This window comes from Hirundo rustica, chromosome 3 (genome assembly GCF_015227805.2).
Source record: "Hirundo rustica isolate bHirRus1 chromosome 3, bHirRus1.pri.v3, whole genome shotgun sequence".
Classification (NCBI taxonomy): domain Eukaryota; kingdom Metazoa; phylum Chordata; class Aves; order Passeriformes; family Hirundinidae; genus Hirundo; species Hirundo rustica.
The window spans coordinates 5,717,873-5,996,213 of record NC_053452.1 but is presented as its reverse complement, the minus strand read 5'-3'; the positions used below and the strand labels follow the sequence as shown (position 1 = coordinate 5,996,213).

Sequence of the window (278,341 nt, the reverse complement as noted above, 5' to 3'; positions counted from 1 at the left end):
GCGCTACAACGAGCACAAGGAAGCTCCAAAGCCTTAACCAGAGGCCATGAAATTTTGTGTTATGTCTATTATTTTTTCAATTACTGCATAGAGAGAAATGCATTAAAACTCTGAGAAACGGTGACAGGATGATCCTGGGTCAACAGGCTGAATCAATAGGTAAGCAGTTCCTTTAAGATTAAAAAAGGTGTTGGGATAGTCAAGCTTTATGCTTTGAAGCTCACAGGCATGACATTTTTCGTGGTTTTATTACATTTTTTTTGGTGTGTGTTTGAGTCAAGTAGATAGTGTCAAATTCTGGTAAAACAAATTCCAACATCCTAAAGTCAAATTGTGATATAATGCAACATGTACAAATTGTGAGCTGGGTTTTGGGGTTTTTTTCATTCACTCAGAGTATTTTAATACAGCTGAGAATTTAACTATGTGTGTCACTGCAATTTAGAAACAAGCTGATGGAGGTCGGTATTAACTCAAAATTATTGGAAAAGATGAACACCGCTTGTAATTTCCAAAGATCTGGAATATGCCAGACAGCCTATATCTCCATCTGAAGGCATTTTGCTGTAGTGTTCTTCATCTTTTCTGCACTTAGATGAAAAAAAAAATCAAATTATTTTGATACTGTGTTTCAGGTGAGGAATTGCCTTTTCAGATAGCGCGGTTTCAGCGTAACCGCAACGCGTAATGCTCTATCATTGTCTTGCTTAGGGAAATCTATTCTTGCCTAAATTAGTTCTGTGACACATCATCTGGAAGTATTTCAAAACAAAAAAAAAAAGAAGCTCATCTTGAAGTGTTTGGCTTCTGCACTCCCATTTTCTGAGCTCTCACCACAACAGGATCTGAACCCCTTCCAGCAGCACATTAAACACGGTGACAAACATCTGCCATGTTCTGTTTGCTTTTGCATCCTCCCCTCTGGGGAAAAAGGCAAGAGCAGTGGCATGGCAAATTTTGGCCAGGTTTCTCTGTATGAGGTTGGCATGAGTTTTTTAAGCAAGATGCTTTCCTCTGAATTCCAGAGAGAAAAGGCAAGGTGGGAGAAGCTCGCGGAGCTCTTGGAGCGACAGGCAGAAACATTTGCGAAGTGTGGGTGGGTAGTGCTCACCTTCCTCAGACTGAGCTGGGGGGATTGCTGATCACACTGGGATTGTTTGGCGAGGGAGAGAAGTGGGGCTGGGCTTTCCTGAGAGCAGAGGGCGGGTGTGCTCATTGTTGGATCACAGGAAGTGGAGTGGCAGCTGGCTGGATTCCAGCCTCGAGTCTGGGACTGTCCCTTGGAACACAGGAGCACCCCTGGCCACAGCGGGGGATGAGCAGAAGAGTCACCTTGGAAGCTGTGGTTCAGAGCTTTGGGCTTGGATTCACACTTATTCACAGCCCGTCCATAGTGAGATTTTCCTAGCTGAGAGGTGGCAAACACGACGCTATTCTGGGACTGCTGTTCCTTGTGTGAGAAGGAACTCAGCCTTGAGGGGGCCTGGAAATCCAACTCTGATGTGCAGCCCTTCTGCTGGTTCAGGAGCTGGACTTCATCTGCATTGCTAACTGTGGTGATCTCATTACAGGATCTGTGTATCTGTTACCAGTGCTGCTGTTCCAAAACAGACTCATTGTGAGCTGGAATTTAACAGCATCAAACAGACCAGATGGAGGCACAAAATAGTTAAATTGTCCTGAAAATTGACTCGATTTGCCAGAGGACAGAGGAGTGTTGATAATTGATATTAAAACACTGTTGGGTTTTTGGTTTTGGGTTTTTTTTTTTTGCTCTCCATGAGAGGTGGCCAGGCCTCCACTGACTGGCAATGGGAAGCCCTGGAAGTCTGAGTTTCCTCACCTCCACCAGCATCACTGCTCTCTGGCACAGGAGTCAGTGCTCCGGCCCCCAGAGGTGTCAGTCAGCCACTGGCTTTGCTGTCCTGTAAAATGGCATAGTGCACAAACTTATCTGGACTCATTCCTCAACCCGAAGCTGCTTTACGAAATAAACTGGACAGAAATTACAAACGTCCTTTGTCTTTTTCAAAACCTCATGCGCAGCTGCCGGTAATCACTAGTCCTGGAATAAATACGGCAGACTTCAGACCAGCATTTTCTGATCAGTTCTACAAAAAAGGCAGTGTACTGTGAAAAACAGCTCTTTAGTCCCTGAATCTGGGAGATCCCAGCTTCTTAAATTCTCTGTACAATATCCAAAGCAAATATTGTCTCTGGATCATAAGTTTTATTAACATTTTGAATTCGTTTATTTTCATTTCTCAAAAAGCGTGCAGTGACTGGGAAGCTGGGGATGATGGGATAGGAGGCCGTATCAGCAACATTTTGAGGAAGAATGCAAATGTTTTGGATAGAGAAAGGAGGAAGAGACTCCCAAGGATGGGCAACCTTCAAAGACAGGGAGGGGGAGAGGAGTGTATAAAAGGCTATGCAGGCAAAAGCAAAATTTGAAATCAAACTTAGCATAAGATTAGCAAAAATGCCTGCATTTCCATCGCCTGGAATGAGCAGGTCGTGGTTTGGCAGCCCTCTCCATGGGGAGCAGGAAAGGTGCCCTCTTGTTTTCTGTCTTTCAGCTCAGGGCTCAGCTACTTGTTTCCAGGGATGCTTTATGATTTCCAGCTGAAGGGCACATGCTGAGCTTTAACTTACTCCCGTAGAGTGACTCCTGCTGCTTCCCCTAAAGGCTTTAGTGTCTATTGCAGAGCTTCCCAGGCTGTGCCATAAACAATAAATGGTTAAAAGCCAGCGAGGAAGGAAATGGCTGGTTAACCAATCCCAGTGAAAACTGGCCCCTGATGAAGTGCAGACTCTGAACTGCCTGTGATGAGCACCAAGTTTTCTTTCAAACCACATGCTTTTTTATTTCTGCTGGTGCTGGCTACTGCAGAGTCTGATTCTGCAGGTCAGGGGCTGTTTGTCACCAGCTGCTGCATGGACAGACTCAGCCTTCAAAAGGTGCTGGTTTATGTTGTTTCTTTCTTGCCTATTTTTAATCCTTACTTGTGGGAAAAAGAGGCTAAACTTGCAAAATGAAAACAGTGAGAGGAGAATGACATGTCTGTTGAGCTTGATTATGCTACGAGAAGCACACTGGCATAATGAAGGGAGAATTGCTAACTATGCTGTGGTCTGTTTTCACATGTTTATGACAATTAGGTATGGGAGTGGGCAGATTGTGGCTGATTTTAGGCAAAGCCCCTGAGCAGGCACGAAGGAGCTGAAATGCTGACAGGAAACAGTTCATCCTTTGCAGCCCACCTCTGCATTTCCAGCAGGATTAAATTCACCCGTCAGAAGCAAATGCACAGTGTGGAGCTGCATGAGCAGTGCCCAGTCACTGTAATTTTTCATGGAAGTGAAGGAGGGAAGGGCACCAAACTCCCAAGAGCCTCAAACTCAGTAGGTACGGTATCAGAAAGCTGTTGTATCAGCTTAGCAGCCCTTCTGCATGTGCACAGAGTGTGAAATTGTTCACCCAAATTTAGCTTGTCTTTGCTTTGGTTCAGTGGTCCCAGGCAGATCTGTAGTTCTTCATCACAAAACCTCCAATCCGTGGTCTGTTGGCTGGATAACTTTGAGGAACAGCACTGGGCAGCCACTCTTCCATGGGATAAGAGTTCCAGCTCTTTGTTGTGATGCTGAAAGGCAGATCCTTGTGTTGCTACTGAACCAGTTCAGAGGCTGGACAGCTCGAGCCTGCAGCTCCCTGCACAAGCAGAGCCTGATTTCTCACACGTGTCAGTCCTGGACAGCCAAACTGCACTCAACTTGAAATGCATGTTTTCTCCCTGAAAAAAACAGCAAGGCTCCCTGTTTCCAGTGATTCAAGCATGTGAAAGCCATGATCAGTGTTACAGATTTGCTCCAGGTTTTGTTGTGCTAATTGCCATCCCAGGTGGCCAGGAGTTAATTAGTAAGCTGCATGTTTCAGGGTGCACCACAGCCACATGTAAACAAATAATTACGGAATAAAGAATGCACAGATAGGATGAATCTGATGATGTGGCAAAAATACTTTGGTTTGACCAGGACAACTGAAATCCAAGTATTACTAGTGACTGTATGCAGTTCTTTACATTAATTGCCTTCATCTGGATGTGGGTTTTGGAGATTTGGGAATAAGGAGTTATCTAAGGATTTGATATTAGGAAAAAATTCAGTGAGGGTGGTGAGGCACTGAAACAGGTTGCCCAGAGAAGTTGTGAATGCCCCATCTGTGGAAGTGTTCAAAGCCAGGTTGGATGGAGCTCTGAGCAACCTGGTTTAGTGGAAGGTGTCCTTGTCCATAGCAGAGGGCTGGAATGAGATAATCTTTAGGATCCCTTCTAACCCAGGCCGTTCTATGATTCCATGACTTTAATTTCCTTTGTTTTCAGACCAGGCTGTGCTTTGTGAGTTTTGATGGTCTTCCCTCAGATGCTCAAAGGAAACCTGCTTGTATTTGGACATCTGGGGAAGGTGATACAAAGATCTCCTGTTGGTAAGGCGCCACTGATGCCTCCTTGTCTTGAGCAGCAGTCCAGTGTCTCAAGTGTTTTCTCCCTATGTGTCACCCTCAAAGTTTGCCTTAGCACACGGGTGGCCCCAGCACAACCAAGGATGGAGGAAGGCAGCCAGAGCTCGGGTGGCAGCCAGCCCTGGTGGTGGTGGGGGACAGATTGAGGGGTCTGTGTCACCGCTAAGCTGGAAGCCAAGCATGTGCTCTTCTCTCCCACCACCTAACCTCCAAGTCCCTTCACTTCTGGGGTGCCTGTCCCCTACGTGGCTATGTCCAGCCCTGAATCTATTGGTTTTCCATTCCTCTGCTCTTTCCCCAGCAAGTCACTTTGAAGGTTTGCATCCTTCCCTCGCAGGGCAGTGCTGGTACCAGGGAAAAAAGAGTGGGATGGGGGAGGCAGAGAGGATCAGCAGGATGTGGCTCCTAGAGACAGTTTGGGATCTCACCATCCGCGGACCCCCACCTCAGTGGGGTCAGGAGATTCCTGTGTGTGGGGAGGTGCATTGCACAGCAACTGCATCCATCCCATCCCTGCAGCCCAGGTCCCTGTGAGCATAACCTCACCTTTCATTTCCAAAGAACTACAGAGGATTTTCTGGTGTTAAATTCTGTCTTGCTGACGTGTTTTTTGAGTCAGTGTCCCACTCGGCATCAACCTGAAACGCAGCTTGGGACTATTAGCACCGTTCCTAATTTCAGCTGTGCTTATGAGCCTTCAGCTTGAATTTGTTCTCTCACTGGAGTCATCATTTACTTTATGATAGTTTTTTTTTTTTTAAATTCATACCCCTCCTCTCAGCACACGCAGGCCTCACAGAGATTTTCATGCATTTAAATGAAAAAGTCAAACAGTTCCCTTTCCTCATTCACATTATGCAGCATTGCCCTTCCCTGTACTTCGTCCTATTTCAGAGCTGTCATGCAAATAAACCCAACTTTAAAAAAAAAAAAGTCATCAAAAAGCATGCATCCCATCAGCCTTTTTTCTCCTTCTCATGCTGTATCTGCAGGAAGAAATCCCTTTTCCTTCTTGCCTTCCTATTTCAGGTGTTTCCTCTTCTTTCCTAACTGTGATCCAGTATCTTTATGGCTCCCCAGTTGCCCAGGAAACAAATCCTGACTCCCTTTTCCCCAGCGAGTCGTATTCACTATTCCATGAAACTACTTTTTCCTGAGGTGTTCTGTTTTGGGTTTTTTCCCCTAAACTACGCCAGAGGGGGGAATTTTCCTTCTCTGTCGCTGCAGTGGGGCACCCCCTTTCCTTTACCCACCCAAGTGTATCTGGATGAAGCAGTCACTGCATTTTCTACCTCCACCACTGCAGCACCTGACTGAATGTGGCATTATTTCTTTTGATCATGTGAGTGCACTGAACAGTCATCCTTCTGCAAGGCATTCAGCATGGATTCCCACGGGATTGCCGTGCTGGCCACAGAACAGAGATCCTCTGGCAGGCCCTAGAGATGGAGAAGGCAGATCCAGCTCCGTGGTTCTCAGTGGGCAGTGGCTGGAGGCAGGGGGTGTCAGCAGGAAGGATCATTTATCCTTGGCACAAGTGCATGGCACTTGTTATTGCCTCTCCTGGGCAACAACCCAACTCAGACCCTCTCCCAGAAGGAGAAAACCGCCAGAAAATGAAAAAATCCCAGAACAACCAGCCCTAAAAATTACGCCAGGATATACGATGGGGTAGGGATTTAAAGAGGAGGGTGCAGGATGTTCCTGTGGAATGAGGATCTTGTTCTTGCTGCAGATGGAGCTCTTTGTGAGGGAATGTGGACGTTGGTGTGGCTGTGGTGGGGAGCTGGCACAAATCACAGGTGGAGCGAGTGAGAGACACTGGAGCAGGTGTGGAAGAACAACTCAAGGGTTTGCCTGTAATCCTCTCATCTCTGGTATTCCCTACAGAGACCCCTGATGGCCAGGACACTGCCTTTTCCAAAATGGAACATGCCCTGGAGTAAGATCTCCAGTTTGTGTGAAAATAGCTATGACTAACTTCAGAGACCCATGGAAAAGCACCTGCCTGGGCAGCAGGAGAGCAGCGAATCACAGATACAAAAGTGGTTGTGCCAACCTCTGTGCAGGGCATCCACCCGTGAAGCTAAGCTGCCCCATCTTCTCTTTTCCCTTGTAAAACTTTGTATTATCTTGATTTTTAGTGACTTGTGGAAGGTGAAGTGGTCTAAATCTTAATGATTCCTGGGATGGGGACTGTTTGTCAGCCTCAATAAATCCGTTAGCCTCTTTGTCAGTGAGCAGGGAAGAGCTGTTTTGAATTCATGGTGTGTTTTTAAAGTTTCTTTCAAAGAGTGCTTTTTTTTTTTTCTTTTTTCTCCTCTCTTCTCATGTTTCTCAGAAGAAACCAGCCTGCCAAACTGCTCCAGGAAGCTCTTCTGAGATAGAGACATCCATCTCTGCGTACGGTCTGTACTTGTGAAGCAGAGCACAAAGCCCTTTTTCCATTTAATCCATATTAATTATCTCTATGCAGCTCCTCTCTAGTTTCCACTCATCCCAGGGACCAAAAACTTGTGTGGCTGCATCTTGAACAAACCAGAGCCTTTCACTCTGCACCTGGTAAGTCAACACACCAAAAATAGAAATAAATAGAAAGGTTTGCTGCCGAAGGATTGAAGCTTTCCACGCTTGAAAACTGAATGCCGTGGGACTGTGGACTGAGGCAGATATTTTTAGTGCCATCAATATCTCCTGGAGTTGATATCTCCCAAGACAGATGGTTGTTTCCCACAGAACGTTATCAAATGTTTGCTCAGCCAAGATCAATTTTGTTCCAAGTCCTTTCCCACCTTCTGGTGAAATATATTTCACTTGCCAGACAAAAAAATTAAAGAAACAGCATGAAACCTTGCCACCGTAGAGGGTCCTCATTCCCGTGGCTCTCCTGCGGCCTTTAGCCCGCGTGACTGACATCTCTCTCGGTGCTGAGGAAGGATAAAAGATGCACTCGTGGTGTGAGCACGCCAGGGCTCAGGTCTCGTGCCAGAGGCTGATTTCCTGTGACACCTGCACGTCACTCCTCGGCCTGTCAAAGGGTCTCGCTGCCACGCTTCGCTCCCAGACCTCCGAAATCCTGAGCTCTTAACCCGCGCGCCCCAAAGTGACCTTGTAAGCGCAAGGGGGACGAAGGAGGAGCAGAAGTGGCGCTGAGGAGGGGGGCACAGAGAGGCTGGGTTGTGTCCTAGCCCGGAGACCGCAGCGTTTCTTTTAATCACAAGCCCAAGTGAGCCTGGAGACGCGGAGGCACTTTGTGGTGTCTGTCCCAAAGGCTCTTTGGGCATTTTCAGCTGAAATTAGTGGGGAGCAAAGGGCTCTGCAAAGGGTGGCGTGGGATGCGTTTGCTTTGCTTTCCTTGCCGGTTGCTATTTTTAGCTGAGCCTGACTTGTCGCAGTGTAAGAGACAGAGCTGGTTCTTTCCCAAGTACGAGTTCCCTCATAATGCCTGATTGTTAGGAGTGAGAAATTACAGGAGCCAGTGCCAGCGGCAGTCGCTGAAATGTTATGATGATTCCTTCCTGCTACACTTATCTCGTTGTGGCTCCACATTTGAAAATTGTTAATACGTGGTGGTTTTCCAGCGAGGACTTTGGCTATCCAGGCTTAGTGGGGTATCTCTCATTTTTATCGCTTCGTACACAGAAATAATTCTCATTTAGTTTTGTAATTCCGAATCCTTTTGGAAATGCTACAAAATCAAATTCATTCTTCTGCACGCTGAAAGCTACTTTGGATCATCCAGAAAATTCCTTCCATGCCTATCCATAATCTTTGCTATTAGAGACTCAGAGGCAGGTGAGGCTCTCATTGGAAGGGAAATCAATGCTATGATGCCCAAAAATATTTTTCATCCTTAATTTAGTTGTCAGAGCGATCTATTCACACCCCCCTGACATCTTAAACAGCCCCTCTATCCTCAGTCTGCTTTTGCAGAACAGGATTATGGTTGAAAGAAATGTGCTTGCCTTGGTATTGTGCTGCTTGCTTGGGATTTTCCTGGAGTTTATTAGATTTCGCTCCTGCATTTTCCTTAGGGTTACGGATTGTTGATCCTTAACTCATGTGAGAGGCTTTTTCAACCTCCTCCTGCCAAATGAGTGTCTTCACCATTACCAAAATAGTATGGATGCACAGCTGTGTATTACATATACACGTGCCCAACTTATCACTGAATTTTCAACCTGCAGAAATCACTTTCTGTCACCTGGCAAAGTCAGGTGGAAGCCTTGGTATATGGCCTTTTTTTATACGGACTCCAATTGCCTATATGGAATTCTTTTTATGGCAACCTGTGGATGGAAGCAAGGTTTGCAGTGTCATGGAAGCTCCTGGCAGAGAGTAAATGTGAGGGTAATTGATGATTTGGCCTGCAAGTGGGTTTGGGATGACACAATCCTTACCCTCTTGTACAAAGCCTTCTTGTGCAAAGAGAAACAGGGGGAATGCAACAATTCCATATATAAAAATATGAGAAAGGAAAACCCAAAACATACAAAAACTCTGTGTGTGTGTGTGCATAAGATGGTGATTTTTATCAAGTCTGATCTTATCTATGTCAGAGAATCATAGAACGGTTTGGTTTGGAATGGACCTTAAGGACCATCCAGTTCCAATCCCCCTGCCCTAAGCAGAAACAACTTTCACTATCCAAGATTGCTCCAAGCCCCATCCACCCTGGCCATGAACACTTCCAGGGATGGGGCAGCCACAGCTTTTCTGGGCAACCTGTGCTGGGGCCTCACCACCCTCACAGGGAAGAATTCCCTCCTAATATTTCATCTGACCCTGCCCTCTGACAGTCGAAGCCATTCCCCCTTGTCCTGTCACTACATGCCCTACCTAGCAGCTGGCTTCCCTCCTGCTCTTTTGGGGAGCTTTTTGATCTACTTTAAGCTGTAAGGAGGAAAAAAACCCTTCCTTTCTCCTTAAGAATATTCATGTGCAAAGGCCGTGCTCCTGCTCTCACACCTTCGCTCTGGAGTTCATCTCCCAGACCCATTAACTCGTGGAACGTTGTCATTGTTAAGATCCAAATTAAGCTGCCTGTCCTGTAAAGGATCCCCCCTGCGTGAAGCAAAATGGAACAGTTAATGCATTTTTTTACAAACAATGCCATTAAGGATGCATGAAAGGCATGTTGTAAATATTAAAGCAGGACTATCACTTTTTTTTTTTCCTTACTCTGTTAAACATAAGAGAAAAATCTACAGGTCTAATTCCTTCTGATTGAAATTAAGCCAAATTCTTTGATTTCTCGTGTTTTGCCCCTTTCTTTTACTGTGGTATTACAATTTCTGCCTGAGCTCTGAAACAGCCCTGCTAGGGTGTTTGGAAACGTGGCAAGCTCATTTATGGAACTGTGCAATAGTACAGCTATGAAAACACTTGAACGTGAACAGAGCGATTACAGAGGACACGTATGAATATTTCAAGACGTGTTGTCTTGAATTTTTGGGGGCGTTTTTTTGTTTTATTTTTATTTTTTGTTTGTTTTGTTTTGTTGTTGTTACTGTTTTGTTGTTTTGTTTCTTTTGTTTTTTGTTTAATCATGCTAACTCCATACCAAGGTACACCAGAATTATCAGATCAACTCTAACAGGATCATTTGTTGTAGTCTGAGATCACAATTCCCAGGCTAAACTGAAAGCATTACCTTAAACCTGCAGCAAAGAGCAGCTTCCTGCTTGTTGCACTTGATGCTCCCTCCCTGTGTAACAGCATTTTTAACCCTGTATTTTGAAACGTGTGAGCTTTTAAATGTAGCTGAAATGCAAAGAGAAAGACCTAAGGAGGAAAATGAGCTTTGCACTGGGTCATTCTGCTGCACGTCTTAAATATTTCCATGGAATTTGGATTGTAAATAAGGCAAAGGGTTGGGAAACAGCTGTGTGTCTCCAGCTCCTGCAGAACCCAGAACCAAGTCCGAGCTCTCAGCAGTTGGTGAGCTGAGCACTGCTAAATTGAGCAAACCTCTTTGTCAAATGGGCTGATCAGAGCAGAGGGAATTAGGAGCTTAAAAAATAAAATCCCCTTTGGTCCAGTTCCTCTGGATCTGGCGGCTGTCCCTTGGATCCCCCTGTGCCTGTGAGCAGTGGGAATGGCATCAGTGTGAAGTGAGTGGTCTCCTAAACCTGCTCCCTGGCCAAGGCGGGTCTGACACAGAGCACAGGGCTCCATTTGTGGGACCCCTGCGAGCGATGCTGGCCCAGGGCTGGGCGCAGGCATCTCCCAGGCACGCTGCCTGCTAGGCTGTTATCCCACCTAGTGGCTGCTCTCCCATGCCACAAGGCGATTTTTTTCTTGGTGAAGCGAGCCAAGGCTTGCAGTCTTACTTCAGCTGGCAGTGAATGTGCTTCCACATTGCTTAGTCAGGTGGTCAAACGTGTGCCCTCGCCGTAACCACGTTACACCAGGGACAGGTTTCACCTTCACACCATCTGAATTTATGCATCAAATATAGATGCCTGTCTAGTACAGCCAGCTTTCCAGTGTGAGTGCTCTGCATCACTCTTCTTACTTCCACAGTCACCGAATGGTTTGGGTTGGGAACCTGAGATCGTGGGGTCCAACCACTGCCCAGCACTGCCAGGCTCACCACTAACTCATGTCCTCAGGTGGCTTTTAAATACCTCCAGGGCTGGTGACTCCACCCCTTCTCTGGGCATCCTCTTCCAATGCTTAACAACCGTTTCAGCAAAGAAATTTTTCCTAGCATCCGATCTAAAGATCCCCTGGTGCAACTTGGAGCCATTTCCTCTTGTCCTGTTACTTGGGAGAGGACACCAACAACCGCTCTGTGACTGCCTCTTAATTTGGGCACATGAGATAATGTGAAGAAGGCCCTCCCTGTCCCTGCTTGTGGGACCATCTCAGGTTCCCCACAGTCCCTGATGGCAGTCACAGGAGTGACTTTTATCTTCTCTGCTGTCGATGCACAGGTGTGCACAATACCCCTACTCACCGTCCATCTACTTCCCTGTCAGGCCTGACTGAAGGCAAAGAAAAAAAAAAATTAAAAAAAATAAAGCCTTTGAAACATATTTTGATGACAATAATAAAAATAGATGATTTGCCAAAGCACTGAAAGAAAATTCCCCCAACTGAATAGGGGTAATATTTACAGTGAGACTTTGAGAAGGAGTCCACTGTGAAATCCTCTGCTTCCTTCCAACCCTGCTCTTTGCCCCTCCATTTCTATGCCACATTTTGCTCTAACTTTCCAAATGTTGCTTTATTGTGAAAATAAGATGGATCTGTCCCCACGCAATTCTTTGAGTCGCTGCAGTTGTTAAATGCGTGCCTCACACTGGCTGAAGGGTCCAGCTTTTCAAGTTGTCTTCTGTACCCAGAAGAACCTCTTCATTCCTTTCATGATCTTTTTTCCCTGGTTTTGATGTCAGTCTTGCTTTGTGGGACTGAAGCACTCAAGAATAAAGGCAGCTGAAGTTGCCAGCTTTGGTGCCTTAAGAGTGTCTGCTGCTCTCTGCAGAGCAGAGATTTAATAATGAAGGTCACCTCAGAAATTTTATGGTTAATCTGTATCCTTTTCTACAGAATAAACAACTCTTTCTCAGAATGTAGAACTGCAAGAATTTTTTTTTTCACGTGTATTGAAAAAAAAACTGCATTGTTACAAAACAAAACTATTGTCCTGGCCATCATTTTTACTAAATATGTCTCAGTATTTTGATTTATGATTTATTTTTTATTGGAAAAAAAGAGAAAATTAATTACTTCAGCCTACTGGCAATTATTTAGGTGAAAGCATTCCTGCCTGTGCTGTATCTGCCAATGTACTGCAAGAAAAATTTCCCTAGAAAAGTGAAAAAAGGCCCAGAAAGCTTGACACGTACTTTCTTTTTCTCTTTCTCTGTTGTACTTTTTGATTGATATATAATTTGGTGATGAAATGCATTTACCATCAGTGCTCTACTCAATTTAACAGTCAGCTTTTTCTTGCAGAAAACCTGTCGCTCCGCTCTCCCTGAGCCGCTTTGCTGCCTGCAGCTGGGAAAGCTTTTCCCATGGCTCCCAATTAGCTGCCTACCCAAGCTGTCTTTTCCAACCGGATTAGATATCCGAGGTTCCCTTCCTATGTCTCCCTGCTGCACTTCCATTTGCATTTCCAGCCATATCCTTCACAAGCGCTCCGCCACGGGAAGGTCTGCGGGATGGGCGATCCTGGCGCAGGGTGCAGGGGAGGGTTGGTTTTGCACAGCCTGGTTGTTGGCAGCTGAGGGACTGCAGAGGTGGCTCCTCCTGTGAGGAGCTGCTGGAAGCTTCCACCGCGTCCAGCAGAGCCAGTCCCTGGTGGCTCTGAAGATGGACAGGCTGCTGGCCAAAACTGGGCCGGTGAGAGAGGCTGGCAACGCTTCTGTTAGGACATATTGAAGGAGAAAATCAAAACAGAGGGCACACAAAGCTTTTCTTCTAGCTGGAGAAGAGGAGGAGGTGAGAACATGTGAGGGAAACGGCATGGAGACACCAAGGTCAGTGCAGAGGGAGGGGCAGGAGGTGCTCCTGGTACCAGGACCAAGATTCCTCTGCAGGCTGTGGTGAGACCATGATGAAGCAGCTGTGCCCCTGCAGCCCCTGCGGATCCATGGGGATGCAGAGATCTACCCACAGCCCTTGGGGATCCATGGGGATGCAGAAATCTACCCACAGCCCTTGGGGATCCATGGGGATGCAGATATCTACCCACAGCCTGTGGGGATGCAGAGATCCATGCACAGCCCGTAGGGAATGTGCCCATGCTGGAGCAGGTGGATGCCTGGAGGAGGCTGTGATCCAATGGGAGACCTGGTAGAGAGAGGGTCCCTGCTTCCAGGCTGGAGCAGCCTGTCCTTGGAGGGCTGCACCCCGTGGGAAGAGAGCCACGTCACAGCAGTTTTGGGAGGGCTGTGTGCCCGTGGGAGGGGCTCACGAGGCAGCAGGTGCGGTTTGGCTGCTGCCTGTGAGATTCGAATCACACTGGAGAAGTTCCCAGAGAACGGTGTCCCATGGGATGGGCCCCCACGGTGTAGCAGGGGAAGGACTCCTCTCCTGGAGCAGTGGAAGAAAATCTCAGTGATGAACTGACCAAAACCCCCATGCCCTATCTGCACTGTCGGTAGGAAGGAGAGAAGGGCTGAGAGGAAAAAGGTGTTTTAAGGCTGTATTTTACTTCTCATTATCCTCCCCTGACTCTGTTAGTAATAAATCCACTTTGCAACTTAGGTTGGGCCTGTTTTGCCCTTGAAGTGTTTTCTCCTAGTCCTTATCTCAACTCGTGAACCCTTCTTTAATGGTTTTTTTCCTCTCCACCGTGAGCAGCTTTTGTGGGTTCTTGGCATTGGGCCAGCGTCAAACCATGACAAAGGGCCAAAGCTCCTGCAACCTCTGACGGCTCCTGCTTCTTGTCTCCAATTTTCCCAGGGCAGAGGGATGCTGGTGCACTCTGGATTTCCCGTGGCACACTGGTACCTGGTTGCAGTGCTCAGGGCAGAGCTGAGAGTGATGTTGTCTTCCCCACTGGGCTGCAGGTCAGTGTCAGGGCGCACTGGGAAAAAAAAAAATTAAAGGAAAAAAGTTCTCAAATTTCAACCACCGTGTTTCTTAGTGTTTTATTTAAGTCTTGTGGGCAGGCACTCACTATCGAAAACTTATTTCGATAATCTGGTAATGAGCTCCCACTTAGCTGACGATCAGTTTCTAAAAATAATTGCTCTGAAATTAATGATGCAGAGTGGGGTTTTTTTGTTTGGTTGGTTCTTTTGGGTTTTTTTTTTTGTGTGTGTGTGTTTGTTTGGTTTCTGGGTTTTTTTCCCATTTCTTTTGTTGTTGTTTAATCATGCTAACTTCATACTTGTAAAGTACACCAGAATTATCAGATCAACTCTAACAGGATCATTTGCTGTAGTCTGAGATCACAATTCCCAGGCTAAAGTGAAAGCATTACCTTAAACCTGCAGCAAAGAGCAGCTTCCTGCTTGTTGCACTTGATGCTCCCTCCCTGTGTAACAGCATTTTTAACCCTGTATTTTGAAACCTGTGAGCTTTTAAATGTAGCTGAAATGCAAAGAGAAAGACCTAAGGAGGAAAATGAGCTTTGCACTGGGTCATTCTGCTGCACGTCTTAAATATTTCCATGGAATTTGGATTGTAAATAAGGCAAAGGGTTGGGAAATGTAATAAATACACCAAATTCGATAAATCAAAATTTTGGAATTTTATTGAGAGACAAAATGACAGTCTCTGACAGCCACAATTAAAAGGACAGCATCGAGCCCGGGATCGGTGCTGGGTGAACACAGTAACACACTTAGCTAGTATGTTACCCCCCAAGTTCACATTTCTGGCTTGGAGCAGTCTCTTTTTATACACTGGATCGCTGAGAGAAACTCGGGACTTCGAGGTTCCTCCTTCTGAGGCAGCCTCATTAGACATTCTTGTTCCAGTTCTGGGATTCTGAATAGAGTTGCTCGAGAAGACAATGCCTTTAATCGTTGTGTCCAGGTGTGGTGTGGAGATGTTAATTTCAGGAGGAGACGGATGAGATATCGATCTGATGTAATCATCTGGTTCTCCGGGCTTCCATCTCCTTTTTCCATTGTCTTTGTTCTCCCTTTAACGATTCCTGGCAGAGTTATCCCCGTGTCCCTTTTTTGGGCAATTCCAATCATAGTTTTCTCGTGTCCCTCCTGTGTCTTTTCTGGCAAAAGAAATTCCTGCACCCTTCTCTGTGCAGCTTTCGGCTGAGTTAACTCTTGGTATACTGGATTAGAAACAAAACTTATATTTGTAGGGGTTGAATTACATCTTACATCATTTAACATGAATTAACTTTAGGACATATATCACAGGAAACAGCTGTGTGTCTCCAGCTCCTGCAGAACCCAGAACCAAGTCCGAGCTCTCAGCAGTTGGTGAGCTGAGCACCGCTAAATTGAGCAAACCTCTTTGTCAAATGGGCTGATCAGAACAGAGAGAATTAGGAGCTTAAAAAAATAAAATCCCCTTTGGTCCAGTTCCTCTGGATCTGGTGGCTGTCCCTTGGATCCCTCTGTGCCTGTGAGCAGTGGGAGTGGCATCAGTGTGAAGTGAGTGCCTGCTCTGGAAGGCAGAGGGGGATTTGTCTTTGCTCTCAGGAGTGTCCCATGCTGTAAAGACTTCATTGGTCTAGTTTCTGTTTCATGTGACTGGTGTATAAAAAGTTTTTTTGGTGCTTTTAATGTCTTTTCTTAAGGAAAAGGAACTTTCAGGCTCATCCACTTTCAAAGTTCAGGCCACTGCAGCCTGGTCCAGGTTATCAGCCTATCAGTGATCATTAACAGCCAAGGAAAACCACTAGGTTCTGAAGCACTCTGTTTTTGTCTTTTGCAGACATCACTTAGCTGCAGATTACTGGAGAGATGCATGAGAAAAGGAGCAATTACGGGTAATCAATAATCCTCAACTGGCAGCAATTAAAATTCTGAAAAAATATTAAAAAGAAAGCGGGCAAGGTAATAGCAAATCATCCATCAGCCATTCAGAGAGGTTTTGCAGATCTCGACTTGAAGAAAGGAGGAGTTTTTAATTAAATCATCATCTGGGAACGCCATTGATCCTTCATGTGCGACAATTGTGCGACAATTTAGAGTGCAAGAAACAGCTTTGAATGGCCATAATCGTAAAAGATGTGTTTGTTTTCCCCAAAAATGAGCCCCTTGCCTGGCTATGCAAAAGAGATGAGTCTGCTGAAACAATATGGGAGAGCTCTCTGCTTTTAAATGATCTAATTTCCATCTCCTTTAGCTGAGACAATTTAGCTCAGTAACATATGCATTTGTTTCCAAATAGAGATGTCTGTAGACAACGTTTTCTGTATAACTTTGTCTCCTGCCCCAAGAAGATAAAAGCAGTGGATGATTCAGCAGGGTTTGTGTTTTCATGATATGATGAACTCGAGCAGCTTGGCTTGGGAATTGATTTTCCTCAGCTCTAACAAGGGCACAAATTCCATTTTTAGTGATTTTTTTGGAAGCTCAGCCCTGGAGACCCCTCTGTGTCTTGAAGGGGCAGCACAGGTGGGTGTCCTTAAAGAGGTCACCTGCTGCTTTCAGACGCAAGGGCTGGTTTGGGGCACTGCTTCTCAAGGCTGCACAGGTGTTGCTCCCACTCACTGATGAGGAGGAGGATGAGGAGGAGGAAGAAAAGGAGGCGTTCCTAAATCACTCAGTAGCTGGCCCGGGCTGGGAGGAACTGGAGGTGAGGATGGACTTAAGACTGCCCAATCTGAAGTAGCCTCAGGTGGGGGAAACTGTGATTTTTTTTTTTTTGTCTGGGTGGGAGATGTGGCATCTCTGCAGAGCCTGGAAACTCACCCATGTTGCAAGGAGCAAGCCAGTAGGGGTTTTTTGGGGGATTTTTTTATTTTTTCTTTATATTGAGTGAGGTTGTTTTGAGTTTTGTTTTGGTTTTTTAAGCATTTTTTTTCCCTTTGTGGCGGTAGAATTGATGCTTTATTGAACTGGAGAACATTAAGTGCTGTGTCCGGGGGCTTGGGAGAATAGGAGTGGTTTGCCAGGAAACGTGACTGCAACCTTCTGTGTGTGAAAAGCAGAAAGACTCGGCTCTGCCGGGGCTTTGTGTAGCTAAAAACACTGATGTGGTGATGTTCAGGTTGGTGCTGGAGTTGTGCTGTGGATGGTTCAGGGGTAGGACTGTGCTCTCTGCCTCCCGCCCCCGAGTCCCCCTGGAGGCAGGCAGCGGGTTAAAAGATCTTTTCTCTCCTTGATTAAATATCTACAGCTGTATTGAAGCTGGTGAGACTGCTCACAGGAGAGAGATTAAGTATTCATGCAAGCATTTGCAAGGTGAGCCGTTCGACCTTGCTGTGCCTGATTTCCCTGCCCGGCTGTACAGCGGAGCGCTGAACACGACCCACCCGTGTCAGAAAGGAAGGATATTTGCAGTGTCCGTCTCTAGCCAGCTCAGGGTATCAAATATGGGTGCTTTTTGGGACACAGAGGCTTCTTTTTCTTGTAACCTGCACCTGAATTAGGTGCCTGGGGCAGCCTGAAGGAGACATTCCGAATTGCCATGCCCGGTCCCTTTCCGCTGACCTAAACTCACAGCTCCCGAGCTTTGCCCAGAGAGCAGATCCTGCTGTCAAGGGGCAGGCAGGGGTTACAAACCAAGGACCTGCTATTCCTCTCCTTGTCCACCTGCTAAATAACTCCAGAAGCCTTCCCTGCAGTCCCTTTTGAGCTGTGGGGCTGCCTCAAGGTACAGCAAAATCAGCACACCTGAAACACTCGTTTGAACATCCCAAAAGCTTTACATCCAATATATGCACTGGGTTGGATCCGAGCAGTGCCTTGCTCTTCATTCTCTGCTCCTTTAAACAGAAACCTGTGGAAGGTTTTTCGAAAAAAGTCAGATTTGTTAGTTATCACCTGGGACAGGCAAGACAGCTCCTTAAGAGTAAGGTTTTTTTCTAAAAAAACCCAGGTTTTTTGTAACAATAGGGCTACAAATGAAATCTCGCGGCTATTTAATAAGAGTTGATAAGCAGGCATCATCGTGCCTCAGAATGCTTGCCCTGTAATGGATAACACATCTGGGCCAGTGCTTGGTCCCCGGCAAGACACTTGGGCTGCGGAAAGCTCTGCAACGAGGCCAGTCTGGCTGCTGCCCGGGAGATGTGGGAGAGGAGCATTCTCAAAGTACAGATCATTCACTTAGAAGAAAATCACCCTCATCTTCTCCCCAAGTACCCAGCACTGCTCAGATACAAATCGCAAAACATTGGTGCTCCTCTGCTTCCTGCTTTGTCACAGCGCACAGCTCTTGCCTCTATACAAACTCTAAATTTTAATTCGATGGGTTTTTCACTCCTTTGATTTGCACCTGCCTGAAGTACCATCAAATTTTGCTCTTGACTGCCTTGGGGCTTTTCCAAGGCTGATGAGGGGTGAAGAGCAGGATCAGGCTGATGTTGGGTCCCATATAATGCTTGAAGGCAAGAAAATGTCTTTTCTGCAGGCCATGACCTGCACCTGTACTTAGAGAAAAAACAGAAGGAAAACAGAAGATTTTTTTTTTTCTAAATTTTTCTTTTCTATAAGGTTTCCATCAGAGCCTCTGCAGTTGCCACCCACTGAACATTCCCGTGTGCTCTCTAATTTCTGTGATCCCTGTATGTTTGTGAGGAGGAAAAACTGAGCCACTCACAAACTGATGAACAGAGGGGCCTCTCTGTACAGCTGATGCCCTCATTTTCTAGGTCAGACTAGCATTTAGGGAACAACTGTCTGTGTCCTTCCTTTGACAAAAAAAGGGGATGCCAAAGTCTATGTCCTAAAGTAGCAAGAGCAGCCAGTCCTGGTTGGCTCTGAGATTTCAAAACATGTAAATACATGTTTAGCCTTAAAGAAACACAATAAAATCCCTGAGATTTGGGTGTTTGAATAAGTTACTTGTGTGGTTATGAGTCACTGACAACAGTGAAACAGGAAGGATTTGTAAGGCCTGGCTGTATCTCCTCCATGGAACTGGCCTTGTTGGAGAAGCCAAGTTTGAACTAGAAACTTGGAGGCAGTGGTTGTATGCAAGGATGGATCCCAAAGTGAGGTAAACAAAGCTAAGGAAGCTCTGCTGTGTGAGTCTGATAAGGAGATCTCTGGTTCTAATTCTTTTTCAAGTCTTTTAAATGCCAATCCCTTGAGCCCTGCAGAGCATCTCCCAACTCCTTCCCTTGCAGCAGGATGAAGAGCTGCTGCTTCAATTGGTCCTTCCCTCCCTTGGGGGGAAAAAAGAGGATAATTGGCTTCATGGTCATCCAGGGGCTGTAACTTGAATCTCCTGCAGCAGAAGAGCATCTCTGGGTGTATATAAATGCCTCCCCACTTGCCCATATCGGCATTTGCTGCTCCAACGTGCTGGCCCAGGTGTCTTTTGGTTTCTCCAGAGAAGCTCAGAAAGACCCAAAAAGTATCAAAAGGATGATGATGCTTTCCAGTATGTGGGGTTTCTCTTTTTATCATCTCTGGATGAAGCCCAGGATACATTCCCAAATACACCGTCAGCAATACTCTTGGGCTTCTCCTCTTCCTTTCTGCTTTGGTGCAGAGGTTAAAGCAAAGGCCAGTTTTGCTTACAACAAGTTTAAAAGGGAGTAGAACTCAGAGGAAGCCTCAGCAGCACGCCTTGCTTTCCCACCCAGCAGGTATGAGCCGTGTGGCAAATTGTTTGTTAAATTAAATCTCGCGTTCTGTGCTCCAGCAGGAGCAAAACAAGGGGTGCCACAATTACAGCTTCATTCCCTGATTACCTGCCTCAGCATGGCAGCAATGAGCATTCACAATTTGTCGCTGCATGGCCAATTCATCTTCAAACTGAAGAGGCATCTTAATTGTATCCACTAATAGTCAGCTTCAATCAAAAATCACTGAGAGTCACTCCAGCTAGACTGGCTGGGGCTCCCAGCTCCTGCTTTATTTTTTTGCTGGTTAAGGGACTCAAATGAGATCATTGTGGTTTTATTTATGTATACAATCAACAAAGGGGGGAGGAAGGGGAGCAGTAGCAGCCACATAAACTCTGGGGCATCTTTATCACTTGGCATTAAGCTGGGGAGACAGGACAGCTGGGATTTATGGGTTGGTGCATGTGGCTCCTTTTTATGGCTTTTGCATGATTTAGGCAGAGCTGGGCTCGTGGACGGAAAAACTGATGTGAGGGAGGGTCTTGGGTTTTAATTTTGCAGTTCCTGTTGATGACAATAGTCATAAATTTCAAGGTGTTTTGCGGTGAGGCTGCAGCTTTCAATTATTGGTGCAGAGATGCAAATGTCAGCAAGCAGAGCAAGGGCAAATCCTTTTCCAAAGCAAATGTTTTGCTGTGAGAGTCTGCAAAAACTGCTTGATAAATTCTTCCCATTTTGTGGCAGACCGAGATTAAACCTTCAGGCTCTTGGGTTCAGCAGCTGAGCACAGAACTGAACAGTCTCCCCTTCTCACAAGTCCTGAGGGCTTTCCTCTCTCATGAGTAGTTCTGGCTCTCGCGGTACAGCCACCCTCTCAGGGCACCTGGAGGTGAAATGCATGTGCAGGGCTTGAGCTGGGGATGCACAAGGGTGGCAGGGAAGCAGGGTAGGGCTGGCAGAACCTGGAAGGATGAGGTGAGATTTCTCTAACCTAGAGGGGGACCTGTGCCTGCTTTTCCACCCCATTAAATCACACCGTGGATCGATAGCAGACAAATGATTCTGGTTGCCAGTGGCTAGTTCGTGAGATTTTCCTTCATTACTGCTTCAGCTGAAGTGCTGCTGTGGAGGGAGAAGGATGCAGCTAATTTAATTTCTCTCCTGGATGATATTTACTCAGATATGTAAACCCTGCTTACCAGGGTTTTTTGGTTAAGCTCCTCCTATCAGACGACTTCAGCTCCCCTTGCAAACTCCCAAGTGCAGCTCAAAGGCTTCAGAATTACTGTGGCAGTGAAGGGCTTTATGCCGTACCTTGAAGGGATGGGTCAGTGAGTTAGAACTGCTGTGAGGCACAGGAGGAAATGGCAGGTGCTGGGGGACAGAGGAAGCCTCAGATGGAGGTGGACAAATCTCAGCCCCTAAGTCACAGGTCACTCCTTTCATGTCACAAATAAGGCTTGACCACAGATCTCTGGAACCCTCTCCCTTGCTGCTCCGTTGACCTCCAGGATCAGGAAAGGAAAATGTTTCTGTAGCACCCTGAAGGCTCAGGAGGAGCTGCTTCACCCTGCTGTGGGTGTGCAAGCACTGATGTGCACTGCCCATCCTCTCCCCAGCTGGGGGTTCCAGCTGGTGCTCCTGCACGTTTGGGAAATCAAAAGCACTTCCACCAAATAAACAGATCTGCTCTGAGATTTCCTCCTTCCTCTCCCTGCCAGCATCTCTGAGGACAGGTGATGTTTAATAGCTCTGTTCTCTGCTGTTAACTTCACTGCTTCTTTTATGTGGTTGGGGTTTTTTTTGTTTTGTTTTGTTTGTGAATTCCATTTTCACTGTAACAAACTCCCTTCCTTGCTCCTTGTTGCCCCTTCCATCTCTGCTTCCTTAGAACTGAGCGCACGTGTCCTCCCTCCCTCCTTTTTCTTCTCTTCCCTGTACTTCTGGCTTACGTGACACAGCTCCCAGCTCCCTGCCCGGTGTGACCTGTCCTGGCCATAGACCTGTTCTCTGTTGGATGTCCCATCCCTGGAAACACTCAAGGCCAGGCTGCACAGGGCTCTGTCCAGCCTGATCTGGTGGGAGGTGTCCCTGCTTATTGGAAGGGGGTGGGACTGGAGGGCCTTTAGAAATCCCTTCCAATCCAAACCATTCCATGACTCCATGGCTGCTGGACCCCGTACACTCGGCCCAGGGGGTTTTACTTGCAATATCCACAGGTTTTCAGACTTGGGGCTAAGGTTCAACTGCTGGTGCTTTTTCAAAGCCGACTAGATGAAGGCGTGATGCTACGCAAAAGGCAAAAGAATTCCATCGCCTTATTCGCGTGTTTCTGATGCCAGACACACCAATAAACAGAAGAAATGCTGGATAAGGACCAGAGGAGTTTGCAATTAACACATTAAACAGATCTACTGACTGCAGGATCAAAAGCAGAGTAGGAAGCGAAAAACCCCGTGCAATGTGACCGTGGCTTTGTGTCGGTGATTTGATTAATGCCAATGGTAAAGGCCCATGGGAAGCTGATGCTGCCTTGTAAACTCCTTTTCCTTTCATGTAAACTACTTCCCACAGTCTGGCACCAAACAGATAATTTCCCTCTCCTTTTTGTCTCTTTATAACAACATAATCTTCATGATCTGATTCCTGCCTTTATTGTGTACTTGCTCAATGCTAAACAAACTTCTGTACGTGTGCCAGGCAGTATTCTGTTGGCAAAAAAATCACTTTGTCACTAGAATTATGTGTATGAGCCTGACAAAATGCCTTCGACTGACAGAATCCTTTTAGTCACATAAATTTACTCAACTAAATGACATTAGAAGGATTAAACCAAGAATCTCATCAAACTCCTTCCTCTAAGGAAAGAATTCCATTGATCCTCGGTGAAGCTGGAGAGACCTGTGCAGCCAAATGTGTTTATTTGATGAACAAGTCTGCCATGGCCTTAGAATTGCTGCAGCAGAACACCGAGATGCAGGGATGTATTAGATGGGCAAACTGATGCAGTGGGATCAGGACTGAAGTTTCTCTGTGAAACGTAGCACTATGGGGAACTTGGTTTTCAGATGTCAGGTCTCTGTGGTCATCACCACGAGAAGTGAGGTTTTGGTTCTCATATGACTCTCATAATAGAAAACCCGAGATTGGAAGAAATTTATTTTTTCAGCTGTGGGAAGGAGAGTGCCAACATGCAAAAACCAGAATAAGCAAATGCTGCAAATGTATTGATGTTTCCACCTTTTTTTTTTTTGAGATTTCCTGCTTCATGATCAGCTCTCCTGAATGTTTTCCTAGGGCAGGCTTGGCTGCTGATCTGTGAATAGTAATGCTAAAGCAGGGAAATGCTCTCCTCGTCTCTTCTGCACACCTTTGACTTGGTGTGCTCAGTGGTGGAAGGAATTGGGTACGTAGGAAGGAAGGAAAATCCCTGTCATTCGTTGTACCCACAGAGGTCACAGAGACTGAAAACGCTGCTTGCTTTCCTGTGTGGTGATGCCTAATGATATGCTGTCATCTCTTCTGCCATAGGAAGCCTTGATTTCCATCTTGGGTCCTTCTACAGCTGGATGCTGGGTGAAAAGGGATCTCCAGGGGTTCATCTCTGCTTGGAGCCTGCATACAGCTATAATAATTAATAATAATGACCCAAATTATTATTCCTGGCCATGTTCCGATGAGGCTGTAAAAGATTTTTGCACAGTGGGATAAGAACTGATCAGCCTGTTTCATTCCAGTGTAAGGCAGTTTGTTTGGAGCATTACTTTGATTTTTATTTTTTTTTCCTTTCTTTTTTTTTTTCTTCCCGGAGTGCTGGGTTTGGAGAACTCAAGCCATGAGGGTTATTTATATCTTTTACTCCTTGTGTGGATGCAGAGCTGGGGTAAAGCCACCTGCCAATTCATCTGGGCATTTAAACCCCTTGTGGAAATTTCTGGCTTGTGAATCGTTGCTGTTACCTCTAACGAAGTGTTCTTTTTGTAACTGTTCTCATTTGGGAGTGGGATTCCACACAGATTCTCAGCGTGGCTCTTCCCAGGGGCTCTGCTTCCATGTGTGTGTTCCTTCCATGTCCTTCTGTCTGGGAAATGTGCGGGGACTTTGCTCCACCTCTATTCTCCATGGTGACTGGGCAGGGGAAGCACTTCCATGGCCAAGGGCTGGCAAGAAATTAACACTGAGTTAGTTATCTGCTCCTTCTCTGACCTGCAAGTCAGTATTTTTATACTCAAACCTTAAAAATGCCACAAGGTTTGTCTGTGAAGACAAAACCCCACTGATTTTAAGTCTGCTGTTGAAGTGTGTATATGGTGTTGGAGCTGGTGCCGCTTTCTGTTCAGGCAGGGTTTCTTCGCTTTGCCAACTGATTCATCTCTAAAATAAACAACCAGTGTTGAAATTAAGGCACATTAATATAGCTGATTTGTAAATAAAAAGGAGAGTTAGCCAGACAGAGCAGAAACATAAATAGAGACCAAATGTTATAATATAATGAGAGACGATGCTCCTGTTTAGAAAAGCACTTTCCTTCCCCTGCATGCTCATGGTAACGGAGCAGGAGGCACATGGGCTGCTGGTATTCCAGAAATGCCATTGCCTGGTGCTGCAAACGTGGAGATAAATCTGTTATTTGAATGTTCATCAATTATAAAAAGCATTTTGAAGGTCCACAGCAATTATCCACTCGAGGGGTTTTTCCTGGAAACTCTTCTCGGAGAAGTTTATTTTGGTGAATTGCACTGCAAATATCCTGTCAAGCCTGGGGGAAGAGAGGGAGGAAGAAACCCAAACCTCCACTGCTTCCCCTGCGAATCACCCGAGTGTGCGGAGGCGGTTTGGGGGTTTAATAGCTTGCAGTAAAGAAACGAGAGATGTTATGGCCGCAGCCACGTAATTTGGGGGATGCGGCTGAGCGCCGCTGCTCGCGGGTGAGGACAGCTCGTGGATGGATATTAAGACGGAGATTATTCCGTGCGACGCGCTCGAGCCGCGCGGGGAAGAATTAATTGACACCTAGATGTGTTGGGGGTAGGGCCGGTGACAACATATGATAAATGAAGCACGCAGCAGCGAGAGCAGATGTATGCTGGAAGGACAGCATGATAAATGTGCGTCTTGGTGCTTCCAGCGCCCGGGAAAACGCTGCCGATCCGATAGCGCTTCAGTAGCTGCAGTCGTGTTTGCGTACGGCGGGGACTTGATTGATTTAATTAGCTCTCATTAATGGCATCGAAGATAGTTCAACAACAAGCAACGGAGAGTTGTGCTGAAGTGTTGCATGTTAATTGCTCGATGATTTGTGTTATGGGACGGCTCTTTTGCGTAAGTACAAATTAGACGGTGAGTTGTTTGGAAACACTGATGCCTGTCTTTGCCGGGAGCAGGGTCTGTGCTGCTTCGAGCGCCTTCCCCATCCCAGCATGGGCTCTCTGCGTCCCAAGAAAGGTTTAAAGCCTCCAACAAGGCTCTGACCACAGCCTGCAGGGCTCCTTCCCCGCTCACCTACCTCCCTGCTCACAAGGACAGAATGAACCTTTAAAATCAATATTCTCATTAAAGCTTATAAATTATTCTTTTGATCTGCATTGACTCTGAGGAGTGAGCAAGCTGGCCCAGAGAAAATTAAAATAGCCCCTAAGGCTATATCTACTCAAATTTATTTGTTTTTTTAACCATTCTCATAATAGCATTTTCAAATTCAATTTGGTGCTCTTAAATCAACTGCAAAATGACAGCATTCAGCCAAACAAGCACGCTTCCTTCCAATATTTACTATTTCATGTAAGAAGTAGCTAAGCTTGATACTTCTTGACTTGCATGGGAGTTATCTGTCTCTGCCCTGGACTTCACAGCTCTTTGTAGCTCTCCATGTCTGACCTGGCACTTTCAATACCCAAAATCCACATGGAGCTGAGCTCTTTGGAGATGACTTTGCTTTTTGGAAAGCTCTTTGGAGATGGCAGACAGATGCATCTCCAAAGAGCAAGACGAGGAGAAGAGAGTACCCTCTGTCTTTGTAGTAAGCTGTTTGTAAGAGTTACTTACTTTACTCCTGCGGGGGTGAGGAAAGGAAGCAGGCTGAGGGTGAACACAGGAGATGAAAACATGGAATGGCCCGGTGCCAGAGTGGCTGGAGACATGGAGAGCAGGAGCTGTGTGGCATTTCCCAATCCTGCTGCACCTGGGGAGGTGAGGGGGGAAAGCTGGGGCAGAGGACGGAGGTGGTGGCATTGTCCTTACTGGGGTGTGATTACTGAGGAGTGATGAAATTACAGACAATTTGAGTCTTTTGAGTAGGTTTCCCTCTCCACATCTCCCATCTGGGCCAGCCACAATTCCAGTGTTGCATCTGTTTTGTAGACTTTGTTTTGGTAACCTTAGGGCTGTTTAAAGGGCTGTTGTTTGTGGGTGGTGTTATTTGCTGATAAAAGAAACCACAACAGGACATCCACCCTGGCAGGACAATTCCCAAGCAAGGGGTAATCACAAGAGGGCTGCACCTTGGAGCAAGAAATCATGGAGGTGGTGTGTTTGTCCTTTAAAAGAGGAGTAGAGCTTCATTCTGGTCTTCAGAATGGTTTAAAAGAATGGGAATTAAGAAATCTGTCTTGCCATTTCTATGTGAAAACCAACATAACATGTCTGCGCATGTCACTACACCTCCATTCTTTCTTCAGCAGCCATAATGCTTGATAGCATCACAGGGAGATCTAATTTGACAAGTGAAAGCTTTGCCTTTGACTCCAGTTCTGGCAGGCACAGACTGCAGAGGTACTTTGAGATGGTCTTTTCTCAAAGGCCAGAGAGGAAACAAAAACGCTTTCCCTGGATAAGGATTCAATCCCAGCTATGAGCGCACAGGCAGAAATACATATCCTGGCTGGACTCCCATGGATGAAGCCCAGAGATGTTGTATGCTGGATTTCAGCACTGAGAGGGGACATTCCTTTTGGAAGCAGTTAAAGATATCCTCCTCCACAACTGTGGTTTCAAGCAGTCCAGCCTTGGGGTGTTTGGGAACAGTTTGCAGGCTGAGTTCAGTGTTCCTTGCCCACACTGGATGTGCTGGGTGCTCTCTTTGCCTGCACTGGGTCTGCCCTCTGAGGGACAGTAATAAATCCCAGGCATCTTCTCACCTCCAACCACAGGGCACCATCATGTGCGTGGACGTGGGAATGGTTTATGTGGAAGAATTAACTGTACAGCTGTCCTGCCTCATGAGGGCCACTTTAGAAATTAAAGGCAGCGTTTAGTGGCTGGCTCAGCTGTCTCCTGGCAAAGCTGTTCCCAGTGAACAGTGTGTGCTGCTGGATGACCGTAGGCAAAATGCAAGCTGTGCTTCCCAAAATAACTGCTTTTCCCCACCTTTGTTCTTTTTTTCCACCTTTCTTCCACACCTGATGCAGCGCCCAGAAGCAGTGGGAGAAGCAAGGCACGTGTACTGATGTGTGCTCTCCATGGTCTGGGCCAGCCAGGGCTTTCTGGACCGGAGGCTGCATCGTGTCCAAGTCTCACTTGCTTTGTGTTTTCACTTCCTGCATTTATCACAGGAAGCCTTTGTTACACTGCGAGAAAGTGGCTTCTGTGGTCACCTTGAACAAGTTATGGGGGCTAAGCCAGGAATTTTGGGCCACAGCGACAGAGCTGATGCAGGCTGGCGAGGGGCATTTGGGGTTCTACCTCTGCAGACCCAAAGGGACGGTGCCTCCACCTTTGCACAGGGTTTGGGAGGACCCAAAGGCCAGCTGCTTGCCCTGGCTGCTGTCCCCATGGGGCTCAGAGAACGTAGCAGCTTCCTGGGCAAGAAGAGACACAGAACAGCGTTTGTCTTGGCGGCAGAGAGGAATCTGGTCCTGCGTTTATGGATGCAGCGTGGAGCAGAATCATCTGTAAGTTATACCTTGTGATTAGACAGGTCACGGAACTCATTTAACCTGTAGCTTTGGCAATGTGATTGCATGAAGGGAGGGCTGAGGAAAGGGTTTCTCTCCTTGAAGAAATTCATAGATGCTGACCTTCTCTTTCGCCCCGGAGGAAGGCAAAGAAAGATGAAGAGGTTTTGCAAAGGCAAAACTCACAGTGTTTTCAATTTATTGTAGCTCTTTTACTCCATCAGGTTGTTTTGATGTTAAGATTAAAATGACTCCGATAAAATACATTCCACAATTATTTCCCAGAGGTAATTTCTGTCGAGTGCGGCTTTCCAGAGGGGAAGCCCATGTGACTGAGTGGGAAAGTTCCCAGTAGATCCAGAGACCAGCAGGTTGTCTGTGCTGGGAAGGAGAGTGAATCCCCAGCGCTGTCCTGCAGTTTGTCAATAGCTGTGGCTGCCATTACAGCCGTGCTCAGCAGCATTCCAACGCAGCCACGAGCTGGGATCAGCTGAGTTTTGGGACAGGAAAGAGAGACAGCTCATCAGCAGGAACAAGAAATCTCTCCCCTTTGAAATAGTAAAACACTAAATGCTTGGTATTATTAGGAGATTTTTGTATGTTTTTCCTAAAGTGACCTTTTTTGTGCAAAACAGCAGGACTCCTGCACAAAATCCACACTGAAACTGACACGGAACTTTCTGAGTAACACAGCTGAATTTCCTGAGGTGTAACCCTTTCTCAAACAATTATTTTCCAAAGTGCAGTCCCTTGGTTTATAGATTTGATGAGCAGATAACATAGTGCAGGAGGCAGCTTTATAGCCTGTGCCCTTTCTATGAACGCTGTGCTTTTCCTGAAATTGTCTCCAGCCCGGTAAAAATTCTATGGAGAACTTGTTTTACTAATAACTAGTCTAAAGAAACAAATTTCATTATCTAAGAACAAAAGGGACCCTGGTTTTTAAAATATACAACCTGCCCATGTGACACACAGACCCTCTTTGAGCAGGAAGGGTACAAATCCTGTACCTTTGGACTTGAAGGTGTGTGAGAAAGGCCTTGGCCTTTAATCCTGTTCAAACACTTGTATTAAAAGCCTGCCCTTGAAGTTCCCAACTCGGCAAAATTCTTTGTTGCTGTTGCGGAGGGAAGCGTTGCTCATCACTTTGTCAGCTGTATCTTGGGAGTTGCTGGCAGTTTTCATTAAACTAGGATTTAGAATAAGCAACTTGCAGTGGTCCAACCATAAATATCAAATAGAGGTTGCTTGAGAACTGACATCACATTTTTGGGAGGGATAGCTGAAATAAATTTATTTCTGAAAGGAGTATTTGTAATTTGATAGAAACTCAGTTTACAGTCTAGCCTGGGTGAATGGTGTTTTTTGACTGAATAAGTAAAATCCTTTGGCTGTCTACTGACAAAACCTTAAACAAATCCTGTTTGAGTAAAAATCTTTGGTTTCCATTATTATGCAGGAAAACCTCAGGGGATCAAGGATGTGTATATCTGTCTTGGCCTGCTTTCTACTGTGAATAGGAAGGTTGTATCTGCAGCATGATCTGTTCTCCAAAAGATGTCAAACCTTCCCCTCCCCTTGGAGAAAGAAGGTAACTGGCCTTGTGAGTGAACCGACTTCTCCCTGGCTGTGTCACTCAGTGCTGAGGTTCCACAGTCTGGTTTTCTCCTCTTCTTTTATGGGATGATGAAAATACAAAATCTAAACTTTCAGTAAAATCGCTCCTAATTTGGTATGTGTGGATCTGGCTACAGTGAGAACTTTGCCCTGTAGGTTTGGCTGGATATTTCTTTTTTCCCCTAACATTCTTATTTGGACTTGTGTATTTGGTCTTGGGCCTACCTCAGGTTTCTAAATTTAGGTGAGAATGATGATGTGCTTTTACCATTTCCCATGTGAATGGGTTCCTAACAGCTCTGCAGGGTTAATAATAGCCAAGCATGGAAGCACGTGCTCAGAGCAGCACAGGAGGAGGCCAATTGAAGCAGGAAGAAAGGCTAAGACCTGCAATTCTACAAAATAGGTTCTCCCTTTACATTGGACACACTCTTCTTCTTCAGGCAAAGCTTTTCACTCGCTACAGACACAAATCCCAGCTCGTTCTTACTGCTGCGCTCCCAATTTTACTGCCGTGGTAGCACCGATGGAATTGCTCAGCAAATAGGGCATGTGGCTTCCCGCCAGTCTCTCTGCCCCAGCCATCAAATATACTTTTCCCTTCCTCCTGCTGAGCCTTGAGCCACTTTCAAAGGGTCTAAAAGGAGTTCGTGTGGTGCTGAGCTTTAGCAGCACCGGGGCTGCTGTGTTCACCCGGTCTTTCCCTCGAGCAAGTGAGAGCTGTTCACGATTGTGGAGCAAGGGCAACTAATTTTCATCAGTCGTTCCTAGTTTTAGCCTTTGCCTCAGATTTTAGGAACAACCACAGCTTCCCAGCAAGTCTGCTGCCTGTAGCGCAGTGTGTGACGCCCTCGTGCCCACACAGCTTCAAGCAGCTGAACCTGCCTTGGTTCATCAGTTCTGCCCCAGAAAATGTCTCAGGCTTTTAACTGTGGCTCATTAATAGGTTCAGGGCATAAAATACTGCATCGAATTTACTTAACATCTCCTGCTTTTTACTAAGCCTTATTGCAGTGCCCACTGCCACACAGATCAGAGCTGCTTGCCCCGGTTCAGTCCTGCCAGAGAAGTGCTCCATCAGTGAGAAAAGTGGGATGTGGACACCTAAAGGCATCACACTGTCATCAGATTTTTGACTAAGGAAAGACTATTGCTAGGAGAGCTCTCTGAGAGCACTTAGGCTCTCATTGCCCACTGTCAAGAAGCCAGGTTCTGGGTTAAAGAGGTGACAAGAAGCTGACTGAAAATCAGCCCAGCACTGGGCTGTGGTGAAGGTGTTGGTAGGCATTTTCTCCTTTTCTCTTTCTCATGCAGAGCTGTTTCAGCAGGTGGAAAGAGAGAGATGGTGCCTGCTCTTGCCATCTCAGTGTCCTGGTTTGGGACAAATTTGGGAGAAAACCCCTGTATAGGATTCTTCTAAGGAAGCAAACCCAAGTAGCTCCTCCTTCCAGCCGGTCCGGTAAAAAAACTTCTTTGGAGAAAAGTGGAAAAAACTATTTTACTAAACAAATGAAGTGCATACAAGTATAAAGAATGAATAATATGGAACAATAAAACCTCTCCTTCTGGAGTGAGATGGCAAATTGAGAAAGTCCTTGCCGTGGCTGTAGCTCGGCTCTCTCTCAGTGCCTCTCCTCAGTCCCAGTCCCTCCAGTGCTGCTGGAAAATGCCGAGGTCCAGGCCCCGGTGGGCCGCAGGTGCAGCCCCCAGTGCTCCCCTGGGTTTTCAGTCCAGAGCAGGTTTAAACAGTTCCAAGAAAAAGGGAAAAAAAAAAAAAAAAAAAAAAGCTAGTCCAGGGAACTTCTCTGCCCTAGCTAGCTGAAACTAACTAAAAGCAAAAAAATCTCTGTCCTGCAGTCTCTCCAAGCCTCTGCTGAACACACTGTCTGGAGCAGAAGAATGTGTAGGAGTCAGGCAGTTTTCTCAAAACAAACTCCACGCTTCTCCTTGCTCTTAGAACTAGTCTTAAAGGCACAGGACTCAATATACAGCACAAACAGAACAGACAATTGGGGATACAAGCATCATAAAGTTACCCTAGGACACTCAGTGACCTCTTTCCAAGCATGGCCAAGCTCAGAGATTGTTGCAATTAATGTATTGTTAGCTTGTTATTGCTCTGGTTATGTAAATGTCGGTGCTTCTACCCGCTCTGGTCTTTTCAATTTAGAGAAGAGATGACTTTCAGTAAAAAAACCTCACTGGGGAGGAAGTATTTTATTTGGGTATTTGCATGTAAAGGAGGGTTGGGTTCTCTCCCTCAGCAAATGTGTGCTTAGGTCTGTTTCAAAATGGGCAAATGGGAGTGTTTCACTTTGGTCAGCACTGGGAGGAACGTCTGGCCTTTCTAAAGGTGACATGGCTTTGTACAGCAGGTCACAGGTTCATGTTCACAGGTCACATGGCAAAATGAGTGGTGGAAAGGAGAGGATTCCATCCACTCTGGCAGAGAAGGCAGAGTAACTCACTGCCAGGGCATGCAGAGGGAACCCCTGTATTTTTCACCCCCACAAAAGCTTGTTTTTTGGGATCATGGGAACACACAGCTTTGGCTCTGCCCATTTGTAGAGGCAGCAGCAAGAAGCATGTGAACCCTGCATGCTTCAGTGGCCAACATCACTGAAATCTCTGATAAAATGTAAATTTACGGGGGCTCCTTCCCGTGCCATCGTGAGGAAGCTGTTTCCATTTTATTCAAGTTGACTGTGAAGAGTGGACCTGTCACAAGTTCAGGGTGAGACCCCTGTATCCTATAAATTGTAACCTCTGATATTATGAGGCCAGAAAATGGTTTCTGAAAATGGAAGGAGATTTTAATAATTTATGTATGTATATATGTGTGTGTGTGCAAATTTTCAAGAAAATGTTGATAACTGTTGTCACAGAACGTACAAAAATCTCTCCAGCAAATGGCATAAAATATCTGCCTGGGTTTGCTTGTAATTAAGGAGCCCAATGCTGTTAATTGGACAGATAAGTGGTAGGCCCTGATTCAGCAGTGCACTGCTAAATCCCAATGTGTGAGACGTTCCCAGGAAGCCACTAAGATGTTCCCTTGGCTACAGAAGGATATACAGAAATGTTTTTCTGGAGAGAGGCTATCAGGAGTCAGGCGTAGGGACTGGCAGAAACAAAGCTCTAATAGAGTAGTAAAGTTGCCTCGGGTAATGTTCTTTGAAAGATATTCTAATTTCATGAATAACAGTAAGAATGGGGAACAGGATGCTAGCAGCTGAAGGAAAGGGGCTCTGCATGTTTCTTATGCAGAGACCCTGGCCAGAGTGAGGGTGTGGATTTTCTGTAATTTTTTTTTTTTTTTTTAACTTGCTAAATATCTTAATGTTGTAGGATAAAACTGTCTTGCTTAGCCAATCGCCGGTGGGTTCTGTGAGAAAGGTAAGAATTAAGTTAGTTTCAGGTTATTTACTTGAACAACAGAAATTTGTATTCTCTTATTTGATCAGCTGTTGTCTTGTTATGAGGCTGGGAGAGGCTGCAAGCAGTGTTCAAGAAACAGGCTCTGAGGGGAGACGTCTCAGTTTATTGGTCCCATTTGAAAAATTACATCCCTTCCTCTCATCCAAAAAAGAGCTGTGATCTCCTCCTCCCACTCATCACTTGCAATACAGCAGCTTTGTGCAGCTTGTAATCCCAGTGGCAGAGCAATAATGCTTCTTCCAGACCTGCAAGGGAACTGCAGCTCCCCAGAAACACAAGGGAACTGCAGGCAGCATTTTTCCATCTTCTCACCGACATGCAAAGGTACGGCTCTCTGGGGCACAAGGGATCTCAGCCCATCCGTGGAAATGAAGGGACTTGTGAGAGTATTTTTTTCTAACCCTGCAGGCTGGAAGGAATGGCATCCACAGCTAGTTACCCCGTGGGAGCCGTGGAGAAAGCCGAGGAACGGAGACGGGAGGATGTGTCACTAAATTAATGTACCTGCTCTGCTGTGGGACAGCCACATCAGCATCACTGCTGTCACCTGGCACCACCACGGGCACTGAGCGAGAATGAGTCTGTCACACTTCATTCACCAGGCTTTGATGATGGATTTGGTGAAACCCTTGTCTGGGATGATGGGCTTTTCTCCTGTGGAAATGTCACAGGAGCGCTTGATGGGTCTGATGGCCTCAGCGTGGTGGTGCAAAAGCAGCTATAATGTATGGGGGGAGGCAGAGCTGAGCAGGAATCCCAGCTGTGGAAAGGGAAGGCTGCTGCAGCAGCTTGGCCCAGTGGACGGGTGTTCCCTGTGGGAATGAACTCCAATTACCAAAGGTCTGGTTCAATAGCAGGGCACCTTGTGGGGGCTTCCCATTAATATCCTAACTCAGGGATCGAATCTCTCTGCTTCCAGGAAGGAAGCACAGGCTTTAAAATAGATATCCAGAGGAGATGTAAATAATGTGAGCTGTTAGTGTTCAGGAGAGAACCTGACAGACAGGTCCTGCAAAATCACAAGGTGTGTAAAGAGGGATGGAGAAGTTGTAGGCCATCCTTTTTTATTCTTTCTGTGGAGATTTTCCATGGGTGGATTGCTGTGAGAAGTCCCATGCTTTCTATAACAACAGGGCTTCCTAATCTGAAGTCAAAATTGAGCTAGTCTGCAGCCCTTGGAAACAGAGAGTGATTCACTGGGGCTGGGCTGAATGACTGGATTTTGATGCATTTGGATTCCTGGCTTCCCTGGAAATCGATGTCAAATGCACCCTTTGGCATCTGAAACGCTTTTAAAATCTGGTCCTAAATGTGTTTATGCTGCAGGAAGTGTCAGAGTTGCAATCAAAATGTGGAATTTATGATAAAATCTGACCTGTGGCAAAGCCTTGACGCTGCTCACCCAGAAATTAACAGTGGATGCAACGCTGGTTATACTGCAGAGAGAACTGGGAAAATAAAAAACACATATTAAAAGAATTTCTTTTTTCTCCCTGAATTAATTAGCAAAATATCCCCATCTCCGTATAAAGTCTTTCTGGACCTTGTTGCCAGTAGAATTACATGGGCTCAAATAATCAGTGATCTCTGTTGGAAGCAGCAGCATTTGGTTGGTGTCCCCTCATGGCAGGGCACGGTTACGCTTGTCCTTGCCCTCGTCTCCCTGGTTTCTCACCATCTGACCACCACCCACGAGACCCAAGGCAAGCTTTGAGTCATGGCCCGTGCTGGCACAGGCAGAGAGGGGCTGGCTTAGCAATGCCCTGGGTGTTGTGCTCTTCAACCTTCCAGCAGCTCCCTGCTTTGGGTGTCCCTCCTCACCCTTCCTGCCCTCCCCCTGGAGCCGTGCTGGCCTCTGGAGGAGCCCCCTGCGAGAACTGTCCGTGTCTCCAGCCTCTCTCTCTCTCTCTCTCTCTCCAGCGAGAAGCAGGATGTGATTTTTCACCTGATTTTTGGAGCAGAGCCAGCTAAAGCAGGGCTATTAAAACTAATTAGATAAATATATATGTATTTCGTAATCAGGCGGTTAATTATGGCTTAGGGAGCAGATGGCAGTCCCTGGCACTTACTCATCTCTTCATAGCTGGCTTAAAGTGAAGTGTATATATATTGCAGCTAATTATGACTCGATATAAAATATGTAAGTAGTTGTGAACTTAGCCCTTGTCTCACTGCATGTTGTTTGTCTGAAGAGCTCGTGTTGTTTCAGGGAGCCTTTAGGAAGGGCCCCTTCTAAAGGGCCAATTCTCTCCTCCCCTCTCCATGGTTTGGACAACTGTGCCTCTGACTTGTTACTACAGCTCCTTCATAGGGGAGCTCAGGCTCTCTTTTAATTTTCAGCTCCATCCTTTTTTTTTTTTTTTTTTTTTTTTTTTTTTTTTTTTTTTTTTTTTTTTTTTTTTTTTCTTTGAAAGGTTATAAAATGTTTAACTCTGTCTTTTTAAAATCCAGATGGGTCATACTCAAATAATGAGGGTCCTACCTCTGCTGGAGATAGGGACTCATCAAAACATCAAGGAAACATTTGGTTTCTTACCAGTGTCATCTGTAGAATTATTTTGCTAACACCTGTGAAACGTTATATCATCTTTTCACGCACACCCCCAAGCTGGAGTTTCTGTTGGGAAAGAATATATATATATTTGCAGAAATATGGATTAGGAAAAGCTTTGAAACAAATATGGAAAATGAGGAGGCTGAGTTTTGGCTTCCAATGAGAGTGCACCCTCCATATGCTTCTTTGGGTCTTTTCCTCAGCAGGAGAGGGACATCCTGAGCCTGGAGCATTTGTGCTCTCTTCACTTACCAGACTAGGACACTTTCAGGTCTAACTTAATTTGAGAGTGTGCTGATTTCACAAAGGGAGGACAGGAATTAAATGTCAGAGGAGTATCAGCCTATGTGCCTGATGAGCTATCAGTGTTTTCTTTTTTTCTTAGCATTTCGTTTCTGCATAATTACACTTTCAGAAGGGCAGAAGGAAACCCAGCATTGCATACTGCGGAATATTGTGGCTTCTAACCTAGGCCAGAAAACTTGAAAAGAATAAATCCATAGGTGCTTACCAGACCAAAACTTTGTCCACAGCATTAAGCTGCTTTTAAAGGAAGAGTCAGAATCAGCTGGGTTGTCAGAGACCTTGGAGATCATCAGAGTCCAACCTAAGAAGCTAAATAGGAGGCCAGTGTTGTCTTCAGCTGGTGTGATACGATCTAAAATGAAGTGAGATAATTTTTTTTGGTGTGTTTTTCTAACTGAGTTCAAGGTATATGAGACTAAGTCCACCTATAAATGTTGCAGGTTAAATCCCTTAAGCCTTGCAGACCTTGGAACTGAAGGGCTAAGAGGATCTATCAGAGAAGTGGTCCAAGAAGCCCATACTGTTGTTCCACTGAAATTGTTGGATCTGTATATTCCCAGGTCAATGTATTTGTCTCCTGTTGTTCACTGTAGTTATGAAATCCTTTATCTGAAAAACATCAGAAACTTTATGACAGCTTACATAAAACTCTGTGAAAGGCAGGCAATGGCTCTTTCTTTTCTATTTTTATATTGTGACTGAATAAGCAGAATTTTTGGGAACACGTAGTCCTTGTACATACAGTCGATGAGGTCCATGTGGATGTATTCATGTTCTGATGACAGCCTGTCATGTAGATCAGAATAAAAATGGTGTTCTGTCCCATATGTGGTAAATGCTGAAATCTAAAGCGAAACGTGATTTAGAACAGAAAGTTTTGTGTTTGGTTTGGGGCTTTATCCCCCAGAGAGCAGTGCTCTTACATTTTAAATAAAGAACAAAGCAAAGCATTTTCAAATCCAGGCTTTGAAATTAAGCATTTCATTTGGGCGCTCTTGATAGGAAAATAAAAATAATTTTTAAAAAAATAATAATCATGGTGTTTTCCCCATAGCTTGATATTTTCTGGTGATCTCATTAGATCTGATGACAAAATTCTGTTCTAGAAAATGTTTGTTGTTTCCAGTAAGATGGTAAAAATAGGAGGATGCTGGGGTCTTGCTCTGAAGAGCTCCTTGTACCTTTAGGAGCATCTTATGCTGAGCAAAATAAAGAAAGTGACTCCTGAAGAAGTCCACTATGGATTGTGGACCCATCGAGTTACAAACTATCAAATTATAAAATCACAGAAGTAAAGGAAGTCAGCATTGTCATAACTGGGCAAAGGCTACAAAACTAAAGGCATGTTCCTTTGGCATTGCACCTGCCAGAATTTTAGGAAGAGAGATCTTTACAGCCCCCATGCTCCAGAGACCCTGTGTGTGAGCACCCTCTGTTAACTCAAGCTGCTCCCCAGTCCTGCTGCTTTTGGAGCTCTGCCAGGAGGGTGCTGCTCTCTTTCATTTTGCACAGCTGTGCTGGCTTGAAGGCAAAACCAGCGAGAGACTCCAAGTCAGAAAAAACAATTTAATAGGAGAGGAAAAAAAAGTAAAATAAAATAAAACACATGCAATGGTACAAAAGATCACTGACAGAGTCAGAATACAACCTGAAACCGTGGTGGTGGCAGTCCAGATGAAGTGGTCTTGTTGAAGCAGTGTTCTTGCAGAAAGGTCTGGTAGCTCTTGTCCTCTGGGAGTCCAGTGGGTAAGGCTGCCTGTGCTGTCCCAAGGCCCCGATTATATCCAGGTGGGAATGCTTGGCTCCTCCCCCTGGGCGGAGCATCTCACAATGGACTGATATCATTTTATCAGTTTTGCAATGGGTCCTTGATTGCCTATTAAACAGAGATAGCTCCTGGGGAGAGTTATCTATGAGTCATGCAGGACGGTATTGATGGGCCATTAACAGAAGATAGTCTGGAGGGAGGGGGCACGGGAAACAGTGGTGCACAACAACATTTCATGTAGATGGTGATAGAATACATACTTTGGGCACATTTTACATTGTAACCTAGGACATAATCCACCCCTTATTCTATGACCATCTACATTATACCTAAATTAATACATTCTTACAGCTAGATAGATAAATATACACATATACAGAATGAAACCCTACACTCAGTTCTCACTTAAAATTAGGTCTCCCTGTGGTACACAACGGGTTTCCCCATCTTTCTGCATTACCCACCAAGTGGAACCAGGTCCTTGAGCAAAAACAATCCCACGGATGGGTCTGCCTTTGCTTGATGTGGGATTAATCCAAACAGTTTTTCCTAAGATGCCTTTCATGTGTACCACAGGGACTTTATCTCCATCCACTGTGTGCAAGGGTTCAGACTGGGCAGGACTAGCTCGATTGATTGACCCTCGAGTGTTGACCATCCAGGTGGCCTTTGCTAAGTTCAGTTCCCAATTTTTGAAAGTCCCCCCACCGAGCGCCTTCAGGGTAGTCTTAAGTAACCCATTGCACCGTTCAACTTTCCCGGCAGCTGGTGCATGATAAGGGATGTGATATATCCATTCAATGCCATGTTCTCTAGCCCAGGTGTTTATAAGGCCGTTCTTGAAATGGGTCCCATTGTCTGACTCGATTCTCTCAGGAGTGCCATGTCTCCACAAGACCTGCTTTTCAAGGCCTAAGATAGTATTCCGAGCAGTAGCATGAGGTACAGGGTAGGTCTCTAACCATCCAGTGGTGGCTTCCACCATAGTTAGCACATAGCGCTTGCCTTGGCGGGTTTGGGGAAGGGTGATGTAGTCAATCTGCCAGGCCTCCCCATACCTGTACTTCAACCATCGTCCACCGTACCACAGAGGCTTTACCCGCTTGGCCTGTTTGATTGCAGCGCAGGTCTCACAGTTGTGGATGACCTGTGAGATGTTGTCCATAGTAAGGTCCACCCCTCGGTCACGGGCCCATCGGTATGTTGCATCTCTCCCCTGATGACCAGACGCATCATGGGCCCAACGGGCTAAGAATACTTCTCCCTTGTGTTGCCAGTCTAGATCCACCTGTGATACTTTCACCTTGGCGGCTTTGTCCACCTGCTCGTTGTTGTGATGCTCTTCATTAGCCTGACTCTTGGACACATGTGCGTCCACGTGTCGAACCTTAACGGTCAGCTTCTCTACTCGGGCGGCGATGTCTTGCCAAATCTCAGCAGCCCAGATGGGTTTCTCTCTGCGCTGCCAATTGGCCTTTTTCCAGCGGTTCAGCCATCCCCACAGAGCATTAGCTACCATCCACGAGTCGGTGTAGAGATAGAGTCTTGGCCACTTCTCTCGTTCGGCAATATCTAAAGCTAGCTGGATGGCTTTAAGTTCTGCAATTTGACTTGATCCACTTTGTCCTTCAGTAGCTTGTGCAACTCGTCGTGTGGGGCTCCATACTGCAGCCTTCCATTTCCGGTTAGCGCCTACAATTCGACAGGAACCGTCAGTGAAAAGGGCATATTGTCTTTCAGTCTCCGGTAGCTCGTTATACGGTGGGGCTTCCTCGGCACGTGTCACTTGTTCTTCCTCTTCTTCAAAAGATAGTCCAAAAGTCTCACCTTCAGGCCAGTTAGTTATAATTTCTAGAATCCTAGGGCGATTCGGGTTTCCAATACGGGCGCGCTGTGTGATGAGGGCAATCCATTTGCTCCATGTGGTGTCAGTGGCATGATGCGTGGAAGGAACCTTTCCCTTGAACATCCATCCCAGCACTGGTAGTCGAGGTGCCAAAAGCAGCTGCGTTTCAGTGCCAATTACTTCTGAGGCAGCTTGAAGTCCTTCATAGGCGGCTAAGATTTCCTTCTCTGTGGGAGTGTAGTTGGCTTCAGATCCTCTGTAGCTTCGGCTCCAGAATCCCAGTGGTCGGCCCCGAGTCTCCCCAGGCACCTTCTGCCAAAGACTCCAAGACAGGCCATTGTTCCCGGCTGCTGAGTAGAGCACGTTCTTCACCTCTGGTCCCGTCCTCACTGGGCCAAGGGCTACCGCATGAGCGATCTCCTGCTTGATCTGGGCAAAGGCTTGCTGCTGTTCAGGGCCCCAGTGGAAATCGTTCTTCTTGCGGGTGACCAGGTAGAGAGGGCTCACAATCTGGCTGTACTCAGGAATGTGCATCCTCCAGAAACCTATGGCGCCTAGGAAAGCTTGTGTCTCCTTCTTGCTGGTCGGTGGGGACATGGCGATGATCTTATTGATGACCTCAGTGGGAATCTGCCGCCGTCCATCTTGCCACTTTACTCCCAGGAACTGGATTTCTTGGGCCGGTCCCTTCACTTTACTTCGCTTAATGGCAAAACCAGCTTTCAGCAGAATCTGGATGATCTTTTCTCCTTTCTCAAAGACTTCCCCTGCTGTGTTCCCCCATACAATGATGTCATCAATGTACTGTAAATGTTCAGGAGCTTCACCTTTTTCCAGTGCAGTCTGGATCAGTCCATGGCAGATGGTGGGGCTGTGTTTCCACCCCTGGGGCAGTCGGTTCCAGGTGTACTGTATGCCCTTCCAGGTGAAGGCAAACTGGGCCCTGCACTCTGCTGCCAAAGGAATGGAGAAGAAGGCATTGGCAATATCAATGGTCGCATACCACTTTGCTGCCTTGGACTCTAGCTCGTACTGAAGCTCCAACATGTCTGGCACAGCAGCACTTAGTGGTGGGGTGACTTCATTCAGAGCACGGTAATCTACAGTCAGTCTCCATTCTCCACTGGACTTACGCACTGGCCATATAGGGCTGTTGAAAGGTGAACGAGCCTTGCTGACCACCCCTTGGCTCTCCAGTTTCCGAATCATCTCATGGATAGGAGTCACAGAGTCTCTGTCGGTGCGGTATTGCCGTCGGTGTACTGTTGTTGTGGCGATTGGTACCTGTTGTTCTTCAACTCTTAGTAGTCCCACAGCACAGGAGTCATCTGAGAGACCAGGCAAGGTACTCAGTTGTCTGATGTCTTCTGTCTCTACAGCAGCTATCTCAAAAGCCCAGCGATATCCTTTTGGATCTTTGAAGTATCCATTTCTGAGGTAGTCTATGCCAAGGATGCATGGGGCCTCTGGGCTAGTCACGATGGGGTGTTTTTGCCATCCATTCCCGGTTAAACTCACTTCGGCCTCCAATACAGTCAGCTGCTGGGACCCTCCTGTCACTCCAGAAATAGAAATGGATTCTGTTCCTACATACCTTGATGGCATCAGGGTACATTGGGCACCAGTGTCAACCAAAGCCGTATATTTTTGTGGGTCAGATGTGCCAGGCCATCGGATCCACACAGTCCAATAGATCCGATTGTCCCTTTCCTCTACCTGGCTAGAGGCAGGGCCCCCCTATTCCTGGTCATGGTACACGTTGCTTTCTTCCTGTAAATATGTTCCTGAGGTCCCTTCAAGTGGATCAGTCATATCATTCTTCTTATACTGTCTGGGGGTCTGTGCCTTTGAGACTGGAGCAATGTTGGCTCTAGATGAGCTCTTCGTGGTAGGTGTCTCTCTCTTCAGTTCACGTACCCGGGCTGCTAAGGAGGAGGTGGGTTTTCCATCCCAATTCCTCATGTCTTCTCCATGTTCCCGAAGAAAAGACCAGAGGTTACCCCGTGGAGTGTATGCTCTCTCCCTGGCTGGTGGGTACCTGCTCCTAATGGCAGAGACTCTTGTTGGTTCTGGCGAGATGTGGTAAATTTCTTCCTTAAGTTCCTTTTTTAGTTTCTGATGGCCCTCTTCAATCAAGCTCCGGACTTGCTCAGCCAGCCTTGTTTCCACGGATGAGACATGGGTACGAAATGGGGCGGTGACAGTATCCTCGTAAATTCTTAGTTTATTGACCAAGACGCCCACCTTGTCCTCACCTTCCCTCCATTGCAGCGTTGCCAGGTAACGGGAGTACATCTCTGGTCCAAGCCGTGCAAATCTCAACCACATCTGCGATGTGCACTGGACATCATCTGGGCTTTTAGGAAATCTCTCGTCTTCTGAGAAAATGATCTCCAGCACAGCCAATTCCCTCAGGCATCGGGTACCTTGTTCCATTGTGCTCCATTTTCCTTGGTGCACCTGGAGGTCTTCTTTACAAAGGTATCTGTCCCTCACACTTGTTAGCAGTCGCCGCCAGAGGCTGAGAGTTTGTTGGGTTCTCCCGATCCCCTGGTCAATGACCACATCCCGAGACAGCGATCCCAGTTGCCTGGCCTCACTTCCATCCAGAATGGTGTCATTGGCTGCAGCGTCCCAGATGCGGAGCAGCCAGGTTAGGATGGACTCGTTTGTCTGGCGGGTGAATTCCCTCCGCAGGTCACGCAGTTCACCCAGGGATAGAGAGCGGGTGATGATCTCTGGCTCTGTCTCTTCTGCTGGGTGCGAAGGTCCTGCCACATCCTCATCAGTCATTATGCGGACTGATTTGCTCTTTGATTTCTTCTTCTGAACAGGGGCAACTGCCACTGGTTTAGCTTGTTCTGCTTCGGTGACAGTTTGTGTGGAGATGCTGATGGCACTTTTGGTTTCTTTCTCCTCTGTGACAGCTTGTGTAGACACTGACACTGTTGCTTTGTTTTTGGTTCCTTTCTCCTCTGTGATGGTCTGAGTAGATGCAGAAACTGTTGCTTTGTTTTTGGTTCCTTTCTCTTCTGTGATGGTCTGAGTAGATGCAGAAACTGTTGCCTTGTTTTTGGTTCTTTTCTCTTCTGTGACAGTCTGCATAGATGCGGTTCCTGTTTCCTCTACGACAGTTTGTGTAGACACAGATGCCGTTGTTTTGCATTTGTTTCTTTTTCCCTCCTCCTCAAGGAGACGCTGCACCACCCCATGTAGTGTTTGATTTCTAAACATGGTGCAGGCCGTGCAGAGAAGGCAAATCAGAACTAACAACAATATTATGCTGTCCTTGGCACTTAGAGAGAACTCAATACTTTTGAAAACTGCTGTGCCATACCTAAAAGACTGGAAAAAATCATTCTTTACCCCTCCCCACAGGGGCTGGGTGCGATTATTGAGAGCCCAGATGTAGCATTCTGGACCAGGACAAGAACACAAAATAGAGTATATATTCCGAATGATGCTCATTGCCTCAGAGGTTATCATACAATAAACATAATAGACCAATACAGCAATTCTGGTACCATACCCTGGTCTACACATGAGCATTAAGACCGGCAAATACTGCCCCATGTGTGGGAAAATGTAGAGAGCTAGGTATAAGATATATGAAAGCATGTTGAGCATCATAGCGGAGAGCTGTTTCTTTTTTCCTCACTACAAAATTGTAATTCTGACTTTTCTCAGTACCTCCTGCCCCACGTTGGGCGCCAAAATATATGTGCTGGCTTGAAGGCAAAACCAGCGAGAGACTCCAAGTCAGAAAAAACAATTTAATAGGAGAGGAAAAAAAAGTAAAATAAAATAAAACACATGCAATGGTACAAAAGATCACTGACAGAGTCAGAATACAACCTGAAACCGTGGTGGTGGCAGTCCAGATGAAGTGGTCTTGTTGAAGCAGTGTTCTTGCAGAAAGGTCTGGTAGCTCTTGTCCTCTGGGAGTCCAGTGGGTAAGGCTGCCTGTGCTGTCCCAAGGCCCCGATTATATCCAGGTGGGAATGCTTGGCTCCTCCCCCTGGGCGGAGCATCTCACAATGGACTGATATCATTTTATCAGTTTTGCAATGGGTCCTTGATTGCCTATTAAACAGAGATAGCTCCTGGGGAGAGTTATCTATGAGTCATGCAGGACGGTATTGATGGGCCATTAACAGAAGATAGTCTGGAGGGAAGGGGCACGGGAAACAGTGGTGCACAACAACATTTCATGTAGATGGTGATAGAATACATACTTTGGGCACATTTTACATTGTAACCTAGGACAACAGCTTTGTCCTTTGTAACCTTCTCGGAAGCGTAGGGAAAATCAATTGAATTATACTTGTTTTGGGGGGATTGGAGAATAATGGAAGCGGCTCTTATGGATGTGGCGCGCAGGCTGCATCCATTCATCCCCGAGGCACGATGAATGGAGGTGAGAATTGATTTTGACTGCGCTAACTCCAGAGCCAGGACTTCAGCAGGAACCTTACAAAATAAGACAAATGGCGTTCTGCTTTGTATAGAATGATATCCTTTGTTCTCTAAACAGCGCTTATGCTGAACAGCACCCAGGCAAGTTACATGATTAGAGAACTCCTTGGGAATCATGCTAGTTTCTGATGCTCCAGGAGGGCTTCGGGGAAACGGTAGTCTGATGCACACAGTTAAATTTGCCTGCTGGGGAGTTTTAGCAATGATTCCAACAAGGTCAGCCTTCTTAATTTGTTAACTGTGTTGCATAATGTTCCTGCCTTTGTGAGTTACCTTTGTTTCTAATTGGTTTTCTTCTTATTAAGTCATAATTTAATTTTCATTTGACTGTACCAGAACACTTTTGCCATCACATAAGCATCACTGTGTAACCACACAGTTGTGCTGAGGGCTAGGAGGCAATTCATCTGTACAATGATGCTCTGAATTCTCCTGCAATGTTCAGTTCCTTCCTAACTTTCTGATTGACTGTTGTGTGTATATTGTAAATATTAGGCTAATCTGGCTGAAGTTTTTGGCTGCTTTCCATCAATCATTTTATGATCTATAACCTTTCTCCTTTTTCTCTGAGTTTTTTAAACAACACATGGGAACATAAATATATATTGGATTGACTTTTATATTGAATGCACATCCCATTTACAAGCATTCATTGTTCTCATTTTATTGAAGAGATTAAAAAATGTCTGGGTTAAAATACCCAGGATTCTTAAACTATATCATACCAGAAAGTGGGGAGAAAACCCAATGCAGAAAAATAATAATGACTCCTAGCGTAGCACAGGGCTTATTGGGAAGTACATGGCATATTCTATTAAATTGTTTCATGGAAGAATGACAAACAAAAACTTATTTTAAAAGTAAAGATTTATGCCTCCATCTATTTATTTATCCACAAATTGTCGAAGTTCAACTTTCAGGTCCTTGAAATCACACTTAGAGAGTACCAGTAAGTGCTGAAGTCTTTTATAACCACAGATGATCAGAGATAAGTGAAAGAGTTCACCCACAATGTGTGAATTCTTTATATATTAAAAAATTATTTTGAGGCAATGGAAAGAAAGTGGAGCTAAGGCCCCAAAGTCCTGTGAGCACTTCCAGCTCCTAGAAACACATGCACATCTTAGGAAAACACAGACTTTCCCCCCTCCAGCTAAAACTTAATCCTGCTGATCTAGCACTGGACTTCATCATTTGTTCATTCAGAACTGGAAGTTAATTGCTATCACAGAACAAATACTAATAAAATTATTCTACTGTAATAATCATGTTATGAACTCCAGGAGAAGGAAGCACTTGGGAAGGAAGAGCGGGGGATGACCTCACACTAATCAAAATTGCAGTTGAATTTGGTGCTTCTGGGGCGCTGTTAATAATAAATGCAAGCGATGGATCCTGCTCTGGCAGGTAATTACACTTGACCACACTGAATTGATTTGCTTTGTGTTCACTTGAGCTGAACAGACATACAAGTAAGTTTATGGCACCTGTCACTCATCCTTGAATAAATGACCTTTTCAGAGATACAGAATTAATTTTCTGAAATGCTTCTGATATGGAAGGAAACTAGCCTTATTCACATTATCTTAGGAAATGCAGGATTTCTTCCCTCGATTGGAAGGCTCAAGGAATGCATAAATAATATTTAATATATACTATATACTGAATCTTTGAAAATTTAAATGAATCTTGGAGAAAGCCTGTCCTCATAATTGTGATTTGTGAGATACTTTTATTTGTTCTTATCTTTGATATTGAATTGCTGAGTACTTGAATGCTTCCCTCAAGGCTCCTTGATTTGTATCAACTCACAAAAATTTAAAAATGCAGACTTGTCGCTATGATGTGTCTAAACATCCCTTTTATCACCCTCAGCCTCTGGCTGGGAAGGCAATGCTCCCTTGAGTGGCAATCCGCTGCGTTCATTTTCCGCCCAAGCGCAGGCAGAGTTTGCTCTTGGTTTAAAGATGGCCCTTGCCAGAGTCGATCATTTGCCAGTCATTTCTGGTAGCTTAAATGTATTCACTCAGATGTTTTCTATGCTCCTTGTTTAGTGAATGCTTGTAAAAGTTATCCTGTAGGCTTCCAGGGCGTTAGCTGCTCTAGAGGATGTCTGTCTATCCTCGCTCTGCACACTAGGTAGATGCTTTGTGCCGTAACATTCCAATAATAACAAAATCAATATTAAAAGTGCCATCCTGTTATGGTCTTCAAATTCACTCTGCTTAGATCTAAATTTTTCAATCTTCTCTGGAGCTAAGAGCAAAGGAAGGAACCTTAGCAATTCTGTAAATGGATTTATATCTTGAGGGATGTGACATACAGGACAACGTATCTTGCTCCTTAGGTTGAACACTGAAGAAATGTATACACAGCCCTTGAGACCAAAGAGACAAAGGCAGCAAGGACAGACTGTCACGAAGCTTGGTCCCATCTTCTCAGTGTGTAAGCAGAAGGGAAGGAGAAAATCCCTTTGGAATCTCTGTAACAGTAGGAGAAGGGAATACAGGTGGCCTGGCCCCTGCCCAGTAACAGCTGTGTTAATTACCCAATACAGCCCCAACCCTGGAGTCACAGCTGTAGCCAACAGAGATGAGTGTGATAAAAGGGAGTGGGTCAGCTTGTAAGGGGGAATCATGAAAGGAGGAGAAGCCTTGAGGAAGAGGGAAGGAGAGGAGCATGAAGAAGGATCCTGAGGAGAGAGAATCCCTGCTCTGAGGTCAGTCTGGGTGTGCAGTCAGAGCCTGTTGTTGGAACCTGCAGCTGCAGTCAGAGTCTGCAAACTGATCCCTGTGGTCAGAGTTCAGCAGGAAATAACCAGCAGTCAGAGGCTGCAAGGGAAACCTCCAGCAGGAGCTTGCTGCAGCCAGGGTCAGTGAACGGTTGGGGTCAGGATGGCTGAGCTGTAAAGAGGAACAAACCAGGATCCTTTTCATGCTGTGATGAACAAGAAATCTTTATCTGGGTTCATTTCTGCCCTCTAACAAGGGGGCTGCTGCAGCATGTAACAATGCAGCTTTCTGTGCAGAAGCAATCAATAGATAGTGAGAGAGTGGAAAATATTTGGGTACCTTTGGTAGGCAACAATTCATTCAGCTTGTTTCCTCGTGGGCAGCTAAATAAAAGTTGTAAGCGTTTCTAACTCTTTGTTTTTGGTGCCAGAGCTCTCTGGATAAGGGTTTGTAGTGCCATTGCATGGAGTGTAGCATTGATTTATTGCCTTCCTGTTTTCTTTCTTCCTTCTCCTCACACCATTGTTACGGTCCATGTGGAGTGAGGAAACTCTGTGGGCTGATGGAGTAATACTTTGGCACAGCAAGGACTTTAATGATTTTTCCTCTATTACAAAAAAATAATTGAGGAAAAAAAATAGTGACACTGGAATGCATTATGTTTCTCTGGGGAAAGGTGTACCAGGATGTGGGAACAAAGCTTGGAAAACTGTGAGCAATAGGCACATCTTCTGCTTTGCAACAAAGCTGTTTTAGGAGATTGTCACTATTCTGCCAAAATCAGTCCTGTCCTGACCTGGCTGTGTGAATTGAGCTATGTGGTAAAGCTCCCCTCTCCTCTCTGACTCCAGAGGTGTTAAAATCTTCGCTAGCAAAGGGCAGCGCTGCCAGGTGCCCATCCATCACTTGCTTGTTCCTGTTCCCCAGCCAGAACAAGTTTTTTTCCAGACACTGGCAGAAGTGTCAGTAATTTAAGTAGCTTTTGCTGGTGAACCGTGCTCCTGTCAAAGCCTTGCTGCTCAGATCCTCTCCCTTAGCCCACGGTGTGTCCCTTGGAGGTTACTGTGGTCTATCTCTCCTGACATGGAGTGGGCAGAGGGATGTGACCCTGCCCTGAACGTGGTTTGCATTATGAGTTGGTTTCCTCCTCTGCCACTGTTTGCTTGCAATGGGGAGATGACGATTTCTCCTTCCCCTTTCTTCAAATGCTTTTGGAATTTTTGAGCATGGTTTTGAAAATCCTGATGGCGCAGTTAAACCATGAAAACATATCTTGTGTCTGTAATTGCAAACACAATGCATTATTAAGAACAACGTTTATTATTGATTATTCCCTATGTCTGCAAGTTTATGTCATTCTCCAGTTAGTTCTTGATGCTCTAAGCTATGTAATAAATAACCTATTTTCTTATATTGCAGCAGCAATCTATTTTAAGGTTATCTGAAATTTTCTCAGGGAAGCAATTCAAATAATGCTGCAAAGAAATCACCCCTCACCCTCAAAACATTTTAAATTTATGTTCCAAAATAACCTTGGTTATGTGATTCAACCCTTCTGTGGTGGGAGGCCTGAAAAGTGTTTTAGACAAAAACCTGAGTGAGGCCTGGATTACCCCAAAGTGATGCTGTAGCTGTTCACCCTCACAACCCAAACAGTGGTGAAAAGATAAGGCCCTGGGACAACTGTTTTTATCAGCATTAAGCTTCCAAATTGTGTGAACTAGATAATATTTGGGAGCAAAGTAATTTAGTAGCAATTTCTAGGAAGCCGGTAGTCCCTGCCTCAATGCCCATTTAACTTAGCACACTAGGGAGCCTGAAAATATAGACAGTAAAATTTTCCTTTCATAATGGATGAATTAATCTAGCCAGCCTAGTTAATTCAAATGCAAATTATGTGTTGAAAGTGTCCATTATTTATTGCTTCATCTAAGACTGTTTCTCTCTTTAGTTTCTGAAGTGCAGCAGAGAAGCGCTGAGCCACTAAACGCTCTCTCAGACACCAGCCAATTTTAGTACGCTTTCAAATGACGTTTGATTTTTATTCCCTGGTTTAAACCTAATTTTGGGATTGTTTATTTGCTTTGAGGCGTCCATGTTTTCCAGCTGCGGCGCATTTCTACTGCCAACCGTTTCATTTTCAAGCAAGCGGTTGGATACCAGCAGGAGAAATGCTTCATCCCAGCTGGAGGACCACTGCCAATTGCATCCTCTGTTATCCTTCAGGTTATGTTGGAAAATAATGTGTGGTCCTGTTCTGAGTATTCCCACATAGGTCCATGTCCACACGTGTACTGGTAAATGCAGGAGTCCTCCTGGATATTTTCCTCTGGAGACCAATATTTGGTGTTTCTCCCCCCACGAGAAACTTTTGTGGCTGTGTTTTGAGGAAGGACAACCATCACTTGAGATTTCTTAGCTTTATAGACGGATGATATCCTTCCCTGGGGGTCCAGCAGCTCATCAGAGGTCCTGCAGTGCCCGTGCCACAGTGACCTCAGGCACTGTCCATCCCAGACCATCCAGGGCAATAAACATCTTCTATGAGAAAAACGTAAGGAAATGAAGGGAGGGACAGAACAAAAGGAGATAATGGGATATCTGGATGTTGTCTTATTGTGGTGCTTCTAGGACTTTGTTTATCAGCATTCAGTAGCTCTCTTTGAGAATATTACACCTTGATTACAAATTCATTTAGGTTGGAAAATATCTCTGAGGGCGTTATGTCCAACCATAAACCCAGCACTGCCAAACTTGCCAAACTTACCACAAAACCAGCGTGTCAGCACCACATCTCTTAAATACCTCCAAGGTGGTGATAGCCTCTTCCCTGGGCAGCTTGTTCCAGTACTTGACAATCCTTTCAATGAAGAAATATTTCCTAAAAGCCAATCTAAACATCTTTTGGAACAACCTGAGGCCATTTCTTATTATTATTTGGCAGAAAATAATAACTGAGTGGAAGGCAGCTCTTTTTTCACCAGTGTCCTGCCAGAGTAGAGGTTCCCATTTTTGATGTAGGTAGGTGACATTGTTGGAACCATCAGTCAGTGGCTCAGGGGGAATCTATTGCAGACATCGAACAAAAAATGTCAAAATTGGTGGAGAGGACTTCCACCAAATATAGATGGCAACAAATAGAAAATTGACTAAGATCTGGTAGAGAGTAGATGCTGATTAAAGAGTTTTGTATTTAACAGCAAGGAGAGTCCCTTTCCCTGCCACATAGAAGAGAGAAAATTGTTATTTTCTCCTGGTCAAGCAGGTGAAGCTGAAGGGCCAGACACCCTTACAAGGACTACCAAATTGTTTCTTTTCATATTACAAACATATTTTGCTAGGCATTGCTCTCCCTCTACCATTTTCCTTCAACATTCTCCAAAATATCTGCTTGAAATAGATGAGGGAGGCACTGTGATTGTTTTCTTCACAAAGGTGATGAATGGGTCTTCATTTAAGATCCTGAATAAAACTCCCAATTTGACATGTTTTCCTGTCTGGATTTGCTAGATGCCTAAAGACCAGCCTGGAGCTGTGTTAGGCTGAGATCTGAAAAGGAGCACCTGAAACAGCATTTATTTTCCCCCACTTATGTTCCTCTGAGTGGGGACAGCCTCTCCTTCCAAACAGCATCTTTCTACCCTCTGTACATCATCCAGATTAGATGATGAGGTCAAGCTGTGGATGCTGTGTTGCTCTATGTCCTCTCTACTCCTTGTCCTGGATCTACTTTCAGTCTTGAACATGTATCTGAAACAGTAGGACTTGAAATGAAGGAGGACTAAGAGCTTTGCTCTGTGCTCTTCAGGTATTCTGAGATTTCCAAATGTCTTGGATGTTTTAAGCCCTTGGAATTTAATTGGAAAAACACCCTTGGTGGTAACAGAATTCTTTTTTTGTTACCTAGTGTTCATTTTTTTAATAATTTCTTAAATTGGTTGATGATTGTATTCATACAATGCACATAAAGAAAAATTATCCCCAATGTTCATAGTGTTTCTTCTCTATTCCAAACTTTCTTGTTTATAGGAATACAAGAGAAAATATTTTTGGTTTTTTTAGAAAGGTTTTAGTCCTGGTTTAAGTTCTCTTATTTAGGCTTTGTGCTGTAATAGCAGCCTTGCATAAGCACTACAGGTCTATACAAATTTGATAGCTATATCAATTTAGCAGACTGTTTGCAGCCATGCATCATCTGTTGCATCAGCCTTGCCTCAGCTGATGGGGCACAAGGTAAGGAGAAGCATTCAGAAGGAAAAGTGCTGTGGATCAGCTATCCTAAGTCTGTGCACAGGGATACTTAGCAAGAGGTATCCCTGAATCCTTCCTTAGACACAGATCTCTTGGTTCTGGGTAAGGCAAGGAAGCAAATGCTCAGTTTCAATTTAAGCCAAGTTCAGAGGAACACTGCCTACAAAGCAGATATCCTAATTTAGGTAATATAGCTGCTGCAAATTAAATATATACGCTACCACAAACTGAATTAATTTTCAAGTGTAGACAAGCTTTAAACACTTGTAGGCTGACTTTTAATTAGTGAAGCTCTGACAGCACCACCACAGAGCTGGTTTATCTTAATGACAGAAGATAAACTTCATTAGGTTTTCCAGGCAACATAAGAAAATGCAAATAAGGCAGAACCCCTTAAAGGGCTTGTGACTCCTTCTGTCGTTTTTATTACTGTTGTGATTTTTCAGTCATAATCCCATCAGCTTCCTCTCGTTATTGTCTGTGTCAGCTGTGTTCCCAGCTTGGCACTGGACCCAGCTATTTGGAGTGGCAGTGCCTCTGCTTTGGGGAATGATGTACAGCCACGGTCCCGAGCAGCCCTGAATGGCTTTGCTCCATGTCCATGTGAGTCTGCCTTTCCTGCTTTCCAAGACACAGACCCCGCTGTGCAACCCAAAGAAGCAGAGTAGCTGCAGCTGGCGTGGCCCCATCCTTCAGGAAACCTGTATTTCCCAAAAATATGTGCTACCTTGGAGGATTTGTGTTACATTAACATAGCATTCTCCCTCTTGTAGGAATAGCAGCAAAATTAGGGTGTTGTTTTGTTTTTTTTTCTTGGAAATGGCAATGTGCTCTCAGAGGCCTCTGCTTTTCATGTTTATCAGCAAGCAGGGGTTGGTTTATTCCACAGCCCAAAAACTGGAGTAGCTGCAGTGACCCAGTGAAGGATGAGGTTGCAAAGCACTCGCAGCTGCAGCAAAAGCAGGGCATCACCCCAGCCTGGAGATTAAATGCTGCAGGCAACTTTCTGCAGCTCAGAGACAGCTTTTCTTTTCAATTCCGTATCTGGATCTGGATGTGACTTAATTCTCTTCTGCTTACAGAAAGCAGGGTTTGGGTAAAAAAAGAAAAAAAAGCCCCATCAAGAAATACAGTGGCAAAAATATTTTGATTTAGTGGGAAGCAGCAGATCCTTACTGACATTTCCCTACCTTCCCTGTACTCTCAGGACTGCTGTAAAAGCTGACATCAAACTCCTGGACTTGGCCCAGGTCCAAGCAAAACTGGAGCCAAAAGAAAAATCTATTTTGGGGAGTGAGAAGGAAAGAGATGGAGAGAAAATCAAGTCAGTTTGTTATTAGAAAAAGAAAAGGGGGAGGAGAGTAGAAGGGGATAATGTGTTTATTTAACAATGATTTTATTACAAATGCGATGTACAGCGACAGTATGTTAAATTTCCTAGTCAACAGGGATCTATACAAAACAATTTGTGGCAAAAGGAAACAGATGCAGTTCTGTCTGCAGCTTCACACATCTGCTCTGCAAGCCACTGCTCTGCCCATAATTCTCTAGGAGGGATGCAATAAAAACGATATAAAATTTTATTGCGTTAGTGGCTCTAGTTATTACAGCGAGGAGCCAGAAAACTTACCCGGGGCTGAGCTTTTCCCATCTTTCAGTGCAGGGTAAATGATGAGGCTGTTGCTGGTACCAGCAATATTAGTGTGAGACAGGTGGAAATCCTTCTGGAGCATTGATCGTGCTGGGCGGATGGGTGGACAAATTAGAAGAATAATAAGGAAAGGTGCACTGGGAAGCATGGAAATGAAATGTTGAACAGGTGTTTAAAATAAAATTTTACAAGGCAAAAAAAAAAAAATAAACCCCCCAAAATTTATAGAAGAAATCTGTGGAATGTATCTGCCCCTGTTCTATTGTTAGATGCTCTCAGTTATAATTTGCCAGGTTTTTATTCTGCATTTCAATGGCTATAGCTTGGGAAATGAATCAGAATGGAATGGCATAAAATAAATAATGGTAGCTTTCATTCTGGATCAGAACATATAGAAAAGAATTGAAATGAAACCCAGCTGACCTCCCTTAAAATGAAAACTTTGTCTCTTTTGGATTAAATCCCAGAGATTTCCCTTTGTGGGCAGGCCCAGCACTGTATTCTGTGGTATTCTTGGACTGGATAAGACACCCATGGAAGGACACGTTTCCTAGGATGCTGAGCCTCAGCACCTGTTTCTATTCCAATTTTTCCTTGTGACTGCCTAAATTTCCAAGGCCCTGATGTGAGAGGGTGTTTATGGAGCCATTTCTTCAGGGCATGGCTGCACCGCGCTTTCAGGGTGCCCCATGTGAGACAACTCGATCTCCCCCCCCTCTTTTGCAGCCATGGAATTCCCACCTCATCCTGAGGTGATGGCAGCCCCCAAGGCCACCTCTCCTCAGCATGGCTGCCCTGGTCCCAGCCTGGGAGGAGGGTTTTGCCACTTGTCTGAGGTGTTCTTCCTCCTGGCATTGCCCCTGGAGCTATGGGAGCTGGCAGGGGGAATGAAGCAGGGACAGCAGAGGGAGGGATGAGGGATCCACCACGCCCTGCAAGGCCTCCAGAAAATGGTCCCCACTTCCCTTCACGGTGCCTTGCCCTCTCCAGAGCCTTCACCACCCATCTGGGTCGTGTCATCAGCAGGTTTTTCGATTTTTGTGTGCTGTGGCTTTCTCTGGAGTTCAGTAACTGAGGATCCCAGGTGGGTGATGGCACCAGCTTTACCGAGGTGTTTGGTGTGTTATTCCCTCTCCCTGCTTTCCCTGGGCGTCCGTAGCGCTGAGGTGCTCAATAAAAACTTCTCACACAGCCTAAGCACGGGCCTCTACCGTGCCTTTGAACGTGTTATTTTTATTAGCAGGGTCTGTTCTCTGCCGAAAATGAAGTTCAAAGCACTGAGGGAACAGCCCCTCTCACCTCAGTGGGGGCACAGCGGGGAGGGCAACACGTTCATCTTTCTGGTCACGTATCTCTCTTGAAATGGAAATAAATACTAGGCTATGAAGCTTTTGCAGAATACAATGTTATTTAGAAACTGGGAGACCCTTGCCAGGTAAAACAATAGGCAGACTTTTTTTTTTTTTTTTTTTTTTCTCCTCTAACAACAAAACATTGTCCTTCATCCCTTAAGTCTTGTTAAAGCTGTGTGAATATGTATTTGGGAGAGACAAATTAGCTTACTCTATGTTTAAAGCAGTTTAGTTTATTGGATTATGACAAACATATTCAGATACTAGAAATCCTATGAAATTAGAATTTATTTTACTGTGGAAGGTTATAAAATCTTGACAATATATAATATTGACAATAAATTCACATAGAACAGAAGTTAAATCCAGAACCAAAGTTCAAAGAAGCTCATCAAATGGGAGTGTCCAAATACAACGTTTCAGGACTTTAAGCTGAAATGACTTAAACTTTTTCATATATAATAAATAAAAATTAACTTCTGCTTGCAGAGCCAGCTGAAACACTTTATCCTGGCTTATGTTACTGAATCCTTGCAGTGACCTGTGGGGAATTCCTCTGCAGGCTGAGGGGTTTTGTCAGAGAGTTGCATGTTGTCACTATAACGATGCTAATATTTTGACTCTGTCTCACAAACCAAATATTGCAATACCAGTTTACTTATCCTGAGGCAAAATATTTTGATCTCCCTTCCTAAATGAAATACAAACACTTTTGAAAGAGCAGAGCTTTTCATTCCAAGAATTTATTTTCCAGCATTAGTGTATTTCAGTGGAACGATCCCGAACCATTACAGCTACAATTTCAAAAAGCACAATCTCAGAATATCTCTTGCTAGGCACAGCCATACTTTTCTGTGTGTTTTTTTCTAAATAAACAAACCATAATTTAGAGCTGTTGTAATGAAAAAAAACCCAAACTTCTCAACATTGGTCTTACACTCACTGGTTAGAAAATATTTAAGGAAATGTTTTGCCAGGTAAATACATTATTGATTATTTTAGAATAAAATTAACCGAGGCAAATAAAATGGGTCAATATTTAAGAACAGTTTTATGAGTTCTACACTGTTCCATAGGAGACCAATGGCAATAAGATTGTGGTGCTTAAACAATTGTGGTGTTTCTGATGATGTTCATGACCCATTCCCTTATCTTCTTGATGTACTGAACAATTAAAGTAAGACAAACTGCGGGCACAGCCCCTGGAAAGAAGCTGTCTTGACCTGAAGAAACTTAGGACTTACCTGAGAATGACAGAGTAAGTGGCCAAATTCCTTACTGCTTAAGATTTTGAAACATAAACAAAAAAAGGGCTGTTGGAATCTTAAATCTGTAAATTTTGCACTTCAACTCAACATTTCGGATGTCTTGTGTGTCAGAAACACGGTGACCTGAAACAGGGACTTGGCCTGTGCTGACAAAGGATCTATTTGCTAATTGCTGAGGATGATCCAACTGGAGCATTTGGATGCCCTCAGCACACCAGGGTGCACAGTCTATTCAGAAACCTGGACCAGGCTTCTGGAAGGCTACAGATTCAGAGAAATGCAACAGGCATAAATTTCTGGGAGCATAAACTTCTGCAACCCTACCTAAGTGCAGAGTAACTGAGTCCACAGATTATTATGAGGTGATGATTGTATGATTTTACTTTGTGCTAAAAATTAGGCTGGGAAATCGGGTTAATAATTCTGAATGGGTTTTTTCCCCCCCTTCAATTCCCTTTCATTCATTCCCGGCTGTGCAAATCTTTTCCTTGAGTAAAGGACTGCAGACAGCATCAGAACAAAATGCACTTTTTGCATATTTGCTTTATCTATGATGTTTAAATCACTCTCATGTCAGTTTTCTAGTATTTTTCATGGTTCAAAGACCTCCCCAGGAATACTAGCAAGGGGCATCTTGCAGAAATGCAGTTAGCAGGAAGCAATGTAATGAACAAGCTTGTTTTGGGAACCGTGAAGTGCTATCATCCGTAAGAATAATCCTGAATAAACTGTCTGATAGCCTCGAGCCCAGTCTGTTCTTTGTGGACTTGTGGGTAATTGCCACGGTGAAGAACATACATATATTAAATTACAGGTATGATTTTTTTTTTTTTTTAACTTAGCTAAATGTACTAAATGCCATGCTTGCTTCACTTAATGTCAGCATAAGGCTCCAGGCATCTTTGTAATGTAATAACCCATGGAGTCATACACGCAGCCACTGTTCTGTGGCAGGTGACAGCCCAGCTTTGCATTAATGCAAGGCTATTATTAATAACACTAATGTATTCACTTGTAGAGATAGTGCATATTACAAAAAGATCATTATTTCTGAATTGTTTAGTCTGGCTGCTTCCTGTACTTCACTGAATAATGCCACACTTGGAAACAGCCAGCCATGGGTGTGTCACCTGTAAAAACAAACACCTTGCATGACTGTGTTAAGTTCAAACCTTGTTCTTCTCTGCTGGGGTTCTGAGCCGTGGCTGCTACCACAAGACAGATTAATAACCATAGGATTAGCAGAAAATACATCGTGTGTGTGTGCTGCAGAGGATATGGCTGATCTTTAGGAGATGACAAAATAAACTCATTTATGCCTCAAGAGAAGCAGAACGGCCTCACAGACCAGCGAAAGTTTCCATCCTATTTCACAGAACCATTCTGCAATCAGCATCTTAAATTGTACTATCTGTAACATAAGGTCACAGTGCGGGAGGCTGGTGGCTGATGTGAACTGCAAATCGCTGCCCTGGTAAGGGAGCTTTGCAAAGGGACACCGTAAAAGTCACCCAAACTGGGACAGGCAAGGGAGAAGGCTATGCTTTTAAATACAGAGCAGCTCATGTCACAAGCCAGCTGGCTGAGAATAAACAGCTTACAATTGTAAATCAGTGGTAATTTCTAGGTGCTATTTCTCTTGGTATTTTGCAGTCACCATGAGTCAGAAAGCATTAATTCTCAGAATATTTATACATTCGTATTTTACACAAAATACACTACAGACGAGAGGAGGAAGAGTCTTCAAAAGGAGCAGACTGACCTGAGCTACCTCCCAATCACAAGCCTCCTCAGGAACTTTTGAAAAACTCACCCAAAGGGCTTGGTTTTGCTTTGCTCCAAGTGCAGGCAGGAGCCAGGGAGCTGCTGGGGTGTGCAGAAGGTGTCTGCTGGAGAAGTTATTGGAGTGAATCTCAGAGGTGGCCACGGTGGCTGCCTGGTTTTGGAAACAGGGTGTCCTGCTCTGCCAAGGGCTGCAGTTTCTGCTCACCTCGTGTGACCTGGAGGCAGCCCCAGGCCTTCCCTCCCTGTGGCCGACCCATCTGTCTCTGGAATTGGCTCCCAGTCAGTGCAGTCACGCAGCTCTGTGGTTGTTAGTGCCCACCAGGATGGGCATGTAGGAGAACAGAGAGCCTGGGGGGCATGGTGTGTAGCACCTGGAGAAGGAGACACAAGCAGCTGGTGCCTCTGGGGGAGTATGGTTTAGGGACAGGACATTTTGATCCTCCAAATGATTTGCCAAATATTTCTTCTAAATCCACCATCTAAAATAGTAAGATCTATCCAAGTTCCCTGGGATTTGTAACAGCCTAATAACCATAATAAATGACTGTATTAGCATGGGGTGATCGATCAATAGATTTTTCTTGAAGTCGTAGATTAAAGTGAACAGCAGAGGAAAGGAAACCCTTCATATTAACACTGTGGGAGTTCCTGTATTAATTGGCACATAATCAGGTACAGCTGCTAATAATCAGGCAGCTCTTCAAACTGACACACAGAGTACTGCCAGTGCAGCCTGAAGAGCTAGCAAACACATAGATATTCCCTGAAATTCAGGTTGCTGCATGAAAGTCATGTTTTCTTCTAAGCTTACAGATTGCTGGTCCTGGGCTCTGCTTATGTGAAGATGAGACATAAACCAATTCTTCTCCTACTTGCAGGTCGCTGAAAGGTATCTCTCAAAATATACTTGTTTTCCCTGTGTCCTGTATCTTGATAACACCAGTCTTCAGAGCACTCAGTTTTCTTGATGAGACATTCTGCAGGTTCTTTGTGGGATCTTCTTTTATTTCTTTTATTGTTTCCTCTAAAGAAATTATGCCCCTCATCTTGCCAGAGCTACCCCAGGGTCACAAAACAGTGGGCAAGTTCAAACAAGAATGTAAATGCCAGAGACCAAATTGATTGTGTAGCAACAAAGGACTGAGCTGTTGATTACAACCTTGGAAGCACTCACAGGCACAGCAAAAAAATCCCCAAACATTTAGGAAACCTACAGTGACTCCAACAACAACCTCTCGTTCTAGCTGTCACTTAGGGTTTTTCCTCTCAGCTGTCAAAGTGAAGGGGCCAATTCAGCCAAATTCCCCCTCCATGGGGCTGGATCATCCTGGTGTTTCATTATCTTTAATACACAAGGGCTTTCTCTTCGCTGTTGAACGCAAACAAAACTTGAAGGATCTCTGTTTCTGTGCTCACTTAGGGTCTCCTGCTCCCCTGCAGCCTTGGCGTGGGTGTTGCACGTTCACACGAGCTAAAGGGATATCTTTAACATGAAGCATGACAGCTCTGCTTTGTGAAGAAGGTTGCTGAAGGGCTGAGCTTTTCCTGTGCTCTTTAGAAGGGGAGCTGAACTGCATTTAGCAGCCCTTTTGTGATGTTTTATTAATCCCGTGAGTCTCCCTGCACAGCATGTATGTCCTTTGGATTCACGACGCTTTTACAGTGACCACGCCAGTGACCATGGTGCTAGGCACTAGTCCTTTCAGGGTTTGTTCTGCCAAACAGAGATATCCCAAAGTTTGTATTACATTGCTTTAAGAATGGCTTTTGGGACACATGAAACACCTTTTCTTGCAATCAGTCACAGCTGTGACAGCTTTAGTGTGTGCCTTTACAAAGCTAATCAGCAGCTGCATTTGTTTCTTCTCTCCGAAACACCCTTCTCTATCTTGGCCTAGGTGTTCCTTGAATGAATATTCATAAATTTGATTTTAATTAAGTGTGAGAGATGTGCTCTCTTCTATTTTCTGAGGTTCTTCCTTCTCTTCATGTCTGCAGCACGCTGGCTTTATGATCTTCCCCCCAAAGAAGTGAAAGGATAAATGAGTAAATTCCCACGTTTGTGCAAAAGCTGGTGCCACATGTTGCCTGGCGACTAATAGCTGTCAGAGCTCAATTAGCCAACCTGCTCTGGAGACAGGTGATTAACAAGCAGGGACCTCAGGAACAGGAAAAAGCACAAAGGGGAGGAGATTACCTGAGTTCACACGAGGGAGCATGGGTTAAGCTTTTAGAGAGGTGCAGGCTGATGTCCCTGCAGTAATTATTGTTTTTACTTATTGCTGCCTCTTTTTGCTATTTATTGCTATGCTGATGAAAGAATTTAATTTTTTGTTTTGTTTTGTTTTGTTAATGTCCTTGTTTTCTTCTTGCCATGACCCTGTGGTTTGCTTTTTCTGAAGTGTTTGAATGGGGGTTTTGTAATTTTGTTCCAAATGTGTTGTTTTCTTGAGTAGACCTTGCGCTGTTTGGTGCGCTTGAAAGGCACGAGCACGATAAAGTGGATGCAGAGTGAAATCAAAAGTGGTGCAAAGAAAGTCTTGCAGAACATCATGCTGATGCTACTTAGCAGTTATGGTGGTTGTTATTTTGTGGTTTGGTTTTTAGTTTGTTTTTGTTTAGTTTTGTTTGTTTGTTTGTTTTTTGGTTTTGTTTTTTGGTGGGTTTTTTTGTTTGTTTGTTTGTTGGGGTTTTTTTTGTTTTTGTGTGGGTTTTTTTGTTTTTGTTTGTTTGTTTGTTTGGGTTTGTGGTTTGTTTTTTTTTTTTTACAAGCTCATCAGAACAAATAGGTACTGGACAAATCCCTACAGCTGGAAAAATTTGCCTGGGAGCCTCTTCTGCTTTTTCCAGTTTCAAGTGGTGTGTACATTCGATTCTATTTTTAATATACTGAGTGTGAAACTTTCTCTTTGAAATATGTAGTAGTTTCTTATCTGTCTATACAGTGATTCTACAGAATTTATTTCTTTTTTCAGTTTTCAAATAAGAAAACAGGAAAGAGGCTTTTGATTGGAAGGGAAAATAAATATGAGGAAAATAATAGAAAGCTGAAGAAAATGGGAATAGAGTGCAAGAGATTTATTGAAAACTTTGTAGAGAGGAGCATGTGTGGGAAGCTGTCCTAAATTTGTGATTACATTTTAAATTCTGCCTCAACAGTTCCTTGTATTTTGTGAATTGGTTTTGCCTAGATTGTATTTTAAGCTTGTAGATTTTATGTTTATTTATTGATTTTTTGAGGACTGCTGTGCTAACTAAAGAAATATAAAGTACCAAAAACAGGGCACAAATCCACTCTGGGGTACTGCTGGTGATCTCATTTACAGGAAAGCCCCACACTGGGTAATTCTGGATATATCCTGTGTGTATCTCTCTCTTTATTTAGTGTGTCGTCAGCATTAAAAATAACATTTCACCATATGTGAAGAACAAGAAGTGATCAATACAAAGTCAGGCTACCTGCCAAAGAGGGCTTTTTTTTTTTAATTTGTTTTTGTTTATTCGTGTTTTTTTCCCCCAAATATTAAAAACATTAAAACGTGAAAGAATAATACTTTTAAGTACTTTATTCTGTGTTTTTGGGCAAAAAAAATTAATCTTTAAATATTAATTTTGTGTTGTTCTGTAATTCACAAGGGTGTAAATCCTGACGGCTTTGGAGGCTTTGGATACTTCTGAAGATGTACATCAAGAGCTGTCATGCCTTTTCTGAAGGTAAAAATAGTTACCATGCTTTCTTTTGGGGCAGAGGGAGAACCAGCGAGCTTTAGTTTCCTTAAATCCATGTTTTGTGTGTATCCAAGTCTTCCTATATGAAAAAGTGCTGTAATCAATCAAAATATTAGATTTGATGTCTCCTTGAAGCAAATAGGCTCTTTTACCTCCTTGAACTGCAAGAGCTGTTTTGGAATTATCTTAATATTGTTATGATGAAATATACTACAATTGAAGTAGAACCATTTGGGCAAAGAATGAAAGGGGTTTTTTTTCCATTAACTTAATATATTTTTACTTGCTAAAAGTTAGTGCTGTGGCTAAGATATAGACAATGCTTTGAGGGGATGAGGAGCCTGGTGCATTTAAGATCTTCATGATTCATCTCTCTCAGGAGAGTGCTCAGAAATAGAAAGCTTCCTGAAGACAATTAATTCCAGTCCTGCCAGAGGATCTTGGGACAGCAATGTGGAATATTAAAGCAGCAGATATGAAATAAACCCAAAACTTCATAGGGAACCACTGGAATGGATGGGTTTGCTCGTTGTGTTTGTCCTATCAGATATTAGAACGAGGCCCCTGTTGGAACGTGGCTGTCTGTTGGTCATCCCCCATATTCCCTGGTATTTCTGGTGTCCTCAGTCTCGGGAAGTTCAGTAAGTTGTGCTATTTTTTTCCAGTAGAAAACTGTGTAAATTATAATAATTTGCATAAATTGTACACAACACTTCACTCTAGCTCTTTTGCAAATGTAAAAGCAAAGCTATTGTGTCTATTCACGGACAGCTTGGCTGTTTCCTCTTATGCCTGAAAGGGAAAATTTGAATTATAACACCAGAGATGTTCTCTGGTTGATACTGTGGGACAGTTACATTTTTCCTTTAATTTTGAGCCTCCTTGTCCTATTCTTGATAATGGCCTTCCATGCAAAAGGAGTCTTGAAACATACTTTTCTGTAAATCTTTCCATTTGCTCTGTCCTCAACTTGCTACTCACAAATTGTGTTTCTGGTCAAGTTTTGACTCATCATAAGAGAGGGATATAAGTGGAACGTTTCTTATGCCTGTCCATGAAAACCTCAGTATAAATCCACGTGGGAGGCAAGGGGCAGGGGAGAAGAAAGCTGAGTCTCCGTTGCTGCAAGTTCTGGCTGTGACAGCGAGCAGACAAGGTTAGTTGTTGCTTACCATCCTAGAGCTGGTCCTTGCACATGTCCTTCTCCTAAGTGGAGCAGAGGCATGTGAGTGCATGAAGAGCTTGGGGAGGGCCTCAGGTGTCCCAGGGAAACCTGAAGCTGGACCCTGGGCTCACCTCAGGTGAGAAGCAGAATGAAATGTCGAGCGCTGGGTGACCTCATTCCAGGAATGTGAGGAATAAGAGATGAAGTGAGAAGAATGATGCATGTCACATACTGAGGGGAAAACCCTTTGCATCTGCAGCTTCAGGCTGGGAATGGTGGAATGATGGTGATAAGGGTGCAGTTTGTGGGGAGGACCAAATATGAAGCCAGCTGAAATTGGACCTGCTGCTCAGCTACCTCTGCCAGGTGAAATAAGTATCTATGGCTTTATAAGAGCTTCTGAAAGATGTGCTGAACAAGGAGACGTTCTTGGTGGCATGAAAATGGCAATGCAATTTCCTTCCCTTTGCTTCTGCCTTCTTCTTCTTCTTCTTGTCTCAGTTCCACCTTACTGAACCCTTCACTTTTGTTGATCACGTGGAAAGCACCATTTTCCCCGCACCTACCAGCACATAAGCCTCTCTCGCTTTCCACCTGCTTCCTCAAAGATTAGTTTCGTGTTATGATCCACCAAAGTAGCCCACCTAACACCTCGCTGCAGAGATTGCAGGAGCGGTTTCGCATAGCCGACAAAATCCCATCAAAGCCGGAAATTGTTTTCTTTATGTGAGTGGCAAGGCAATTACTGAGCTGAGTGACATGAGTGGAGGAGTGCATTTACACCAGAAGCTATTGCTACAGCAGGAACTACTGGCAGGAAAGCAGTGACTGACATCCCTTGGCTTATTATTATGGGCCCTGTATAAATGGAGTAGAAGCAGTGACTGCTACTGCATTTCTAATCAACAAAGTGTTGTGCCGGTAATTAAGTTTCAGCAGACTCGCGTCTCCTTTCTAGGCATTAATTGGAGGAATATATGCAGATTGCTGGTTAATAATAGAACATTTATAGTTCTATAATAATTTTCTTCATGTTTATCCATTTGTTTGATTGCTTGTGTGGCAAATATTTGATCCTGTATGTGTCTATTTCGCCATCGGGCTGTTTGTAAACGTCATGGTTTATTGTGTTAGTGACATCTTAAAGCTCTGCAACTCGCAGAGCCTAATAGCAGCAAGCGTAGAACTTTATTTTGCAAAACAGAGTGAGGCCTTTCAAAGAAAACTCCAGATTGTCCAAACCTCATACGGATGTCAGAGATGGGAACAGTGTGAGCTGCATGCAGAACCTATTTTAAACTCCCACTCACGATTTCCAAATGCAGTACTCTGTCAGAGAGCAGGCATAGAGAATTTTGGGTGCTACAGCACTCGTGTAAATAAAGGCTCCAGAAATCTGTTGCGTCAGAAGTGTTAATTATGTTACAGTTTGTGGTGGTGCAACTAAAACTGGAACCTAACGTATAGGTGCAATTAGATTGTGACTAATTGTAGAACGTATTTATGATGTTTACTGCCCAAAGAAGCCTAAAAATTGGCAAAAGCATTTTCATTGTTTTGGAAGGGGTGACAGAGGGCTCTGTGATGACAGAAAATACCCGTGTATCACATCGTGGCAGATGCATGCTTTATCCATTGACCCAAAAGCCAAATCCAAAAGCATGTTCCCATAGCTTTCAGCAGGTGGTGTGTCCACGAGAGCAGCTCTGCACCAGCCCAGGTTTCAATTTGTTCTGCACACACTCATTTGTCTGGAATCTGCCACTGCTGCATGTGAACAAATTAACAGCATTACTGAATGGGGAACCAAAGATCCATTCCCTCTGCCTGGGCTTTGCCAGCATATCAATAACTCTGTCCTCAAGAGTTCTCTAAAGTGTGCCCTATTCCTTCTTTCCTAGTAGACCAAAGATAAAGTATTTGGCCAGAGAGACTGCCAGCCAGTCTCCTTATACGACAAACAGCGTTGTTTGGCTTGGCTAAGCTGCTTTCTTGCACCTCCCGGGGAAAGAGAAAACGGCTCGGGAACAATCATAACATAGGAGTGTGAACAAAGAATTCAAAATCCAGATGTAGGTTTTATTTATACTGAAGGGAAATACTGTTTCTTGTAACAGCAGAGCTCAGGTTTATGCGTGAAGCCTCTAGACAGTTCTTAATTCACGAGGCGACCATCACACACAGGAGTTAGCTGCTTTGAAGTTTTGTGCCTTTGGGATTGCACAGGATGGCTGAGTGCAGCCCTCCAGCCTCTTTCTCCAGCAGGAAAATAATGAACTTGCTTAATTCTGATTTTCCCCTTGTTGCATCTTTATACAAATGACTCTCCATAAACTTGCAGCTTGTTTTTAATCAGTTTCTGGAAATACTGCTTTGAAAAAAAGCATCAAGGAGCTCCTGAGATCGAGTAAAAAGCCTTATAGGTGTCTGCTTTTTCTCACTCCTTTGACATTTTAGCAAACAGATTAATTTTATATTTGAATGGCCGCTGGAATTTGCAGCATTGGGCAAAGTCTGAGTGCACCACATTAAGCAATGGCTTGGGGCTGGTGTCAGAGAAGAGCCTCTTCTTTGGAGACCAGCTGCTTGCCAGTAGTTCACAGCTGAATTTACGACCAATGTAAGTGTTTGTGATGCCCCTTCTTCCTTTTGGAGGTACTCGGTGTGGATGGGATGGAAAAGTCTCAGGCAGCTGCTTCTGCACTCAGGTGCAACTTTCAGTCCAGGACTGAAGGGGATCACACAGACACGTGTGTTTTGTGCATATGTTGCTCCAGGAAAGCACTTGACGGGCGTGGTAAAAGAAAGCAGATGTATGGGGAAAAATCTGAACCACAAACAGTGGCTTGGGCTCCCACAGAGAAATGTCCAGGCAGGAAACACTGTCAGTATCCTTCAAATACTTGAAAAAGGCTTCAGAGATCATTTTACTTTTTCAGTCTTTTTAAATCTTTTCTTGAATTAAGAAAAATGATGAGAACCTCAAAACTACCTTTTGTAAAAGTCTCCCATTATAGCTCACTCCTCTAAATTTGGTTTGAAACTGCTTCTTGCTCTCCAGGAAAATTTGATTTCTCAGTATTACTGGACACAAAGGTTTGAGTTTGTAACTATCTCTCTGAAATCACATCCATGCCACAATCAAAATAGTTTCAGTAAAATACAAAAGCTAAAATAATAAAGGATCTATGTACTTTTATGGTTGAATAGTGGAAGAATTAGGGAGAAGAGGAATGTGTTTCTGATTGAATGGATAGGAGGAATGTGCTCTTGGACTTTGGACAGGAATCTTCTCTGCTACAATTCAAATCTCTTCTTTCTGTGATCTGCCAGTCTAGACTCCTGTCCTGTGAATGTCTTGGAAGTACTACCTTTTTTTAATTATTATTTTTCTTGAGAGTCACCAAGTCCAGTTCTTTAGCTTGTGTTTTTAGGCCTCTGCTTGTTTTCCTGACTCTCCTCTGCACTCTGTCCAGCTGAGATAGAGACATCTACCCATAAACAAACCCACAACTGGGATATCTGAAGCTGAAGCTGCTAAGACTCCTGAAGAGACTGGCTGCAAAAAAATCTTTAAATGAGAATTCTATCTCTGCAGAGGTTTAAATCACTGCAGGGGTAAAGCTGATGCATTTGTCTAACAGCTTTCAGTCAGAGGGAACTTTGTTTTTCCAGGGTGGTCCTACTCAAAAAGATTTCCAAACTAGCATACCTGCAATTAAGCACAGACTTTCATGTAGGTCTTAATGAAACTGAATGGTCTTTATAGGGCTTGTTTAAAAAAATATCAACATTCCTGTAAGACCATGTGGTCTGGATGTGTTTTGATCTCTGAAGTAGTATTCTCGAGGGTAGCAAGGTAGTGTTATACCCTGGGAGCTGAAGCGTCAGCTGCTCATTTAACTGTAAAGATTCCAGGCAGTTTCCAGAATTGTCAGGGAAGGGGACCACTACCTTAAGGCAGTTTAGCCTGTTCTCTGTTGCATGTAAGGAGCCTTGAAGAATTACAGGCCTAGCTGAGGTATGCCTGTTGTTACCATAAAGAAAAAATCAAGGAAAATGAGGGCCTCAGACTCTAATTGCCTCAATCACACAGAAAATCTCTAGCCCGAGTCACCGGACTTTGTCTCTTCCACTTAATCAAAGACAATTTTGCTATAAGCACCACTACATGGTGGTGCTGCATTAAAAAAAAAACACCAACAACAAAAAACCTGTGGAAAACGAAAGGAGCATCTACTGCTGAAAGAAAATGAGTGGTTGTTCTGCTGGGTATTGTGAAGCCTGTTAACCTCAGTGGAGACCAGTGTTTTAGGGGAGAAGAAACTGTTAACTGCTCTCTGGATAGAACCGGGAATTTTCTTCATCGTGAAAGCTGCTGTACTGAAAGCACTGGGCATTTAAGGCTTTTATTCACTGGACACAGAATGGCGTGACATTTAATGTCAAATAAATAACAAACTTTGACTGGTAACAGCTGGCCGTAACTTTTTGAGCCAGGAGACCTGAGCATCTTCTCTGTTTCTTCTTCATCCTTGCTGTTAGCAGATAACATATAATTTATTTGTCATGGAGCCAGCCCAGCTTACCATATGCTTTAAGAAGTAATTTTCCCCACTCATCTCCCTGGTGCAAGCACAAGCTGCTTGCGCCATGCTCTGGTAGAGGTAGGAAACACCCTCAGGAAATGTATGTGCAAAGACAGAACAGACTGTTGATCAAAATGCCTGTGTTGACTTCAAAATGTTGGCCTGGATATTTCCAGTATCTCCAGAACATGCCAAAACACCTGCACGTCCCTCCAGATGCAACGTGCTCTGTAAATATTAACTGTCTGATTTCTTTAAAAATAACTAAAAAGACTTATCCTTCCCTTTCTTACATCTTCAAGCTTTCTACTCTCTTCCTGTTTATCTGGACTGCTTTCTTCTGTGCCCTGCCACCGTTGTTTGGTATCATGTAACTTCCTTGCAGTTCAGAAGGAAAAAAAAAAAAAAAATGGATAATTCAAATGTTAACACTTCTGCTGAGACCAGATAATATTTTAGCTGAAACAGCAGCGTGAAAACAGCTATCTTTATGGTGCAAATCTATTTTAATACTAGTTCTTAAAGAAAATGAAAGCTTACTTTTTCTACTCTGAGGAAGACCTCAGAACCAGGGGAGGAAAAAAAAACCCACCCAGACCTTTGCCCTACTTTGCCTTTTGGTGTGCCAAGCTGCAAACACAAATAGATATATGAATATGTACCAGTCATTCCTTTTCCAAAAGAATATCTTGTTTCAGCAGATAATTGTGGTCTTCTGTTGTGTATCATTAGGCATGTTGCATATTTTCCTGTCACACTCCCTAGGTATCCCAGGTATGGTTTTGATGGATGATGTGTTTTGGTCTAGACTTCTCCTTTGATTGCAATTGTAACTTTGATTTATACCAGGTGCTAAGCATCACTGAAGTAAAATTTTCTGACTTTGGGTCATCCAAGTAATTCGGAGGGTTTAGTGGTTTATAAGATTAATGCAGGGTCTCTGCACAGGCATGAATAGATTTGCAGGAAGTGATTTTGTAGACAAGAGTGCATTAAAAAGGTACCACTCATAGACTGGGTATAAGGGTTTCTTACTCTTTGCTGTATCTGAATGCCTCGTATGTATTTGATGTTTCATCTCTTCAGATCTCCAGACAAAAAGCTGAAATCTTTTGCCATTTCCCTGGAGAGTAACTTGTTTTTCATTTACACCAAGGAGTTTCCTTAGGCTGTGGTTCGGCAGAAATCTGCTTTTCAACTTCAAGGCAGCTATAAATGCCAGGGACTGGGGAGAAGCAAAATATTTCTGAAAAGCAAAGGAGAAAATTTGATTTACCCATTACACTTCTGTCCTCTGGTCATTGCCTGCATCTCTCTGGAAACCACAAAACTGAGTCATTTTCCTGATACAAAGGGAAAATGCAGCATCAAAGAGCATTATTTTGTGTTTTGCTATTGTTACTTTAGTATAAATATACAGATTGGGATGGAAGGTGCTCAGAAGACTCCCCGCCCATAGCTGAGGGCAAAGAGTCTCAGTTATTGACAGACTGCATTTTGTTGATTCGGAGCAGATACATTTCTGTTGTCTCAAACAAGTTTAATCCCTTCTGCAAAGGCTCTTCCCCAGCCTACTCAGTGTCTTCAAACGTCCTCTCTCTAAAGATGAGGCATCCTTCTTTTTTAGGTCCCATAACTTAATCAAGGAAAATTGCTCTAACAACTTGTTTTTGTAAAGGTTTTCATTCCTGTTGTTGCAAAATGTACTGCAGCAGCTTCTCTTTTAGTCTGTTTTTCCCTTACATCCCTAAATAACTCTATCATTCACACTGGAGTTTTGCAGACTCGGTAACTGTTAGGGTAATGACTGTTCTGCCTTGAGAGAGGACACAGATTTCACCCAGCAGAAGTTTAGTGACACCACCACAAAATGACATATCAACTTCTAGCCGGCAACTAGTCTCCTTTATAATACACGTTTCTTTTCTCTTTATATAAAGATATGTAAATGCTGACATAACCTTCAGGTTTTGGATAATTTGAGGGTGGGTGCCGGTGGGGATGTGAGGGAGTAAAGTCATAGGGAGTGGTTTCCATTGATGTCAGAAGGAATTGCTTTCAGTGGGAGCTTTTTTCCCCGAGGGGTGCTTGACCTTCCGTGTGCTGTTAAACAGCTGCATTGCAGTGCTGGGTGCCAGGTCTGCCTCCCTTGGGATGGACTGGTTGTGCCCTCAGTTTCAGTGGAGTGACTTGTCTCCCTTTCCTGGGTGTTCCACATCATTGTAACATGAAAACGCCCTCAAGGCATCCTAAACTTTGTCAACACTAAGAGAAAAGAGGAAGGAGAAATTTGGCTCCTCTAAATAGAACTAAACAGTAAGAGATGTAGATGCCTTCAGTGTTTCTGTGTTACTGTTGTCATTCTCTGTCTAAAGTACCTTCCTGGACTTTAAAGAATAGCAGAGCCCGGAATATTTTTTCCAGGCAAGAGACTTGTAAATCTCTTTATAATTACTTCACCGTCTTTTCTCTCCTGTTTGATTTACCCATGACTTCCTGACAATATTTTTAGCTTGTTCTCAAGCTCACGTTTACGTCTCTCTGTGAATTAACTGATTAAAGTCTGTCATTCAGAATAAATATTTGGTTTAGGCTTACCTTTCCCCATCCTGCCAGTTTTTACAAACAAACGCAGCTTGTGTTTTGTCAGCTACAGAACATAACCCCGGGGGGGAAGAAAAAAAAAAAAAAAAAAAAGTAATTTTCTAAAGTTCTGGTTATACTTCTGTGTGCCTATTTGGAGTGTGTTTGAGCAGTAGGATGTGGGTGGACAGAGGCAGTGCTGAAGGCACTCTTGCCCCTGATGCATCGCAGGTGTGTTAATTACCAAAGAGTGGGAACAGCCCTGCCCTCACAGCTGTGGGTGATGAAGAGTGATTAGCTGGGAGAGGGGCAGTTGGAGTCTGCTGGTCGTGATGTGAGGAGGAAGGGACAGAAAGGGCAAGATGTCACATGAGGGACAGACAGGGTTTGGTGGCCGTGCTGGGGACAGGAAGGAGGGAGCTGGAAATGCAGAAGGAAGAGAGAAATAGCTGGAGCTGCCCACGGGAGGCTACACAGAAGAGATATGAGAGACTTTTAGATAACGAGGTGCTGGAAGCTTTCTTTGGTGTGAGCTGAACCTCCTCCATCAGTAGGAAAACCCGGGATCTACAGATTAGCCAGCAACCACTGCTTACACCAGCAAGGCTGGTTTGTGGTAAGTGTGCTTGTCCTTGGCTGAGAGATGGATCACCATAGGATGGTTTGGGTTGGAAGGGACCTTAAAGACCCTCTAATTCCAACCCCTCTGGCTTGGGCAGTGATACCTTCCATTAGACCAGGTTGCTCAGTGCTCCATGCAGCCTGGCCTTGAACGCTTCCAGAGATGGGGCAGCCACATCTCTGGGCTCCCAGTGCCTCATCAGCCTCATAGGGAAGAATTTTTTTCCTAATGTCCTACCTGAACCTCTCCTCTGCCAGTTTATAATCATCACCCCTTGCCCTGCCACAGCTGGGTCACCCCTACACCTTCTCTTCTCCAGGCTGAACAACCCCAGTAGCAGAGGTGCTCCATCCCTCTGATTAACTTGGTGGCCTCCTTTGGACTCACTAAAGCAGATCCTCATTCTTTTCATGCTGGAGCTTGCTGACAAGCCGACTCTTTTCCCTCTGGAGTGAAGCCCATGCTGCTCACTACTCCTAACTCCTCCTCATCCCCATTATCCTTAGCGGTGTCCCCATGTTCAAGGAGGGATTCAGCTGGCTTCGTGGGGCGCACATCAGCTCTAAATCTAATGCATTAAAATACCTTCTGCAGCATGAGACATAAAGGACAGATTTTGCCCTCTAGATATAATTTATAAACCGGCTTTTTCTGTGGTGTGAACTCTAAGTTACCAAAAAAAAAACCCACAAAAAACCACCCACCACTGAATGGAGCTGAAACACATGAAAGACCTTATCTTATCACATTAAGTAAATGGTAGTGAAGTGCAAAAACGTTATGTAGCACCGTGCTTGTCACTAAAGGATATCCGAAGGACAAGCAACGGCTCTCCTTTGTTTTTCATTCCTTCTCTGATCCCTCATTCCCACTAGGAGTTGAAGAGTCTGAATTAACTCTTTGTAAACCTGTTTCTTTGCCTGGATAAAAGAAAGTGGCTAGGCAGTCAGCAGTCAGGTGGGGAAGGAATGACCTCTGTTCTCCTTTGGAACAGAGATCCTTGATGATGTACCATCAACTTCCAAGTCTCTTTTGGGTGTGGGGTTTTTTTCCCTGCAGGGCTTAAAACATTTTCATGTTGGTGGCAATTTTTTTTCCTCTCAAGTCCTTGAGTTTGTAACTCACCTATCTGAGCAATCTCACCTTTCCCTACAGTTTTACTTTTCTTGCCTTGGACAGGTCTACTCGATTTGTTTTTCACAGCCCATTCTCACAATTTAGCAATTTTCTCAGGAGCTGGAGCCAAGGTTACACAGCTGTGCTGTATCATCTGGCCTTCGACTACGCATAGCAGAACCCTTGAGATTACTGCTAGCAAAATGAAGACAAGTAGTTAAGTCAGCTTACTTCTAGTAAAAACCCCAGTTTGGGATGAAGAATCAGAGTGATAGTTTCTTTCCTAATCATGTAGCATCAAAATTCTAGTCTGAGTAAGTCTAGGTAATTTGAAGAAGCATCTTTTAATGAATTAGTCCTGAAAAGCAAAAATAGGTTTGAGGTAATTGCTGTCTGATCCTTGATCTAGTGCCTGTTGGTGTTGCTTGAAAAGAATTCTCACCTTGCTCAGAGCTGAGGGGGGTGGTGCACAGAGAGGGACACAGAAGTGATGATCAGAGAGCCATGAAGATCCCAGTGTCCTGGTTGTTTTCTCTAGGAACAGTATCTCTTGAGAGAACTGAAATGGGAGATGCTATTCTTTTTAACTCTCGAGCTGTTTGTAAGTCGGGGCTAAGATACAGAGGGACCCGCAGCGATGTTTAAGCACAGACACATCTCAGATTAATTTACAGAATGTAGCTAATTACAGTGACAGCTTTCTTGCTTGCTTTTTTCCTGTAGCTTCTGTTTGCAGTAGTCTGTGGCTAATAAAACTGTCAATTTTCTTTTACTTCAATAAAAGGTCACCCCCTGACAACAGCCCTGTGCCTCCTAACAGCTACTGCCTTTATTAATATTTAAAACGTACACAGTGATATTTCCAAAAGGTCAGACTTTTAAAAGACATAAAATGTCATCCCTAATTCTTCTCCCTCCCAGCCTATTCCTCTGCCTCCCCTTCCCCATCCACCATTTATATGTTCCATTTTAGGTACAGTACTTAGCATGGCTTGTGTTAAATCACATAAACATCAAGCGTTTCCCTCTTGCAGTACCACAGAGAGGCAAAGGATAAATTTGTTACTGATTCACAGTCCAACAACTTGTGTACGTGGATTCCAATTCTGGCTGTAGCACAGACTCCCTTGAGTTAAATGAGTCATTTGTTCTGTCAGATTCCTGATTTAAGAATGCATTTAAGCCAGTTCCTACCTTCAGGCAGGTAGGGTCAAGAGGGTATCAAGGCTTCAGCTGTGAATAAGAGCTTAAACTTTTTCCTCCCTGAGGCTTCTCTTCTTCCTGTCTAACAGGCAGTCTAGAAAATGGAGAAAGCAAAACTTCCCAACCTCAGCTCTCTCTAGATGGCAATCCCTCGATCCAGTTTTTCCAAGTGTATTTATCTAAACAGCAGCCCGCTCTGCCTGAAAGAGAATTGAGAAGGAAAAGCATGAACTTTGTCTACTGGCCAGGTCAGAAAATGCTCCATTTTTCCATTAGAAATATGATTATTAGGGCCTCAGAAGGTCATTTGTTGTATCCTCTGCCCAGAGACAGGATTTAAAAAGTCTCTCGTTCCCGGCAGAAGCTTGATCATGCCGTTACTTTTTAAATTTCTCCAAGGGCAAAGATTGCCTGTTTCGTGGTAATCATGGATTCTTCACTCGTATTGCCTGACAGACAAGCAGTACCCAGGCACACAGGAGTCCTGGTGAATGAGTCACCAGATTCCTCCTGAAATCCTTTCCCAGAAGTCTGATCTGCAGCTGGATGATCATAGATAGTGATCCCTGGTGTTTTTGTGAAGGTTCTGCTGATGCAATCTTTCATCTTCTAGACTGTGACTGGTCGTAGCATCCACCTGAAAGCACCCAACAAAATTCATCTTCAGAAGGAGATGAAACATTGAGGAGGAAGCTCTTGTTTGGTGTTGAGTTAGTTCCTCAGCTCTTTTCCATGTTATGGTTGCATATGAAGATGCTTCAAGAGCTGATCCCTGACCAGTTACACCACATTTATCTCACTTGTCCCCCGTTCCATCACATCCACTTTTTTTGTGATGATGTTTTCTTGTATAGCTGATTATTTTGCCATAATTAACGGTGTCCTGGGTCACGCAATCCAAAAATAGAAGTGAAGGGGCTGCTAATACAGTCATCAGTGTCTGATAATAAATTATCCAGTGAAGATCTGTCAGTGCAGGTACTGGGGGAGAATGTCCAATGAACAGAGTTCAAGCACAAGGAGTAGCTGCTGCTGTTTGCACACGATTGATTGATGGCAGATTGTTATTCAAGTCCTTCTTTCTTTCAAAGAACATGGTTAATTTTTCACGACAGTATCTGAAAAGTACTTTCTGTGCTAAAAAGGACCAATGGCTGGTATCCATCAGCCTAATTTTCTATAAGATAATTTTAAGTCCAGCTGAGAGTCAGAAATAAGCTTCTGTAGGACCAATGGCTGGTATCCATCAGCCTAATTTTCTATAAGATAATTTTAAGTCCAGCTGAGAGTCAGAAATAAGCTTCTGTAGGCCTGCAATTTGGTTTTGGTCCGTTTGCTTGTTTTAAAGGATTAAGGTGATAAAAAAATAAGTGCATTGGTTATCATAGTGTATGCTAGGTAAAAATATTATTTCCTGCTGTGGTTTGTACCTAGCTTTGAAGCCTGCAAAAAATGCATGGGCTGGGTTAAACATATTGCATTCTACCTAGTTTGATAGCCTCGAAGTCAGTTGCCCTGAATGGTGGAATACTGATTTCCACAAGGAGGGGAAAGGCTGTTGTGGTAAAGGACAGGCCACCCACTCTGTGTGTAATGCCAGATCAGTGGGCTTGGTGACCATGAATCGAGAGTCCTGCATCAATAACCCCTTCAGGTGAAGGAGATTCAGTCTTACATTTCTTAGTTCCCAAGAGTACATTTCTTAGTTCCCACTTCAGGTCATAACCAGGTGGCCAGAGACAGATGTGGAGATGACAGGGCTAGGAATAAACACAGCATTGCTCTCCCAAAATCCCAGCGCAGTGCAGTAAATGCTGCTTGAAAGAGAGGAAGAGCTGGCAGGAACCATGAAGCACAAAGAGGATCTGTGGGCCCTTGTCCAACGCATGTCTTCTTCAAGCAACATCTAAGTATAGCAGGCTTGGCGTGTAGGGAGAAAAATGTCACGGAGTTGTAAACACTCACTTCTTTTTCAGTTTATTAGATGGCTTAGGCAGCTACCAGCAAGCCCTTCCTCCTCCACTGTGCTGACTTATTAATCCATTTCTAGGTGTTAAAGTCTTACTGTGCTTTTTACAAGGGTTATTAGACACCTGGCTTGAATTGTGAGTGTTCCTGGGCGTCCGTCACGAGCCCGAGCCAAAGAACTTAGCAGTAGTTCTGGCAGTGTGGGTGTGGTGCAGGTTTACTTTGGAAGCAGTACAGAAAATTACTGATCATGATCAAGGGTGTTAGGAAGTGATGCTTAGCGATTGGAAGCTCTGGAGCTTTGAAAATTATTTCATGTTATCTTCAGTAATGGATTGTCATCATAATGTGTGAGAAGAAATGCTTTGTCCATGTGGGTTTTGGCCTAACAGTACTTGGGACCAAGCGTTAGGGAACTGTTCTTCATATTCCTTAGGGATGTTATAAATACCAGTGTGGGAATTTCAGGCCCTAAAATCTTCAAAAAAAGGAAGTGATGAATAGTGAGTAATGAGCACAGCTGGAACAGGACTGTTTGAAATCAGGAGCACAGTGATGTTTGATTGTGATTTTGGGGAATGTAATCTACTATTTGTGAGCTTAGCAATTTTAGCTCCCTTGGGTTTTATAGCTCTACTGATTTATCTTTAACTACTTTGCTGGTAGTGCGGTTGAAAATATATCTGTAGTGATACGTTCCTAATGAAAGCATAAATAGCTGGGTGAGTGAGGCTGGCATGTTCCAGGCAGCAGGAGTTTCTGAGCCCCACGAAAGGTGGCAGTGACTAGAACAAAGCAAATTAATGATTAGGGATCTTTTTGATCAGAACTTCTTGAAGGGCTTAATCTGGCGACAGCAGTGCTTTTGGCAAATGTCATTGTTATTGAGCTGGCTTCTGTTTTAGGGAAGAAAACAAGTAAAGAAGAGTACATAAAGTCTGAATAGCCTGTGCTTTATTTTTTGTTTTCAAAATAATGCTTGAGTTTATTCTAGCTGAAAACTAGAGTTTTCAAAGGTTTTCTTTAACAAAGGAGATTAGAATTGTAATGAAGTCCTCCATTTAGATCTAATATTTATTTAAATCGAATTTTGCAAATTTTACTTTTGCTTATCACTGGAGCAGATTTTGCTTTGTGTTGGGTAAATCGGATTTCCTCTGTCCTTCTGCGCTCAGTAAGCTGAAGTGTTTTTTGACAAATCAATTAATTCCTCATTACAAAACTCTACCCACCTGCTCATCAAAGCCCAGACGCAGTCAGGTAGGCTTATTGATCAGTACTGCAAAACTGTTCAGGATTAACAATTAACCGTGATTAATTCTGTAATCACTGCACCACGGAGGTGATTCGTATTCATGACACTTCCAGTTACAACTGATCCAGTTACAACTCAGCTTTCCTCTGTCCCAGCTTAATACCTTTTATACTTGTGTAGAAAGCCTTTGAGTTTAGCCTAATTGTCTTTCTATTTACAGCATCGACTGTACCAAAGGCTCGCCAAGCCTCAGTCAGTGACAGCTGCAGTGAAAGTTATCTCTGAGCACATGCACAGACTCCATCTTCTGTCTCCCTTCTTAATCTTCAGGGGGGCTTTAATTCATAATGTATGGGACAGTAGACTGATGAACGCTATCAGAGAAACAGGCAACTGCTTCCTTTTCAGTTTCTGGAAGAGTAATATCTGTGTAGGTATCATTTTCCTGCTTGGGTTCTTTCCCCTCCCATGCTGCTGCTTCTAAAAGAACATGCAGCTCTCACCAGAAATGCACCATCTTTAAATTAAATCCACCGAGTAATGACCCACCTCAGGCGATGTGGCTTTTATTTGCAGAAGTGAAGTGAAAGCTGAGGCCACCTGTCTGAATAGAATACCTGAGCCCATTTTAGCTGTGGGCAGATTTGGTCCTGCCTTTACTATAGACCTCAATGCTGTATTTACTAGTTTGCCTGCAAAGCGAATTTATCTTGCAGCTACACTCATTGCTATGTAATCAAAATTAATGAAAGCAAATACAATTACCACAGGGCTCCAACAAAGGAAGGGCATGCTCTTCGCCCTTTTCCACTTTTTAACTTTGCACTTACTAATATTTATTAAAGATAAACAGAACTCCTGTCAGCAGAAGCGGTTTTCTTATGTGATTAGGAAAAAAGAGGGATCCAAGATAAGCAAACCTGAATCAATAGAACTGAAAGGTTACTGAAAGCATACGTGCTCCTGGTTTTGAAAGCTAAGTCAAAATTTATTTTAGCCAGTCCATCTCACTCGGTGTCTCCTTTCTTTGGAGATTATTACTAAAAGGAGGCACTTCACTGTCCTATCTTATTTTATTCTCAACCATGTTCCCTATAGGAAACTGTGAACAGCTGAGGGCAGGATGGAGGAGAATGATCAAACTGTGGTGTGGTGATCAAGGGCTGAGGAAAAAGTACTTTGGCAAGGAAAGAAGCAAAGCCAGACAATGCTTTTGCAGGGCTCATCCCCCTCCTGTTACACAGAACTGGAACTCCAAAAGTGTCTAGTACCATTGCTAAGTTGTAATAACCTGACTGAAGCCAATTTGAAGATTTCTCTGGAGGAAAATTCCCTCCCTGCTCTAGTGAAACCTTCTGTGCTGTAAAGGCTCTCAGAGGAAGGAGCTTGCCCCTGTTGGATAAGCGATGTATCACAAACTCCAGTAATACAGAAAAGTTTACAAAGGGAAAAGCGGAGTGAGAGGACTTTGAAGACTGCTCGTCTAAACTGAAAATACTTGTGGCTTTGATTCCCTTTGCACTGCTTGCCTGAAAACCTGTCTAACTGAAAAATATCTAAAATAATGATCAGGTGTAGAAGGTTTTGTGGTTTTGGGGTTAGTTTTTTGTTTTGGTGGGTTTTTTGGATTTTTTTTTGTTTGATTTGGTTTTGTTTGTGTGGGGTTTTTTGGGGTTTTTTTGGTCTTGTTTTGTTGGCTTGTTTTTGTTGTTGTTGTTTTTTTCTTTTTCCTCTATTTCCAGATATTCAGGGTGCTGCAAACTTGTGGATGTTGATGAATTGTGGTTTTATTTATGCAGCTAAACTAGTAACTCTCTAAGACTAATTCTCTTACTCTGAAATTGAGAACTTGAGCTGGGTAGAGCTGCAGTGTGATCCTACGGAGCTCTTTGACTAAAGATATTTGACCAAATTTATGAGATATTACTGCAGCATTTCCCCCATTTATAGTACTTTTATTTGGTTGTTAACTAATGTCTCATTTTCAGTGATTCAATATAAATTTTATTGGCAAGAATTACAATGCAGATTGGGAAGCACTTCACAGTAAAGGTAATTACATTATTACAGAATAGTTCTGGCTCTCTTATGTATTTTGCATTTCTTAGTACAGGTATATTTTGACTCCTATCAGCATCTTCTATTTTATTGCTGTTCTGCCTTGCATTTTTTTATTTCATGTGTTTTTAATGCTCAACAATTCGGTTGTGTGTCTGTGGTGTTGCCAGTGGTTTCCAGATTTACTTTTCTATCCCTTGATATATCAGTATGCTTACTTTTCTGGAAGGATTTCAGCTTCACTCCTTAGTATATCATGGAAAATCACTGTGAAAGAATGACATTTTAGTGAAACTTATCCAGTCTATCCATACTAAGTAGAACAACAAGAATTCACCAGCTACTCTGCTCCCTTTAGCTTCAAAGTTCACTTTGTTTTTCTTATGATCAGCTTGCACACAGTCTCATTGTTGAACAATGGAATCCAGAGCACGGATCCGTCTCCCACTGTCATTGATCACAGATTCCTGTTTCAGGTCGTTTAAAAATTTCTTCTAATCGCCACTAGATGAACACAGGGCTAGAAAGAGGGCCATAAATGGGATCCCTAATTGCATCTGACGCTGGTCATTGCAGACCAGAGTCCATAGAAGGGGGTTCTTGAACAATTCTCTCTCCAGAGGTTGAGCTGCTCTCAGCCTGTCCACTGATCCCTTGCTGATCTCTGTCGTATTCCAGCAGCTCACTTAGTGCTTCAGCAGTTGTGAAAGGAACAGCCAGTGTTGGTTCCATAAACAATCCAAACCAAGGAAGAAGCACAGAACCAAATGTATCCTTGGAAAGAGATATAAATAATGAACAACTGCGTTATGGGTAAACAAGAATGGATCTTTTTCCTTTTTAGGTTTGTGTTAAAACTCTATAATGGCAGCAGAGCCCACATGAATAGATTATAAACTCCAGATGAAATATAATTACTTGACATTAAGAATTAATTTTTCTTCCTGAAAAGATAGCAAGCTTCAAGATGTTTAATGGAATTCAGATAATATAAGTTTGAGTTCTGTCGCAGCGTTAAAATGTTGCTACGTCTATTCACATTCTTCTTCTCCTGCATTGCCCGCCTGACTTTCCTCAAAAAAAAAAAAAAACACCACACTTTTTGCAGAAATACCTGTAGGTTTTAATTTAGAGAGCTGAAAGCTGGAAGAGAAAAAATTATTCTGTCTCAAAATTCACAGTGCTTTGTATTTTTAAGAGAACTAGAAGTTTAACAGGAGAATTTCTATCTCTTTGAGGGTGACTAAACCAATTTATCTAAAAAAACAGCCACTGAAATTTTAAATTACAAGCATCTAAGTTATATATTTCAAAACAGTACAAGTCATAATACTGAAAAAAGGTTTTTTTATTACTTTTTTTACTTTCCTACTCATGTGAAGTAGAAATAGCAAGGTGCTTTAGACTCCTCAAAACTTTCTCCCCCCCATTATCCATTATTCCTGTTAAAAAAAGAAAATCACTTTTTTTTTTTTTTTGTCTTCTGTTATCTGTTAATTCTTACTGTTATCCAGTACCACAACCCACCTTGCATGGTTCACTGTGTACTGGTGTACTCAGTACAAGTAACTGAGTTTTGTGTGGCTGGGAACTTTAGCAGGTGAGATTGAGCTTGTTGGGTGTTCTTTCTCCTTTTCTTTGCTTCCGGCTAAGCATTTTTAATCATTTATCCAAATGTAGTGCTCAGAAAAGTAATGGATCATCAGTTTATGCTGGAAAATTGAAATGAGTTGTTTCAGTATCTGTGTGTACCTGTGGTAGGGGACTCACAGGACTGACCTATGAAAACTTTTTCTTCTGCCTTGACCTTTCCCAAACAGATGATGTTGGCACACATAAATAGCAAACTGTGCAGATGGGCTCAGTTTTTCTCAAATAGACTGAGAGCAACAAGTTTAGTGAGAGGTATCTTGAATTTTGATTTGAAACTGAATCCCCAGGAGCAGGAAGGTTATTTGACTGCTTCAAACCCACTGAAATGCCAGCTTCCTCGAGAAGACTAATTTGATGGAGGGAAAAAAAAAAAAAAATCAAGAATCTGCTATTATAGCTTGAAGATTGAACTGAGACAGGCCTTTTCATCTGTAGCTGGCTAGGTTTCTTTCACGTTTGAATTTCACTGCTTGAAAATGCTGAATTAGCCCATCTGTTCACATTTAATTTTCCCTTTCTGCTGGGAGTTGTGTTGGTCTTCTTGTGTGTCACTCAGGCACGTTTCCAAAGTGCCTCCATGTAAAGTGTTCATTGCTTTCTCCTGAAACAGTAGAAATGGTGCCTGCTCCCCTCAGCTAACAACAGCCTCCTCGGATGCTCTGTAGAACAGGGAACATCTGTCCCTGGAACCTGTGCACACTTCATCTCTGCAATGCCTTTAGTGGTGTTAAATGATTCTTTTTTCTTTCCCAAAGAATTTACTGTAAACTCTTTGCTGGGCAGTGTTGTTACCCCACATTTTTTTAGTTAGACCAAAAATATTCTCACTTTGCATAATATTTCCTTTAGATGAAGAGCAATAAGGATAATCAACTGGAGCTTGTGCTCACCTTAAATTAGAAGAAATTTTAAGCAGCTTCCAGAGGATTGGATGAACCATAAGAATCCCCCAACCAACCAACAACAAAAAACCCAAACCAATCAAAAACCCCCAACAATTTTACAAAGATGATTTACATTATTTTAAATTTATACCTACAAGAATCAATATCTCACTGAGTGTTTATTTGAAATTCTCTTAACCTATTCACCCATAAGAAATTTCCCTTAACGTGTGTATTCCAGGATATTTAGCAGCCATGACCAATGATCTGAGGTTGTCTCACCACATCATGTGTTTGTAGCTGTTAATTTTCCAGCAAAGTATGGTCTATATGGACATGAAAACACAGTGTGAGAGTCATTTCACTTCATTTTTGCAGCCCCCGAGTCAGGAGCTAGTTTAAACTGATTTACACAGAGAGGTAAACACTCCTAGAGAGTGATGTCCTCCACCCTTCTGGAAGTGCTCACCTCTGTAAATGTAGGAAAAAGAGTCCTTAGAGAAGATCAGGTTGTGCTGGACCATGAGCATAATCAAATACAATAAAGATGAATCCTTTTCTCCCCTGACACTCATAATAATAATAATAAGCTTTCAAGTCAAGGGTTAAAACTGAGTTTCTTCATCTAGCTGCTGTTGCAGTCATTACTGGAAACAGAGGTTTTGGCCAAGATTTTTTTTGTTGCAAGTTAAATACACACTGCATAGCAATTAGAGCAGCCAGCTAGAGGTTGGTTCAGACCCTTTCTCAAGTTAAAGTCAAGTTTTCCCTTCTTGCCAAGAAAAAAGTCAAGAGCTTGACATGCATGTAAACACAAAAGCGAGTGTTTGAAATACCTGGAGTCTAAAAATCTTGCTTATATAGCACTACTTGTTCTAACAATGAATAGTTCAATGCTTTGCAAAACAATACAAAAAACCAATAGAAATGCAGGAAAATATTTCTCCAAAAGGGGCTCTGTGAGCTTCAGCTACATGAGTAGTAACAGAGTTTAAAATCACCATGTAAGAACTAGCTCTCTTCATGGAAGCTGTTTCAAACTGTGGGTTAAGAAGTCACTGCTGCTGGGACATAACACTGTCAGGCATTGAACTTTTCCAGCTGCCACTTCAAAGTTTCTCCTGTGAGCATGATACCCTCCATGGTGATGGCCAAGAAATTTCAGCAACAACCTGTTTTGCGGTACTTGGAAAGGTCATAGATTTGGTGGCAGAAAGACACAGCACAGACAGGTTCTTTAAAGCATAGGCTAACGCTTTATAGCATTAAAAAACAGAAATCAAATTACCTGAATAGCTCAATTACCCATGAAATTGCTGCTGACTAAATGTTGCTCTCTGCTGTTTTGATGTTTCTGCTTTGCAAGAGCAGCAAGTCCCCAAAGCCACGTGTTGTAAAACAGGTGTCATGCAACAGATGCCACATACTCTGTATATCTTTGTGGTCTGAAAGAGGTATGAGAGCACTCAGGAAGACCTGAGTGTTAAAATGTTATAGGTGTACAGATAGGATGATGAATCCCTTAGCTCATTGCTTCCAGGAGAGAGCAATCAGAATTTGTGCGCTTGTAGATCCTGAAAACCAACAGGTAAGTACATAATTTTTTTAGCCTCATATGCTGGTAACTCCTAAATTCCTTTATATTTTATATTCCATCTTCTCTGTGTTCTGCCTGTTCACAAAATTCACCCTCGTGCTTCTTCTAGCCAGAAAATGAGTATTTGGCAGAGATTGCAGAAAAGCAGTCTGGCAATTGCATAATTATTTAAATTATCAAATAGCTCCAATTCCTGTCATTACTATGGGCTCTTTCTTTCAATGGGTGGGAACGTGAACCTAGCCCTTCCTTGCAAGCTCTGCCTCTCCTCGAGAGTAGCATTTATTCTACAAAGCTTATGTTTGCCTGCACAGCACAGTGGAAATTCACATAACTAGAAATATGTTACCCTTTCCACTACCTGCCTCTCTGTGCTGGTTAACCATGGTGCTGCTGGTTTCATGGAAGTGGAATTTAATGCCTGCGAAGGCTGTTGTTGTGTAAGGTGCAACAACAGATCCCCAGGTCCGGTTCCTTTTCCCCAGCTAACTGCTGGGTGACCTGGGCTGCTTCTTAGGGTCACACAGCTCTTGTGGCACCAGCAGCTGTCTGGGCTGCTTCTTAGGGTCACACAGCTCTTGTGGCACCAGCAGCTGTCTGGGCTGCTTTTCCTCAAAGCTGCTTCTGGCTGTGCTCTGGTGCTGGTAAAACCCCTAAGCCATTCAGAGCCTCAGCTGAGTTCTCAGGCCCTAACTTGGCTTCAAGGGATGCCCCAGTTGTGGAATAAACAACTCCTCCTTCCCCTGTATTTGCAGCCCTTGGGTTCCTCTCCTTCAGCAGGGTGTGCTTCTGGTCCCTCCACCGGCTGCAGTGTGTATCCAGCACAGCCTACGTGCAAGCAAGGGCTCCTAACAGTTGTGGCTGGGAATCCTACCCCACTGCTGTCTGCCTTGCTGGATTGACTCAGTGTCTTGTGTGGCAGCTGCTGAACTGCTTTGCATCATCACCGGGTATAGGGAGAGAGGGAAAAACAGTGTCCATTGCCTTGGGAAGGGAGCTGTGAGCAGCAGCACCTAAGCTCAGCAGCAGCAGGGAGCTAGGAGAAGGGAGGGGGCAGGAATGGGAACCTCAGGCTTAAGATAAGATGTCTCCACTTGCAAATGACACTGCTGAGGTGTCTAGGCCAAGTTTTGTCACAGTCACTGCCTTGTCCTTCCTCGGCTGCTTCCAGCCTGCTTTCAGAACTCGGTTTGACCCCATCCCTTTGGTCTCAGAGGATTTAGCCATATGCTCCTCTAGGGGTCTATAGGTTCCCTGTGGATAACTCTGTGCCCTCTGTCACCCCTGTGCCTTATATCCCATCTCCCCAGGGGCAAGTAGACAGCTTCAGAAGCCAGAACTGACACACATTTGACCAGAAGTTCTTCCACGCTTCGGGATAAGGGTGGATGGAGAACTGTGTGTATGTATGCTCTGGCACAGAGATTTTTCTGCCATCACATGTGCTTCCACACCAGTGTGACAAGGCATGAATGTTGTTCACTAGATTAACAAAATAAGCCTGGGTACTCTGTTCTTAAATACTGTACTTAAATACCTGTACCTGTAACTGATCCATGAAAATTTTCACCAGCACATATCTTACTGCAGCCTGGATATCAAGATAACACCAGTTCCTGTGGCTGGGAATTATCTACCTCTACGCTACTTTGTTCCTGGTAATTAGAATGACCCCTTGTCAGAGCAAATGCTCTTTTTCTGCTGTTTTTTCCCTGTGCTCAGGCAGATCCTGGGAGCCTGGGGGCTGTCATCCAGGTTTCCAGAGCTGTGCTGTCAGGAGGATCTGTGGTGTGCAGCCTCCTGTACAGCCTGACTGCATCCTGGCACTGAACCAAGACCTTCCAGAACTGACAGCCGTAGTAGAAGATGATGTATTATACCTACTAATTTCTGGATTACTGCACAGCACTTCACCTATTTAAATTCTTCTATGGGATTGGGGACTGCTGTGGATTTCAAACAGCTGTTCCCAACCATTGACACTCTCAGAAGATAATAAAGCTAGCTGCAAATCGACCGTTGAATAGCAGGAGGGAAAAAAAATAAATAGAAAATCAGCTGTCACTGTTGCACAGAAGGAAGCCCAGAATCCTCTTCCTTTAGTGTGAAGTAACAGAAGTTTGGTTTCCTCCCTCTTTCTAGTGAGTTTGAATTTCTAAACTTCTCATGGGAGTCATAAATTGTAAATTGAATTTGAACTTTTTAACTCCAGCTCTCCAAAGTATGTGAAGCAGAGAAGAAATCTTTAGGCATAGACAATTTCTCTTTCCTGGCACAAAGCGCTATTGAATAAGTTACGAATAGGAAGTAGAAAAAATTTGCTTTTAAAACCAGACAAGTATTTACTATCTGGGCTTTAGCTGCATATTGCTTCCCAATTCCATTGCCACGGACAAAAGGGGTCATTAGGTTTCTTTCTGCATTTTTTTCATCCTTCTCCTGGGAAATTTTTAATTTCTCATTCTGCCTTTTTACTCTTTTTACTTACATGACACTAAACAGAGATGTTTGTGCCTTTTCTTCTCTTTTTAGCACTGAGGAGAGATGGGGTTTGTGTACCTTTTTATATATTTTGAATAGGCCCTATCCTGCTCATATAAATTGCAAAACTGTTTTGTTGTAGCTTCTGACAACCTCATTAGTTTGTTACCAGAGGCAATTCATTACAAACCTCACAAGGAAAAGAGCCCAAATATCCCTGTGTTGGTGCACCACTGAGAGCCAAAGTAAATGGGAAGAAACTAATCTCCTTGGGGTTTGGTTGGGTTGGGTTTTTTGGTTTTGTTTGTTTGTTTGGTTGGTTTTTTGTTTTTGTTTTGTTTTGTTTATTTTGTTTGGGGGGGTTGTGGCTAGTTTTTTGGCGTTGGGGGGTGGTTTTTGTGGTTTTGTTTTGTTTTTGGTTTTTTTGTTGTTGTTTGTTTGGGGGTTTTTTGTTTGTTTGGGTTTTTTAAGGAATTAATGAGATTTTGCAAAAGGTTATATAAGAGTTTGAAGAGCATATGCGTCTTCTGTTCATCCTAGTTCTGTACGTTCATTTTAGCTGAATCAATGCATCCAGTCCTTGAAGACTGCAGGGTCTTGTGGCCCGTGAGAACAGTATTTCACTACACATGCAAGTTTTCTTTGTGAATTCTTTCTGTGACGAGAAAAAAAATGAAGCAAAGGCCTGAGCTATGTCTTTTAGCAGTGCTGCTGTTTTAAAAGCCAGTTCTTGTGGAGAAGCCTTGTTGGTAGGATGAATGGGAGTTTAGAAAAACAAGCATGTGCTAATCTAACAGGAGCGTGAGGTGGAAAACTGCCTATTTCTACAAGAAATTGTAAGCAAAACATCGAGTTAGGATTTACTAGGCTCTTTGATGAGGGATAAAGTCCTTGCTGCTGCGGTAACGTGTTTGCATCCCGGTTCGTGGTCTGACACATTTTCTGACAATCTAGCCTAATGCTTGCAGTACGTTTGCAGGGCCATGAGGGAGAAGGTTACAAAAGCAAATTTTATCCTTCTAAAGGTTACGTGCCCAAGGCAGTCTCTCCATCACTGCAAAAAGATGCTCCAAATTGCCTCAGTGAGGTTCTGTACAGAATAATGCAGGACAAGCATCTCCTTCCCTCTCCTCTCTCTCCCTTCTACCTGTTCTGGGACAACAGATGAAGCTTAAAGAGATGAACCTTCTTAGTCTAAAACAAAGCATGACAAACAGTTCCCAGAACATTAAAGTGACAGAATTTGGGGCAAAACAAAACAAAACAAAAAACAAAACAAAACAAAAAAACCACACAACAGAAACCCCATGAAATCTTCATAAATAATCATGAAAAAGTGAACCGATAAGAAAGGCTTCATGCTTGTGACTCTGAAGGCTGCCTTCAGTCCTAATGGGAAAGATAATTTGCAGAAGCTAATTTTCTGGGTCTATTTCCCAAAAATACCCATAAGAGCACCGACTCATTTTGCTGGGGATCTGTCAAACCACAGAGTGGAGTGAAATCATTACTTTATTTCATGTAGGCCATCAAATAGTTTTCTCCACATTAATTCTCAGCCACCAGTGACGCTGGTTACATCTGAATCACTGACCTGGAAAAGCTCTGAAAGTTGCTGCCAATTCCCCAGAGCCATCCAGATTCCCAGTGAGAGACAATCGTATGGGGGACCAATTAAAATAGCATCTGTGAATTAAATAAATCTATAAAAAGCATCTATTTTTCTCTGCAATGCACATGGAAATTAGCAGAGTATTTTTAAATAAATGCCTGATGAACAAATAAGCCTCACTGGGGAGGAGGGGAGTAGATAAATTTCCTCCTGTATAAGCTTGGAATAATGAAAGAGTAAGTGATTAATTGTTGATGGTTCTGCTTGGTATAATTTGAGGTTTTTGTGGTTAAGATTAATTTCAACTTTTTTACATAGTAAAAAAATTAAAGATCAAAATTATCTGAATGTCTGAAGAACTAAACTGACTTTTAAAAATATCCCTGTTAAATACTTTTGGTATAATTTTTGCATTTTCCACTTCAGTCTGGAGAATCCAAATTCTGTATCTTCTGAGGAACAAAAATTCCAATTTCCCCACACAGCAGTAGAGATCTTGTCATTACTTCCAGTTAAAAGAATGATGAATGATGTCATTACTGTTTGATAGTAGTTTAGGATGGATTAACCTGCAGTACTAAATCAAAATTGTGCAGGTGCCTTCGGATATATAGATTATTTCTTTCTTTCTTTTTTTGTGGTGATGCCTGTTGATTGCTCCATAGACTATGAGAACTTTCCTATTTTTCATCTCGACTCATAAATCCATGGGTTTGATAATTTAGCATAACTTTACTGCTGCTATATTTTATCATCAATAGCCTTGGGTTTTACAGATTTGATCAACAGTTATCCAGAGGTAGGTTTTAAGTAGTTTCTGCCCAAAATTGACTGGCACAGGAAAAGAGGGAGCTTTGACAGGGAAACCAAGCCTGTTTGTACTCCAATTTGTTCTCAAACTAAGCATTTCCAACTATTTGCTTTTACAAAATTAAGTTTTTCCATTCCACTTTACATCTTGTAACTCATATCAGCAGTAACACAGGAGCAACAAATGCTCAGTATATCAAGGAATAAGCTTTGAGAGTTCTGATGCAGAACTGCAGGCATGGAAATGGACAGTTTCTAGTGATTAGCAAGGCAGTTGGTGAACACAGGTGTTTTTGAAGCTCCTGCCTCTCTGCAAGTTGTCTTGCAACAGGCATTTGCCAATAAATCCATTTTGATGGTGATCCTCATGACCTCTAATTTTTTTTTTTCCCTGCTCTCTTGCCACTTGCCAAAGATGCTTGGCCACTGCTTGCCAAGAGAGAACGACGCCCTGCAATATGGTCATGTGTGCTATTCACCTAGAGCTAAGGCCCAGGCAGGTCTGGAGCAGATTGTCCTGCTGCTTTTGGGGACCTCCAGAGCCTGCAGCTTTTCTAGAAGTTTGTCAGTGAACAGATTTGCCACCCACAAAAGTACAGGCTGCTCCATGCGCGTCAGGTTACCTAATGTCAGATTTTTTGCTAGACAAGATGAAGGATAAATGAATAGTTTTACCCTGAAAACAGCTTTGCAAATGTAGGGAACGCTATTTTTAAAACAACATACATGTTTGTTCAGTGTTAGATTGCAGCTGCTCTAGACATTATTGTGCTTTAAGATAATAAGCAGATAATTGCTCTCTACAAACTTGGAAAGTTCCAAGATAAGGCACAGGCAACCTGACCATTTTCAAGCTAATAGTTAATTAACTCTTCTTCCCTTTATTAGATACTTGGAGGTTCTTGGAGTATTGTTCACCAGAAAATATCATTCAATCTTATAGCTAAGTACTGTACTTAGACCATCATGTGGCCATTTAATCTGCTAATGCTTATCCTTTCGGCAAAACGTAACTTTATCTCTGTTCTTTGCTGTCGCGTCCCCATCTCTTTGCTTCCATCAGGCTCTTTATGGCACTCTCTAACAAGTTCTTAACTTTAGCAGACACTGGATCTTTTTCATGCATCAGGGCCCAAAAACTTGGCACCTGTTTAGGTACTGAGCTGCACTCTTGGAAAGCTTTGCTCGCGTGGAGCACACTGAGCTGCTTACAGCCTGGCACTGCCGTGGGGCTCTCCAAAGGTGCGTGCTGCACTCCAGAGGTTGGCACTGTAGACTGGGAGCTGCTGTGTTACTCTCTCGTGGACCTGCATGTGCAGACTTGTCACTTTCTCTGTGACAAACTGGATCTCTCTCATTCCATCTACCTTGGATGGAATTATCCATGAAAGGCACAAAAATTTTCTGCTTTTCTGGCAAAAGATTACGGTACTCCTGGTGCAGTTGGTGTTAAGCATAGAAGCAAAATTTGCTTACTTGCCTTAAATCCCTACAAACCTGTGTCTACAGTGAGTTCTAGATCAGGCTATGTGTTGCTGTCCTTGTGCATTTGTTCATAGAGAATACTAGTATCAGCTTCTTGGTTATTCTTATTTTTTGTTTTCGCAAGCTGCAGAGAACTGGAAATGTTCAGTGCTTGCTACCAAACAGTAACGTGCTTTACCAGTCCCTGTTTGAACAGATTGTGTCTCTGGAGTTTATTGGCTTTTTGCAGACGTATTCTCAATCCTTTCCAGGTCTTCTTAGCTCCCATTTGAGAAAGAGGGAAAAAAAAGAAATGCATTTTGATTACAGCTATTGATCTTATACTTTAATCTTTGCTGCTCAGATACAGATATGCCTTGCATACACCTTGACAGACACTGAAGATTTATGGAGCTTGAAGGAATTGACCCTAAATTCAAGCTCTTGGTATTTTTTTTTTTTCCCTCCACATTTAGGGTTTATTTTATTATTCAATGGATGGACTAAAACTAGCTCACTCAAACTAGTTCTTAAGAGCACATGTACAGAAATAGACCTATCATCCTATTTACTTGGGTTGAAATCATAATAACATTAATACTTCGTGAGCAAAAACATATTCTGTGCATAGGTGATGTGTTAGTGCTCTGAATGAAAGATTTTTGGGGTTTTTTTGTCCCAAGCCTCAGAGCAAATTAAAGCTTGTCCATGCTGACTGCTTTTGACTGATAGGAAGCTTATGATCTGTGACGCCACCCCTCCAATAAAAGTATATTTTTACAGTATTGCTGAAGGAGTTTTTCCTAAAGGGTTATGTATTCTGCAGGGATTCACAACTTATCCTGCACTATTGCTTCATCATCTGCTTCTGCAGAGGGAAGGAGAAAACACCGTGTTTTGTGGAGAGCAGTGAGCAAGCTATGGGTGGCCAGGAAGAGGGGAAATTTCCTGAATGGAAGCTTTCGTGAACAGTATTCCTCTCATCTATCCTTCACGAATTCATCAACCTTCATTCCTTCTGTCAGTGGACCTGCTTCTGTCCTCAGGGATCTGTTTGTCTGGTTCTGACTCTTGGCAATAGGTGTGGTGAGCCCGTGCCACAACTGGCCACAGAGAGCAGTGGGTTTCTGACTGAAATACTCTTTTGGCTGCTTCTTCATGATTGCTTGGATTTAGACGAAGCAGTCTTAAAGAACACCTGATCCCAACTGCTCCAAATCTTGACACACACTTGAATATTTCTTAGGGGCATCTGAAGGTTCCCATATTAAATGGAAGTTGTCACGCATGCTCATACCTGTATAGCAACATTGGAAATGTTCCTTGTTTTCCTGCGCCAACATGGCCCTGCAACAGCTTTTGGATGACGTGAATGAGGTGTGGATGGCAAGAGTAAGATAAACCCATGATAGCAACCAGTATTATTTGTAGCTCACCCAGGTTAAGGTTAACTCTGGCCCCTCCATCCATTCTGTAAGGCTGTAATTATGTTGCTCATGCTTTTGCACTAGATCAGTCTGGAGTGCTGTTCGTTTTACCCTGACTACAGCGCTGTACAGATTTCATCTCTAAAAACCCCACTGAAAATCCTATATTCTGGAAAGGAAGGGAACAATCTGAACTAACCCCAGCCAGCAAAAAATGCAAAACAGCATTTTTTGAGTTTTGAGTGGAGACTACAGCTAATAAGTCTTTGCTGTTCCAGGCATCTGACCAGCATTTCCAAAGTTTGCATTCCTAATCTTTGGATCTCAATCTGCAATCACCTTGGATGTGGATTTGGAGTAGACACTGTTTTAAGCAAAACTCACTGTAGGTGACTTGCTGGGCTGGAGCTCTGCTGCTTTCCCTAACAGTCAGCACTGAAGGCAGCACCAGTTATTGTCTGATAGACAGTATAATGCACTTAGGTATTGATTTCCATAAGGCAGGAAGGATCCGACTTTCGTTTTGAGGAGTGCACAGACTCACAGAAATTCAGTGCCAAACAGAAGCCTGACTAAGCACAAAATGTGGCTTGGTCCCTTACTTCAAGGGACTGTTCTGGGGTGGTTTCATGGCAGTTATTATTTATCAGCGTGTTGATCAGAATTAGACATCTTATACTGGAGCCACTTTTTTGTGAAACCGTCAGCAAGATTTCGACACACTTCTTGATTTCTTTCTGTATTCAGACCATAAAATTTTCCTCTAGAAGGACTGCTGCATGGACCAGAACCCTCAGATGCACGTTGTGGAGTTTTAGTAAGTCTTTATGCTAGTAGTTCTCTCAGGTGGTGGCCATCCTATGTAGGAGAAAATCAAGGGTGCTCCTGCTAGGAATGAGAACTGTGCCTTTGAGAAGGGGAAGGACACTCCCTGGTGTAGAGGTTCCCAAAGAGGCATGAGAACTTCTGCCCTGTGGTGGCACAGCAGGGTTCAGGATTACTCCAATTCCCATTCAACTGATGAGAAATGCATGAACACAGGTACTCGTGCTGGTACTGTTAAAAAGGTGATTTTCCCAAACCGGCGTTAGCATTCCAACACAACTCTCCTTGTGTTTGCTGTTTATTAGCTTTATCTGCTCTTGCTTGAATAGTTCTCTTGGATATGCATTCACTCTTTTACAGCTTTTTATGGGGCAGTGACATCATTACAGAATGTTTTGCATGTTTTAGGATTTTAAATAAATGGGACTGGTATGAATGAACTTTTCAGTTTAGCAGAAGACATCTTAGTGTGGATTTTCAGTTTTCATTAGCTGATCCAGCAAGGGAGCTTGTTTCCATGTCACCTGTGTTGGACACTGCAGCCCAGACATAGTTGGAAAAGTCCTTTTTATGTAGAGAATTAGTTAAGATGCGCATGTGTTTTTATGCAACCACGGGGCTTGATTAATCAATTTCAATACTATCTGCCATCTCTCATTCCAGAAATGAATTTCACAATATCAGCTAAAAGATCCCAAAATAACAGAAGAAATGCTGGAAAACAGAGATAAGGAGAATCTTTCACTCACAAAACTTGTGCTGTGTCAAGTGGACCATTGTGAGAAATGTGTGTGCCAATTAAGAACTGGTAGAATGTTATACTGCCCAAAGAAAAATGTTTTTAATTAGCATTATTCTGCAGTATTTTTTGAAAAGGGCATATTTGAATATTCCAAAAGATCCATGCAGTTAAGTGCCTAGAGCCCTGACATGTTTAGAACTGATACTATACTCACATACTATTTAATCTCTTTCATTTCAAGTTGTCATTGAGGCATGTCATGCTTGTAAAGCCAGCAAAGTACATATCTGCTGTGGCCTGTGGGGTGCAGAGAGAAAATGTATACATTTCATACAAGTATGTATATATCTATGCATTTTTATGTATCTGTATATGTGTGTGCCTATAGAGAGATAAATAAATGTTTCATATATATATGTATATATATTTTATATCATATTATTATATGGAAGAAATACATAAAATATTTAGCGGGAACAATAGGATGCTGACAGCCACCCTCACAGAATAAAAGGTATTACTATTGTTTGCCAGAGGTTGGGGTTACAACAGTGGGTGCAGATATCTTAGTAGGACTTGGAAAATTCCAGATTTAAGGCTATTGTTCCTGTCTAAATTGTTGGAAGATATAGGTTAGTATGCTAATTACATTTTTGTCTTTGTCATTCTTTAATAGTTTGGAAAATTCAAATCAGTGATCTCTTTTCTCGATTTTTCAGCATCTGGGTTTTTTTAATTAAATCCCTGCATGATTTATAGCTCATTCCTCATCAGCTTGTCCTCCAAACTGTTGTCAAAACCATTTAATTCGTTGTTCTGTCTAAATAACTAAAAGGGAAGGCAGAAAGGCATAAAGCTTTCTTAATGTTGTTTGATATGAACAGATTTTAAAACAAAACAATGCTACCAAATCTACAAACACGGGCGGTACTGTCTCTTTGCTTCCGATGGCTCGACATCTCAAACCCCGTGGTTATTCTTCTAAGCATGTAGGCTTAATTTCCTTGTAGACTGTTACCATATAGGCCTAATTTCCTTGTGCAACCCGAAACATTAACCTAAAAAATATTGAAATACTTCTTGCAAGATCATGGTTGAGTGTTCATGTTGGCCAGCAGAAACCCCAAACCAGAAAGCCCATTCTGGTTCGTTCCATTTCTTTTTCTCCAAACCTTTGTGACAGGTAGCAAAGGTATCTTTTCCTGGACACAGCAGAGGTAGATGTCCGTGCTCCAAAATCACAAAAGTTTTTGTAATAAAAGTGTGCAACTAGCTAGAGTTGAATATACAGAGAAATGTCTTGCTTTCAAACACAAAGGCATTTCGTCTCTTTGCCTCTTTTAATAGAAAGGCTGTGTCTCGGCAAGATAATTTTTGTGTTTGTTTGTTTAGCCTTCTGCCTGTTGCCAGGGATTTTTTTTCAATACCCATTATGTTTGTGTTCAGATTGTATAATATTTCTTTTTACATTAGGCTGTTCAATTATGGCAGGCACACAACAGCAGTACAGGAAAACAATAAAGAGATTTTTACAATGTGGATAAAATAGATGAAAAGAAATACTGTTTTTTTTTCTTTTTAGAAGCCTTTTATTAAGCCAGAAGTTTCCTCCAGGGGACAGACAAAAGAGATCCTCACCATCTATTGCAATGTGTAGTAGCTGGTTTGGTTCATCTTTCATTTTGAACTGGCTGTGGATACAAATTGAAACCTTTCCAAACAGCCTGGAATCTTTCAAGCCTCCCAAGACCTGAGCGTCCATCTGCAGCTAATTTTGCAGATGATTCATCTCTTGTCTTCAAAGATGACATGGGTGCAAATTATAATCGCACTAAACCATCTCAAACTTTTGAGATGTTCAGCTGAATACAAAATATGCATCTGTTTTCTTTACAACAGAAGGAACCAAAACTTTAACACTTAATCCCCTGAGCTCTTAGAATGCTGGTGCTCTGTAGTTGTGAAAAACAGCCCAGTCATTTCTGTGCTTTTCCATGACTCTTGGTGTCCATACTGAGTGCCAACTTCATCGCAATCACAAATTGTCCAAGGGTAGAGCATTTGAATTGCATGTTATAATGCAAAAAGAGCATTTCAACAGATGCCCAAATTACAGCCAGAACTTCATCACAGCCTGGCTGAATAGTACTGAGCCTACTCTGTGTGCTAGATGGTAAATCTTCGTCTCACATTGGGGAACAGCTGGATGTTCCACTGGACCCAGAGAAAGTTCCTTTCCTATGAGGAGGAAAAAAGGTGTTTGCAGCTTGGTCTGCAGCACTCTGCCTTTCCTAACCCTGCCTTTCTACCACCTTTCCGGTTTCCTCCTTGGTATTTAGTGTACCTGCTGCCCCTGCCTCACCTGTGCTCTCAGACATTGGCTAGGCAGAAATATCAGAACTGTGCTTATTCAGTTTTAATGCCAACTTTAGGGTCTGTGTCTTCACTTTTAAGCAGGGTGACTCTCCGCTGATTTACTTCACTGTTCAGACCTTTCAAAATGTTATTTTGGTTTCCACCTTTACTTGTGTCACCTTCCTGTGTCAACACTCTTACATACCACAGAAGGTCGGAGCTCTTACCTCCTCCTTTCATTGTCACTTCTTGCAGGTGCTTTTCTCTGCTTTGGAGCTGCTCTTCCCCACAAGCTCTGTGCCCTCCTCAAAGGGGAGTCATGGACTGGGCTCACATGAGTCACCACCCCAACCTTCACCAGGACACGGGCTGGTGCATCTGACATCTCCCTCTCATTCTGGAGAAGAGCAGCTGATGGTAGGTCACTTTTCATACGGTTCTTAGAGTGTTTGCTTTCTGTTGCAGGGTAGCTTTGACTCTTTTTGTTAGCTTTGAGGAGCAGAGGTTTTCAGCTTCTTCGTGATCCTATGTCATCTTAATCTTACACACTGTTCTTTTTCAAAAATGCTGCGGATTCCTTCTCTGTCCTAAATGTCCCTTCTGTTTTAGGCAGTCCTGTCTAAGCCACAGTAGATATTATCTGCTTCCTAGATGTTTGCTTTTGTGTTCTATGTACTAAACTCACAATAAGCAGTGAGGGATCCAAGCTGAGCTGGGATGTGCAGTGTGAAACAGCTGGTGCTGAGGTTGCTCTCTCTCAAAGGATGCGTTGCCCTGAAGTTGAGTATTGGTTTTTCTGCTGGTAGCACGTCTCTGAACTGTCCACTGCTGTTACCTGGAGTGTATTGGACCTTTTCTCAGGCATCATCTTCCAGTCCAGTACATGCAATTCGTGCACTTTGAGAAAATCCTCTGTTGGGGGGGTGAATTAAAACATGTAAGGACCATTGGGAGATTAGTTTCAAAACAGTACCCAGATCCCAACTGACAGATTTAGAGGACTGATTCAGAAATCCCCGGAAATGAAGGTGCAGTCTGGCATGTATCTTTTGAAAGCCCACAGAAATAAGAAAGTACATATCTGCTCTGTTAATTCCTGGCCTCTGATGACCCACAGGGTGGGACGGTCTGGTCTGTGCAGGATACTTGGCCCTTTTAAATAAGACAGTCTCTTTCTGCCCCAAGGCTAGGAAGTATGTGGATTTCTAGGTTGTTGGAGTGGTTTTTGTTTTGTTGGGTTTTTTTTTTTTTCCCCTTCCTTCTGAGCTTTTCAGCTGCTGAAGATTTCCTTCACTTCAGTGCTGCAGACAGGAAGATCCCCTTTAGGGGGTCATCGGAGAGTTTCTGGTCCCATTAATCAGGCACAGGGGCTCCGTACCAAACTGCCCTGATGATTTTGTTACCATACCAATAGCAAGATCTCGGGCCATTTACGCAGTCAGGTTGTCGCTTGTTCGTGTTTCAGCTGTTGAACTCTTACCTCCCATCTCGAGTCCACCATTTTTACACCAGGTTGTTCATTCACAGTAAATCATCAGAAAGTGGTTGGGACAAAACAGATCTGCATGGAAGCTACAGGGTCTGGGTTTGAAATTAACCCTTTCTGTACCAAAACTGGCATACTGATAATACCTCAGCTTTAGCACCTTAATGTCAGCTTCAAACGATCCAAAGATCTTTGACTTTCAGTTGTATTTGTGTGTACTTTTTTTTTGTATATGCAGAAATATATGTGCTTTATACCTTATGCATAAGTTAGAGTGTGGAAAAACGATTGTTTCTTTTTTGAAAGTATCGTACTGGAAGTATAGAAATATACTGATTTCACATATCTTTGTAGTTCTTTATAAAGATTACAGCCAGAAAGCACTAGCATGTAACAGCAAAATCAGAATGCAGAACAGAAGCATTTTGTATTAACTTGTAGATTAAATTGGTCGCATAGCAAATGTATTGCTGAGCTCTACATCTATTTGTGTTTCTGCAGTACAATATAAGTTCTTAATTCACTCTGCCTCTGAGGAATGCCTCATTCTACAGGAAAAATGGAGCACAGACAGGCTAGTTAGTCTTGAACCTGCTGCTGAGATTATTGACTTAAGGGAGAAGACAAAGGAAAGGAGAGGGATCAAGGTGCTTTGGAAAGGAACAGAAAGGAGAGATAGAAAGGGGGCAAAAGTTACTGGTCTACTGCAGTTTGTCCTGTATTCTCAGTTACCTCAATTGCTACAGGTCTTGCTGCTAGGAGGGCTCTGTTCTGAGTGCAGCTGGGTGTGCAAGGGTGTCTCAAGGCCAGCAAGTGGAGTTGGAACACAGAACAGGGGCTCATGTGCCTGCAATGCCAGCAAAAGGATCCAGGGTGTGTGCACGACTGCTAGTGAGTGTAAAACTGGATTGCCAGCGAGCTGTATAAGAAGCCTGTGAGCTGGGTATCAGGGCAGCTGAGTCTGGGTCAGATACCAGTGAGACCAGGGAGTCTGCAAGTTGGTTCTGGTAGGGTCCCAGAAGCCCACGACTAGGGAAACCATGAGATCCATAAGCTGGGAATGGGGGTCAGCTTAGTGGGATCTGTTTGCATGTGAGTGTCTCTTTGTGAAGCAAACAGAGGTGAAAGGATCCAGGATAAGATACTGGATAGGCTGAGTGCCTGAGGCTGGTCACTGGAGGGATATCTAATGTGTATGGAAGGACATTTGTGAGCCAGCAGCTGCAGTGGGGCTGCTGGTCCTGAGATGGAGAGAGCAAGGACTGAGGGCAAGCTGGTGGATAGACTGAGGCCATTTGCTTAGTGTGTAGATACATGTGTTAATGTGTGTGTGTTTTCCATCAACAGATTTTTATCCTGTTCAGCCGGAGAGGAAAACAAGTGGAAGATGTGGCTGTTTGTGTGAGTGCTTGGTGTTTCTGTCTGCAGTGAGCTGTATAGCTGGCCATGTGTCTACACACCTATTGGTCATATATATATATATATATATGTGTGTGTGTGTGTGTGTGTGTGTGTGTGTGTGTGTGTTTTATGGGCACCCATTAGGCATAGACACCTATTGGTTTTATATATATATATATATATATATATATATATATATATATAAAAATATATGTGTTTTAAGGGCTCCCATTAGGGATAGGCACTCAGCCTCACTACTCATGGAATCTGGAAACATGGAACAGCCTTGCCTCTATCTGGCTGCTGCATTTGACACCTCCTAACATGTTTGTCACAAACTCTCTGAATGCTAAAAAGCAATAAGGTATTCAATATATATGTTTCTATTGTGACTGCTGAGAAATAACAGTAGGTATCCGCAAATAAAAAAAAAAAAAAAAAAAAAAAAAAAAAAAAAAAAAAAAAAAAAAAAATTGCATAAATTGCTTCAGACCTCCTGCAGCAATAATCTGTTTGGTGATCACTGAAAGGCTAAGCCAGAGAATAATATTCTGTTTTGTACAGACAAGAACAGACTGGATTTGTGTGTGTGTGTGTGTGTGTGTGTCATAACATCCATTCTGTAACAGGCTGGAAAAATCTGCTGGGGAAAAAAAAAAAAAAATCTGACGAGGAAGAAAAGTTAGTTGGCTGAAAAAAATGTTACCGACCAAACACACGCTCCATTTCGAAGCAAGTTCTTGTGCAGATGATATACTGCCCTCAATTGGTACACTTAACTTCTGCTGACAGGAGTCCTGCTGCAGCCTGCTTACAAAACATAGCGACAGAAGGCTCAGAACAGTCTTCCGTGTTAACCCCAGTGAGTACGTGATGAAACCCCACCAAATCAGCATGATGTCATTTGTTCTGCATTCCCTATTCCTTTGTACCTTGGTTCACACAGAGCTTATTTGAGGGAAGCGCTTCCAAATCTCTTACAAAAATCTAGACAGCAGCTCTTGAAATATGGCTGTGAAAGTACTTCACAGGGCTCCGTTCCACTCGCTGGCTTTGTTTGTGATCTTGTTGCTTGGTTCCCCTTTTGAATAAAAAGAAAAAATAATAATGTTTCCAAACCACCCCCCAAAAATACAACATTGCTGTCAGAAAATAAGCACCTCACAGAGCTCACTTCAGGACTCATTACCTTGACATCTTCTGGACAAGCAGCTGAAACCTATGAGATGAACTGCTGTTTACGCCAGATCTGAAGCTCCTCCTCCCTGCTGTCAGTCTGATCAAGCATAAGTAATGCTGTATCATGTGTCTTCTTGCAGGGGGTGAGGGGTCAGTAAATTGGCTCTTCTTGCACTGGAATACATTTGGTTATGATCTGTTTCGAGACTTACTCATTTTTGGGAACGGGCCATGAGTAGTTGTAGGTTAGGCAATAATTTTCTGACAGACTGGCTGTCAGAATAATCCATAATTATGTTTTTCTTGGCCTGACTCTGGTGTCTCAGCAGCTACTGTCAAGACCAGCCTTAGGTAGACAAATCAATGCTGTTGTGCCATTGAAACCATTTCAAGTCACACCACTATTACACCCAGAGCCTCCAAATGATGATACTGACTGTCAGCAGGGAGGGTGGCTGAGGAGGCAATTTGCATTTCAGAGCTTTTGGTTGGTGCTTTTCAGGAGAGTCCATTCATTCCTGTACAGACCCAGGCTCTTCTAAATTCTAAATTCAGTATGTTCACATCGAAATGTTCATTTAGGAACATTTCAATGGTCAGATAACAGCAGCTGGGTTTCTATTCCATGTTTCAAGTGTGTTCTCTCATTTGACATTTCTCATAAAAAAATATTTTCACTCATTCAAATCAAATCTGGAACTAAAGGCAGTCCCCACCTGTCACAAACTCAAATCCCACCGTAACCTCCTTACTCCCAGTGTCTCAGAATGAGAAAAGCTACTCTATGGATACAGCAGACCATTACTCCAGATATCCCAATCATTCCCAAAATGAGACCTAATGGCAGATGAACCCAAGAGCTCTTCATGTTGGAAACTAATTGATTGCCTGCAATCATGCAAGAAAGGGGGTTTCAGTGGGAAGAGATCATGATTTAGTTTTATTTGGAACAACTGAAATTCCAAAGGGGCAAGGAGAACTGCAGTTCCCCTGGCCCATCAGCCTTGGAGGGAGATAACAAGGTCCCCTCTTGGTAACTTCTTTAATGCATAAAGCAAGATGTACAACAATGGAGAAAACAACTTTGAATTACTGCCTTAAGAAAGCCAGATTATGCATCCCCATTACACTCCTATGATAATTTTACATAGTATGAAGTTATATCACTACTGTGTTTTCTTCTCTTACTGAGAAAACACCGATGTTGCGATCAGCCTGTGGTGGTTGGTTCACTGTGGAAAACTGATTCTTAACATTTGAGCAAATTGTTGTAAGAGAAGTTTACACCTTTTTACTTTTTTCTTTCTCTTGGCTAGATATTAGCCTTTTAGGTAAAATCTTGTTCTGTTCTGAGGACAGCAATCAGTAATGATGTATAAGCTGTGTGTGCACCTAATCTTTCCATTTGGCAGCACAGGTCTGCTGTCTTTTATTTTCTCGTCTGCTTTTTCTTAGAAATGTCTCTTTTTCTCATCTAAATCCAGTCTGGAGCTATTATATGATAGACAGATTACAGTGTTTGTGGGCTCCCGTTCTGAACCAAGCTACAAATGAAAAATAGATCTTGCCTGATCTCGAGATTTGGTGGAAATATAACTATTTCCAACTGTCTTAAGCCACAACTTTTTCTTATTTTAAATGTCTTCTCTGTCCAGTTTATACTTTCCCACACTATTTGTCTCAAAAATACAAGGAAGAAAGTGACAGTCACCATGAAATTTGTATGGCATTCAGGTGGGCTGGTGCAGCTACCCTCACTGCAGGGCTGTGAATGAGAACTCCCAGCTGGACCCCTCAGCAATTCACTGCTCTGTGCCCTTATCGTGTTACATTCACAAATCTCAAGCTGGACCTTGCAGTTTTCATTCTCTTCTGTTGTCCAGAAGCGCATGTTGTTTTTATTTTTGCAGTAGTAGTATTGAATAATGCGCAGCAAGGATTAGAGCTGTGTTGCTTGACACAGCACACGGGGACAATGTCTGCCCCCGAAACCCAACAGTCCAGGGTAATGAACAGCATATACCAAAAAAGAAAAGTAGTCGATGTGAATGAAAAATTATCTGTGTCTCTTTATTCATTATCACAGTAGAAATCAAAGGCCAATGTTTTACCTTTTCACGTGCCTTCTACTGATCTTTGTCATCCACCAAGAGTGGCAGAATTCAGGTTTTGGAACCCAGAAGCTCTTGGTTAACAGTGTGACACTTACCCAAGACTGGCTGTAAGGTGACCAGATCAGTCTTGGCAGCCCTTGGATGCAGCTCAGCCCCCCAGGACTTGCCATGGGGAAACCTGCTGCCCACATCTCCCATTCCTTGGCCGGGCTGGAACTGCATCAGATGCAGAAATCACCACAATTAATGAAGCAGGCAGCAATCAAGACCCGCACTAAAGTTGCTTTGTGCCGTGTCAGCATTAACCAGTATTTAAACCTGGTATCTGTGGGTAGACGTCTGTAAGTGTCTGAGAAGACTACTGTTAAGAGGAATTAATTATAAATATTATTCTTCTCAAATTGAAGAAAATGGACATATCTAGCAAGTACTAGATTTAAGTAATAGCTGGTCTAATAGGACAGTTTCATCACAACACAAGTACCGTGAGTACAGCCAAGAAAAGCAGGGAAACATGCGAGCTGGGAGAAGTGCTGAGTTCCTCATTCCCAGCGTGGGCCCTACAAAAAGGCATCAGAGGATGTTCATGGTCAGTGCAGGAAATTTTGCCCAGATATCACATGAGATCCAACTGCATTGTGTCAAAGAATATTTGCCTTGCTTGAGGCGTCCCTTCAGACTGTGGTTTATTATTACTGCAACATCTGCAGGTCTGGCTGTGCTGGGAACTGTAGTAATAAGGGTGGTGGCTCTCACCCTTCTAATCTGCTCTCAGAGACAATATAGAACACACAGCCAGGAAAAACAAAAGCCTGGGGTTGAGGTGGGATGAAGAAGTAAAAAATAGGTGTTTGACTATGTACTTGGCAGTTTATTTGCTAAGCTTTATTAGTTTTAATACACATCAACATATAGGTAGTATCTTGAAGGCATAGGAAAAAAAGGAAATTCACTGCTCTATCTCTGAATTTCTGGTAATGTTTCAGAACTGTAAGGATTTTGTAGTGATTGATCAATATTCCCTGAATTTTTCCACCTGTGCTGTCTCTGATAGGCATTTGCTGAATGATTTTTATGATGACGCTTGTATAATTCAGCTCAGCCATATTTTGAGGCTGCTGTTAATCTGATCGGGGGGGGGGGGGGGGAAGGCAGTATTGCTGACTTCTAAAATTAATTTAAAGCTTCCTGAATGTCCGGATCACAAATGTTCCATATCTAATTATCCAATGCTCTCTTTCAGTGTGTCATTGTATTACTTTTTTTTTCCCCCTCTTTTTAATAGTATGGAAATGTAAAATAACTTGACCTTGGATAGATACCTTGTGGGGATTCCTTTAATATATGCAGCGAATTAGATGAATGCCCAGTGATAGATGAAAGAATTTCAGCTCTTCTAGTTCATATCAGAGCTTTGCACTCTAGAAGCAGCAAAGTTTAAGTTTTTGGTGCTCCTTCATTGCATTTTTATTAATTTGTAATATGTCCAATGAAGAAGTGATCTCTCTCACTTCTGCTGATTAAAAAGTTCTGTTAGGGACATAGATGATAAATAGATATGATATGAAATGAACTGAGTAATAAATCAGAGATGCAGACATAATGTAATAAACCCACCTTTTCTTCAGCATCAGCCTCTATTTTTCTAATGTGTAGGCACCCATTGTCAGCTTAATTACTGTAAGGTAAGATCAACCTTAATGAATCAAAGCAGAGTAAGCCTGTCTTTGTAACAGGTGATTTTGGAACAGAAGGGGAATGGATGCATCTACAGTTAACAGAACACACAGAAATTCAGCTGTAAGAACACAAGAAGACAGACTGATAAACTGAGTCAGAGGAACCAAGTGTGTGTAGTTGGGGTTAATGCTTCATTGGCACAAAGAGGAGTAACTTGCTGTCTTCATCTCAGAAATAAACATCATTTTGTTGGCTGCCAGATGCACCAGGCAGAAAGCTGATTGAATGACTGGTGTGCTAGGGAAGAAGAGGAGAGGGATCCACCCTAAGATTTCATAAAAATGGGCAAATGTCGAGCTTATTTGCCAATTTTTTGAGTTGTCTAATTCCTCTGTAAAATAACACTAAAATCATAAGCCAAGCCCAGCCACCATGTTAATCAGTTCAAGTAGCCAAGCAGTATCAGGGAGTTGGAAGGAATCCAAAGCTGGCCTTTAAAGAGCTCAGGTTTTGTTTGAAGTGTGGTGTTTGGGGTATGGTTTTGTCTTTCATGGATTCAGACTGTATTGATCCAGGCTCTGTTTCCTGTGAGAGAGCACTTTTAGGATGTCATTAATTAAGCTACAAGATGAGCTCCCTTCCTCCCTATGCAGGCATATTGACTGCTGCTTTGACTTTTGTGAGATCCATTGGGATCTGAGATCTTGCACCCTGTGCATTTGAAGCTCCTGCTCATTCCCACAAGAATTCTCCACGTGAGAAGAAGCAGGATCCACAAACTATGGCAAGCTTTGAAAGAGAAGGGCAGTGCTGACAGCACCTTCCTCCAAAAGCCAAAGGAAGTCCTTTACCTGCTTGATTTGAGAGCCTGGGCAAGGGAAAAGCAAATTCCGCAAAGGGCCCCAGCACTGACTCTGCTCACACCTCGTTTGCTCCCGTGTGCGGCCCCATCTGGAACATCAGGAAGGACTGGCAATGTCATCTTTGCGTCCCTCCCTCACCCAAGTGTAGTGTGCTATATAAAGACTTTGGAAATGACATTCCACTCCTAGAAACACATCAGTTTAAAATCCAGGGCTGGTGGGAAAGGTCTAGTTTTCTCTTTTTCACAGGGTGTATATGTATATTTGGGGGAAAGGGGTAAGGAGGAGAGGTGAGTAAATTTAGACCTGAATTTGGTGGAGATTTTTGGGTTGCATGTTGGCGGTGCAGCCCTCATTTACTCTCACCACAAATCTGGCTGATCCTCTTTTCCTCAGAGTGGAGCTTGATTTATTTTATTTATTATTTTTTCACACAGCTTTAGTGCAGTGTTTTTGTGGCAATTATGCAAATTATACGTCACACCACCAGATATTTTCCGCATCATTTGATTTGACCTTTAAAACTAATAAGAGAATTATCATTTTTATGGATAATTTGTGTTTCGTGGGACGAGACAGCGGGACAGGGGCTGATGGGAAGAGCATCAGAACGGAGGAGTCATGTTTCAGGATAGTACTGGAGGGCCATAAGTAGGTATCCAGGATACAACTGTGGCTGCTGTGCGCTCCTGAAGAGTAGATTAGAAGATATATGGTGGAATAAACTTGCCAGAGGGGAATTTTCTTCTCACTAACCTTCAGTGAGCTCTGGGCTAGCTGTTGTTCTTTTGGCTCATAATAGTTTCTAATACATGCAGTGATGTCTTTTATAATCCACATATGGATGTGAATGTGTATTTCAGGTAATGTAATACAGATTATTATTCTTTCCATACAAATGTTGATAGGCTATATCTCGTGATACACATGCATGTCTAATCCCACTTAATCACAGCAAACCTCTTGCTATATTTTCCTTAGTTAATCAATTCTGCTGGTTAAGCATACACTGTACAATTTTTAAGTTATTTTTGACACTGCCATAGTCAACTTTTCTATGCATTCACCTGCTAAACTACTTTGAAAGGCAAAATGCTAAAAGCAAACAGAATTACCTATATATTATCTTCCTCAAGATGTACAGAACAAGAGTGATTGCTAATAAGTTCATTAACAGCACTGTAATACTCTTCTTTCAGCCTCCTTCTCTCTCAGAAAGACCTCTGGAAAGTTCAAAGTGTCAAGACAATCGTTGCAGAACTGTGATAAGACATGATGTTTCAAGCAGTGAAGAATTCCATACTTCTGGCTAAACGCCTTGTTAATCCAACGTGTCAGGTAAGATTTTCTGTGAGTTTAGGACGATGCCTGGCAGGAGCGTAGGATCTTCTGTGTGGGCTGTGGTTTGGGGAGAGCGAGGCTGAGTGTTCTTCTGTCAGAAAATTATTATTTCATATGCACTCAGCTGTAATGAGAAGTACCTGTATAGAAAGCTCTAGGATGTGACGGGAGAGCTCCCAAATGGAATAATGTTCACCAGTATTTTGACCACACTTACCGCTTCCCAGCTCCCCTCGTGCCTAGCTTTTGTGTGATATTTTCCTCCTCTTATTATTGGATTAGTCATCAACCATTTTGTTGCATTTTGTTCCCTTTTTGCTCTTTCCTCGTTCTTCAGTTTCTCTCCAGACTCCTTTCTAACAGATGTTTGCTTGTACCGCCACATTTCGGGTGGGTGGTTCTGTGTCCCACCACAGCAGAGCCATGTGGAACTTTGAGTACTTCAACATGAGGTTCTGCTCTAAGCTTATCACGAAATCAGTGAAAACCAACCTTGCAGAGTTAGTGTCAGATCAGAAATCAAACTAAAGTAAAAGATCACAGGGCGTTTTTGGCATAACCTGATTAATCTTGCAGTTACATAAGACCTGTGAGTATCCTGTAAATATTCTTCTCACCTTGAAAAGAAGATTGCACCTGTTCCTCCTCATCTTGCAATGCGTTTGGTTCTTTTCCCACCACCTGCTTCTTTCCTCATCTGAGCATGCTTTTTCCTTTTCCTTGACACAGCATATCTTCAGGCTTTTCTTCACATAAGAAATGTAACAAAAAATATGAAAACCATCTGACTTGAACATGGAGGTACCCGAAAACTTTGTGCCAAGTTCTAGTTTTTTCAAGACAAATTACAAAAATGCTAAAATCTTGGTAACTATAGCAGCACAAACACCACCACTACAATATGCCGCAACAGATTGTTCATATGTCACTATTTTTCTAAAGTTCCTTGGCAAATGTTTCCATCAGTAAACAAGTCAAGTGAAAGAATTGTGAAATGGCCAGCAAAACCCCTCACATCTTCTCAAGGTAGTGCAATCAAATTCTGCTACTTAGCACTATTATTCTGTTCCTCAGCCCCTCTTCTTTCACCTATGCTGACAGACTACAGTTGTTTTTGTTTCTGCCTTCCCAATGAGGCTTTTGCCAGTCATGCCACCATTCTCTTTATACAGCCAGTTTCTCAAGGTAATGTCATGCTTAAATGTTGGGCCACATTCTCACCTGGGGAGAAAACATACACAGATCCATTAACTTTGTCAGAAAATGACAAATTACATGAGCTGCTGAGCTGGCGCTGCATGTTGTATGCAGCATGGCAAGCATCAATGGAACTGAAAAAAACATTAATAGTGCCAGTTCACTAACACTTAGAATGATGATTCATGTTTTTTCTATTATCTATTTTTCTTTGCTGTTTAATGTGCCGGTATCATCAGAATTTATTGTTCAATGAAGCGCCTGGGGAATAGGCCAGTTTATGCTGCGTCTTAATGACGGGCAAATGCTAAAGGTTTGGGAGTTCTTACTTGATTATTACTGGAATAATCTCTTGAAGCTGAAAAACGTGTATTTCTAGCATTCTAGTACATATGACATCTGTAAAGCTGGGATTGCAATATTGGTGTGTTGATGGAAAAAGTAATCTGATTTACCAACAGTTGAAAATGTCCTCCTGGGTTAGAAATGGAGGGGGTTTTGCCTGACTTTCACAGCTACCTGTAATTTGAATGTTCCTTAAAGTTATATAAAATTACACTAGATTGCATGGTAATATTTGTCTCTTCATGTATTGAAATAACCTGGAAAACTCAGATTGACTGAAACCAGTAGAAGCTTTGTCATGAGCTTTGAAAAGAATGAATTTAACTTCCACCTCTTAATGGTTTCACTTAGCACATGAAATGATGTTCTGCCTGGGCTTTGACTTTGGCACTGGATGGAGTTCCAAGTGGCAGGGATGGGTAAAAAAATAGAAATATTTCATCAAACACCCAATCTGATTTTAAAAACCTCAGAGACAGTTGCCTAAATGTATCTTTCACTAATGATAGGAAAAGGAGATATAATTGGCCAGACATGTAAAATGCATCAATACCACGTATCTTTAATAATAGATTTTTTTTTTATATATGAGAATTATGGAGGTCATAAGAAAGAAAGGAAGCAGGATATTTTTTTTTTTTTTTTTTTTTTTTTTTTTTTTTTTTTTTTCCCCCCTGGGCATTCGAGAAAATGAGAAAAGTCCAATATACTTGGCTATGTTTAATCCAAATTTATAAGCAAGATTTAGGACAGGGACTGGGGCACATCAGCCCTTGCTCCCTCTTTATGGCCTCCTCAGCCCTGAGCTCTCCTCCCATGCACCTTCTTGGCCTGGGGCAGTGAGTTCCTGTGGAGCTGATTGCCAGCTGAGAAAGGCTTTGGGATTTTTGGGAGCCTTGCATCCCTTTCCCTCCCCGTACCAAGGTGGGAATGATTTACTGTTCCAGTGCTCAGGAGCTCTTGTGGATAAAGTGCAGAGTGAAAGAAATGGGCAGTGCTGGTGAGGAACAGATCTTCTTGTAAAGCCCAGCTTTAGTTTGGCAAGGGCCTGGGGAACTGGGCATCCTCACAGGCCATGATGTACATCGAGTTGTGTGCTAAAATAAAATGTATTTTCTTTCCCTTCTCTCAAAGAAATGTTCTTTACTCCAGAGCTCACTTCAGCTCGGTCCCCTGGATTAAAGAATGAGGGGGCTTGAGGGGCTTCTCTTGTTCCCCCTTGGCTGACCACAGTGTTTTATCACAGCAGGAGCATGAGCAAAAGAAATCATTCCCTCCAAGTCCTCCGATCCATTTTTAGCACATTCTACACATTCATCACTTGCTTTTATGCCCCCCATCCTTGACTTAGCAAGCACGATGGGCTGCACAGCCAGGACTTTTTATCAGAGCTTTGGGAAAGCTGCATCCCTACATCACCTTCCATGTTTATTTCTGCCAGTGCCCTCTGGCAGTGCTCCTTGCTCTCCAGGCAGCATCTCCAAAGCTCTGCTAGCTGAGCTCAACTGGGGGTTGTTCACTGCTCTCCTCACCTGAGACTCCTGCCCTCACTGCCCTGAGTTAATTGGGACAACACCAGCAGCAGGGCTTCATTCCTAACTTTTTCTCAAGGAGCTTGCACAACTCAGACATCATTCACCTAATGGAACAGTGTCCAACAGCCTGGTTTGCCCTCTTGCCAGCATTTATTCCTCTGCATCAAAGCAGTGAGTTCCCAACAGCCTTAGAATGGCAAGAGTACAATCCCAACCCATGTTGTGACCTTGCTGCTAATTTATTCTCATCAGCCAACAGGTGCCTCATGCAGAGTTCAAACCAATAAATTCTGAAAGACAAAACCAACAACCTTACAGTGAAACGTTGTCAGGGACAGCTTCTAATCCTCTCTGTTTTTATAGCAGTGAAAAAATGGGAGAAGGGAAAAAGAACAGAAAATAGGGAGGGACATGAGACCAAGAAGAAAATCCCGGAAGAGTTAGTGCCCCAGAGAGCTTCATAATGATTAACAACTCTTTCTTCCAATGGTAAGTGATTCCTTCTCAGTCCTGAATGGCAATAGAACCATACCTTCATCAAAATTACTTTGAATAGCTTCGTTAATGACACACAGCCTTGGTTTGTCCCTGCCTCAGTGTCTGATCCTATTTTCATAGCTGCTATATGTGTGTTTGGCTTTGTCCTCCTCATTTCTACCATGCATTCATACATATAGGGTCATCTTCTTTTGTTCTTGGATGTTCAACAACTCGAGAAGATGGTAGCAAGGAAAGGGGTAAAAAGGGAGAAGGATAAGATGGTTTCTTTTCAGTTCAAGCTAGGAAAACAATGGAAAGGAAAGGGTGTTATATCATCTGTAGAAAGCAGCCTGGTCCATCCAATTCCAGCTGCAGAGAATATTTAGAAAGCACAGGCCCTAAATGTGATTTATTGAAGTACAGAACTGCCTTCGTTGCACAGACTAGAGGCATTTTCCCCTAAAACAGCTGATTTACAGAAGCAGCTCCCTTAAGAACAGCTGCACAGAGTATTCCTGTCAAGCCTCTCCCTTGTATAAATATTGTTTAATTAATAGATGCCTTCATCAAATACAAGAAAAAATTAAGCACTAATGCTCACCAGAGACCCTGCTATTAGAGTGCTTATTTTAGATATCATTTCATTTGCAGATGTCATTAATTGATTTTTAATAGAGTTTGGAGTCCATGAAAGTCTATAGAACTGCTATATGAATATCTTTATGAAAGTTCTGCTCTTGTACAAAGTTTGGAAAAAAGATTGGCAGAGGAAAAAGGGAAGAATAAATCCAGGAATAAATGAGGCTGTTTTGCTAGCTGCTAGAATTTCTTCTCAATGACCTTGGCTGTGGCCACTAAGGGGACCCTAAGGTTAGAGGTGTGCAGAAAGGATCCCAAATTGCAGGGTCTGCAGGAGAACCATTGCAACAGGGAAATGAGAGAGTTTGTGGAAGATAGAGAACATAATGCAAAGCAACAAAGCTGAGGAGGGAACAAGAAAAACAATCAAAGCAGCAGATACAGGAGAAACTGGAGACAGAGCAGTTCTGTTACCCAGTACAATGTGTTTATTTGCTAGTAAAACATAGGTGTTGTATTTAAACATTTATATAACTGTTAGTCCTAGGAGAAATATATGAATATGTCATAAGGTGAATTTACCTAAACATGTTTTTCTAGAAATATGATTAAACTTTATAATTAAAAAAGAAAGGGGGAACTGTGGGAAGACGGACAGAGGTAGTGCTAAAGGTAATCTTGCCTCCCATCCATTGCAGCTGTGTTAATTATCACAGAGTGGGAACAGCCTTCCCCTCCCAGCTCTGGGTGTGAGAAAAGAGTGAATTAGCTGGCAGAGGAGTCACTTGGAGTCTGCTGGCTGTGCTGTGAAGAGGAAGGGACAGGAGGTCGTGCAAGGGACAGAAAGGGTGAGAATGCCGTCCGAGGAACAGACAGGGTTAGGTGGCTGTGCCAGGGACAGGAAGGAGCAAACTGGAAATGCAGAAGGAAGGGAGGAGAAGGAGAGAAAGAACCAGAGCTGTGTGGAGCGAATCAGGGGACTGCAGCATAGACAAGGTATGAAAGACTTTTAGATAACATGGGACTGAAACTTGGAGCCCTCTGGAGTTTTTAAAGGAGCACTCTTGAGTGCTGTGGCCGTCTCTCAATGGCAGCACACCAGCTTTCCCCTCCCTCTTCCTCCAGGCTCTGTTCTCTGCACAGTGCATCTGTGTTTAAATTCACTGGAGCACTGCAGGCTGAGAGAGTGATTCATCTGCACCTCTGCCACAGGAGAGAAGTGAACAGTCCAGCTGAGGGACTGCAAGCAAAACCAGCATCAGCACTGCGAGTCATCTGTTGTGTTTGGCAGAGCAGCAGGTGTGTCACCCAGGAGCAGGCTGCCCTTGAGGTATCTCCTGTTGCAGGGAGTGGCACTGGTGTTGCTGTGCAGTGCATGAACCTTTGGTCAGCTTGCAGGAAGCACAGGATTGACTGGTCAGACGTTTGTACTGGGGAGAGGAGGATGAGCCATGTCCTGTCTGGAACGAAGGAAACATCACAGCCACAGCAGAGAGCAGAGAGACCAGAGCTGGTGCCTGGGGAGCCACAGCAGCCTGGTCAAAGTTCTCTGCTGTCGCAGCTCAGCTGCTTCTGCTCCACAGGTGTTTGAACTGGGGCTGTCTGTGCCCATGGACAGGCTGAGGTGACTCCCAGAGTAAAGTGTCCAGCAGCTGCCCTGTTCCCAGGAGCTCAAACAAGCAAGCCTTTGCTTGCTGTCAATCTCAGCTGGTGCACACGGGGTTCAGGGCACAGCAGAGCACTTCATTGCTATGGACAGGCTGAGAAAGTTGTGTGGAGACCTCAGAGCAGCCTTTGGGTGTCTGAAGGGGATCTGCAGAGAAGCCAGAGAGGGACTGCACAGGATACTGTAGCCATGGCACAAGGAGAAATGGGTTCAGACTGAAAGGGAAGGTAGAGGTTAGCTATGCAGGAGAAATTCTTTACTATAATGTAAGGGGTTTGAGACACTGCAACAGTTTTCCAGGCTCCAAGGCTGGGCTGGATGGAGCTCTGAGCCAGCTGGTCTGGTGGGAAGTGTCCCTGCTCAGGGCAAGGGGTTGGAACCAGATGACCTTTAAGGTCCCTTTCAACCTCAACCCTTCTATGATTCTGTGTTTTTACAAATGTGGTGTTCAGTGTCATAAGAGATGGAGATAAATCCTCTTTACCCCTTTTAGACTGAGACAAGAAGTTAAGGAAGAGGAAATTTCTTTGCCCTGGTTTTGGTCTGACAGCTCTGATACAGAGGGTTGGCATCCCTTTGGGGCTCTTTTCACTCACACAGCAACTCAAAGAAAGAGCCTGGGAGATGAATCCAGAGCATCTTTGTCCTAATTCTTTGTTGTTTTATTCCATACCAATGGTATTTCCTAAAGGGCAGTGCCCAATGTCTGCTCAGCTCTGCTCCAGGGCAGTCAAAACGTACTTTATCACTGACTTTAGAACAAGCAGAGCACACAGTCAACTCTAACAAGACAAGAAGCTGCTGATTTTATATTGATTGAGTGAATCATCTTCTCCAGCAGCGCGTCTCAGTTTCTAGCTGCGGGTATCTCTGGATTTAATTTTAATCAGATCCCTTCTAAAGGGATTAAAGAGTGCTGGTTGTGGTGGGGACCACGGAGCTTCCTGTTTCTTCTGGAAACATGTTTGCTTTGCTTCTGTGGGGATATTTTCGGGTCTTGTCCCTCTTAGGCTGAAGATGCACCCGCACCTGTTAGACTGAAGTGTTTTTCCTTGTCAGTTTGCTGTCTCAGTCAGGAAACTGAGAATGTTCATTCATAAACTTTTCCAGTAACTGGCTGGATGGAGACAGCTATTCAGAATTATTTTAAAGACATGCTATTAATATGCACATTCTATTAAAAGAAGACAAATATCAATGGGAAGCAAGAATGAAACTAGGATTATTGTCTCCAACTCAAGATAATACATGTCTTTCTGACATGTGTGGGATTTTTTTTCCCCCTCCATACATTTTTATCAGTATCATCTCCTGAATTATGACTTGCTTAAAAAAGGATTTGTGTTTTATGAGGTTAAGATAACTGGATGTAGATCTGTGTGATCTTCCTGCATCTCTAAATTACCTCTTTCCTATGGCAGCTGTTATGATCTCTGTCACAGAGCCCCTCTGCTGCACAATTCCTGTAAAGATCTAATAAGTCTTCATCCATGTAGCTATTGCTGAAGACCTACTGGATTGTGGGCACCATAACAATCTTCCAAGGCCATTTTTTATCTAGGAGCGAGATTCCTGTGGTTTGCCAGGTAATCTCAAATAGCCAAGCATCATAAGTTCATGGAGAGAAAAATCTATTCATACCAATCCAATCTCATCAACACTCCTAAAATGAGCATAGGGATAAGTGTGCAGGCATGAAGTCAAAGCACAGTTGCCCCTTTTGTGTCTTTGAAGTCAGCTCCAGTGATGTTGGGATGTCCATGCAGCCAAATCATGATGAGGAGGTCAAGGAATGCAGTCTGTGCATCCCCTACATCAGAAACTGGGAAGAATTTCCTTATAGGAAAGCTTACTCATGAGCAGGGCTGTGAGTGACTGCAGGAACTCAGGACTTGTGGGTGTGAGGGGCACTGTCTGAAAGACTCTGCCACAGGATGAGATGTTCAGCCCATATCCAGAAATGCAGTGCTGGTCTGCTCACTTGCAGGCCAGCAGGTCTCACTAGCTTCAACTCAGAAACATAAAAGTTGCAATCTTTTGTAGCAGTAGGGAATTTGGTAAAAGGGATGGAGACCCCAGGGAAGAATCTCAAATCGTAGTTCGAGTGACATGAAAGCAAGCTGGAGTAACAAAAAAAGGGTTGACAGCTCCATTATGGAAGCTTTAGCTGTGAATATGAAATGCAGCCTGCTTAGCAGAAGATGTGGATAACGTCCATCAAGGCTGGAATGAAAAGGCACCAATATTGATGGTCTTGGGAATATTCCACAGTGCCCTTTGCAATGCACCTACAGGGAAGACTTGCACGATGTTACTCTTCTCTACTGCTGATGCCACAAGTTATTTTTGGCTGCTGAGGATTTTTTAGAAGTTTCATCTAGATGCCCAGGTAACCTTGGAGTGTGTTAAGGAGGTTGTTGTTCCTGTGTGGGTGATAACTCAGCTTCTGAGGAGACACTGTCAGTCTGTCTGTCAGCCACACCCAGAGATGGGTGTCCGTGGAGAAGTTGTGCAGCTTCAGCAGAACCCAGCGATCTGGACAATTCCCAGCATCCTGGCTGTGGAAAACTCTTCTGTTTAAATAAATAACACCCAGGAGAAAGAGCACGTTGGGTGCAAGATAATCTCTCTGCTGTGTGCGGGATAATGAGACCGTGGACTTTAAGGGGTGCTGAGAGTCTGAAAAGAACTTGGTTCTGGGCAGAGATGGTGTTGGTGTTTGCTTGGTGAGTCCCCACTGTGCAAACCATAAAATTTGCCTCAGGCTGTGAGCTGTGTCCAGTGCTAGGCCAGGAACAATTTACCTGTGGCTGTTCACCTCACAGATACACTGTCCTTTAATACATTCTGCTGTCTTCTAATGGGGGCTACATATTTTTCCAGAAAAAAAAACCCTGGTCCTTGTTTTCCTTTTAATGCTACACAAAAGTACTTGCCCTTTGATTACTGCAGATTACAAACCTGCTGTGCAGCAGGTGCTTTCAGGAAATACACCACAGTCCAGACAAGACTGTGTTCATTTGCAGAGGAAATGTCAGCCTTATTCCCCCTCCTGTGTCCCAGTGTTGTTGTTGTGGGTCAGGTGTTGAAGTGTCAGGGTGGATGGAACCAAAAAGACCCCGCTGTAATCATTGTCACATCCCTGCTGTTCTGCCTGTTTTTCTTCACCAGCATGTGAATGTGCTCATCATCATCATCCTCACAGTCCTTGGCAGCTTTGGGAGCTTGGACTCTGCTGAGACCCCACACAAAGGCATTCTACAAAACCATCCTCTGTCTCTTCTTCTGATTCTGAACTCATGCTCCTCTTTGACCTCTCCCATGTCAAAAAAGAACCCTTCCCAAGGCACAGGGAAAAGGCAAGATGGGGATTTGATACTATGAGAGCTCTCCCCAGAGTCAGTAAGATTTAGGTTTGTAGATTTTTTTTTTTTTTTTTCCTGTTAAGACAGGAAATAAACCTTTGGCTTAACCATCTTTGTTCTCTTTCCTCTGGAAGCCCGGTTTTGTAAGGCTGGCAGCTGCATACTGAGAAATGGCGTGTTGAGGGGAGTAAGGAACAGCAGGAAATGGATTTGATCAGATTAACTTTTCCTTTCTCTTTTGACATTAGCTGTGGTGTTTTGCCAAGCCTATTTGTTTAGAATGATTACCTGGGCAACTTTGAGCTGTAAATTCCTTTCAACACCTGTTTAGAGGAGTTAATAATTAAGTTGTTTTGTTAGTTGTATGACGGCATTTCTGTTCTCTTAATGGCTGAGCCATAAACGTTTTTATCAGGATCCTGGATTTTATCCTGCAATAGTAAATTGGAAACTATTTTTTCTATACAGATTGGGAATTTATTTCTGAAAATGGTGTTTTATTGTAAATCTTTAAGTCCATTATAGACCATAAGCGTTCAAAGATATTCTCGATGTATTACTGAACAACTTCATTTTCCTCTGTTCCTGAACTGATCAGGTTTTCTATCAATGTGTCAATTGCTAAAAAATTCTATTTTTTTCCGCTTAAGGCAAAAAGTAATTGTTACAAAGGCTTTTTATGATTCCCCTGCTACTTGTTCTTTACTAATCTGGTAGTATTTTCTGTCATTTGATTTGTCTGCTTACTCAAGTCTTCTGTTTCTACACTATGATTTGATAATTTAGTCTTAAAAAGAGAAAATCGCCAAAAAATCTAACCCATAATGACTGGCAATATTCCTTTTCAACATGAATAATTGCTCACTGACTATTTGCGATGTATTTTGGATTCATAAACATCTTCAGGGCAAAAGAATATTTGTCACGCAGATATGCATATGCAGTTGTTAATAATCAGCCGCAAATAAAGCTGAAAGAGCTGACAGTGCTTATGACAAAGTTATTCCCTGTTTTCTGTGATATTCAGCCAAGCCTGCCCAGGCTTTATGAATAACTGCTGACTCAGAGATTCTGGAGGCCAGGCAGAACTGCTGGGTCACTTTTCTGATTTTCTGGGTGGCATCGATCAGGTGTTCTTCCCTAGTTGTGCTGGGTGATCATTACATCCGTGCGCATTTATTGGTTTAATTCTGCTGAATATAGACAGGCTGGAAAGGTTTAAATGAAATTTAGAAAAATGATCAGGCATAATAAGAACGAAGGAATGTTTGCACAGCAGCCACATATTTTGAGCAGTGCAGCACTCCAGTCACAGTTAAAATTTTCATAAGCGTACGAGGTAGGACGGTTTAGAGCCTTTCTGATTCCTTCTTTTTGCACAACCCTGTCGAATCCTGAGGGGCAGTAGATCCCAGGGAGCAGTGACAGCTGTTCCTCTGCGGCCGATGCGGCTGTTAATGGAAAGAAATGCAAGACAGCCATCTGTTGGCTGCTGCAGAAACCTCTTTGGGCTGCCAGTGCCAGGGCAGGCTGCCGGCAGCCCCGGCGGGAAGGAGCACAGCGCTCGCTGCGAGGGCAGACGGTGCTTGTGCACAATTCCAGGTCAGGCCCAGCACCGGCCCCACGGGGAGGGAAACGCGTGCCTGTGCAAATGGGCCCTGGCAGCGCCGCAGACAGCCGGGACACGGGCCATCAGCACCTCCCTGCCGGCACACGGCGTTTGTGCGTCTTTCCCCGGGCTCTGGCGGCCTCCCACTGGAGGCAGGCCTTTGCTGTTCTTGGCATACCTTCTGCTGTGAAAACCGACAATGGTCCTGCTTATGCCTCACAGCAAGTACGGCAGTTCCTACAGTCATGGGGTGTGTCACATAACTTTGGCATCCCTCATTCTCCGACGGGACAGGCGATTGTAGAACGCAATCAGGGTACACTCAAGCGTGTTCTTCAGAAGCAGAAACGGGGAATGCAGGGTGAAACCCCAAACAGTCGGTTGGCAAAGGCTTTGTACACCAGCAATCACCTTACGGTGCCGCAGAACTCAAATAATCCTGTCATTTTGAACCATCATCTCTCGTTGCAGGCTTTGGATGGTGAGCAACAGCCTCGAGCGAAGGTACGGGTCCAAAATTTAGTCACCAAGCAATGGGAAGGACCCTATGACCTAATCGCTATGGGGCGAGGGTATGCGTGTGTGTCCACGGACACTGGGACATGCTGGCTACCTTCAAAGTGTGTCCGTCCTGACCTGCGACCACAGAGGCAGAATTCAGCTGACAAGCAGGCAAGGTGGAAGCCGTGATCAACTTGAAAGCCACCAAGTGGATGAATCCTCGAGTGATCACTCTGATGATTCCTCCACAGACAGTGATTGACCTTGTATCTATTCCCTTTGTAAATTTGTTCATTTTTCTTTTTCTGTTTTTTTCTTTTTTTAAAGTTAAAAGGGTGAGATGTTACCCTGGTTTTTCTGAGTTTCTTTACTAGCCTTTTGATTTTCATCTGTGCTGCAGGGCCGTGCAGCCAGGTGCTGTCAGAGGTGATGGGCTGGGCCCTGCTGCGCTGCCCGGGACAGAAAGGCACAGCTGAGCTCTCCGTGTGTGCCAGGCCTGGCCGCGGCCCTGCGCCGTGGGACGCCTTCAGGGCTGCGCTGCAAGGAGCAGGCAAGGGAGGATGAGCGATTATCTTTAGATGCTGCGGCTTAGGGTCAAGTTTGGATTAGGTGTCCTGGATCTTTATGTTTTGGAGGCTAGTGGCTTTTATTTTTTTTTATGTAGCTGGCAGCTTTAGGCTTGGCTCTGATACCCACGACCCATGGCTGCTGTAACATCTTCTATACAATAAACAGCACTTTGAAAAGTCGCCTGTTGTCCAAACATCCTTGCATATTCCAAATATTCCTCACATCCCACCTGTTAATAGAGTGTTCTTACCTTAGCACAAGGTCCCTGAAAGGATGGAAGAAAAAGGTTTTACGGGTTCAGGGGCGATGCCTGACAGATTGTGTGCTGGATTTGAGAAGCTGGCCTTTCTGCTGGGCAAGGTTCTACCCTTGCTTCATCAGCAAGTTGTGACCAAAAAAAGGTCTAGACTGCTTCTGATTTTGTTATATTTAACATGAATTTCATGACTTTGCCTCCATTTTAATCTGTCAACTCTGGATTTTTCCCTCTAACTTAAATGACCTGCTTTGGAAATTGCTGACTGCAGCTCTCGGTGGGTATTCATTTCCAGCAGCTTCTCAAGAAGGACCCACCCTTAATGCCAGAGGAAGGTACAACTTTTATCCTGCATAAATAACTTCCTCCTCAGAGCACTCTGGAGTGGGATGGGGAGCTGATATCTTGGTTTGTGTTGATGGCAAGGGAAAGGTAAGACAGCTTGGATAGACATGGTGATGGGGGCTTCGTGTTTACTGAAAGCTACAGAAAAAACTCCTGGAAGTTTTGGAACAAAACCAAAGCAATTCCTTTAATAGAATGGAATGGTTTCTTAGGAGTTCTGAGTATGTCTGATTCTGTCAATAACCTTCTCCAGGCTTTGCCTTTGACCCCAAAACCAAGGTGAGAAGAAGGTTTTACCTTTGTTGCCCAAGACAGATGAGCTTGTCACAGCAAGCTAACAAGTGTGGATTGTGTCCCTGCAAATACAGAAGGGGAAGGTGACACTGGAGGTGCTTGCCTCTGGCTAGGTATGTGAGGCCAGTGCTGTATTCCTGTGCAGGCACAGCCTTTCTGCTCCCCTTACAATAAATTAAAGTCACTACTAGTCGCTGGGGCTGAAGCAGCTTTAATTTTTTTCTCTGTCTTCCTTTCTTTTACCTCAGGGTGAGGAATACACCTTTGTTTTCCTGTGGTAAAGCATAGTGAGAGCAAGACACTTCAGTTGATAAGATCAGTACTGTGCATCTGCCTAAAGCTGACAAATCTCACAGTGAAACTGAACTGTTCTGACACTGATGCTTGTTTGGGTTTTTTTGCTTTGTATTCAAAAAAAGAAAGAAACAAAAGTCCAACAAGTTTGTGTGTGCTAATGACCCCAGCTAAACACAGCATCCTGAGCAATGAATGCATTGTTTCAGCTGCAGAATTCCTAATTGATGCTGGCATGGAGGTCCCAATGCTGAGAGTAGAATTTCTGCCTTGGAAGTAATCAATCTCCTCCCGTGGACAAGCAGTGTTCCTTCATTTCCTGCTTGTTACTCACTTGCATATTTCCATGTACTTCACTCCTCTGCTGTTCATTCTGCTGTTTTCCTTTCTAGATGGACCTGCTCAGATTTAGTCACTTTTCAAGGGCTTGTCCAGCTGTGAGCTTCCTGTTTCGCTGTCCCCTGCCCTCCTCTGAAGCAGATGGCATTAACTGAGCACCAGCATTTGGTACCTCTGCACAATTTATCCTTCCACCGCAGAGTGGCAGCCTGAGATTTGCTGCTTTCCTGCACTTAAATAGACAAACTCCAAATCCCATGATTCTTATTGAATTGTGCTTCCTATTGAATTTCTCTTCTCTGAATTTACAGGTGAGGATTTAACCCTATTCCTGAGCCACTCACCCTCTTCATTTCACTGTACAAAGGAAAAAAAAAAAAAAAAATCTGTAAATGGAGTGGCACAGAAATCCTCCGAGTTTGCCTCAGGGACAAACAGAAAGGAAAAATCTTGTCAGAATGAAGTTGGCTTCTTCCTTGCCCCCTACCAAATTTGGTGGATCAGGTGGTTCCATTCCAATAATCACAAGGTAGATTTTACCATGCTGACAGTGATTTAAGTACAAGTGCTTCTCCTCACCTAGCAGCCCTGGCAGTGCATCTTCTCTAGTGTATTGTGAACTCAGCAGCCATGGAAATTGTGACAGCAATTTTTTTTGTGCTCATATGTTTTTGTTTCCTGCATTATGAAATCACATAGAAAGAAGAAATAAGGTGGACAGTTGTTTTAAGGAATCATTCTTGTGAATTTTCGGAACAGCTGAGATGGAAAAAAACCCGACTTCCCACTGAAAATACCTTCTTTTTTTTTTTTTTTTTTTTTTGCAACCACTTGTTAATACATATTCACCATGCCTCCAAAAGAGAATGGTGATGCAGAGGAAAAAAAAAAAAAAATCCCAGTACTCCCTTATAAACCATTTTGTTTCCACCTCAAAAAGGCTTCCTTCTTGTCAGGTCAGCATTACTTTAATTAGAGCACTGGAGCTCTGATGATTGCAGGACTGTGTTTCATACACATTCTCAGCCATTGGAGGTCAGTACAGTTTCATTCATATGAGCAGCTTTAGAGCCCTTTATTCCTCCAGTTTTGCATAGCAGGTTTTTGCTGATCATGAAAATGACCCTTCACTTCTCTAACATCTCACTAGGTAGGAAAGTTCTTGGGAACAGTGAGAAGCTAATGAACACAAAATCTATGCTTAGGCAAATGTCTTGGCTCCATGCAGTGTCCAGGAAAAGCACCACTTAATGATTTTTCTGGGTTTGGATGTCTAACTCAGCAGCTGACAAAGGACTGGAACGGGTGGAAGAGCTACCCCCAGTGCTCTTCCAGGTTTTGGTTAATTCTTGTGCCTCACTGAGCTCTGACATTAATCCTGCTGGTTATGAAGCTTAAGGTGCTCCCAGGACAGCTACAGCAAGGAGCCTACACCTTGCACTGAATTATTTCAGTGTCTCATTGGAGTCCAGTATTAATGGATCACAGTGAAATACACTTTGAAAAGAATATCTAAATAGTCTTCAGCTAAAGAACATAAAAGTTTGAAGGCCACATTCGGTAGATTTATAAGTGATTTTAAAATATATTTATATTAAAAAAAAAAAAAAAAGCCCATGCTATGAACCGCTAAAAATTGAAAAGCACTGAGATAAAAAAAGATTCAGGAAGTTCTGAATTTATTTTCCCAAACTACTGCTTATTTCTGTACCCTTCTCCATCTGTTTCAGTGAAAAAATTTCCCTAAAGGAACATGAATAAATTTTATTTGGCTGTAGGAGTGTAGAGTGAAAGTAAGCCGTGAATTTGGTGGTTTAAGTCCCTGATGCAGAAAGGGGTTGAGAATCTGTTATGAATCTGGCAGAGAATGAATTTGAACTTCTGTCTCTCACTATGAAAATGATCTATCAGTTATGGGATCTTTGCTCTCTAGAGACAAATTGAAAAGTTAAAAAAGAAAAAAAAGAGGAAACTAGTATGGGTTTAAGTGTTTAGGAAAAACTTGGTAAGCAATTTTGGGCTTTACCCAAAAGAAATATTGAAACATAGGAAAAATTTATGAAATATGATTATTCATTCCCTGGGCAGCAGAAATAATAATGTGAATTGCTTCTTATCTGTAACTAAGGTCTGAAATTAAAATTCAAGTGTAGAAGGTCAGTTGAAATTTAAAAATGCAGTTTATTAATTTGGTTTTATTGGAGCTCTGAGACTGTCTCAGAGGATAACAAAAATTACAAAATGCTGCACAGCCAGAACTACCACAGCTTCAGGTTCAACATGGGTCTCACTGTATTGGTTGTTTATTTTGAAGCCTAGTTCCCACAGCTGTTTATCATCTCAGGTTTCATTTAGATACCATGATTTTGTCCTCGTGCCTGTAGAGGACCATATGAAAGTAGAAAAAGCACTGAACTGAAGTGCTCCTCTACTGTCATTTTAAAAGAAACGAAACAAAAAAAATCTGATCTCACAAAGTCTCACTGCTGCAGGAGCTGAATCCACAGGAAAAAAATCCTGTTAGACTATTGATAAAATTCTGCCAGTGGGAATGCTGAATATGAGGAGAGAATTTTCTCCCAGTATCTAGCTGAAATGTGAGTCCAGTAAATACATGTTAGGAGAACCTGCTTTGAACTGACTAGAAAGCCTTCACAGCCCTGATGAATTATTTCAGACATCCCAGTATCTAATAAAACACAGATTAAACATTATAATTTATGCTGTGAGGTCTGAAGAGAGGCTTAACAGGGCAGTGTCCTGACTTTAGTTGCCACATCAGCTACTGTTAATCCTAAACGCTTTGCTTTTTACCGGTGTTCACTCAGTAATAATTACCTGTCTCATACCTTTAGGAGATTGCAAAATAACTTGTATTTTCCTGATGATGATGGTGAGCAACAGAGGTACCACATGAGGTCTTAGGAAGGCCATGACAACCCTGGAAAGAAAACTCCTTTGAATCCAAACTATAACCATGTTTAATAATTATGATCTGAGGAATGTTATGAAAAGGGTCAGGAATTTTGGCGTATTTTATAAACGACTATTTTCAGCCGTAAGTTTACATTGTGAACAGCTGTACCGATTTGATTAGAAGTGTCAGAAGTATGTATGGAACTGTAGGAAGGCAGGGATGTCTGCAGGAAAAGCTTTGGTGTTCTGGGAGTGACTAGTTTGTTAAAAAGACTTAGGTTAAAGGTGTTCTGTTATCAGAAGGTCATGATAGTGAGCAGTGGTTTCAGTTCTTGTGAAGTCCACTGACAGTTCTTATTATGCCTATTTGGGAAGGAGCAAATGTGTGGATGACTTTCTTGCTGTACTATAGTAAATTAAATCTGGGATTTATCTTTAATTACTTCCTGAAGTTAATTAAAGTATTTCCCTAAGCCTCATGTGAAAGGTGGGTTTGGGCTGAGACTCCTTGTGCTTGGTGTCAGGGTTGATAGCTAAGTTTCTTATCAAGTTCAGTAAAAGAGTGAATTAAATAGTAAGAATATAACAAATATAAACTAGGCCTAGGTAGACCCAGGTTTAAACCCTAATCTGGGCAGAGTGCCTGAAGTCAGCAAAGCCCTGTTAGAGGCACATGTGTCTTCTTAAGGAGAAAGCCATGACTCATTGCAAGAGTGATAACAGGATTTTTTAGCTTCCTCTCTAGATTTTGTTTTTATATAGAAACTGATGATTGTGTGTGTGTTTGTTCCTTTGTCTTAAACATCCGAATCTGGTCCTGGCTAATTCTGAACATGTTGCAAAGGTGTGACGTGCTCCACTGTTGAGCAATTCTAGTTACATCAGAGAATTTTCCTGAGGGATCCCTTAGTCAAACTCAGATCACTAACAGAGCACCAGGCTTTGGTCTAGGAGAGTGCTGCACTGTCTGAGCGAAACTGTACTAATCTTGGAATTTAATTATTCTGATCTTGAATCTAATGATTGACGGTGTCTGCTGGCCTCAGAAATGCAGTGATAAAGATGTAATCGGCACAGTGTTTTAAAAGGCTAAAAACAGTCTCATAATTCTGAAATTCCTCCCTGACAAGGAGTAGCACAGCCTGTACATGTGTATTGATGTCAGTTGGCTCCCAGGGATGTAGAAACTGATCTCCATGAACAAGAGCTTATGCCAGATCTGTTCCACCGCTGCCTCATACCTCAGACAGAAGAGAGCAGTCAAAGGGCCGTGGCTCAGCTGTCTGCATTATCAGGACCAGAAATCTTAGGGGCTAAACTGGCTCCTTGGACTGGCAAATGTTGCAGGGAACCAGCTCAGGCAGTGGAAACCCTAGCAGAGCCTTTACTGCTGAGTATTTAGTTCTCGCCTATCTCAGCCATGACTCATGGGTCACCTCTGTTCCATTTTTAGCAGATAAGAAGAAGAGAAGGAAACCTCATGCAAAGAAACTGTAATGATGCAGTAACTCTATGACATCAGCTGCTGTTTGCCAGCATAGTGCACAGCAGGTGAGGAGAGGATCTGCTCCAGGCTGTTTCGCAAATCTGCTAGCAGCAGCTGGAGCTGCAGCACATGCGCTGCTCTCAGGGCAAGTTGTAGCTGATCTCTTGATGGCTTGGGATCCTTGCAGCACTGAAAAGGCAGCACAGGACCTCTGTCCTGTGGAGAACAGGTTACTTTGAAATCCCCTGCAAGCAGCAGGCTGGTGCATGGAGCTGCAATAGTTGCCTCCCCAGCTGAGGGCTGAAGGGCTGGACACTAGAATGACACCTGTCTAAAAGTACTCTAAGGCCCAGCTTGCCCAGCTGTTCCCCACTGATATTAAACATGCTTTGTTTGAGTAGGGATTTGTTTCAGGAGAGAACTCTAGAGGCTGGAAAATAGTAGCATTTGATTCCAATTCTTTACTGAGGTCTGACAAGCTTACCATGCATAATATTAGAGATTACATGGAATATAAAAACAAAAAAATATCACAGGAAAGCAACTTTAGTTTTCTGTTATCTTGGCAGGAGAGTTAAAAGACTCCAATCCTCTAAACTTGAGGGGGTTTAATGAAAATCTGTTGTGACTGAAACTGTGTTGAATAGGACCTGCTGCTCTGAGAAACCTTCAATTGATTTTATTTTCTGGTATATGTACCTGCTTTGGACTGAACTCTTGGAGTTGTATCTCCTGAAACATGGCAGTGTTTCTGGAATACTAGACTATGTTCCTAAAGCTTCTGTAACAAATGCAGGGTGTTTCAGACTTCTGCACTGAACCTTTAATACAAGTAACTTCAAGTAAGGAAAAACATTTTATCCTGTTGTCAAAATGAAAAATATAAGTCTTAAACCAGCTTCAAAAACCACCTGTCTCAGAACTCATGGATTTAAAAACCCCTCGAGATCATTTTGTAAAGTTGCCCTACCTGTATTTGGCTGCAATTTCCAGACTGAATTTCTCAATTCTCATTCCCCCTTTCAGTCTCCCATCTGACACTCGGTGCCTCTTCAGAGCTGCATTGACTTCAGTGTGGCATGAAATCGAGAAAGGGCTGAAGTTCAGTCTGCTGGAAACAGAATTGCAACCATTTGTGCCAAGCCACGGTGAGAGCAACACTCTCAATAATCAAAAGAAATTCTCCACAAATGAAAATAGAAAAAAATTGATCTGACAAAGCTTTTGAAAGTTTGAATGTTTACAGTTCAGAAGGTAAAGCTGAACAATATTTTGGTTCCTTCCATCTGTTTGACAGTGTAGGGTAAAAATAACTAATGGCAACCATAGTAAACTATCATGAGGCAACTGAATGAAAAATATTAAGTTTTTATAAGGCAACACAGCTACCACCTCTTTACCATAACTTGCAAACGCAGGTTTTGGAGTTTTGTTTGGGATTTTTCTCTCTCAACATGTACTTCCCTAAGAGATAGGATGAACAAAACTGAAATGGTGAATAACAAAACTGAAATGGTGAACGACACAACTGTAGGCAGTGATAAGACGAAATAAGTCTCCAGAGGTCCACGTATGAGGTCACATTTAACACAAAAATCTAATTCTGTGGCACGTCTTGAAATGATTTGTTTGCTGACAATGGGGAAGGCAAATAATCTACTGTATCGTGTCACTAAATTTAGTAATGCTAATAAAAAGGTTTTGAAGCATAACTACTACTTGAATGAGTAGGGCTATTGACCTCACTGGGTCTAATTCAATGAAGTGCTTCATTGAATGAGTAAGAATTGCAAAACAGAGCCACTTGTTAGATGAAAAAATGGGGTATTTTGCAATGCTACTATTTTTTCTTTCCCAACTGAGTAGCATTACAAGTTCTCATCTGGGCCTGCATAAATCCCATGCTTCTGGGAGCACTGAAAAATTACAATACAAGAACAATAAGCAATAATTTTTAACGTTTGTATGAAGTCACTTCATAATTTCCCATTCAGAGACTGACATTTACATCATCCTTAAACACAGGTTAAAGCTATGTCTGTTTTGTTCCGTTTTATTAGTAATAATAATAATAATAATGAGATTTGGCTACCTGGTTAAGTATCAGTTGTCTTAATGTTCCAGATGTTTGTAGTGGAGAATGACTTGTCCAAATCGACGTGGTGATGACACAGGGGAGGAACAGATGGCACAGAGCTGCCCCTGCCCCACTCATCATGTCCAGTGGAAACAAGGGCAATACCACACTGGTGCTCAGCAAACCAATCAGCCTGACTGGCAGAGGTCTTGGAAAAGTGGGAAACTGAAATCTGCCTTGCACGGCTCTGGAGGTTACACGGCGATGGATCACATCGCTGCTGAAAGCGGTCAGTAATGTCCCAGGAAAGAGATTTTGCCTCTACCTAGTCCTTGTAAAGTGTTTTATTTTAGCCTTTGGCTCAGCTGAGTAGTTCTGTTGGCATCACTGGGTCTAGCTACCTCAGGTTTTTTTATTTTATTTAAAGAGCAAGAGTTGCAGATTCAACTTTATGAGAAATTTCCAGGTAAGAGTGTAGTAATGGCACGAGCCTTGGAATAGCAAGAAGATAGAGTGGAAGGCACACTGGGCTCTCTTGTGCTTGCTGCTGGATTTTTGCAGCAGTCTCTTAGTTGCTGTATCATTATTCTTTTTGTCTTGGTGTGATTTTTTTGAATTAATATTATGACAATTTAGGCAGATTTTTTTATTTTTGTATCAGAAGGACAGAACTGTATCAGTTGTGCAATTTATGAAGCCTTAATCCTTGCAAGGAGAAAGGTTGCAGGTGCTACAAGTGTCTCCAGGTTAGGTACAGATTCCTAACTGGATTTGTGTATGATCTATCTATCAGATATTTGTGTCAGACAGAAAACCCCAGCAACATCCTGATGCTCTGAGTACTCAAAGCTTATTGAAATCCAGATGCAGTCAGAAAACTGGTTCTGGTAATATTGCCTAAGAAACCAGGCTGACAGCATCTTTAAATGCTCAAGGCTTTCAAGCATTGTCTTGTCATCTCACTGTGCCCCGCGAACAACAAGGAGGTGTCGAGAGGCAGCTGTGCCAGCCCCAGGGCTCTGCAGAGGCTGTGTGGACCTGCCAGACACCGAGGAGCCCTGCCTGTTGTACCATGCCCTGCCCTGTTGCAACACTGGTTGCATGCATCCACCTGTGCCATGGTTCTGAGTTGCTCTAGATTATTCCCCGATCAATATCAAACCATTCTGTGTGTCCTTCAAGTTGTGCAAGGGAAGCTGAGGGGATCTTTCAGTATTGGTGTGCAGTTTTATTTCCAGATGCAGCAGCATATCCCTACTCAGTCCCACCTATGTGTTGCTGGGTAGGGTGAAAAGAAGCAAACGCAGATATGCTGTTCTTGCATGTAAGGATTTGGAAAATTCAGCCTACAGCTGGTGCTGGTAAAATGTGGATGACTCAAAAGACACCCTGGGAGTGACTGACCAGCTGATGGCTGGTACTTGCTCTTGCTTTGTTGTTATGGTGTCTCCCTATCTCTTCATGAAGTCATCTACATCTCCAAGGCAGGAATTGCCTCCAACATCCACGTGTCCACATACATCAGATATAAATATTGGTCATCAGAGGTGCCCAGAATTTATGAGTTGGATTTCTGTTGTAAGGGAAATGATTGTGAGAAAAAAAAAGGTGTTTTGAGTGTGTACTCCATTACCGGCATGCTCTGCTGTCAATTTAAACACTATTAGAATCTTGGATTTTAGCAGAGGAATAGGCTTGGGTTCCCAGTTTTTTCAGCTCTTGTTTGACATTGGTGTTTGTCCACTCAAAACAAGCATAAAGCTACCTGGTGTCTTTGTTTAGACCCTTATTGTTTCATGCAGTACGTAGATGCAAATCTGTCATGAACTGAAATTATCAAGGACTCGCAATTAGATTGCAAGACCATTTCACAACTCTGCTGTAAGTAACTGTACTCTGGGATGAGCAGGAATCCTACGAAATCCTCCTGGCTTATGCCATGACAGTTTTCTGGGATGTGCTCTCATGCTTTCTTGCAACATTTATTATTATTATTATTATTATTATTATTATTATTATTATTATTATTATTATTATTATTATTATTATTATTGGTAGGTAATCCAGTACTGCTATTATAAATGGGGACACTGTGGATCCAGTATTGTTGCTCTAAGTGGGGACATTGGGAGCACTACAATGACACTACGTGTCTGACTGGGCCAAAAGGCTAATGGGAGGTTAGAGTGTTTTGTCCCCATTTCTTGAGTGCATCAGCAGAGTTCAGCCTTTTAAACTGTCCTATGTAACAATGGAATTTTTTCCAGAAAATCATTGTCTTCAATGGGAGACTACTTAGACAGAGCCCTACCCTTCTCTCTGCTCTGTTGTTAAGCCTTGGCTAATTAACTCCATATATTTTACTTCCCTTATGCACCGTACTCCTCAGCAATTTGACTCAGAGCATTTAAAAAGGACTTAAACACTTTTATCCTGATTTTGATGTTGGCAAAAATCCAGTGGCGTTAACAGGATGATGACAAAGCAAGGAATAAAACCTAGAACCTGGCGATTCATAACCTAGAACATGGAGATTCATTGGCGGTTTTTCTACAGATTTATAGTAATTGTAGTCATGTCTTGCAAACTTTACTAATGTTTTTGTAGAACATGGTGTGTGATCTGCTGGTAATCTTAGAAATTCACCATCTTCATGCCAAAGTATGAAGAGTGACCCATACCCAAGCCACCAAAGAGAAGCGCACACACAATCTTAGTAGGATTGGTGTCCCCCTGCAGTTAAATACATGCAGTTCTTGTACAGTCAGCACAGCAAATGTTTTCCTCCCACTTCCCAGAATGATAAAAACAGGGTATTGCTAGTGGTGGCTTTGGTGTTGCAAAGCAGACAATTACTGAGTCCTTCCTTCAGTGTCCAGGCAGCACAGATCCTCATAACTTTGAGTAATAGATTTAGGTGCAGGTAATAGGTAATATGATTGATATATATATAGAAGCCTGAGTAATAGATGAGATGGCTTTGAGTGAGACAGAGTTCTGAAGGGCACAATTATTCTTGGGGTTTTTTCCTGGTTTGATTTGGTTTTTTTGTTGTTGTTGTTGGGGTTTTTTTGGGGGGAGGGGTGGGTTGCTTGTTTGTTTGTTTAGGTTTTGGGGGGGCTTCTTGAGGTGTTGTTGTTGTTGGGGTTTTTTGGGTTTTGGTTTTTGGGGGGGGGGTTTTAATGCAGGAAAAATACCACATTCTGTTTACAGATATTTTTTGTGTATCTGGCTAGACTCATCCCTTCTATAAATCTTGCTCTGAACAGGGTCAGGGCAGGAATTTTAATCAGCTTCTAGTGGTATTTGTTTTGTGAGCACTGGCTTTTAGGTCATGGTTAACAGATACCTGAATGGGCAGCCCTTCTCTGAGTTCTTTTTTTTTTAATTGCTCATTTAAACTCATATTTAAATGTGGTATTTTTTAAAAGTTGTATTTGCTTGTGATCTTAAGTATTATAGACGTTGAAAATTAAAATTACCATAATGTATTTAATTTGCTATTTTATTCATGCAAGGACACCGGTGTTTTGTGGGTCTTGAAACAGGTAACAAGTAGAGACCTAGAGCCTGGAACTAACAACAGAATTTGAATTATCTGAACTGTTGTCTCTACTGGAGATTCCACTTCCCTCGTGAACTTAGTTGGGGGAGGGGAAGACACAAATGATATGTTAATTTTATTGCTTTGTGCCCTGAAAGGTGCCGAGCCTGTTGGGAAGAGCACCTGGCAGAGTGCTAGCTGGGACACGGGAAGCTGCTCAGGGGAACAGCTCTACTCTGCTAAGTGTCCCTGTCTTTATCACAGGAGGGGGAAGATGATCAGGAACTGAGGCAGCAGATGGCACGTTTTACAGGTGTTTGGTTTGCTGTGATAATCAAGGACACAATTCCCAAAGGAAGAAAGCTCCTTGATGAGAGGGGGGTGCCAGGTGTGGAGAGAACACCTCGCATTACCTTGTTCCATTTATCATCAGCCCACAGGGGCTGGGTGTGCAGGGGATAATATCAACCATTCTTCCTGAAGGCTTATCTTCATCTCAATCTCCTTTTTTCCTTTGCAAATATGAACTCTTAGCCACTTGAGACCAACAATTTATTTTGCCACTATAATTGACATTATTATATTCACAGTTCATTTGTCATTGAGCTATATTTACAGGTGTCTTAATGAAACCTAAACAAGACTGATTCATGCAGAAATGAGGTATTCTTGCCTAGGACAAGCACAAAAAAAAAAAAAAAAACAACCCTTAAACAATCTGATTTCTGATGGTGAATCTTGTGAAACTGTAAAGCAAAACATTTTGGTGTTTTACTGTTTCTGTGCCATTTTAGTCAGTTAAGGGGTTATTTTCTTTACCCAAAATACTACGATCTTATTAATTTAGGTTTAGATCACTCTTAGGCAGGACCCAAAAGTTTTCTGCTACACTGAGGATATCTCACTTTGCAAATTACTTCAAAGAAGAAAATACATTTTAGCAATTTAATATGTGTCTAAGATAAGTTCTCAAAACACAGTGTGTCCCCCTGTGTATTTTCACAGTGGTTTATTTACCATTTCACCTCCTGCATTCCACATACTCAAGTTCCAGGCTGCTCTTTCTGTATATAACTTACATTTCATTGCCAGGATGGCATAGCAATTTTTTTTTCTAATTAAAGAACTTCAAGTATTTTTATTCTCCCAGCCTTTCATCCTAACTGTTTTTCAAAACTGATATTATAATACAGCTTTCCTTTAATCTGTCTCCACACCAATTGTAATTATTTTTGGGAGGAAAGGATTCTATTAATGCTACCAGAGATGCTTCTACTTTTACTTTTTGTCATTAAAATCTGAAGCACGAGAATTTGATTCAGCAAAGACCATACATGGATTTTCACAATTAAAATACTTTTTTTCTTAAAAGAAAGGATATATGTTAACTGTCCTTTGTAGTTTCACATGTGCTTAAAATCCGGCTTGTTTTAAAACTAAATTAATCAGCTTTATAAAACTCCATTTCTCATTCATTGTAAAAAATGGCATTTATCCTACTACCGGCCAGACCGAGTTTAAAGGGACAGTGCACTCTAGTGAATATTTGTGCACACGCTTGTAGGATATAGCTAACTCTAGATAATTTTTCATTTTATTAAATACTAAAATGCTTTCCATTTCTTTGCCAGTATAACACTGTGTCTGTCATGCTACTCATATAAGAAGAGATTAAAAGAAATTTTTAAAGGTGTTTCTGCTTTACCCAGGGCAATACTACTTGTTTTCAGCTGATACACTCCTAACAAGATGAACCGTGCAACTTTGCAGATTACTCTGTTAAAATTTACAGAACATTTGGGCAGTTTATACGGGGTGACGTCACTCTGCATTGAGCGTAATTTGGATAAAAGAAGCAAGGTTTCTCCCTGGGAGGTATTTAAGAGGTAATATATCTTTAAGTGTCTCCGCCTCTGAATCCACCCACTTCTTGATAGCTGCAGCAGTCTTGTTGACTCACAGGAGCCGTGTTCATGCAAGGGCCAGCAATGAGCAGTGTTTTCCAGAGATTTTAAGAGCACACCTCCTGCGATGTGTTTCTCATTCTAGCTTGCTGGGGCTGAAGCTGTATGAAAGAAAGTTTTACGTTTTGAAGATATTGCAAAAGATAGTTCCTCCTCTCATCCTGGAAAATCCTGACAGACCAGTTGGATACCTTTCAGGCCTTAACCAAGAACTTTATCTTCTCATCCCACTGTCTTTGTTACAGTAGAAAGACCTGAGACACCCTTAAGAACTGAGAATCTGACTAATTTAAACAGATGGCTAATCCCAGTGCTGTGTGCAATGGACATCTACATCATCACCACCATCATCAGAAACAGAATAACCTCTTAAAAAGTGGAATATCTAAGAAAAATGGAATCACTAAAGGAATGAAGGTAAGGTTTAATTGTTTACCCTAATTGCCTCAATACTGAAAACAAATAGGTAGTTGCAACATTACTTATTAAGCTGTTTTTATGGTCGTCTTAGTGTCCATTGAACAGCTTGTATGGATTAGGCTTGTGTGTTAAATTTTGTAATCTTGGGACCTAGCGCTGCTTTTGTCTCTCCTAAACTGCAGAGAGAGTTGGGAATGCTCATGCAAATGCTGTTGATCCCATGGACTGACTTAGCCTCTAGTTCATATCAAACACAACAAACACATGTAGTAACTTCCTTCTAAAGCTTAACTGGTGGCGGAGTTGACTTTGCAATGTATTGATGTTTTGTCAGCTTCAAGCGTGTCTGGAGTGATTTTTAAAGTGTGATTTGATGCTGTACAAGTATAACAACAAAAATAACGTAGGCAGGGAAAGCTGTCTTTTCTTGATGTTTGCATTTCTGCAGGGTTGGTTTAGCTGATCTCCGCTCTTTACTGATGCCTGCTCTCCAGCCTTGTACTGCTTAAAATCCAAGTCAGTTTTCTTTCTGTTTTCTCAGGCTGTTCTCTCTGAAGCAGCACTTTTCACACACGCGAATACTTTGTAGAACTGTTGGCACGTAGCATCCTGAAGAACGGATGACAAATCTAAAAGTATGCTTTTATAAAAAGCCCAGATCTTAAAGGCAGTCTCTCCGTGATACCTGTTCTGACTGGGAGCTTACTGTCTGCCTTGCAATGTGCCCATTCTGGATCTTGATGTGATCATTAGGAGAAAGTCTTGTAGTGGCTCTGAGGAAGGCTGGCTTTACAGCACGGTGTGGTGGTGGCAGGGGGGATGGAGAAGGTTGCTTGTGGAGCCTGTGCGCTCACCTGCCCGTCCCTGTTGGAAGCTGCCGACCAGGACTGTGGTGAGGGCTCCGGTGTTTTACAAATAAACTGCTATCTTTCATCTTTCTCCAAATGGGGCGCTCACACACCTCAGCACTCTAATGAGGGCACGCCCAGTGCCATGCTTAATGGTTGTCTGGCTTCAGGAGTCTCCCGTGGTATGAGTGTTTCCCAATCACTGGCTTGTATTGGATGAGGAAAGCAAAAAATCTTGTGCAATGATTGAAAAAGGCCTTTCTTGGATTCATTTCCAGAAACCTAATTCTGTATCCTCTTGTATATCTCATACACCTCCTCGTCATTTTGTACATTAGCTGTTTGCCACAATGCTGTCCTAAACCTTTGCTCTCCACTTGTGACAGGTTTCAGGGACTACGCTTTGCCATTCAGTTACTGCTAGACTGCTGGAAATGAGTGGCTTTTAAATCCCTGGAGGGCATTAATTAGGATTTCCTCCTTAATATAAAAAGAGAAATAAAGTAAACAGCTGGAGAAGTAATAAATAATGTTACTGAGGATGAGCAATAAATAAATAAATAAATATTGGCCTGAAAGGGGTGGCAAAGAAATGAAGGAAATACTAGTGGACGCACCTTGAAGTCTTACAAGCACCACATGGCTGGAGGAGAAGGTGTTTTACCCTGCTGTGTGTGACACCTGACAGTAGCACTGAGCCACTTGCAAATACCGTCCATGGCTGAGGGAAGTGGTGAGCAAGGGAAGACTTAGAAAGTTCAGGAGGCTTATCAAAGGCAGATTTGGTAAGTCTGGGTCGAGCACTGTGCTCCGAATTACATACCATTTCCCCTTTCTTCCTGCTCCAAACACAGATTGGGAAAGAAGGAAACAATAACAGGCGAGAGTCCTGAATGAACCAGGAATCTCATTCCTGGTAGGAATCTCCCCATTCCTGTCTGGTCTGTTTCCCCGCCCCAGCTGCCTCACCCTGTTCAGTGCTTATGCTTGATGCTATTTTACAGGAACAGATACTGTGCCTTCCTCCCTGCGCTGTTTACGAGCCTCACTGCTGGAGCTGTGCGGCTCCACACAGTGCTCCCTGAGGTGTGCTCCCCACTTCCCAGGCTGGGATCTGAGAAGCAGGGAGGGAGTATGGCAGCTTGGTGCACAAGGAAGCCTCTACAAGGCTTCCAGGTTTCTCTTAATCCTGGTCGTTCTTCCTCTTTTGCTCTTTAGCCGCTTGCCCCTATTTCCCCTAACACTCTGACACGCACATTTACGTACTTTACTGCCCATGCAGTAAATTAATTGGCCATTAAACACCTCCTGTAGCAGAAATACAATGCTGGTATATTCAGGGGATGTGACTGGTGATGCTGGTTCTGGACTTGTGATTAGTTCCAAAACTTCTGGGCTTAGTTACAGCTGTGCTGCTTTGCAAGGAGGGGAGGAGGGAGAGATGCTGTGGCTTGAGAGAGGCAACTAGGGCAGAGACTGCAGTGAGAGAATGGCACAGTGAAGGCTTCTAAGCCTATAGCAATAGTTTTGCACAATTGACTGACTGGAACATCAGGCTTTGCAGAAATCAGCTCTATAAACCCTTTTTTTTACCAAGGGAGCCCCCAGGAAGCACTGGCTTCAGGAAATGATGGCTTTGGAAACATTGCTTTTGTAAACACTTGCTCAAGAACAATGTGTTTTGCATCTTAATAATGTAAGAACATTTTGTGTGTCTGTGCGTGCTTGACAGAAATAGAGAAGCAATTCTGATACCACAAAACCCCCTGGGTTTCTAAAGGAAAGGATTTTGTTTAATGGGTTGGGAGAGGTAATTAGGGATGATCAAATGTGGGGGAGCGAGGAGGCTCCCTTTGCTTCTAGCAATCTGTGGCATACCAAGGACAGAAAGGAGGTAGCTTAGTGATAAAGAAGCAGTGAAGCGTCCTACCAGAAGAGAAGTTGTTGATTTAGGGGAAGTGCTAGAGTGCTTCGGGGTGGGACTGCTTGTTCTGGTAGCTTCTGTGATTATTTTAAGTCTGATTCACTCAATTCTAGCTGATAGCACAGATGTACTAATGGACATCAGGCCTAACATGTCCCCCACAGCCATGCTGCATCCTGGTATGCCTTGGAAGTTGGGCCACAGTAAGACCTAAACTTCAGGAGGTGGGTGGTGGACTGTGTTTCCCACTTTGTCAGTGCTTTTAACAGAGGCAGATCTTCTTCCAGAATCCATAGTCTGGACTTGGCTTAACCCAAAGCAGCTAACCTGTTTGTTTATGTAACTGTATTGGCCAGGAGAAGGTATTTTCCTAGTGATGGTTTCTTTGTTGTTATATTGCTGTTGATTGGATATCAATAATAGGGGACGCTGGATTTTTAAAGCCAATCATGTTTGTCTAGTGGGAAGCATTTTTCCCCATAAAGCACATTCAGCAATTCCATTTCTTTGATAGATTATTTCCTTGGATGCCTTAGCCTCCAAGACATTATAAAGCTATTTGCAAACTCATTATTTTTATGTTCTGCACTGATAATGGCAGGGCTTGGGGGAAACGTGTAGTGAACAAGACTGCAGGCTTTTCCAGGGATTTCAAGCTCCTGTGTGAAATCAAAAAAGAGCCTAGCATGAGATCCAACCCAGTAACATGTGCCCCACTTACCTGATGGCTCAAAAATGTGATAGTCTCCAACATTGGGGGGCTCTAATATTCAGAAGCTCTTGGTGTTTAACCTCTGTCCTGTGACATCTGAAGCTCCTCCTAGCTGCTCAACTTAGCTATTGAGTTCAATGTTCCAGCATCCAGTCTCAGTCCCTTCCATGCTCTTGGCTTAGTAGTTGTTTTGGGTTTTTTTTCCTCTTTTCTGGTCTACAATGTCATTTATTGCCTGATGAGGATCTTAAGGAAAAGATAGATTGTTTAGAAAGAGAGTCGTGAAAGGAATATGCCATGCGACTCATGGCAGTAGCTTTCTTGTATGTTGTAAAGGCCTCCTGTAATTTCTTTGCTCTCTCTTCACTAATACAGGCAGCACTTCAAGTGTTTTTTGCAAACCTGGTGTCAGTGGGGCATTTTAGATGCGTACTCAATACAAATGTTAAAGGGTCTGGTAAGAAGAAAAAAAATAAATAAACTAATTCCCGCAGTCAGAGTCAAGCAATAAAGGTTGTTATTAATAAGGGAAGAGCAAGGAGAGGGGCTTAAGGCCTTTCCAGCTGTTTGCAGAATTAGTTGTGCAGCCATAATAATCTACCAGGATAATAGGGTTTTCTGAAATATCTTCATATTTTGATACTGGTTTGGGTAAAAACAAATTGAAAGGGAACTTCATTGAGTCCAGCCTGTTTCACTTGCAGCAGCTCAGGATTTTGGATGTTTTCCATGTGTTCACGGAAAGTGCAATTGCAACTTGCCCTCTGGATTTCATAGCTGTAGTGACAGCAGGAAAAAAATTGAGATTTGGTTTTCAGTCAACTTCTCTAGCAATTAGTGTACCTGTTGCTTCAGCTGCACCACAGATACAACATCTTCATCCTCAGCTCCTGCCTTCTTTCCTCCTTGGTTTCAAGCCTGAGAAATGTGTTGCTTTTCACCTGGCCTCTCAGGTAATAATCACAGGTCTCGGCTCCACGCCCTTGTTTCTGTCATCTGCCCTGCTATGTGATGAGCTCAATGCATTGGAAGCAGGAAACACTGAGGACATCTTTCTGCAGCCAAGGTGTCACCACTGTGTGGGCACATGTAACAGTCTCTGTCTCCTGTAGCAATGCTTTGAGCGCGTGGCCTGAGACTTCACATGCAAGGCTGAGATTTTTCACATAGCTCAGTATGTAAGGTTGGTCTGAAGTCATTACCCTCTTAACTCCTGGAAATCTCTAAATTCAGGTAATTAAATTTTGGAAGGTAAAGCCCTGACAGAAATAGCAAATAGTAATTTACTTTGGCTTGAAAGATTCAGTATGTCAGGTCTTTAAGGTCAGCCTCCTCTTAGCACAGTAACAACTCATCCTTCTACTCATGAAAGCAAGTAGATGTATTGGGAGACTGGCTTAGCTACACACACACACGACCCATCGCTGAGCTGAGTGCAAAAATAAGTAGTATACAAGAGATAGAAACAGGAATGGCCTTTGAAGGAGGAATTTTGAAACATCCTGGTGGCATTAGGAAAGCCAGAAATCTCCAGGAGTCGGCATTTGCAAGAAACGTCAAGGGGAGCAAGAACAGCTTTTACTACTACATTAGTAGTAGATGAATAAACAAGGAAAACATGTCCCATCAACAAATGAGGTGGGTGACTTAGTGACCACAGATGCAGGTAGGATGTACTGTGTGCTTTCTTTGCTTCACTTTTCACCATCAGAGGCATCCAAGCCTCTGTGTTGTCAAACTGCCAGCAGTGAAAGAAGGTTGAGTCATGGATCTCTTGAGAAATGGCAACCCATACAAGGGCATGGGATCAGGAGGGAAGCACTCACGTGTGGTAGGTGATATCACAGTGATACTGGAAGTTCACAGGTGTCAGAGATCCCTGGTAACTTTAGACAAATGTCCCACCTGTCTTCAAAAGGCAGATCATTTCTAGCAGAGGTTGCTTCTGGGAGCATAGAGAGGAAGGTGGTTTGGAGCAGCAAGCATAGATGTACCAGAGATAAATAATGTTTGACTGACTGTCTTCTGTGCTGAAGGGGCTTGATTTGTGCATGAGAGGTAAGTGATGGATGTCACCTACTTTGACATTGGCAACACCACCCTCATGTGGGGACGTTACGGTCTCGATGGGCAGACTACGACATGGGTAATAATAACTGGCCGGATCACCAGGCTCAAAGGGTGGTGGTTAATGGTTCACACCTTGCCTGCAGGCTGGAGGGGTTTCACGTGTGTGGAGGGGGAGAGGGAATCAAGATATGGGTAAGAGCAGCAGGACATATGGAGCCTATCAGGGCTCAGCTGGGCAAAACCCTGAGCGTCCTGCTGGGAATTTGGTGTCAACCTGCCTTTAAACATGAAGATGAAACAGAGACCATCCACTCAAAGTGAGTCTGTGACTTTTCAGTGTGAGGAGGCAGCATTTCTGTGGTGAGTCAGCAGTGGTGATCCAAAAATGGATGGAATCGATGCAGAACCTCAGTTGGGTTTCTGTGAATATTTGTCTGGCAAGCAGCTTATTCGTGCTCAATAGAGGTAATTAGTAATAGAAAGCCATGACGTGGCTAGTGGCATTGCCTGCCTATTTACATCCCTTCAGCATGAGAATTAATTACCTTTGCAAGCTTTAAGTGGCGGTCTGGCTTTCAGAAACGAGAAAGGTGAAATGCATCTTCTCCCTGCGATGTCAGCGAGGGATGTGGCTGGATGTGTTCCATTGCAAAAGCAAGTTCATGAATAGTAATGAGCAGAATGATAAGATAATGGCTCCTTAGGGCCTGTTTGGGTCTCTGTGAGCTGGCATATGCAGGACGCAGGGATGACCACAGAACACTGAATGAAATGAAAAGAGTACATTTATTTCCATCACCATGTCAAACTAGGGATCCCCAAAGCAGCACCTGAGCAGAGCCACGTGAGCAGGGACACCAGAGAACTCAGTTCTTGCTTGGTCCTTGCTAGAGGATCTCTGAACCTGCTGTTTCCACCTGTATTTCAGGGGCTGTCACAGGTGTAGATTCCATGCTTGAGATTCCTTCCCTGCTTCGATCTTTCCCCACAGCAGCGAAGGAATCTCAAGCATGTTCAGTTGAGTACCTTTTTATCTGTCTAAGGCCTGTGTTATTGAAACACAGACATTGAGCTTACCCATCACACAAAGCTAAGCAACAGTTGGTATATGTGTTTTTCTACACCTCAGCTGCAGATCACTTCAGCACGTTTATAATCCTCCTCAACGATCTTCTGTTATGTTCCCACAGTTTCTATAAAATCTGACTTTTCGCCAGAAAAATGTTTAGCATCGTGCTGCCTCTCTCACAGCTTGCTCTTTGCATGTGTGCAGTGGTGTTTCAAATCCTGGTTTATAGGGTACAAGACAACCATAAAGTTCCTATTTCATCATGATATGCAGGTCTGTTTCTTCTGCCAATAGACAAATGAACTCTCTCATGGATTTTTGGTTTTTTACTTTCTCGTTAAAGAAAAGTGACTTTTGTTGTTGCTAGGACTGTGGCATTAACCAGCAAGGCAGGAAATTAAATTTCCCTACAATGACCAGTGGCTCAGCCAGAGAATTCCTGCCATTCCTGGCAGCTAATTTTTCCACAGAAAATACTTCGAGAAAGCAATCCAGCCAGGAATTTTGTGAGGCTATTGTCTGAGAGAGTTGACATTATGGGATGGATATGGAATTGGGATGGAAAACGCCGCTTAAGGAGGAGAGCAGGCAGCAGGACCAGCAGTGCTTTATGCCAGACTGAAGAGGAGCTGGTGTTCTGCACTTCAAGATACATGAATTCAGACACTTGACCAGAACGTTCTGTGAGATACCTTTAGTATAAAACTGTGAGCTGAAGAGGTGAGTTTCCAGGGTAGATGCCATCTGTGTACACCCATGTCTTCAGAACAAAGTAACATTCAACCTGTTTTGGCCAGGTGTCTTTCTCCCACCTGAAGTATTTTGAATTTCTAGAACATCACAGCAGTGCTTTATCTGTTCTACTAATCATCTCAAAGGTTTTTTGGAAGTCATTCAGCTCTATCCTTGCCTTCATTCATTTGATCAAGCACAGGCATGTGCTCTGTCATTTCCCTCATCTTCTAAAAAATTTGGTCTCCTCCATCAGCCTCCCGAGACATGAGGATTTATTCGCCTAAAGAAGAAATATGAAAAGACAAATTTCAGATGCAGGGTTGAGACTTGTAGCCATTTCAGCTGACATAATGCTGCACTCTGCTTCCTCCAGGAATAATTTCCATTTGAGTTTCTGCTTCTCTGTCGCTGCTGCTGATTCATACAGCCTGAAGACCTGCCATGCATCTCTCCCTGTGACTCACATGTAGCTATCTGAGACTTCAGCCTGGCTGATCTCACAGTCCAAAGCTGTCAGCCTACACCTGGAATCGCAGCAGCTAGTTTGTTCTTGAGCTTCTCGAGGTTGTTCTGCAGGAGAATGCCTCAATCTAGCTTGGAATTTCCATTTCCTGCCCATTCCATGTGCTTCCACAAAACTTTGTCTTCTGAAAGGAACATTTCTTCCCCTGTCGTCACCAAGTTGCACTTCCTGCAGGTAAAGGTAAGCTGCAGTCAGGTTCTTGTGCACACTGTGGTGAGGGAGATCTGTAAGTATCAGCCACACTGCTGCCTGGAGAGGACAGGACATAGGTGTTTCCACCCAGTCCTAGCAGCCACGTGTCAGGGACTGTAGTGATTTACACAAAACCTTGGAGGTCAGGAAATACAACCTGAGGAATAAATGTAAGACCACCTATGGCTGTCATGTTGTACCTCATTGTCAGCCGTTCCCTGTAAGAATGCCAGCCCCGTGATCCCATTGAATGTGTTTCCTGCTGACCAACCTCAAAACTTCAGGTGCCACACTGGTCCCAACACCCAACTACAAAACAAAGTGAACAAGATTTTTTGAAGGGATTTCATGGTCTGAGAAAACATTTGAAAAATCATGTTTTCTCTGCTTTTTTGAGATCATATTCCTGCAAGTTTCTGAGTTTGAGCTTTTGAACTTCCAACAATCTCTTGACATCCGTCATGCTCGGAGGGAATGTTTGACTTCGTCTCTGGTACAAAATGTATGTCTGCAAGTCTCTTGTAGCTGTCTCTTTTTTATAAAAGGGTCTTTATAAATTGCTCCCCTGTGCAATATTTCCTTGCATCATTGTTTATTTAACAGCTTGTTTATTTGCATGCGTGGGTGGTAAAACTGTCTGGGAGGTTCTAGCAGATAAAAGGGTGCGTTAATCTTTAAGGGGGAAATCTTCTCGGCTTTTGATTGTTGCATTTTGATCAGAAACAAAATATAACTCTGTTCAAACTGTTTTGATGCAATCTCCACCCCTTTTCCTCTGTTCTAATCACAATCACCTTCCCCTGCGGGCCTTATCCTTGGTTTCTTTCCACTTGCTTTAGGTTACAAAAAAAACTCGTGGGGAAAATAAGCCTTTAAGAATTGGATTGGTGCATCTGTGGGTAAATAAGTAGTGAGGGGTGTTACAATGCAGGTTCTCATTTCTCCCTGTGTACAGCCCAGTTTTATCCCAAATAAGAAATTTATCAAATGATCTGGGAAGAAGCCCATGTGGGCAAAACCAATCTATTGCTACTCTTTGGCTCTCAATACGTATCTAAGTGTCTTTTCCGGTTGAACTCAGAACCTTTGCTTTCAAATCTATTTCTTGCCCATAACCAAGCAGGAAGTAGAGATTCCAAACCAAAAACGTGTGTGTGCCAAAATCTACAACTTCTAAAGAAAAAAAGTTAGTATTTTTGGTTTTCATTCTGAGGTAAGTATGCTGTTGATATGTGCCAAGTCTAATAGCTTTTTCTTAAAATCTGTTTTCAAGGTTTAGAAAACGTATCAGTTCCATAATTTGTCTCTATTTTCAGATGTGTATTAATGGAACTGATATGTTGACGTGCATAGTGGGAAAAGTTGAATATGCTATGAGCACCAGCAAGTTAGCAGAATAATTATGAGGTTGTGTCCTGACAGAGGAGACTTGAGCTTGGGAATGGAGGAGCAGCTTTAATAAAATCTGGTTTCACCTTGGGTTGAACCTTTTGTCCAAGAAGAGGTGTAATTTATTACCTCCCTGAAGAGGAATTAATTGACCTCCTTGCATCTCTTACTCACCAGTGAAAGGTAAAGAAATAAAATTGTGCGCACAATGGCTGCCTTGAGCCAGACATTCAGGGTCAAGAAGGGCTTGAGGGAGGCTGTTTTTTGTCCACGTGTCTATTGTAAGGATGGGGAGCTGAGCAGACCCTTGCTCTTCCAGCAGAGGATTTGTTGTTACAGCAGCAGTTTTCAGCGTAAAGTAATGTCTTCAAGATCATTCCACCTCCCTGAGTGTACAATGTCTTCCAAGGCACACAAGGTCACCAGTCCCTTTCCAACAAGCTGTTCTCTGCATTTCATTAGCCTCCTGCCTTTTACTAAATTTCTGTTGAGTTGAGAGAAATCTCTGCCTTTTACTGTCTTCCTCTGCAAGTGCAGCCCTGTCATCACCTCTTTGGTTTGGTAAAGAAACGCAGGGTTTTGCACCAGAGGTATATCTCTGGAGGTTATGCAAGAACGAAAGTCAACAGACACTCTACTAGCGATAAACAAGACAGCATTACCAAGCATGACACATCAAAAATGGAGCTCTTTTAGCTTCCATCTCATCTTCCATTCCATCCAACCCAAAGGATCCATTCATTTACACTTTTAAAAATCTTGTACCAACTTCCTTCTGCTTCCAGCACAGCATAATTAAAATCAAGCAAGTCAGAAGGTAAAAATCAGCTTTACCTATCAATAGGTAGAAATCATTTTAAAATTTGCAGAGATAAGGTAACACTATCAGGTTTTTATATCTGTGATTCAGTATAACCAAAGACCTTTAGAATTCTTGCATGTGGGCTGAGAGTCACGTGGGTTTATTTAAGTAAATTGAAGCATGATTTCAATCTGGGTTTGTTTTTTTGTTGTTGTTTTTGTTTGTTTGTTTGTTTGTTTGTTTTTTATCATTATCAGAGACTTGGGCTTTTTTGACCGTTTCAGTGTGTATCTGCTGCGAAACAGTGTTGTAAGCTTGGGGTTTCGTTGTAAAGATATTTACATCTACAGGAAAAAAAATTTCAATCAGTGGCAAGTTATGCAGATTCTTAAAACCTCGGGTGGGCATATTTGGTTTTATTCCCCACTGAACACTTTATAGATGTCCCAAATGTATGTGATTGGGGGAGAGGAGTGTTGTATGAGAGGGGGAAACCTCACCTGCATAGTTTGAGTTCTCAGCATAGTAGCGTTATAAAATCTTGGCTGATTTCCTAAATAAACAAAACTTATTTTAGTGATGCTATCTGTCTGTCAGCTTAACAGCTTGTGAACTCATGTGCCATTTTTGTATCATCCACTCTTTGCTTTAAGTAGGCTTTTGGACAGAGTAGAAAGGCCTGGCTCCTTCCCTGCTGAAATAATAGAAGCTGCAGTGTGAACTCATTCCTGGGCAGTCTGCAGCAGGAAGGAGATTTGACCTATGTTCCAAATAAGAAAGAACCTTCTGACGGAGTGTTCCTTTATTTTACATGAAAGCCAACATGAGACACACATTAAAAAACCCTCAGAATTTATTATTCCCAGAGCTCATACTGCTCTATTTGCTTCTGCTCCAGCTCATTTCTGCATACTGTTGCATTTCTCTGGAATTGGTTTAGTCCATAAACTTTCTGAGATAAAGACATTTTATTTTGTTCTCTACCTGTAAATACTTGGTACACATGGAATCAGTGTCTGTTAAGGGTACCTTTATTCACAGGGGTTTTTATCCAAGTCTGCCACTTCTTCAAATATCAGTGATTTGTCATCAGTATTGTGTAAAGCAGTTGCCCTGTCTTATGTTCTAGCTGATGCTACTAAGTCAGAATGAGATGTGTTTTGGTGTAATTTCTCATGGGCCATTCCTATTCTACCAGTCTATCTACAGATGAAACTTGAGTTCATGTTAAACCTTACTGGTTTTCCATAATTCACTCCTAACCCACTCAGGCCTCAGTTCTTCATCTTTAGAGCAGTCTGATCCAAAGGGAAGCAGTTCCAAACTCATCACTGTGGTCTGGCTGGTGTTCCTCCTGCTCACAAGGGCCCTGTGGTTTCAGTTCACCTCCTGTTGATCAATCCTATCTCACCTGCTCAGCGACAGCGTTCTCGTTGGAGCTGTATTTCAGGACATCAGCTTAGAGAGAGAAATGCAAACATCTCACTCTCTGACAGGTAATTTGTGTGAGTTTGGGCTGGAGGTTGATGGACAGGCATTTTAGAGGGCTTTGAGTACTTCTGCCTTGAAATTAACATGAACATGATGAGAAAAAATTATTTTTCAAGGCTACACACAATTGCTTGCATAGTGTGGAAAGCCTTTAAACAGCTGTTAACCAGATATCCAAGAAGGACTGTGTCTTTAAAATATAGCCTAAAAAGACTGACAGGGGGGTTGAGGTTTCTTTAGTTTTCTTTTTTATTGAGTGTTTTTTTTTCTGGAGAAGCTCATCAAAACATCTCTGCACTCTGACACTTCTCAATAAGTAACCACCGTGGTTGACTGACAGTAATTTGTTTGCAGACTCCACCGTTTGCTGCTTATTCCTATATTTCTTTTTATACAGCCCTGTACATCTTCCTGGTTTGTGGCTCCATTTCGAGCCTACATTTAATCACTACGGCACGGTGTGTGGCATTCTTGGCTGTGCTACATCCCCACTTAGATGCGTGGCCAAAAAAAAAAAAAAAAATTCCACAGGATTCATGCAGGGTTTGCAATGCAATATTTCAGCAGAGATGGGCATTGATCATTTGTAATTAATTATGTTTGCCAACTGCACCTTCTTGGAATAGGAAACGGCTTTATCTATGAGATTGCAGTGATAAAAAGATTTACCAAGTCTGATGATAAATCTTCTGACACAATTTGTTGAAACTTGTGGTAGAGGCAAAGGAACCAGTGTTACTTTCTGTGCTATTGGACAGGGGAATATTTTCCTTAACTTGAAGCAGATGCTGGAGTCATGTTTCTTTATTAGCCTCATTTAGCCACGATTAAAACAAGCTGACACACCTGTGCTTTATCTATTTGCATTTTCTGACAGATCGTTGCAAAACTGAATAGGAGTTTGTGATTTTGGAGGGTTTTTTCAGTCCACATTGTTCAACGTGTAAGGTTTAGCAGGGCTCATAAACAGCAGTGTTTGAACAGTTGAGTAGGGAAGGGCATTAGCAGTGCATTGAAACGCTCTGAGTTTTGAAAAGACAATTCAATTTGGTGGGGGAGATGGGAGGAATAAAAGGATGCATACACATGCAAGGCTTTGAAAGGGAAGGATGTCTCAAAAGCTGCCGGAAATAGGTCTTTATGTATGGATACTGGTCACTTTTGCATTAGGAAAATTAATTCTCAAGCTACCTGATATCTAATTTACCTAATACTGGTTAGTTGCGAATTAAGGCTGATCGTTCAGCTGGATACAAAGCTGCTTATGTCATAAGCAAACAAACCATCCACAAACACTTTGGTTTGGGTCCAGCTTTCACACCCGAGAAAGACATCCCTGGGAAAATGAGAACTCGCGATTGTTCGGGTGTCAATATTTGCGATGTCTGCAGCGCTTCGGAGTCACTCAGGTGCCGATATCGGGGACGAGCGATCACGGGTGAACTGCCCTAAACTCCTCCTCGCTTTCACGCCCGGCTCAGCGCAGCCCGCGCTGGGGAAGGCACAAAGAGCCCGAGCGACGGCGGGGCCGGGCTGGAAATGGAAACGACAGATAAGGCAGTGGATGGACCGGAGAGTCCGGTCGTCCCCAGCTGCTGTCAGCAGCGCGGGGCAGGGCTGCAGGGAGGTGGAGCTGCCCCGGGGAGCGGAATGCGCTCTGGGAACTGGGTCAGGCCGTGCCGGCTGCGCGCCCGGGGCCGGCGTAGCCGCGGGCGGCGAGGGGAGAGCCGAGAGCAGGTGAAAAGGTGGATGGGGTTGGCAGTGATCTCAGCCAGGATGACGGCGAGGGGAAGATGGAGACCTGTCAGCGGTTGCAGTCTTGAAGGGAGCCTGCTTGCTTGCGTGCTTATTTTTTTATTTACTTACTTTTTTATTTACTTACTTACTTACTTACTTATTTCCCATAAGTAGCAAAGAAGTAAGACCGGAAAGTGTGCAGCTGCAGAATCTCAGAAGGTTTCAGAGCTAGCATGCGTACCGACCAGCGTGTAGCACTCAGAAATTAAACACTCAGAAATTAAACACTTCAGCGTTGACCGGACGTTTAGTTAAAGCAGAAGCAGCAGTGGCTGCTCTCCAGCTCTGTTCTATACTCCCCTTAGGAAAATTCTAGCACAAGCTCTTTTGTGACTGCTTGCAATAGTTTTTCTTCGGTTTGTCTGAGTCTGTGAGAGTGCTTTAGTCCATTTTGTCATACGTTCTTCAAAGTTGTGTTTAACCCTTTGAAAACTTCCTTGCTGGCTCCAAAATTGTAGTGTTTCTGGGGAAATGCGGTGTCCTCTGTATCTCGTAAGGTACCAAAAGCAGATTTGCGGGCTGTGTGGGTCTGAGATGGATCTTAGGAAATGAGGATAGAATTGTAGGGGTTTGCCAGACTTCCACATTATTCTACTGAGATTTGTAACACAAGAAAAAGTTAATAGCTCTTAAGTCCGCTACAAAGGGACATATATGGAATTTCAAAATAATTCCACTCGGCTTTGCAAACGACGTGGTCAGATTTTTGGAATGGCTCCCATTGAAAATAAAAATATTTCAAAATTCTGTGGTCTGTGATCTTTTCTCCTGACGGTGCAGGAATGCCTGTGTCAAATATTTTCCATTCCTGGCAGGGATTTATTCCCCCAGCGGTTATGTTCTGTTTTAATGTAAATAATCTATATGGTGTGATGCACCTTACTGAAGATACTTTAAAGATTTTACATTCCATTCCAGGTCTATGAGATAATCTGAGCCTCAAGCATAATTATCTTTCTTTCCTTTATCTTCCTGTATATCTTCACTGCACTGTCTGTTGCATTTTCAGTTCCCTTGGTGTAGGAGCCAACCTTACTGCTTGGCTGATAGAATCCCAGTTTGGATACTCCTCCATTGGTCAGGGTTTTTAAAATGAAATTCTGATGTGTTTTGTTCATTAACAAATAACAGAGGATACTGGATTTTTACCCCATGCTTTGGCTTACAGTGATTCTGTGAGAATAAAGCAGAAATGCATTGGTCAAGGCAGACCTTTAAGTAAACTGCTCGTACAGAATCTATATTTTAGAATATTTTATATGAAGTGAAATCATCTCTCTGCATGCTCTTCTCTGGCTCTTCCAAATTTAACAGGACTTTTTGCAGGTACCTTTCAGGGTGTCTTAGGGAAGCTGTTGCCTTTCGCTGGACATTTCTGTATCATTTTCACACAACAGCTCTGATGGACGTGGCTGTACTGAGCACTGGGCGTAGGCTGAACTGCCTTCATCCAAGAGGGGAAACCTTTCATTCCCTTCTCTCTTGACTTACAGCTGAAGCTCTTCAGTGATTAGGCTCTGGAAGTGCTTTTCTGGAAGCAAGATTTGTCATTTTTCAAAGCGTCTCTCGGGCCTTGTGCTGGTGCCCACAGCTGTGCTTCCCGAGCACCGAGTCGTGCTTTCTTGGAGCTCACAGTGGGATGAAATCCTTTCCTGCATTCCCCACTGGGAGACCCTGGATTTGCCTCGTCAGTCCCTGCTGGGGGGGGGGCAGCTCTACCTGAGCTTTGTTCAAAGCCTCCCACTGTCTTCCTCCTAAGCAGAATGCAGTCAAAAAAATTATGGCATAGAAAGTGTAAATAGTTTTTTATTTCCTGTCTTCCAGCAGCTTTAAGAAATTAGCTTTGATCCATGAAAATAAAGAAAAAAGAGGGGTGGAAAAAGAGACAGCAATACTATCTAGTATGAATTTGGTCCTCAGAGGGGGTATTTTTGAATTATGATGGTTGATCTGCATGTCCTGCTTGCCATTCTTGATTTTGTACCAACTGTTTTGTTTTTTGGATTTTTTACACTGGCTGATGTTATTCCATTAGTCTATAAGGGAGCTGTCAGGATGGGCACATAACATTTCTTAATTATGATTAATTTAATACTGAGTATGAGGGGAGTGCTGAGCTTTCCCTGTGGATTGGGAAAGAGCATAAAATCAGGAGTGATCAGAGAATACTAATATTGTTTCAGAATTCACTGTCTGAAATCTCTAAATGCTTGTCTACAGGAGTGTCTCCTTGGACAGATTTTGCTAGGAGTTTCTGTTGTGGGACCTGAGGTGGTTTGTTGGGCTTTTTCCCCCCTTTTGTAGCTGAACTTTATTCATTCCTTATTAACTGATTTCTACCATGGAACACACTACTGGAATCATTTTGCATATGTGGACATTTTTCACAAGTAAATTACATTTTTCTTTGCTTCCTCTGTAGGCTGTAAGCATGTAGTTCATCCTCTCAGAGGAGTCACTGGACAAGCTAAACTTGTCAGAACAAATTTGAGACCTCTCTCCACTGCAGTTGAGAGAGAAAACTCTGGGACCTTTTGTCATTGCTCTTTATTTGCCTCCTTGCAGAAATACATTTGTAGCAGTCATTATAGAGCAGTCACTGTATCTTCTCGTATAGGAGAGGTGAAACCTGAGGTCTTCTGAAAAAGGTTTCTTTTTCTTCTGTGTGAGGTTTTGCTGTTAATTGCTTATTATGCGTGAGTTTAATCAGCAAATTCTTTCTTTCAGAGGTAGGAGACTACTTTGCTAGTATTTTAAAATCTTTACATTTTAATGGGCTTTAAAACAGTGTTCCTTTTACGTGAGCCTTCCTCTTGTTTTGTGTTGACAAGAAAGATTGGTGTCTAGGCATCTTCTGTTGCTCTTGAAACATATCAGGTAGCTCAGGAGAGTGTGTTCTTGATCAGAGCTTCTGGATCCTTCTAGATGACCCTGCCAGTCTTTGCTTTGCCAACTGTTGTTGCTCTGTCTCTGTACTTCCCAAATTTAGGAGCACACACACAGATGTGTGCACTCAAAGTGTTATCCTAAGGAAAAGTCATTAAACATTAAAAGAAATATTATCATATATTTCAGAGGATTGATCTACTAGAATGGGGATAAGATGTTATTGAGGTAAAGATAAAAGGGGGGGGTTGTTTGCCCACAAAAGAGGGGAAAAACATCTATGGGGACGTTTTATTACACAGATTTGTGAAGTGTGCTGAACAGATTTAAGTTCCCCAAACATCAACAGTAGCCTAGAGCCAGAGTAATACTAATTTTATTTTAATTTTAAGCAGAAAGTCTGTATACCTATTTTCTTCTTCCAGCATCTGTGATTCAGAGTTTCTTTCTGTCTGCTTACATTTCACCCTGTGAAAATATGTACCAGCTGTTTTCTCAGTCATTTCTGTTCCACATTTCATGTCATAGTGAGCTTTATGAACGTCAGGTAAGTAGGAAAATAGGACACGAGACTTAAAAGTATTTTAAGATGTTTTGTAGTCCATCTCTGCAAATCAGTTTTATCCAGGGCTGGTTTTCTGCTGGAATATCTTGAAGGATGTTCTGGGGCCTCTTAGCTCATAAGATGCCACTGTGTTTTGGGGTTTTTGTTAAGACTGACAGCACTGCTTTCTGCTGTCTTCTGCTAGAAAACATTAGCTTTGGCTTTACGTAAAATGTCCCTACCAGAGGTTTATGTCCATCTTAAACCCCTCTATTGCTCTAGATTCACATTTAATTGATTTTATCAGTACAAAGTTCTTTCTAATGTCTGATGTGGCTCACTTTGGCTGTAATTTAAGCATATTGATTCTTAACAGAGCACAGATAGTTGTCATTCTTTTGCAGTTATCTTTTACATGTTTGCAGACTCGTGAGCTGCCAGTCATTAAGATTTTCTCTTCTCTTCTCATCAAACTAGACAATTCAAATTTGTTTATTCCTTCCTCCTAACTTACTTGACCAGACTTTTATGCTTCATTTCTCAATTCTCTCCATTTGGTTCATCCGTTCTTTCTCAAAAAGCAGTGTCTGAAGCTGGATGGACACTTCAGCTGAGACCTGCATTAGTACTGCTTAGAAGCTCTAGAATGGTCTGTCCTTTTGCCCTTAACATGAGTTTCTTAAGAGAGGGCTGTTTTTTTTCTACCTCCTTTTACTTTTAATTTAATATTGTTTCCTATAGCAATACCTGCTACTTCTGGGTACAGCCATGATCTCCTGGAATCTGTGATTCTGCTGTCCCATTTCCTGCTTTTCCCAAGTCCCCTAATTTCTATCATTTTATGATCAGTATAAATGAAAACTTTGAGTTAGTACTCCTTAATGTCCCTTGAAATTACTTCCAAAGTGCAGAAATGTTTTGAGTATTGTCTTCCAATTTGCCCCATGGCAATATGGGAAGAAATAATAATGGAGGTAAGGGAAAGACTTGTGAAATGCCTGTAAGCATTTTTTCCCACAAGCAGTGATTTCACCTTGTTACATATCCAGCATCTTCCACCACCCTGGAGCATCCCAGCTTGTCTGCCGCATCCTTTCTTTCCAGAGGGGCAAGAGGCAGAGTGTATGTGCTGAACCTTGTTCAGACCTAAACCGGTGCTGGTTCGTGGGTTATTACAATTGTGCTTGTGTAATTCACTCTGAGAATGGCTAAACAGCCAAAGTATTGCTGTCTGTCCTTCAGTTCAGGGATTTGGATCCCTTTGTGACCTGTCAAGGTCACATTTTCCTGAAGTTTTTTGAAGAGTTGATATCATGAAGGCCTCATCAGATTTGATTGAAATTGCTCTGTGAGCTCAAAGGCTTTAGCAGACAGGTACTTGCTGACAGAGGGGTAACATGAGGGAGTAGGCCATTGCTTTATTAAAAAAAAAAAATTAGCATTGTTCAAATGCAAAAGCTAATTTAACTCGTTTTTTGCTATGCATTTGAAAATGCATAGCATTTCCTTTGCTGAAATAACAACACACTTCAGTCTCTCCTTTACCTCAGTATTCTTGCACCTGGTTTTTGTCTCTTGAATTTCTCATGTGCTTCTTTTTCTTAACCCCTTGTCTTTTCAGCCAGGAACCACAGGCTCTGGTTGTTTACCTCTAGGCAGACATTGATCCATGGTGAAAATCAGTACCTGGTGGGGTGAAGACTTCCCTTTTTGTCTGTATCTAGACTGCTGTAAAATCTGAGGAAAGCATTTATTTAAGGGTGGTTCTGCAAACCTGGATAGTTACAGAAGGTTCAGATGAGAGAAAGCCATCAGTTACCATATAAGCTGTCAACTTATAAAGAGCATTTCAATATATAATGCACTTTAAAAGAAGAGCATTGATTTATTTCTACATTTTTTATTGATCTTTAAGCAGTTGAAATAAAATGAAATTTTTTTGATCTCTGAATTAGTCAATGTAATAATAATTAATATCATAACAATTAAAGAGCCATTAAGAAGTCATACAGGCCAAGATCATCTTTTCCAGTAGTATAAGGCAGAAATTGAAATTGGTGGGAAGAGGAGAGAGCCTCTTGCAGAACTGTTGTACCTGGAGGGATCCAGTTGTAAGTTTCTCGTAGGTGTGGGCATTACTTTACCATAACAGATGGAAACTGCCTTTTCCTGATAGTTTTCAAATGAAAAAATAGCTAGGGCAGGATGTTACTGGATTTTTAGGTGAAAAAGAGAAAAGTAATTGGTTGTCACTGGTTAAACTATGTAGCTTTTCTGCATTAGGGCGTGAGCTGGGTTACTCTAGACTGGGGTTCTCTGAGGACACTGATGATAGGTGGGTGGGCAGCCCTCAACATGTTGTTAAATTAAATGGTGCAGTGATTTGATGTGCCAGTTGTGATGCTGGCTTTGGTGTAGGACAACTGACTTTAATTAACCGCGGTCACTGCTACCAAGCTGTCTAACGATTGGCTAAATGAGTTTTTTGTCTTCTCACTTAAAACATCTTCTGTTGCCTTTGAAGGTGTCAAGCTGTTAGTTTTCTTGATGTGTTCAAAGGATGGGTATTGTCTTCACCTTCCTCGAAATCTTGTGCCCTACAAACTATATCCTGTGCCTGAATGGAATTTATTCTGATGCCTTTTCACCCTAGGGCTCTCTTTTGATGCTGAATTCCTATCCTAACTCAAAGGTGGTCCTTGTCTAGGTCATCTTCCTACTGTGTTTTTAATTCCCCTATCTGTCAAGCTAGCAGAACAATTTTGATTGCCCCTTTCTCAGCTGTTCATGAGAAATTCTGTTTTTCCCACTGGGGTTTTTTTTGTTGTTGTTATGGAATTTCTTATCTCTCCTCTCTATCTGTGGCATGTCAAGATATTTGTATTTAAATATCATTTTAAAGTAGTTAATTGCCTTGGAGGAGGTAGCATAAATCCAGCTAAAATGATTGCATTAACAAAATTGGCAATGACCTTCTCTTTCATCACGTTTTTGAAATACGATAAGTTACTCCTTGCAATCATAGGAATGTCTTGGAAGATACACAGTTTCAGCTTAACTTGTGCATTACTCTCAGAATCAGTAAAATAACGTGCAAATTATCCTAATGATATGCAGCTTCCTGGTGGGAAGTGTGAATACATAGAGGACAACCTCCTTTAATAAGGGATGTATCCTGACTTCCAGAAGTCTTTATCCAAACTGGTGCTGTAATCTTAGGCATGAAGAATGGCCTGAGACTGCTTCTGAATGTTTGACACCTTAAGGTTTAAGCTTGCAATGTCTTTGGCATGATCCAGCATCCATGGCCACGTCCATTTTGACAGAGTGTGTTTCTCATTATGAAACTCCTTATTAAATCTGTCCAAAATCCTGGCCCTGTTTGAAGCTGTTCTGCGGTATAATGGGGAAAGGTCTGGCATCCAGTGAGGATTCATTATGTTAGTGCAGAAGATGAAGCATTTTCTTGACAAGGGAATTTTACATGAAGAGGAATCTGATAGCTAATTAAAACATTTTCTGGTGCAAAGTCACTGTGTAGGAAATATGTAGGAGTTGGTGGATTGCATCATGTGGATATTAACTCAGAATCCACACTGGGCAAAATCACTAGCAATCTAGTTAGCACGTCTTGAGAATCTTTACACTGTTACAGTCTTGATCCCAATAAACAGCTTCATATCAAAAATGTGTGTGATATCCATGGGATTAATTTCTAAGTGCTCGATCACTTCTGGAAGTAGCTTCCCACATAAGCAGATCATTACCAGCGATGTGCAGAAACTGGCAGCCTTTGAAGTGATATCACTTCATCATCGTCTTATTTGTTTGTTTATTTTTTAAGCCAAAGCCATAGGATTTGGATGAGCAGGAGATATTCTGATATGGCCAAGCTGTGTGAATACTGTAACTTACCCTGAGCTTTGGAAATCGTGGCAAACCCTTGCTGCAACTTGGCACCACAGGCTGTGTGGGGATTGCTGTAACCCAGGTGTTTCATCCACTTCTCTCCGATCCCACATGACTGATTTTCTGCTCTGTAATTGCTGTGAGGTTAGGAAATGCCTTTTAGTGTAAGTATCTCTCTGGGTAGTGAGCTTCATTGTTTTGTCTCTAATAGTTTGAAATTATTAAGCTCCATCTTTGCCCTCGTGCCTTCCTATTTATGTTGAGCCACTTTGAAGTTTATGGGAGTAGTAGTAGAATAACAGCTGTATGAGACAGTCGTGCTACTCTTTCTTTCTAGTGTTTCTTACTATGGCTTGAAATGTACAAACTAAAAGCCATTGGGAGAAGAGTTTACTATGGAAATTTTTTTTATCCCCCATGTACTCTTTGATGTAAGTGCCTTGGTTATTTGGTATTGGGTAGTAGCTGTTATGGTTTACATTGCAATTTATGAACCTTGACATTCAGAGTAGTGTTTTCTACGATTTTTCTCCCCTCCATCAGATTGCATTTTCATGGTTTGCTCCTGGGTTTTGTCCTGACTTTGTGTGCATTAGTCTAAGCTTTTGTGCTGTAAAGAGTTGCATGTGGCTTTTCTTTGGTCAAACACCGTGGTGTGACCATTCTGCATCGTGCAGTTCTAGCTGCTGGACTGAATTCATGCAAGACGAAAACACGTGCTGATGTTTTCTGGAGGTTTTGCAAAAATTGCACACAGTAGGCAGTTTCTTAATAGTTGAAATTAAACACTCATTGATGCCGGAGTGCATGTTGCTTGTAGTGTGTGCAAGGCTAGAATTTCTGATGTATCAGTTAAGACACTAAATTAATGACCTTAATAAAAACTTACAAAACTAAGATAAAATGTGTACTTTCTGAGTTCATATTTCTTTTTGTGTGGAACCCTTGCCACTGTTGAATGTTCTTCCTGAATGTTATTTATGGGTAAGTCTTCTATATCCTCCCAATATTGCAATCAAAAATACCATTTTAGCATCAGAGTAAAGTGTTAGTCTGAAAATTATACAGTGTGGGTATTGTTTTCCTCGTTACATAACAGCATTTCACAGTATATTTCTAACGTGTTTGTCATTCACATCTGTATTTTCATAGTATTAATGTCATAGTCGGCATTGCAGGACTTGTTTGATGCTGAAAGACTGAAAGAATTGCTTCAAGATGAATCTGTTGGAGTTTAACTTGTGTTCAACTGAAAAGGTTATGCAAGCCTGGAAGGTGAAGATCCTGTCTCCATCCCTTTGTGGTGTTTGCCTGTAGTGTGCTTGCCTTGAAGAGAGGCTGCAAGTTTTTAGTCAGCAATTAGATGACAGTTCATTAACAAATGAAAAGTCGTTTCCTGGTGCTTGTGAAAAGTGTGGTGAAGACCCAACCTTCAAACAAACCTCAGGCAGCATTGAATACTGTTTACAAGGAGTGAACTTTATTTAGAGTTTCTGAATTGTTAAATCCTAAATCTCTGCAAGTTCAAGAGTACATGGTTTCCTAAGTTATTTTAAGAGTGTCCTATTTTTCTAAACCTTCTGGACTGTCTTGGAGATTTTACTCTTAGTCCTTACTGATTGTATTACTACCAGGTGTATATTTTTTCTTGAAACTTTGGTAGAAATCAATAATCAGTCTGAACAAGGATTCTGCTGGCACACTAATAAGAACCAAAGCCTTTTTGGCTTGGTTGCCACTTGCAGCTTGTGTTATAGCGACTTTCTTGTGGCTTTGTCACATTGCAAGAGGCAGTGACCCTCATTTTAGCACCTTCTTGACTTATAAGTTTCACAGCTATTTTTATTTTAAGTCTTGTCTTTGTCACAGTGACCTATGAATTCGCCATGTAGCCATTTTGGGCTTATGGTTTAGAAACTTGAGCCTGTAAGATCTGAAATGTGTTGTTACAGAAAATAAATCACTCATTTAAAGTGAAGGATATCATTGCCAGTAAGTGGGCAGATGTATGAAGTAATAATCTAAATTTGTGTCAATAGTACATTTATTCCAGGGGACTTCTGCTTTCATTATTTTAATTTCCTTTTTTTTTTTCCTCCTGGAAACCGCATACAATTACCTGGATTCCTCCAGTGTCTGATGGGTTCCTAAGTGATTTTGGGAAAGCGTAGTAATTGTGGCAATAGCCTGGTGGGTTTTTACAGAACCTGACAGTTTTATTCTTTGGGACCCAGCCCTCTGGTGACCATGATCTATAGGAGACAGAATTGCACACCAGACCCTTCATGTGACTATCCAGTGGCAAGTGCTGAGTGAGATTCAGCTGGACCATACCCTTCCCTTGGCTGAAATGGAATCCTGTAGTGCCCCATCTTCAGCTTCTGCTCCACAAGATTACAGGCTTCTGTAGATCCTGTCACTCATTTATGTCACTATTTATATGGATATTTATATTCTTCCCCATGTGGCTGTCTCACACATCCTAGGACATCTAAAATCATCTACATTTAGGCCCCCATACCAGATGCTTTTCAAATGCTGGGGATCAAACCTCTATTTAGAACCAAACTGTCTGCAAACAATCAGGTGTTGCATTAGCAATTATGTCTGTTCTCCCATCAGTTTTTTTTGCTGTAGGAGCATACTGTCGTAATTTGCTTAAGGTTTCACTGTCATCTTGTAGGTCTGTCAGATATTGAGCAAACGTGGCTGTCACTTGGTTCACAGTTTTCAACATCTCTCTCTTCATATACATATCTGTATGGGAAATATTGTGGAGATCAGTCAGCTTGCATTGTTTTTTAATAGGTTGTATACGACAACTTGATAAAATCTGATCCAGAAACATACGTAAAGTTTCATCCACCTCTGGATCAGATTTTATTCCTGGCAGGGAACTTATATTTAAAGATAAAGACTTTATTGTTCTCCCAGTAGTTTTACTTCAAGGATAGACCTTGCACCAAGGATAGTCTGCACCTACTGCTGCCGTATTGGAAGTGGCCATAATATCAGGAGAATTTTTAATTAGAGCTTGTTGTCTCTGTAGAACAGACTTGCATGAAAACATGGGTTCTTGGGGCTCAGTTTCCTTGATACAGCTCCACTCACCCAGCATATGTGGTCACCTCCTTGCTAGGGAGTTACTCAGGGCCAGCACACAGCTTTGGTACTGTGCCACTCTGTGCTGTTCAATTCTTCACTGCCCCCTCGATGCAGTTCTGGCTCATGGAACTTAGCACAATTCCAAGGGCTCCAGGACCTAAATGCAATGAAAAATTATCTCCTAATTTTAATGATGCTGTGAAAAAAGATTTAAGTATTATTCATGCTATCGCATAGCTATCTTTTTTTTTTTTTTCTTTGCTAATGCAAATATATTTTTTAACTATTGCTTGTAGAGGTGTTGCCAGAAGTGTGTTTAATAGACTTCAAGATGAGTTTACATTATTAGTAGAGCAAGCTATTTCAGTTAAAATTTTGTGTCCCTTATATTCAGTATTTTATACTGATGCCCATTCTAATAGCACTCTGAGATTTGTTGGCAGAGATTTTCTCCATTTAAAAAACCGAAGGCATTTTGGAAGGGGCTCTTCATTAGGGGAGAGAGTTTTGAAATACTACAGTTAGTTACAGAAAATGGGAATCTAAGAGGTATTGAATCTAAGAGATGTTGTACTTCAAGCTGACTTTGCTTCATTGCCATCACTCCCGTTGACTTCCTTGGCATCAAAATCTTGCTGCAAGGAATTCTCTTGCTGCAGTATCTTGCTGGAAACCAGATAAGCAGAAGGTCAGCACACAAAAGTTGCGTATCCTGATTGTGCTTTTGGTTTCCAAGAAGTTGATGAAATCTTAGACTTGTAAAGCTCCTTGGTAAAACATCCATTCTCTTTGAATTTCACCTGTAGCCTTTCTGTATTGCATGTTTATGTTGCACCAGCCCTGCATTTGTGCCTGGAAGGTAAACTTATTGCATGGCAGGCCACTGAGAAACTATTTTGATTTGGGATTCCAGCAGAATTTTTAAAACAAGCCAGTAAATTGTGGATTAACATATCACAAGGGTTATTTACTCAAGATTTTTAAAGGAAGCCAAAGATAAAGTTGCTGAGTAACTCTGGGCAGCTGCTTATCTTGCCCTTTTAGAAATTAGGGGTTATGAATAAACAATCTTTTGAAAAGATAACGAGGGAAATGCGGGGAATGGAGTCCCCTAGGGATCACTCTTTGAACATGTGCTCTCAGGTTTTCATCAGTGCTGTGGAAATAGGGGTGAGGAGAAATAGGTGACAATATGCGTTGACAATACAGAATTCTTCAGGTTGCTGAAAAATAAGGTCTGAACAAGAAACACTAGAGAAGTTTCCTGCTGGTAGTGTGTATAATGTTGACAAAAGATCAGGAAAAAAAATGCAAGTTGCTAAATAAAAACCAAATAATTAATTGGAAGGAAAAATGGTCCCAAGAATGCACAAACAGCAGTGTGCTCTAAAGTCGTCATTTTTGCAACTGAGGAAGGATATATGTAATCATAAGAGGTGAAACTGTGAACCGTGGCAAGAAGGCAAATAGAATGTTAACAGTCTTTCAAAAGCAACAGCAAAGACAACAAGGCGTCATTTGCAGATGTATAAATCCCTACTGTGCCCTCCAGAGGGGTATGCAGTTTTAATTCACATCCTCTGCATCTCAAAAAGGTTTTACTGATTTTTGCAGAGTGAAGAGAAAGTTGAGCATGAAAATATAGAATTTTTTAATTTATCTTTTGGGGTTTAAATCCATGTAAGGACAAGGAGACTGGACTAGAATTATATAGATTAAGATTCCTCTAGGTTGGAAAGAGACAAATAGAGAGGCAGAATTTATTTAAGTACAGGAAATTATGAGTTGCATAACTGGCTGAGTAGGAAAGCACAGCAGACAAGAACAGTCCAAGTAAACTGTCATGACACTGTCAGGTAATTTCATTATAAAAAAGGAAACGCATTTTTACAGATGAAATGAATTATCAAAAGTCACAATTTATTTCCCCAACATTTTTAGATTCGAAAATGATGAACACCCTCATAGTTATCCTGCGATGACTGTTAAAGGTGATAAGACAGCCTTAGAGTCATAAAATCTCAAAGCCACCAGTTGCTAAAGTTGGCAGAATATATATATACTTTTAGAGTCTTTGCCAAAGCAATTGCTACAGCTGAAAGGATGGAGTAGAAAATGTACTGTCTAGTACAGGTTTTATTACAGGTAACAAGACACAATTCAGCAGAGCACCTGCTGTGTAATGGTGTAACTAATGATCTCTGAGTCGTTTCAGGCATTTGTAGGAAATCTGCTGGCTTTGATTTCAGCTCCCTTCACTGTATAGCTGCTGTTCTGAATGCACAGTCTCCAAATCCAGCTCCTTCTTCTGAGATAAAACTTTATGATAACATAGAAAAAGTCAACAGTAATGTAGTGCAAAATGACAGGCATTGCTTCACTGACCAATTCAGTCAATTTAGACTGGCTGAAATTGAACATCCTCATGTTATTCAGTCAGCCATTCATATACCCCAGGTTTGGATCAGAAATGCTGCACAAAAACATCCCTGCGAAGACGCTCCCACTCTCCAGAAGCAGCAAATCCACTTGTTTTGATTATTCTTTCTTGAGGCTCTCTCTTTACTTTTTTGTGGGACTCTAGGGATTGATTAAATGCTCACAGTTTTCCTCACTTTATTTTTTAGACAAGGTGTCACTGTGTTTTTTGAATTTGCTCTCCCAGCCTTGTACCAACTTCTGGAAGACTCTTGGGTCTTGTCCTTCATAGCCTGGAGAATGTGGGTCCCATCTGGCTCCACGTTCTTCATACTTCTCTGCCATCTGTGCTCGTTCCTCCCAGCTGTTTGTATTAAGGACAGTGACAGTGGTTACCTGGTTAAATACATACTGACCGCATCAAACGACACCTGCTGAAATGAGGGTTCCACAACAGCAGAGATTTATTGTGGAAGAAGGATGTCACAGTGCAGAAGTCTGACAGGAGCTTTCCTGTTCTTTCACCAATAACGTTTACAGCAATAAAGTTTCTTAATAAAATCAATGAACAGAAACATCACACCTCTCTCCTCTGGGCTCAGGTGCATTATCACATCATCACAGCTTGATGCCAGTTGATTCAAGAGCATGAAGCTAAATGCCGCTTGAATTTCCATAGATGACCTTAAATATGCTTTTAGCCCATGGCAAATGTAAGGTAATGGGACTGAGCTTAATCCTTTCTAAAATATTTGCTTTATCTCATCACTGCATGCACACAGCTGTTGTGACTCATGAAATTTTACTTGACCATGTATTTAACTCATCCTCATAAAATGTCTTTCATGGTAAATAGGTTGCCCTAAAAAAGCAATTAGCTCGAGGTACGAGTGCATGTGTAGCATTTCTTCAAAGGTGTCCCCTCACATGGTGAGAGCCAGCCCTGCATTCCTTCTCCTTTGCAGGGCAGTTATTTCCAAAGTCTAAATGTGTTTCTCTTCAGCCCAACCAGCATTTTCTTTTTTTGGGTTTCCTTAACAGCCTTTCTATTTCCTCTTGTGCCCAACAAGACTTTGCCTTTTTTTATTATTATTATTTTTTTTTATTTTTTAAATTTCTTTTCCTCCCAAAAAACTATTGGGGAATCCAGGATTGGACCAGCAAGTTACAACAGAAATCTAAATCCTTTGAGGACAAAGACATTTTAATGCAATATGAAGATCAATAACACTCTGTTCTTACAAGTATAGTGAATTGGCAATTGTTCTTAATGTGACTGTTCTATTTCAGCTTGCTACATTACATAACTAGGTTATCTGCGTTTTTAGTTCATCCTTCCCACAGGCAGAAATGTATTAATGGTATTTCTTCATACGCTGGCAGCTTTGCTTTGTAACATGTCAAAATACGTGTCTCGGCTATTTGTTTGGTTTTGGTTTTCTTTAACAGGGCGCTATTTTTTTTTCTGGATTGCGGTTTGTTAATTTTGAATTAGCAGGTTGGCTGTTACTAGACAGTAACTGTAAAGGCCATCATGTTTTGCAGAAATGAGGGAGTTACCACTCTTCCAAAGAATAATCTGATGAGCCTATTGAATATGGCAACTGGAAAAACTTTGCCTCTTTAATTTGAAAATGGAAATCTTAGTTTATTTTAATGACAAAACATTTTGTCCACGCATTGTTGTAAATTTCCAGAATTTGCTCGCAATGGGATCACTAATTCCAGCAAGCAAGGCTGTCTCTGTGTGTTCTTCCTTTTTCTTTCTTGACTTTTGCTCTTCTCGGTTTTGTCTTTAAGTACCCTTACAATTAGGGGAGATGTCACTGAAACTAGGATTAAAAGCATTTGTGAAACCAGAACAGAAATAGACGGCAGGGATCGTAACTGTTTTGGATGCTTCCTCAGGCCTGCAGAACATCGCAGTAAAGGTGCCCTGTTTTAGGCAGGATTTGTTTTATATAGGTTAGTTGCTGCAATGGGTTACACAAGACTTCCAGAAGCAGTCAGGCACAGTGTAGGTAAGCTTTTAATGCTGCCCTTCCCTTTTTATAGCTCTGTCTTGCGAGACAGAGTATTGTGGTTTCCATTTAATCACCTTTGAAATAATTGTCCAATTGCACAATAAAACATTGCCAATCTTTCATAAGTTTCACATGTTTCAAAATAGAGAAGGGAGTGGTGTTGAAGACATCTGCATCTGGGGACATAAGAGGAGAGGAAATGGAAGATACTTGTAGTGGTCAGTAGGAGCTGCAGTGTTAAAGGCCCTCTTCTTCAGCTGATACATTGGGGTCTAAATGTCCTAATTAGAGAAAAAGATTTTCCCGAAACTCAAAGGGCCTAGGCTTTGATGAGATTACGTGTATTAATCACAAGTTTCTGTTCTGGTTTTTTTTTTTCAGAAGAATGGAGTGTCAAATGGAACTCTCTACAAAAAAACATTTATTGAGCACTTTGAACAGGCACCAATGTATGTCGCAGTTTTTACTTTCGTGGGGTTTGCAGTGGGAACAATATTTGGCTACCTGCGAGATTTTATGAGAGCCTGGGGACTAGAAAAACGTAACATTGCTGCGGAGAGAGAACAACAAAAAGTATGTATGAAAAAGCCATTATGTATCCACAGCTGAGTTTTCCCCTGCTTGTGAGTGATTTACAGCAACTTGTGGAAGTAACAAGGCAGACAACTTTCCTTTTACAGAAAGTTGCACGGGGGTGAGAGGAGTGACACACCCTGCAGTGGAGTTGCATGCACGTGTATGATTATGTACCTGCATTTATGTAAAAGCATCATATTTTACCCAGGGACGTGTTGATCTCGTTCTAAGAGTGCTGTAATACTCTCAGCAAAACAGAATCTCAGTATATTAGGTCAATCCACAGGGAAAAAAAAAAAGAAAAAAATCATAAATGCCTTATTGTTAAATATATCGTATTTCCAAATCTCTTCAACCCCACTTTTCCTTTGTTCTATCTGCCTGTCTTATGCTGTCTTTCACAGCAAGGCAGTTCTCGTTTTGTTATAATTGAATTCTTGTAACTCTCAAATTTTTTTCACCCCAGATAGTTCCTAGTGAAACTTGCACTACAGCAAGTTCAACTGCTTTCCAACTTTGTTTAGAATTTTTGGTTGCTCCTCCTTCTCTGTGCAGTCTGAGTCATCATTTATGGTAACACCTGGCATAATGAAGGAAAAACGTGAACAGTGCAAATAAAATTCCTGAAATTGTTTCCTGTTTTAGATTTTCAAAGATGCATGCATAACTTAATGAATATTACTTTAAGTTCACTTCATGATTCGGCCATTTGTTGATTCCAGTTGTGCCTGTTAAATTTTTTTGTCCTTCACTATGGATTATGTGTTTATTTAATTCTCCCACATATGTTAACTGCATGCCGCATTATTTTATCAGTTTATTGTATGCAGTGCCCAACATGGACATATTGCTGTTTCATATAAAACTTTGTTTAAATTTAATTTCCATATAAAATCCACAGATAAACATTAATTCTCAACCAAAATAATTGTTTTAACTGGATGTTTGCATCTCCATGTTAGGCCAGTAATGCCCAAATCACATATATTGGACTGGCTTTTATGTAATGTATCCAGCATTTCATGAAATGTAGTGAGTAGTTTATCCTCCTTTTTATGCAGTCTGCTCCGCACATGGAAGAATGCTCAGTTTGAAGCAACTGATTTCTTCAAGTGAAAGAATCTTGATTTTTTATTTTTTTTTTTCCATTTCCAACTTTCAGGATATATAGAGTGAGTTAGACTAACTTGTTGACCATTAAAAACAAACAAACAAACAAGCAACAACAACAACAAAAAACCTTCAACAACAACAACACACCTGACCAACCGAAAAAACCCCCAATCTTAAAACAGAAAAAGACAAAATATTCTACCCTCTCAGAAATACAATGTTGTGTTTTAAAAGAATTATAGTAAGAGATTTGCTGTTTGGAGTTGTAAGTGACATAGGAACATGTGGCTGCTATGGCTCTCTGTTTACTGATGAATCAGTTTTCCCTTGTTAATAGGAATGACTTGGGTGCAGAAGCAGGTATTTTCCTAGCAACATAACCCTGTGCATGTTTCCAAACCAGGATTTTGTGCCACTTTATCAAGATTTTGAGAACTTTTACACCAGAAACCTCTATTTGAGGATACGGGATAACTGGAATCGTCCAATTTGCAGTGTCCCTGGGCCACAGTTTGACCTCATGGAGCGCGTGACGGATGATTACAACTGGACATTTAGGTGAGTCATCTTACACTCTGCTGCTCTCAGCTTCGTGAGCATAGTCCTGACACCTCTGCAAAGCACAGAAAGTTGTGTCGAGATCCTTGTCTAATATCCATCAGCGTGTTTCTTTTTGCAATCAGTGCCATGCTGACAATCAGACCCTTTTCTTGTGCGTATTTGTTGGGAAATGCGGTATAGATTTCCAACTCGATTGCAAATGGGTTTGGCTGTGTCAGCACAAGACTGCTCACACACCATTTATAACAACAGACCTTGACTCGAATATTACAACAAAATTCGTTTTATCCCTTGGTTAGGTTTTAAATCATAATTTCTTGCATTGCATGAACGTGGCTTCTTGCCTTTGTAGTGAGTCTTTGGCAGTGGGTTTTAAGCAGATTACAGGTTGAAGGTTTTGGTGTATTGCAGCTGAATTACGCACCTATGGCAATTCACAGCATAGGTAATGTGTAGGTTGGCTATATTTTAGCTTATTGAGAATGCATCATAGTGTTTCCCATATTTTCATCAAGTTTTAAGTTCTGTGTATCTCAACTGCTTCCATTAAGTCATTAGAGCACCGATGACTTAATGGAAGCAGTTGACAATTTGTTTGAAAATTACTATCTGTATGTTGTTCCTTAAATAAAGTCGTAGGTCTGTTAGTTTATTTAAATCCATGAAAGCAGCCATTCACCCCATACTAGTATATTGCCATCTACAGAGTGGCTTCTAGAAAGCACTCTGACCATGAAGCAGTACTTAGTTAGGAAAAGAGAAGGGGCTAGAAAAACTTCTGGGCTGTTAGAGTATGAGGATTGTAAATTCCCAAGTAGGATTTTGGCACTGGAACAAAAATTTGGTGGGAAAATTTCGGGCTTTTTTTTCTTTTCATTTGGGATTAGAGGGAAAATTGCACTGCTGTTCAAAATTTGCTTTAATTATAGGTTTACAGGAAGGACTATCAAGAATGTAATCAATATGGGTTCTTATAACTACCTCGGCTTTGCAGAAACAGATGTTAATGCCTTGAAAACTGTGACCATAGAGTTAGAAAAATATGGGACAGGAGTCTGCAGTACCAGGCAAGAAATGGGTGAGTAAACAGCGAGATGGCCACCAAAGGTTCTGTAACTATACTCTTTTGCTCACAGATACCTTGAAAGAATTGGATACTTAGAGAATGTTAAAAACATCAGCAATTACTTGTTTCACAATTGCAAGGAACGCTGTGTTTTATTTGTTCTCACATGAGGGTTTTTTGTCAAGAGGAAAACTGAGTTTTGGAAAAGCAAAACCAAATGTGTCCTATACTGGCCTGGAGTTTTTGATGATAGAAGTAACAGGCTTATTTTTAAAGAGAATTTAAAACACGTTAAGATTTCAACGATTGTTCTGGGGCAAATTCAACTGCATCACAGATTTATATCAGTTACCGCACACAAAGGTTTCAGATTAGTAAAAGGATCATTTACATAATGTTTTTAATCCTGTGTTCTAAGAATGTATTGGAATGTGTTATGAGGTACTACTGGCACAAAACAGAAATTTCTAGTTTGCCTTTAGCAAATGAATTCAGGAAGGCTCCATCTGACATTTTTTGTTTATGTGTCCTTTATGATTTGTCTGCTTTGTTAGTTTGTAGGCTGCATGCAGTGTTACCTTCAACTTTCTGTTTTTACACAAAGCTTTGTATTCCTTGTGGTACAATCCTCTTATATTTCAGAAAAAAAAGCAAAAAAAACCCAGTTTCAAGCCATAGAAATATAAGAGGAGGTTTCTCTTCAGGCTTTATCTTTCTTGGGAGATAAAAAGGCAGACTTCATTTCTTCTGATCCAGCAATCTAAGAAAATTACATTTTTTATCTTCAATGTAAACTCTGTTTTTCCATAAATCATACTGAAAAAATACTGTATTTAATTTAGTTTTTTTATTTGAAGTCTCCGTTTCAGATGTAAAAAGTAATGCAAACCTTGTCTCCTGCTTCTTATCTTGTCATTGTGGTTTGACTTGCCAATAATAATTATGTCAGTGGCACCACTCATAGAGGGTTTACAGATTGACCCTACTTTCCTTTTGAAGATGACCCATCTGGTGACTGCAATATATTATTTAACCTAAATTGCATGCTTGAAAGTGGTCACCAGTGCTAGTCCTTTAATGTATTGAGGGAAGCTTTCTCTCTTTCTGCCAGATTCTATTTTGTCTAAGAATGTTTCAAGTTGTTTTCATGACATCCAAGATTATGGCTGGTGTTCCTTATTCTGTAGCTTTTGCTGATTTTCTTTTAATGGAAGATTTATCTAAAAAAAAACCAACTTACTAAAAGATTGATTCTGTGTTCAAACATTAAAAATCTTACTAGGTAGCTGCATCTAGTCTATTTGAGAGGTGATGGGTAGAGATTTCTAGGATTTTCTCTTCATCTGAACTCCTGTGCTGTACTCAAAGTTGTCTTGACTGACTGAGCAAGGTTTTAGGTCATTCTAATTGCCTTCACAACAAACAGTCCCCTGAACTGCACCGAGACTATTCACAATGCAAGAATGAGCTACAGATAAACATCCTAAAAGCCTTGTGAGGTGGATTTTGGAAGTGGATTTTGGAGAGCGGCTCGGACATCGAGCTATTAAGAAAGGAAAGCAGGGTGTTGAGGCCCGACTTAGCTGGTGCAAATGATCAGTCACAGCAATTAATCCTGGGCAGGGAACAGAGGGCCTGTGTTTGTGTGCTCCATGGAGAGAGGTGGCTCTGCAGGGCAGGGCTGGGCAGTGTCTCCTTCCTTGGTGATGGCTCTTTGGAGCCCATCTGTCACCAAGATCTCTATGAACAATTTAAGGAAAACATCCCCTCTTCCCTTGTTCCTTTGTGTTCTTGTGCTCCGTTCTCATCACAGTCGAGCAGAAAAATTCTGAGTTAAATGAATCAAAGAGAGAGACAGGGAAGGGTCTGAATGAAACAACTTTTTTAATTATCACTTCTCATCTTCATCTTAGATAAAAAGAACGGGATGAGTTTGTTTCTGGGCAGATCACATTTCAGAACTTATCTTGTTATTGTGTGTGGAGTTGAAGTGCTTTGAAGTAAAGGTGAAGTGAGCTGTAAATTCCCTGTAGGGTTCTAGTCCAAGAGAGCACTTGAACATATTTATATTTTCAAGCTAATTGACTTTGAAAGTACTGCTGCGTTTGAGTGCATTTAAGTGTCTGGCATGTTCGAGTTTTACCAAGATCTCTCTTTAAGCAGTGGTAACTCTCTTTTTGAGAAGGATCATTCCACTTTCAGAGGATTTCAGAGAGAGGGGGTAAAACAAAGAAGACACAAGTAAAAGTAATGTGAGTGATGATTGAAAGAATGCAGGATGCTAAAACTGTCCTTGATGGTCTTCTGCCTACAATCCTCCTCTTAAAACTCTGGAGGCTGTGGAGAAGGTAGACAATGCTGTCATTTCAAAATGCTGGTGCAGGTAGTTTCCTCTTAGGACAGGGTTAAAACTGATGAAAATAGCAGTTGACCTTCCTAGACTTATCCCCCATTAAAAAATTTAAGGCTTTTCACTCCATTTTTAATTCTGTGCTCTTTTTAATTTTAATAATAATAAATTACTTTCTTACTACAATGGTGTCATTTAAGACACATTTCTGAGGGTTTTGTGGGCTTTCAGTATGAAATAAAAATATTTTCCTTTTAAAAGACCAAGCTAGCTATTACCTCTTAGGAACAAGATCTTGAAGTTCTAAGTGGTACATCCATGGAAGAATTATCTTGTTGTTCCACGATCAGAAAGCAAATCAAGCACTAGAAATTATTAGAAAGTACACAGAAAGCCGACCATAGAACCTCAGTATGCTGCTGCATAGAACTGCTGTTTGTTGTTGCCTTGTGCACTCTGTGCGGGTCTGATCAGAAATGTTTAGCAAATCTGGAAAGTGTAAGAGAAGGGCCACAGGGATCATCAAAGGCCTCAGACAGCTTCTGGGTGAAGAACTACTGAGCTTGCTGTCTTCAGCTGTCGCAAATGCCTGTCATCTATCTCAAAAAGGAGCCTGGGATGAGAAATTATAGAAATTGTCAACATAATGTGTGATGTGGAAGAATGGTCAGGGTTCACTGCCCATTGCCTTTCCCACTACCAGATGTACAGGGCAATGAATGAAGCTGGTAGAAGGTTTTCATCAAAATGCTGGCGGCTGCCAGGCCTGAGGAGCTCATTGCTGCAGGTTCCAGAACTTCCCACTCACTTCCTTGTGTTCTAAGGAGCGTGTGTGCAGAGGAGAGCTCACTGATAGTTACTAGAAATACCCAAACTGTTCCTGATTCAGGGTGTCCTCATTAGCTCTGGGAGATGCCAAGAGAGGATACAGAGAGATCTGCACCTACCATATCTGACAAAATTGGCCATGGGAGTTATTTAAATTAAAATAGCTTTTGTCAGCAGCAGTCTCTCCTGTAGGTGCAGGAAAAGGTAATTTTCTCTTTATTTCTTTGCATTGCTCATTATAAGTCAAGAAACCAACTGGGACATAAAAAGAAGTAGGAAGTTTTGGGTTTTAGGAAGAAATCTTCAGTCTGAGAAAATGTTGAAGGATTTAAGTAGCCATCCAGTACCTCGAGGTGGCTACAAGACAGTTTGAGAGGGATTTTTCACGAGGGCGTGGAATGACAGGATAAGAGGGATAAGAGGGATAAGAGGGAGTGGCTTCTACCTGACAGAGGGCAGGGTCAGAATAAGTATCAGGGAGAAATTCTTCCCTGTGAGTGTGGTAAGGCACTGAAACAGGTTGTCCAGAGAAGCAGTGGATGCCCATTACTAGAAGTGCTCAAGGACAGGCTGGGTGGGGCTTGGAGCAACTTGATCCAGTGAAAGGCATCCATGTCCATCCCTGTCCAAGATGGGGGCATTGGAATGAGGTGACCTTTAAGGTTCCTTCCAGCACAAACTATTCTGTGATTCATTCTACTATTCCATGAGTAGCTGGACACCAGCTGTTCAGCTAACTGGAGTGTCGGGAATGTTAGGGCATTCCATGTAAACTGCCCCCCAAAAATATCTCTTCTGTTCTATGCATTTTATTTTTTTTTTCTCTCAAAAATGTTTTTTTTTTAGCTTAATAAAACTACCTGCAACTAGGAACCTAAATGAAATATGAAATAGCAAGTGTTCCCTCCAAATAAAGAAAAACATGAAAGAATGACAGCTTGAAGTCCCTCTTCCCATGTAAATCAATGTATTTTAATGGCTGGAGTGGGAGTTGGCTACTGTTAAGGGTAAATTCCAAAGCCTTTTGTCTGAGCCCATCCTGTTGTTCAGTATCCATAGTCAGCCTTTTCCAAGCAATGTGACTGAGAATTATTGAGGAATGTGCAGATTATTTTCCTGCTTGCTGCCCGCAGATGATAACCAAAGCAAAGTTACACATTTTTTCAAGATAAGGCAGATTATCGTGCTCTGAGAGCTCCTAGGGCCAGGCTGGTGACAGGACTGTCACAGGGACAGCCAATGCTCTGTTTATCTAACCCACCAGTATCCCTCACGGAGATGACATGCGTGAGTAACCGGAGCAAACGTGTCATTAGTGCTGGTTAAGCAGCCGGGCAGGATTCCTACCTTTTGAAATCCTCCTCCTGTGATTATGCCTTGGACCAAAAGACAAGATGGAGCCTGCACAGAACACTTGCAAGGTGATTCACTCTGGAGGGCATGCTAGGAGATTACCCTTTAACACCTAACTTGCACTCTGTTTCAGGGCTTTTTCTTGGTTTGAGGATTTTTCTTTTTTTTTTTTTTTTTTACGCCTGATTGTGATCTCATTTCTTAAAAGCAGATCTGAAAATCTGTGACAACATTTAATATACAAAAGCAGCTCAAGCCCATTCACCTCCTTCCACTGGGTTTTAAAGCCTAATGTGAATTTCTAGCAGCATTTCAAGAAGATAAAAATAGGTATTTGGCCATTCTTTCTTTTATACTACTACAAAACTTTAATTAGGGCCAGGGCTCATTTTAAACATAATACTGTACAAACATGAATAAACGCTTCGTTTTTCAGTTTGGAGAAAGAGATAAAGAAATGAATTTCTCATAAGTTTACAGTTTCCAAGTGGGATCTTAATAAGACATAAAGACACAAAAATGAGAATTGCATGTATAGATATGTGTGTGTATACATATATTTCATAATCTTACTGATTTTCTGATAGGGTATGGTATAAATTAGGAAACAGTTCCTGCAAAGAATTCTCTTTTGCCATGTCCGCTAACATCCTTTTCCTTTTTGTGCCTACCCTCTCATAAATAACTAATCCAGCTTAGGATCAATTTATAATGATTGGGTCAGGTTAGTTCCTTGTATTTCACCATTGCTGAAGTATGCTTTGCAATGCCAGATTAATAGTCTGGATAGTCCACCTTCCAGCAGGTGGAATTGAAGGCATCTGCAGGAATTAAGGGTTGTCTGACTTGTTTAATACCTAAAATATCTCTGATACATGATGTTATCTGCATGCAGGTATTTGGATACTTGAGATGCTGCCATACAGGCTTTGACATGAAGAGCCTGAATTTAAACTGGAAATTTTAACCTTGTATTTTTCTAAAGGCAAAATCAAAGTAAACAGAACCAGAAGATCTAAATCCAGCTGGAAGTTTTGTTAAAATGACTCTACATTTTTCCTGATAATCACTAAATTACACAGGCACATTATTAGATCTGTGACACCCGTGGCATCTTTGTGGTGTGAAAGCCCTCTCAGTTGGTAGCAATGTTGAGAAAACTTGAGCATTTCCTTTCTGTCGAGTGATTCATCAAAACCCCCTTATTTTGGGACTCTTTTCTGCACACACAGTGTTAAATGAGGCAACTGCGTAACGTTACTGTGTGCTTCTCTCCCTCTCTCTCCAACGTGTCTCATTCTACGAGTTGGGGCTTTCCTCTGCTAGTGGCTCTGTGGAACAGTGATACCATCTCCATCATCTGGTAACACAGTGTAAAGAAAAAATATAGTTTCCACAGCTTCTGTTTCTTCATCTTGCTATTAATAGCTCATCCAATCTTGCTTTCGTGAAAGTGCGTTTATCTTTCAATAATACAGATTTTTTTTTTTTTTCACCTCTGACAAGCATCTTTCCAGAGTGAGTTTGTGACCTTAAGTTTCAAGTGTGACAAGGAAGTTCAGGTGTTTTGTTCTGCTCCCCACCCTCCCGGGGATGCTACTGACAAACCCTCATTTTCATAGCGTGATGGTTCTCCGTCACCTTGGTGAGTCACGTCGGGGTGCATAGAGTTCCCAGCTGTTCTCTTTTCTTTCAAGGGCTTGTCGCTTGTACCAGTTTACTCTTCCAGCTTTTGTTTAACTTGAGGCAAGCAGTTATTTCCCTGTCTTCTTTGGCTCTTGGAATTCCAAACGAAAAATACTATGACAGGGTACTGTCGCCAGTGTTGGCTGTTCAACCAGTCTGTGTCATTAGTGGATAAGAACCTGAAAGACTATGTTGGGCAGACTAACCAGTGGCATAAACCACCTTATCCAAGCTGAAAATGTGGAACTGAATGATGACTCTATGGATCATGGGAAATCCATTTTTCCAGCTTTATCTGTCTAGTAGTCTGGCAGTGACCTTCAGCCCAAGAGCCTGGGTGAGTCTATGAAAAAGCCTGTCAAAGCACAGTGTACCTCATGTTCCCTGTCACCAGAGTGCAGTGGCAAGTCAATGGGGGGAACTGGGTCATCAGATTTTGAAAAGGCAGGGATTTGCTTTGAGAAGTGTGGGAACCTGTGGAGGTGGTTCCCATTGTGAAAGTCCACTTTTGATATGATCTTTGATCTTAATACCTATATAGTCTTGGATCACAGTGACTCCTGCTCTATTGTGTTACATACGGATGTTCAGCAGGGAAGAATAAGGATTTCAAAAGGATTTAATTTTATCTCTTAAAGATGCAGGTACCTTTCTTTTCTTTTTTTTTTTCTCCTTAAATCAGTGGTGATTTGGTGTACATTGTTTAGTTGTATCCTCATTTGTTGGGTGAAGCCAAGCTGTAGTCAGTCAGTGGGGAAATTCTAATGTCTGTTTATAGGGCAAGTGTAGAAAGTATCTGTGTATACAGTCTATTAAAAAGATATATCTAGTATATCACTTTTCATTCATCAGATCATGATACTGGTCTTGAATCTAGCACAATGCAAAACATTTTAAGGGCCAGGATGACCTCACTTGACAGCTCTAAGGTTTTATTTAATGAAGAGCTGTGTAATTATTGCCTTTGTTATGTTGCTTGAGATGCTGAGATGTTTCAGCTTGTGCCAATTCCTTTGGAACAAATTTGCGTCTGTCTGGTAGTGCTGCTTATGCTTGTCGTGGTGGTGGTGGCTGTGACCAGCTGGGAATGCTAGTGGAAAGCTTCATCCCATGTCTGACCCCTTGTTTCTTCCAGTGGAGAGAGGTGATAGAGTTGATATCTCCTGATATGATTAAATAATTGCATAATTATATGCTCTTTCAACTCTGTTCAGTGTATACAGCTGTCATGAGCCTCCCACTGGCAGTACTGGCATGTGTTGTATTGCTTCTGCAACACCTCACCTGTCATCAGCAGTATTGCCACAATAATTAACATGATTCAAAACCAGGGCTCATTTTGCAAATCCTTGTCATTCAGGATTTTGTTCTGCTAACCAATTTCAGTTTGTATTCCAGGATCTGTAGGCAGCGGTGATGTACAATATCATCTGCATTCGCACTTAGGATTAGTAAATAATAAGTAGGAATCAGTCACTTTCAGAATGAGTCATTCTTCACCGTGACAAAATCAATAAAAATAGGTGCAAAATGTGCTGTTCCTTTGTGGATCATCTAATAGGAGCTTTAACAGAACAGTCTGTATTGAGTCAGGCTTTTCCTGTTTGTAAAAACAGAAAACATGTGATGCAACCCCAAAATGCAATTTAACTCCACCCCAGTAGTGTCAGACTTACCCCTGGAAGAGTCAGGGACAGTTGTGTCATGCCTTAAAATGCCTTCCTTGCAAAGTACATGCTGCTTGTGTTCTCATGCTTTCACAGACCTAATTTCAAGCTGTGACCATAGTGTGCTTGGCTTTGAGCTTCCATTTCAGACTTCATCTTCTTTTTGTGTGCTGATAGCCCTCGAGTGACAAAATAACATCTGCAGGGCGCACTAAGGCAGCTGATCCTGCTGGAACTCTTAGCTGTCCGTGAGTGCTGTAACCAGGTTGAAGACTAGCTGGGCTCAATTTGCAAAAAATATAGAACTAACCACAGAAAATACATGCTGAGTCCTGCTGGGCTTGCACCTTAAGACAGATTCTCACCCGCATTCCCAGTGAGCAGCTCAGCTCTGAAACACTGTTTTGTGTTTCATGGAACCTGGGTGCTAAACAGTGACGTGTGTGCAGAGCCAGCTCACACCCTCGTGTGTCTTGGGATGTACAAATGAAAAAAAAAAAAAGCAGCCATCCTCAAAGAGCTTCACACAGAGTCAGCTCGCACATAGTGGAGTTTCTGCAGAGCCACATTTTCTGTGTCACATTTACCTAATTCTCGGAGCACAGAGATGACCCAGCTCCAGGTACATGCAGTGTGATACACGGAGTGCAGAGACATTCTTGAAGCTCTGCTGGAATAGGCTCAAGTCTAACACAATACAGGAAAGCTCTGGCAAAAGCTCAGCAATACTGCTGTTCTTTATTGTCCATGCAATCCAGGTTTTTCAAGAAGCCACATGGTCCTTGCTCCTTATTTCCCTGACAGTTGGAGGGTTACCTGCCTGCATGATAGATATTTGTCACATTCTATTTCCAAATGGATGTCATTCTTACTTTACGTATTTAATGACAAAAAATAATGAAAACGCTACTTCACTGTAACCAGCTGACTTACTGCTGTTGCTGAAACTGTTCTCCTGCCATTTATATTTGATTTTTTTTAATGAGCTCTGCTCCATGATGAAGGTAAGATCATCTTCCTGACTCATCATCCTTGTTGAGACATTCTAGCCAAGCTTCTGCGTTCCTCCCTTCATCTGCCCTTTGTCTATCACAGTGAACACAGCTTTCTTGTTCCATCCATTGTAATTCACTTTATATTATTGTGCCATCAGCTTGTGCAGTGCAAGTGAGGCAACATATCCACTTGCCTAATTTTTTTCTCCTGTTCTCTGATTACAGCCTTATTCATAGGGGGAATGCTCTGTCAGAATCCACAGGCCACTCTCTTTTCTTCCCCACAGATCATCCTGTAAGAGTTCCTTCTGCCTTGGTCCCTGCAATGCACAGCCAGGCAACCAAAGACTAGAGAGCTGGCAAGTTGAGATGATTCCTTACTGTTCAAAGCTATCTGTTACCTCAGTCTCTTAACACCACTCTTTTGCTTGTTTGCCTTTTGTATTTTGTCATCCTCCTCTGTGAGATGGGCAGGAAGGATGCTGCTCTTGTCGGATAGTTGGAGCACCTTACGTGTTTGGAGACTTCAGGCACTAATATTGATAATTAGCATGCAATAAAAAACGGTCTCTAGTGTTGCATTATCATTTATGTTTGCTGTTGAGAGGAAAGAAAGAGCAGAGTTATCATCGGTTATGGGGGGTGGAATAGCTTTTACTTTCCAAAGCAGAAAAATGTGGAGAATGCTTTTGTTTGTCTTATCCATATAAAATCCTAATTGAGAATTTTGTACATGTATATAGGCAGGCATTAAAAAAAATGAAAAATTTTGTTGTCACCCGTTTTTATTTTCACATCTGGAGAGCACTCAAGAACGCCTAAAATGTTTGTCCCACATTTCCTGCAAAAAGGAGGGGGTTTTGTCCTCATTTCAGGGAGAGAAAAGGACAAAAAATTAGTCTTCAGAGTAAACTATGTCAAAAGTTGTTGTGGGAGAAGGGAGCTTTGCTGCCCTAACAGCCGCAGTATTTGTTAGCATTAATCACAGCTGGTTGCACCTCTTGCATTAGCCCACATGCACAGGATACAAATGGAAAACCCTCCTTAGAACTTCCTGTCACACAGCTTAACGACACGCTTCTGGCCTGTTCTTTTGTATGTTTTGTGTCATAATAACTTTCACGGTTTAATCAGATTTAATATTCCCTGTGCTTATTTTCGCAGGCACCCTAGACAAACACGTAGAACTAGAGAAACTTGTGGCCACGTTCCTTGGTGTGGAAGATGCGATGGTGTTTGGCATGGGCTTTGCAACTAACTCGATGAACATTCCAGCCCTTGTTGGAAAGGTGAGCACTTCCTTCAGGAGCATGCAGGACACTCTTTTATTGATTGTTTTAATGTTTTAACTGCTGTTGCGGTATTCTGGGCTTTCAGTGAGTGGAAGGGCTTGATCGAGGAGCAAAGCTTGGTATCAGGAATGCGTGAGTCATGAGGCTGATGACCTTGTGAGTTTGAATATGCTCCTTTTTCATCTGAGTGTTGCTATCACACATCGCTAACATCTGCTTAAGGATCAGTGGAACAGCTCTTTAGCTCCTCTTCATGAGGTTGCTTCTCCCTAAAAAGTAACCAAATGTCCAGGTGTTGTGGGATAAAGTATTTAGGCTACTTGCTGAGATTTCTCCCTGTGATGAGAGAGGATGATTAGCATAGGTTTTACAACACTTTGAGAAAAGAAAAAGCACAGTGCTTAGCATGAACAGAGCTCCAGCCAGCCCTGTGAAGAAAGCTGGCAGCAAATGCAAGTCTAAAACGGTGACCATGCTACAGAAGTTGGTGCTGAAGGAACCTCATCTCCAGAGCTGGGATATTTAGATATAAGTGGCAGAAATAAAGATATTACTGTACATATTTTTAATATTTATGTGGGTTTTTTTTGAAAATTTGGTATATATGTTATTATCCAGTATTATTATATATTATATATATTACAAATATTATTCAACTACCCTATGTTTGAGAGATTTACTCCTATGTTACCCTCTATAATTAAGCCTAGCAGCTACATCTTCTTTTCAAGCTGCATCTACACTTACTGTTAGTTCTGCAAACTAGTCTCTAGGGAGATTGCATGGGTATCTCTCAATCTAGGCCTGATCTATGATTCCAGAATAAGTTTTTAGTTAATTATGTGTTGCCCTTTGGGCAATTAAACACAGCAAAGCATGTTTAATAGAAAGCAGAGCTGCACAAGGATTCAAGCTTGAATTTCAGCTGTGAGTCCTGCCCCTTGTTAAAATAATAGATAAATTTACTTCTCCCACATTTCTATTTTCTAAAAACAAAATGAGTTTTCAACTGAGTTAATTAATAAAAAGTATACTGCAGATAACTCTATATGCATTTACCAGAGAAAGACTCTGGTTCCTGAACTTCGCTCACATCTCGATGGAGCTGGGACTTAGAAGGCATCAGTCCCTCCTGATCTCATTTCTGCAGCCTGGAGTGCTGAGGTCAGTCCAGCCTCAGCATTACTCCTCCTGTCACTACTGTCATACAGCCTTTATATGTGGGGACGTAGCTGCATTTTCCTTGTGACTCAAAATGGGCTGTGAACAGGTGATAGAGGAAGCAACATCACCTGATTTTACTACGAAGCAGTCAGTCTTTAGTAGGGTTATTTGCTGCTTTCCAGTTACAGGAAGTATTGGAGCCCCATGCACCACCTGGCAATGCCTGAGAATCTGATCCCACTGTTTCAGCCTGCCCGTGCAGTGCACGACGGCACCTCCAGGAAAAGTGGCAGAAAAATTCATTTCATGTTTAATCCTTACAGCTTAATTGGTGCGATGCTCTGTCCTAGGCACGTGTGTATGCTGGCACACACACGAGTCAGCAGCCTCCCAACTCCTGCAGATGCTCACTGTGCTCCTTCTCCACAGGGCTGCCTCATTTTAAGCGATGAATTGAACCACACTTCTCTCGTTCTCGGTGCGAGGCTTTCAGGTGCCACTATTAGAATCTTCAAGCATAATAGTGAGTATTGAAGTTGGAAACATTTAGAGACAGAGTTATTCACACCTCAAAGGCAAGAATGATTTCTTTCAAGGCTTACTTTGCTGTCAGTTCCCAGATGATACGTTTGTCCGGGCAGGATGATCAACTGTTTAATATCATGAGTGGTTTCTGATGGAAAAATTTAATAGTGGAATACTATAATTGCTCTTGTCTCTTTTTGACTTGCTGAATGACTCTGTGCTGCCACAAAAGTTTTATTGTTATTGTCAGTGTAGCCTAAGCAGTAGAAACACACTTACAACAACATGCCTTTGTTTCCAGCAGGTTCAGTGAAACCGAAATTATCTTAACATATGGCATTCCTTTGAAGCGGTTACTCTGAATTCCCAGGGATCTAATAGCAAAGATAGAGATGGTTATATCAACAGCATCATCCCAAATGTTCCTTGAAATGGAATTTTAGTGTAGAAATCACACATTAACTTTGCAATTGTACAGTTATCTTCTAAAATGCTTGAGCTCTTTAGCTTTTATTTAGTTAATGCTGCTGTGGTTACTGTCAGAGATATTGGGACTGCCTTTGATGACAAGAGTTTATTCTTTTCCCCTATACCCCATTGCAATTCCCTTTTCCATCCTCACTGCTGCCACGAGGCAGTGATTGCAAGGAAGGTTTAGAGGCTAGTGAAGTGGTAAGAAATCAGAAGAGTGGTCTGATTACCTCTCTTAATGGCTAATACAATCGCTTCTCTTTATTAAATGTTGTGTTCAGCCCCAAGGGGAGCAAAAATGAATTATGCATATGCTGTAAAAGGCCTAGGGATGAGTTGGAATGAAAAGCACACTATAGTTGTAATATAAGATGTTGTTATAATTAATATCAATTCATAATTTTGGGCCAGAAGCAATTTCTGAAGATTGTTCAAGGATTAAAGACCATCTGAACACACATATTTTTGCAGAATTAATTATCCGTAGATTAACCTGTAGCAAACCCCAACTTGGTCCACTTCCACAAATCTGGATATGCTCAGCATGGTTGCCACGCTAGTCTTTTCTCAACTTTTCCTTGGTTGTTCAATGCCTTATCCCGTTCAATCAGGTTATGTCACGTCTTGCAGGTTGACCTCTTACTACCCAAATCCAGACGTTCTCAGCCTCTTCACCCACTTGTGCTGCGTGCAGTCCAGCTGGCTTGTGCCACTTCCCACATCATTTCAGAAAATATTCCAGTCTGAGGAGTGTATTACTCCCAGCTCTGAAGATATGACCTGGAGCTGTCATGCTCACTTTACGGAATTCAGTCTCTTAACCATCTCTCAATATCTCGTTCCGCTCCCCAGAACCTGATACCTAACCAGCTTCTGTTGCACTGACAGCAAATTAAAGTTGGTGCTCTCCTGAATAATGGGCGAACAAAAAAATAATAGTGATCTACCCAAGCAGTGCTAATCTAGCACTGGAAAATGCAGACACTTCCTTTGAGGATCTTGGCAAACCTCAGTGGAAGCCCATCCAACTTGTTTTGGAGAAACTCGTTAGTTTCTAGATTAGAGATCTTATTTGTCAAAGACAGTCTTGTATGCCATTGCTGAAACATCACCTTAACTTATTTCCAGAAAGAAACTGTGGAAACTTCTGCAAATACTGTTTGGAATTGAGTGACAACTTTCGTTGTCACAGTTTTGTAGTCTTGAGCCTGAGCTGCATTTAGGGAGCACTTCATGTGAAGAAGCTTCACGTGCTCATGCTTTCTTTCAGCCCACACTGAGTCTCTCTGCTCATTAGTTCTGTGGTTAGAAAGTTGTGTCTTTTGATATTTCCTTAATCGTACCCATGAGTTACACATCACTAGCAACTAAAATAGCACGTGCAGAGATGTGTGTATGTGCCTTTTGCTTTGGGGGGAAATAGGATGTGTTTTGGGGGAGATAACAGTGGAAAGCATAACCCAGCAGGACTGCCTCTGTAGTCCTTTCACCCAAAATGGGGCAGACAGCCTTGTGCCCTCTGAGTCTGTCAGGGAGTAGTGTAACACAAGTCAGTACAGCAAAAAAAAAAAAATTAAGGACCAAAACTCAATTAATTAAGTAACCAAAAATTCCGGCTTAGGAGGGTTCTTTCCAGTTAGACAGATGTTTATTTTGTTAAACAAGACAAAGTCTGTGTTGCTTATGCTGCCAGATTCGTTCTTGCTAATGTGTGGGTATGTGACATAGACAGGCATGCCCAAATTGTCAGAGTGTGCTCGTGCTGTCATTGTCATGCTTAGGAATCGGGGAATGGAGCTGTGCTTCGTGTCACTGCTTGGTGTGAATGCAAAGTTCCTTGTGCATGAACAGAAAACTTTGTGCTTTAAGTTACTGCTTTAAGATCTTTAATAAGCATTGATTTCGCCATCAACAAGTGCATAAATTACTCTCCTCTTTCCTTTCCCTGCTCTGTTATGGAACAAGTCCTTGTCAAAAGAAAAAATGATACAAAACTGCTCTATGATAAAAATATTTCACAGAGAAGAGAGTAAAATCTACCATTTTAAACTTGCTATGAAGTACCTTCTTCTTTCAAAGGCTGTACTGTAGCTAATTCTGTACAACTCTTACTTTATTTCAAAGCGTGAGATCTGTAATAGAGGATTGGTCTGTCATCTTTCAAAAGTAAATAATTATTATTTTATTATTAATAGAGAATTATTTTATTTGTAAGACAAGAAAGAATCTCTAGGTATTACCTTATTTATGTATAATGTAGTTCTTACTCTTACAAAAGTTAATGAAGTTCTATTTCAATAAGCGGGTAGCTCTCTTAGACATTACACTTTCCATAAAAAAATCTGAATAGTTTTTCTAGAATAGATAAAATCCTTAGACCTCTGTGCTTTCCCTAGGTGAAATAAAAGGCATACAGATGTCTTTCCTTTTTGACAAAAACATCACGTGGGTGTATGAGAAGGTTTTCAAGCCTTAAAGTAAATAATAGAACGAAAAGGTGCTGTGGACCTGTAAGTTTGCTTTTATTTGGACATAGGAATGTGCCCTGCATCCTGCCTGCCAGTGGACAATCCCTTTCTTGTAAACAGGCAGGAATTTACAGGCCTGGGTTGAGAGAAATGCACAGGCACACACACCTAGACATCATCTGTGTGAGAGAAATGTAAGAGAATATTCCATCTTTACCCAATAACTAAAAACTATTGGAGAGAGCCTTCCCTTCCTCTGGGCTCTCATTAGCACTGTGTCTAGTCTTCACCCTGCCGAGGGCATAGCAGGATTGGCACGTGGGGTTTGGCCTTTAGGGGAGTTTGTCTGTGTCAGGCATTTGTGGGGTTTAGTGGGCACAAGCAGCAAAGTTCAGCTCCCTGGAGCCCCTGCTCTGAATCGCAGGTTGGGGGGATTTTAATTTTTTTTTTTTTTTTTCAATTTTATTTTAGTGTCTAAGCAGTCTTAAATATATGCAGTAGTGTTTTAGTGGACTAAAATGATTCTGACCTGCCCATAAAGTACCTGCCTTTTGTCTCCCCTGCTGTGGTGTGTACACCACTTAGGTTACCATTTCCCAGGCAGTGATTTGTTTGGGAAGATAGGAAAGAGCTGCATTGCTGCACTGGAATTGCTGCAGCCAGTGTGCAGTGGGAGAAGGTGGGAGGGTGAAACATCTCCCCACCACTGGGGCAGCAGTGGCCTGGTCTTGGTTATGTTTTTTGCCAGAAGGTGTTTGATGTTACCCTCACCAGCCTTGGGCTCCAGGGAGTCTCTCCCACATTCCCCAGATAACAGGCTTGGGGGTCCTTCAGCTAAATGGAGGCTAAAATCTGATGTTTTCACTTCCTGGTTCAGGGAGAGATTATTGACTTATCACCTGTAGGGGTTTGGCTCTTTTTTTTTTTTTTTTTTTTTTTTTTTTCCCTAGGACAATCTTTTAAGAACACCGCACATTTAAAAACCCCTTTTCAGGACCTCTGACCTTTTTTCTGGTTAAGTATTAGCCAAAATCCTTGACCCTCCCAATAAAACATGAAAAGCAAAATCAAATATTTAACCATTAATCAGCCTGTGATTTTATCAAGGGGTTTCTCTCACAGCACCCTTTCCTCACATCTTTTATAAGGGGTCTTTTACTGGTATCAGGTGTTCCTTCAGCGAGCAGATGAGGGTGTTATGGAATAATTACATCCAAGTGAGTTCTGTTCTTAGCAGCCTGTAAAAGAGGGCATCATACAAGGCCTAGGATTTGTTTATTCTTTCTAATTCTACTACATTTTTTTCCATGTAGCATCAAGCAACTCAATTGCAGTCCCATTTTCAGGTTTAGATTTGCAATTGCATGAACAGTCTGTGGGAATGTTGTGACAAGGTACAGAACTCAGGCCATGGGGGAAAATATATTTCCAGTTCTCTTCATTGCAAGGGCATTTCACTGGGTATGAACAAATGATCCTGTAAGGAGGGCAGGAAATTGCAAAGTATAACCAAGCACATAGGTTAGGTGAAAATCCAGCCTGTAATCTGGTGCTTGAAATCCACATCTGTAATGGGAATCAGGGCAATACATTCCCAGCTCCTCCTCATGCACCTTTTCAATGGTGTGAAAGTAGGAAGGGATTTTTTACTTTATCACAGATCAAGTGGTTGATGACAAGTGCGTGATGCAAGTGTGAGCTGTCCAGGTTTCCATACAAAATACAGTTCCCAGCTTGGACAACAATTGTGAATTTATGTTAATCCAGCTCCGGCATTTCTCAGTCTACCCTGTCAAATTACTGCTGTGGAGTTCAGATACAAGTGCCATGAGGACACCTTAAAGAGAATGCACAGCTACCTGGAGGAGTTGTAGTGAACACTGGAGGAACTTCTAGATGGCAGAACGCCTTCACCTTTCAGTGCAAATATATTCTCTAGCTTAAAAGAAGGAAAGAAAAGGGAAAAAAAAAAAAAAAAAGAGAGAGAAAAGCAGAAAAATAAGTGCAACGAATTAAGCAAGCAAATAAAATAGGGGGGAAATGAAAGAGATAAATAAACAGGTGAAAATTAGAAAGAGATCTCTTTGCTTGCAAACCCCAAAGAGTTTGTGGTGGTTTAGTACAGGATGGTTCCTTCATTTTTAATTTTTTTTTCCAAGCGTGTAGGTACCCTTGAATTTCAGAAGGGAGGGCGGTGTTGCAGCTATTCCAGAGCAGCATGAAAAGCACGTTACCCACTAAGGTTTTGTGCTCCTTGAAGTCTCTGGCCACGTATCAGAGACAAGATCATTGCCCAGATAGGTGGACTGCAGCCTAATCCAGTTGGGCGTGTAATTCCCCGTGACACACGCAGACGCCGCCAGGGCAAGGAGACTGGTCTGTCCTGCTCCCTGCACGCTGTGTCTGCCCTCTCTGCCTTGAGAAAGCCACATCCTGCTTCCCAAGTGTGGACAGGGAGCTTTCTTGAGCCAGTGCCCTCTACTTTCAGAGAGACTGGAGTTTATGGAGGGGCAGGGAGGGGAGTCTCAGCCTGTCACCGTGGCTGCAGCGATCACCGCTCCCGCGTTCCGAACAAAGATACTCGTGTGGAGCCACAGGGTCTGTGCCAGCTTGCATGAGAGTGCAAGAGGGGAGAACCTGAAAATCAGAGTTACGAGCGTGCAGCAGAAGGAAGAACGTGACAAGAGTAGTAGCAGCCTGTTTATTTTAATTAAACAGCATTCAGCTGACACACGGGAGGTTTCCAGCCCACGCAGAGGAATGGTGATGACATCCCCAGCATTACAGTGTAAGGATGAGGGGTGGAGACGCCGTGTCTGTGCTCCCTCCAGGAGCCTGCTGTCCCACCTGCACTGCAGGCAGCATGACACGCTGCCTGCCCAGGCCCAGACTCGCTCCAGCCCACTGGCAGTTTGTGTTCTTGCTGTTACTCTTGAAGTAGCTGTGAGAGATCCCAAACAAGGATTATGCAAGTCCACCAACCCCCTGACAGATCCACTGTCCCCTCTTAGGAAACTTTATCCTCCATATCTGGGCAATAAGGAGAAGGTGGAAAGGGAAAACATGGATAGATTTGGGTGTGCTTTGATTAACCAAGTCAAATTCTTACCCCAACCCCCTGGGCTGGTGTGCGGTTGTTGGCCATTGCCGCTGAAAACCCTGGGCTGGTTGGTGATGGTCAAACAAGGAAGGACTGTTATTTTCTCTATAACTGGTTCTTCAAGATGGACTCGTGCAGCTCATCATCTTAATGTCCTAATGTCTCTCAATATAACTATTTTTAATGGGTAAATGATTTGATATCTGAAAGTCACCTGGGGTTGCACTGTTGTTTTTCCTGCTGTTCAGTATATCCCACTTTCTGAAAAGCTTAAACACAAGCACATGGAGCACTTTGTTTTCACCTTGAAGGACAGAAGCAGCCTTTTGTGGGAAATACTAAAGGTTACAGATTTTTCCTTTCAGCCTATTTCCCCTTTCCAAATGAGGCAGAGAGTTAATAGGTCAGTAAAATTCATTTGCACCTGAACAAATTGTGTGTTGACTATTACAGGCTTCAGAAAAGGTTACACATAGATGTTTTTTTTAGAATGAGACATCAAAAAGAAAGTGAGATAGCCTCGATCCTGCAAACAGACATGTTCTTAGCCTGTACTCCAGCAGGACTATATTATGTGTAAAGAGGAGGAAAAATAAATGGGAGACTCATCCCGTGGAGAGGTTCTCCCCAGTCAGTGGTCCACAGCAGTTTGGACAGAGGAACCTATTCACAGCCATGTATTTTTTAAAACAGAATTATATACATTTCATTTAATCTTCTCTTTCCTTTTTTTTTTTTTTTTCTTTTGATGTGAATGTGCTAAAACAACTGAATCTTCAAGCCATGCTTCTAACTCAGAGGCAGAATGACTTTTCTGAAGTCAAGAGCCAACCTGGACTGACACATAGAACACTGAATTGAAAAACCCTGTGTGATTCAGAAGAGGGTTTCCAAGGTCCCAAAAGGATTTAGATGACAGTGACATCAGTAGAGACTAATTTGGTGGAGAAAAGGGGGTGTCCAGATTTTACTGTGAGCTCTCTGTCATCCTGAGGGAGCCCTTTAAGAGGAGTTTTAAGTATTCCCTACTCAAAACAAAAGAGAACGTGAGCAGCTGCGAATGCTCAGCTTGGTTATAACTTTCCCGTATAAAGCACCAAAGAACTTTTATTTCCTTGATTGCCATCTAGTGGAAAGCGTGCTGTCTGCATCGCATCATTCCTGGCAGCATTTCCATCTCGGAGCTCCCTGAGCTGTGCAGGCCACTGCACCACTGAAACAAGGGGCAACTGGTATTGTCCGTGCCTGTTTTGTGCTTTGTGGAGTTGTAGAGTGCAGCAGGGACTTGTTAGGTCAGGGACAGAGTGGCAGGGTCTTTGCTGACACCTTTACTGTCACTGAGAAACACAAAGAAATCACACGCAGACAAGAGATTTCTGCAGAGGTTCTTCTGATCCAGCTTCCAGCTGAAAGGGCGGAGAGAAGAGACCCCTTTGTTTATTCTTTTACTTTTATACATTTGTGGGTCTAGCAGAAGATTGGCTTTTTGGGGTTTCCACCCCTCAGCCTCAGTGGCCAGACGAATTGTCAGTTACAATTGTTTTCAGGTTAGAAATATGCAAACAAAGGACAGAGAATGAAAAACAAAGGATTTGTTCATATTACTTCTGTGGGAAAGGTAGAAAAACTACTCTAATATTTTACAGTAACTAAAAGATTTGACTCCATTTATGAAAATCAAAAAGCTAATAAAGAAACTCAGAAAAACCAGGGTAACACTTTACCTTCCACCAGCATCGCTGAATGTTGCTAGGAAAAGGTGAGGCATCAGGATGTTCCTGGAAGGGTTCAGGTCATAGCCTGGCCACCTCTCAGGGCACGGGTTACTCACAATGGGCAATTAATATGCAAATGGCCCCATTCCCCTCAGGCAGAAACCAAACTATGGGTCAATTTATTAATATTTCTAAGATGCATTTTTTTTTCCCGCTCGGGACAATTCATTTTACACATTTCACTTTGTGCTGTTGTAGAAGTTTGTATCAACTGTGTTAAGATGTGTTGCTGAAGCAAATAGGTTTGTATTGTGAAAAAATGCCATTGATTTTCTCAGCCCACAGTTTGAGCTGATCTGTAATGTTTCTTGGGTATTATGAGACTCTGTAGGATGTTCTTGGAAAACATTTTGAAATGCCAGTCTGGATTCCTGAAAAGTACCAGAATAATTCATTTTGAAGAGTGTCTATTCATTGGAGACTCCAGAATGCTGGTATATTGAGAGTCACATTTGGCCTGACCCTGATTTCTGTGGTATTTTTTCTTGCTTCTTCCATCTTTTTCAAAATTTCCTTCAAGAATTTTTTTAGGTGACCCACACTCAGCCTTTAAGCAGCTAAGGATCATAATCTTGTTCCAACCCTCCTTATATTGATGTCCCACCAGTGCCAAGCATTTAGGCACCAAAATAGTGTATTAGCTTATCTTTAGGACTTTTTTTTTTTTTTTTTTTTTAATGTTGTCTTTTTCTGCATAGGAAAAATAGCGCCCAAGAGAAAATTGAAAGCTCTTGAGAAAAATTTTTGTTAATGTTTTTCCTTCCTCCTTTTTCTTATTTTTAAATAAAGATATGCAGAGCCTCGAGAAGTTGCTGAGAGATGCAATAATATATGGACAGCCTCGCACCCACAGAGCATGGAGAAAAATTATCATCCTCGTGGAGGGCATTTACAGGTTTGTGTTGTAGAAAGATGAGTATTCTATCATATATGAGGGCAGAATGATGAATTGAGTGGGGCAAACTCTGACTCTAGGTATCTGAGGGAAATCTTAATGAGAGTAGAAGTTCCAATAGCATTCTGTGATCTCATAAATAGGTTGGTTTCCATTATGACAGCCTGAACCCTGTATTCTGGAGCTCCAGTTAGATGCTGTACATTGTTCTGAACGTTGACTTTTAGCAAATCATAGTTGAGTGGGAGATGTACTGAGAGCAGGACAGGACCAGTAGCCCTAGTCCCTAGAGGAATTCAGATGAGAGCAGTGCCTTTGAGAATCCATCTCATAATAGCAGCATCACTAATACAACATAATTATAGAGCATCTCAGCCAGATAGCTACGGTTCACTCGTGTGGTGCAGCTTGCCCCCAGCCAGGAAGGCAAACAATCACTGGAGCAGCAAAGCAGGGCCACCAGCCGTGCTCACCATCCTGGGCTTCATCCTGGCAACTGCTCCAGTCTGGAGAAGGTCATTGGGAAGGCAGCCAGGGAGCTCATGGAAGGGGAGTTGGAGAAGGGAAGGGCAAGAAAGGCTGAAGAGTCAGGGGTTTGGACAGTAAGAGGATTTGCAGGGATCTAGGCAAGGCTGCTGTGGTGGTAACAGGAAATGGGGGAGCAGGACAAGGGCGGTTTGGGGAGTAGCAACACCTGCCCCAGAGAGAAGGAAATCAGAACCACTCATTCACAGGACATGACAGGGTTTATAATACTGGCATTAGAACTTTATATGTAGGGATTGTATCATGTGTTGCTGAAATACAGCCAGTCTGGATGGGCAGTCTCTTATGCCATTTTACTGCAAAATGCTGGCACAGCTTAGCCAATTAGCTTTTTTTTGGGGAGGGGAAGAAATCTTTTATGATCTCGTGTCATCACAACTTCATAGTTGCCAGTGCTTTCTTTTTGCCTAACGTTTTCCATCTGCAAAGGGACCAAATCGGTCCTTATCTAAACACCTGTCACTCAGAGGTGAAACAGGTCGGCAGCAGATCAGCTGATCCAAAGCAGGCTGTACGTGTCCTTTCAACCAGAATAAACAGAGCAAAACTACAAATAAACATCGCTTGGCACTACTAAAAGAGAGCTCGGATTTAAGGACTTTGATCATGCAGAATTTAAGTGGACCACCAACATTTTACTGACAAGTGTTCCCATTGGTCACATGGCTGGCAGAAAAGGTTCCAGCTGCTGAGCTTTGTTCACTTTTAAATCCTTAACCCTGAATATTGACCACTAGGGAACAAGAAGGTAGACTGGTAACACAGAGGCATGGATCAGTCCAAGCAGTGGGACAAACCCACTGACAGCTTTTTAACTATACTAACTTATATTTCCAGATTTATGTTTGGTGTAGAGTTTTCTTTTCCTGTAGTTTTGCAGTTCATTCTCAAATGAGATTTAATTTTCCAAAGTTCAAAGAGCCTTCTTTTGGAATACAAAATAAAAGCATGCTAAACCTCAGAGTACCTACTAAAAGGAACCATAAAGTTCCTTCAGCTCCATAAAGGCTAAATAATGTTAAGACCACTCATGCCCTGAGTGTCTATGCTTCTGAAAGGCATAAAGTAAAAGAAAAACGGAGCTCAGCTCTCTAACAGTCTCCTGTTGGAAGCTATCCCTAGCAGTAGCTAGGTTGGTTGGTTAGCTAGTTGTTTTCACAGTCTAAGCGGATCAGAGACTGTAGAGCGTGGTTTGGTTGTAAAGCAGTTCCGCTGTGACTCGAGGGCGAATGCCACCGCGGGCCACCGCGCCGTGTCCCTGCCACCACTGCCAGCCCGGGACACGCGCAGCCAGGCGGGTACTGCCAGGAACAGGCTCACAGCCTGGGCAGCTGAGCCAGCTGGTAGCTAAGAACATTTCATATGCAAAAAAAAAAAAAAAAACCAAAACTAAAAGCTGGAGAAGGACGGAGTAGAACTACTCTTACTCTTTTCGTGTGTATGTTCTTTCCTTCCTTGGACCAGGGTTTTTGAAAGACTAAAATTTTCCAGCCCCATATTGGCTAACGATAGTTTTCTTGAAGGTTTGCCAAATGCCAAATTAACATTCATCGAGAGGGTTTAAGAGGAGTTAGAGTGTAGTTAATGTATTCTTCTTACAATAGTTAATACCATTTTTTATTTTTTTTCCTTAAGTTATGCTTCAGGGACAGCAAATATAGAATTTAAATAACTTGGTCAGAGCCATTCTCCAAGTCATAATATCTTGATTTGCAAGTTTGGCTTGGCAAATTTTTACAGAAATGCTTTTTCCAGAGATATAAAAGAAAACACTGAGCTTTCCTTCTTTAAAAAAATATTGTTATATGGGACACCATAGTCTTAGTATGGTGAAGTTTATGGTATGGAAAGAAATTTGCCTTCTGTTTCCATTAGGAGTATCTTAAAGTGTTTACACTGTGCATAAGCCTAGACTTGGCAGCTGGCAAAATTTGAAAAGGGTCATTGTTAGCCAACAAGAGCATTTCTGGAAATCAGACTTGTGTTTGAAACCATAAACCACAGATTTTGCTTGGTTACAACTGAAGGCAGAATTGGCCCCTCGACTTGGGAAGCACTCAAGCTACATGTCAAATAAATAGCATTAAGTATATGTTTGTTTGCTTTTTAATGTCTCTATTATCTTCAAAAGAAAAAAAAAAAGTCATCAAAAGTAAATGTAACTCCTAGTGAAAGCCGGTTCTTAACTTGGACCAGCCTAGGAGCAAATGTATTCCATTTGTGTTCCAAACTGAGGGAGACCATCTAGCCATCAATCTTGACTCCAAAAAGCATGAACAAGTTTTGGCAGTGACCAGGGCACAAGTTAAACGGACTTGCTAAATCATATTTTTATTATTTGAACTCCAGCTAATGTTTTCCTTGGCTTCTACCATTTCCAGTTTAGGATTAATCAGTTACTGTGTTCTTACATGGTTTGTGGTGGGCTTCTGCTCTCTTCCATGCATATTTACTTAGGAGTGAGATAGGCCAAGGCCTAGGGCAGAAGTTATGGGGCACCAGAAATTGATCAAAACAGATTGGTTTTCATTTGTTTTTTTCCTTACTTTTAATTTAATTTGGGTATTTTCCCTTCCAGCTAAGAAAATAGCTCTGATCAGTTAGATGTTGTCCAATGCCTTTTCATGTGCATTAGGAGTTCCTTGGGATTCAATGCCAATAGTGTAGGAAATATAGCAGGGTTATTTTTTATTTCCTGGGATTAAGTGACTGGACTTCCAGAAAGGAGTGAGGTAACATTTAATGTCTTTGGCCAAGGAACAGCATTAAAGGTTAATATTTCTATCATTTTAGTGTTGAAATGGAGCTGTAGATGAGGGCAGAGTTAAAAGATTTCCTTGAAATTATTGCTCTAAACTATAAAACAGAGATTATTGTATGAATGTACAAGGTTTATGTAAGAAAACAGTACCTAAAGTAACTGTTAAAGTGGAATGTATGTGTCTTGTCAGTAGCAGGCCAGGAAAGGAGGGATTTTTCCCAATTACAAACTAGCCTGAAAGGGGAACAGATAAACTCTTCAAATGTTGAAAAGATAGTGGTACTCTAGGGGATGTTTAGAGTTAAGGTAGATAAGAGGTGGAATATTTGGAAATTAGTCTTCCTGAGAGAAAAATTAAAAAGGAAACTGGTACCATAGTAGAGTGTAGAAACCTCATTTCCCAAGAAGTTTCAAGATAAACTGGGCAAAAAAACCACATCAGTGTCAAGGGCAAGCCTGTGTTCCAAGTGAAGTGACCATCACAGGTGCACACCTCCCATCTCTCAAAGCACCTGGGTCCACAATTCATCAGCTGCATCAGGAAGAACATCAGTGGTTTCACCCATCAAACTTGATTGAATCACGTTTAAAACTGCAGTATTCTAAAAATTCAGGATTATCTCCTCACATCTGGAGGTACGTCCAAGCTGAGTGCGTACTAACCCAAGTTTTTGTGCCTGTCCACCACACAAGAGAGATGAGGATCAGCTGCATTCCGGAACCTTTCCATCCCTGCCACCAAGTTGGGAATTGGTGCTACAAGACAGGATGTCATACTATGTGATGAGAACACCTGGCCTGGGCAAAGCCAGCTTTAGCTCATCTGCATCTGGGTTTGTTTTTTTTTTTTTTAAATGCCCTGTGTGCTTGAGCAGATCTGGAAGCAGTCAATGCATTTCTACACAATGCTAAGTGGCCCAGTCAAAATGAGACAGAACCTGTACAGTTCACTTCTGGCTCTTTGGTTTAAGCCCACTTGACATCAATATCAACATTTACTGAAGCATTCAGTAGACTTTCAAATTGGAATACCCAAGGGGTTAAGTGAAGTGAGCTTTATCTTGAAGCAGTTCCAGACAGAGTGGTGTGCAAATCACTAATCATTTCCCAGCATCAAAAGAGAGACCAAGACCAGATCAAGCAGCGAAAGAGTTCTCATCTCTGCCATCAGGAAGGCTGAGACCTGTTGGAATGGCAGCACAGAACATGTTCAGAACTCCAGCAGCACTTTATGTGTTCCATGGATGCTTCAAGGCCACATTAGGAACTCTGTCAACTATTGAATTTATGTCAGCCAGCACCTTTCAAGAGCAGTAGGTCAAAACTGAAACTGAATGCTAGTGCCTTGTTTTGCTAAGCAGCTTAGAGTTCCGAGAGAAATCTCCTACTCATATGAGAAAGAAAAGTTTTCATTCAGTCTTCTAAAGGGTTAAATCTTGCATCAGCCACGTACCAGCTCCATGTATTCTGGGATTCAGCACAACTTTCCTTCCATTACACAAATACACAGCATTTTTAATTTACCATTTTTTTACTCTTTTTGAAGTTAAGTGCTGTCTCTCCTGCCTGAATCTCCACGAGCCACTAAGCCTAACGATGACCCTGTAAATGTGGAAAAACCATTGTTGTCCTTCTCTGCCTGGCTGGTGTGCCCAAGCATTGCTGGAAGGTGGAGGGTGGGATTGCAGTTTGCAGAGGTGCTCCTCGGCTCAGACACAGCTGAAAGCTGCCAGGCCCAGCACGTCCAAGCACACCCAGGGGCTCAGTGTCATTTTTGCTGACTAATGCTTTGACTCTGGGCTGTGTGAGGGCTGTGGGCTCTGCCCTTGTATTCACTAGGAAAATAGCTGTGGTGGTTCAAGTTGCTTCTCCCCTAGCTGCTAAGTGCCATTTGGGAAAAGTGAGAAAGCCCAGTCCCCAGGGCAGTACAAGCCCACCCTTCTTTGCTGCAAGAGATCTTGGTGCCAACACACAGTCCCACAGCTGCCTCTTTTATGGCTGGGCAAGACAGAAGGACAAGATTTGCCAGCAGTCACCAACAGCCCAAAATATGCCTCCAGGCACACATAGCCAGGCTCTCTGAACCTCCCAGTGTGAACAGCACAGGCAACCCTTGTCCGTGGCTACTCCCCCATGCTGTTACACTAATGGAGACTCGCCTTTGGGCAGGTCCCCTTCAAAACTGGAGACCGATTTCCAGTCTTACTCAGGAGACCAAAGGATGAAGAAGGACTAAAATTGTCAGAAATTTCCCAAGTGCTAAAAGCACATCGTGCTCCTTTTGTGATGCCAAACTTCCAGCTGCACAGTACAAGTAAAGTGGCAACAAAGCAGCCTGTGAAGGCCATTGGTCCAGTATCCAAAACTTCCAAGATGCTATTGACTGCATTTCTCTTTTGAACTTGCTAATTGGGACCAAAGTCTGTGTTTCTGGTTTTCTGAAACTCATTGCATTTGCAAGTGGATACACCTTAGCTGTGGACCTTGGCCACAGAGCCCCGGTTCTCCTGGCACATGGCACACTGACTTTGTGTTTGATAGCAAGTTTTTAGCTTTTAAAGACCTGCTTACTAGAGCTAGTGGAAGAGAACATGATTAACTCATTGTGAAATGAATACTGAGTGCATCTGAGCATATCCAAGCATAGCTGTAAGTCACCCCACAAAGGTTTTCAAGACACAGGTCTTCACAGCAATATTCTGCATGCTTCATTTTTATGGGATCAGAGAGCATTTTTATTTATCTCCCTGCGCTTTCGTTTTACTGGACACCTCCTTCGTGCCTTCTCATTTACTGACATGACTGCCAGCAGTGCAGAAGATTTATCATCTCTTCTCATTTCTATAAACCTCAGTACACCATTAATCACAGAATCATGGGATGGTTTGGATTGGAAGAGACCTGAAAGCTCATCTTGTTCCAACCCCCTCCCCTGCTGTGGACAGGGACATCTTCCACTAAACCAGATTTAGTGCACCTGATTCAGAGTACCATCCAACCTGGCTTAGAACATTGCCAGGTATGGGGCATCCACAGCTTCTCTGAGCAACCCGTGCCAGTTCCAAATATTTCGTTTTTCTGCATGGCTGTAAGAAAGTTAAAAGAAAAGGAATGGAAACTTTTTTTTTTTTCCTTTTGATTACTAGGTAGCAGGCTACATTTCCTAAAAAGTACATATCGAAGCAAAAATTGGCAAGACTGGATTTCAGCTGCCTGTTTTAATCCCCGATTCTGTGAAGGCTGGGAATGCTTAGAGTTTATGGCACCAGCTGTGGGTTTCACATGGCCCATCTCCAGTGTATGTTGGACCCAGCTCCTCTGCACCAGATGAATTTGCTCTAGAGCTGTTATGCCCAAATATTGCCACAGTAGCTGACGATGGAGTAAGCAAGGACCAGACTGAATTACAGAAGTTCTTTATAATATTAGTTTTGTAGAGTTGAACTGTAATGTGCTGCTTAGGGTATGTATCTCCGCCTTGCTTTACACCTTTCCTTTTCTCCTCTGACATGTTGACAATTTACAAACATTCAAAGGCTTTTGGACCGGTTTTGAATGTTTGAATTCTAAAACTGTCTAACTGTTTTGTGCTCACCTGCAAGTGGGAACGGGTTGCGAGTTTTCTTTGGCTTGGAGGTAAAAATTGAGATTCCAGAAGAACTTTGGTGGAATAAGGCAATTAATGACTGTATTTTCTGCCAGTGTGGGAAGGGGTGCAGGGTTTGTTATTCACCCCTGATTCTCTCCATGTGCAGCATGGAAGGGTCCATCGTGCGCCTGCCAGAGATAGTCTCCTTGAAGAACAAATACAAAGCCTACCTCTACTTGGACGAAGCTCACAGCATTGGAGCAGTGGGAGCAACGGGCCGAGGAGTTGTGGAATACTTCGGAATGAGTCCCGACGACGTCGACGTGTTAATGGGAACGTTCACAAAGAGCTTTGGCGCAGCTGGAGGATACATAGCTGGCAAAAAGGTAAAAGGAAATCATAAACAATTTTGCATCGAGGGTGTGGGGACTGCTTTTGTATGGTGTATGATACATTTCAGTATCTTTTTGAGCAGACTGCTTAACATCAGCACTGTTCTAAAGTTAGCATCATTTTTTGCCTGGATCCCAAATGCACATCAAACAGTCAGACTTTCTTATTTTTGTCTCATGTTCATATTATGTAATTTGCTTGAGTTGGGTTATTCTGTGCCACCCTGATGATTGCTGTTTGTCTTGGAAATGTTTGGACATGTTGTGGTTGGCTAATATACTTCCCTACATTAATTTGCATGCGGATTGCTCATTACTTTGTTTCACATTTGTAAACAGTGTGTGGAGCAATATTGAGAGATTAAAACCACAGTTTCATCCACTGATAATAAAATTCCTAGAGTTGTGGATTGACATAGTTGCATTTTTTAGGAGAATGGAGAAAGAGGTTACTGGGGTCCTTTTGCAATAGTAAATTCTGTGTCCTCAGTTGCTCCGTGTACATTAACAAAACAATCTCTTGCTAACAACAGATGTCAACAAAAAGTAGAGCTGAGCTTGCTTTAACTGGGGGTGTAGAAGAGAAAGCATAATCAGCACCATTGTGAAATGTCATTGGTTTTGTTGCTTGACAGAGAGATCAAATGATTGCTGATTATTTTCTCTTTTCATACCCAGCTGAATGTACTTTTTAAGCAGTCTGCTGAATGAGTGGGAAGCCTGTTTAGACAGCCCATATGGTTGTTGTCAGGATAACATTAAAAAAGGCTGCCCTACAGTAGAATAAAAGGGCTATAAGAAAGTATAAACTGTGTATTTCTTACTGTCTTTTTTGAGTTTGCCCTGGAGATCTTAAAACCAAGTGTCATATCAAGAAACAATTTTCTTTGTTTCCTTGGCTTCCGGAATTTGTGTCTGTACATTTATTTCTTACCAGAGACAATGTGGGTAATGTAGCTAGAAAGTATAGAAAGATTAGACCTGTGAAAATAGTCCCATGTAATTCCTTGGAAGCTTTTTTAAGTGAAAACAGGTCACTCTTTTCATGCCTGTGTATATCACTAAGCTTAGCCTCAGGCTTCTCAGCCTTGGAAGGCTGCTCGCCCATTCACCCACTTACGTTCCTTTCTGCAGCCAAAAACTCACAGTGGCGCTGTTTATTCTGCATCAGCTGGAGCCCAGAAGCCTTCTTAGCTTTTGACCAAACCCTCAGGAGTACAATTGCAAAATGGCCATGCACAGCCTGTGTAAGGCTAGGTAAATCTTTATCCTCAGCACTGCAGATACTGCATAGACTCATACAGTGTTTTCGTAGTGATTTGTGTTACTCTCACTGGATTGTTTTTTGCTGATGGTATTTTTCCATCAAAGTCAATTTTTCAGCCTTCTCACTAACGTGCACTCAACTTTTAGTGTCGTAACTGTTACTCTGACATTTTGCACTAGGAGATTAACGTTGTTATAACAATGATGATCTTAGTAAGGTTTGAATTTCTACTGCATGCCTGGATTCAGGAAGAGTTACTGGTGTTTTAGACATGCCTACAGTATATCAATGTTTTTCCTAAGAGGGCGGATTGTGTTCTTAGTTACTGTGTTCCTAGGAAATGTTAAAAGCAATTATACCAACTCTGACATGACTGTCCCTGCCACACTGCTTGAAAGTTTTGATTGAAAATTTATGTGTTTATTAATAAAACAAAGATCCCAGTAAGGTTGCTTTTCCTGGGCTAGGTCATGTGGCAGAGGACCTTTACTGATGTCATATAGCCTTTGTTTCATTACCAGAGGAGAACTCAGCAGCATTATAAGTGCAGCTGTTCATTGGTCTTGAAATTATTTTGGCTCCTTTATAATAAGTCTTAGCACAGAAGTAAACATTATTCTGTTCCAGACTTTTGTTCCAGCTGTAATTGCCCAACTTATATGGATATGGTAAAGCTTTTGCACCTGCCTGATGTTTCTTCAGGCCATGTATTAACAGTGGAGGCCAAGAATGCAATCCAGTAGCTGGTGAAACCCCCTCTTCCTTTTTCACCTTCCCACTGCTGCAGTAGTTAAGGGGGGGATATGTTGTTTGGCCAGCTCAAAGCTCATTCATGCTTTGTTTTGCTTGTGTAAGGGCCTTGTGGACTTTTTACGAACTCATTCTCACAGTGCTGTGTACGCCACGTCTATGTGTCCCCCCGTAGCAGAGCAAATCATCAGGGCAATGAAATGTCTCATGGGACTGGACGGGACAACACAAGGTAAGCCAGCCTTCCTCCCTCCCTCCCTCCCTCTGTTCCTTATTCCAGCTGCTACCAGAGCATCTGTCTGGGTACATGAACAAGCAGAATGTCATCCAGCAGCAAAGAAGTCATTGCAATGACAGTGCAAATGAAATCCTTCATATTGTAAAATTAATACCCAAATCCTTGTAAGGATAACCAAATACTTCTAAGTGCTGTTGACCCTGGGGCTTTTTTCCATGCTCACCCACATGCAGCAGGGGTGGAAAGATTTTGGGGTTCTGCCTGTATAGGCGTCAGCCCATCCTGATTTGCAGAAATAAATAGAAATACATGGATTTTCCTTGGAGCGTATTGTCTGGCTTTGTAGTAGAGTTCATAAGGACATGCCTTCATTAGTGGGCTAGGCACTGTCAGTTTAGCTTCTTTGTGAGTGTGAACCTTCAAAATAGCAAGAACTCGAGCATGGTGCAGCATTTCAGAACAGGTATTGTATGTTAAATAACAGTATGAAAAAAATATTATAATAATTCCTGCCTCACTCAGGCATCATTTATGGCGTCCTGAGCCCAGTTTTGTACTACATTTTGTCCCAAAATAATTGACTGCTTGGTGTACTTATGAAAAATTAGGTGTATTTCTATTCATCTCTTGAAGTTGCAGATGTAGCTACTGTCCAGTCCTCTGCGTGATGTTTTATCCTCTGTGTAATACGGTTTTCTATACAACAAGCAACAAAAGAACTGTGACACACCTATCTGTTACTGTTTCAAAGCAATGCTGATATGTGTTTGGTGCTCTAGGACTTTAATCCCAGTATGGAGAAAAAGTGATTGAATTTGTGTAGGTTTTTTTCAGGAATGCCTGAGAGTCATGATATTCTCTAACGTGCAGCTGAAGATATAGATTCTGCTCGGAATTGCAATTTCTTTTATACTGTTCCAGCAGCGCTATTTTCTCTTACTTTGTCTGAGACAAACAGAATTGATTCTGTTTTAGTCCTCCCTGATGGATATGAGTGGGACAAGGTGGGAGTGGAAGAGATAAAGGGTGGATGAGAGCAGGTAAGATATTGCTCTGCACTATTCTGTTGCAGTGCCCTAGAGGACTGTTGCAAACCATGGTAGATAAAAGGCTATTAAGGCATTCATCGCAGCGCTTCGATGAGGCCAGAATTTACAGACCCAGAGCGCAGAAGGAGGGATAGATAATCCAGTCCCAGTGCCAAATTCTGCTGAGTGCTGGGACAAAAAGGCAGCACAACTCTGGTGCAGACGGTGAGGAAGCGATGCTTTTGTCGTTTTGGCGGGGAAGCCGGAGCATAAAAACTGCTTCCAACTTGAAATGTGGAAGGTCCCGGTTGCACCTGCTGATGCCTACGTACGTTGGGTGTAAGAGACCATCCCTGGCATCCTTCTGGTGCCCCGGGGCCGGGCGCTGCTCCTGCCCTGGCGCTTGCCGTGAGAGGGCGGTCTGACACTGAGCCTGCCCGCGGCTCGCTGGCTCGGGCGCTCGCAGATGCCGCGCGTAAAACACGAAACACGCAGAGCGCTTCCAGGCCTGCAAAGCCTGTTAAAAATGCTCTTCAGCTAGCGTGATTCTGCGTGCGGTTCAGATGCAGGATAGGAGGAGAACTGGGTTCAAGATGGAGTCTTTTAAGATGTGCGTGTCTGTCTTAGGGCTAAGAGTTTGAGGAATTTTCAGCAAGCAGGGTTGTTTAATGACACAGTGTTTGGATTTCTGCACAGAATAAGAGTTCATTAAGTCTTCTGCAAATCAGTTATGAAATAAATTAGCGCTCCGTCAGTTTTTTAAAAGTTGTCTTGCAATATGAAATGCAAATGAGTAGAAAAACAAATGAATAAATCATATATCACAACTTAGACCATTGCACAAAGGCTAGCAAGCTGGCTGTGATGTGTAAAAATGTTTCTTGTCCTTCTGAGCCAGACTCATTATTTTAGTCTTTTGGGTTTTCTTTCATGTGGGCCTCCCTTCATTAGGCTGTCTTGTGGACTACAAAAAAACCCCACAACCCAAAACACAGGAAAAAAATGCTATGCTGGACCACACTACAATGTGTTGCTTTGGCATCAGAGAGAGGAAGGTGGTGGCTTAGAAAGGAGCAAGGAACAGAAAGGAGAAAGCACTGTCTCTCCTTAGATATTTTTGATTCCAAGGACAGTGACCTTGGCAGAGCTGTTAGGTCCACTGTCACAGAAGGTGGAGAGTCCTGTGCGCAAATCATTCTTGTGAGAGCGTGAACTGTGGAGCAGAGAAGTTTCAAGTAAACCGAAGTTGCTGCAGGGTAGTATCGACCATGTGTTCTCTGGAGGCCCCTCAGATCCATAGGAGTTTGTTTTGCAATTAATTTCAAGTGGCATTCTCTTCCCACTGGATGATTTGGGGAATCCTTTATAAGGAGGTGTCCACCAATGGCTTGTGCTCCAGAGGTCATGTCTCTGGGAGAGTCAGCCTTGCAAAAAATCACTGGGGGTGTTTTAGGCAATAATGAAATGTGAGTTTGCTAGAAGGTTCCGTGTGAATTGGAGGGTGCTTGTTGGAAACAGGATGAAATAAGGGGACAACAAATGTGTTAACCCAGCATGTCCTTACGTCTGAACTTCGTGAATCCTTGGCAGATTAACAGAATAAGAGAAGAAAGACTGATTTGGTCATTTAAGTTGCTGCTCAGAAAAATCCATATTTTTTTAATCTTCTTTCTTTTCCTAGGTATAAGACTATTACAGTCCCTCGAATTTCTGGCTAGTTATTCTCCACTAATTTGTTAAGCAGCTGATTTAGAAAAGACTAGCACAGGTGCAATTATATAGTAGGTGATGCCAGAGCCCGGAAGTGTAGATACTGCTTGTGCATCCTGATGTGTATCCAATCGATTGATCTCCCATATTTTCCCTTATTTTCAATTAGTAAGAATGTGGTTGTTTGGAAAAGGAATCAGGATATGCATTTCCCAGACAGGATCAGTATAGGGGATGCATGGCTGCAGGCTATGAACAGATGTTTATGGGCCCAGGGGGTACTGCTTCATCACGAGGAAGGAACAGGTTAGCACCTTCAGAGTAATTCTGTGAAACCTAAACTGTTCAGCTGGAAATTACCCACACCCGGTGTCTGTTCCCCGCTGAAGATCGTAAACATGTGGGTATGCCCCACATCAATATTTGTGATAGTTGTGAGACATTAATGTCACGATAATGTGACTGGGAGGACACTGCAGAGCTCACAGCCAGCTATTACAACTTCGTTTATTTTGCCACGTGTTCTGTGGTGACTCGAGAAAATGAAGGGCAAGAAATGCTAAATTAGGAGAAGATGGTAGCTCCCTCAAAACTGATATACAGCATTGCTCCTGTCCAGGATAGAGGAACAGGTTGAGGTCATTATTACCGGTATTTCTTGAGCAACTGATATCCAAAGAATCAGAAACTGACTACAAAAGATGCAACTGCAAAATCAGATTTTTAGTGGAGTAAAATTCCTGTTTTTCTCAGTGCCACATCTTACAGAACTCTGAAAATCAATGCCTTGTAGAAAAAAAAAAAAAAAAAAAAGTTTGTTCTTAGTACCATAACATCATAGATACTTTCATAGTTCCTATAATAGAGTTGTTCAAAAGTGTATGAACTTCTGGCAGCTGTAGTTCCTCTAGTAATGCCATAAGGCTGCAAGTTCCACAGTTCAGCTCATGTAGTCTATTAAGAAAAAAATATATATATCCCTCTTATGCCTTTGTGGCCTTTTCATCTCAAATGTGTCTCTGCTCATTTATTAGGAAATAACAGGAAGCAGAAGTTCCCATGGCATTTACTCTTTACAATCATAATATAGATATTCTTTATGTGTTTTCCTCGTGGCTTTCTCATTGCACCACTGGAGATACCTCAGGAAACTCAGCAGCTGCCTTAGTGGTTTTATCCCATGATGAGACTGGAGTTGAGTCAGGGTGTGTGGACCCCGCACAAATTTGCGAATACACTTACTTGCATGCAACACAGCCCCTCCAGCTGTGACCTCAGACCTTTTCTTCCTCCCCCCTTTCTGCATGAGGATACCAAAAGCATATTTTTACACTTAAATATGATAGGTATAAAATAGAACCACTAGGCAGACAGGGTTAAGACTGCTGGGAAGTCCAAAGCAATTTTTTTGATGACTAATAATAGATTATACTGGTGTAAAAAGCAAATTGCAGCATTTGTAAAGGAAACATTTTTTTCTGTTTAATGCATGGCAAACAATAATTCGCCAACAGCACTGGGCATTTTTCATGTTTTTATAGGATGCTGAAACATTTAAAAGCTTGTCCTCTGGAATCTACTAGTAAAAGATACTTTGTTAAAAGATAATTCCTGAAGTCGTTTAGATTAAGTGTTTCTTTAAAATGTTCATTTACTTGCCATTTGTGCTGATTGGTTTATCTTTTTACGACTACTAGTTTTCATTTGTGTTTTTAGCGAACTCTTGAGTTTTTGCATTTGAGCTCACTGAGACTGTGAGAAATGGCAGAATGCTGCTTCCTATTTTAGTTTGGCATTAAAGACATTGTTTTTAAAAGGTTCCTTTTTAAGATATTTCCATCGGCCTCAGATTTTTTTGTATGACTGGAGGATCAGCTCCTTAAAATCAGTTCCTGTCATTTTCCTTTGCTATCTGTACTCAACAGTCTTTTGAAAACATTGGTTTTGCTTTGTCAGGATCCTCTGTAGATTCAGAACCTTAGTTCCACATCACCATGACCTGACATAAACCAACGCTGGTGCAAGGAAATGCAGTCTTGTCCTCAGTTTCCCCTCCGCCTTTCTTGTGCCCCTTCTCCCTGTGTGAATGTTCGTGCAGCCCTGCAATGAACTGAACCAGAGCACTGATGGAGCCGAAAAATAACCAGCCCTCCCACAAATGGTTAGCCTACACCCAAACTGCCTCCCAGAGCCAATCTGCCATATGGCTCCATGAGCCCCAGTGTCAGGACTCAAGCAGCTGGAGCCAAGAGGAACAATCCGTTTTGCAGCAAAATAAATCTGTGCCGGACCTGGCTGATCGTGAAACTATCACTGCAAGCTTTAAATCTGCAAGTGGCGTAGTGATGGACTCCTTGGACCTGCTCAAAACAGCTTGCAGAATCATGCCAAAGCCTGTCTTTTTCAAAATCTCATTTTGCTGCTTCATTCTGAGGGGATTGCTTCTCTTTGGTCCTTAGCAAGCAGAATGCTTCAACCCTGGCTCAATTTTAAGTTAATATTCCCAGTAAGTATGTGGTTACATTTCAAGCCCTTAAGCACATTTATTCCCTGCTTGCACAGCACTGGCTCCACGACTGGGGCTCCCAGTCACGGCAACAGCGAAGACATTAGCGATGATAATATGCTGCCACAACTATTATTTGTCTAAGCTGAACATCACAGATGTTCTCCCAGCAGTGGATGATGAAACAGAGCTAAATTCTGACATCTTTGCTCAAAATGAGTGAGACGTGCTGTTCTAGTGGAGACACCTGCCGTGTGATCCACCTGCCGCAGGACATCAAATGCATCCTTGGAGGCTCAGCTGATCTGAACTGGCAGGGGCTTTGCACTGACAGTGTTTGCAAGATCTCTGGGGATTAATCACATCCTACCTCATTTGCAGTCACTAATTTTCATATTCAAAGTTAAACCGGTGCTGTGGTCCTCTAGCAGGCCCTGCCCGTGGATAGATGTTCCCTGTATCCCGACATAAGCATCAGCTGCAGGCAGAGGAGGGATATCAGACTTGGCTGTGACCTGTCGCCTGTCCCCCAGCGGTGAAACGCTTTCCCCAGGGACAGCAGCAGGCAGCTCCATGACACAGTCCCCTTTGCAGGGTGTTTTTCCTGCCAGAAGGGAGCGAGGATTCTGCTGCAGATGCTGCTGGCGCTGCGGTGCCCGAGGAATGCAGCGCGGTTCTCAGCCCGCTGAGCACAAAGCAGGAGAGTGCCGCGTTCAGAACCCTGGCACCTCGGGAGCGCTTGATGGGATGCAGATGGAGTGCCTTGTGCACTGGCTGGTTTCCAGGACCTGTGCTGGGAGGGAATCGGGCTCAGCCGAGGCTGCCTGCTCTGTCACTGCATTGTGTGTCTGAATAGAGATAAGGTGCTGGGTGGGCACATCTGGCTCACTCAAGAAACAAAGTCAAAATGAACAAATCTTTACGGTTTTTCTCCTTTCTGCTTCAGCTGAAATTGCCATTTTTCTTCCCTTAATCTTCTCTGAAAAGTATTTTGCAGCAGTTCACAGTTAGAAGAAGTCCTTAAGGGATTGTTTAGCAGCTGAATTAAGTTGAAATTACTAGATTTCTAGTTAGCATTAAATTGTAGAAGTAAATGTCTTCACTTCTCCCCAGTTCATAGCAAAGTTATTTTTTATGAAGATTGTTTTATCTGAGAACATATTTCCTTTAGGCACTCTGGTTTTATGGCGTTCTATTTGTGATTTAATGCCCATGGAGGTACATGTGTGCTACTCTTATAATGGAACCAGAGGAAAAAAAATGTAAATCTGTCCATCTGCAATAGTTTAGTGGGAAAGAGCTATTGTTTTCCAGGTTCTTTTCAGCCTATGGAAGATTGTTTTTTCCTATCTCGTTGTTAGTAGAGGAAGGCTCCATCCAAGGAACGTTGACACTGGTATCTAAAAGCTCAATTGCATAACTAATTATCTAGAAAGACCCTGTGAAACAGCAGCTGGAGAAGATTAAAGCAGGTGGATTTGTGTCTTGAAGAGTCTACCGCGTGCCAAAAACCAGGATGGTGTGGGATAACCTTTCCTGGCATGGGTTCAGGAAAAATAAGTCTCCTTCACCTCCTCCACCTGAGACCTTGATATGAAAGGCTGCAGGTTGCTTGTTCTTCTTTTCAATAGACTGAGTCACGACTTCCAAGGGCAGGAGCCTACAGCAGGAGTTCAAAGGTGGAATGTTTGTGCAGGAATTGAACGCAGGCGGCTTCTCTGCTTATGAGCATTTTGTGGGAGGCGAAAGCAGACATCCCTGGGAGGGGAAAACAAGGTTTTGTTTTAGAGAGCTGATAGTTTTATTGCCTCTTTTGCTGCCAGGATGAGGTCGTCAGCTCACAAACAGCAAAGTTCTATTGAAGTGCACAGGGCTGTGCCAGGTAAAGCCAGCCTAAGATCAGGCCCTCGGACATGTAGTCAGGATGCCTTCCTGATGTCAGGTGCCTTGAAAGTGTGTGACAAAGCCTCTGCCAAGTCTGTCTGTTACTCTAAGTGGCTCTCTTAAAAAGCTTGTTGCTTCAAAGAAATTATGAGCAGGCTACTGCATTTTATTATTTTTCTCTCTCTCTTGCCTTCTTTTTGTATTTTTCTTTCAACTAAACCATATTAATTTTGAGCTATAAAGCTTTCTAAAAGCCTGAATAAATTAATGGGCTAGAGCCAGCAGTATGCAATGGTGCATGTCACATAAAAATATAACCAGCGTTTTTCCCAGAATTGCCAACACCTTAGAACTTTGCAGTAAACCAAACATTTTTGAAGTGTGCAACCAAATGAAAACGCTAAATTTGCCAGCAGAAGGTAGATTGCTGACGCAGTAAATCTACCTTTCTTGCACCATCCAGGCAATTTTTTTTTTTTTTTTTTTTTTTTTTTTTTTTTTTTTTTTTTTTTTTAGAAAAATCCCCATAAACCAGCTGTGTGTGTTCCTAGCAGCATGAAGATAACTTGTGAAACTTGGGAATTGTTTATTGTTCACTTTTCTGTCTTTCTTTCCCTTCTTAATTCAGTGAATAAGAAGATATAGAGCACTTAATAAAGTTGTTCTCGGCCTTAGCTGAATACTCTGGAGCATTAATGTGCTTAGTTTTAAATAGAGGAGGGTTGGTTTTTCCCTGTCCAGGCTGTTTTTTTCCAAACATATGCTGTGTTGTGGTTCACATATTTCATGGAGTATAAGTCTCTGGATATGCTGCATGCTGTGCCATAAGCTCTTTGCATAGACTGTAAATCCTCAAGGATTTTGCAAAGTAAGAGTTTTGTAACACATATATTTATTCTCTAGGGACCTGATCCTCTAATTAGTCCCATACAGGTAAATTCTTACACTTACATAGATGCAGCCATATTGTTTTAGCTCAACGGTCTGCTCAGCAGACTTTCACTCAATAAATATTAAAGGATGCAAGATCCCAGCCTCAGGAATCAAAGAAAATGCTTTCTATATGTGGTGGTTTTAGTTAAACATCCCACAGTGAATTTGGACTAGGACCTGATTCTAAACTGAATTCATCACCCTTAATCTGCAGTGTGATGGGGAAAATCAGGCCAATGAGACAAAAATAAACATTTTGCTCAGATCTGCCTCCTTATCTGACGTTGGAAGGTCCCATGAAAGAATGGGAAAGAGTGTTGAAATACAGCTACAAATTTTAATGGTTTTATTACTCTTCTTGGGACAGCATATAAGAAGTCTGAGTATATGATGTGTGTCTGTGGTCTTTGACCACAAAACCTAACATGAGAAAGGAAAGTGTTGACATTTGGTAAAGAAGTAGGTTCCTCCCAGCCACCCACCCACAAATACAGCGTGTGTAGCAATCGTCTCCTAATGTGCTTCTCTTCCCTCCAGATATATGTGAGTGCTCTGATCTTTTATTGGGCTCTTCAGTGCATCCCAGCAAATGGAATTAGTATTCTGGGACGTCGCTAAAACATTCAAGTGGCTCTTTTGCATCAGCACTGGCTGGCTTGAAATGAGCTCCGTAGGGAGTCTTGAAAGGGGGGATCTCGCGTCACAAAGTGGTTGAAGATGTAGAATCAGGAAAGGAAGAGGTGTATGACTTTGGGGGGGGGGTTGCCTGAACCTCCTCTTCCAGCTCCAAATCTTCCTCAGCTGGAGTCTAAATTTCCAGCACCAAAAATAAGTAGAGACAGAACTGTTCAGCTCCGGGCCCTGCGCATATGGTTTGATAAATAGTGAACAGCACAGCCTGGAATCCTGCGTGGCTCGCACTGCGTTTCCAGCTCTGTGGTAAACACATGAATAGAAAGGAGAAGGCAGCAAGTCTTAAACTGCACTCGCCAAGAACATCTGCATTTATGAAGAACTTTCCCTAATTGAAAATCTAGTAGTTTCAAATGCTTCCCAACTGAGAGTTTGGAAACTAGCTCAGGGGCGGCTGAGATAGCAAGAAACAGCAGTGGCTTTGAGCCCCCTGTTCAGGTTACTCCCCCACCCTCCTCCTCCTAACTGGACATTGAGGAGGTGCTAATAACATCTTTACAATTTCTAACAAGGGAAAACGTCTCTCTTTAGAGTTCAGCCACTTTATTCTGTAGTTCTCTGACTCCCTGTCCTTACCATCATCTCCCCTTCCCTCCTCCTCCTCCTTCTCCTCCTCCTCCTCAATACTTCCTCCTGTTTCTTTGAGATCTACTACACAAAAAATATTTTTGGAAATACCACAGACTATTGTTTTTATTAGTGACTGGAAAGCTTTGTAGTAGGATGCTTTTGTGTTTCATTTGTTTTCCTTGCTCTGGCACAGCTGTTTCTGCTTTAGCAGCATTAGAGAGATGGTTAAACTATTTGTGGCCTTTTCTAACCCAGCAGATCTCTTCCACCGAGTGCTTTAAACTGAATGACTGAGACTGTAAGTAACAGGTTGTTTGAGTGGGCAGTTTTGTGCATAAAGTTACAAATGCACTGTTTTTTATGAGATCTTTTAATTTGTTCAAGCAAAACACCGATCACTGTGAAGCAAGTCCCAGTTCCCCTATAAATTTCCCAGCCAGAACACTGACAGAACCTTGACTCAGGACAACACAGAACAAATGAAGTAGTAGATCTTGTTCAAACCTACACATGTTCAGAAATATTAATGGAAAAGAGGTTCATGTAGGTGTGGTGATCCCCACTTCAGCCAAGAGGGAAAAGGAAGAAAAGCCAGAGCAGATGGTGGGGGCAGAATGTGGTCTGAGAACAAATCTGCCAAAGGTGGCATGTAGCTGCTACAAATGCCTTACTGGCCACCGTGGTTACACAGAGCAAGATGGGGAATTAGGAAACGGACACCCAGTCAGGGAATGGTGACAGCAGAAAGCGGTAAATGAAGAATGGAGCGAAGGAAATGTAAAGTGAAATGAAAATGTAAATGGAGAGTGAGAACAGAACACATCTGTGCAAAGGCAAAGGGAAAAGCAAAGGGAAAAGAGGAAATGAGTTGCACTGGAGGTTTCAGTGTTCATGTCTGGTGACATAATGTGAGATTGAAAGTATGGGCTGATGAACAGCAGGAAAATGAAAGTTAAGAGTGTAACTGTGTCCTGCTAAATCCTGTGTCTTACCACATATTCTCATCACCTCTGCTGGGCAGACACAAGCGATTAGGATGCGAGACTCGATCTGCTTAACAGTGGCTTGGCAGTTTTGTTTCTGGTGAGGTCAGGCACGTGACAGACCTGGCTGGATTTGGCCGTGTCAGCTTGGGCTGGCACTGGGCAGGCGTGTGGCTATGGAGGAGGTGGCACCATCCCTGTCAGCACCTCACAGCAGTGGAAAAGCAGCCCATAGATCAGCTCACTGATTAGATATAAAGCAGGTGGAGTGGTGAAAGGATGTATTTTATCTCCTCCTACAGTAACATAGAGTGTGTTTCTTGCCTCTTTATGCAATGGGTTGGGAAGCGATTGCAGTTGTCAGAAACCACCTCCTTTGTGGCACTGCAAGAGAAATGGCTGAAATGTCTTTTAAAGCACATTTATTCTCTGGTTTTTTGTCTTTTTCCTGCATTAAAAATCACTGTTTTCAACTCTCCTGTCAGTTGTGCTGTGGACCCATGACTAAATGAGGCCAGGGACAATGCAGAGATAAAAGTCAGTTATGCTGAGAAGAAGCATACTCGATTTACATGTCCTGCCTGCACTATTTCTCTGTAGGTGTTTTATTTAGCACAACAAAGTCCAGGGAATTGTCCACATGTTTGTCCTCAGACGGGGACTGCTTCTGCCCATGGCAAGGCACCTCACAAGTACAGGAGTATCAGCCGTCCATCCTACAATGCCATAAAAATCAGTGCAGTTGCATTTAGCTCATTCCATGTTTTTCCTCTCAATCAAATAGCAACATCTACATTTCAGCCAAACTGTTACCCCCCCCAGCCCTGATTCTTGCCTATTTCTAGACTCCAGTGGTGGGTCTTTGCACTGACTGTTCTCCTGACTGGCTCGTTTCAGGGCTCCAAAGAGTGCGTCAGCTGGAGAAAAACACAAGGTACTTCAGACGAAAACTGCACGAAATGGGCTTCATCATTTATGGCAATGATGATTCTCCTGTTGTTCCCTTGCTCCTTTATATGCCTGGTAAGATAGGGTAAGTACTGAAAAAAAAACCTGCTGCCAAAGCAAGCACTATTCAAGTTCGTGGGTTATTTGGTACACGCTGCAGAAGATGATGTTCTCTGTGGTAGGTGCTTCTCAGGAGAAACACACACTGTTACTTGAATTCATCATTTAGTTCTGTTTTCTTTTAAATCTGCCCCTAGGATTAATTTGGAGTTGTTCCAGATGTCAGAATTGTAAAATTTTTCTCTTTACCTTTTTTAACATGGTCTGGGGTAATACTTTTGATAGCATTTTGAATATGAACATTTAGGTTTTGAATTTGTAATCATTCAAGGAGACACATTGCCATGAAAGGAGACACATCTAAACCATATGAACTGGATTTTTTTTCCCCATCTGATCTTTGAATGGTCTTTGCCTGTTTTACCATTCAGTTCCTCTCAAGCAGCACTTGTGCACTGACTTGGAAGCAGAGACCAGGAGTCAGTAGTGGCATAATGTAAGCGTTGAGCAGTAGGGAATATTTGCAGGTAGCTTAGGGTGGCCGTGGGCTCTAGGTCTCGTACATGCCACATGAGTCTTCCTAACTGGCAGAGCAATTGTGAGAGCAAATAAACCATCAGACAGGTTGGTTTATTCTTACTGATGTTCAGGAACCAAGCATTCATACCTTCCACGAGCCCAACCTCTTCCATCCTTAGGGACTCTGAATGCCCACGTGGTTTGATTTGTATTCAGAGGCTTTCATTGACATAAATGAATCTTGTCTACCCTGCAGAACCCTCTCTGCCGTCAAATTTCTGGTATTTGACACCCACTTGGCTTCATGAGCCGCTAAGCAGCAAAGAATCTCAGTCCTGCTTTTATCAGGACTCAGTTCTGGCTTTTAGGGAAATCAGTGGGAATATTCAATCAATTGAAAACAGGATTTTACCTATTGTTGCATTATATGTGAATGTTTTCTGTCTGTGCTCAGTTTATTGGGGATAACGTGTTTCTGCTTTTTCTCCTTCTACTTTTTCTCTCCTTAGGGCTTTTGCAAGACGCATGTTAGAAAAAAATATCGGGGTGGTCGTGGTTGGGTTTCCAGCTACTCCTATCACAGAATCCAGGGCTCGGTTTTGTGTGTCAGCCGCACATACACGGGAGATGTTAGACACGGTAAGCGCAGCAGATGTCCTGCCCAAATTAACTTCAGGTGCAAAGGAGGCCGGGAGAAGCTGTGCCTCTCTTGCTTTGGATCTCAATAACTCATTTTTACGTTTGTTTTTCTGGCCTTGTCACTTGAGCTTTAAAGGCGTTTGAGCCTTATACATTTTATTTTCTAAAATAAATTATGGGACTTTTAACTTCTTGTGTTCTTCTGTTTCTGATAGTGACCAAATCTGTCATCACTAATAAAAACCTACATGAAGAGCACAGCAAGACAAAAGTTAAATGCTATGTCAAAACTATCAGAGTAGGAAACCTGAAACTATATGGAAATAACTGAAAATCAAGTTTTCCATACCCATATTTCTATTCCATTTCCCATGTGTTTCTTGAATTGCAGGAGTATATGGGACAGCCTTGGGGGTACAGGTGGAAATTGCAAACAGTATTTGGAACTGTTTGAATCTAATCAAGTTTAATTGGTGCTGTCTGGCCAGTCTCAGTTCTGTATCTTTCTCTGATATCAGAAATACCATTAAGAGTATTTTGAGATTTCCATCATAAGCCTCCGTTCCAAACTGAAATGTGTTTAAAATAAACTCTTTGAAAAATTTCCATTTCCTTTTTTTGCCGAAGGTGTTTTTGGCCTGGCTTGAGATACGTTCTTTCATTCTCAGAATAAGCCAACTTTGAGGCATGAAACAAAGAGGCTTAACAATAAATTTCAGGCTTCGCTTTTCCTCTCTTTGCATGAGTGCTGATGGTCAAGACAAAAAAATCCTTGAACATGGAAAAGCATTTGAGTTAAATATGCCACCGGTTCATGCAAACAAGCACTTGGGCCTGCAGAGAGCTCCTTGACTCTCTTTGGCATCCTGAGATGTACATGGATGTAGAGGCTGGAGCCCTGCCCTGCTGACCAGCTGCCCATACCAGTGTAGATAGCTTTAAAACAACATGCAAAACCTGCCTTGCACGTGTGCAGAGTGAAATTCCTGCTGCTTTTGAAGGTGCAGTAGTTATTAACAAGGTTCAATACCATAAAGGCTGTATTTCGTAGAACAGAGCATAGCCACGTTCTTGTGTTGGTCCTTACCAGCTTTCGCTGTTTGACTGTGAGGATTTTGGCTGATGTAACTGGTAACAGGCAACGAAGTTGATCCGGAGATTCATCTCTTGAGGTTGCTGCTTTGGTTTTCTTCCTTTTCCCCCTGCCCCCAAATGTTAAGCCCAGCTCATTTTTGGGCCGTCCCTGTGCATTCACTCCCTGCTACCTGCACCTTGCTGCTTCCAGGGAAGGTCTGGCGCTCCCCAGTCATCCCTGAACGGGCTGTGCTTTTGCCACAGCGCTCGTGGCACTCCTACAGGATGGGGGAATGGAAGTGCCCTGAGTTTAATTACTTGCAGGAAGAAAGCTTTTAGGACAAAACACTTTGTGACTGTGCCTAAACCCAGGGTGACAACAGGTAACAAGCACAATGAAAATGTTTCTCTTTGGCAAAATTTGTGTTGTACCTCAGCCTGGAACTAAAGAGGAAAGATCCATGAAAGGGCTAGCTCCCAAGAATAACTTCCTTAATGACCTGGAAGCTATCTTTCTGCATAAACTATTACTAAATTACTTCTTTTTGTTCTAAATTACTTCTTTTTGTTCATGAGCTGGTTTTAGTGGCTTTACAGAAATAGGCTCAAAATCAAAATTGCTGTTTCCTTCTTTCATGCCAAAAAGTTGGCTGCTCTTGAATGGGGGTCAGAAACACTGAGCTGCTTCCCTATGGTACAGAGTTCCTTGGCTACTTTTTGACTCCACTGAGAGCTGGGGAAACAGCTCAGCAAAGTGCATTACAGTACTAATGAACAAAAATTATTTGTCCCTGTGATATACAATTAATTGCATTCACTAAAAATATCTTAAACTCTGTTCAGACTATTTATGCTGACTCTGCTCAGCACTGTGAGCTGAGTACTACCTAAGAAAATGCATTGGCAGCTCCAGTCTTTGGGAACTATGGAGGAATACTGAAATATAGCCTCACACGTTTCTTTTGCATGAGCAAAGATAGCTTTTCACCTTGGTTGTTGCCTCTCTGTGCTTTTGTAAAAAGTAATTTTTTTTTCATCCGTGCTCAATTAATGTACTTAGTAATAAACCATAACCTACTAAAGGAGTAAATTCCTTTCCCATAGATGCTGTTGTACATCTACAACTGCACTGATGTTCACTGTTGTAGAACTAATCCAAAATTTTCCCATTTGTCCTTTAATTGATTTTTTAATATAATCTCTTTTGTTCTGCAGTGAAGTAGAAGTTACTATAACGTCATTTCTTTTCCAACAGAATTGACAAAGTATCATGGTCTTACAGGTTTTGAATGCTCTGGATGAACTGGGTGATTTTCTACATCTGAAATATTCCCGGTATTCCAAGTCATCTCATCCTGAACTGTATGAAGAATCTAGGCTTGAACTTGAAGATTAAGTTTTCCACCCATGAAGAGAACATTATGATGCTATGAAAGGGCGGAAAACCTGAAAACTAAACAATACAAATGCATTTCTTCCCTTCTAAGGACAATTTTTATTTCTCAGTTAATTGAAAGGAGGGGAAGCTCGGGTGTTGCATCGTGTTGTATCAAATTTCTGTATTCAAGAGACTGAAATGTTGATACAGATTTGCCTCCCCAGGAGATCTGTCCTTCTTAAGGTATTTTTGATGCAGAGCGAATGCATCCATTGATCCAGTTGCTTACGTACAGCTTTTGATATGGCCCTTTTTTATGAAGAGGCTTCAGATAGTCTTAATTGTGACTGAAATAATAAAGTTTAAAGGGTTAATAGATTCCAGTGTAATATAGCTGAGCTTCATCAGTGAGACTGACTCTGATCTGTTAAAGAGCATAAATCGAGACACCGGTGTGGACTGCTACAAAGGAATGAGCAGAAAGTGACCTCTTTAACTAAGTTGCACTATCATGCATTTCTCCAAGGACAGAAAGTGTTAGAAAAAGGCTAGTGCTGAGAACAAGAAAGGTAGCCCGATGAGATCGTGTGTTTCTGACAGCAGGTTACGGGAAAGGGAAAATTCCTCCTCTCCACAGACCTTTTCTAGGTCACCTGAAGGCACTCGAAGCTTTGGATTGTACAAAAATTTGGGCTTAGACATAAACAGAAATGCTTTTCTGCCGGCTCATTTGACCCACAACCTCTCACATCTTATCACTATCTTAAGTTCTTCAGCAGGCTTGCTCCCTTTTTGTGGAGCAGTAGTAAATAATTTTAATAAACATTTAACTTTCCCGTAAAAACCTTGATCAAAACAGTCAGATACTTGCAGTTCACAAACTGCAGATGACATTTATGGGCCCGTTCCTAAGTTTCTTGAACTACTTACGGGGCCTCATAAATTCACTAACAAGGACATAATGCTGGAGCTGCTAGTTATGCAGAATGTGAAGTTCAAGGTACCATAAGCAGTTCTGCCACCTGTTAAATAGAAAATGCCACCATTTTTGTACATGCTACAGTCATCCATGAAATAACATTTCTTGAAATATTTTTGTCTGTTTTATGCATGTCAGGTGTTGTTCTGTCCAGGGGATTTCTTTGAGTTGTTTGTTGTTCAAATAATTATTGTATCTCCTGAAGAGGAAGATGCCCCTGTCCCCTTGTTCACTGCCCGAGAGACAAATGCTCAAAGCCACCTGAAGGAATTGTTCCAGCCAGCGGTTTCCCTGCAATGCCAGCAGCCACAAGCATCAGGGTTGTGTGGGCTGAGTTGCTGGAAGGAGATTGGAGCTTTTTTTCCTTTCCTCCCCCCCCCTCCCCCAGTGTTGAAAAGCAGTTCTGCAGCTTTAAGAATGAACTCCAAACAATTCCACGCTATCAAATGTCATTGTAAACACATCAGAGGAGAGATGTTTAGCTTTCTGTTGCACAGATGTACCACACTTTCATGTTCTCTTGAAAGCTGTGGTGTAAACTTAACCCACAGCTGCAATATTAGATTTAAGAACAGAACAATTAAATTGCGGAGTACCAATTACACTATATTACTCCCTGCTTGTTAAAGCAGCTTTCAGGATATAACAAGGCTGACTGATTATGAGGGCCCATTTTTTGTTGGATTTTTGTTGTTGTTGTTGTCGTCGTGCAAGTTAATAAAAATCCAGTGGTGCTATAACTTTAAGAATTGATTACAACACATTCTGTAATATCAAATGTCTGCTTTAGGAAATGTTTATCAAGGGCTGGGGGAGGACTAAGTGGTGTGTCATGTGGTTCCTCACTGTGGTAGCTGGACATGAAAAGCACTGCAGAGGTTCAGGGGAGCTGTGTTTGTGGATAAGAGCAAACTCACTGTATAAATATTTAAATCCTCGAGCGCAGGATGAGGAGAAATTAGGAAACATGAACTTCATCTTGGAGTGACCTGGCAGTTTGTGGTGCACAGCTTTGTTACATGCAGGGTGAGTGCACTTATACAGTGAAAGGAGATGGGTTGAGAAATTTCTGCAACCTGTTCCTTGAGGAAAAGTACTGGATTTGATGTATTGCTTTTTGATCTCTATTGCTGAACATCTGCGGCCAGATCCTCAGTTGACTTCTGACCTTCCATCTTGGGGTATACAGCCATAGTTTATATTTCAGCAAACATTATTACACGTGCTGTTGCAGGCAACACGCTATTTCTCTCAAAGAGAGGCCTGAGATTGATTAAACTACAGAGTGATCGCTTTCTGTACCCCAATAGGGGAATGTTTTCAGTCTAAAGCTGAATTCTTCCTGCCCTCAGAACATTACTCTCACTCATATTAAGGAGACAGGACAGCTATTTTTTAGAGACTGTCAGTTGATTTATTATGTGCTCTCTTCTGATTTCTTCCATCCCTTACACACTAGAGAAAGTACAGACTGACTACCCCTGGGCTTGGGGAACAGTTAGGGAAAAGTCTCTGCTCCACTTGTGCAATAATAAAACTCCCAGGAACTTCAGTCTTTTAGATTTTCCCTGTGAGGTTTATAGTCTGGCACTTGCTTTTCTAACAGTGTGTTTTCTAACAGAGTTTTGCCTGGTTTGCTTCAATTTTAATAGATTTAGAGTTGATAAGCATTTGAAGATTCTATTTTAGCTCGTGTCTGAAAAAATCTGACAGAGTACCCATTAGGGAATTTGCACCTCTAGCACAGGATCACGTATTTCCTAGAATGTGCTGCCTCTTCAGGTACGCATGTTCTTGGAAAACGTGGAAGGTATTGAAGAGCTGCTTTAGAAGGTATATTGAAGAGCTGCCTTCCATAAATTTAAAAAATGCTCAAGTTGTCATATTTCAATCCAGTGGAAACGTAAGTAAAACTACTAACTTTTTGTGGGCAAGCTGCATCCTGTTATCTTACGTAAAATTTTGAGTGACCTCTATGATGTGGGAAAACTTTAGAGTTTCTGTTTGACAGAGAAACTAAATTGTTTGTCCTTTCCTGCACCTTTATCCATCCTCATCTTTTAGAAAGTCTTTTCTCCTGAGCTTACCAAACTTGTCAAGGTGGTTCCCCGCTCCAGTTCTGTCTTTTTCTGTTGTTCTCTCTCTTCTGCTGTTTTCTGTTGGGGAAAAGCACACAGGCAGCTGCAGTGGACCTGAGTGCAACAGTTGGGTTTCTGGGCATTGCCTCACTGCCTGCTTTTCCTGGTATTCTCATCAGCTCTTGCAGACTTCAATCTTTCCTTTTCAAGTAAAACGTTTTCTGCGGATGGTGCTAAATTTCTGTGGTGATCCGAATCTCAACTGCCCAAGCTGTTGAAGCAAGAATGGGCTTGTTCTGTCATTTATGCAAGTGTAGAACAGGTCAAGTCTTGCTTTGAAGTCAATACAGTTGGTTTAGAACTAGTACAATTTTGAGAAGAGCCTGTCAATAGCCTGCATTTGTTTCAGAAGGGTTTGAACACTGGTGTCTCTGGACTGCTCCACAGCTGCTGCTCTTCACAGGGGACCAAGAGATGGAGTGGATCTATTTAAGGTAGGATTTCAGCTGGGTTTTCTTTTCTTTGTTTTCCTTTTCCAAAATGTGTTTGGTTGAAGATGTGCTGCATATTTCCCTGTCCTGCTGAGGCAGGGAATAAAGTAGTGATGTAAGAAAAGCAGTCTGTACTAAAGGTGTTTATGTACTTTCTAGCCTGCTTCGAAATCCAACAGAGATTCTCTAATACATGATCTGCTTTTTATTTGTGCATGAAGTTTAATTGTTCTTCAATTTAAAACACAGATCAGGACCAAATTTTAAAGAAACCACACCACCAGCTGAGAAATGGCAGATGTCATGCCATTATTGGCAGCTGAACATTCGAGCCTCCAGATGCCTTCACAAACAGCACCTAGGTGTTTCCCTCATTTACTCACCAGGGTGAGTAAATTACTTACCCTCATCCAGGGTGGTTTGTGCTCCCTCCAGATCAGTCACACCGTAATGAGAACTCACGTTATCCCTTTGGGAGGCAGAGCTTAAGGCTTGTCAAGATGGTCCCAAAACTGCCATCCACCTGACCACACGAAATAATAAATAGTTCAGCACCATCGGGACAGGGATCTGAGTCAGGCTGGATGCTCAGCACTTACGGAGGAGGGGAGTGTGTTTCCACATATGTAGCATGTCACTGACAAGTGGCATAAGGAAGCAAAGATTAATCCATTTATATCACGTGCTAAGCCAATGAAAAGCGTAAGTGTAGTGGCACAGGATCTGGAGAGATGTGGTGGACCTGGAGATTTGGACTAGATCCAGCTGTGTACAGAGACCTTTTGTGCAAGCATTACAGGAGCTGTTAAATCCTTTTAACCACATAGGTGGAATAGTGGAAAACATGCTCTCTAGTATCCAAGTAGTGACTTTGAAGGAGGCAAACAGAGACATCCCACCAACTGCGTTGCTCCAGTTTGTTTATGAAGAGAAGGAAGGGTAGATAAGTTGCCACAGCAAGTGACCCTGGTACTTTATGCACAGAACGTTTTCAGAGAGTCACTTCTGCCAGATGCTGAGCTAAGGCCCCAAACTGTTAATTGTTATCAATATACCCAAATTCCACAGCTTGTGCTGCGGGGCTGGCCAGGGTTGCTTGAGCCACCAGCTGTAGCAAGCTGTGCCGATGCTGGAAATTACTCGGGGATTGTTTTAGTGACAAGAGTGCGCAGAGTCACTGATGGTTGGGATGTCCTTATTGGGCATCACTGCTGGGAATGCCTGTGCTGCTCTGCCAGGCATACCTGATGTGGCTCCAGGAGAGGCTTGACAGTCTGTCCTCATCTTTGCAGATGCGGGACTTGGGCAGTAGGTCCCTCCAGCAGATGAGCTCCTTTCTGGCAATTCAGCACACCCAGAAGATTTAGCCAGGAAAGCTGGACTCCATAGGAAGTCTAGAGGATCAGTTGTCATAACCAAGTACTTGTAGTAACAGAGAACTGCTGATGTGTGTGATGGAGCGATGGTGCTTTGCTATTGTTTCCATTGAAATAGTCCCAAGGAATTTGCAATGGACATGAGCTGACTCTGCTATCCTGTGGGTGGACCAGAGTATTTGTATCTTCCAGTTCCTGCAGCGCAGAACTGATCTCTCATGCCATGACGTGCCATCAGGTTTGTTGCCCTGATCTTTGGCATCTGTCTCACCAGTTCAGAGCGCAGCGAGGAGGGACCCGCTGAGCCTGTGGGTTTCCAGCGTGACCCCACATGGTCCGTGACACAGCAGTGAGTGAGTGTTCCTTGGCACAGGCTGGCTTTGGTGTGCCCGGATAGCTTCGTCTGAAGTGGGTTCCTTGTCCGTTCACCTCTCAAGCAGCTGTTCTGGAATGCACGGAAGTGATGAAATCAGTGGGGGCATTTCAAAAGCCCGGCTTCTCCCGAGCGTTTCCTGGAGCCTGCTCTGACACAAGGATTGTGTCCTCCTGTGTCCTGCTCTCCCCTTGTTGTTACCACACAAACCTCGTGATGTCTTGGCTCCCTGCTCTCTGCAGAAACCGTTCCATGCATTGCTGGGGTTCCTACTTTCATGTGGGAGCTGCTTTTCCAGCAACCCTCACACCGAGGACACAGCTACTCTCAGACTGAGTGGCCAGAAGAGGCATGAGATTTTTTGGTATTTTTTATAGTTCCAGGACCATCTCTTTGCACTTTTGGCATTTCCCAATTTGCTGAACATCCTGACACAAACTCTCTGACTCACAATGCACACTCCAATATTTTAAAAACCGCTCACTGTAACCTAAGCGTTAGAGCTCCAAACTGGATACAAGAGACCCAGTTCTGATCTGCCTCCGTTCTGCTAAACAATTGCAGATGAGACACATTAGTGTTCCTCGCCTCATTTCTGTCCCTCTGTAGAGCTCTGATAGCAATCCTAATTTGTTTGTAAAACAATAGTTGAACTGATGAGCTACAGGAGTGAAATGTTGCTGTTATCTGAGCGATCTTTTAATTTCCACGTCTCAGAATGTCTCCGTTAATCCTGTAAAAGTCACGAGCACTCTGTTTACCAGACCTAGTGTATGAAACAGTACAATGATGAAGACTAATTATAAATCATAGAAAAAAATTCTGGTAAACAGATTCTTTTAACATTTCCATTCTGTGCAGGCTTTGTCAGTGTCTTACAACGATGCCAGTTGGATTAGAAAGCTTTTTAAAATGTGAATCTATCTTTTCAAAGATTTGTAGCCAAGCCTTTCCAGTTTGTTAAAATGTAATTTAGTGTCTGCTTGCTAATATAACGTTCATTGATTTTTAAAGTACACAGACTTTAAAGCTAGAAATAAATAAATAAAAAGATAGATAATTCAAACCAGAGTGGAACAGCTCGGACAGTTTTACTCTTTTGCCAGGATCCCAAAGCTGTTGTGTTCAAACAATGCCACAGTTTGAGTGGAACTGTGAAGATTAAATCCAAACCCTGCATGTCAGCTTTTTTTTTGCAAATGACTATCCAGGATTTCAATAAAATCTCCAACCGCAACAGATTATGTTGCAGGGATTTTTATTGCCTAACAGCTTGTGATAGTCTCCTGTTTCTCGAACATGCATTATAAACTGATGCACCTAGCAAGGGTCCATGGAACACTGACACCCAATTCAGGCTCCTCTGAAGAGTAATTTGAAAGGAACAAAAGAGGAAAGGGTTTGCAGGATGATGAATGATTGCAGAATCTCCCAGTTGCACATCAGGGTGGTGTGGCACAAGATGGAAGGTGCATAAGTAGGGAACATAATTTGACCACTCTCGTGGACTGAACGATGCCAGTGCTAAGAAGACAAGTGGACGTAACTTGAAATTCGGACAGGAGTTCAAAGATGTGACTGAGGAACACCCTGAGGAGAGAGCAGAAGCAACACCAGCACGCAATAAGAAGGTGGCCTTGAGAACAAAAAGATGGGAAGGGATATCCATGCGACAACTCTAGCCACGGGCAGGAGAGAGGGTGAAATTAGCTGGTGTGGGAGAGATGAAGCTGAGCAACACATTTATTGAACTGGAGGAGGAAGACAATTCAGAGGCAAAGAAGAAAGGAAGGGAAACTACCCCCCAAAGACCAAATGACAAGACAGTGGAGACAGCCAGGACTGAGACTCCACAGGAGAGAATGAAGGGGGAAATAAAAGACAGACTGATTTTCCCAAAGAGGGAGAGGACATCCCACCACGCCAGTGGTGTCCGTGGACAGGGGCGTCCCTGGCAGCAGACAGGTTCCTTGGTGGTTTGGAACATGGGAGGAACAATGTGGAGGCAAAAAGCAGAGAGATGCCTTGTTCTTCCATGAGTAGGAATGTTAGATGTGAACCAAGGGCAAAGAAAATGAGGAAAACTGCTGGAATTAAGGATTGTCTTCTATTCAGGACAAATGATACTGTGGAAACAGGTGAAGAACACCCCTAACAGAGAGAGGACAATGCTTTAAGTTACAGATGCTCTGGGTTTTTGTTTTTTGGTGGGTTTTTTTCCCACAGAACTCTTCCAGTCCCAGTGGAAAAATGATAAGCTAATAAAAAAGTTATATTTCCTCAGAACTAGCCCTGTGAAGGAAGCTGCTGAGAGGCAAGCAGCTAAAGCAGATTCCTCTGTGGGCAGGCTCCATTTGGCTACTTGTGCTACTTGCCTTCCAGGACTGAAAATTGCAGTGAGTAAAGCCAGCTTTCAAGTGTGAAATAGTGAGAAAAGGGCACAAGAGCTCTGTCTGATTTTCATGCTGGGTTTTAACAGATGGGTAAAAGAATATTCTAGTGGTGAATATAATGAGGGACAATGGATCCCAAAAGAAGAAAGGAATACTGGCAGCAAAGTATTTACTCTGTGCTGGTCCCAATACATGAAGATGGGTTTTTTCCTAAAGGTTTTGTAATTGCCATTCACTTTATAATTGCAGATTTGCTGTGTGATACACAGAAGGAGTTCAGCTGTGTGATAACATCTAAGCTTTGTATACAATATAAGTGTTCTGGTCTCTATCTGTTCTTTAAAAATTAAGAGGCCACCTAAGTTTTGAAAGTCATGCCAGACAGTACTGACAGGAGATGTAGTCAGTGAAAACACTTTACCAAGTGGTAAAAAAGAAAGTGCAGAAGGGCAAAGGGGAATCATTGAGTTCAGGATTGAGCCCAGTTGCTTTAGAAACTGCTGTTTGTAACAATCTCCTGGTCTGAGTCTTGTCAAGTCATCCACCAGGCTGCAGACGTGGCTTGGCTTAAGCCATTTCAATAAAAAAATCTCCATTACCTTGGCTTGCTTTGACTTAACCAGGCTCTAGATAAAAGCACCTCAGTAGGCAGACAGGAAGACAGGAAGATCGTAAATTGCTGCAAAGTTCAGGTGATGGTGACTTTCAAAACAGGGATGGTGCTGATGACCACGAGGGAGCAGCAACTGCTTTCTTTGACACTTCTAAAGCCAGCAGGAGTATTTGTCCACAGGGATGCCCATGGATGCAGCACGCTGAGTATGTTTCTCATCTACCTGAGATTACATCACCAGCAGCCGAAACAACAGTCACTGAAGAGTGGAGTGCTCAGAAGTTTTGAATGTGGAGTCAGGGTATTCTCTAGGTCAAATTTTATCTTCGTGATCATCTTTAGGATTTGCATCTCAGTGATGTCACTGGGGGAAGTCCTGGGGAAGAAGAGTGGGCAGGGAGAATCTTCTTGACCTCACAACTTACATAGTCCTCACAGTCTGTGATCAGAAGTAAGCTCAGATCTTCTAGGTGCAGAGAAAGTGGCAAGGAAAAGCCATGCTGCCGTAAGAAAGCACCAAGTGAGAGCTCTGAAACATCAGCCTGAGAGAAATGGTGCAAATGAAATGAAAGCAAACTGTAATGGGTCTGCTAGCCGTAAAAAGAGAAGCAGGGAATTGGGTCATGATTAATGAAGTTTACTGCGACAAAATACAGTCAAATGTTTGACTGTGAACGTGCCCTGAGGAGCCCAGCATGGTGGCAGAGGTGTGCTGGAACAGAGCCTGCAGCACTGAGATGGACACAGCAAACGGGCGAGAAACCTGGAAAAATAAAAGGCAATTTTGGAAAGACTTCAAAGAATTGAGGGGAGGGGAGATAGCCTGGACCCAAACACCCTGAAACTCACTGACACAGGGGAACTGGGGACCTAGAGGAGCAATCAAGAGCTTGCTTAGGCAACACACAATGGAAATTTGCCCATGGAAGAGAAGCTGTAGGGTGGGTCACAATCAGTCAGCAAAGGATTAGATGACGCACTCAGGGGAACAAGGCAGGGATAAAGTGGTGCTAGGTGTACGGGGCTGGATTTGAGGTCCCACAAGGCCCTGTCCAGCTTAATCATCTACGATTCCATGGAGACAGCAATGAAAGACCTGCATTGTCTCCCTGAGAGCTAATTTCGCTAGGTATGGGCTTAGGTCACGTATTACAAATAAGTCTCTTTTATGTAGGATTCTAGTTTGGAGTTTGAAGTGATTGATGGATTCATTAAAACGTCATCACTGCAAGGGACAAGAATTTTCTGTTTAAAAATAAATAAATGACGACAGAAACAGCAAAAGAGCCTTCTGCTTTTTTTCTTATCCTCCCTGCAGCTTAACATGCTTCGGGAGACCACTTGGTGGGAGAGAGAGGAGACAGGATAAGAAAGGATTAGCAAGGGGTATCAGCATTTCACTTAGATCTTTGGCTACCTGGTCATTCTTGAATTCTACCTCCCAGTATCTTTCTCTTTGTTTCTGTGAATGTCACACACGTATCATTTTGGTGCCTAATAATACTTACACTCTGATCTCCCATTTGGTCTGGAAAAGGCCCTTGGCCAAATTCTCAGGTGGTTACAAGTGACCTTTATTGTGCAGATGTGGGCAGAGTTGCACTTGAAGATCCAGCCCACTGGATTCCTGCTTGTACAGCTGTGCTGTCTTTTTAAAGCCAAATTAGTCGGTACAGAAAGATTTTCTCCACAGAATCTGGCTGTCATCTTTGTGAAAGTATGTTATATTTTCAAGTAGATCCCATGGGCCAAATGAATTGTGCTGCTCTACTGATGTCAGTCATGTTACCCCAAGTGTGAATTTGGCCCCATTGTTCTAAGGCTAATAGAGAATTTTATTTTTTGGGGGGGGTTTAATGAAAGTGGATCATAAAATATTCTCAGATTTTCATCTGGTTTTGCTTATAATAATTATCCTTTCCCGGAGCTGAGTAGTAAAGAAAATATTCATATTCTCCAATGTCTGGTCTAAATTGAAGTGCTTGTTTGTTGCAGCCCAAGACGTGGGCTAAGGACAGAAATTGATGCATTTGCCCGTGTTTCTACGGACATGGCAAAGCCTCTGAAAGTTCTCTGGCCTATGTCAATGAAACACACAGATTTTTCAGTGGCCTTTTGTACTTTAGCAGAAACTCTTCTGGCAGCAAATGCATCAAGATAACATTAAATTCCACCCCTTGTTATTAATGGAGACAAAAGACATGTTCTTTTTAACCGGTTTCCATCTTTTTGAAATAATATCTGTATGGCTTACAAAATTAATACTGCGGGAGAGAGCCAGCGTATTTTTCGCTGACGGCTTGCACCCAGTTAGGTCAGAGAAGGTGTGGGGTGTGATTACAGTAAAATTAGCTGAACCAGGCAGTTGTTACAGGTGGTTCCTACTCCTGATCCAATAACATACCTGCGGGGAAGTGCAGCTGGGGCGCCACTGCTGTCATTCAGGAGAGAGAAGCTGGCTGTCCCTGCCTGGCCACTGCTGGGTTGTGCTTGCTGTGTGTCCCACCTGGTGCTCCCAAATTTGTGTCGTGTGAAGTGCCAGGAATCGGAGTGGTCTGGTTGAATTATTGCGTCTCTGTTCAGTCCAGTTCTGAGGAACGTTGTCACCCTGGTTTTTCTGAGTTTTTTAAAGCCTTTTGATTGTTCATAAAGTGGAGTCAGACTTTTTAGCTACTGTACAATATTAGGAGCAGTTTCTGCTCTTTCTCACACACGTAATATAAAGAAATCCTTTGTTTTTCATTCTCCGTCCTTTGTTTGCATATTTCTAACCTAAAAACAATTGTAACTGACAGTTGGTCTGGCCATTCAGCTGGGAGGTAAAAACTCCAAAAGCCAATCCACAGCCAGACCCACAAATGTATAAAAAGTAAGAAATAAACAGGCAGAGGGGCTCTTGGCCTTAGCTCAGCCTTGGGCTCTCTCAGAAAAACTCTCTGCCCTGCAAAATCTCTCGTCTCCCTGTGATTGCTTTGCATATCCCGATCACAGAACATCAATGAAAAAGTTTAAGTGGGTGTGCGATATGTCCTGAAGTGCCATATAAGGATTAGAGGGAATTATTTAAAGTATAAATTTATTTATAGCAAACCTTAACAGCTGGAGCTCTCCATCCCTCTCTAAAGCACTGGGATGCCTCACAAACTCTTGTTCACTAAGCGTTTTGGTGATCAATCTGATGTTGCCATGGATAATCACTGAATAGGTGTGCCCCTGATTTACAGAAAAGCGTCAGTCAAAGACCTGGACCTCCCGAATAAATCTTTAAAGGAATAGGTGTGAAAATGAAGCACATGGAGCTGGTACTCCCTCTCCAGTTTAGGAATCTGTCTCTGTAGGTGCAGTTGAGGCTTCATCTGGGGCAACAAACCTTCAGAGTCCACAAGAGCTGCAAGGAACTTTTGACCCATCAAAAGGAGCTCTTTCTCCCTGAGCTCAGCTTCCTTCTGCCCTAACGCAGTCCTGCAGGGTATCTGGCCCTCTGGGTGTTTAATGAAGAATCAGGACCAGTTCTACATCAGCGGTGTTGAGAGTAGGAGTTATTCTTGAAAGAGGATTGCTGACATTGGATCAGCCCGAAAAGTGGCGGTGAAAGCTCTTCTGTGATTATGCAATTTTCTTTTCTTTCTGTTGTGAGTAGCGGTGGAAGAAAATGCACAGAGATTGACCCCGTGCCCATGAAAACAGTGTATCTGTGAAAACCATACTTCTCGATGAAAGGAAAATAATATCCTGGGCAAACAGATAGGAGGTACCCTAACTAAAAGAAAACAAAAAAAAGACAAGAGGGATCTCTGACTCCTAGCAAAGTATTTTTTCTTTTCTTCCCCCCCACCACAAGAATGAGCTAAAGCAGCTGAATCTCTGTGTTTTCTAAAAGTCTATGGGGAGTCTCTTAAAGAAAGATCATTAGCCAAAAAGCTTTCTCTAGCTGCATTTGTCCTAATTTGATATAAATGTTTAAACCCTTTTTTCCTTCACAATTCAAGACTATTTCAGATGATTTTAATGTCAAAGGCTCGATTTTCAGTATCATAAATTTCTCTCTGGTGTTTATGGGAGAAATGTCAACTGGGCATAGCTGCATGTACTGCAGGGCATGCTTCATGCTGCTCTTCAGAGCTCTGTCTACTGACTGCTGCTCCTCACTGCCTAGGAACTCACTTTTTTGCCACCTGTTTATCCCTCAGGCCTTCAGAGGCACTCTGTGACTCCAGTGCCCCTCTGCCGTCCCATTAAAATGGTTCCGTGTGTGCACAGCCTAAAATACACAAGGGCAAAAGAGGAGACAGTTTCTTTTCTGTGGTAAAATAATTTTAAAGGTTAGCTTTTAAAATTAGGTTGACAGAAAGTCAGGAGAACACGTCTGCTGTCAAAGACTTTCTCCTGGTGCTGTTTCCGTGCAGTGGTGTTCTCCTAAAGGATGGATCATTGTCTCCAGTTTTAACAGGCGATGCCCTGGTGCTCTTAAAGATGGTTGAAGCTGGAGCAAAGCTTTCCTAATGAAACTCAAAACCAGGTAAAATTGCCTGCCTTAGGAGCTGTCATAAAATCCTGCAATTCAGGTCAGTGGTGCTGCTGTTCGCAAGCTGGGGCGCAGTTTAGTGGAAATGCAGGGAATTGACTGTAACAGGTGGGAACCAGGCAGCACCTGGCAATCCAGCCACATCGCTTCAGCTGCTGCTGAAGTCAGCACCGCTCAGCAATTTGCCATCCGAGATTTTAGATGGACGTGAATTGCGGAAATCGAGTGTACCTTTAAGGAAGCTGAGTACATCAGAGTCAAACCCAGGACAGATTGCTAATCCACAAGAAATATTGTAACAAATATTATATTTGAAACAAATATAGGAACAAATATTATAGAAACAAATATTATCCATTTCCATCCTGATCTGGCTGAAGCCAAGTGTTGCAACATTTGTGTCGGAGCCTCAAGGATGAGATCTTTGTCTCTTGTTCCTAGCACGCTCTACTTTATACCAACATCTCTTGGGAACTCTCTTACCTCATAAGGTACTAGGGAACTTGCAGAGAACTAGAACTGAGCAAATGCTTCACAGTCGTAGAAGGATGAAGGGGTTGACTCCTTTCTCCGAGGCTCCCCAATGAAATACAGACCAGTGAACCTGATGTCAGCTCTGACAATTACAAGAAAATCAGGTGCACGAAGGAGCTAACATCAAGTTCAAGGGATGGTGACATAAATTACACCAGTCAGTATAGTTTTGATCATATAAAATGGTGCTACAAAATAATTTTTTTGTGTCACTACTCAAGATGTGGCACATATTAAGAGAGTAAATTGTTATAACAGAAAGGTGTCAGGAGGGTATTTTCATCAAGGTCCTGCAATGATTTGTTCTTGCCCCCCGGGCTATTCATCCCTGTTATCAAGGATTTGGAAGAAAAAAAATAAATAAATCAGCTGCTGGAAAAGTTGCAGATATGCCACAGTGGTAAACAAACAAAGACGGGTCAAGTCTGCGAGGCAAACTGCAACACTTGGCAGAGTGGACTCCTGAACATGTGTTTTAAACCAGCAAAATGCGAGGTCATACATCTGAGAACAAAGAGTGCAGACGACAGTTTACGTCCTGGAAGGAGTGACTGTGACAGCCTTGGCCCAGACACAGGCTGTGGGCTTTGTCAATGCATGCATGAGAACAGATTAAATCCAATCTCAGACCTCCTAAAATCTCTTGGTGTTAAATCTCTATAATCAGTTGTTCTCACTAGCCAGAGCCCTCTGTTCTCTGCCACTGTGTAAACTTCAGTGAAAATTTGCCTGCTTAGGACAATTTTTCCCTATTTTCCCACAAGCTGATAAAAGGCATTTTGAACTCAAAACTTAGTTGCTTCTTCTCCCTCTGAAATGCCTTATCATCTGTAAAGAATATCCTGAAGGTTGCCAGTTACCACACCAATTACCTGACAAGAGGCCAAGTTTTTAGGGCAGCTCTGCCAATTTTAAGGGAAGAAACAGGGCCCTGTGGAAATCAGAGTCAAAACATCACTAAAGATCTGATGGATAAATGGTGATGTTTGATTGGAAAGGTCGCTCTTGCATTCTTGAAACTCATAAACCCTTCAAGACTGAGCAGTTCATATTGTTCTTCCTTTTAGGTAAGAAAGTATTTCCCAGGTATTCAAGTAGTAAAAAAAAAAAAAAAAAAAAAAAAAAAAAAAAGCCAGGATTAAGTTATCTGTGCAAACTAAAGTAGTTTTCCTTGTGAATGGGGATTAGGATAGCTTCTCATCACATGACTGCTCTTGATTTTTCCACAAGTCCCTTAGCTTAATGATTTGCCATTTGCATTACTAATCAATACAGGCTCCCAAGTGCTGTGGGATGTCTGAAAATGCAACACAATCTGTAAATCACTGGGGTGCCCTTGGAAAACATCCCACTGAGTCATCACTGAGCAGGCAAACTGGCGAAAACGAACATCAGCCAGCCCCACAGGTGGGGATATACGACAGGTACGGGGGTCAGAGGGATTTCCTTACCCTCTTGGACTTCTCCAGGAGCACATTAACCACAGGAGGAGCTGCCACACTGCACTGGTGACACTCCAGCCATTTCTGTGGAGGTTCTAGCTTCTTGGTACAAATGCTGGGAAGATGTGTTGTTAAGCTCTAGAAAGAGGTAGTGCACACTTGCACACTTGCCCATATTCCTCTCTCTAGGAACACTCCAGGATTGTTTTTATCTGAATGCTCATGTGATTGACAGTAAAGCAGAACCGACCACCCCCGTACCCAGAGCAGGGCTGCAGTCTTTGCATTAATCACTGCATGTGGCACATTCTCCTCTCTGGAAAAGGCTTGTGGCTGGTAATTTACAGCCTTTGCCAGCCCATCCTTGTTCAAAGATTCATGTCTTTCCAGCACTGGTGAAGAGCATCCCTTTTCTGAGCTTTTTGGTGAAGCTGGGTTCCCTCTAATGCTGCACATTCCTGCTGGACCTTTCCTTGCTTGCTGTGAACCAAGGCTGTCCTTCCTTCTGGCCTGATCAGCACAAGTCGGCTCAGACTTGAATAAAAGCACAGCATTTTTACTGAAGGGTCTTCCAAGTCCAGCCCAGCCTCTCGTAGCTCCTGGGTGTGGCAGCGAAAGTGAGGACAGAGGCACAAGCTGGCAGAGCAGGACTGGTTAGATAGCTCAGCACCATGGTGACACGTCCCTTTTTGCCTGGTTGGTTGTTTTTCTTGCTGTTCTGGTGTGTTTGGATGATGTCAGGAGGGGACATGTCACAGAGCCTGACTGCTCCTGCCTGTTCCTTGTTCTTCCTGGTGCAACCTTCCAGGAGAGCCAAGCCACCCTCTTCTAAGCAGTTTCCAAGAATTGGAAGTGAACGGGGGGTTTTTTTCATCAAAATGCCTCAATGCCTTCATTTCTCAAGCAAGTGGATTTGGCTTTCTGATGGAAGACTGTGATTGTGAGAGCCCTCCCTGCATGGACTTTTTTCTTTTACCGTCTTCCAAGCAGATTTGCCCCGCTACGACTCTTGTCTTGCAAAGGCAGGAAGGCTCCTGGATTTCCTGTCTTTACCCAATGGACATCACTTAGCATCCAGCCAGAAGGCTTGGTCAGGATGAAAACAATACTGAATTTTTCAGGTCTCATTTATTTAAGAGAGTGAAACGTCTTTCTTCTCAAAGTGCTTCTCTTTAGCTTTCATTTCCTGTGCACAGGGTAGCTTTGTCTCGAGTACAATAATTAAGTTGTTGACCTTCCTTAGAGGTCAAACATAGCTTCCCTTTAGAGAAAGATAAAAACAAGCAATAATAGATACTTTGACTGGTTTAAGATACTTGGTCTGGTATCTGTGATGTTGCTCTAACTTCTGCTGGATATTTTTCTCAAGATAATTCAGGGTGACATGCTGTTGATCCATTTATTTTGGTAGGAACGTAGTATTTACTGGAGTTGCATTTTCCCCATTCTTCAGGAGAAAAAAAAATTCTATCATCACCTTCAAAGAGCACGAGGTAGCATGCATATGGTCTAATGAGAATGTTTCATGGCATTTTAAAATGGCATTTTTACCCTATATTGGTGATTTTCTTTTTTTTTCTCATCATCTGAGAACATTTTTTCAAGATCAAAAATAAGAACGGAGAAGCCCAGACATGTTCATGCATTATACAAGGCAAATTGCCATTCTTTTCAAATTGCCTTTTTTTTTTTTTTTTTTTTTTCTTGGTATGTCAACATTCACATTCCCCTCCTTTTGAAATTGAACATTTCTAATTTTTATGGTTTTCTTTAATTCTTGTTTACTTGTTTTCAAATATGACTGCTAGTTTATATTAATGTTGCTAATAGTCTGATGTTACATTCCATATGGGATGTGAGGTGATGCCAGCAGTTCGGTTCCCAGGACCGTGTGCCTAAGTGAGGCACTGGGATCATCTGGTCAGCCTGAATAAGTATTAGCAACAAGTTTGTCTTCTTTTTCTTTTTTATGGAAATGTGAGATCCTGTCCACGGCATGGAAACTGGGGGGGTTGGATTATGCTTTACAAACTGGGCAAGAAATGGAAATGGCGGCAGGTGGAAGAAACCCGTGAATTCCAGCGATAGGAGGCTTGGTTGTTCATTTGTGCAAATGGCAATAGATGCTGGAATTGTACAGCACGTGGGAGGAAGGAAAAGCAAACAGGCATCCACCCCAGCTACTGGAATAGGATGGGGCAGCCTTTATACTTTTGAATTACTGCACCTTCTGTTCTAAACCCTCATATTTATTCCCTGTAACCTTCTTATCCCTTCCAGAAGCTTTTTTTCAGACATTTAGATTTCTTTTTCTGGAGCAGGCAGTAGAATGAAGTCTGAAAGGGCAAGGTATAGAGGCATAAAGAAGCACAAATGAATATTCTCTTGGAAGAAAGAGAACCAACTCCCATCACAGCCGAGACCAAAGTTCACTCCATTTCTTGCTGTTGTTCCACTTCATGGCTATTAATACATAAGCCATACCCTCCTCATTCACCAAAACCCTTAAATTCATCACACTGTCCCATCATGGCAAATTAAAGTCAAATATGCCTTAATGACAGAGGGGGTTAAGTGGAAAAAGTCAGGCCTAATCAAAGACTCTTTATTTTTTTTGTTTTGTTTCTGAAGCAAAAGAGCAATGCCGGTATCTAATTTTGGACCCCAGGGAAATGCCTCGATACTGAAGTGGTCAGCACCACGTACAAATTCAGCGGGAGCCTGGTATTCCCCACTGCCAGCAGGCATTCAGACTTGTGTGGGCACCCCTCAAAACCCCTAACTAGAAGCTATGGTTGCAGTTCCTCCAGCCATTTCAGGGCTTTGTAGGTAAATGTGGTCCAGCAGCATCAAAAGGCAGTTCTGTTTCTAATAAAGATTAAAAAATATTTTTGAATGACCCTCCTTGTTCCTTACTATTATACGGTATTAAAATATAAGAGCGCAGCCAAGGAGAATAGAAAACAAAGAGAAAAGCCTTTAAAAAAAAATTCCACATTTTTATATCCTTTCCCTACTAACCCACCACAGAATTCGAGGGTGGGGGATTCGAGGGCTGAAAGAATCTTCATATGGTGCCAAAAATTCCCCACAGATCTCTCTGGTCCCTCAGCATTTGGCTATTTAAAGCAAACACATTGTGTTTTAGATGCTAGTTTGGATCCATTTTCCATATGAGGAGGTGGGATGTAATTAATTAGCTGTTCTTTTGATTTCTAAGTATCACATGTACATTTCATAAGGGCATGTACTTTTGACAGAGGCTGGAAAAAAAGGAAATAAAATACAAGTTGCACCAGTTAAGTCTTCTGGGTACAAATGATGGATCAGCAGGGGATTATCATGTGTATCTTATTGCTACCAATGTTGATTGAGTCACATGAGTGTTAGTACAAACCTAGGGGAAAAAAAAAAAGAAATCTGGATGAAATCACAGTAACAGAGTTTAAAGTGTTTATTTTAGTCATAATTGCACTGTTTTTACACAATGTCTTTGATCTGTAGGTTGAAAAGAGGCAAAGCCAGTAGTCCACAGTAGAAGTAACCAAAGATAAACTTCTCTGTACAAAACAAAATGAAAACAAAATTAAGTCCACAGTCAGAGATACACACACGAACATATAGAGCTGGGAGGTGAAAACCAGGCTTCAGCATGCCAAAAACTACAATTCATTGCCATCTCACCTAATGGGAGTCTCTTTTCTGGATTTCTGCATTTATTTTAACCTTTATGTGGATCACACGCCGGAGAAAATCCCACGTAACAAAGCAGTCATGAAGAAGGAGGGAGAAACCTTTACATCTCCCATCCAACGTGACAAAAATACATAACAGACCTGCAAAACTGGAACAGGCAGCCGACTCCACCGGACCCTTCACGGGCAGAGAGGTCCAGCTGCTCTTGCTCCACGACCCTGTTGGGCACAGATGGTCTTGGAGACCCCTCAGAGGGTCACCTCCATCCTGGGAGCCAAACTCACCATGACAGCAGCAATTTGATGTCTATGGTGACATAATAAAACAACCAAAATGTCTCTTCCTTGAAGAAGCAGCCAAGTCCTCCGTGTCTGCTCTCGTACCAGGACTGGATTTGCTCATCATCCTTCAGAGCCAAAGCAACTGGCCTGTGACCTCTTGGGTCAGGGGATGAACAGAATAAACAAGCCCCATAGTCCCATTTCTCTCTCCCTATTTTTTGCCTCTTTATTTTGTTTCCTAAAGCTAAGGAGCATCCCCTGACCAAAATGCTTGAGGACTGAGGACATAATGATACTCTTTAATTGCACAAGTCCTTTTGTCATCTTTATCTCTACCCAGAGGAGAGGAGGTTTGTAGAGGATCTTCCACTTGGGCAGTAAGCAAACTCACTCTACACAAGGTCTGCTGATGTAGCTGGGAAAACAGGCTCTGTTGCACAAATCCTTTCTCTTGGAGGTGCTCTCTTCTGCTTTGGAAGACCAAATGTGTTTAGGGCATTCGGTGGGCCCCTCCCTGTGCATTTGGTGAAAATGTCTGGGCATTATGTTGTGACTGCTCTTTTCTTTACTCTTCTGCTTGTGTCGCAGTTTTTCCAAACCGATGCCTGGAGGGTTTCGTGCGTGCACGATGGTTCCCCCAAAAGCCCTCTCTGTAAGAGCAGAGGAAAAGGCAGGTTCCTTTGTGGGGCGTTTCAGAGCCAGAGCCTGCCACAGCTGCACCAAAATGCTGAGCAATTCCCCTCTTGCAGAGCTCCAGGGGGGCCCAGGGAGGCTGAGAGAGGCCCGCTCCAACCCTCCCATCCGCCCGCTGTCCCATGCACTGTTGGTCCGTGAATGGATGTAATTGCAAGAGTGAATCACACTTTAATGACAAACGCTTCAAAAACAAAGCTATAAAATTCTTGACTCAGTTATTAACTTTAAATGAATTGTTTAGGTTGTTTCCTTCCACACACCCCACCACTCCCCCCCCCCCATTAACTTATTCTTGAGGGGAATGTATTTATGGAGCCATGTGCTTCTCACATGGTTGAGGCTAAAAATAGCTTTAGAAACTCATTCCAGCTAAAACTTAATTTAAAATGCAGTTTGTCAGCCTAGCACATCGGTCTTTTAGCCTGGTTTCTTTATTTGTAATGATAGCCTTGACCAGTCTTTTGAGGGCTGATTATTTCCGGATTTCCTATACTGTTCCTCTGTTTAATAATATATAAATAAACACATTCCTGAGCTCAAGGAAACCCCCGAATTACATCCAAAATTTATTTTCTCTGTATGGCCTGGACTTCCACTTGGTCAACAAGCAAACTCGCTCTCATAAATAGACACAAGCACTGTGGAGACAGGCAGCACCAGCCCAGGTTTCTTGCTTGGTTTGAGTATTTTTGGGGGGGAGAGAGAGGCTTATCAGTCACTGCAAGTATATTGTCTGAGGAATGAATTGTTTTCCCCATATTCTTTTCAGTCAGCAAATCAGATGCTTCAAAATGTCTGAACCCTCATGGGTCAAATCCTTCTTCTGTTTATTTCAGTATGAAATATTGTCACTCATTTTAAAGAGGAGGCTGTAGCCCATAATAGACAATTACACAATTCCTGGATGAAAGGGATGTTTTCTCCTTGCCCGAGATAATTAAGTCCAATACAGAATCTTTCCATTCCCATCACTAGTTGTTGGTTTTGATTTTTTTTTTTTTTTTTTTTAATTGGTCTTGAGACGACCATGTCCCGAGCTCCAAGGGTTGAAATCCTTTAGAAAGGAGATTTTCAGCCTGCAGGTTATGAATCTTTGGGGCAGCAACAGGCAGCTGAAGAAAGCAAAAGTAATGTCAGTAGGCTCAGGAACTGCACAGGGATCCATGTGAAACAAATGTGGCATTCCACATTAAAAACCAGATGGAACACCACTGATTTTGCTAATATTATGCTATACGGTGGAGGGATTTGGTCACATAAGAACGCTTAGATTTGCAGAGAACTTTTTTGTTCTTCTGGTTTCGACCATTTTCTGTCTGAATCCCACTACTCATTTCTACAGAGTGAGGCATTATTTATTTAAAAGCATGTTCCCTTTTGCTTCCAGAATTCATGTCAATTAATGATGCTGCTTTCTCTCTGTCCAGTAGGATGGAAGACGTAATTTCCCTTTGTGCAAACTAGTTGCTGCTTTACTAGACCTTTTTCAATCCACTTTTATGTCTGTTCCCTTCCTTCCTTTCAGTCGGGGTCCCTCCTCACATATCTGTTTCAGCTTTGTTTAGCTTTATCAGTTTGGGGTTACCTGCTAAATTTAGCAATCACTTCTTAGGTTTATATATATATATATGTGTGTGTGTGTGTGTGTGTGTGTGTGTGTGTGTGTGTGTGTGTGTGTGTGAATTTTTCTAATTAGTCTACTTTTTTTAAAGTTTACTGTTTAAATCATTTTCAGTCAGTGGCAGAATTTTGCCCTTTCAGCCCTGATTGTCTGGTTCACGCCATCAGCTCTAGCAGGAATCTCTCTGCAAGGCCAGGTCAGCGTTGTCTGGTATTTTGCTGAAACCATCAAAGAACACCAGTGGACTGGAGAGGCATCAAATCTCTTTTCGTGTTATTCTTGCAAATCCTTTATTTCTTCAAGGATTGTATCAGCTATTTGACTTGATACTGGTTTCTGCAATAAGTAGGTGCCATCACAGATACTCAGACCAGAACTGTTTGTAGCCCCACTGCTGCCGAGAGGATTGCCACGTGTTTACTAGAGACAGAATCAAAGCTGCCATACTCGACTCATCTGTAAAGATACTGTAGGTTTGATGACCACAAGAAGGAGACAAACCAGAGCAATTTAAACATTTACAGATTGATTTTTTTTTTCCCCCCGAGGTGGTGTCCAGTTATAATCAGTTTTTCAGGCAGTCATAGATGAGTTTCCTTGGGATTCTTGGGGCAAGTTGCAGGCTCGGCACCTTTAACCATTGCTCTTTTTCGTTTATGAATCTACGATCAGCAGCTTGAATTTCACACACATCCGATTGATCTCTTCACGCCTAATGTCTCTAATTGCATTATTAAGCAGGAATGGCCATGCCTTCCAGTCCTTTCATATCCTGTATCTGGTTTGCACATTAATTCACTATTTCAATCGAGGGGTATGGGTTGTGGTTTTTTTTAGCTGAAATGGTTAAATTGGTGAAAACCCTAACGAAAGTGAGGTTAACAGCAAAAGGTGCTTTGTCCTGGTACTGATTATTCCTGCAGACTGGAATTCACTTTGTTTGCATCATCCCTACCTGCAGGGAGGGGGCAGCTACACCCCAGTCATACCAGTTTCAAACCAGAAGAATTAAACTGAGGTAAAACCCTTGTGTCCTTTAGCCTCGAGGAGCAATAGGGAATTTAAAAAGGCAGAAATCAGATTTCAATCAGATGTGAGTAAATGAGTGCTAAAACCTAGCATTTAACGTGAAATTATTTCTTAGCAGCATTTTAATGTGTTTGGAAGGGGCGCACAACACTCGGTACAAAAGGCAGGAAATTCAGAGTTAGCGCCTGTGCTGCATCACCTCCTGCGTGCTGGAACTGCTGTCCTGTGACAGGTTTGGGGTTTGGTGCTTCCCTATTGCCCACGCTGCCCAAATGCACAGTGACACTCCCAAATGCACCTTTCAGGCCTCTTGGTTGAAGCTGAGGAGCTGGGAGATAAAATCTGCGCTCACCAGACTTTGCCTTCTGCTTTGGAGCCCCTTTGCCCTCATTATCTCTCCTGTGCGTGTCATCATTAGCAATGCCAGTTTAAAAAATACCCCGCTAATTCAGTACGCTTGAGCAGCTCGAAATTTGGGGGCTTTAAACGGGTAAAAAAAATGGCAGGGATTTTATATATATATATATATACACACATACATACATACATACATACATATATATATATTTATATATAATTTTTTTTTTTTCCTCTTGCTTTGGGCAGGCAGAGCTGGGTTGCAGCCGAGCAGCTCAGAACCTCCCCGAGCCCAGGGACCAAACCAGAAAATTGCAAAAAAATGGGCATATGTGTTTAATGGAGCTCTGAAAACACAACCCCTGCACACAAACTGTTAAGCATAATCAGGATCTGGAGGTTTTTGCTTCGGCATCTCGTTATGCCCTTTAATGAAACTACTGGCAATGAGGTAGACATTTTTTTCCCCTTTGGTTTGAATTTCTAAAAAGCATAATTTCAGCAATTTTTTCTCTGTTCTTACACACACACACGCACAAATTGCTTTAGACAGGAAGAAATTGCTTTAGACAGGAAGAATTTTCTAAATTGAGTTAGACTTGAATCAAATAATTGAAAACCTATTTTTAAAAAGCACTGTGGTACTTTGCATTCTTTAAAAAAAAAAAAAAAAAAAAAAAAAAAATCTTGTATTCCCAATTGTTTTTCAGTAAACTTTCTTCGGTCTGTTTAGAGTTCTGCAAGTGTGAATATTCAAATTTCAAACATCTGGCTTCAAAATCGAGCATTTCAGAAGTACTAGGTCCCCCCTTACTGCAGAATTGTCAGTAAAACTTCAGCAAAGACCAACTCTTTTCTTTGCCAAGGGGTTGGTTCTGTATTATTCACTCAAATAGGGTTGGTGTTTTTTCCCATTGCCTGGAATAGGAGCAGAATCCATCCTGAAATAGTAGCCCCCCCTGGTTTAATCCATGACAAGAGACAAACAAATAGACCCTTTGAAATGAGTTTCATCTTTTGTGTCCCATTTGTTCTCTGAAGCAGGTGTCAATTGGATCTTTTCCTGTCTGTCTGTGGTTGAAAAGCAACACGTTTTAGTTAAAACCCACTTGTAAATTGTAGTATTTTACAGAAGAACTCCCCCGGGGATCTACTAAAAAGCTACTTGAGTTTAAGAACCAGAAGTCAAAAAAGGGTTAATTTGCTTTCCCGGCCTCCTTCTCTCCCTTTCTCATTCTGTTTCAAGTGGTTTCTTGTTTAAAAAAGATTTCTCTGCTTATATGTCTCTTACTGCATATGTCTCCATATACAGTAAAAAGATTCTTCATACGCAGGGTCTGATCCTGCCTGCACCGAAGTTCATTTATTTGTAAATCATGGAAAAGAGTTTCCTTTTATAGTGGGCCCAGCCACAGATTTCCTATTTTCTCGAGCCAACAATCTTATCAAGAACCTGCTTTGTGGATCTAGGGCTCGAAACTGCCTCAGAGTTTTTAATCTCGTGAAAAGGTGACTCTGGAACTAAAACTGCAAGAAGCTGGCCCAACTGCCCTGCCAGCAGGACTGACTGGTTGGCTATCCAGAAAAAAAAAAAAAAAAAAAAAAAAAAAAAAAAAAAAAAAAAACACAAAAAAACCCCACCAGCAGCTTCAACAATAAGCCCACAAATGTCACGTTTTGAAAGAGTGGCATTATGTGTAAGAAAATGCACTGGAAATGTCTAAAATGCTACGTGATGCAGCTGCACAAAATGAGCAACTTCTTCATCACCTCCTGAGGCCAATTCCGACTGCACGAGGATGTTACTAATGAACGGGGAAGAAAAACCTTCGTTTGCTCCTTAGCAGCAAGTAACCCTCTGGGTCAGCAAGGAGGAGCTCCAGGTATCGCTTTTTTCCACGCCGTTGTGTTTCACACTTGCTGTTGTCTTCAGGGTACCAGAGGAGTGAAAATCTTCTACAGGCAGTCCAGCTGCCTTGAATAAGCACCTCCTTTGATCTGCAGGTACCAAAGGGCTGCACGTCAAAACCATTCTCCATCCCTCTCTCCGGGTGCTGAGCGTGGCTGTAAAGCCACCACAGCCGTGCACGGAGGAGCCTCCAGCCAGCCCAGACCCCAGCACGTTGCCCAAAACCTCTGCTCCCTCTGGCAGGACCAGGGGAGATGTTTGTGTGATTTCCCCAGCGCCTGGTGAGCGTCTGCGCTCCCTGCCTGCTATTCACCACCAGTCAGGTCTCTGCAAAAGCTCTCTGGGCACCCTTCTGCAGCTCCTCTCTGAGCTCTGACCATCCCATTCAGGACCTCTCAGGCTGCCACCATTCCACCATGGACAGTGGGTGAAGCTGCTGCTGTCCAAACTGCGCCTGAGAGCACCAGCAGTGTGCACATTTGTTTGCCAGACAGCGCACTGGGTAGCAGAGAACGGTTTTCTTAGAATTAAATACTTCAAAAGAGGTCCCAGACTCTGTTTTCTTTCTCTGTTGCCTTATTTGACATAAAGTCATCCTCCTTTAAAGTCACATTCCCCAGTTATTCCTGGCCTCTCCTAGCTGGGACATTCCCTAGGGAGTCCCTCACTATTTGGTGTTGAGAAGATTATTATTATTATTATTATTATTATTATTATTATTATTATTATTATTATTATTATTATTATCCTCTGTATTATTATTTTAGCTACTGAGGTATCGCAGACGTGGGCACTGCCATGAGGAACACTGCACTAAGGGAGGACACAAAAACAGCCTGCACCTCAAACCTGCTGGGAGGAGCAGCTAAGCCTCCTTGGAGAGGGAGAAATTTCAAATTGACTGCTGTCCTCCTGCCCAGGAGAAATTAATTTGACACCTCAGCAACTTAATAAAAAGCATTAAACACATTTGCTGGTTAAAATGATTTTTTTCAGCTGCTGTAGTAACTCTGAGCCTCTTCTTGCTGTTTCCTTACAGCCTTTGCTGAGCACGTTGTCACAATCCCTACAGAGCAAAGATTTCCTTCCCATAAGAGGTTTTTCCCTGCATTTCAGAAAATGTGTGTTTTGAAAGACCGGTCACAGATCATTCAGATGTCTCTGCAGGGAATGCAGCGTTCGTCATCAGGCTCAGATTTGGGGCACCAGCAGCTCTCAGAGAAAGGCAAACGGCAGGTGAAGAACCTGCCCTCACTCTCCATGTTTCTGCCACCTTTGTTGAACAAAGTCCTTCTCTAAGGACAGGATTGTGGCAGGATTTTTTTCCTCCTGCTCAGCTTGTGGTATGCTTACCTGGGAACTTCTGCTTTCTAGGAGAGAATGTTTATCATTAGCACTATTTGGTTCCTAAAGCACTGGCTCAAAAATCGGGCCGAGAAACTTTGGTGTAAATTCAGCACTGCAGTATTTAATTACTGGAGTATTAGGATGTGCAGGTTTCGAAACCAAATGTTTCACTGATGTGGCATAATTTTGACTTGACAAAGCACTGGGCAAAGACGTTAGGAAATGCAAAGTGTTGGCTACCAAGCAGAGGAACTGACTGGGCAAAACCAATAAAATAAAGCCCCTTGATCCCCTTTCCAGGAGGTATAGCCAGACTAGGCAGATCCTTACCTGTGCCAGCGCAGAAATTCACTAAAAGGAGTTCAAGTCCCTCTGCACAGGCTCTGCTATAGGTGTGTTCAATCACCCAAGTGGAGCCAGGTGACACTTAAAACCTGAAGCCATCCAGAAATGAGCACTATTTTCTTCACCTCTGGGAATGAAGGCCTTCCTGCAAAGGACACAGGTAAACTCTTCTTTTAGGAGACAGGCCTTCATCTCACCTACCACCACAGGATGCGCTGTGAAATCCTCCTTTCCCTTTCCTGATGCACAGCTGTCCTTCAGCCTGAACTGGGCTTCTGGTTCCATTATTATTATTATTATTATTATCATGTTTCTGATCTCCAGAGTCACAAAAAGTATGAAAAAAAGCCAATTGCGAGCCAATAATGTGACATTTTCCATGCAGAAGTGAAGGGTTGAAAACCATGGGTGCAGAAGGTGTGAATTGCTCTGTTTATCTCTATTTGTTGGGGTTTTTTTTAACTCTCAAAAGCTCTGGCTGCCACGCTGCTGGACATAGGCCAAGGCCTGTCAGAAGCCATGGAAAAATTCAAGCCTCAAACAACACCTTAGGGTAATTTACAGCTTTTTCAGCCATCAGCTGTGCCAGGATCACCTCCTTCCTCTGTACTCAGCTCCCACCAGACTTGTTTGGGTACTGCAGACAGCCTGCACAGGGTGAGCTGCAGCCTTATTTGTTATTTTACGTAATAATTTGAATTTAGTGATAAATCTGGCTGCCCTGGGCCAGGGGGCCAGCTCTGCCACATGGCCGGTGCTCCTGCCAGAGAACCACCAGGAACCACAGCAACTCAAACTCTGTTTGAAAAACTCAGCTCCATCCACCAACTCAGGCACTTCTGCAGAGCTAAAACTCTCTTCAGAGGAAAGGCATCTGCTGGTTTCGCAGTATTTCTCCAAAGAGGCAAAAATTGCCTTGTGGCAAGCTCTTGTGAAAGCCAGCAGGATCTGGAGTCTTTGGGCACTCCGGAAAAACCTTGCCTGGCACGCTGGTTCCCACAGTCCCACACTGCCACAGCTCGGCAAACGCTCCAGTGCAGCTGCACATCACTGGCACAAAAATGTGCAGCAAATTGAAAAGTGAAAATGTGGCAGAGCGCAAAATAAAGAGAATTTGGTGTTAAAAAACCCCCCAGCCTAGCAGTTGGGGAACTGGGCTGGACTGTTTTCTCTGTTTTCTCCATTTCCATGTTCCATAATCCAGACTTGTTATACATTTCCGGTTTGGCTTCCAGTTTTAATAAAGTGGCTGCCGAATTTCCAGCCTGTCACACAGGCACTGCAGAATTCAGCAATCTTGACCCCAGCTGGTGGCAAAACATGTAGATGGGAAGAAAAGCACCGGTCTAGGAGAAGCAGGAAAATGGAGAAGTCTAAGCTAATCAGCTCATTTAAAAAGAGGGTGGTTACTATTCAAGCAGTGATTTATTGAGATAAAGGAACCATGAGTCACAGAAAGACTTAGGTTGCCTGCAGGGGAATGTTATTCTTTTTTCTTTCCTTTTTTTTTTTTTTTTTTTTTTTAAGAGAAGACCCTTGTGTGTGCATGCAGCTTACAGCTAAGAGGTTGGAGCTAGGAGCTAATCAGCCATTCTGTCTCCTATCTGCTGATCTCCTGGCGTTGGGGGAAGGGGAATGTGGGTAAACAGGCATTAAATTCCACCGGCAGGCGACGGGGAAGGTATTCCTCATAAGCAGCATCCAAGATGATGAGCCTTAAAGCAAAGCCCCTGTGAGGAAGCAGGGGAAGAGGCAGGGAAAGCTTTAACCATCTGTCTCAACCCAGCCTTGCTCAATGCTTGCCAGAGCAGAGGTCACCACCAACAATAATAACCCTGGAGAAGCCAGACGTATGCTTTCCATTCACCAATAATCTACAAAGCATCTTAGGGTGAAATCCTGGCTCCTCTGAAGTCAATGGGAGCTTTGCCAACGACTTCAGTGGAGCCAGGTTTTCATCCCTGATAAATTTAAAGCAACCCCCAGGCTTAAAGATGAAACAACGGCATCCTGGGAGTGGGTGCGGGCTGAGGAGCAGCAAGGCTTCTCTGAAAAGCTGTCAGACCTTACAGACAGCATGCTTGCACAGTCCTGGAGCAATACCAGGACAGACAATAAAGGGGTAAAGTGGACAGTCAGGGAAACACCGATAATTTTTAGCTGCTGGGACTGCTTCAGTATAGGACCCCAGTGAGTCTTGATACTGTGACATAAAACCCAGTGGTCCTTCTCACTTCTGAGATAAAGCATATAAAGTGAGTTACATTGGTTTATAACATATCATACTGATTTTTTTTTTTTCTCTCCTTCTCATCCAGCCATCTTCATGTTGGCCTTGAAGGCTGTCACCTGGTGGCACTCATCCAAAGCGAGGATTTCTCACACTTGACCAGGTACAATCAATGAAATGAACTAATTAATTAGGAAGGCCCAGCCACTGCAATGTGCTGTGTCTCAGTTCAGCAATACTTTGGTTTTCAGGACTCAACACCAAGTGCAGGTGCCTGCACAGTGGTGGAGAGGGGCTGGTCCTGGGCATTGTGGTGGACAGTACGTGGGGTGATAAGCTGCGATGGCCACGGCAGGAGACAGGAGCATCACCATCAGGACATGTCAGCAAGGACATCACAAATTCAGCCCTGGGCAGAGTTTGTTGGCCTGGGGCACTGAAGGTGGTACAGTGGTGCTTTTGTTGGCAGGCTGGTGTAAGGGAGACCCTGGGCCCCTCCTCTGGCAGTGTCATGGCTGTAGCCAACAGGCTCCTGAAACACCTCCCTGGAGAGAGTCCTGTGCCATGAGGAACACGGGATCTGTGAGCTGTGGGGTATCAGAGGAGCTCCCACAGCTTACTGACTGACATCACAAGAGCTGAGCCACACCACCTGACCGGGCACTACAGTGGTCATCAAAGAGCACCAAAGGGCTCAGGGCATTCTCCCCGGCACTGGTGAGGAGATGGGAGTGCACAGGAGCTGACTCTGCCTTTACCATGGAAGGGAAGAGAAATGGAAGGTAAAAGCTGGGGGTGGAGGGGTGAGGTGTGAGCTGTGAACCTTCACAGGGAAGGAGCTATCACAGGAACACACCTCTCTTACCCTAGCACCACTCTCAGACCCACTTGCTGATCCACCTCCCTGCTGAGGATCCATGACCGTATCCCAGGAGCAGCGTCCCCCTCAGGATAGCTATGGATCTCCTCTTCCGGGTCAACCCCGGCTTCATTTTCCAGGGACTAAAAATGGCAGCTGCTTGAGCAAGTGTCCACCCAGCTGGGAGAAGAGAACTTTCCCCTTTGCTTTTAAACCCATCTCCCCTGCAGGTCTTGATTCAGCCGCCTGCATTCACCGATGAAGCCATCTGCTGATGGAACAGCGTTTGTGAATTCAACCAGGCATCTCCAGAGCATGTGTGTGCACACCCCTGCCTGGCTGCCCCAGACAGCCACGCAGGCAGCACTGCCATTCCCAAGTTGCCGCTTTTACACCAGCTTCTTTCCCGTTGGAAGAGGCTTTGGTTCCTCTCTGCCGCCCGCTCGCAGCTGAGAGCAGCGGCGCTCTGTCCCTCCCCGGCTCTGCACAACAGCTCGAGGCATCGACGTGCCACGAGGAGACGCGCACCAGTGCGGGCCCACCTCATCTGGATTAAAGATGTCTCTTGGTTCCGTTTCACGAGGCAAGGGAGAACTCGCGTTGCCCAGCGCTCGGCGGCAGATCCGCGTGTGTGTTTTAAACCAGACTGTCACTCAGGCTGTTTCGCATTACGAGCCCTCAGTCTCGCTCTGGCTGTCGATTTGGACTATTAGGCTCTGAAATATGGAACTCGTGGGCCAAGTTTCCACTTTTCTTCAGCAGCTGGGATCCACTGACAGCCGCTAGGTACGGTCAGACTTTGGCAAACCTGCAGGACGCTCGTGCCCCTTGGCTGCCGAGCCTGGCCCCTGGAGCTGCCCTGCTTCTGCTCGCTGCCACCAGGATCACAGCAAGGGCGGCAGGAGGAGAGCCAGGGCTGAGCGATGGCAGCTGAGGTAAAATCAGTGCTTTTATCTTCTCAGTATGTTGATTAGTCCAAGGAATGTTTGGGTTAAAAAAAATAATAAAAAAAAAAAATAAAAAAAGGCACCACATTTTTTAAAAGCCACGTGACAGCGCCACAGGCTGCTGTGGCTTCATGCAGTATGGGATAGCTCTGTATGATCCGAGAGCATCGGTGCCACACCGGGTACCTTTCGACAAGTGATTTCACGAGATGGGAAATGCACTCAGGGCAGACCCATGGGAGTCCCTACCCTGCACAATCATCCGTGCTGATCGCTCCTACTGCAGCGCTAACATCTTTGTGGATTTAAAAATCCTTAAATCTGAAGGGTTTGAGGCTTGCGGCTTTTGGTCACGTCTTTAATGATACCCCAGTGCAATTATTTTAACCATGCTCTTGCCTGATTCCTGCGCAATCATTGACAGTGGTTATCACTGGAAGGGTACGAGACGTCATTCTGACTCGCTCTCGACCACAGCCTTCAGATGCTCCAAGACCTGCAAGAAACCTCCCGCGAGCCCTGGCTCTCCTCATGCCCCAAAAGTGCCAGTTTTCCAGGCGGGGCACGGTGCAGGCTAAGGCTCCCATGCTGTGCCTCAGTCCCAGCTGGCACTGCAGGCTAGAGGAACACCTCACCCTTACCTTGCAGGAAACCCTGCGGAGGACACTGGTCTCCAGATGCAAACGTTTCAGTCTGAGGGATACTTTTCGCCCAGTTCAGACATTTTAGACCAATTCAGCCTCCTAGCTGTCACATACAGATTGTTCATATCCTCACTTTTACATGTTCCCAATCGTGCAAGAATGACAACAAAGATTCCCAAACTTTTTTTTTTTTTTTTTTGGTTAGGTGGCTCTTTATTTGTGCTTCAAGTTGATTTGAGCCGTGTTTGTTCTTGCTACACTGAGCTGCACCTTGAGCGCTCACAGAGATCCAGCTCCCTCAGACCGGACGCTGAGATACTGACTCAAGTGATAATCCAACCCTCGTTTTCACGTATTTTCAAGTCCACATTACTTTTAAATTTGAGGGCCTCCCATCTGAGAGAGAGAAAGCTTTTTCCACAGCACTGACACAGGTCAGCAACCAAGAGGAAGAGTAAGGAGTGTCAAACGCCAGTGGAGTCCCACCAGGGACGCACAGACCGACTGAAAGGGACATGTCACTCCCGGGCAGATCCATCCCAGCCGAGCAGAGACGGCAGTCGGGACGCAAGGTGCAGCCGTGTGCGGGATGGGGTGCGGGGGCAGCAGTGGGGTGTCCCGGCAAAGCAGGGCACGGAAAGGAGCAGGTCGGGACGGGGAGGAGGGGAGCAGGGTCGGGGGGGGGGACACACGCTCGGCTGGAGCAGGAGCTGCAGAGAGGGCGAAGGAAAAGGGGGGGAGCAAGGAGGGAGGACAGCAGGGGAAGGAGGCAGGGCAGTATAAAAGCATCCGACACGTACCTCTCCCGACACAGAGCGAGGGGGCGAGAAAGTGGGTCTGGAAGCAGCAACAGCAGCAGCAGCAGCAGCAGCCAGAGGAGCGGCAGCCGCTTGCAAACACGCACGCACGGTGGCAGGAGAGAGTGCGGCGCGACCCCTGCCAGCCCTAGGGCACTGGAGGGAAGAGAGAGGAGAGATGGAGCCAGGTATCCAGCTCCCCGGGAGGGAAGCGGGCAGCTGAAGCTTTTTGCCGCCCCTCGTCCTCTGCCCCCTGTCCCACTTCCCACGGCTGATCCAGAGGGTAGAGAGGAGGAGGAAGAAGAGGAAGGGGGTCGGGAGAGAGAAGCCGCAATCTGCCCCTCTTTTTCCCCGGGGAGCTCGCAGCCGCCGCGCCGAGGGCTGGCAGCCGGCGGGGGTGGCGGCGGGGCCCGCTCCGTGCCCCCCGCTCCGCCGGGGGCCGGGGCAGCGCGGGCCCGGCGGGGCGGGCAGGGCAGGGCGACGCCTCGACGGGCGACGGGAGGGGAGGGGGGAGCGGCGGGGCGGGCGAGGACACGGCGGCGGCGGCGGCGGCGGCGGGGGAAGCTGGTCCAGGGGCCACCCCCATCCCCGCGCGCGGAGGGAGGCGATAGCCCCGAGCTCTCTCCTCCCCTCGGAGCGTCCCGGCTTCCCCGCCATGTGAGACTCGTCCCCGGCCCCCCCGCCTCGCTCTCCCTCCCTCCTCCCTCTCCCTCGCACACACGCTCCCGTCTCCCCCCGTCCTCGCGGCGTCTCCCCGCCGGCCGCCGAGCCCCGCCGCTCTCCGCCGGCCGCCGCTCCCCGAGGCGGCGGGGCTTCGGCCGCCCGCTCCCCCCTTCCGACGGCCCGCGGTGCCTCTGGCTTGCAGGGCTGCCCGCGGAGACGCCGCCGGCCGCGGGTACCTGCCGCCCGCCGCCGGGCAGCGCCGGGACTCTGGCCGCCGCCGCGGCATCCCGCCCCGACGTGGCTCCGCCGTGGTGCGGCGGCCCCCGCTGCCGCTGCTGCTGCTGCTGCCTGCTCCGCTGCCCCGCGCCCGCCGCCCGCCCCGCCGACGCCGAGAGCGGCGCGGTCCCCGCCGCCCGTCCTGCGGCTCCCGGGGCCGGGGCCGGGTCCTGGGCCGCTCCGGCGGCGGCTTCCGGCTGCGGCGGCGGCCGGCCGCGGCTCCTCCTCCTCCTCCGCCTCCTCCGCGGCCGCCGCCGCGGGGCCCTAAAGCCGCCCGGCTCAAGAGGATGGTGCGGCTGGCGGCCGAGCTGCTGCTGCTGCTGGGGCTGCTGCTGCTCACCCTGCACATCACCGTGCTGCGCGGCGGCGGCGGCGGGGAGCCCCGCGCCCCCACGGGCAACCACAGCCAGCGGCAGGTGAGTGCCGAGTGCCGCCCCGCCTCCCCCCACCATCCTCCCCGCGTCCCCCGGGGCCGGCCGGGCAGCGCGGGGCTGGCCGGGATGACGGGGGCCGGCGCCGTGCACCTGCCCCGACCGCCGCATCCTCCTCCTCCTCCTCCTCACGCCGCCCGAGGGCTTTCCCCGGGCGCTTGCGGGGTGTCCCCAGCCCCCCTCGGCTGTGCGCTGTCGGGGACAGCGGTGGCCGAGGCGGAGCCGCTCCGGCGCCGCGGTTCGATGCCGTGCGGGAGACGTCGGGGCCGCTCCACGCGTGTTCCCGCACCTTGGGAGCCTGTGGGGCAGGGAAGCGGTGGAAGCGGCCGTGTCAGCGGCAGCCCGTCGTGGGGGACGGCATTCCCTAGAGTGAGGGGGAGCAGATAGGTGCACGGTCTCGGGAAATAGTGGAACTAAGCGTATGGCTGTCCTTGGAAAGCATAAAGAGACAGGCTGACGTTCAGTCCCGAAACAGACACGAAACTTAGGGAGATAAGTGCTTGTGATGTGAAGGACGGTGCTTGTGACCCAGCTAGCCCATTCCAGTCTTCAAAAGACTTCTCCCATGAAACTGAACTGTGCATTATGTCCACCAGATTTAAAGGACTTTTGGGTTTTTGTTCTGTTTCGGTATTTTTGCCGGTCGTTCTTTTCATTCGGTATCACATGTTGCCCTTCATTTGTAATGGTTGGAGACGGTGACCAAAGCTGCACAGCATCCCCTGACAAAGCTTGTAAATCTCTGGTCACTTGCATGTGCCCTGGACAACTCTCTTCCCCTGTATCCAAGTGGTAAAACAAAATCAACTATCAGGTCACTGACAGAAAAAATGTCTAATTATTATCACCGTAAGTTTATGTGAGCCGTCCATCATCTGAGTAGGAATCATAGCTCCAGCAGAGTGTAAGAGCCAAGGAAAAGTGAGGAGAGTGCAGGCTGCACTGGTCACTGAATGCATGGGATCCCCAGCTGGTGGCCCACAAAATGAACCCGCTAGCCACGGGAGGGAACCCAGAGCTGCGGGCTCAACATCCCGGTGGCAGCCTGGAGTCAGGTCCCCCTACCCCAGAAAATCTCCTGCTGAACTTGGTGGGAGTCCTGCCTTGGAGTGCTGGGCACTGTAAGGCCCCACCATGCTGCCTCTGCAGTTTTATCACCGGCTTGACATTCCAGGATGTTTTTTTTTTAATATCTGCAAGATTTCTGGTAATAATGTTTTATAAATGATGCTTTCTTTCCTCATGGGCACCGGGAATGCCTTTTAAAAATGATGTTCCCTGGAAAAGTAAATTCGGAGAGGTTTTTTATGAGGTGTTTGCTATCATTAGAATAACCCTGAATTTGCCTTTTCTTGACAGGCTTGTAGCATAATGAGAGAAACATCTGGGCAAGTGGGAACTCTGGGTGATGCCATTTCCCTGAGGAGCTCCTTTTAGAGCGCTGTTGTGAGGTTAGGGTGAAACAAGAGGAAAGTCATCTTCAGATAATTAACCTGGATTATTATCATTGTAGCTGGCTGTCTCGTGAAAACCTGTAGATTGCTGGCTTACAAGAATTTTTTTTTCTGTCCAGTGATGTTTTACAGATTACCTTAATAAACTCTGTGCCTTTAAGCACCGTGATAGCTTTAGCAGCTCATATTTTCATAACGTTTTGCCATTTGTAGAATTGAAATTTTTATATACTTCCCGACTCAATTGATTCTGCAGCTATGCATTTGAGAGACCGTGTCTGTACAAAACATTATGGGGGGAAAGGATATTGATTAGAGCAATTGGTTAAACAGATGGGAGTCCATCAATTTTCTGGTTTTATAACTTCCAGGGATTCCGTTGCTTAGCTGGGTTCTATTGCTTTAGAAAGTTGCACTTAAGCAGGCAGATGCTTCCATTCAGAGCATCACAATATAGATCTCCATGGGAAGTTCGCACTGGGATCTTCTGATTCTGGCAGGTTTTGGGCTCTATCATGGCACGTGCTGAGGCAAAATGCAAAATCCTAGTGCACTGCACTCAGAGGGGGAGAATCAGCGTGGGAAAGGAAGCTACAGGAACTCAGACCTGTTGATACCAGCACTTCAACATCTCTCAGGGCTTTTCTGCCTTGGTACGTCTGTGGGGAGGGAGTGATTGTGAGAAGTGGGTAGATCAGCGTTGCATTTGATGAAGTTTCTCTTGAAGAGGTGTGGCAAATCCAGGAAAGAGTAATCTTTGGAGCAACTGTTTATAGATGACTTTTTGTAGCAAAAGTCCCTGGCAATTATCAAGCGGAGGATATGGTGTGTGGGGACTTGGGCAGCGTGTTTGCACAGGTGAGGTGGTCAGAATTGGGTCCTTTTCACATAAAACAGATTCAGGAAGAATCCTTGGTAATCTTAAAATGTTGTTGGAGATTTAAATAGTCTAAAACACTTGTAAGCACTTGAAGTCTGATCCAGTAAGGAAGGGCTTTTCTTTCTCCCGTCCCTCGGTCCTTCAAATGAGGGAAGGATTTTGTAGGATAGGTTTTGATTTCTTTTGGTCTTTCAGTTGGGCTAACCCCTGCAATTAATTAGACTGAGAGATGGAAGAAATACAGGGAAAAAAAAAAAATAAAAAACCACCTTTCTATCCTGAAATGAAACAAGTAATTTTTTTCTTCCCTCTTGTGTTTTTTTCCCCCTTTGGTGCCCTTCCCCACGCTGTGTGTGTCTCCAGAGATTCCAGATGTCTGGGGATTGTCTTGCGCCGCGGTGGCCGGCTGTAAAGGAGCAGCAGCGAGGAGAAAATCCGGATGTGCTCCTGTTGGGTCCCCTTTGGGATGGGTGAGGTGCAAGCACAGGCTCCCTGGGTTCGCTGTTGCGGCGATGGTTGCTGGACCTCGGCGCGGCTGCGGTTTCGTGCTGCTGTTAGAGCTGGGTTGCGGCAGGGCGAACGGACACGGGACGGGAAATCCACACCGGGGTGGTAAAACAGCTCACAGTCTTGAGCTGTGAGAGGGAAACGGCCTTGTGTTGCTCAATCTGATTTTATTTCCCTCCTTCCATCTCTTCCAATGGGGGGAAAAAAAAAAAAGAAGAATTGGTGAGGGAGGAAGGATTTTTTTTTTTTTCTGCTGAGAATTCTACTAGGTATAATTTAATTATCATCCAGAAGCTGTTCTGGAGTATATTTACGAAATAAAGAAGTACAAACTTTCTTTTCTGAAGAGCAAATGAAGCTATATTAAGAGATGGAAAAAAGCAGCCTGGGTATGTTTTTATCTTTTTGCATAGTTCTAAAACCAAGGGAAGGCTTGAACATAAATTTTGGAAGACATTTTTAATACTTTACGATGTTCTAAAATCTGTGCTTTCGGTCTGAGAGAAAATATTTCATCATGAAGTTTATCCCCATCACTTCTAATTTTTCCATAGCAGGCCTTGCACACCAAGAAAAACACTGTTCCCACACCAAGAAAAATGACCTTGTAAAACGCAGTAACAGAGCCACCAACAATATATGCCATAGCACATGAAGTCAGATTCTCCACTAAGATACTTGCAGCGGCATTACATTAGCCTGAAACTTGGTAATCGAGCTTAAAACTGGGGCCGTGTAAGGAAACGTAATTTGAAAAGCAACACAATGCTGTAAACGGATTTCTTTTTTTTATTCTTCTTTTAATCGCCCTGCTCCTGCCCTTGCCCCCCTCTTCAACAAGCGTGCAAGCAATTACAGCGTGTCAGAAACGCTCCCTGAGCCCTACCAGGAAAAACACATTCTGCTGCTCATAAAAGGTTGCACAAGAGCCGCTCTCCGAGCTGCGTGAGGAGCCCTGTAATTTTCTCCCAAGATCCCCAGTCCAACACCATCAGTAGTTTAGCAATGGTGTGCTGTCTGCTACCTTTGCTGGGGTGCACTTCAGTCTTTTCAGGGCTTGTGCGTTCTTGCTGACCCTTGTACCGCATTCAGGCAATTGGCAAAACCATCTCCAGTCGGATACAGTGGCATATTTCAGCTTTCTGGCTCCCTCAGCTAAGCAGGACTCGAGCTGTTTACTTTGGGAGCGTTTTAGGCTCAGTTTTTTTGAAGCTAATTTGAGCTCTGGAGCTTTACATTTGGTCTGCTCTAATAGGAGCCGATCCTCTAAGTCATCTTTGAAAACCTGTCAATTCCACGTTCTGCCTTCTTGTTTTCCAGACCGCCTTCAGCCTGTGTAAGGTGCCAGGAAGTGGATGTACATCATATATTTGCTGTGAACGCTAAATCCTTCTCTGCCTTAAGAGAAGTTGATACGTTACACGAATAGCTTTCAGAGCAGGTGCCTTGTGAAGTGGGCAGGCTGATTCTCTGCAACCCAAAATCTCTTTTGGTGGGGGGGTTCCTCGTCGCAGGGCTTGTGCTGTTGTGTGCTTTTTTGGCAGTGGCAGTGAAACCTGCCTGCCCTCAGGTGTTCTGTGTAGGTTCTTAACTCAGGCTCACCCTTTGGCACATGTTCCTCCAGTTATGCACTAAGGTTTAGCAATGGCTTAGGTCGTGTGCGGTTCATTCTCTCACCTCCCAAGGATGGGAATTATGTGTGCTCTTCAGTGGCTTTGCTGATGGGCTGTGGCTTGTTCCAGGATCCTTCCAGGGGTGATTACCTTTACATGTGCTGCTGCTGCATGCATGGAAGCAAAGGATAAAATGGGAAACAAGGGTGAGGACTGAGACTTCTGCACTGAACATTTTCTGGCATCCGTTGCTCCCTGGAGAGATTCTTTCACCTTTCAAACCCAGCTCCCAGAAATCTCCAGAAAGCATTAATTAAACTTCTCTTCATACCTATCCCTTTTGATTAATTTCCTAGCAAACTAAAGTATCCTTGGTGGAAAAGAGCCACTACACCTTCAGGGTAGGATGTGGCAAGATTTTTAGTGTCTTAGACTACTGCAATAATTCAGAACAGGGATCCAAGAATATTTTATTTAGTTATGGCTGCGAGGAGCAATATTAGGCAGGTATGAATGTCACTTCCCGAGTTAAATTTTAGGAAGATCTTTGGATGAGGCACATTTTGCTAAACATCTCTTCAGCTCAACAGCTAACAGTTACTCTACTGCTTTGTCTTGGATCATCACTGATAAATAAATACCTGGCATTAAATCACAATCTCTGTGATCTCTGTCTCTGTAACTACAGGTCAGAGCCATTTTTTTCCTAGTGCTTCATAGTGAAGAGTCTCTTTGAGTTATTTATTTCTGTTTTGAGCAAGATGTAGGATTGTTTTCCATCTCTTTATAGTATTGGGCCATTTGTAAGAAAAAACCAGAGTGTGCGTTGTTCTAAATTCAGTCTGGGCCATCACAAGCGTATTCATGTCCATTCCCATGGTCCTGGAGCCAAACACAAAACACAGTGGCTGCTACGAGGAGAGGTCCAGTGGACATTTCCTTGTTTTGCCTCCTCTCCTCTCCTCTCCTCTCCCAGTAAGCGAGGAGACAGTACAGAGTAAAATCCTCCATCGAACGAGTCTAGAAACGAGAGCACGCACGAAGAGAAGAGAACGGTAGGAAGAGTAAGAAAGAGTAAAGAATCTAAGGCAGATAAGTACGAGCTACGTCGAGGAAGAAAACCATCTCCTCATCTCTCTCCTCTCCTCTCCTCTCCTCTCCTCTCCTCTCTCCTCTCTCCTCTCTTCTCTCTTCCTCTTCTCTCTTTTCTCTTTTCTCTCTTCTCTCTTCTCTCTCTTCTCTCTCTTCTTTCTCCTTTTCTCATCCTTGCCTGTGCTCTGGGGCTGTGTGTGAGGGCAGAGGGGTTAAAGGGGGATCTGCTACCTGCAGGGCCTTGAGCCAAATGGATCCCTCATGGCAATGCAAGGAGTGGTAGGTTTGAAATTGGCTCCTGGGGCAGCCTAGAGCTGTAGAGATTGCCCTTGGTGAGAGTAGAGAGGCCAGGCGTAGGTACGGAGATCCTGGGTGGAGCTGCATTGGTACTTTCCACTTTAGCTCACCTGTCTTGGACAACCAGCACTAGCTCTGGAGCAGCTTTTATTTTTAACTCTTGCTGATTGTGCAGAGAAGTTTGTTCTCCACAGGAAGAGCACAGTTGGTCACGGCAGCTGTAACAGTGACACAACACACCGCTACTGACCTCTTGCTCTTACCTGATTGGCACAGAATTCTCCCCTTCCTTTCTCCTTTGGTTGCCAGCCCTTAGGCTCAGTCACATTTCCCTGTTCTGTCCTTTCCTAGAGCCAGCTCTCCACAAAAACAGGAGGCCTAGAGCTGCAGCTCTGCTGGTGGCCTCAACAATTTCATCGTCATTGTGCTGTGTGGTGCTGGTCAGTGGGTACTCCCCCGTGGTTTGTAACATCGCTGTTAGGACCTGCAGGAAAGTAACAAAGCCCCAGCACTCAGAGGTTTGGCATCCTGAGCTGTTTGACACCTTGCTCTGCTGTGGAACTCCTTTGCTGAGGAGGTGTCTGTTTAACCAATACAGGTGATGTTGGATGTAGATTGGGATTTGGTTTGAATTCAGCATTGTCCTTTTGTCTCTGCTTGTATCTGCGTCATCTCTGTATCAGTAATCGGTGCTGGATTGTTCCAAAATGGTGGAAAACACCATTGAAAAAAACAGTGAAAGAACTGTCAATAAGGTGGCTGTGTTATGTCACAGCACCTGAAAACCTCAGACAAGGTGAAGTGCAGAGGGCCGCAGTACTGATACTGATGCAGGCAATGCAGGCTTGACCTCGTGTGTATGTCTGAAAATCTTTCTGAAATCATATGTGATAGAGATGACTTCTGGAAACCCAGTCATTGCTATGTATTCCAGTGGGAAGAAAAAGTCAGTTTGCAAATCTCTTACCTTTTCTAAGATGCACTGATTAGTGAATAAGAATTTCTCCTTTGTTTTCCTTTGTTATGTAAAAGTGCACAGAAGGCAAGTGCTAGGAAATGCTAGGAAATGATTTTCCCATGCTTCTCTTATGCTTACATTCTTCTGCATCACTTTAAAATCTTGAAATACACTCATATTTCAAATATATGTCTAGACAATTGAAATGTTTCCTTACAAAAGCATAAACCTAAAAAATTGAAGCAATGTAGTTTTGCTTTGTACTTAGGTCGTGATTTAGCAGCTTTGGCAGGTTTAACTGTCAGGGCTGGTTGCTTTATGCTCTTCTGTGTGTCTTGCCAGTCTTCTTTGCAGACAGATGTGGTAGTACCCAGTTGTGCCTCATTTGTCCTCCTCAGGGCGTTGGTTAGTGCTTATTTGGTCCTTTTGTTACGACTCTTACCTTGCTGTCTGCTTTAAGACCACACTGCATAAAAGCCCTTTGAATTGACTGAATAGCGTTCAATAATCAGAAAAGATGACTTTTTAAAAGTTTTATTTTTCAATGGTGTATTTTTTTTTTCTTTATTTTACTTTTCAAATCTCAAACCAAGCTTGTGGAGGTTGAGGTTCCAGTCTTGCGGTGTAGCTTGTGAGCGATGTGCAGTGCAGCGGGTCTCCAGCCTGAACAGAGGCACTGTCAGAAAAAAAATAATGAAGTGTAGCTTTAAAGCGAAAAATACTGAGTGCTTCAGCAAAAGGCAGAAGGAAGCACTCAAAGATGCAGTGGTTACTGCTGCGCTTTAAGACCATTGTGCCTATTATACAAGTTTTAAGGACAGTAAATGCCAGGCTAAATTCATAGTCCAAAGCGCAGAGATGAATAACATTTCCAAGAAACAGCGTAGTGAGCTCACTGGTGCATCAGCAAGAGCAGAATGTTTCCAGTGTTGGTATTTCCATGTACTTTCGATTTGAAATACCAGAAAAAGAAAGAAAACAAAGTGAAATGTAACTTATTATTGTAATAAGGGATGGCTCGCCACAGTGGTCACTTCTGTGGCAACAGAATGCTCGGTTAGAGGAGCTGGTGTGGGCGGTACTGGTAAGCAGTTCCTTTATCCTTTTGTCCTTGTTTTTCGAGTGCTTGGAGAACTCACAGCCGTGGGTCATGTCTTTCTTACTCCTCTCTTCTAGCAGTCTGACCGAACGAAAGCAGGCCTGGAGTTGTTCGTCTCTAAGCCTTTAATGTAGGGAGGTGCTCCTGAAGATGAGAGGGAGAAACCAGAGATGGAATCTTCCTCTCACACTCACACTGGAGTCAGTGCACATTGAAAGGCAGAAGGAGTTCAACCATCCCTTGGCTTTTATGTGTCTGTGCTAGACCCGTGTTCTCACTCAGTGTGTTTGAATTGACCTCGTTCTACTGACTTCCACAAAGCAAGGCAAGTCAATGGTTTGTGTCAGCTGCAGAGCCAAGATCCTCTTGAATGTGAATCTTTCACAGCTCAGTTTTTCCACAGAACTGATAAGCACATAGCGCATGTCATCGAGACCTCCGTCCGTAAAGACAAGCTGGGCCCTGGCACGTGGCTTTCTTCATGTTGCATGAATTAATTTCCATCTGTTACGTTTCATTGCACTGAAAAATCCAGGACTGTTTGTTCCATGGTAGTTCTTATTCCTTGGGAAGAGTAACATTTCCTCTTTGCCAGCATGGCTCTTGAGATCAGTTCTCGTGACAGAGTTCTGTGCAAAAAGCCAGATCGTGCCCCATCTGTTTCTGCCACTGGGGCCACTCTAAGAAAAGTGGATTCCTCCTCTTCTAAGGAGCAGTCACTGGGTCCGTGTCATCCATGGGACAGGTTTACCTTCTGCTTTCAGGCATCAGGAATGCCTTTGCATTCCCATTGAGTCGGACGCTCAGGTACTGAGCTTGGGTGCTCAGTTGAAACACTTCCTCTAATAGAGGAATGCCCAGGAATGCTGTGCAGGAGGGGAAGTCCTGGCACTGGAGGAGCTGTGCTGCAGGCTGTGATGGAGGGAGGTGACTGGCAGCTGAGAAAGAGCAGGGAAGAGGACCTAGTGATAAGCTATTACTATTTTTTTAAGCTAGTGCTTCAGAAATTATTCACACAGCTTTGGTATCTTTATTGCCTTAGAAGTAACCCAGCATCAGCAGTTCTTGCCTGAAGAAATCATCATTACTACACTGGAAGCAGCTGCCAAATTTAAAAAGATAAAACATAAATCTCCTTGGTTTTACCTGCCATATGCATCAGTGTCAGTGCAGGATTTTAAAATCTGCATGGCATTGGTCTCGATATAACATTAGTAACCAGATATCTACTAATGTCTGTTTGCACAAGGTACCCAAAGAAACAAAAAGGATTAACAGTTTAAAGCAGAAAATGAAAACCATAGCTGTCTAGCATAGGGTCTGTTGGTTGCCTCCTACATCAAGTAAATTGTCTATGCACTATTTTAATTTCATAGCCAGAAATTATTCATCTTCTATTTAGCGACAGGAGAGCAATAAAACTGCCACTGTCTTTAATGTCTGCTGATACAACTCTTGTCTGAAAGCGCCTCTGGAAGTTCCCTCAGTAATCAGACTGGAGTTGTTTAAGATGCAGTCTGTATATCGGCATTTTGTGCTCCTGATTTTAAGATTCTCTGGACTGAAGAAGTCTGTAAAGGCTCACAGCTCAGAGCAGGCTATAACAAAGCAATTAATGATTCTCGTGACGTGAATGCTGCCATTTCAGTTTATTTGAATCACACTGGCATTCTGTCTTAAATATATATCGCTTTTTATAGTGATAAATTTGATTGGTTGGGGTATTTTTTTGAAACCAAATCAATATTAGGCACGGGTATGCATCTTAGCTAAACTATAACCCAGTCTGTGCCTTTTGCCCTGTGAAGTGCCCGGAGTTTTTCAAAACATGTAACCACAGTGATATTTTTATAAAGGAATGTTCACCTCATGGGATTTTTTTAAGGTGTTCTATTTTTTTTCCAAGTTACAGCTTCACTTTATTGTACATGATGTCCAATAAAAAAGATATATGTCTGTGATTGGACTTTGAAAAAGGGCCATGGTGCCTATTCCATTTAAAGGGAATGAAGTCAAGCAGTAAATTTGCTGGTCGCCCTTTTCATATTGACTGTATCTTGGCCAGCAGTTGGTCTTTGATGTTGTAACAATAGAGCAAAGGCAGAGGAGGAGGAGGATTAGGACCTCCATAATATAACAAGCCTGCATTCATCGTGATTTTTATAGAGCACAGTCCCTGTCTATTGGAGGTTTGCAGTATAGGCTTAATGTTCTGCAGAAGAGTACAACAACTTTAACATTTGAAGGTGGCTTACAATTCATCTATCGTTACTCCTACCACTTCTTTTTGATTCAGTTTGTTTACGCATTCAGCATTTAACTTTTCCAATCTTCTTATCCCTTTCTACAATAGGAAAACAGATTTTATCAGGACAGGGCTTCTGGAGTATCGCTTTCCATTATGGGGGCTGGTTGTCGTGTTACTTATGGAAGGCTCACTGCAGCTTGGCCAGTAGAGTATCTATCTATACCTACCCCTCACCTTGCGCTTGAAAGTCCAGGCTTTTATTGGGGAAGAACAGGGGGCTTGATATGTGCGTGTTTAACGTTTGTGAATATTTATCTCAAACGGGACCCAGGGCAGCCACACTGCCTGTGACTTCAGGTGTATCATAAGAATAGTGCCAGGGGTTTCAAATGAGCTGTTCAGCCTGGAGAATTTTGATGTGTATTGAAATGATAGCACCACTAGCTCTCAGTCCAAGCATGTGGGATTTCATTTCACCCATCATCAAAGGGTCATCCCTTTCCTGAAAATGTTCGAGGTACCAAGATGTGCTGGGTGCAGGTGGGAGCAGATGGGCTTCAAAATGTGAGCAGAGCTTGGAAAGAGACAAATGATCCATGATGTGCTGTTGCAGCCACGTGTGCAGCGCAACAAATGTGGAAGGCAGCATGAAGGGAGTGTTCCCAGGGGTGCTGCAAGGGGATCCACATCAGAAGCCCAAAGGCAGCTCTTAGGGGCTGCATCAGGTTAAATTGCTTTACTGCACCCAGTTCCAGTGGCTCTTGCTTAAGGCATGGTCCTGAAGTCCACCGACAAGGCAAAACACCTGGACGCTTCTCTACCAGACTCCAAAGGCACCTGTCCCAAGGAAGGGAAGGGGTGGGGGGAAGATGCCAACCTGTGATGCATTTGCCAGTTCAGCACTTGATTTAGGGTAGGATCCTGTGCCTTCTAGGTGTTCAGATTACACCGGTGAGTCCAAACTCATGAGCAAGTCACTGCTTGCCAGCTGAGCTGCAGACAGTAAGACATCCTGAGATGTCCTATTCCACCTCCATCCCACACAAAACACAAGGTGACTTTATATTTTTAGCAAGTCAGCACTGAGCAAACAAGCCCTGCCCAGAGCTCTCGTCAGGGTGGGAGCACTCTGTCCTCAGACCAAGCACTCCGTGCTCACCAAACACGTGGCTTGTCAGTGGGGAATCTGGTTTTAAGTCAGCATCTACCATGATGGCCATAGGAGAGGCCACATCTGGTGCAGAAAATGCGCACCTTCCATCTCTGCGCTCAGCTCTGTGTGTCCTTCACCGAACCCAGACACAGAGTTGTCTTGGCTGTTCCTGCTTTCCTCAAAGCAAACTACGTGAGGCTCATCCAGTATAAGGTGGGAGCTCTGGCTAGTTAGATGCATCACCTAGTGTTTTAAAGGGTTTGCCCTTGAGAGATCAATAGCTCTGAAAAAGCTGCTGAAATCCTTCAGTGGATGTGAACTCGATTCCTGCTCTTCTTTGATCTGGCGTTCATGGCATTTTGAAGAATGTAAATCAAAGCTGCCTTTCTCACCTACCCATCCCTCTTTCTTCTTCTGTCTCCTAAGAAGATAATTTTTTTCATGTTCTTAGGAACACAGCTTTGGCTGTCTCAGCATCAAGATAAAATGAACTCATTATTTGCATAACATCAGAGTAAGGGCCAGATTAATACCACCTCTCTGATTTTTTTTTTTCCCTTCCTTTATCCTATTCCTACAGTAAAATACAAGGGGAGTGTGCAGCTGAAATCATGTGTTTGCACACATATGGACTGAGTGGGGGGAGAAGAGCTGCATATGCCAGTTCCCTGAAACGCGCCGCTGCCATTGATAAAAGGAGCCACAATTACATTGTTATATTGGGTTATAAACCCCACAATAACTACCATGACAATTATTGCAGTTTGCTTGTGACGGCTGTATGAGGAGAAAATGTATCTATTTATCTCTTTAGCAGGGTTAAGTAGCTGGAAATGAGTTCTGAGCCACAGCCTTCAGTGTCTCTGCTGTTTCTGCTTTGGGATCTCTCTTTGTATAGAGCTGCTCTCCCTCCCTGGATCTGGCTTAAGCACGAGGATCCCATACTCTGTTCTTCACCAGAGGAGGTGAGGATACACAAAACTGAGCTTTTTATCTTTCCTCTCTTACCTTGCTCTTGTGTTGGGCTGCTGTGTCTAATCTAAAGATGCTTTTTGCCTGCTCCCTGCCTGACACTTTATTGTCACTGGCGTCTGGGTGGCTTCAGGCACATGCTAAGACTGTAACAAGTTTGGAAAACAAAACCATTTATCCTAAAAATAGCTCCGAACTGACTAGTGATCGTGGGGTGGAAGGGAGACAGAAATGAAGATATTTTCATTTCACGTAAGTGTCAGATTCAAAAGCATCTGCCTCGTTCAGTGCATGTATGGTATTCATTTCCTGTCTGCAGTCGATTGGAATGCCCCCCGAGTCGTTTGAAATTGAAAATCGAGTCATGCTTCTTTAATCAGCACTGGGATATAGCCCCCTCCCTTACTGTTCTAGGAAAATTTATATATACATGCATAGAATCCATAATGCGGAAAGCCCCCGCTTCTCTCCAGGGCAGATCCTTTCTCCCCTCTTAGACAGAGAAGGGTCTCCACAGTGTCTTGCCATGGTGTTCTGCCTCTCTACTCACTTGCTCTTCTTCCCCATCACGTCACTGGAGGGAGGCCTTTCTCCTGTGAATCCACGTCCTCTGGTTTCTTGATCTGTCGCTCGGGCAGCTCGGGGAGGTGGAGAGAGAGAGGGCACCATGTCCACTGCTGATGGCTTGATACGAAACCACGGCAAAGCCTTGCCTCTGTGTGCAGATGCCATTTATGCTAATTACTTCCAGTTGCTCCTGTGTCAGTCTCCAAAGTTCTCTAAACAGAGAGGGTAGAGCCGTGCACTTGAAAGAGTATTTCCCTGCAGGAGCTGAGGTGCGTGGTCCAGAGGCAGCCGCTCGGATTTCTGCTGCTGTTTCGCCGTAAACTCCTGGGTGTAGTAACCCCTTCCCAGCGAGCGCTGAGAGGCACATAGTTGGTGCACAGATATTGAAGGTAAACAAACACTGCCTTTCCTCTGCCTTCACCCTCTCACTTCCATCCCAAAGTAAGTATTGGTGGGGAAGGCAGCTGAGGGAGAGGCACATAAATTATCTCGCAGCGATTCGATGGGGGCTGTGTGTGTGTGTGTGTGTTTTGAGCGCCAGGACTCAAGTGATTTGCCTTTTTTTCAGGCACAGGAGTAGCTTTGCCAGAAGCACAGGAAACATCATGTTTTTGGAATATAACACTTGTCTGCTTTCTTGCTTTCCCGTTATTAGCTTTTGCTTATGTGATGAAGTCATCATGTAACTTTTAGTCCACAGGGACTAAACACTTTCTAGTCTCTAAAAACATCTGCCAGTTAACACAGCCAGAGTCATAGACACTTTTGAAAGCACAGGGTGGATATTCAGTGGCATATGAGAGGGAGACACCGAGGCTGGGAGTAGCTGCTTCTTGGAAACTAACAGCTGAAGGCGACTTTGGAAATTGAAAAGGCTTCAAGTAAGGTTACTCTTTTATCTAGGGAGAGATGAAAACTTCACTTATTAAAGCTGGTTGACCTAGTGAAATCCTAGCCGTAGTGATTTAGTGGAATAAACTTGCAAAAGGACATCGTTTAAAACCCAGGAAAATAACTTTAAGATGTATGTTTGTTCTCTTTCATTTACACTGACGTTGTGTGTGCTGACCTGCAATGCCTGACCAAAGGGTTGTGTACAAAAAGTATTAATTTTCTGGATTTCCTTTGCTGCTTTGATTGCAGCTTAAGGCAGCTTTTCCCATTCTGTTGGAACCTAACGTGTAAATCATGATGCAGATTTCAGATGATGGGTGAGACTGGACTAGTTTAATTCAATTTAGTGAGGGCATAGGTAATTTCTCTTTAAAGCTTTATTTTACTACTGATTTTATGCAAGGCCTTTTTAATAGGACCCAAAAAGAATTAGAACATTCAAAGAATTTGCATTTTGGCACCACAGGTTATTGGCACAGAGTACTTGGGCTACTCTTCAGCTGTACCTTTGCCTGTTCAGCCACTAAATCACTATACCCTCTGTGGAGAGCTCAGCCAGGCAGTGATTGCAGGGAAGATCTTTAGAGTCATAAAGAATAACTAAATGTTTACCAGCAGCTTAGGCAACTGAAGATATCTGTTAACTACAAGCAAAGCTTGGCACTGAGCATCTGTCAAAGCCCAACACGATTTAATTCTGTGTGCTTGGCCGTCCCCTGGATGGCTGAGTATCTGCTGAAGAACAAAGCACCAGTGTTGTACTGCGTTAGAAAATTTGCTAAAGGGCCTCTGTTTTTTTTCCAGCAGACATTGAGCTGTAATCACCACCAAGTTTCTATTATCAAAGTGTTTATACAAACTGGCAGCTCTTCACCTCCAAGCTGAGCCAGACTGTTTGTATTTTCCAGCTGAATGAAAACATGAAATACAAGCAAACAACAGAGCATAAAAAAAATAGCTGCGATGTGAAATGTGTGTCCACAACATGTAGCAAAAGATTGCCAGATCTCAGTATGATATGGTTGGGTTTCTCCTTAAGCTCAGAGTTAAAAATATTGACTGCCAGAACCCTTCAGGTGTGGACCCACTACTTGCCAGTGGTGTGGAGACCAGGAAGCTCCGTGAACTTCCAAAACTCCCAAGCAGAATCTGAACAAAGGATGGACCAAAACTTGATGACTGCCAGTGAATAAACTGGCTCAGTGGGGGAATAATGGTGTTAGAGCGGCTCTGGCACTCGGGATGTACCAGTTCACAAGGTTCAACAAGGCAACAGCCTTTTCCTCCACCGCGGAGGGTCCTGGCGTAGCGTTGGCCATGTGCCTCGAAAGAGCTCTCTGGGACTTCCTAGATGTGAAGGGGCCCTCAGCCCTACAGCCTGAGGATCTCTGCAGTCAAAACACATGTCCTGGCTACACATTCAATCCTCGAGATTTTCTGTGTGGCCACGAGGGCTACACAGATAAGTTTTTAGTGTAGAAACCCTAAAATCCAAAAGCTGTGATAATTCCGTGATAGTCATGCCCAGATGCTTTGAGATCCTGGTTATGTTGCATGCAGCTCCTGAGAGCCATTTCAGCATAAGGCAGACCAGCTGTGGTGGTGTACTGGGGCACCCCAAGCTCCTCACTGTGCCACTGGCACCCAACATCTACAGAGACCACTCCTCCAACAGTGGCTGTGGATTCATGTCTGCCGTGAACTTCTTACTTGAAACAGGATTTGTGACTCCATCCTGTTCTCCACAGAATCCACATCCTCTTCCAGAGCCATCCAAGCTCGTGTGTCCCAGATCAGTACGCTGTGGGGTGACTGGATTTGGTCTGTCCATGGCCACTTGGTCACTTGGCCACTTGGTCAGATGTACTGCAAGTTAGAACTGCATACACTGTCATTTTATACCACCTTTGCTGGAGAACTGGAGAATAAGAGAGAACTATTAAAACATGGACCATGATTAACAAAGCATTATTATTATTATTATTATTATTATTATTATTATTACCAACTGTTATCAGTGATTCATCTTTTACTTGCACGATGTTTAAAGCAGATGCTCTATTTTGGACCTGCTTAGTGAAAACAGTTGTGTACATACAAGCCAATGCCGCCTGTTTTAAATTATTTATTAGCAGCGATTGTCTTAACATGCACTCTTCATTATTGGGACAATTTGTTTGTGCAGTTTTCTAAAGATAAGTAAGGTTTTTCACTTCACTGCTGTATGTGAGTGAGGGGCAAGCTCATTTTAAGGCAAAATGAAAATATCTTGGTAGTGGAGTCGTTGATATGACACCCCTCTGGTCTGACTTTCTGCCTGACTCTCTGGGCTGTGTGTGGCATTAATCAGAGAAGAAATCTTTCTCTGTGTATCTCTGATAATGTTTCTCAGCTGTTACCCTCACTGCCTGCTTCTCTAACACTGTCCTCATACCTCGCCCTGATAGCTCCCGTGCTGCTTACGCTCATGATAGATGAAAAACATAAATAAACTCCAGGAATTAGATCACCCAAGTTCATTGCAGGTCTTGGATCTCTGGAGGTGCGAGTCTCGTGTTGTATCCCAGTGTGTTACTCGGCCTCCCAAGACTGGTTAATTTTAAAGTGATCATTTAGCACTAACCTGAAAACCCATGAGAGCCTCCAAAATGAAAACAATCTGTTTGGGCAGGTGGGAAATGAAACCAGTCCTAATGGCCATAATGGTTTTCTGTGAAGGCCCCAGACCTCATTTTGTCTCTGATAGCAATATAATCTTTTATAGCATCTGTGAAGTTTCCTAATAAATAAAAGTACCTTGTTGCTGGTGGTTGAAGATGCTGTACAGGTGCATCATGAAAGTGCAGTGACAGACCCTCGGTTTTCAATTCAAGACCTCTTGTCAAGATCATTTTACAAGATATTTCAAAGGAGTATACAAGAAATAAGAAAGCAATGTAGCTGCAGCAGGGGTTTAGTAATAGATTCCCTTGCTGCCTGGGAGTTATTAGAACATAAGTTGTATCAGTTTTCTGAAATCCTCTCAACTCTGTAATTAGCAGTGCTCGCAAACGTGCCCTTACTTTGGCAAGTGGGGAGCGAATGAAGACAAGTAATAAATGTGAAGGGCAGAGAAAGAGCAACTACTTCAGAATATTTTCTGTAGCTGCAGTCATTCCTCCCTCATTCTCTGTCTTGGTTTTTTTTTTTTTCCAGAACTGGAAATGGTACTAAAATGAGGAAGAGAGGAGGGAGATGGACTCCTTGCTTGCCAAAAGTGCAGAGAAATTCCCTTTTTCCCTAGTTTGGTATTTTTACAAGTTCCCATTTCTGTTTAGCTTCTCTGTGGGGAAGAGCAGCAGTACATTTCCCTGCAGCTCATGTCTATCGTGACAGAGGGAGAAACAACATGGGAAGGCCAAGAAGGGTGTTAAAACACTGATCTGATTGTTGGAGAGTTAACCTCCAGTGTCACACAGAACATTTTTCCTGCGTGCAGGATTGTCTTTTGGGGCCTTAAACGCTGCCATAGTGCAAGTCCCACCTGGATCACCAGCACTGAAAATTACCCTCACAAAATCCCTGTGAGTTGCTCTTCTTTTGTGGTTTACAGATGGGCACAAAGACAATGATATGTACTGAGATGGGTGTTGCAAGGTGTGTTATTCTGTAATGCAGGCAAATGTGTCAGATTCTCTCTCGAGGGTTTTTACTTCATTGCCTTGTCACAGAAGTATGGGCTATACGTTCCTGCCCTTACATACTGTCCACACTTGGAACACTCAAAAATCCTAAGCTGTTTTTGTATTAGGAGCTTCTGTAATTACCTAATCCCATGGGGCTTGCAGAACTGCAGCTTACAGCCAGTATGAGTAACCTCTTAAAATCATCTTAATGGAAAGTTTAAACATTGTGAATAATCCTTTTAAATGAAGGGGGAAAAAAGTGTTTTATCTTAAAATATTTAGAGAAGATGCATCACTTGAGTAAGAAGCCACTGTGCCTGAATTAGAAATGTCATAACTTCAAAGAAACTGAGTCAGTAGTTCTGAATGAAGTGACACAGCTTTTAAAGCAGGGCAAGCAACACTGCTTTCCCAAAAGCATCAGGAATAAAATTGTGTACACCTAAAAATAAATAGTGTGAAATATAAACATGGGAAATAAGGTAAAAATGAGAAAAGAATAATATCACCCCCCCCCCCCAAGAAAAAAAAAAAATTAAATTTCATCTCTTAGCTTTGGAACACAAACCCTATTTTCTTCAGAAAGGATGCTGGCATTGCAATAAGGACAAACCTTTTCCTGCTAGGAGGGTCTTGGAAGAGCCTTTGCAGAGCTAAAGCAGTAGCACAGGGTGATCGTAGTCTTCCCTTCCCATGCAGTTCAAGCTCACTTTTATTTATGGCAACCTTTTTAATCTTTTTACCAGAAACATTTCTCGTGATAACTGTGAGTCAGCTGAGACATGACACCAAGAAGTATCTTCCTAAAAAATGGACATTGTCCTCATTTTATTAACTGGAAACAAATGTCCTTTAACTGGAAAATGTCCTTTCAGTCGCGGTACCACGAGCAGATAACTGGAATGATCACACAAGCGTTTCCACTGGTGTTGCCATAGGACACAGAGGCCCAAGGACTCCTGTCTTGGGCTTTCCTAGTGCAAAAGGGACTGTGAGAGTGATGCCTTGGCAAGGCTGACCTGGAACAGGACTGGACAGAGCTAGACAATAAAGTGGGTATTTATTGGAAAGCCTTTAAGGATACACCTTGGGCAGGACAAGAGCCTGACCAGGGCTACACCCAAGGTGGACCCAAAATGGTCACAAAATGGACAACCGGTCACGAGGTCTCACACTTTTATAAGTTTTGGTCCATTTGCATATTGGGGTTTAATTGTCCAATTACAGCTTCAGATTATGAAGTCCTATCCTTCTTGTTTCTCTCTTCAGTCCACTGTTGTTTGCGCTTTTGGGCCTGAAAACTTTTAACAGTTGTCCTTGTAACAGTTCTCCAGCAGGAAGAGGATTTGTTTTGTCTCCCTACTCTGTGAAGAGAGCTGGCTAACACTCAATATGAGGCTCAGGACTACACACCTAGGCAGCACGGAGTCTGAAAAAGATGAAAGCTAAAGCTTAAGGCATCAAGAGAGAGCACTGCCTCTAGGCAGAGCACAGGGCGCTGTTTAACCTGGGTCACTCCTGCCAGGCATTAGCCAGCCCTGCTCTTGAACTCAAGCTCCGCGTCCCGCTCAGCGTCTGCTCTGGGGCTTGGCAGTCGCTGCCATGGGAAATGCGTACCTGATGTGCCACCGGGGTCCCTGGGTCGTGGCCAGCCTGGGCAAGCAGAGTGGCCGGTCCTCCCTTGCCTGCAGCAGCCTTTGGGATGGAGCAGTTGTCTTGTCCTCCCTGCGTTCTCCTTCCCGACGTTGAGCAGCCCCCGTCCCGCTCGGTCTGTAATTAATGACAGTCCCTGCCCCAAGCAGCTTGGTAGTGGGCCCGATCAGCCTGATGTCATTCCCTCACCGTGACAATTTCCTAACCAACTCCATGTGATAGCCCATCTGTTTGACGCTGTTAAGAACTTTTTATATAGCCCTTGTTATTGTAGTTGCTGAGCTCCCCGCAAACATCGCCGTGAGGAAAGGGAAGTGCTGTTATCCCCACCGAGGCACTGGCAGGCCGTGACCTGTCAGGATCGCACACCGAGTCCTGTCAGAGAGTTAAACGTGGGTCCCCAGGGCCTCCAAAGGCCTTGGCCAGCTCTAGCTGCACGGTGTGTTAATGTGGAGGATCAGGATGCTCCTGAAGGGGCAGGCAGATAGGGAAAGTACGGAATTGTACGTGAGAATTTTATTCGTTTTTAATAAAATCTTACTTTGTTTTTAATAAAGGTAAGATTATGGGCATGATACCCCAGTAAAAATAGTTAAGTACTGCTTTTTTTTTTTTTTTTTTTTTTTTTTTTGTTCCTAACTGAAGTGATTTAATCACAGCGTTATTACACCCTGTAGTTAGTCAGACGTAACTGAAAAGCCATTTAATCCTCAAGCACCAAGCCCGTTAAATTCTATCTGAAAAGTGTTAAGTTAAAGCATTAGCATATGAGTAAGGAACCTAAAGTTAGCTCAGTGGCCCTCAGTTTCATTTCCCAGAGCTTGCTGCTGTGTGATCTGCTTTCTGCTTAATATTGAATAACGGGTGGGCCAACAAAGGCGTCTGAAAGTCCTTCCTGGTCTCCAGCAAAGATCCCGTTTTAGCCTTCAAGCAAAGCAGACTGTCATGAGCACACACATTTTTAGCACTGCACACATGCACTAATTCAGAATTTGTATCTGTGCTGTAGATAAATGTATGAAATTACCCTTTTGGCGCTTCTCAGAGTGCAACCATTCTGGGCATGACAATACAACGACAATATTAATTCTGCTAAATTGATTTTGCTCTCTATAAACAGAGTGCAGTGAGGAGGATAGAGGAGAACTACCTTCATTTTTACTCCATACAGTTTCACTTAGTCCAAGATTATTTCTTCAAGCTTAGCTTATTGTAACTCACTGAATATTTTTCTGTAATGTGCACGGGTTATATTGTAACATCTCTTTAAAAGTCAATTTAGAACCTTCTAAGCAAATAAACACAAAATAAAAGGCATTGGAGCTGTTATCTATCTGAGAGCTTAGCTAAAGGTATGCTGTGGCTTAATTTGAACCAGGGGAGCTGGATGGAGATTGCGTTTAACCAGAAATGCTGGCAAAAATATGCTTCAGTAGAGCCAGAACCACATGTGGCCATTCCACTTTAATTGTGCTTGTTTTAAAAGATAGGTCTTTAACATTTACCCTCTCCATGCTTGCTGTCTCTTTATGAACTGAAAATAAAAACTCCCCAGGCAGTCGTACTAAGACCTCAAGCTGAAATTTTTCAGCTGAGTCAAACCCAAAACCTGTGCTGAATCTGCCCCATGCTTCTTTTTTTCCTTTTTTTTTTTTTTTTTCTTTTTTTTCTTGTAGCCATAAGAAGATTGGACTTCTCTGCTGTGTTTTTTTTCCCCCAAGTCCCCAGGCCAGTCCTAACCCAGGGAGCCAGTGTTTTGATACTAAATGTGTCTCCTTGGTGAGGTCAAAGGCAGTGGCAGCGGTGCTACTGGTTCAGAGGCAGCCTGCTGTAATATACTACAAAACCCAAAAGTACGCTCAACAATAACAAAAGCATTAACCACTGACCCACAGCTTGGTGAAATTCAATCCCGCCATTAGGCAAACATGAAAATGAGATCCCAGAGGAAGGAAGGTTCAGATGTTCAAGACCAGAGGAATTGGGTGAGGAACACAGAGATGAGATGGAAGTTGTTGCAGTCTGAGGGGAGAGCAGGGGAGGTTGCCAGCTCAGCGGTAGGATCTTTTAATACCATAAATTTCAACATGGCCTTAGCAGTCAGTGTTTTTGCTTCGCCTGGGAACAAAGCAAACTAAAATTATTTACAAGATGGATGCCTTTCAGCATTTTTAGGGACACATTTAATGTGGTACGATTTGATTTCCCAGGGGTTACTTCAGAGCCTCATGTTTCTAGGTTTAAGTCTGATGCTTGTGTCTGCGTGTAGGTGCTCACCACAGGGCTGGAATGGTTCAGGAGCCTGGAAGAACTTAGTCCCCAAGTCTGGCTCGGTTTTATCCTGTGTCAGCTGGTTACACATCTGTGTTTCAGCAGTGAGCCGTGGGTCTGGGTGCCGCAAGGCTGCAGCCATTGGAGGGACGGGGGCACTGGCAGGACTGCACGCTCTCAGTTGTCATTACTGGGCCTTGCTTCTCTTCCCCAGAACACACTGACGGCAGAGGAGCACTCTCCTGAAGACAGCTTCACCCTGAACCCCGAGGAGCGAGGAGAATACCCCGATCTCCAGGCTGCCCACCGGCCGTTTCCTAAGGAGCAATTCAGGCAGGAGAACGGGCATACGTCCTTGCAAAGAGATGGACCCAGGTCTTTTCTCCTGGACCTCCCAAACTTCCCCGACCTGTCAAAAGCAGACATCAATGGGCAGAATCCCAACATTCAGGTACAGATTTATGTTAACATCTGACTTTTTTATAACTCACACAAAGTTATTTTACTGAGCCAAGACGGCTTTCAGCCTGGCTTCCATGACGCTCAGCCAGAGCAGTCCGTCTCTGCCAACAGAGAGTGTATGTAGTACAATATAATGTAATATACTATTATATACAAAATATATATAATACATGCTTTTTCTCTCTAAGTCAATGCATGTATTGCAAATTTATTCTGAATTTCTCCTTGGATAGTGTCAATTGCATAAGTGTGAAGAGATCAGTATAGACCTGTTTGAGATACTAAACCCATCTTGTGTTGCCATTTTGGAGCTTATTGCCTTCACTGTAAATAAGGGGGTATTTTAATTTCTGCCTTCAATTTACTGTTGTAAAATTCGTTTGTGGACAGATTTGCTTTTTCTATGCTTTTATAAAATTCAACGATCCCCAAAGGCTGACAGAAAACAAGTCTTTCAGTTTCAGCTCAAAATGCATTCCTCTGTATGGAAGTGAGACTTAGATTTAATTTCTGCAGCAGCTGCTTGTAGTATATAAAAAAAGTTGTCTGCAAGAAACTTTGTTATATATTATTCCTCTAACTGTTCTTGGGTTTGGAACAGCCTCTTACAAGCCACTTGCATCTTGAAACTTCAAGGATCGGAAAGAGGAAAAAATGAGTGATTTGTTTTTAATTCAGAGCCTTAAAGCAAAATTGGCATTAATAAGCAGTCATTTTAACCAGAACAATAAATTGTTGTTCTGCCTAAGATGTGCTTATAAAAACAATGCACTAGTAGATCTGGTTTTCTGGTTAAATTAATTCCTGGCTTCTTCTAGTCCCCCAGCCCACAAAATTACCATCCTTTTGATACGTCTAAGAAGTACGTATGTAAAGATGTAATAGATCTCCTGGTGAGAGGCCAACATGCTTAAGAGGGCTGGAGCACCTCTGCTCTGGAGACAGGCTGAAAGGGCTGGGGAAAAGAAGGCTCAAGGGATTCCTTAGAGCACCTTCCAGTGCTAAAGGGGCTCCAAGAGAGCTGGAGAGGGACTTTTTACAAGGGCATGGAGTGGTAGGACAAGACAAAATGGCTTTAAACTGGCAGAGGGTAAGTTTAGTAGTTTTAGGAAGCAGTTTTAGGAAGAAATTCTTTACTCTCAGGGTGGTGAGGCCCTGGCAGAGGTTGCCCAGAGAAGCTGTGGCTGCCCCATCTCTGAAAGTGTTTGAGGCCAGGCTGGATGGGGCTCTGAGCAACCTGGTCTGGTGGAAGGTGTCCCTGCCCATGGCAGGGGAGTGGGATGATCCTTCAGACCCCTTCCAACCCAAAGCCATGACTGGGTGAGAGGAAGCTGCCTCCACGGCGCCGCTCCCTCGCGCTCCCCGTAGATGAGCTGGAACAATAGAGTCTCACAGATTTGGGTCAAGGACAGGTCTAATACTTGACAGGCCGAGGGGGTAAACATGCTCAACATGGGGTGATGGAGCCCATCTCTCGTGCTAGGACAACCATTCCAGAAAGCTTTAAGAAGGGGAGGTTGGAAGCTGTAGGGACCCCAGACTGCGGCATGCGGCGAATCGTGCAGCATCGCATTTTGTAAACCGCAGAGGAGAGCAGGAGGAAACAAAAGCCTTCCCCGAGTGGTAACAGCATACAATGTTTAGACACAGGGATAAAAGAGATGGAAACAGTTCCCTGGCTTGTCTTCATAGTAACTGCTGCTGCTATGACCTCTTTTTCTACCACCTGATCTTGGAAGTGTGTCAGCAGCTATGTCGGCAGTTTTGCTGGACTCCGAGAACCGGGAAGACCGGTCCTGTAAACTGGAAAGGGGCAACACTGAGCCCAGAGCTCTTGTGCACAAGGATGAGCCCTTTCAGAAACAGGCTCCCTAAGTTCTGCATTTTATTTGCTCTGAATTTACTCTGCTTACTTAGGTGTGTAAATAGTGATTATACAAAGCTTCTTTAAGTTCTTGGTTGACAGTCTTACAGCTGGTCAAGCCTCATGGAGATAAAACTCCCATTAATTCCTCACAGAGTCAGAGAAAGTTTGTTTTTTTGCCTAAAGGTTGTAAAAGTTGGCCTACTCTTATACGAAAAAACAGGATTATAGTGAATTCTTGCTTGTTAAACAGTACCATACTGACCTGAACACAAATAGTGACACTTGTTGACTTGCAAATTTCTCATCAGCTATTTGGCAGGTGAAAACAGAATTAATGCTTATTTTTCTTTTTGCACAGTGCCTCCCAGATCTGTAAGTTACAATCCTGGGAGTGTTGATTTAAAGAGTTCTCCTAGGACCAAGAGGTTGGATAGGAGAAAACAGCCTCTGTTTTAAGGTAGCACAATGGCCACATTTTCGTCTCAAAGACTCAAACCCTCTTTTTCCTTCTACTGTGTAGACTAAAAATAACATTTTTTAAGGGAAATTATACCTGGGGAATTAAGACTCTAAGAAAGAGTCATTAAATTCTTCCAAAAAAGCAGGTGGAAAAGATACTCCAGTGAGTTCTCTTCAGGGCCATTCCTTCTCTGGTTCCATGTGTATCATGCCCTGGTAAATGTTCTTTTAGTGAGGAACTGGTGAATATCAGAAGAGCATCAGAGGGATTCAGATTACCCCAGGTACCGCCATATTTATTAGATGATAATGTGAGTACAGCAGACTGTCTCTAGAAAACCCTCAGAAACAACAGTCAGAGCTGCAGTAATCCAAATGAATATGACTCTTTGCATGCAAGACCAGGACAACCCTTACTGGCCTTCCTGTGGTGTTCTGGCCTTGTAAAATCTCCCATCACAGCATCTTACACTTCAGCTGTGCTTCCACACTGGTTGTTGAGAGTAACCACAGTAGCTGCTGTTGAGCACAGCCTGTCTTCTTGGTTTGGGGTATTTTGTTTTCTTTTTCGTTGTTTTAGCAATTCTAACAATGCCTGGAAGACCTCTAGATGAGAAGGTGATTACCAAAACTGATTACACGCCTTTTTGGATTTCCTTTCACAAGTGGAAAGTCCCTGCTGCCTAGGTTTGCACTTGTTTGACAGACCGGCCAAGGGATGCCTATGCAGACCTTGTAATTGGTCAGGGTTATTATTCAAAGTCAGAATTGCTCTTTCCCCTGAGTAGCAGAACGCAGTCATGTGGGAGGTGTACAGGAGCCCACCTATTTTCCATTTCTGATGGGTTTTTCTTGTCTGTTCCAAACAGCCTTCTACAACCTCTCCACTCTTTGCAGCCAGCCCTCTGTTTGGAGCCAGATGTTTCAACCTGCCGCTGAACTCTAGCTCTTGTCCCTCACCTTATCTTTAACTACTGGTTTCCCAGGTTTGTGTACTGTAGCAGGGGCAGGGCGTGTGCTGCCCTGTTGTTGCGCTGCTTTGCTGCTTCCCTGGCAGTGCTTGACAAATGAGCAGAAAAGGGAAAACTCATAGAAAACCATAGAGTGGTTTGGGTTGGAAAGGACCTTCAAGGTCATCTAGTTCAAGTCCCCCTGCCACGGGCAGGGACACCTTCCACTGGATCAGGTTATTCAGAGCCCTATCCAGCCTTGTCACACCTCCAGGGACGGGGAGTTCACAACCTCTTTGGGCAGTAAGTGCATTTTGTTGATATTAATGCTCCTCGCTGAACTTAGATCCTGGTCAAGCTTCACGACCAACAGAGATGAAACACAGCTGGGTGAGCTCCAGTTGTAATGGGTGTGTTAAACATTTTGATGAGGTGACGTGTTCTGGGTGAAAGCTGCACAGAAACAGGTAGTGTTCCTGTTTAAAACCATGTTGATAACCACGTTAAATGATAGGAGTGGTTTTAAACCAGAAGAAGTTAATTCCTGCTTGGTCTTTATAATTTGCCACGAGGCCTGTGGCCATATCCATCAGTCACACCACTCCAGTGCTGCTGTGTTAGCTTTGTTGCCTACTTGTTACCTGTTTTCTCTCTTTGATACGTACTGTGTTACTACCTTCTCTTAAAAACATGTCTACACAAAACCACCCACTCCAGGAACATACGCACGTGCAGAGAAACAAGGCCGTGTGACCTGCTTTGAAAAATGAACTGCAGACCTCAGCTCTTCTCCAGCTTCACCCAATGGCCATTTCCCTCACCTCCACCTGCATCTTTTCACACATTTTGTTAGATGCACTTTTTTAGCTACCATTTGCATTTGCCGTTTGAAGCTGCTGGTTTCACTGCGTTGGGAGGCAGCACCCTCTTGGTATTGTCCCGGAACTCTCGACAGGGTCTGGGCAGTCCTGCCAGACTCATCTCTAATTTAGCACGGGGGAGCTGGAGGGCTCCAGCAGTGCTTGTTTCTTGTAAGGCCTGTAAGGTTTAATACCTTGAGGCCGTGGCAAAGCAGATGCTTTGGTGCAGCACTGGAAGCACGGCGCAGCCTGGCCGGAGCTGGTTGCTCCTCTGGCCAGCTGGAGAGGTTTGTGTAGGCAGAGACAAGGTCCAGGGGGCTGAGGTTCAACCACTGTCAATACCAGAGCTGTGCAGGTTTCTTTATGTCGTGCTGTAACAGGAGCTCACTGCAGAGTGCAGAATTCAGAGCTAGAACCACATTTTTTTATTTCTGGGGTTCGGCTGGGCTCGTCAGAGATCCCAAATTGGATTGACAAGATTAAATAGAAATTTCAGGTCTCAAGTCACATTGTCTTCTTTGCTCCCAGCAAAGTTTGAGGGGCCTTCACTTATCAAGTCCGAAAAACTGTTCCAGGTGACGTGACACGACCAGAAGTACATCAGTGTCACTGCTGGTAGCGCTTTAATTAAAATTATGTGACGTAAAGCCAGATTTACCATTTCAATCTCCTATACTGAACTTGTTTCTGTTCTCCTGTTATACTTACCTCATTGCTGACTTGCACATTGTCTATCTCACCAGAATGGCAAGTTCTGTATCAAAAATTTGCATCGACTGCATGAAAGAAACAGGATAGAAATGCTGTAGGGTCTGTGGCTTGCACAATATCGCAAACAGGGTTCTTCCTGAAACATAATCTTCCAGTCACTTAGGGCAATGTTTACACCAGTAAAGTGAATTCAGAAACATTGTCTCAGTAAACAGGACGAAGAACACAGAACTTTTTGTGCACTCCAGCAGGCTGGGATAATATTTATCTTCTGTATATTTTTGGCCAGGAGAAAATTGGATGTTGGTGTCTGGAGACATCTGTGCGTGATACACTTGTTTCATTAGAAATTGACTGCAAATCTGTTGTTTTAATGTGCCCACGCCAATCGCTTTTAACAGTTTTCAGAGGAATGTCCTTATTCCCAGCTCGTACAACCATAAAAGAAGTGGCTTTATTTTAGGTTTGGATACTTCTGGGGATGATTGTGGATTTATACAAGAGCTGTGTTACCACAGACATTTTGGGAAGCCTGAGGAAAAAAAAAAGAATCTTTACAGTTTTGATAATCACTGGAAGAAAAAATCAGCCTCTAAAATGGTCTCCAAGATAGAATTGCTAAACCAGATCTATTTTTTAATTTTTAAGAGAACATGTTTTTGTTGGAATACTTGTACAGCATGAAAGCTTTTCCATAGCTTCTCTAAACGCCTGTTTTTTATTACTCTAGTTCTTGATCATTCTTCTCCAGTTCTTGATTTCTTCATTCCTTTTTATAAACAGCCCCCGGTATAGAAACTGATCAAACAAGTTACACGTTTCAGTGCCATGTATGTGTACAAGTGCGTATGTAAGTGCAGTCACAGACTAACACTGTAAATCTATCTGTAAGTACTGGGAAGAACTCAGTGAAAGCTCATTTTTCAAAATTTTAGACCGGGATAAGGGAGCAGTTGCTCACCTGAAACAGCAGCCTCTTCTCACTATTCTGCCCTAACTTCTGGGTCATAGAGTGGAGGAGGGAATACTAGGATTATGCACTGATTTCCTCCCTGCCTCTGGAAGGTCCATTAAGCCAAGTCCCTGAAAGCACCAGAGTTGATTGAAGCTGGCTTCTAATTTCCAAGACTGGCAGTGCAGACAATCCCAGGATCCTTTACAGAATTTCTTTCACTGTATGGATTTTTATGCCACAATAAACCCCATGGTAATCAAAGCTTAAAGCAGTGGAGAAAGGAACATAGGTATGTGCCAGACTACCACGCTGCATTTTGCTTCTGCCGTGTTTGGTTTTTAAATTTGGCTGTGTGTTGGAAAGCTCATTCTAGAGGCCTTTCTAATAAGCTTCCTCAGAGGTATAACCAGACTGAAGTGTCTGATTGCACAGATATGTCTTGGAAGTAAGTTAGTGGCAGTGCTGCTGGAGGTCTGGCGGGATCTGACGACGCTGGAAGCGTGTGTGTTCCACCACCTGCCTCTCCTCAGCAGCACAGCACCCAGCTCAGCAGATGTTTCTCAGTCCCTGCAAACCCTCTTCTCCTTAGGCTGGCTTGGCATCATCCATCATTATTTAAAATCAAGTTTCTGAGGTTCTTTGAATTGTCCCTGGCTGAAATAATGCCAGTTCATGCGACTGACTTTCACACAGCTACAGATTATCAAAGCAAATGGAGCAATTATCTCTTTAAAAAAACCAAAAAACCAGAGGATTTGTTTTTATCCACTCTGCTGAGTCATTGCTCAGAGAGTTAGTGTGGTCCTAAAAATACTTGCTGCTAAAGTACTAGAATTGTACTGATTTCCAGGTGGGGAGTACTAAAGCCCCACCACTGGCAGTGTTTGCCACTCAGTAAGGCGATTTCCTTTCATTTATTGTGAAAACTGTTTTGCTTGGATAGAGGGAACAGTTTTGGATCCCTGAATTGACTCTAATGTTTTCAAGCTTATGAAATCCATTTTAATTCTTGGTCTGTAGAAACTGAGGTTTAATGAAGTAATCGTTCCAATTCCATATTTAGGCTGGGAGTGAAATACCCCTTGTGTAAAGATGCTATTAGGCTGACAACTGCACTTTCCCTTGCTCTGGCTCTTTTTCCCAGTGGAGCTTCATAGTAGCCTGCAAGTTTTTTTCATTTCACTGGCCTGGTCTATGGTAAAATGCAAAACATGGAATAGGTTAAAAATCTCCTGTCTCCAAAGAAAGGATACGTGGGCATTGTTTGTGTTTGCAGCTCTGAAGATATGACAGTTCTGCTTTGCTTTCTGTGTCACACTCTGTGGATCACAGGCAGCTGTGACCTTTTCTATCTTTTTCTTGTGTGTGTCTTGTGATTTTACTCATAATGATTGTGCAAAACTAATCCTTTATGCACAGTGCACATCCACAGAGCTGTGTAAATTGCTTTTAGCATAATAGTACATTATTTCCGCTTTATACCACCTGATTTTCATTGTGTACCACCTTGAAAGGCTGGGAATCCCTCCGTGCCTATTAAACATTATAGATCTATCTGTCACTTCTGGTTGTTTAACCAGTCCAGCGTAGTCACTGAACCACATTAGCATGAAACATCAGAGCATTTTATGATCTGTCTGTGGCCAGGCAATGCCAGCATGACATAGACCCAAGGTTTCTGATGGCTAGTCTCTGCTTTTACCTAAATAGCCACCTCTATGCACACACAGTATTTATCCAAGAGTTTTACAATTACACATTGTTCAGCACAGAAGGCAGCAATCAAGGGTTGCTCCTGTGCAGAATGATATTGACATTTGTGATGTCTGTGAGGGAATTGGGCAGCAAACTTTGAATTTTGGTTCTGGGCTTCTGTTAGAAACCATAAACAGGTTGACCATAACAGGTCATTATACTCTTCCAGCATGACAAAAGGACCTACTTTAGAGGGCTTTACTCAGCTATGGTCAGAGGAGCTGCTGGCTCCCATCACTGCCACAAAGTGTGGTTTCATGCAGCAGTAACAGCTGGGCTGCTGCCAGAGGGGCAAGACAGATGCAAACCCGGAGGTACCTGGGCTCTGCATCTTGACCTTCACACACATGGCCTTGCTCATCTTGAGTCAGCCCAAGTCCTTGGAGCAGGCTCTGCACACTGGTGTGCTTCAAATTCAGCCTCAGCTTAGAGTACAGGTTTGTTTCTCTTTTTCCTGGTCACGTATGTTAGGCTCTAAACACATTTTCCCGTAAGGCAGAAAATTCGGCTGCAAAGGTTTTAGGCACAGCACGGGCTACGATTTTGTGCAGGATTTTTCCTAGCCTTGGTTCCAAGGCCTGATTCAGCAGAGGCAGCAGAAGGAACCACTCAGCCCCTGCATATCTCTGGGCTCAGCAATTCACACGTGGTTTAAAACACGCGAACCCCGTGGCATTGCACGGCCCCTTTGCCAGGCAGCCCCTTGTCTTTGCTGTATGGAAAGCTTCCCGCTGACAAGGGGGAGGCACTGAGAGTCAGGCTGGTCCATTTGGCATCCCACAGGTTACCATTGAAGTGGTGGATGGCCCCGAGACGGAGGCGGACAAGGACCTGCAGAAGGAGAGCAGCAAGCCCAGCTGGCCAGCCCCATCGCCCAGCTGGAGGAACTGGTGGCAGAGGTCCTCCACCTTGACTCGCATGAGCAGCGGGGACCAGGACTACAAGTATGACAGCACTACTGAGGACAGCAACTTCCTAAACCCTCTCGGTGGGTGGGATGGCCATGCACCCAGTCACCGGACATTCGAGCCCAAGGAGCAGCCGGAGTATGGTAGGTTTGCGTTCCAGGCCTCCTGCGGGCATCTCGGGATCGCAAAAACGAGCGTGGGGGGGAAAATGAGAATGGTGAGGCGTCGCTGCTGGCGGGCCAAGCAAAACAGAGCGCTTCGACATGTGGCTTTTGTTCATCAGCTTTCAAATACAAATCTGTGCAGATGCACAGGCTGTACTGTGGTAGCTGCATTCCACTGGTAAGTCTATAATCTTGAAAGTCATACCAGTTATCCCAGAAGAGGGCCTTTTTTTAGCCCGACGCGTGCTTTTTTTGAAAGTAGAGGAAGCAAGGTTTCATATTTATTTTTAGAGTAAGGGTAAGTACAAATTTAGAATCGTGCGGTGGTTTGGGAACCAGAATATAACTGTTGGATAAATAAGCAAGATCTGAAACGTGGTAGTATTTGGTGGATACACAAATAAGATGAGTTATGTTGGTGCATGTGTGGGGAGTGGCATGTGCAGCAGGAACATTGTGTATTTGCGTGTGTAATATTCTTCCAGATGTGTCACGGGGAAAACAATTGTTTTCAGCTTGTTGTATGAAACGGTCGCAGAAACTAGAAACAGAGAGGAGCTACAGCTATTCCCTGCCCTGGCAGGCTGCGACTGTCCACGTGGGAATGACCCAAGGGAGGTGAGCTAAACTGTGCTCACAGGAAGCTCAGAGCCCCTTGAATTTAAATTGAATTTAGGTTAATTTAGATACAGACAGCTTTTAGTCAGAACAAGGTGTCAAAGCCATGGTACTTTTACCCATGGCATTTCTGTTGTTATTCCCCAGATGCTGGAGAGTGCCTGGGTAAAACAAACTTATTTTTCCCATGATCTGGCTAACTTGAAGTCTTAAAAGTCAAGAGAGAGTTTTTATGGAATGGTGTGTTTAAACACATACATATGTATTAAATTTTGTGGCCGGAGGATCAAAGTCTATCCCTTCTTTTTGCACCTACGCTTATTTGTTGGCAGGGTTTATTGCCAAGAATTCACATCTTGGGTAGTTATTCATTGAAGTTCAATAAAATTGCTTTCACAAATAGTGACAGTGAATGCAGTAAGAATTACAAATATGAAAATAGGAAGAGCGGGTGGAGCTGCAGCTGAAAATCTAACATGGCATATTCAATAGTGCGCTTCATAGTGCAGTGCAAACACTAGGTAGGTAGGTCTGAAAATTATCCTAGAGCTCCCTGCTGCACACCAGAGCTTCCAACTAACTGGAAACAACTCCTGGCCTTCTGTCCAACCTAAAATACTTGTCCAGGAGGATGTAGCAGCAGATCCTGCCCATGAGGGGTGTAGATGTTCCACCCACTGACACGTTCACACCTTTCCTGTGTGTGTGTGTCTCTCCTCCTGCCTCTGCCAGGGGCTCTCCCTGCCCTCCCTGGGCCTCCTGGGCTGGGCTGTCTGACAGGCGTGCTCACCTGCCCTGCTCCTCGCCAACCACATGGAGATAAATGAGCTGGAAAAGAGCTGGGAAGAAGAGCAGGGCCAGGCATAGAGGGCAGATCGTATTTTCCTGAGACATCTGATGCCTTTTTGGACTGTCGTGGTGCCTGCCTGCTGGCAAATCCCAGAACCACGGGTCTTGCACAGTGACATTAGCCATGGTCACACCCACATCCCACCACGGCCACCTGATTCCAGTGTGGTGGCTTCCCCATCATCGGCCGTGTCAGAAAAGGAGGAGAAACGCAAAAGGAACTCACATCTAGGCAGCTTGCTCCGAGTGAGATATATAACCTCCCCGTACTCCTGGCAATAAATGTTTAATAGCACCCCACAGAGTTGTCGTCAGTCATTACATATGGTACAAATCAAGTTACGTGTTCTACTAGGCAGCTCAGGAAGCCCACAGACAGCACGGCCCTGGGGGGAGCGGGAATCGCGTGTAGGGCAGACCCAGGGAGGGCAGGGATCCTCCCTGGCTCTGGCTGTAGCTTAGGTACTCTTACCTAGAGCTATAGAGCAGGGCAGCCTCAAAGCCACTAAACCAGATTTTGCATTGCTACCAGTGGTGGTGTCACCCAAAGGAGCTACAGCTGCAAGTGATCGCCACAGGGTCGGTGAAACGTGTCCTGTAGGTTGCAGAGAAACAACCATCAAGCCAAATGTTCCCCCAGCTGCCAGGGGGCAGTGGGGAAGGCGGGAAAGCTGGGATGGGTTCGTGGGCTTGGTTCGGTGGCCTTCACGTGGTGGGGTGTGCAGCAGTTTACCCGGCACACAAAGGAGGCTGGTTCTGAAGAGTTTAGGTACTCACGGCAGCATCAGCCTCTGTGGTGCAGACGTGGTGCCCAGTGCCTTTGGCTCTCTACCAGAAGAGAATAAAATCATGTTTGTTCTTCAGAAGCTTCCTTCTAGTTAATAGCCAGATTTGATGTCGTTTAATAATTCACATGAAACACTAAAAACTGCATGTTGTTCTTGGTGCAAGAGGAGCATGCATTTCCCTGTTCTCGTAGCAGTATTCCTGAAATATCTGTTCCCTGTTCAAGGGACTGAAAAACAAAATGGTGGTTTTCACTCATGACCCGCAGCTTCCCATAGCCCAACAACACTCATCTTGCCCAAAGACTGAGTATTGTTCTGCTGTTGTTGTGTGTTTTGAGAAGATGAAAAGGAAAACTCAATTTATCCTTTGCCTGGTTAGTCTGTGGTCCACAAACACATTCCTATATGCAGGGAAATGACGTGAATAGATGTGTACTGTTAGTTCATGACCCAGCTTTGCAGCTGAGGATCCTCAGCTGCCAAAAGGTCAAAAGAGAAAGGAAATATTTTTTCAAATAATGTTGCATGCATTTCCCTGAGGAGCATCAAGTGTGAAAACCATTTAAACAGCAGGCTTGCGCCTGGCACTCGGCCCAAGCTTCAGGTAGAGACATCTGGATCCCATTCTTGTTTTGCCTCCTTAATAAAAAACACCACACAGTAGTTTTTGGGTAGCGGGAGCTTTTGTTTCCCCGTTTCCTTCCTCACCTTTGTCCCCACGCAGATTACGTTGACGGAGAGGGCGACTGGAGCCCGTGGTCCCTGTGCAGCGTCACCTGCGGCAGCGGCAGCCAGAAGCGCACGAGGTCCTGCGGCTACGCCTGCACGGCCACCGAGTCCCGCACCTGCGACAGGCCCAACTGCCCAGGTGGGAACCACTGCCGGGAGCCGGGCTGCTGCCAGGGGGAGCAGGGAGAGGTGGGCAGGGCCGGGGAGAGCCCTCCTCCTGCACGCAGAGCCTGGGGCCCGCGTGCTGCGCGGCAAGGCGAGGGCTCCGCTGGGAAAAGACGCGCTGATTTTCAACGCCGTACGCTCGTGGTGATGGCACGCTGCTGGATGCAGTCCGCCGTCCCCTGGGACTTCGGAGACAAGTACAGGCTTTCTTTAGGTCACGGCAGTCGTTGTTGTGCACAGGCGCTTTGTATTCCAATCTACTCCCTTGAAACAAATTTGGAACTGTCTTAGAATTTCAAAGCAGCTGCGCTGTTACCTCAGTGAGCTGCTGTTTGGCTGTGCAGCGAATGGCATTGCCTGCATGGTGAACAGGGATGAAGGAATGTGCACTTTTGGCTTGAGTATATTCAGAAAATATGGCCAAAGAGCCTTGCCTTAGCTCCTACCCGTTCACAGGATTTGACATTTGAAGTGTCCCAACCATCACACAGTCTTCAACTTGGGCAGAATCAGGGCTGAGCACTCAAGACTGCATCATGAAAATTTGAAGCTGCTATGGAAAACTGCTTTTTAAATGTTGCTGTGTGTTTGAATTTAGACCAGTTTGTCACGCAGTAGCTGCCACAATGCAGGGGATAGGTGCAAGTTCATTACTTCCCAAGATCAGAGAGAAATAAAAACACAAGTCGTGGTGGCATGCATTACTCTCAGTTTACTTAATGACTCAGAAAGGCAGAAATTCTTAAACTGGAGGTCAGGATTTTTTTAATGGGAAGTGAAATGTCAGCAGTGCTGGGGAGGAGACTTAGAAGACTTGGTGAGAGAGCTGGAGAGAAGTTTCTCACTCGCAGATAGATTCTTGTCCCCAGTTGCAAAGCAGAAACTGTGAGGCAGTTCAGGGGAAAAATGTTTCTGCATGCTCTCATGCATCCTAAAACCTCAATAATAAGGAGTTAATTCCAGAAGAAAGCAAGTAATCCCCAGTCATATTCTCCAGTATTTATTACCAGCTAGCACCAAAAAGTGGCAAACTTGAAAGAAGATATTATGTCATAAGACAGACCTCCAACGATCAGCAAGCAAAATATATTCACTCTTTGAGGCTGCGCTGACATTTTCGAAATTACAAGGTCAAAGCTCAGCTTCTGCTGTTTATAATTCCAGCAGTGAATTACTGCCTTGTAATGGGTTCTTGGGTATCTATTATTCTACATCTAGCGCTGGAGTTAAGGCAAAACGCTATGATAATTTTATTGAAAATTGGCCTGAGGCTGTTTTGAAAGCTCTGCAAGCCACTATTATGCCCCCGTTCAGGAGATGGGGAGAAAGTTCATTGGCAAGAGTATGGATGGTGAATAGACTTCATTATTAACCATATAGTTATCACATATTAAAGATCCTTCTGCTCTCTTTAGAAGTCTTTAATTCAATGGAGAGGAAAGGAAAAAAAAAACCCAACCCTAAAACCAATTTGTGTTAAGCCTACATGGCACAGTTAGTAGGGTCAATAGGCTGAACCAAAGCAGCAACAAAAGGATGTTTACTTCAGCAAGATCATTTTTCTGGCAATCTCTGTGTCTCTCTACTGACAGCAAACAGTTAACTGGAGGCTGCTGATAAATCCTGATCTGTTGAGATGCTGGTGTTTTATTCGACAGCTATTAGAGGTGGGGATGGAATTTCTTGGAGAGGTTGGTTATCTCTTGCTTACTCACACCTTTTAACTCCCTGGCACTGGGAGAGACCAACAAGCACCAGTCTTTGTGTAGCAGCACCATTCCTCCTTGAGAAATGGTTGCCCACAATCAGAGATGAACTTCCTCACCTGTCTTCGGGCCTGTCACCCTCTCATCAACAGCAGAGACTCCTTACTCACTGTGGTTTTAAAGAAGCAGTCCAGCAGCAGGTTCAGCATGCTTCCCTGCCAAAACGAAGCACCTTGCAGAGCCTGGGGAAGGAGGGGTGGCAAGGAGGCTGCTGGTTCCCCCGTGCTTTAATGGGAAAACACCAGCACCACTAACATGTGTTTGTTGTAGGGATTGAAGATACCTTCCGGACGGCTGCCACAGAAGTGAGTTTACTTGCGGGGAGCGAAGACTTCAACGCAACCAAACTGTTTGAAGTTGGTAAGCAGCCTAGTCAACCCTTCAGTAACTGATAAGAGACTTCCGTAGGATTTTCTTAGTCCTGTGGGATCAAGATACCGAGTTTAGCCTTAAAAATGTCAATAGCAACAGCCATTTATTATCTTGCTTATGTTTGTGATCTGAACATTTGCTTTGGTCGTAACATCTTTCTCCCCTTAAGTCCTGTAGTTGTTTCATCATAAAAGGGTTATTCGTGTCCTAATTCAGAAAAGAGCTGTAAGACTCCACACTAATGGAGAAAATCAAACACTCTTTATTATTTTGCTGAAATAGCCTCGAATGGAAGACCCTATAAAAGCATTTTAAATACAGCTGTCACATTTAAAAAAAAAAAAAAAAAAAAGAAGAAGAGTCAATGACTTTTATGAGCACGCATTGCTTTTATAGCTCTGTGTGCTGCAGTGGGGGTGGCCAAAGCAATTTTATAGGGCATCGCTTGACTCTGAACTTTCTAAAACTCCATCCAACATCTGCAATGTTCTGATTTCATCCCTTCAGTGAAACCACAGCGTGGCCACTCAGAGACACTGGATGCTGGATTAATTGAATAAATAGTGTAACCCGGCACCTCCCTCCTACGGTGGCAGAGCACAGTAGTTAATGACAGCCAGGATGAGACTCTTTAAGGAGATAGAAAAGCAGGACACCGATCACTAAGTAAATATTTTGCAAGAATGTGTGCTGTGAGAGTTTTAGGTCCCAGTTAGTTACTCTCCTGCAGAGTCCTCTTAAGTAAGTGTGGAGCAAGACATGCAGAGGGGTTTTGGCAGCCTATAGGATGACATGGACACCTTAAATAATGTTTTAGGTAGGAGATGTTTACCTGGGTTCTCCCAAAACTCTTGCAAAATAATGAAGTGCTGGTATTAAATATGCTACGGGTGTACATATCTCTTTAATCCCAGCTGTATTCATCATGGCTCTGGTGCCATGAACTCCTGCTGATGTACAGCCACTGTGATGTTATGTCACGTATGCCTTTTTAGAATCTGAATCACTTTTGGCTGCATTTGCCAGCTGAGATGTCAGTCTCCATGTTTGAACTGCAGATGCTTGAAACACATACCCCTTTGGAAAGTGGATATCAAATAGAAAAAAGCATTTATTTTTTAAAAGAAAAACTGAATTAGGGCCTAAAATGAACTTCAGGAAGAGTAACCCAGGCCTTGCTTGCCTTATTAGAATCTCTAGCATCATCTGAAACTTAATCCTTCAGCATGTGACTGCCATTTTTCCTGTTGAGTGTGTTCTGACTAAGGGCTCCGACTGGAGGCTGGCACCAAATCGCTGTGATTTCTCTTTCCCTGGTGCTTGTTGGTCCATGGTAGTGTCTCTTGTGCCACATGGGGGTATCATTAGCCTAATTAGAATTTGCCAGGTGGAAGAAACATCACAGATTCCTACTGGCCTGGTTCTGCACTGTAACTCAGACTAGCACTGCCTGAGGCACTGAAGTCAGTCACACGTGATTTCTTTATCTGACGAGACAGCACAGTGGGCAGGGCAGCAAGCTGTGACTGCCCTTTCTTTCTGCAGCAGAGCACCGGTGCTGAACAGCAGCACTTCACTCATTTGCTATCACTGATCACACCAACTGGGATGCTGCTTAATGTATCTTAAGTTTCCATTTCCTGCCCTGAAACAGATACTGACAGCTGCGAGAGATGGATGAGCTGCAAGAGCGAGTTCCTGAAGAAATACATGCACAAAGTGGTCAACGATCTCCCCAGCTGCCCGTGCTCCTACCCCAGAGAAGTTGCCTACAGCACTGCCGAAATCTACGACCGACTTAAGAGGAAAAGCTTCCGCTGGAAGGATGCGAGCGGTCCGAAGGAGAAGCTGGAGATCTATAAGCCCACGGCGCGGTACTGCATCCGCTCCATGCTGTCTTTGGAGAGCACAACGCTTGCGGCGCAGCACTGCTGCTACGATGATAACATGCAGCTGATCACCAGGGGCAAAGGGGCCGGAACGCCCAACCTGATCAGCATCGAGTTCTCAGCAGAACTCCACTACAAAGTGGACATCCTGCCCTGGATCATATGCAAAGGTGACTGGAGCCGCTACAATGAAGCCCGGCCTCCCAACAATGGGCAGAAGTGTACAGAAAACCCGTCAGACGAAGACTACTACAAGCAGTTTCAAGAAGCGAGGGAATACTGAGAAGATTTTTTTTGTTTCCTTTTCTTCAGATGCGAAATAGCATTCGTTTCCTGGATGCCAAAGAACTGATGATGGCTGCTGCATCGGCTCCTCGACAGGGGTTGATCAGTTCCTTTCTAATGAATGTACATAGTTGTAATATAATACATAAGTATTTTTCACAGTGTGTGTAATTTATAAACACGTATCTCTCTGCCTCACACACACCTATTTTTGCATAAGTCTCGTCCTGGTAGGATTTTATACTGCAATAACGTTCATGTAATAATGTGCATTTCATTTTATTTCCCATCTGTAACGTAGTGAAGGGGGTGGGGGGTAGCTGCCATCACCATCAGGCCCCGAGGCCCCAGCTGAGAAGGCACATATTTAAAAGTTGTTATAAACAATAGGATTGAAGAATGTACTCTTCCATATGGGAATGGTTTACAAGATTAATGCACCTACAGCATCAGTTTTCTCCATAATTGGTTTCATGACTAGTCATATCTAAGGAGGGAAGAATTTTTTTTTTTTTTTTCGGAAGGGAAATAGTCAAAAGTGAATATAGAAAATCCCTAGCAATTTTTCCTCTTGGAATTCTTCCTGTTACCTTCCAGCTCAGATCTTTGCAGTCCACCTGGGGTAGGCTTGCAGGAAGATGTAGCTGTGGTTTTCCTGTGGGCCAGAAAATGTCCTGGTGCAGTGGCTCTGGAGGAATTACAAGCAGCCCCCTCCTGGAGACAATCTCTGATGCGAAGCTGCAGCTGTTGGGGCTTGCGTCTCCAGAGCAGCTACCTGGGAACTGAGCGTGCTGCAAGTCCTTGGAGGAGTGAGGGCAGAGAGGGAACCCGTGTCAAAGGACCAAAACGATCACAGTTCCTTCCCAGTTTTTAATATGAACAATGTTTGGATCTGCTTGTTTCTTTCTTTTAAGAAAAGGGAGAGGTTTATTGTTTTAGAGAACGGTAAAAGTGGAATCCACAAGTTCCTTGGGATAAAAGATGCAACCAGCCCTTTTCCCCCATTTTTCTCATGCTGAGTGCACAGCACCCTACGGAAGTAGCTATTCCTTAAGGGAAGCTTGCTGGGAAGAACTACTGGGTGTCTTAAAATGTCTTAATTTTTTTTTTTTTTTTTAAAGCTAGCATTATTTTTGTAAAGTATTTATTGAATTGTAACAATGTGGGATGTATCTCTAACGTGAAAGGCTTCTGTAGATGGAACTTGATTTCCAAGAACACGACTGTTGTTAGGCAAAGGTTTTATTTCCAAATTTTTATGAAGTGCAACTTTACATGCATAATCCTGTCATAAAGCAGCTCACATCTGCATTCTGATGGAAGATAATGGTTACACCCTGGGTAAATAAATACTTACAGTTCCATCCTGTGAAAGACTGCCTTGCTGCAAGTCAGTGTGTTCATTTGGATGATTAAGTGGCTAAATGCCACCAGAGAAATGCCTGTTTTGGGGTCATGTGGTGTGACACACGCATCTGTGGAACCTCACACAGCGGCAAAGCCAATGGGCACCTCGGTCAGTCTGAGCTCAAAGATTCAGCACAGACACAAAAGGCAAATCCCTCTGCCATATACAGACACACATGGAGATATTTAAGGTCCCTTCCAACCCAAACCCTTCTGTGGCATCCTGTAAATCTTTTCCGTGTCTCTGTTGGCGTCTCGGGTCGGGTTGATTGCGAGCTCACGGATGGACGTGCGTGGTGCCCCCGGCATTAAGAGTGGCACAATCCCACTCTCCTGGGCAGGTCCAGGCTTGTGTCGGTCTGCCCAGGTGGTGCAAACCAGGGGTTCAAAGGCAGCCCAGGCCGTGCACACCCAGTCTGACCCGTGCTGCAGAGCCATGCTCCAGGTCTCCAAAAACACTCTGGGCGAAGCCGCTGCACATCTGCTCCGCTGAGGTAACCTCGGCAGCTGGAAAACTTGGCCAAGTCATAGGAGCATCCCAGAGCCAGACTTGAGTTGGAGGGGAAGATGTGGATATGTTCTAGCACAAGCTGGTAGTAACAAAACATGGTTAGTTGAGCGAGAGGGTAAACATGGGGATCACCCCGTATTTTTTATAGAAACCAGATTTGGTAAATTCTTGCAAGGTCATACGAAGGCGCCACTGGCTCGTGGAGCCAGTT

The 278,341-nt window shown here is 43.3% G+C and overlaps 2 protein-coding genes and 5 long non-coding RNA genes across 8 annotated transcripts; all 7 read left to right on the top strand.

Moving 5' to 3' along the window:
* Positions 1-16,737: 16,737 nt before the first annotated feature.
* Positions 16,738-29,197, top strand: LOC120750635 (uncharacterized). The gene is made up of 4 exons (XR_005700081.2): positions 16,738-16,795; positions 24,823-25,016; positions 27,416-27,583; positions 29,046-29,197. It is a non-coding gene; the product is annotated as an uncharacterized LOC120750635 (long non-coding RNA).
* Positions 29,198-32,557: 3,360 nt separating this feature from the next.
* On the top strand, positions 32,558-34,391 carry LOC131378511 (uncharacterized). The gene is made up of 3 exons (XR_009207639.1): positions 32,558-32,599; positions 32,686-32,965; positions 33,050-34,391. It is a non-coding gene; the product is annotated as an uncharacterized LOC131378511 (long non-coding RNA).
* An 11,846-nt stretch (positions 34,392-46,237) lies between these two features.
* On the top strand, positions 46,238-61,321 carry LOC120751282 (uncharacterized). Its single transcript, XR_009207638.1, has 3 exons — positions 46,238-46,310; positions 60,267-60,344; positions 60,739-61,321. It is a non-coding gene; the product is annotated as an uncharacterized LOC120751282 (long non-coding RNA).
* A 46,430-nt stretch (positions 61,322-107,751) lies between these two features.
* LOC120751283 (uncharacterized) lies at positions 107,752-110,456 on the top strand. The gene is made up of 2 exons (XR_005700357.2): positions 107,752-107,964; positions 108,094-110,456. It is a non-coding gene; the product is annotated as an uncharacterized LOC120751283 (long non-coding RNA).
* A 17,829-nt stretch (positions 110,457-128,285) lies between these two features.
* Positions 128,286-205,875, top strand: SPTLC3 (serine palmitoyltransferase long chain base subunit 3). Of its 2 annotated transcripts, none has more exons than XM_040059373.2 (12): positions 128,286-128,611; positions 157,437-157,625; positions 159,145-159,299; positions 160,232-160,380; positions 170,412-170,536; positions 172,133-172,226; positions 180,832-180,937; positions 188,000-188,219; positions 190,348-190,474; positions 201,685-201,820; positions 202,824-202,953; positions 205,310-205,875. In XM_040059373.2, exons 1-12 carry the CDS (start codon positions 128,492-128,494, stop codon positions 205,421-205,423), a joined length of 1,665 nt encoding a protein of 554 aa, XP_039915307.1. In that variant the 5' UTR covers positions 128,286-128,491; the 3' UTR covers positions 205,424-205,875. The 2 variants fall into 2 exon arrangements, with proteins under 2 accessions (XP_039915307.1, XP_039915306.1); XM_040059372.2 differs by having other exon boundaries at positions 157,434-157,625.
* Positions 205,876-207,281: 1,406 nt separating this feature from the next.
* Positions 207,282-233,863, top strand: LOC120750817 (uncharacterized). Its single transcript, XR_005700163.1, has 3 exons — positions 207,282-207,410; positions 208,875-208,956; positions 233,809-233,863. It is a non-coding gene; the product is annotated as an uncharacterized LOC120750817 (long non-coding RNA).
* A 3,282-nt stretch (positions 233,864-237,145) lies between these two features.
* ISM1 (isthmin 1) lies at positions 237,146-277,305 on the top strand. The gene is given in 8 exon segments (XM_040060689.2): positions 237,146-237,155; positions 237,833-238,116; positions 238,119-238,322; positions 259,875-260,111; positions 268,463-268,730; positions 271,731-271,874; positions 273,937-274,026; positions 275,693-277,305. Coding segments are annotated over 8 exon segments (1,755 nt in total). The 3' UTR covers positions 276,211-277,305.
* The last annotated feature ends 1,036 nt before the right edge of the window (positions 277,306-278,341 follow it).

Bases quoted from the DNA above. Each gene is read 5' to 3' on its own strand.
- SPTLC3 (XM_040059372.2), top strand. From the start codon at position 128,492: ATGGCTAATCCCAGTGCTGTGTGCAATGGACATCTACATCATCACCAC. The intron at 128,612-157,433 runs GTAAGGTTTAAT...TTTTTTTTTCAG, and splicing joins GAATCACTAAAGGAATGAAG to AAGAATGGAGTGTCAAATGG. The intron at 157,626-159,144 runs GTATGTATGAAA...TTTCCAAACCAG, and splicing joins CGGAGAGAGAACAACAAAAA to GATTTTGTGCCACTTTATCA.